Source organism: Camelina sativa, chromosome 13, assembly GCF_030686135.1.
Source record: "Camelina sativa cultivar CO46 ecotype springtype chromosome 13, ASM3068613v1".
NCBI lineage: Eukaryota > Viridiplantae > Streptophyta > Magnoliopsida > Brassicales > Brassicaceae > Camelina > Camelina sativa.
In genome coordinates this window covers 22,927,373-23,195,146 of record NC_141892.1, presented here as the reverse complement: position 1 = coordinate 23,195,146, position 267,774 = coordinate 22,927,373, and the positions used below count along the sequence as shown (strand labels likewise).

General features: G+C 34.8%; 26 protein-coding genes, 2 long non-coding RNA genes, 2 other non-coding genes and 13 pseudogenes across 46 annotated transcripts; 23 read left to right on the top strand and 20 right to left on the bottom strand.

Annotated features, from left to right (window-relative positions):
• Positions 1–12,058: 12,058 nt before the first annotated feature.
• Positions 12,059–13,407, bottom strand: LOC104741418 (uncharacterized). Its single transcript, XR_760314.3, has 4 exons — positions 13,089–13,407; positions 12,491–12,800; positions 12,347–12,406; positions 12,059–12,256 (listed from the first exon to the last, which is right to left on the bottom strand). It is a non-coding gene; the product is annotated as an uncharacterized LOC104741418 (long non-coding RNA).
• A 1,443-nt stretch (positions 13,408–14,850) lies between these two features.
• LOC104737253 (uncharacterized) lies at positions 14,851–16,147 on the top strand. Its single transcript, XM_010457385.3, has one exon. The coding sequence runs from the start codon at positions 15,070–15,072 to the stop codon at positions 15,907–15,909; it is 840 nt and encodes a 279-aa protein (XP_010455687.1). The 5' UTR covers positions 14,851–15,069; the 3' UTR covers positions 15,910–16,147.
• Positions 16,148–22,755: 6,608 nt separating this feature from the next.
• LOC147929886 (uncharacterized) lies at positions 22,756–23,256 on the bottom strand. The gene has a single exon (XM_087480773.1). The coding sequence runs from the start codon at positions 23,254–23,256 to the stop codon at positions 22,756–22,758; it is 501 nt and encodes a 166-aa protein (XP_087336899.1).
• Positions 23,257–25,432: 2,176 nt separating this feature from the next.
• On the bottom strand, positions 25,433–28,534 carry LOC104737252 (adenine phosphoribosyltransferase 4). 2 transcript variants are annotated; one of them, XM_010457384.3, is made up of 6 exons: positions 28,304–28,534; positions 27,973–28,083; positions 26,391–26,483; positions 26,138–26,287; positions 25,860–25,918; positions 25,433–25,749 (listed from the first exon to the last, which is right to left on the bottom strand). In XM_010457384.3, exons 1-6 carry the CDS (start codon positions 28,383–28,385, stop codon positions 25,696–25,698), a joined length of 549 nt encoding a protein of 182 aa, XP_010455686.2. In that variant the 5' UTR covers positions 28,386–28,534; the 3' UTR covers positions 25,433–25,695. The 2 variants fall into 2 exon arrangements, with proteins under 2 accessions (XP_010455686.2, XP_087336261.1); XM_087480135.1 differs by lacking the exons at positions 26,138–26,287; positions 26,391–26,483 and having other exon boundaries at positions 28,304–28,531.
• Positions 28,535–48,451: 19,917 nt separating this feature from the next.
• Positions 48,452–56,554, top strand: LOC104737251 (putative trehalose-phosphate phosphatase F). 6 transcript variants are annotated; one of them, XM_087480289.1, is made up of 19 exons: positions 48,452–48,573; positions 49,894–50,059; positions 50,147–50,287; positions 50,388–50,459; positions 50,540–50,647; positions 50,728–50,886; positions 50,956–51,033; positions 51,104–51,173; positions 51,254–51,324; positions 52,798–53,067; positions 53,155–53,295; positions 53,396–53,467; positions 53,548–53,655; positions 53,736–53,894; positions 53,964–54,041; positions 54,112–54,181; positions 54,262–54,332; positions 56,050–56,142; positions 56,289–56,554. In XM_087480289.1, the coding sequence occupies exons 2-19, from the start codon at positions 49,898–49,900 to the stop codon at positions 56,355–56,357; spliced, it is 1,992 nt and encodes a 663-aa protein (XP_087336415.1). In that variant the 5' UTR covers positions 48,452–48,573; positions 49,894–49,897; the 3' UTR covers positions 56,358–56,554. The 6 variants fall into 6 exon arrangements, with proteins under 6 accessions (XP_087336415.1, XP_087336413.1, XP_087336417.1 ...); XM_087480287.1 differs by having other exon boundaries at positions 48,457–49,544; positions 49,631–50,059; XM_087480291.1 differs by having other exon boundaries at positions 48,459–48,573; positions 49,790–50,059; positions 52,902–53,067.
• A 4,659-nt stretch (positions 56,555–61,213) lies between these two features.
• Positions 61,214–64,690, top strand: LOC104737250 (monocopper oxidase-like protein SKU5). The gene is made up of 9 exons (XM_010457381.2): positions 61,214–61,639; positions 62,165–62,274; positions 62,382–62,652; positions 62,744–62,882; positions 62,959–63,325; positions 63,428–63,793; positions 63,896–63,974; positions 64,077–64,276; positions 64,359–64,690. The coding sequence occupies exons 1-9, from the start codon at positions 61,508–61,510 to the stop codon at positions 64,453–64,455; spliced, it is 1,761 nt and encodes a 586-aa protein (XP_010455683.2). The 5' UTR covers positions 61,214–61,507; the 3' UTR covers positions 64,456–64,690.
• A 4,875-nt stretch (positions 64,691–69,565) lies between these two features.
• Positions 69,566–70,891, top strand: LOC147929885 (uncharacterized). The gene has a single exon (XM_087480772.1). The coding sequence runs from the start codon at positions 69,566–69,568 to the stop codon at positions 70,889–70,891; it is 1,326 nt and encodes a 441-aa protein (XP_087336898.1).
• A 2,872-nt stretch (positions 70,892–73,763) lies between these two features.
• Positions 73,764–74,653, top strand: LOC104737249 (auxin-responsive protein SAUR36 pseudogene; annotated as a pseudogene).
• A 6,490-nt stretch (positions 74,654–81,143) lies between these two features.
• On the top strand, positions 81,144–83,134 carry LOC104737248 (uncharacterized). Of its 5 annotated transcripts, none has more exons than XR_015577789.1 (4): positions 81,154–81,296; positions 81,534–82,370; positions 82,452–82,586; positions 82,695–83,134. It is a non-coding gene; the product is annotated as an uncharacterized LOC104737248 (transcript). The 5 variants fall into 5 exon arrangements; XR_015577790.1 differs by having other exon boundaries at positions 81,156–81,296; positions 81,534–82,188; XR_759710.3 differs by lacking the exon at positions 81,534–82,370 and having other exon boundaries at positions 81,144–81,296.
• Positions 83,135–94,591: 11,457 nt separating this feature from the next.
• On the top strand, positions 94,592–94,665 carry TRNAN-GUU (transfer RNA asparagine (anticodon GUU)). The gene has a single exon. It is a non-coding gene; the product is annotated as a tRNA-Asn (tRNA).
• Positions 94,666–94,708: 43 nt separating this feature from the next.
• LOC104737246 (hsp70-Hsp90 organizing protein 3) lies at positions 94,709–97,605 on the top strand. The gene is made up of 6 exons (XM_010457376.2): positions 94,709–95,725; positions 96,284–96,572; positions 96,686–96,771; positions 96,853–97,076; positions 97,164–97,290; positions 97,384–97,605. Exons 1-6 carry the CDS (start codon positions 94,883–94,885, stop codon positions 97,495–97,497), a joined length of 1,683 nt encoding a protein of 560 aa, XP_010455678.2. The 5' UTR covers positions 94,709–94,882; the 3' UTR covers positions 97,498–97,605.
• A 992-nt stretch (positions 97,606–98,597) lies between these two features.
• Positions 98,598–99,530, bottom strand: LOC104737245 (pectinesterase inhibitor 9 pseudogene; annotated as a pseudogene). Its single transcript, XR_015577449.1, has one exon. The product of XR_015577449.1 is annotated as a pectinesterase inhibitor 9 pseudogene (transcript).
• Positions 99,531–100,597: 1,067 nt separating this feature from the next.
• Positions 100,598–101,836, bottom strand: LOC104738416 (F-box protein At4g00893 pseudogene; annotated as a pseudogene).
• A 759-nt stretch (positions 101,837–102,595) lies between these two features.
• On the bottom strand, positions 102,596–104,257 carry LOC104737244 (F-box protein At4g00893-like; annotated as a pseudogene). The gene is made up of 2 exons (XR_015578956.1): positions 104,112–104,257; positions 102,596–103,853 (listed from the first exon to the last, which is right to left on the bottom strand). The product of XR_015578956.1 is annotated as an F-box protein At4g00893-like (transcript).
• Positions 104,258–116,227: 11,970 nt separating this feature from the next.
• Positions 116,228–118,044, bottom strand: LOC104738414 (F-box protein At4g00893-like). The gene is made up of 2 exons (XM_019234606.2): positions 117,892–118,044; positions 116,228–117,468 (listed from the first exon to the last, which is right to left on the bottom strand). Exons 1-2 carry the CDS (start codon positions 117,936–117,938, stop codon positions 116,382–116,384), a joined length of 1,134 nt encoding a protein of 377 aa, XP_019090151.1. The 5' UTR covers positions 117,939–118,044; the 3' UTR covers positions 116,228–116,381.
• A 1,780-nt stretch (positions 118,045–119,824) lies between these two features.
• On the bottom strand, positions 119,825–121,541 carry LOC147929884 (F-box protein At4g00893-like). The gene is made up of 2 exons (XM_087482751.1): positions 121,372–121,541; positions 119,825–121,037 (listed from the first exon to the last, which is right to left on the bottom strand). Exons 1-2 carry the CDS (start codon positions 121,464–121,466, stop codon positions 119,966–119,968), a joined length of 1,167 nt encoding a protein of 388 aa, XP_087338877.1. The 5' UTR covers positions 121,467–121,541; the 3' UTR covers positions 119,825–119,965.
• A 4,659-nt stretch (positions 121,542–126,200) lies between these two features.
• On the bottom strand, positions 126,201–128,017 carry LOC147929883 (F-box protein At4g00893-like). The gene is made up of 2 exons (XM_087482752.1): positions 127,865–128,017; positions 126,201–127,441 (listed from the first exon to the last, which is right to left on the bottom strand). Exons 1-2 carry the CDS (start codon positions 127,909–127,911, stop codon positions 126,355–126,357), a joined length of 1,134 nt encoding a protein of 377 aa, XP_087338878.1. The 5' UTR covers positions 127,912–128,017; the 3' UTR covers positions 126,201–126,354.
• Positions 128,018–129,798: 1,781 nt separating this feature from the next.
• LOC104737243 (F-box protein At4g00893-like) lies at positions 129,799–131,515 on the bottom strand. Its single transcript, XM_010457373.2, has 2 exons — positions 131,346–131,515; positions 129,799–131,011 (listed from the first exon to the last, which is right to left on the bottom strand). Exons 1-2 carry the CDS (start codon positions 131,438–131,440, stop codon positions 129,940–129,942), a joined length of 1,167 nt encoding a protein of 388 aa, XP_010455675.2. The 5' UTR covers positions 131,441–131,515; the 3' UTR covers positions 129,799–129,939.
• A 5,755-nt stretch (positions 131,516–137,270) lies between these two features.
• Positions 137,271–138,196, bottom strand: LOC109128469 (F-box protein At4g00893 pseudogene; annotated as a pseudogene).
• A 12,603-nt stretch (positions 138,197–150,799) lies between these two features.
• Positions 150,800–151,924, top strand: LOC104738413 (putative F-box only protein 15 pseudogene; annotated as a pseudogene).
• A 1,537-nt stretch (positions 151,925–153,461) lies between these two features.
• LOC104737242 (non-specific lipid transfer protein GPI-anchored 24-like) lies at positions 153,462–154,749 on the top strand. The gene is made up of 3 exons (XM_010457372.3): positions 153,462–153,862; positions 154,091–154,129; positions 154,342–154,749. Exons 1-3 carry the CDS (start codon positions 153,511–153,513, stop codon positions 154,440–154,442), a joined length of 492 nt encoding a protein of 163 aa, XP_010455674.1. The 5' UTR covers positions 153,462–153,510; the 3' UTR covers positions 154,443–154,749.
• Positions 154,750–156,128: 1,379 nt separating this feature from the next.
• On the bottom strand, positions 156,129–158,623 carry LOC104738412 (MYB-like transcription factor ODO1). Its single transcript, XM_010458590.2, has 2 exons — positions 158,330–158,623; positions 156,129–156,627 (listed from the first exon to the last, which is right to left on the bottom strand). Exons 1-2 carry the CDS (start codon positions 158,590–158,592, stop codon positions 156,180–156,182), a joined length of 711 nt encoding a protein of 236 aa, XP_010456892.1. The 5' UTR covers positions 158,593–158,623; the 3' UTR covers positions 156,129–156,179.
• Positions 158,624–161,585: 2,962 nt separating this feature from the next.
• Positions 161,586–165,026, bottom strand: LOC147929882 (uncharacterized). The gene is made up of 4 exons (XM_087480771.1): positions 164,532–165,026; positions 163,695–164,390; positions 163,023–163,256; positions 161,586–161,681 (listed from the first exon to the last, which is right to left on the bottom strand). The coding sequence occupies exons 1-4, from the start codon at positions 165,024–165,026 to the stop codon at positions 161,586–161,588; spliced, it is 1,521 nt and encodes a 506-aa protein (XP_087336897.1).
• A 383-nt stretch (positions 165,027–165,409) lies between these two features.
• Positions 165,410–167,169, top strand: LOC104737241 (uncharacterized). 2 transcript variants are annotated; one of them, XR_015578787.1, is made up of 6 exons: positions 165,410–165,657; positions 165,752–165,850; positions 165,940–166,048; positions 166,474–166,535; positions 166,633–166,704; positions 166,792–167,169. It is a non-coding gene; the product is annotated as an uncharacterized LOC104737241 (long non-coding RNA). The 2 variants fall into 2 exon arrangements; XR_759709.3 differs by lacking the exon at positions 165,410–165,657 and having other exon boundaries at positions 165,710–165,850.
• Positions 167,170–169,763: 2,594 nt separating this feature from the next.
• LOC104737240 (uncharacterized) lies at positions 169,764–171,264 on the top strand. Its single transcript, XM_087482417.1, has 2 exons — positions 169,764–170,012; positions 170,526–171,264. Exon 2 carries the CDS (start codon positions 170,550–170,552, stop codon positions 171,078–171,080), a length of 531 nt encoding a protein of 176 aa, XP_087338543.1. The 5' UTR covers positions 169,764–170,012; positions 170,526–170,549; the 3' UTR covers positions 171,081–171,264.
• Positions 171,265–171,292: 28 nt separating this feature from the next.
• LOC147929881 (uncharacterized) lies at positions 171,293–172,873 on the bottom strand. Its single transcript, XM_087480770.1, has 2 exons — positions 172,822–172,873; positions 171,293–172,642 (listed from the first exon to the last, which is right to left on the bottom strand). Exons 1-2 carry the CDS (start codon positions 172,871–172,873, stop codon positions 171,498–171,500), a joined length of 1,197 nt encoding a protein of 398 aa, XP_087336896.1. The 3' UTR covers positions 171,293–171,497.
• Positions 172,874–173,568: 695 nt separating this feature from the next.
• On the top strand, positions 173,569–175,833 carry LOC109128392 (cytochrome P450 93A2-like; annotated as a pseudogene).
• Positions 175,834–176,088: 255 nt separating this feature from the next.
• Positions 176,089–178,089, top strand: LOC104737239 (flavonoid 3'-monooxygenase CYP75B137). Its single transcript, XM_010457370.2, has 2 exons — positions 176,089–177,124; positions 177,281–178,089. The coding sequence occupies exons 1-2, from the start codon at positions 176,168–176,170 to the stop codon at positions 177,902–177,904; spliced, it is 1,581 nt and encodes a 526-aa protein (XP_010455672.2). The 5' UTR covers positions 176,089–176,167; the 3' UTR covers positions 177,905–178,089.
• Positions 178,090–179,674: 1,585 nt separating this feature from the next.
• On the top strand, positions 179,675–181,450 carry LOC147929880 (uncharacterized). The gene is made up of 4 exons (XM_087480769.1): positions 179,675–180,017; positions 180,060–180,823; positions 180,914–181,066; positions 181,205–181,450. Exons 1-4 carry the CDS (start codon positions 179,675–179,677, stop codon positions 181,448–181,450), a joined length of 1,506 nt encoding a protein of 501 aa, XP_087336895.1.
• Positions 181,451–186,563: 5,113 nt separating this feature from the next.
• On the top strand, positions 186,564–189,651 carry LOC104738411 (ethylene-responsive transcription factor ERF069 pseudogene; annotated as a pseudogene).
• Positions 189,652–190,212: 561 nt separating this feature from the next.
• On the top strand, positions 190,213–192,092 carry LOC104738410 (flavonoid 3'-monooxygenase CYP75B137-like; annotated as a pseudogene). The gene is made up of 2 exons (XR_015578152.1): positions 190,213–191,219; positions 191,378–192,092. The product of XR_015578152.1 is annotated as a flavonoid 3'-monooxygenase CYP75B137-like (transcript).
• An 8,767-nt stretch (positions 192,093–200,859) lies between these two features.
• Positions 200,860–202,842, top strand: LOC104737238 (flavonoid 3'-monooxygenase CYP75B137). The gene is made up of 2 exons (XM_010457368.3): positions 200,860–201,975; positions 202,123–202,842. The coding sequence occupies exons 1-2, from the start codon at positions 201,037–201,039 to the stop codon at positions 202,744–202,746; spliced, it is 1,563 nt and encodes a 520-aa protein (XP_010455670.2). The 5' UTR covers positions 200,860–201,036; the 3' UTR covers positions 202,747–202,842.
• A 2,965-nt stretch (positions 202,843–205,807) lies between these two features.
• On the top strand, positions 205,808–209,810 carry LOC147929879 (uncharacterized; annotated as a pseudogene).
• Positions 209,811–210,969: 1,159 nt separating this feature from the next.
• Positions 210,970–212,960, bottom strand: LOC104738409 (uncharacterized). Its single transcript, XM_010458588.2, has 3 exons — positions 212,577–212,960; positions 212,085–212,281; positions 210,970–212,008 (listed from the first exon to the last, which is right to left on the bottom strand). Exons 1-3 carry the CDS (start codon positions 212,958–212,960, stop codon positions 210,970–210,972), a joined length of 1,620 nt encoding a protein of 539 aa, XP_010456890.2.
• A 1,266-nt stretch (positions 212,961–214,226) lies between these two features.
• LOC104737237 (flavonoid 3'-monooxygenase CYP75B137) lies at positions 214,227–216,359 on the top strand. The gene is made up of 2 exons (XM_010457366.3): positions 214,227–215,383; positions 215,612–216,359. Exons 1-2 carry the CDS (start codon positions 214,451–214,453, stop codon positions 216,233–216,235), a joined length of 1,557 nt encoding a protein of 518 aa, XP_010455668.2. The 5' UTR covers positions 214,227–214,450; the 3' UTR covers positions 216,236–216,359.
• Positions 216,360–219,383: 3,024 nt separating this feature from the next.
• LOC109125243 (flavonoid 3',5'-hydroxylase CYP75B138-like) lies at positions 219,384–223,390 on the top strand. Its single transcript, XM_019235125.2, has 2 exons — positions 219,384–220,399; positions 222,722–223,390. Exons 1-2 carry the CDS (start codon positions 220,151–220,153, stop codon positions 223,331–223,333), a joined length of 861 nt encoding a protein of 286 aa, XP_019090670.2. The 5' UTR covers positions 219,384–220,150; the 3' UTR covers positions 223,334–223,390.
• A 2,932-nt stretch (positions 223,391–226,322) lies between these two features.
• Positions 226,323–228,870, bottom strand: LOC104737235 (amine oxidase [copper-containing] gamma 1). The gene is made up of 3 exons (XM_087480186.1): positions 227,229–228,870; positions 226,999–227,112; positions 226,323–226,889 (listed from the first exon to the last, which is right to left on the bottom strand). Exons 1-3 carry the CDS (start codon positions 228,561–228,563, stop codon positions 226,323–226,325), a joined length of 2,016 nt encoding a protein of 671 aa, XP_087336312.1. The 5' UTR covers positions 228,564–228,870.
• A 1,129-nt stretch (positions 228,871–229,999) lies between these two features.
• Positions 230,000–231,563, bottom strand: LOC104738408 (putative F-box protein At3g23950 pseudogene; annotated as a pseudogene). Its single transcript, XR_015577399.1, has one exon. The product of XR_015577399.1 is annotated as a putative F-box protein At3g23950 pseudogene (transcript).
• Positions 231,564–232,231: 668 nt separating this feature from the next.
• On the bottom strand, positions 232,232–233,733 carry LOC104737234 (uncharacterized). 2 transcript variants are annotated; one of them, XM_087482797.1, is made up of 4 exons: positions 233,665–233,733; positions 233,245–233,430; positions 232,773–233,167; positions 232,232–232,704 (listed from the first exon to the last, which is right to left on the bottom strand). In XM_087482797.1, the coding sequence occupies exons 2-4, from the start codon at positions 233,393–233,395 to the stop codon at positions 232,372–232,374; spliced, it is 879 nt and encodes a 292-aa protein (XP_087338923.1). In that variant the 5' UTR covers positions 233,396–233,430; positions 233,665–233,733; the 3' UTR covers positions 232,232–232,371. The 2 variants fall into 2 exon arrangements, with proteins under 2 accessions (XP_087338923.1, XP_087338922.1); XM_087482796.1 differs by lacking the exon at positions 233,665–233,733 and having other exon boundaries at positions 233,245–233,607.
• A 3,276-nt stretch (positions 233,734–237,009) lies between these two features.
• Positions 237,010–238,330, top strand: LOC104738407 (zinc finger BED domain-containing protein RICESLEEPER 2-like). Its single transcript, XM_087480768.1, has one exon. It carries the CDS (start codon positions 237,041–237,043, stop codon positions 238,328–238,330), a length of 1,290 nt encoding a protein of 429 aa, XP_087336894.1. The 5' UTR covers positions 237,010–237,040.
• A 2,578-nt stretch (positions 238,331–240,908) lies between these two features.
• Positions 240,909–242,874, bottom strand: LOC147929878 (uncharacterized). The gene is made up of 5 exons (XM_087480246.1): positions 242,577–242,874; positions 242,400–242,479; positions 241,899–241,936; positions 241,416–241,809; positions 240,909–241,346 (listed from the first exon to the last, which is right to left on the bottom strand). Exons 3-5 carry the CDS (start codon positions 241,902–241,904, stop codon positions 241,156–241,158), a joined length of 591 nt encoding a protein of 196 aa, XP_087336372.1. The 5' UTR covers positions 241,905–241,936; positions 242,400–242,479; positions 242,577–242,874; the 3' UTR covers positions 240,909–241,155.
• Positions 242,875–244,273: 1,399 nt separating this feature from the next.
• LOC147929877 (uncharacterized) lies at positions 244,274–248,820 on the top strand (annotated as a pseudogene).
• An 8,844-nt stretch (positions 248,821–257,664) lies between these two features.
• On the bottom strand, positions 257,665–260,783 carry LOC104737233 (amine oxidase [copper-containing] gamma 2-like; annotated as a pseudogene).
• Positions 260,784–267,774: the final 6,991 nt, after the last annotated feature.

Here is a 267,774-nt window from a genome sequence, read left to right as displayed (position 1 = left end):
TTTTATGAGAAAAGAAATGATTTTGTTCTTGGAGTTTGATGGATTAACAAGTTGTGTGGTAGTCTAAAAAAAGTTTTTTAGTGAAAAAAAGTGAAGAAGTTGACGAGGATGAAGAAGAAAAAGAGTATAGCGAAGAACGAGACGGTAAAAGTAATGATGACGATTACTACAAAATTTGATAATAGAAATGACAAGAAAGAATATGAAGAATAAGAAAACATTGAATAAAAACACGAAAACATAGGTGGTAGCGATCAATTAAATATGAAAACGAGTTAAATTCATGATGATAAAATTGTTTTGTTTTTCTGTTGGTCAAAGAAATGGTTTAGGATATGTGAGGTCATCAGTTTCATTCGCCTCGCCAGGATGTCGAGTTAAATTCATGATTTTTTTTTATCAGATTTGATTTTATAACACAACTGATTTTTATATTTCAAAAAATTATGTATCTGAAATTTAACTTTTTCATTAATACTAATTTAAATTTTTTATAAGATAATATTTTACTACCGTCATCAATCATATATAGTTTTCATCAAAATATATCAAATATACCCACGCATAGCGTGGGTTCAAAACCTAGTATATATAATAAGTTAAATGTTACGGTAGAATAAAATTGTACGCTTTAATACAGGAAGAATAAAATTTCTATAAAAAAAATACTTGTACGCCTTTTTATAGATTTTTAATAAAAATATTTGTTTTTATATTTATTTATATAATTCAGGAAATTATTCATGATTTGATGATGCTCGTAGTATGGGACTACTACTAGTCTACTACATAAACCTCTCCAAAATATCCGACTCGAATTACTTGTATTGGATCCGAAACAAAAAACCCCAGTTCAGATCGGGTATAGATCTTCCATAATATATTAGATGGGTCTTCATTATACATACTTCTGGGTATCAGTTCGAGTCGGGTAATACTCGATACCCTATTAGTACCCATGTTTCAAACCTTTGTGTGTTTATGTTATAATATATGTTTGTTTATCAGTTGAGATTGTGAAAAATATGAAGTATCGTGTGTTTATCAGTTCGTCTTTCCACTCTCCACTAACTATATTTGCGAAAGATTTTCTTTTCTCTTTTATAAATTCTGTAACACTAATCCACAAAGCTAATATAGATCTCTTTGCTTCATCTCTTGACTCTCCAATCTGAGAGACTTCTACGACTCATTCAAAGGTAAGTTCCATCGATAAGTGACTTTAATTCATCAATTGATTCTTAGATTGTATATAGAGTCCCATCGATTAGTGAATTTAGTTCATTGATTTGATTCTTAGACTGTATATAGGTTTTGTTTGGCTTTGAAGTCGGGTCTTATGTTAAAGTTGTTGCATAGCATATAAGAGAACTATGATTATTGGTTTAGTGATATCACCTGCTACTAATCGAGGCAAAAGAAAATATGTTCCAGGAGAGAATGGAGAAACTTCTAAACCACCTAAGCAGCCTAAGGTACCGGCTACAAGGTCCCCTGTCTGGAAACACTTCACGAGAGTCAAGGAGCTGAAGGAAAAATGCAATTGTAACCATTTTCAACGAATATTGGGATGTGCATCAGCGTCTGGGACCTCTAACTTGAAGAAGCATCTGGATTTGACTTGCAAGCAATATAAGGCATGGGAGCAGAGACAATCTCAACATATCATCATTGAAGATGGAAATCATGAAAACTGGAAAGTTTCTGAAGAAGTTTTCAGAGAGGCTTCTAATGAGATGCTTGTGTTGACAGAATTTCCACTAGCATTCATCGAAGGATTAGCATGGGGACACTTTTGCAGTAAGATGCATCTCTTTAATCCTCATTCAAGAAGAACAGCTTCTAGAGACATTGTTGAAATCTTTGTGAGAAGGAAAGCAGCTCTCAAGAAGTGGATTTCAGGTAATAAACAATGAATGTCTCTGACAACTGATATTTGGGTTGCAAATGTTACTCGTGCGAGCTATATGGTGATCACCCTACATTTTGTTGATGCGAACTGGGAGCTAAAGAAGTTGATTATCGGTTTAAAATATGTCACGGATCACACAAGGAAGACAATATCATATATTCTGCTGGAGTGTTTAGCTGAATGAGGGATAGAGAAGATCTTCACAATCACACTGGATAATGCAACTGCAATCACAAGTGCACTCCTAAAGTTTCAGAGTTAATTCAAGTTAGTGAATAATGATGCATTAGTGATGGATGGAGAGTTAATGCACATGAGGAGGTGTTGCACACACATCATGAATCTTATTAGTAGTACTACATAAGCAATGTATTATTTTATTTTTTTGTCAAATCTACATAAGCAATTTGTAAGTGTTAAATCCATAAAAGAATTATAGAATTAAGATGGGAAAGTTTGTTTTTGAGAGACCAAAAACTTATTTTAGTTTTACATTATATAAGTCATTTATTTCTTAATGTGGTGGCCCTTCTTCTAGCTTAATTGTCATGGACCTCATGGGTAGTTTCGATCAATATGTCTAAATCTTTTTTTATCTACTATTAACTTTAGATTGTTATGTTTTATTTTGTTTTATAAAATGTCTCGTCTGCTCAACTTCTGAAAAAATGCACCAAAGTGTTACATAATAGAGATTTTTTTTTCTGAGAGATCACCATATTGCTTATCCTATCCTGACTTTCAACTACTTTCTAATTAATGTCAAGGACTAGCCAAATCGTTTTTTACTTCTAAAACCCAAATTCAAACATTCTATATAAATGTGATTTTTGTTTCTTCGAACTCGGAGGAGTGCTTTAGCGTATTCCCAGATATCACAATCCATTTGACCACGTTAATGTTAGATCATTTAAATTAGAAAGGAAAAAATACTTAAAAACATATTTTAACAAATACATTAGAGCAAAATCCATTTGTCTATCAATTCATGGTGTAACAAAATGAAATTGATTTTGTTGCTAAAATATAAATGAGAATTTTAAAACCAATCCTAAGAGTTCGCCTTAGTCACCCTTCTTTGACACAACCACCGAGGCATCTTCTCTCGATGGTACCGAGTCCGATCGGCGTTGCTGGATCTTTATCTCTTCATCTCCGCTGTCCTCTTGCTCTCTATAGTCTGTTTGGTTTTAGTATTCCACTTTTTAGAATAAACTATAGTCTTAAGACACTAGTAAAAGTATTCTAAATCACTTCAACTTATGTCTTGGTCAGTCTACATTTAAAAGCTATGTATTTATTTGTACAAATTTTTGAAAATAAATAAATAGAAAAACAGATGTGCTCGAGTATACAAAATTACAAATCTTAAAGTTGTCCCTTCATGTTATTGCAGCTTGAAATGTGACAGTTTTTGTCTTATTTGTACCTGTCGCATCCTTTTCATATTTCTATATAATTATCATCTCAAAAATTAACTAAGTTTGGTATTTTCACCAACAAGACATTTACAAAAAATGTTGAATGTAATATATCAAAAATAAATTTGTGGGCGAATCCACCTTATTGAATGGTGGTGCATGTGTACCATATGAAATTATAAATAATTTAGTTTATATATTAATTTTTAAAGTTAAAGTGGCATAATGGTAGGAATGCACCATATTAAAAATGAGGTCATGGGTTGGACACCCTCTTTGTTACAATTTTATAGTTTTTTGCACCTGGTGACAAGTTTGACTAGATCCGCCACTGCGTTTTGCTGAATCTGACGTTCCAACATCATACGTATAAAGCTATTTCCTACCATATTTTTTTATAATTAATGAACCAGTGTAACACCCGTGTCCTGGAATTAAAGTGGAAGAACGGATTAATTTATGTTAAATCATGAAATTGACCGGTTTGGTTTAAGTTCACCCAGTTTAGGGACGGTTTTAGGAAGCCCTAAGTGATGGTTTTTGTAATGCTTTGCACGCCTCTTCTCTCTTATTTCGTGGCTTCTCTTCATTGCTGATGTTGAGAGAAAGAAAGAGGGAGAGAAGAAGAGAAGCTTGTTGTAGTGTGAAGGAGATTTAAGGAGGAAGCAGAATAGTTAGGGTCTGGGAGGAAACAGTTTCAACATATCAAATTGTTGTCAAAGGTAACGACATTTGATAGAATTAGTCTCAAGTCCTTCATTGTCGTTCTCGTTTTTGCAGAACTGGATTTGGATTTAAACTCGATGAGTTATTGGCAGTTTTGTGAGACACGTTTCCTCAGACGCGAGTTGGGACCATCGGGAATTGTAACTGAGATCGTGGTCTGGTCTGGTATCTGATCGGCACTAGATTTTGTGGGAAGCTATTTGACGTCTAGTGCTAGTTTTTCACTGGAGGGATTTGATAGTTAACGGTTGGTTTTTATTTTATGATTTCGTCTTTGAGACTCTTCTTTTCTGATGTTTCTGTCCAGTTTTGCTATAAGTCGTTTTTGGTTGTGTGGCTTGTTGTAGGGCGTTTCTGGTTGTATACTTTATTATAATCAGTCTGATAAGGTGAGTGTGTGACCATGAGCTTATCTGAGCGATTGGGTTGTATGACTTGTTTTGTGCGATGATATGTATGTGTGGTGAATGTGTTATTGGGTGACCTGTTCAATGACTGGTTTGTTAAATTTTATTTGTGTTTGTACTCTTGATTTGCTTGTGTGTATAGCTCGTAGATGGGAGGATCGTCTCACTGGCTAATACTCACGCATCTCATTGTGTTTGTGATGCAGATAATGTGTAGCGTGGAATCATGGCGATGAGGAGGATGATGATCTAGAGTCCTGGTTATGTGTTGTTGGTCTTGGTTATGTTTATTAATGTTGGAACCTGGTTTAGTAGCATGCTAGGTTACTGGTTTATATTGGTTATGATTGATATTGTATTTATATTTAATTTGAGTTGGTTTGGTTTGTCTTCCGATGCGTATGATTTGTTGTTGGTTTACTGTTTGGGTTGTAATTAAATACTAGATTTTAACCCGCGGTGTACCGCAGGCATATAAGTTTTATTACAATTTATATTTATGTTGTATCTATTTGTTAAATATTAAATATTTTGTAAATAGAGAAATAACTAAATTTTTTGGTTATTGTGCAGATGACCACTTGTTTGTTATATTTATTTTGTTTTGTTTAGTGTTTGAGATTCTATTTTTATTTTTAGTTATTATAACAAAAAATAAGAGATCTAAATACATAATAAGTAATTTATATGTTGTGATTAAGTCACATTTTTTAATGATTTAATCATTTTACATAATCTTAGTTAAATTAACTTGATTTTATGTCAAATATTTTAATATTAGTAGTCTTGATAAATAATTAAATGAGGATTTAACCCGTATTAACACAAATGTAGTAATATTTTATTAATTCCAACATGTCATCTTTCTAACTCATCTACTAAATAACCACATTGTATAGTATTTTAAACTTTTTAGTTTTACATATTCGTAATAATTAAAAAATTTATTTAAGTTTATATATGTTAATTATAATATTTAATTAAATGTTAATCGAAGTTTTTCTTACGTTAATAATCAAATCTCACAGGTTTTGGAAAACAAAATGAGAATCAAATTGTTGTATTCTTTGTTTGCTAATGATTCAGATATAGAATATCTTCAAAACACAACAGAATGTGTAGTTAAATATAGGAAAAATCACGTTTTAAACCTTCAAAGTGTCACTGGGTAGCACATTAAACCTCGAGAAAATTTCACTAACACTATAAACCTTTAAAATGAATTTGCTAACACTTTAAACCTTTAAAATAATTTTACTAACATTTTAAACCTTAAAACTAACTTTCATTTTTGTACCGACATAAAAAATAACAGAATAATGATATCCGTCTACACGAAATAGTTAAAATATGTTAGTTTAATTTAAATTTTAATTAGTTTTAGTTTTCATAAATAAATAAAAAGATAAAAAATAAATTTGTGTTCATTGTAGACAAAAAATTTACGACATTACTCTTCACATTATTAATAAATGTATCTCCACTGGATTATGATTCAAATCGATTGACTTCTAATTGGAAACCAATGAATCTTCTAAATATATTGTCGTCTTCAATTTTACATTTGTCAAATGTTTTAACCTTACCTCTGATTCTTCATTTTTTTTTTGCTTTGATGTATTTTTATTTTTTTTTTCAATCGTCATAAATAATTAAATTAAATTAAATTAAATAAACAATTATTTAAATCAAACCAGCAAAGTTTAAGTGTTTCACGTTGACGGATATTATTGTTCTATCGTCTTTCGTGGCGGTACAAACAGGAAAGTTAGTTTTAAGGTTTAAAGTGTTAGTGAAATCATTTTAAAGGTTTATAGTGTTAGTGAAAATATCTCAATGTTTAAAGTGCTACTCAATGACACTTTGAAGGTTTAAAATGTGATTTTCCCGTTAAATATATGATAGTTTCTATTTCCATATTGATTACTGTTATTTATTTAGTTGGAATAAAATGTAAAATATTTAGGAAACAAAATCTGTAGTAATGTTAGTTTTGGAAATTTTTAGGGTTTAATGTTGTAAATAAAATAAATTAAATAACCAAAACTTCAAGGGCATAACACAAAATGTACTTCAAAAATAATAATATAGATTATTGGGGGTTTTTAGTTATATTATTATTATTATAAGAAAAAACGGGTTGGGTTATTCCTATTAGTATAGATACGATATGTATTAGTGTAGATACGATATGTCTCAATCTGTGGAGTCTTTATCTTATATAGATCTCACCTTATCGGTACACTCTTGTATAAATATGTTGGTCATGTGAATAATAGAAATCATCTTCTCCCATTATTTTACATGGTATCATAGCTCTGATCCAAATAATAATAAAAAAAAAACAAGATCTCATCGATCTTCTTCTCCTCCTTCTTCACCGATCTTCTTCTCCATTTCTTCTTTTCTCTTGTTTTTTCCTGCACTCTCTCTTCTTGCCATCATGACATCCGAAGTCTCTTCTACGTCTACTGAATCCTCCCCTGTTTTTAACATTTCCAAACCTCACAAAACCTTGATCTCTCTCAACATGGCCAACATCACTAAACTCAAGCCAAATAACTTCATCACTTGGCGTCTGCAAATCCGATCTCTCCTTGAGGCTCACGATATTCAATTCTTCATCACCGACGAATACAACACACCTGCTGCAACAACCACCACTGCTATTGCTGCCAATCAACAAAATCCAAACTTCGCCGCTTAGAAACGTCAAGACAAGCTTCTCTTCAGTGCTCTACTTGGCTCTCTCTCCCTCTCCGTTCAACCGATTGTTGCTCGTACTGCAAAACACGGAATCTTTGGCAGACTCTCTCTTGTACCTATGGGAACTCTTCTCGTGGAAACATCCGTCAAATTCGGGACCAGCTCAAAGATATATCCAAAGGGAACAAGTCTATCCATGACTATATGCATGATATCATCGACAAGTCTGATAAACTTGCCCTGCTTGATGCTCCTCTTCCTCATGAATATCTTCTGGACTACATCACTTCTGGTCTTGGAGAAGACTACAGAGCTGTTATTGAGATGGTTCAAGGTCGTGACACGCCAATCTCGATCCCAGAACTCCATGAGAAGCTCATCAACCGTGAGAATGCACTCAAGGCTTCTAGCAAATCTGATCTGTCTGTTCCGGTCAAAGCGAATGCCACTCAATTTGCCTCTCGACCGCCTATTTTGTCTTCTTGCGCTGGCTACAATCCTTCGCGTGGAGGGTTTCGTCCGTCCAGAACATATCTTGGGAAGTGTCAAATTTGTGGTGTTCAAGGACATGGTGCTCGCCGATGTCCCCAATACAGAGCACCTTCTCCGACTCCTTCTTACTCACCACACTACTATGCTCCATATAGTGGTTCTGCTCCCTGGTCCGCACCTCACTTGCCGCTTCCAACGCCTCAATGGCAACACCAACAACCACAGGCTCATCACACAACAAGCTCCCCACATCCTGATCTTTCTCCTTGGCTTCTTGACAGCGCTGCTTCACACCATATTGCAAGTGATCTCTCCAACCTTTCTCTTCATGCTCCATACACCGGTGGCGAAAATGTTATGGTTGGAAATGGCACCAATCTTCCCATAACCCATTCTGGTTTCATCTCTCTTCCCTCTCAATATCGGAATCTTAAACTTAATGATGTTCTATGTGTTCTTGCAATGAAGAAAAACTTGATCTCTGCCAGCAAACTTTGTCAATCTAATAATGTGATGATTCAATTGTGTCCCTTTACTTTTCAGGTTAAGGATCTACGCACGGGGACAACGCTTCTCAGCGGCAAGGCCAATGAGGGCGTGTATGAGTGGCCGATCACCGTTCCAAACACTGTTCCATCCTCTGTCTCGGCCTTTAGTTGTTCCAAGGTGTCTCCCTCTTCATGGCACTATAGATTAGGACACCCAAATCTACAAACTTTACATCATATGGTTTCTAAGTTTTCTTTACCTATTTCTGCATCTTTGTCGTCTCATTTATTCTGCAACTCTTGTTCTAGCAATAAAAGCCATAAATTACCTTTCTCCATTTCCTCTTTACAATCAAAAGCTCCACTTGACATACTTTTCTCTGATGTTTGGACATCCCCTGATGTCTCTATTGATGGATACAAGTACTATGTTATTATTGTGGATCATTACACACGATATACTTGGTTGTACCCTCTTAAACATAAATCACAAGTCGCTCAAATTTTTCCAGTCTTCAAAGCTCTTGTTGAGAACCGTTTCAACACAAAAAATCACAATGCTATTTTCGGATAATCGGGGGGGGGGGGAGTTCCTTGCTCTTAAGCAATTTATGGCAACAAGTGGAATCTCCCATTTCACTTCTCCTCCCCACACTCCTGAGCATAATGGCATTGCTGAAAGAAAACATTGTCATATTGTTGAAACGGTCTCTCTCTTCTCACTCATGCCTCCATACCAAACACTTACTGGACCTATTCTTTTGCCACTGTTGTTTATCTTATAAACCGCCAAACAACCCCAAACCTGTCTCACTATTCTTCTTATCACTTACTTTTTAGGACAGAACCGAATTACACCAAGCTTAGAACCTTTGGCTGTTTGTGTTACCCATGGATCCGCCCTTATGGTCAAAACAAGTTTAGTCCAAAATCAACACCTTGCGTCTTTCTAAGATACTCTCTCACTCAAAGTGCCTATCTTTGTTTAGATGTCTCTACTTCTCGCATTTATGTCTCTCGCCATGTTCATTTTGTTGAGGCAGTCTTTCCATACCCTTTCCAAACAGTTTCTCCTCCATGTCCCACTCATGAAACACCTACCTCTGATTCCTTCTCAGCCTCTGTCGTTCATCCGTTCGATCGGTCACTCACTCTTCTTGCAGCCCCGTCGTCGGATTCCTCACCTGTTGGTACTGTCACACTTGAGTCGTCCCCTGCTCTCTCCTCTCCCGCCTCCTCCTCTGCATCTTCACAGGCAGATCACTCGGTTTCAGCTTCTACAAGCTCTTCATCGATACCAATGCCTTCTCAGAACACACATTGCATGTAGACTAGAGCCAAGGACAACATTCGGAAGCCAAATCCTCGTTATGGTCTCACTGCTGTTCTTAAAGAAATCGAACCGGTAAGTCATGTTCAAGCTCTTAAGGATGAGAAATGGACAAAAACAATTCATGCTGAGGCTGATGCTTTTAAGCGAAATGATACATTTGACTTGGTTGATCGCTTGTTTGCTAAGAACATCGTTGTCTCTAAGTGAGTTTTTCGTATCAAGCGCAAACTAGACGGCTCAGTTGACAAATATAAGGCTCGTCTCATTGCAAAGGGCTTCCACCAGCATCATGGACTTGACTATCATGACACCTTCAGTCTGGTGGTTAAGCATGCCACCATTCGTGCAGTTCTTGGTACCGCCGTTAGTCGCAATTGGCCACTCCTTCAGTTAGACGTCAACAATGCCTTCCTCAGAGGGCCCCTCAACGAAGAAGTGTACATGCTCCAACCTCTGGGTCTCGTTGATAAAGACAAACCTCATCATGTTTGTCGCCTCAAAAAGGCAGTTTATGGCTTGAAGCAAGCGCCGCGTGCATGGTATAATGCCATCAAGGATTTCCTTGTCAGTCTCGGTTTTCAAGAAATCTCACACTGAGGCTTCTCTCTTTGTTATTCGCACCGGCTCCTCTTATATCTACATACTTGTCTATGTCGATGATATAGTCATCACTGGTTCATCCTTGACTGAGTTACGGCGGGTTACTGATTTTCTTGGTGTCAAATTCTCTCTCAAGGACCTCGGCGAGCTCTCCTACTTCCTTGGTATGGAAGCTTATCGCACTGCTTCCGGTCTGCATCTCACACAAACGAAATACATTACTGACTTGCTCCGCAAGACTCTCATAGCGGAAGCTAAACCTGTTCCTACACCGATGGTATCCTCGCATGTCCTCACTCTCTCTTCTTGTGTTCCGTTGTCTGATGGCACTCAATATCGTGCAACAGTTGGTAGCCTGCAATATCTGCTTTTGACACGGCCTGACATTGCCTTTACTGTCAATCGCTTATCTCAATTTATGCACAAGCCCACCACGGTCCATTGGGAGGCTGTAAAGAGAGTTTTGCGTTACTTGGTTGGGACTGCAGATAAGGATATCTTCTTCTCTGCTTCCACTCCTACTCATCTTCATGCTTATTCGGATGCTGACTGGGCTGGCGATCGGGATGATTACTTGTCCACCGGCGGTTATATAGTGTACATTGGTCGTCAGCCTGTGTCTTGGTCGTCAAAAAAACAAAGTGGTGTGGCTCGATCTACTACTGAGACGGAGTATAGGGTTCTCACTGCTGCTGCTTCTGAGGTTAAGTGGGTCAATTCTCTTATGTCCGAACTTAGTATTCAGTCTCCTGTCACATTGGTTTTGTATTGTGACAATATTGGTGCTATCTACCTCTCTGCAAATCCGGTGTTTCACTCTCGGATGAAGCATTTGGCTCTTGATTATCATTTTATTCGTGAGCAAGTATAGGCCAAGCAACTGCGGGTTGCTCACATTAGTTCTGAAGATCAACTGGCTGATGCGTTAACTAAGCCTCTTCCTTGTCAGCGGTTCGACACTCTTTGCAACAAGATTGGACTTTGTCATCGACGTCCATCTTGCGGGGGCGTATTAGTATAGATATGATATGTCTCAATCTGTAGAGTCTTTATCTTATAAAGATTTTACCTTATCGTTACACTCTTGTATAAATATGTTGGTCATGTGAATAATAGAAATCATCTTCTCTCATTATTCTACAGTTTCAACCAGTTTTGTTCCTTTTATAAAAATTATAATCTAACAAGTATAATTCATTGAGGAATTAGGAAAAACAACTCTTTAAAAACTCAATTTGCATTTATGATTTAATTTGATGGTGTTATTAGAAACAAAAAAAAACAAAAAGTTCTAAATATACTACGAATTAGCTTATGAGGGAACCTTTTGCATGTTCAGAAAAATAAATAAAAAGGAAATAGTGGTGATGAACTTTAATAAGGTTAATGATTAAGATTTAGATTTTAGAATTAGGATTAAGGTTTTGAGATTAGTAGTTTAACGGATAGTGTTTAAACACTAAATTACCATCCACATACCCCATATACCGATTTTTTTAACACCGATTTTACACCAAAAAGAATAATAAACCTTTTTGCTGTAGAAGAAAAAAAAAAGAAAAACAAACCACCACTATCCATAGGTTTCTTCTCATGATTTTCGTACATTTACAATATCTAATACTCGTATACGTAAATTGCACGCTTTGGTGTTTCCGAGAGTTCATTAATACGAACTTTATCATACAAATAAAATCGCCTAAGATTGATATCTATAGTTTCATTCCATTGCAATTTTTTATAAAACTAGAAATTCTCAGTTGAAACTTCCCATTTATGATTATACCAATCACCAATGCCATTAGTTGTTATTGTTGTGATACTAATAAATATACGAATACCTCTCAGAGCATGGGCATTGGTTAGGGACAATTTTTGGTCCCCCAAATTTAAAAGTATTATTTTGAAAGGTTCTTATTTTTAGTATGAACATTGGTGTCTATTTGTATTTGGTCCCCCAAATAAAATGATAATATTTTAAAAGTTACAAAAATTAACATTAACATTGTTATAACATAAGATTACCATCTAAACAAAGAGGAAACACAAGTGTGAGATTATTTTATAAAATACATACCAACTAAAATCCCAGCTGTGAGATGTAAAAGGCATAAATAAGAATCCATGATGGCTTGTTACCCGATCATTACTATAGAGACCTTTGCAGCACCCTTGCATAAATACAAGAAGAGTAATTCCAAAGTTAGCATCCAGTCTCTTCTAAAAAACAAATCAGATTAACAAAAAAGCAAGAATCTTACGGATTGTGTGTTACTGTGCTCCATTTGTCGGATCAACAAAAGAACCTGTAGGAACGAGACCTAAGTACAATAACAAGTTAAGGAATTCGCTAAAAAGTGTATCCATGTTATGATGGAATGGAAAAAGGTTAGAACATAGGATACAAAAGTGACCATCAATGTATAGTTCACAGCTTTGTTATAATAGACTTCAACGTTTACGGAGGTCGCATTCAGCGCCAAGGGAGAAAAACAATCTCCGTCATCATCTACTGCAGGACTTTACTATGAACTTTGATCTAAGGCCATTGATTCCTTGAGGCATTTCAAAAGCTAACTTTACTACAGTTTGGTGGTTTGAAAGGATAATCGGGAGGGAAGTGAATGGTAACGAGAAACACACCCCCTGAATACGGACTCTCTGCAGGACCCATTATTGTAGCTTGCCAATGAAACATGTCTTCAGCAACTGGACCTATAAATATCAATACAACTCAAGTTCTATTGATATTACTACATTACTCCTCTAACTCTGAGCAGTCTAATAATTAGCAACAGAGCACCTTTGTAATCTCTAGAACACTAAATATATGGCAGATTTGTGACCGCACATAATGGTTAATCACATAATTATCCAACAACAACAAGAAGAACTAATCAAGATAAAACTAGCTCTCTCTCTCTCTCTCTCTATGCGTTCCAATCAAACTAATCAAGATAGAACCAATCAATCAATCAATCAATCATCAACGATTTTAGTTACCTCATCTAATTAAGAAGAAGCGATTGCTCTTCAGTGAGACGTAGCTGGCTGTTCCTGGTGGTGATGAGATGATTTGGAAGGAACCGAAGCTTTGGGAACATCTGGTTGATATACTCTAAAGCTTACGAGTTTGAAGGAGAGAGAAAGATTGCAACACCAAACGGTGGGCGATGACTGCCGGCGACTGGGTTCAGATCGTGTGTGGCCACCGGACCCAAGACGAAGACGGAGACGGAGTCGAGATAGAAGAGAGAATTGGAGAACTTTCTCTCGACGACCAGCTTCCACGTGTCCAAGTACACGGACAAAAAACGTCCCCAAATAAGAACCGTTTTTTCGTAATTGGGCTTTTATGATTTAAATTTAAATCCAAATAAATCAGGGGACGGACCGAAACTACGGCGTTGCCCATGGTCTCAGTAAATTCACCACCCGACAATAGACTTTACTCATTTCAGCTCTCAACATGTTTATAAACAGCAAACACATTCCCCATAGGCCGTAGCCATTTTCTCCATTTAATGATTTTTAAAAAAATCTTCACCAACTATTTTTAAGTGAAAAATTGTTAAATTTGTCTGATTGTCTCGTTTATATATTTCCCCTCTCCAACAACGTTTTAATCCATGAAACAATGAATGCGTATCATTTTCATCAATTTCAAATTCGTGTTCATAAACAAACACATATGTAATTATACTCCATGCGTAAGGACGTGCATAACTGATATTAAAAAAGGAAAAACAAAATTATGAACACCCGATTAAACTGAAACGATACATAAAAGATAAGCATGACAATATATCCAGACATTACAAATTTTGCGTTTCTTTTTTTTTGGGCGATAAAGAATTTTTATTAGAATGGCACTTAGAGCAGTTTTATCGGCAAAAATGCAGAAAGTATTTTAAAAAAGAAATATTATTTTATTTATATAATTTCTTTTTATAATTGTATCATTGGTTAGGTGATATATGTATGTTAATTCAGTGTGAGGTACGTTTCTCATCACTATTTCCTCCTTTATTTGAGTTGCTCTTAGGTTGAAAACTTTCACAAAATTTCTTCTGTGTAATTTTTTTCTCTTAAAACAAAAAGCAACATAATTTAACGAAAATTAGAGATAAGAATTAGGATATAGTGTAAAGTCTTATAGAGTTCTATCAAATAAACTTCCAAACATATGACTTCGATTACTTGTTTGAAATTACAAATAAAATTTATAGTTTATTTGAAAAATTCAATAAGAATTAAGTAGGACTTTTTTCAGTTTCTCAAGAAGTTATCACTAAAATATAACACAAAATTATTGGGGTAGATCTTTTGTTCTTAAATTAAAAATGTGTTATTATCACTTTAAATGACGTTTGTTTTTCGAATATTTTTGTATGCGTCTCAGAATAGTGTGAAATTCATTAGAGAAAAAAAAAACTTGAATTATAAACCATTTTCTTTTTAAAAAAAACATGATTAAAAGACATTGTTAAAATGGATAAAACAAAGGCTCCTACCGGTAACTATTAGAAGAAAAAGAATAATAAGAACAATGCGGAGTAGAATAAACAGTTTTTGAGAAATAAAAAAAAAATCTGCAGAATGAACAAAATAGTAAATGGTAACCAAACAATAAAAATGTTTTAAAAATAAATTAAATTTTAATTATAATATTATTATTATTTTAATGTATATATAATAAATTTTACATTTGATGTTCAAATAAAATTTATAAATTAAAATTTAGATATATCATATTAAATATTAATAATTAATATTATCATTCAATAAAAAAGGGGTAACATCGTCATTTACTATAAAAGAAACACCAACCGATAAAACGCTCATTTTAAGACGGCGGGACGACAATGTTCAATTCATACGTTACCATCACAACAACAATACACGAACCAAAAAAGCTTACAAATCTCGAAACTTTAACTTCTTCAGACACAAACCAGGATCCGAATCCTATACCTACCCGAATATGCCGATCGGGTGGGTCAAATCTTTACATTGCAAATCAAGAGCCTTCGACGATGTGTATCATCATCACTCCAACAATGGTAAACTCGTATTGCCAAGTTACGGCTGCAGAAAAAACTTTAGAGACGTCGTCGACACCCGACCCGGATCCGTTAAGAAAAACCCAAAATCCGACCCGAGTTTACGACGTTTACGCTCTTCTTCTCGTCGACCCGAATCAGAATCCAACCCCCATCACCCGACCCGACGAAGCGTATCTTCTCGAGCTTCCTCTGAATCTGGTGCATTGCCCGTCTTGACCGATCTCCCCGACGGTCACCCGTCGAGAAACGTCGTGGAGATTATATTCCAATCTAGTTGGAGCTCCGATGAGTTTCCGGGTCGGGTTGAGATGATTTTTAAAGTCGAAAACGGGTCAAGAGCTGTGACCCGGTTTGAGGAATACAGAGAGGCTGTGAAATCGCGATCGCGTAAGGAATTGGGTTCCGATGACGTCGACGGCAGCGCGTGTGACGAAGACGCGAGGTGTTCGGCTGATGGGAATGAGATGATGAGGTTTTTTCCGATGGGTCCAATTCCGGGAGGGATTAACGGCGGCGCGTGGGTGTTTCCCGGGGGTAAAGGAGCGGCGGTTTGCACGTTTTCAGGGAGCGGTGAAGCGCACGCGAGCACAGGCGGTGGGGGAGGGAGGAGAGCGATGTTGATTTGTAGAGTAATAGCGGGTCGGGTTGCGAAGAGAGGTGAATTCGGGTCGGATTCAGTAGCGGGTCGAGCTGGTGAGTTGATCGTTTTCGATGCACGCGCCGTGTTGCCTTGTTTCCTAATCTTTTTCAGATTGTAAAAAAACAAAATAAATAATTATAACAAAAAAACAGAATTTTAAATTTTATATAATTTGGTTCCACTTTTTTTTTTTCTTTGGTTTGTTTTATCGGCGTGGTATTTTTTATTTATATTAAATTTTGGTTCAGTTTGTTGGGTTTTTGTTTTGGAGACCAATATATATACACTCTCATGTTTAAGGTTCAGAAAGTTTGGAAGGATTCGATATAGAATAAAAATCATTGATGCATAGCAAATTGAAATTGAAAAATTCATTATAAGTGATGTTTTAATTAAATAAGGGATTGTTTTATTTTGTTTTGTTTGAATGCACATGTATCATTCAAGACAGATTCGTAAATTAATGGTGCACCCAAACAGGAATGGAAACCACAAAATTATACCGCAGAATACGGTGTATGTTGATCTTGTCGTTTAAGTTCACTAATAAATGAGCTTCATCTATTCACCAAACAGATCACCAAGTGGGCTATATAATTCATATATCAGTGACTGCCAAAGAGACAACTCGAATGCAAATCATATGCATTATATAGTTTATTGTTAACGTTATTGAGAATCTTGAATTACACAAGAATATTTGTCGTTTTTGGTCTTATTACAAAAGTTATGTGAGGAACGAAGATGAGTTTTTTTGGTCTTACTGATTTGAACTAAATGGCACGTGAGAATTGTAGAGAGGCAACTGTCGAATGTGATACGGTGAGAAGTAAATGATAAAGATTATGGGTTTTGATTCGAAATGAACAATTCTCGTCTTTAGATTCAAATTTAAGGAACCGATACATGCATACGTGAACCCGATAGATGTGTTCTTGTTTTGGTCGAAGAGTGAGAGAGCAACAAGGCCAAAACAAAACATGAATTTGCTTTTTTTTCTCTTGTTTTATATTTCTCGAATTGAAGTAGATATGCCAATCAATATATTTGCGGTACAATAATTTTCACTTTTTACATTAAAACATGATGCCACTCATTGTGATGAAGTTTTTTTTGGTAAAAATTGTGATGAAGTTGTCAAACAAAGCCAGTCAAAATATTATTTTCTTTCATATATTTTTTTAAGAAATATTAGAGATCCAAACATTTTATTTGACAAAAGAAGATCACCATTTAATCGTACTCTTTTTTTTTTCTTAATTCGTTTTGTCAACTACACAATTTTAATCCGTCACCATCGTTCTGAGTCATATAAACGTAGATTTGAGTACGATACAATGCACTTCAACATTTCTAACAGAAGTTAGTTATGGATTAACTTTACTTGTTTGTTGGTCATCAAGGCAGATTAAAGTTTGACTATGAAAAAGCGTGATCAGAACAAAAGATAATCATGAAAACTGAAGATTTGGTGGATGACTAACTTACATTATGATTTGCCAAAAAAAAAAAAAAAAAAAAAGACTAACTTACATTATGATGATGATCTATAATTACAAGACCAAGTGGAAATCCTAATAATAGTTCTTTACATTATGCACTTAATTATTTAATTTATCTATGATAACATATATTTAAAAAACAGACAATACATGTGGCAGTATGTCAACTGTTTTAGACAAATTTTTGAAATTTTTAATTGCAGCAAGCATTTGCTTTCAAGCAACAGTTTTCTATTATTATATTTAATTATCCGTTTTGTATCTAACTTTCTACTGTTTAACGGCATTCATATGGAATTATAGGAAATCTAAAACCAACCAATAAAGAAGTTTATCCCACATTATATAATATGTGTATATAGTAGTTGATTTTTATCAAACAATGAGATGAGAGGGACAACCAAACAGATATGAATGAAAGATAGAAGTAAAATACAAGCAATTAACATTTGTTAAGTTTGATTGGATACTTATATTTCAAGTTTCATGCTTTATACTGAGCCCATTTAATTTCTCATATGTGTCCAAGCATGAACCTCTAACTTTCTAATTATAATCCATCATATATTATATTACTATTTAACGGTGTGACTATGTAAAAGTACATAATAATTATGAAAAAAAAATTGAATGTTAAGAGAAAAAATATTTACATGATCGATTGCATAAGGTAAAGGTAACAAAAACATATATGATTTTGTTTTTGGGTCAAGAACGCCATTCAATCAAACATGTATTAGTACAGTACATGTTTTTTTTTTTGGAACAAAAAGTACAGTTCATGTTTATGCATTCATTTTTGTCAGACTAAATGCTTTATTTTGCTAGTCGTTTAGCTTCCAAGCATGAGCTTGTGAGTGACAGATGTTTGGGCCTTTAACCAATAATATTAAACCTAAATCAATCGAATTGTGTGTAGTACGATGATCGAATACGATATCATGACTATATAATCTATAATGTATACTTCTTCTTTTTTTTTTGTTAAAAGGCATTCAAATTTAAATAGCATGAAGCAAATGTTTTACAGGGCGTAGACCCAATACTTAGAAGTCTAATGAAAAAAAAAATTAGAGATATAACTAAACCAAATAAAACCCTTAGTTAGAACAGAACCAAGTTTGCACGGATTAGTTGAATCCGAACTAGAAAAACGGTTAGGCAGTAGAAGCCAATTCAAACCACCCAACGCTTCCATCAATGATTGGCAGAGAATCGAGATCGAGAGAAGAGAAAGAGATAGAAAGAGAACCAATGGCGATTAGGGTTTTCTTCTTTGTGGCTAAGAACCTGCAAACCAGAGTTGCAACATATTGGAAGACAAGGTCGAGCTGGAGTCATGGAAGCTTAATGCTCTGTTTCGAAGAAGAGAATCGATCTGTTTGACAATGAGATCGGCAGATTTGAAACTGTTTCGATGGAGGCGGTGGTTCCTTTCCGTCCATAAGTGGTAGATCGTAGCTTGCCAAGCAGTGAGGAGGAGGATCTTTGCATCTCAGGTTCCTTGGAAGTTTATGAGTTGCTGAAGACAATCTGACCAAGAGCGCACCGGGGAAAAAGAGCAGTGATTGGCGATGAGATTCCAGATGCTCCAACTGAACGGACATTCGAAGAACAGATGATCTCGACTCTCATCACTCGATCCACAAAACAGACATAACGGATCTACCGATAGACCCCAAGATCGAAGTCTGTCCCGAGTTGGGCATCTGTTCAACAGAAAAAGCCAGGTGAGGAATTTATGCTTCGGAATACCCTTAGTGAACCAAACAATCTTGTGCCATGCCACCATAGGTAGTGTTTCTCTTAGGGCAGTGTATATATTTCCAGTTGATACACCATCTCACAATTGATCATTTAGTCACCAGACATACTTATCCTCTACATCTGTTAATCTCAAAGTAGTTACCTCAATTTGGTAGTTGACCTGTTTATCTGACCGTGCAGGTGGTACTCTCCAGGAGCCTTGACGCCATAGGTCTGCAATGGTTGTTCCTTGCGAGATTCCCAGAGGTCCCTCATTGCTCAGATAAGTTGACATTCGTCCAATATGACACCAGTGATCGCTCTAGAACCTACAACTTTTGCCATTTCCCACCTTCATCTTTATCCACGGGTAAACCTCTTCTCGAAGCTTTAAAAGCTTGTTTGTTAGCTAGGAGAACTTAGTGTTTGATTTTCGAGTCCAGTACTTGCTGAGATCACCCGAAAGGACATTCAACCTGAACCAAGCAACCCACACCGAACCTGACCTGAAGAATAAAAGCCAGATATGTTTTAGCATACACGCTGTATTCCACTTCCGCAAATCACGAATTCCAAGTCCTCCTTCTGTTTTGTCTTTAGTGATTGTTTCCCAAGCCACACGAGCCGAGTGATGACCCTCTGTGGTTCCTTTCCACAAGAAAGCACTAGTTAGAGAATTTAATGTATCTATACATTTCTTTGGCAGGAGAAAAGCTGAGCACCAGAAATTCGTCAAGCCAGCAATCACAGTGTTAAGGAGCTGTAACCTTCCCGCAAATGAGAGAGATTCCGTGGACCAAGCATTTAAGTTACCCTTAACCTTCTGAATCAGTGGACCACAATCCAAGAGGGTAAGCTTTTTAGTACACAAAGGTATACCTAGATAGCGAATCGGTAGTTGCCCATAACTAACCCTTGTTTCATGTTTGATGTGATCTATTTCAGATGAGGATAGCTCCAAAGAGAAGAAACTTGTTTTTGGAAGACTGATGGCCAGACCAGAAGCAGCTTCAAACTCCTTTAGGATGGTGAGAACCGTTTGGACTGAGGCTAAAGATCCATCAACAAATATTAGCAAGTCGTCTGCAAAGCATAAATGAGTAAGCTTTAAGTCACGACACTTGTAGTGATATTTTAATTTCCCTTCTTCTGTAGATTTATCCAGCATGGCTGATAGACAGTTTAGAGCAAGGACAAAGAGATAAGGTGAAAGCGGATCGCCTTGTCTGAGCCCCCTTCTGCTTTTGAAGTATCTATGCACTCGCCCATTGAAGCCAACAGAGAAGGAGGGAGTGCATATACATGCTCGTAGCCACTGAATGTAGAGCTCAGGTACCTCAAAACCCCTTAAACAACTGAAAATAAACTCCCACCTGATAGTATCAAAAGCTTTTGCGATGTCAACCTTTATTGTTATTCTCTTGGGGTCTTTCTCTCGTTGATATCCACTTACAAGTTCCGCTGCAAGTAATGTATTCTCAACTAACAGTCTTTCTTTGATGAACGCAGTTTGATTCCGCTAGACCAATGCAGGAAGAGCAGGCTTAAGACGTGCTACCAGAAGCTTGGAGATGACCTTGTATAGTGTATTTAGGCAAGATATTGGACGAAAATCTGAGATGAGAGAGGCTCCAAGAAACTTTGGTATCAAAGCCAGAGTTGATGCATTGGTCGTTGAAGGCAGGAAAGATGTTTGAAAGAACTTCAGGATGCTTGTAGCGACTTCCGAACCAAGAACCCCCCAAGCGGCTTTGTAGAAAGCAGAGGTAAATCCATCTGACCCTGGTGCCTTATTTGCATTGAGCTTAAACATTACTTTTGAGATTTTATCAATAGTAGGTAGCTTTACCATTGAGAGTTTTTGTTCATAGGACAGCGGTAAGTAATGATGCTTTGAATCCATGAAGGGCCAATGGAGAGGGGATGCATGAAAACTGGACCAAGGAGGGACTCAAAGTGACTAACAACCAGTCTACTCATTTCCACCGGATCGTCAATTAATGCTCCCAAAGGGGTGGAGAAGGATCTTATGGCATTGAAAAAGTTGCGAATGTTGGTGATGCGGTGAAAGTATGTTGTGTTCAAGTCTCCCTCTTTAAGCCAGTTAATACGGGACCTTTGTTGAAAGTATGATTCTTCCACTCTCCTGAGAAAAGTCCATTTGGTGTGTAGGTCTTTTTCTTCTTTAAATAGGGACGGTGAAGGATTTGATATAGCTTGTACCTGCATAGATTGAAGCAGCAAGTTAGTCTCTCTCACTCTGTTTTGAATATCAGAAAAATTCTCTCTCGAAAGTGTTTTTAGCTCTCTTTTAAGTATTTTCTCTTTAGCACTGAGAGTTGACAAACTTATTTCCCCTTGGTTTGTGTTTCCAGCCAGAATCCAATTGGTCTCCATCATTAGGACTCCAACCTTTGGAGGAATAACGGGTGAGTGGTTAGGAAGTTAAAGAACTTGAAAGGTTTGGTACCAGAGGAGGGAATGGTTGCGTCAAGGTTAAGAAGACACGGTGCATGATCCGAGAAATCAGGAGCAAGGAAAGAGGCTACGGTGTTCGGGTAAGCAGCAATCCACAGGTTGTTCACTAGAAGTCTATCAAGTTTTTTGGCTATTGGGTTTAAAGGGTTTTTGTTTGACCAGGTGAAGAGAGGTCCTTGATAGCGCACATCAAACAGCTCAAGCTGCAGAAGACAATCCCGTAGCTCAGTCATTCGTGAAGTGAAATGGCTGACACTTGCACTAGAGTGCTCCCCAGGATGGATGATTTGATTGAAATCTTCTCCTACTATCCAGGGAAGTGAGTCTAACTGCAACCGCTGCTGGAGATCAATGAGTTCACACCAAAGGTTCGTACGTTCGTCACTTTCATTTGATGCATAAACTTCTGTGAAGAAGAATCTATGACCCCCTTGAATGGTGACTTCACTGTTGATCATGTAACGAGTCTGATGAATAACAGTTACTGATGTAGGGGACCTCCAGATTAGAACTATCCTGCCATCAGCATTGGAGTTGTGGTTCGATGTAAACTGCCAGCCTGGACAGGTAAGATTCATGATACGGTTCAAGTTTGGTTCTTTTATATGGGTTTTTAGTATGGCACCAAAAATGGGCTTATTAATAAACAACCAGTTAGCAAAAAGACGATGCTTATCCGAGCCATTAATCCCTCAAACATTTGAAAAAAACGGTTGTATATACATGGGAAATGGAGGGGATTAGTGACGAGTGGGATTCTCTCCCAAGGGGGGAGTCTCCGAGTTACTTAAAATAGACATAGAGGGAACTGCAGCTTCAATTTCCATGTCAGACGGGGGAGGGGGGGAAGGTGGTTTAGGGGGCGAAGAGGGTTGATTTGAGGGGGGGGGGGGGGGGGGTATGAGAAGTGTGGGGGTGGGATAACAGTGGTGATGGTTGATTGGTAGCTAAAACTTCAAAAGGGTTCGTAGAAGCAAGAGAAGGGATCAAACTGTCGACCACTTGAGCAGGCAGGGTAGGTTTTTGTTTTTTGTGGGATGGTGGGGGTCGAAAGATGGTTTATGGCGCGAAACAGAGGACTTAGGATCCTGAGGAGAGGTGGTGGGACAAGAAGAGGATGAAGAAGCTTTCTCAGGTACTAAAGTGCTCTGCTCCTTTACTTGATCATTTGTTGGTACAGGATTTTGTGATATTGTCAGTTTTGTGACTGGTTTTACAGGTTTACTTGAGGCTGGGACCTAAGGAGTAGTTGCAAAAGGGCAATACCTGATGACATGTCCAATTTCGTTGCAGTTTGAGCAAGTTGGTGGGATCCATGGGTACTCAACAGCTATCGTGATGACTTTACCATTCTCACGTACAACCTCAACACTTGAAGGTAGTGGCTCAGACAGGTTGTGTACAACTTTTACATGCGCTTCAGTTAAGCTGACAAGATTTCTGGTAAATTTGTCCATTTCCTTTGGCTCTCCAACCAGTCCCGCCACTAGACTAATACCTTTTTGGTGCATCAGGTCAAAAGGCATACCTTTAAGGTGAGCCCAGATAGGAATTGCATTCATGTCAGGCTTATCCCCTCCAGATGAATCCCATTGGGCAACCAAGAACATACATTCGCCAATGTACCACATCTTCTTCTCCAACACCTTGGTACGAATGTACTCGTTTGGAAGTCTAACTAACATCGAGTTATTAGATTGATTAAGGTGAATTTCCAACCTTTGGTCTCTGCCCCACATGTGACCGAGGACACTCTGTATTTGCTTAAATGATGGCAATCTGCCTTTAAACATGCCAATGATGAAGTCTTTGTGTATTGCAGCACTCTCATGGAAAACCGAATCAGGAATAACTATTTGAGGCTTCCCTTCCGGTGAGTAGTCTACAGGAGCTAGCCGAGAAAGTGATCTGTCTGCTTCTTTTTTGAGTCGTTGTGCCAAGGAGTTAGCACTTCGATTAGGAGGAGGATGGGATTGCGGGGGAGGATGAGTTTGATCTTCGGGGCTGGACTAGGGAGAGGTTTCATAGGAGTAGTAGGGTGATTGGTTGAGGTAGGAATAGGGAGAGTGGGTTGCGGATTGCTAAGTAGAATGCGGTTGATCTTCGGGGCTGGACTAGGGAGCAGTCCGTCAGTTTGAGCCACAATGCTTGCTTTTGACACTGTATCAAGGTTTTCAGATCTAGGGTTTGTGGATAGAGTTTGATAGTAAACATTAAGGATTGCTTGAGCCTGAGGATTGACAACCACATGAGTGGATTTATGGTGTGCTGAGAGAGCCAGGACTACTCGCTCAGGAGCAATGTAGTCAGTTTGAGAGGGGGAAGAGAGGAAGGGGGAATTGGGAGATAAAGAAGGGAAGTCAGACAGGGAGGCAAGAGGATTTTGGTCAGGGGGGAAGGGTGAAAGACGATGAGAACCACTTTCAGCCTTAGTTGAAGTAAGATTTTGGCCGGAAATACAATTTTCAGGGAACCAGCGGTTTGGTGACATTTCTTTCTTTTCTATAATGTATACTTTAAGATTCAGTAAAATGTATTTTGCTGGTCATGCTAATTAGTAACTTCGATGCATGAGTTTGTACTTTGTGTTAGCCATCTAGTTTATCTTTTAACCAAAAACCTTTTTTCTTTCTGTATATATGAACGTAAATTTATTCATCAAAAGAAAACATGTGTACATATTATATGATGCATCTCTAGTTGTTTTTGTTTCTTTTTTTTTTGTTAATACATACTCCCTTCGTTTGCACCCAAAAAAAAAAAATAAACATGTTCCCTCCATTCTTTTATACATGATCTCTTTTAAGCTAATCTTTTTTTTTTAATTCTAGAATAGATGATTTTCTCACAAATCTTTTTTTTTTTGTTTTTTGGCAAACGATTTTCTCACAAATATATGCAAAATTAATTAGGTTTTTATAAGTTTTAACATTTATATTATGCATTTTATTTTTTTCATTGGTTGAATTGTACTTAAGTAGATATTAAATGATGTTTTATTTAAAAATAAACAAAAAATAAATGATTCCTTAATTTATGTGTCAAACTCTAAAAAATCATAAGTATATAAAAAACATAGGGAGTATTTTTTTTTTTTTTTTTCATCTTCCTTCAACCCAAAAAGGGGGAAACATTTGAGATTACATACACTCTAAACTAGAAAATGAAAAAACTGAGATGAAACAAGACAGGGAAACTTAAATGAAGCAATAAATTGGGATTAACTTGGGAAAGATGAACTATCTCTAAAAAGAATGAAACCATGATGCAAATTGAATAAGAACTGGTTCTATAATGGATACGTTGACGGTCGAGACCTGCAAGATGAATTTCCTTAACAAGTGCATCTTTAGTTTATCGTTTAGTGAAAATAGATTCAAAGAAAGACAACATGGAACCATAAAGATATGGTGGTGGCGGAAGTCAACTTCTTGGCGCAAACTAGAGAGTCTTAGGCCATCATTGGGCTGAGTTGAGTTAAGATCATTGAGGGAGGATAGCGATTAGTCTTTGACCAATATTAGTCTAAGGCCCTGTTCGTTTTTAAGTCTCTGGAGTAGCGACAGCTACATAATAATAGACACAAACAGAATCATAAAATCAAAGACTAATATGATGCACCATGACCCAAGTCTTATTCTAATACCTTATTTCCACAATGTCATGGTTGTAGGGTATAGAACAAAAGTAAAATGCAACCTTCAGTTTAAACACCATTAGTTCAGTAATGCGATATATAATTTGCTAATCCCATTTTTATTTTGAATCGGGTAAAAGTTATAGAAATTTTCATATCATTAAAGATTTATATTAATACTAAGATTAAAATTAAGACCCTCATTTATCAATTGTTTTCCCACTGGAGTCCATTTATATAATTATTAATCTCCAATATATATCATCACAATACTAGAATATAGAAAAACAATTAATTAATTTTATATTTAGTAACGAACCAAGCCCATTCAATTCCCATGGGAGCTTCTCATATATAGATGGAACACGAAATTTTGCAAAATCCAAATTGAAATATATAATCTTCGTCCGTTGTTCCATAAATTCCAAAAACATAAATTAACCGACCAATTGACCCAAATCCAAAAACCACCGCATTATGCTTAAGGTTTTTGCATTGTCTTGCCCACTAATTTTCTCCAATTTTAAAAATAATAATGACTTCATCGATACTCAACGAGAACATACAATGGCTTTCCTTCTAATCTCTCCCTCCCCTGCAAATTTTTAAATATTGCACACAAAGAAAAATATATAAACCTCCACGTACTTAATTATATTACTATGAAAGTAACCCGGAAAATAAAATTCATGAACGTTAACTTACATTTAATTCGGGTAACTCGATAACGCATGCACATTCAACGACCTCTGCTCCAACTCTTCCTAATACAGTAAATATATATTCATCAAGATTAGTGAAAAAATGTTTCAAGTTTATAATTGAATCTAGTAGGTCTAAGAGTAGGAACACCATTGAAAACTTTAATTCGAGGAATTCCAAATAAATCAATGTCAGTATAATGGTAAGCGTTTTCGTATTTTAAAGAAGTGGCAAATGATTTGCAAGTTATATTCTTGAAAATTTGAGAAATTGTAATTTACTGAGCAAATTCATGGCAGCACAGAGAGTCCCGCCCGTAGCAATAAGATCATCTACGACCAATGCTCTATCACCGGAATCTACAGCTTGGACGTGCATTTCCAACCGGTCACTTCCATACTCCAACTCATACTCTTCGAATATTATTTCGCCTGATTTTGAATAATATAAAGCTAATTTCTGTTTTATTGTTTGGCCTTTAACAATAATAAAAATAAAGAATATTGTTGATAAAAGTTTGGTATAGTGTTTAACCGGGCAATTTCTTGGGTTTACGAAGAGGAACGAATTTTGCTCCAATGGCTAATGCGATGGGTGCACCAAAAATGAAACCGCGAGCCTCTATACCTTAAAAAAAAAATCGACTACCACATTTTAACTGTCAATTGTATATATAGTGGTACTGTGTATTCTGTGGTAGCTAGGGTCAATACGAATAGGACACTACACACGACGTGCATGCGAGAGACACCCAAGAGAAACCCTATTTCTCCTACTGTTAAATAAAGATTCCTTGAAAACATTCTTGTAAAGGAAGAGACAAAGTCAAGAGTATTGACTTTAACAAAAGAGAAAATGAAAAAGAAAAAAAAAAAAAACCCCGAAGACTTACTCTTTTGTCCGTAGAACAAACGCAAGAGACATATTCTAGAGCACAGGGCAAGTTAACGATTCAAAGGACCAAGTTTACATATGGTTTTGAACTTCTAATATATAAATTCTTATTTATTTTTACGTGTATATCTCAGTATGAGTACAATGATATCAAATTCCTTTAGCACGTGCAATTTATATGCATTTGAATAGGGTCCGAATATATCATACAGTTTTCATACTTTTTATAGTATTTATAAATTGGGGTCCAATGATTAAGAAAAATATTATATCAGATATATGTTTGATTAAAAAAAATCACAGTCTTCGTATACTTTGAAACGACCATATATTGTAACAGAAAAACATTAGAAATTACAGTTATATAATAGATCTACATGTTACATGTTGGTGGTTTATAATTAAATTGCAATGACCCTTAAGTCTACTGTAATGTATGCTCACAATTTCTAACCGAAATCGGGTGTTTTGTTTTATAACTCAAAATGGTGTTAAGATGCTTCTAGTTTAGCATTTGCACTACAGCTTATGTCTAATGCACCCAAACATATTAAAAATCATTTGAAAAAAACAAAAAACAAACTGTATTGAGAAAGAAAATAATGATGTTACTATCACCCAACATAGATATAAAGAGAGCCGTTGAATAACAATGATGAGAGGAAAAATAGAACTAAACTTTATTTAGGGGCCAACCCTTTTAAAAAGGTGGCATCCATAAATCAACCACCCATTTATCCAAACCAGATTCCACCACTTACACTTTAAGAATGTCTAATCAGATTATTTTCGTTTTATGTTTCAGTTTTTTTTTCAGTATATGAAATACAAAAATCAAGTTGAAGTTGCATTTCACTTGGTGTCTTATTTTTAGTTTTGGAAATTCGAATAATAAAAAATAGCGCTTTTCGCATTTCGTCTTTTTTATGTTAAAGTTTCATCTCGGTTTGGTTAAGGTAAAACCTTGAATATGATACACTTGTAGCAAACATTCATACCACTATGGCACAATTGTCATATTATGAATCATGATTCCTAAACAACACAGATCAACTTCATCCAATTTTTATATTATCTTCTTCAACTAAATGCATCAACATAATTATATATTATATTGTTTGCCAACACGAGGTTTATATATTAATGAAAATTAGATAAAGCAAAGAATAAAATTACGACAAAAAAATAAATTACTTATGTTTTGACTTTATATCTATAGTACCTGCAACCACCGAGATGTTCATGTGTCGATACCTCTCAACAAACAAATCAATAGTGTCTTTAAAAGCTTTAGGATCCAGCAGCAGTGTTGTTATGTCTTGGAACATTATTCCTGCAATTTTCACATTATTATTCTTAAATAATCTAAACCCACTTCCAATCAAGAAGCAGTACTTGCATTGTATTCATAACTGCCCAAGTCGTGTAAGAAATTTTTGACCGTGATGACAACAATGTTACAATTTTTCTCAGTAACCAAAAAAAAAAAACAGAGACCTTAAAAGAAACATCTAATTATTAAATATAAAACTGAGGAAGAAAATAAAACTAACCTTTCTTGGGAAAATCTGGAACGACACGGATCTTAGTTTTGATGCCATCGATACGAGGATCCTTGACTTCGTTCTCAGACATTTTCTACAGACTCAACGAACCCAAAAAGGAAATGTTTGAATCAAATAGGAATTGATAAAAAGAGTACAGAGAGGGAGAGAGAGTTCATGGAGAGAATGAAAGAGAAGGCATCCATACGAGTTTACTTATAAAGAGAATATTTTTGTAATATTATTTTATTTCCAAGTGTTTTTTAACCATTTTTTTGTCTGTCAAAACGATATCATACTTATTTTAATTATAATTTTTTTCCAAATATTCACGACACTATGTCAATTAAAGTATATTTCTTTTTCAGAATATTATTTTATATGAAAACTATTACCATTATACGTATTAGACTGTTTGAACTGCAGGGTCCTGTTGCCTAATAATACGCACTATAAGATTGTTCTATCAATATATATGGATCGAAGAAGCAAATATCTCGTCAAGACAATTGAGGAATGAAATTTTGAAGTTTTTTGTAAAGATATGACAGTGATTTAGGAAAATTTGACACCAAGATTTCTTTTCTCGGCAAAACCCTTGGTGCAAGATTTTACTAGTTCGGGATGAATACAAACGTCCTCTCTCTATAACCAAAAAAATCTTGTGGAGATGATGAATGTAGTCTCTTAATTGTATTAAAAGCAAAACATAATTAACCAAGTTTAACAACGTAACAATTTCTAACGAGTATTGTACTGAATACAAACAAAACTCATTTTTTAACTAAAACATAAGGCTAGTTTTGAATCTAAATAACATTGTAATAAAACAATACTCGGCTATCTGCATTTGACTGAAATCAAATCTAATTTCGTCACTAGCTCATTCAGTTTTTCTAATTTTCTCAAACTATATAAAAAAAAAGTATCTTAAAATTCTAGGTGAAAAATGATGTGTGCAGTGATGTCAAAAAATAATGATGCAATTGAGCGAACTCGCTTGTTTCAGGACACTGCTTTTAACCATTTTTTATTATGGCTCTTTAATTTTAGGGGTTATGAAACAGTGATTAGAAAAAAAAACTGTAAAAAGATTTTCTCACGACGTATGAGTACAAATGGTCTATTGCATCATCTTATCTTCTACATTATGCGACGACATTGAACTCTCCGTTCTTTTTTTCCTGGAAACATAAACGTGCCGACAAAAAAGAAATCATGATATAGCGTGATCATTTTTAGAGTTTTCTCTAATGCTGTTTTGTTTGAATGGGAATAATCAAAATATCCCAACTTGTAGAAGGAGATAAAATGTAGCTGACCGGTTTATATATATATTTCTGAAATATTCTAGTTTTATTTTTTTCACTTTTGGTATGCACTTTCTTAAGAAAAATTCTAAACCACGTTATATAGTAAAAACATATTTCTAAACCATAACGTTATATACATGTTAAGAGTTGTTTATATCCAACAAATGTATATATTTTGTCACCATCAACAATGTATATGTTAGGAAATAACAACGAAATAGAACCATATATTCTGGCTACAGTTTTTTTAAATCTTAGTTTTAGAATTTTATCTTTTTTTTTATAAATTGTCAAATATAAAATCAGAACAAAATCTCGAATGATGAGGTTGCGCTAGACCCAATAATTTGCTATGATTTCAAAGGTAAGCACATCTAAAATGCAATATTTAATATTCCACATTGCGTATATTATAATATATATACATATGCACCTTTTCTTTTGTTTCCCCAATGTAATTTTTAAAACTAATTTTGTTTATTAACTTTGAAAAAAAAAACAGATCAAAGACTACATAATGGTATCTATAGTATCCCACAATGAAGAGTGGGATATAATAGTGGCAAATCTGTTGTAATAGATTTTTACAACTTTTCTGTATATAAAAAAACTGAATAATGCAAAATAATATTTTATTTTCAACTAAGAATGCATAACAAACAAAAAACGAAAATAGTGAAAAGAAAAGCGATGTCTCTTTTTATCCTATTTAATGTTTGAGACAGTGGTTGGAATATAAAAAGCCTAAAAGGCAACCACCTTTTAAATTGTGATTGGCCATTCTGCATTCCCATTTTATCACTCCTCACCTCAGTCTTCACTCCTTTACAATGTAATTTTGTTCTCTTTTTTTTATTAATTTCCGCAACACAACATGCAATATATACTAAGTATATGTCTTGGTCATAATTTTGTTTTTTTAATTTTCTAAGTTTCCTCTATTGTCTATCAAATCATTATTGCATGAAATCTGATTTTTTATTGTTTAATTCATAAATAAAAATGTCTTGATCATATATTGTGTCACAAGTCATATCATCACAGTTATGAATTCTTGGGGACAAGGGGTCTTTCAAAGATTTTGTGACACGTATGTAAGACTTTTACTGGTTTAAATGCTTTAAAACAAGTAATTTAGATTTTGTAATTTTTTTTATATAACAGAACATCGTACAAAATGGTTTCCGGGTCGGTTCAAATTAACAAAATTACTCGAAATCAACAAAATTGGATCCGGGCATAAATATTCGTGGCATACATAATGGGTTATCGGGTTATATTGTCTGTTTTATATCTAAAATCGAAAAATTGTTTTCAAAAGGGCATTAGTTTCGGATCATTCCCCCTACACATTTTTGTGTTTTAGAAAGTCAATTATGAGCAAAGATATCAATCTTAAACAAATATATAGATTACCAAACTGATCCTAAATTTGAGTTACCTAATTGATTTCCAAATCAAAAATCTCATTAAATACTATCCTAAACTAACAAACCCACAAACAATTAATTCGAAGATTTGATTACCGATCAATTATGCCATATACTCATAAAATTTAAAGAGAATATTTTTAATTTAAAGAGAATATACCCTAAAATTACCCTAATCGAGTAACCGATCTACATGACTACATTTACCTATAAATACATGTTAGTCGTCTAGATTAAATTCATCATACCTTCTCCAATTTCTCTGTTTCATTTTCCCATTATTCTTTACAAATGGCGGTCATTCTTCCAATCACAGATTTAACACAAAGCTCCGGGGTACCTTTAGTAGTGTCGAGAGTAATAACAAGCCGCTGAAAAGTAGAAACCGCGGTATTGATTTGAATGATACCGGAAACCACCGCATGTGTTTCATTTCTCTTCATTTGTTGCGGTAGTTTCAATGGCTTCTCCGCTTCCAAATACTGAAAGCTCATCTTTTGATAGAAAGAGAAGCTAAAAATTCAAGGGCTAAAGAGAAAAATTTTTAAATAATCGATGAGAATTTGCCAAACGTTCTTGATTATAGAGCAATTTCTTGATTATGTTTGAAGAGAAAAGCAAAAAAGAAAAAAAGAACTCTAAGAGAGATGATTATGTTGCGTAGAAGACACGTGGGGGCGAGGGTAAGAAGTAAACGAAAGACATTTATCTGAGAATTAAAATATTAGATTATTGTATGTACCTTGCAGATTTTAAACAAATAATATAAAGTCAACAAAATTTTAACTCCTTAAATCATGATGATTAGTTATGATGAATATACGTGAAAAGAAAATTACATGATTTAAGGAGTTCAAAATTTTTAAATTTTTAGTGATGATTACATCTTTTACGAAACGCATAATAATTAGAGATTTTGATTATTTCTGTTTTTTATTAAACCTTTTTACGATTAAATCACATCCTAACTATTCTTACTAATAAAACTGATAACTAAATCTGTATGAGAGATTATAAGAAAATATATAGGGAAAATTGATTTAAAAGGACATTTTTTCTTCAATTTGTTCCATTATGCTTTTTTTTTGAAGTTTGGTAGAGTAGGTTTTAAAATACAGAAAAACTCAATTATACCCTTAATAACTTAATTAAACCCTTAATTGTAGAAAAAACCAAAAATTTTTTTTTTCTGTATTTCTTCCTTTTAAATACTTCCTAAATTTAATAAAAAAAATACTTCTTATTTTTAATCCATTTCCTCATTTTTTTTTACAAAATCTCGACATTACTCGCCTACCAAAAATAAAAAATCTCGATATTACTCTCTCTTTTTCATGAGATATCGACACCCTTTTGTAATCCACCGGCGAGGATCGACGACTCCGGTAGCTTCTCCTGCCGGCGACTACTCCGGTAGCTTTTCTCTCTCTCTCTCTCTCTCTCTCTCTTTCTCTCTCTCTCTCTCTTTCTCTCGACACAATTGAGTTTTTTCCCCAAATCTATTTCAAAAATTTTCCCCAAATCTATTTTCAATCGATTTCTCTCTCTCTTGTTTGGATTGTTGTGGTTGTGTTTTTTTCCCCCAAATTTGATAATGTATCGGCAACACATGTTTTGCTTTTGGGTGATGTCAATATAGTTTCTATATGTGATTGATTGTTGTGGGACAATTTTTTTCCCCAAATTTGATAATGTATCGATTGAAATTTGTGTTTTTTCTTCCCCAAATTTGATAATGTATCGGCCTCCAAGTTTTGCTTTTGGCTGATGTCAATATAATTTCTATATGTTAAGACTTCATTGATTGTAAACTTAAAAATAGTTTACAGTTAGTATAGCTAATCGATCATGTTCATCATGTGTTAGGATAGGGATTTGGATTCATACTAATGAATTTCATTTTTCTTAATTTTTTTTTTGTGTAGCTATGGAAACAGAATTTCCTAAACGCCTATTTAGAGATGGATTTGAGCCACAAGTGAAGAAGATTAACAATTCCTGTCGAATTTCTATCTTGGGCAAAGTCAAACAAGCATTACCTAAAGAGTATGAGAAAGTGAAGAATAATCCAGTCTTTTCACATGTCTTTGCAATCTACGAGAATGGTATAGGGTATTCAGGGCGTTTGATACACAGCATGATGTCTAGGCAATTGGTTACAAAGAAAAAAAGAGAGATATGGTTTGTGTTTGGAGGGAAGCCACTCAGATTTTCAATGCAAGAGTTTCATGTTGTGACTGGGCTCAAATGCACTGCCGATTCTAGTTGTGATTTAGAGAATTGGAAAGATGATGGTGGGTTTTGGAGCAAATTGATGAAGAGAAAAGGTCCGACTATTAGCATTAAGAGCTTGGTTGATGTGCACTTACCTGTAATTCACAAATGGAATGAGGTAGATAAGATCCGATTGGTGTATCTTCTTGTGATAGCTGGGTTGGTTATGGCTGATGAGAAAAAGTATATTCCACTCAAATACATCCAGATGGTAATGGATCTTGATAAGGTGAGGACTTATCCTTGGGGTCTTAAAGCTTTTAAAAGTCTTGCTAAGTCTATCATAGAAAAAAGAGAAGATTTGAAGAAGATCAATAGCTATGCATTAGATGGTTTCTCATATGCATTTCAAATATGGGTGATGGAGGCAATTCCAGACATTGGAAAGTTGTTGTTAGAAAAGATTATCACATAATTTAGAGAAGCTCCGCGATGTTCTAACTGGAAAGGCGCATCCAAAGTATCATATGATGATATCATCCAACTAGAAAGTACATTTGGACCAAAGGTATTTTCTTTGCCAATCCAACTCTTATCACATGTTTTTTTTGTTAATAGTTGATGTCATTGTTTAATCTTAAGTTCTAACAGTTTTTTTTTTAATTATTTTAGGATATTGTTTATCCATACATATCTATTACAGGCGATTATGACATTGTTGACTCCATGGAGTTTTTATAGCGTGACGAAACTAGCGATGGTGAAGTCGATGCATTGAAAGCTAAGATCAGTTCTGGAAATGATTTTGGAGACCATATTTGGGGAACTGTACAAGTTGATGATGTGGACGATGAACATAATCAAGTAAAAGATGATGTTGGCAGTGAGGTGTGCGAAGAAAATCAAGGGTCTAGTGCAACAAAGAGTGGTGAGAGTATGCAAGTTGCTAATGACGAAGAGTCAGGTTGCAAGAGAAAGAGAGGAGGAAAAAGAAACTGCTCTATGAGCGAGCAGCAACAACACATCGAGCTGCAGCAGATGAACAAATGAAGTCTTTTATTAATGTGTTTGAGACTTGTTTCAAGAGTTTTGAGAAGAAGGTTGACAGTCGATTGGAAAAAATAGAAAAGGATATCTCACTGTTGAAGGATGCTATAACTTCAGCTGGAATTACAATAAGCACTTAAGCCACGGTTGAGCAACCATCCATTCCAGCAGAAAAGAAGGGTAAATCTGTGGTACGTAAGACTTAAATCTCTATGTTATGTTGTGTTTTTTTTAAGACTCTAAAAGAATATGTAATCGGATATGTATGTACGTGGGTGTAATAATTTGTGTTAATATTTTTGTTAAACTTTTTGTATTGACAGGATGAATGTTTTTAATTGATGATATTTTCACTCATCATAGTGAAATAGATCTAAATTTGGATTCCCAAGAATTTTTACAAAAAACAGTAGGACACCTATCTCAAAAGACAGATGTACTTGGGTTTGATCCTACACATAATGTATTGTGCAAAGATGACATCAGAAATCGGAGTCCTCGAAACGAGGGTGAATATGATGAGGATTCTGTTTTGGTGTTTGTTTCTGATGATCGATTCAATGCTTTTGCAGCGTGGAGTAGAACACTGGGGTAAGTTGTTCAATTGTATTTTTACTATTATTTTTTTCAATGAGGCTTATGCACAATGTTTTCTTTTTGCAGAATGCTTAAGTTGGGTCCGAGTGTAATTAATGATGAATTACTAAGTCGAGTCATGACAAGCTACGTTTGGCTTCGGAATCACGTACGTTTCATGTTATTTTTGTCAATTATTTTTGTCAATTATTTTGTCAATATATTTTTTATTGTCAACGTTTGATTTTTGTCCATTATATTTTTTTCCAGGAAATAGATGCTATGATATATATATTTCGGGAGAATACATCTTTAGGCCGACTGAAGTCAAATCGTGTTGGCTTCATGAATTGTCTGTTTAGCATGCAAATCAAAAATGAATATTTGAAGTTTATCAAAGATAAAAAAAAAAGGCCACAAATGGGATTCTATGATCTTGGGTTATGCCAACGGTGACTTGCCTTCTCATGGAAAGACGGGGAAGAAATGGGCATTAGACTTCGACAGAGTTTACACTCCTGTGTTCGTCAATGATAATCACTGGATATCTCTGTGCATTAATTTTGGCCTAAGAACAGTTGAAGTATTTGATTGTTCTGGTCGCACCCACAGAAGTCATGTAGATCCTTTTGCAATCCTCATCCCTCGACTTGTGAAGGAAGTTCAGACCAAAACCTATGGTAAATATCTTCATGTGACTCCATATTCTATCATTTTTGCTTCAGTGCCACCAAATCTTAATAAGTCATGCTCTGACTGCGAAGTGTATGCACTTAAATACATAGAGTGTCATATGCTTAACCTAGATATGAGTTTGATAAACGATGACAACATTAAAGAAGCTCGTACGAAGATTGCAGTTGATTTGTGGGAAGCAGCATCTGATCCTGTGTTCATTGAGCGAATGGGAAAGTATGAGCCTCCATCTATATTGCCTCATATTGTAGACCTTAGTTAAATTTAAGATTTTGCTAGGATTATTATTGCGACTGTAGTATGTCACTCACGTCATGTTTTTTATTGCTGAAAATTTTATTTAGCTTTTGTTTTTAAGCTTTACCTGTTACATAAATCCAACGAAGCACACACATCAATATTTCAAACACGTCCAAAACAAAAGATTGTTTAATATGTCACTACCATTTAATTGTTCTCTATGATTAAGACAAATACAACGTTCAAAACAAAATCTTGTTTACCATCAGAAATTCAAAATAACGTCCAAAACAAAACATCAATTATTTTGAAACATAAGAAGTTCAAAATAAAAAAACATAAGAAAGCCAATAACATGTATTTGAAACATATAAAATTCAAAATAAAAAAACATAAGATATCCAATAATGTGAACTCCAAATAGTGACGAAGAAGACTACATCATAAATCCTCAAAGATTAGCCTCCATTTTACTAGCAAGACCAGCCTGCGAAGATGAAAAAAAATAATGAATGTTAAATTAAAGAAACTAAAAAATGTATTTGAAATGATGTGTAAAAGTTGCTGAACAAACCTATTATTAGATCGTGTTTTCACATGTCGATCTATTGTGGCCTTCTTTACCACAACGGCCACACTTACGCCTCTTCGCTCCTTGTGACAATCTTATCTTGTCTTCCACTGATTCGTATCTTCTTTTTCTTCTTCTACCAGCTCCTCTTCTTGTCTCAGGTGGTACAATTTTTACATCACCAACAGTTTCGGGAACACATCATTCATCTTCAGGAACACCTATAGGATTAATGGTTTCCTCGTACAATGATCTCCATGCAGCAGTAGTGAACACATCATCAGCGTATGGGTACAGACTTTTTCCAATACTAAAACATGCTTTTATGGCATGTCTACAAGGAAGTTTTCCTATGTCAAACTTTCCACATGAACAAGTCCTCTTCTCCAAATCAACAATAAAATCTACTCCTCTACCTTGAATCTGTAATATGAATTGAGAAATAGGATAAACTTTAAACTTTTCATCCTTCTCTATTCTTCTAGAAATCTTCTTCTCCACCTCAATGGTTAAAGGGTCGTTCTGCTGCTCACTTAATGCCCTACGCTCATAAAACCAGCGGGTTAACATTTCTCTAATGCTATCTAACCAGGATTCGCCTCCTTTAGCATGTGCAAGTAGTTAGATATCTTAGCAAAACTTTTCTCTGGGATTCCTCTTACTTCGTTAACTGCATACTCATGAGATTCCCAAGCTTGGGAATAAGTTAGCTCACATCCATTCTCCGTAAGCATAATATTAATGATGTCATTGGGTTTAGGTCCCTCCTTGACACCTTCATAATTATGTTTGATGAGATTCCCGATTGTTCTTGCTGAAGGTGTTCTACCAAATTTCGTTTTCCTTGAAGGAGCACAAGTATGGCTACCCACATACTTGTTGATTTTCCAATACGTAGACCCTTCTAAGCACTCAGCACGAACACACCATTTGTAAACATTATCAATACAGCGTATACACCATAATCTTGTACCAGATTTAGTAACTCTGTAATCGAAGTTATACTTCATGGCAAAAATTTCTAAACTTGCCTGTAAAGCTTCCTTGCTTTTGAAATATTGCCCCTTCTTTACCATAGAATCAACCATCATAGATCTAGCACCAACTTCAGCGTCCTTAGAAGTTATGAAGTTACAATCATTCGGTTTTGCTTTGCTCACAATTTTTTGCTATTTTTCACGGTGGAGACTGTCAACGCCTCCCTCACCTGAATCACTTGGTTCCTTATTCAAATTAATATTACTTCTATCATTCATTGTGGTTTTAAACGTCACACACAACCGTATGTTATTCTTCATTCTCCAATAAGCAACAAAATTTTTCACTTGGCGATCATTCATCATAACAACCGGAGGAGAATCAACACTGAGATCAAAGGGTAAATAACTGAATTCCACATCAACCATGTTTAGAGACTGTATTTCATAGTCTTCCAAAACCATCATCTTTAGCTCTTCAAGAGTTGAATTGGCTTGAAAAGTAAGAAGTCTCCCACGTTTTTCTTCATCAACAATAAATCTCCATTCACTTTGCCCGATACATTTCCATATACCACATGTTACATAGATTTGCAACATTTTGCAAAATCAACTCTTGAATGAAAGAACACAAAATTTAGGTTTACAAGCGTGAAGAATGAAAAAAAACTCTCTTAAACCTAAGGTAATCGATTAATAATGTTTTCTAAACTCTCTCAGAACACGTTTTCTAAACTTGTTAGAACGTAATCTTAAGAATATATATGATTTCCATAATTTCGGGATTACGTAAATATTTTGTTTCCTTAAATTTAGGATTCAGTTACCTTGTTTAACATAAGTCTAGACTTTGTAGACTATATTTTCTAAGTTATGAAGAACATAGAATAAGATGTAAAATATATCTTCTAATTTCCGCAGGGCACATGAAAAATGTAGATTTCATATTCTGACTTCTGTAGAATATGTATAAAGTGAAGAAAACAAATTCTAATATTTTAGAATATAGAGTTATGTGTAGAACATATATTCTAGTTTTTGTAGAACACATATAAATTCTGACTTCTACAAGTTTTAGAAAGATAAATCTATTCTAAAGATTACAGACCAAGTACAATGCTTAGAATTAGTATACGACCATATTTAGAACATGTATAGCACGTAGAATTCATAATCTAATATCTTTAGAATATATCAAATTAGTAGAATATGTATTCTAAATATTGCAGAAATATTTTTTGTCAATGTTAAAACACATTTTTTCATCAAAAACACCTTTTGGCAATCTCTTCCTTATATTATTTATTTGTTTTTAGGGAAATAAATTTTTAAAATTGCTTAAAAGTTAGTTTCAATTTTTTTTAAGGGTAGTTTAGGCATACTCAATAATGTACCGTAGAAGGCATAATGGAACAAATTGAAGAAAAAATGTCCTTTTAAATCAATTTCCCCAAAATATATTTTTAAAATTTGTGCTATATCTAAATATATAATTAACTTGTCCTAATATATATGAAGAAAGGGTTTAAAGAAAGGAGAGACCATAATTAACACATAATCAAAAAAAATTAATGTAATAATTTTATACCTTTTTAAAAAACATCAATTCTAAATATTAAACATATTTTATAGAGAATATCGTACTGCTAATGGTAGTGTGTGTTCTATCCAACAAATTTTTAAAAATATAAGCGATAAATATATTCTTTTCACAAATAATTTTTCTAATTAAATCGATTTCGCCATCACTGCTTATAACAATTATTGGAGTAATTAATCAAATATCTCTATAGAGATATCTATAACTTTGCAACGGGTCACAACATGTAAAATAATTTGCACAACAATATATTATTTTGTTATTACATATTTAAAATTTGTTCGGTAATATAATATACTTTGGTCAAAATAGACATTGTGAGAGTGTAATTTTTAAGATTGAAATCATTATAACCTTTTTAATGTTTTTTACTACTTCTACGTAATCAAATTGAATTACATATCGATAAATATTACTCCACATCTTTACTCAATATTTTTATTATTTTTTATTTTTACCAAACTCATGAAGATATTAAAATTTCAAATATATCTATATTCTTCTTTATTCTATCAATACTCATTATAGTACCATTTAGTCTATTGTTTTTTTATATATATTTTATCTTATCCAAACTTATTACAAAAATATGAGACTATGTGCGATCAATCAAATTGTAATAAAATGAAAATGAATAGTATATCCAATCGTTATGGATCATAATATCCGCAAATATTTCTTCTGCTGTAAAAAAAATTTCAGTTTTATTTATTTATTATGTAAACTCATTATATTACCATTTAATGTAGTCACCTTTTTTTTCTTATAATACTATTTTATCCAAATTCATTACACAAATATATGATTTTATCATAATCAACCGTACTATAGTAAAATAAAAATGTAACATATTTCAATCCATTACGAATTATATATATCCGTAAATATTTCTCCGCACTGTAGCGCGGATCCGATCCTAGTTCTACTTAAAACAAAATTCAGTTATCCATCACCGTTTATGTTAACCAAGTCAAGTTGATTTAGGACAATATAGAATGTTTAGTAAAAAGGAAATTTTTTTTAAAATATATATATATATATATAAATAATGTTATATAGTGGTACAGAATATATATATATATATATATATATATACCAAATGCGTGAAATATATATATATACCAAATGCGTGAAACGACCCACAAATATGGCGGTTGTAAAAAATTGGGGGGGGGGGGGGGGGGGTAATCAATAACTTCCCAAACATATAGCAAAAATTATAAAAGAAAAAAAATCGGTGTGTTGTGAGAAAAAATAACTTTTGGAAATCTGTTTTTAAACGGTGACTTTTTTTAGTATCTAATAGAATTAGGGGTGTCAAAATGGTTAACACATTTAAAATTAAAAGTTAAAAGTTAAATGGATTTATGAGCTGACTCAACTTATTTAACGATTAGGTTGGATCAATCCATGAATTCATTTAGTTAAATGAGTTAGATGAATAAATGGATTAATTTACTATAATATAAATTAATTAATATATAATATAAAATAATAATAATTAATCTTTATCCTTTTTTTCACTATCATTATTATCACCATCACATAACTTTTAGTGGAAAATTATAGAAAAAAAATAGATTTTACATTTTTGGCGGTAAAATCAGATTTTGCATTTTTGGCTCTCTATTATAGAACCATGTTGAAAAAAAAGTTAAAAACAAAAAAACTACTAAACACAAATAAACAAAACTATAGATGTTACAAATTTACTATTAAAAAATCACGACCAAACGATGGTAAAAATAATGAATAGACTTGTATCTGATCATTAAGTAATTTGTAATGGACTCAAATATAGATTAATGGACTGATCCGACGACAGATTATAAATCAAATCTCAAAGCATGCATACTCTTTTGTTTTATATGGCAGAATGCAATCAAATCACATCAAAGCCAAATCGATCACCAGACCAGGTTGCATCCAAAAAAAAAATTTCACATTATTCATCTTTAGAGTAGTATTTGAATATTTAGTATTTACACGATAGAAATAGGTTATATTTTTTTATTTTAAGTTAGAATTTGACTTGTTGTTCCCAAAAAAAAAAAGGTTAGAATTTGACTATTACACGATCAAAAATAGGTTAGATTTAAATTGAGATCAAGACTTTGTAATGTATTTAGACAATTTACCAAATGATCTTTTTATTTTTCAACTGTGCACTCGAATCTAAAACTTCTTTTTGCGATGTGTTTAAAAAAAAAATCTAATAAATTAATAAATCTAAGACTGATCTCTCGAAGAAATGCAGTCAATGGATAGATTATTTCACCAGATATTCAAAGGAGTAAACAAAAAAGACCTATATCCATGTGACAACACAATAAATAAAAGGCAATTTGTATCTGGAGAAAATCGATATAAGCCAGCAATTCATATATGATCAATAAAACGATTCTTCCACCATGTGGATTAACTAATACTCCCTCTGTTTAACAAAGAGTATCATTTTTTTGAAAAAAAATTATTTGATATAGAATGTCATTTTACATTTCTAATAACTGTTTTAATGCTAAATTTTTTTACTCCTAAACCCAAACCTATTTTCATTAAAGTTAGATCATTAATCACTTATTAAATAGAGACAAACATATATACCCACTATTTTCCTCAGTTTTCATTTTTTTATATATTACTTCTCATTTTTAAATTATTATTTTGAAACACTTGCGAATTTATGATCATTAATATTTGATTTCAATCCATTCTCTCTCTTAAATGCTCAAACATTCTATAAAGTTTAGTTTTCTAAAAACAACCTATTACCATAAAAGCACATCCTCTTTTTCATATTATTGTGAAAACTAAAACATTTACTTTCTATTCTATCTTCGATTCAATCTCCAACGAACAGCAAAACACTTGTAACAATAGTATCGTCGTTCGGATCATCCGTTTTTGTTAAGTTCCTAACTTTAGAAGAAATATTATCTTACTAAGGCTGGAATATAAAATATTTTTACTTTGTTCATCTTTTGATGATTTATGCAATCATTTTAAAATACTTATAAAATAAAATAAATAATTTCATGTGTATTTGACTTTAAAAGAATTTTATTATATAATTATCTTGAGAGTCAGATTCTTAGAGTAAGAGTTGAAAGAAACTTTACTATATTATATAATCTAATAATAAAGTAAAGTTTTCTTTTCGAAAGCTCCAAAAGATTTTCATTTGTTTCTTTTGATTTTTTGTGTAACAAAATTTATTCAATTGAATTTACATAATACAATTTTTGCTTAACATATAATTTGATGATTAAATAGTTTAAGGATATAAGATTATAATATTTGGGTTGTATAGGATAATGTCGAGTAATAATTGGCTGTTTTATTTCCACACTTTAATATAAATAATTCACATGATCTTGATATTACATTATTTTATCGCATTTACAATCCATTTAAAATAAACTAAAGTATATTTTAATATATAATTTCTAAATAACTAAATGAGAATTGAATATATATATTTTTTTGATAAAGAGATAACTAGAGAGAAGTGAATATATATTTAAATGCATGATTTGATTAGCTAAGATGCCCGTTCATAGATCTATATTTATAATATATAACTCTTGAATATATATTTAAAATAATAGACAATTTAGTTATTAATTCACAATAATGTATTTTTATAAACCTGACATATTTTTATTAACTTTTCTATTCCATCTCATCAATCCCATATATTGTACTAACTCTCATTTTTGTAACTTTCATAAAATTTATAGTAATGCAATGAATGATTAATAATAGTATTTACAAATATTACATATATAAGAAAAGATATGAAAATGTAATGATTGCATATCTATAACTCTCACATAGTTTGGTGAATATTTCAGTTTGGTGAAAATGAAAATGTTTGGTGAATATTTCAGTTTTACCCCTACTGGTTTAAAGTTTTAACCAATGAAATATTTATAAAATATATTAATAAAAAGTAAAACAGACAATTTAATAGTTTTTTAAAAAAATTGTGTGATAAAACCTTAAACGACAAGTAAATAACCGGCGAAAGTATAAATTATATTTACCTAATTGATATAAAGATGAGTGTATCTGTTTATCTAATTAAATAAGAGAAATTCCTTTAAATACCACTAAAAATGTTTTTTTTCCAAAAATAACACATTTTAGTTTTTTTTTCCAAAATTACCATAAAAGTTTTTTTTCTAAAATTACCACAAACACAAAAAAATTGATTTTTAAGGATGTAGATTTTTTTTTTTTTTAGGTTTGGGTTGACACATTGAGTTTTAGGGTATAGTTTTTAGGGGTAGGGTTTAGTATTTAGAATTAGGAATTAATTTTTAGTATTAGAACTTTAATTCAATTATGTGGTATTTTTGGAAAATTTTACATTTTAGTGGTATTTTTGGAAAAAAAAACTAAATTGTGGTAGTTTTGGAATAAAAACCTATTTTAGTGGTATTTATGACAATTACCCATTAAATAATAAATTTTCTATATGATCTTAACTACAATTTCTTTTATAAATAGAAAAATACACATTTTATTAACCCTCATATCTTAAATCTTATATAATATTTTTATTTTATTAATATTATTTTAACTAACGATCTCCAAAATTATAAAAAAAATATCTAAAAACAATATAAACTGAATCTGTGCGTAGCACGGAGTGACTACTAGTTTCTCATATCTTATTGTTCAAAAATTTGTAAAATTCGTATAAGTTATTATGAAATAATATATAATTAAAAAATATATAAATTCATTTTTGTTCGTGTAGTTTGACTTAAAATAGAGTAATAGACCATTGTTGGTGTAGCTATAAACTTTGCTCATTTACGCGTGATCTACCACGTTTTATGGTTAGCAAACAATCGTAATGTTGTTGGACGAATATCAGGTTTGACATATATCTATCTATCTACCCAGTTAATACAATTATCTGATATGTAGTCAACGATCTTGTTATATGATTCTAACTAACGACACCCTTATGTTAGTATTTTGCATTAGAAAAACTGAATCCGCAACAAACTACGATACTTGAATGAACAAATGTGAGACAAGAAAAAAAAGTCTTAAGACTAAATTTATCATTAAAAATCAATGTTCCCTTTTCCTTAGACAAATATCAATGTCTCCGATTTTGTCCCAAGACTCGATCCACGGATCTTAAAGCAACATAAACATAAACAAGTAGAAGAGAAGAGATAACCCAAAACCCAGAACTCTCTCACTAGAACTCTGTTTCAATCTATATCTCTCTCTCTAGACTCTCTCGAAGAAGAAGATGAATCTTCTAACCTCCTCGTCTTGTGTTCTCTTCCTCCACAAAAGAAGCTTCGAGTCTCTTCTCTTTAATATGAAACGACATCATACTTGCCTCTTATAACGTGTACTCACGTGTTTCTTTATTTCCTAAGAGATTATGAGATCCTCTGTTTCCAACAGCAGCTTCTCCTAGTGCTTCTTTCAAGTTGCGTAAAATGAGTCTCAAGCTTGAATCATACTTTAACAGATTCGTATTCAACAAACCAGTGGGACAAGGCATAGTACATTCCAGCTCGATGAGAAATGTACTAAAACATGCCATATGATTGGACGATTCAATCTCTAAAACTCATTCTATACAATTCATTCATACCCGTGACCAAAAAACAACCAACAATGTCAGGCCCATGGGCTGATAAAATTCGATCTTTTTCTTTGGTGATATTTTGATGGACACTATAAATCGCTAAATTGTAAAGCATCCATGAATGAAAATTTTGAAATCAACATGTGAAATACCAAAAAAAAAAAAAAAAAAACACAACAACAACAACATTAAACAACAAAAACTAACCAAGAATGAATCAGATAACACGATCCCGTCTACATACATGATCTAACCAAACCCAAATCACGTTACAATGACTGTTTTTGTTTGTAACAATCAAAACGGGCACTGCAGATGACGGTGATGCAAAATTTGGGTAACATGTTTAAGGTAGACCAATTTGTACATTTTTTTTTGTTTAATCGGTTTGGTTAAAAATTAAAATTCTAGTATAAATTTTAATTGAAAACAAACCAAAGCCATTTTGGTTCGGTTAATTTTTGGTTTGATTGTGTCTTATGTAGTTATGTTCATGTCTTCTATTATAAAATCGGTTTGATTTGTGTTCAACTCGATTATAATGTCTATCCTTAACCGGCAACTAATTTTCAGCGGGCCACCTGACTAATGTCTTTCATCAACCAAATGTGTTTGTGTTGCTATGATACATGGATAACAATAACATTACAGCACCACACCAACGAAAGCGATATCAAAGAACATTACATTAATAATCTTGTTACAAAAAGTTAACATTCGATCTTTTAATTACATTGTTTTCTTGTGTCGTGTGTCGTATTCAAATACTATACTATATACAAATATATTTGAAATAAGATTATTAGGGTAAAACCCACCAATAATAAAATCATTAATGAGTTTGGTAGGCAGTTGGCACCGTCGTCGTCTTTCTTCTAGTATATAATATATACTATAAGTTGGTTTAGCGTATGAATATGATTTAAAATTATAGAGAAGAAGAAAACACATTTATAAAAAAACATGGACTCAATTATACTATATTTTAGCTAAATTAATAGTTTAATACCACGAATTTTCAACACCTAGAGATTGTTTAACTTAACATGTTTGAATGGAATTACAAGAAGTAATCATGGACATGCATGGTTCAAAAGCTAAATTGTATAATTACTTAGAGTGCGTGACTACGTTAATGACGCAATTCTAGACATTGTTTATTCTTCTGAAATGATAATTATTTTATTTATATAGTACACAAACGTATTTGTCTCGATGAAAGAAAATAAAATTTTGATGTAATGGACACGAGAAACTGAGTTGACAGTTTCAATGGAATTTAGGGAAACTCGAAAGAAGATTCGTAGTCAGTCAGATCTGAGACTTATGTCTTCGTGACTCATCATCAATAAATTATAGTACTGCTTCTGTGATGCACGTGACAAAGATTCAACGGTTTACAAGAAACAAAAAGTTATTTGAACAAAATTGTGGGTTTTTATTATTTCAATAGGTGAAAAGATCTAAAAAAAATTAATTATTAGAAGAAATAATTCAGCAATTGCTTGTACCTTTTTTTGTCATATGATATAATGTTATTGATAATACTTGAAAGAATATACTTTGAAATACATCTTAAACTGACGAAAAATAGAGATATTTTTAAAATTTAAAGCTTAAAAAAGGGAGGCTAAGCCAGCGGACAAACAAAAAGTCCCTCGAAACAACTAAAATTACATGATAGAGAAGTTATAAGCTAGAAATGAAAGAGTACGAACCCAACACTAAGAACAGAGACAAACTAACAATATGATCAAAGATAAACACTATGTCTAAACAAACAAATCGAACTTATTTTCTGCAAATAAGTTGAAATATGATAAAAAAAAATTAAAGCTGAAAATGAAAATAACATATACTCTCTTCGTTTCAAAATATAAGATGTTTTAAAAAAGTTTTTTGTTTCAAAATATAGGATATTTTCAAGTTTCTATGCAATTTTTAGATTAATTTAGTATTTTATATTATACAGTATTGATTCTGATTGGTTAAATTTGTTAAAAATAAAGATTTTTTAATCTGCGTGTTTTAGTTAAAACATTCTATATTTTGAAATTGAGGGAGTATTTATCTCATCGACGACCAAAATATATGATTCGCAATTAAAAATTGCTTGTGATTCTTAACACCTTCTCAACTAACACCGTTTTCTGACCGTTAACTTTAATGTCAATTCTCAACTAGAAAAAACTTGTGATTTAACTAATATTACATTTTAGCCATCCATGATCCACGTGACTTGTACTTTTCTCCCCCTATATACACACAAGACCCCCGCGGCCCAAAAGCCCACGTGATCACCTTCCACAATCTCCTCAATTTTTTAATCCAATTCATATTTTTTTAAAGATATATAATATTTTAATAAAATAAAAAGACTTACAAGCTACAATAGTGAAATAAAGTAAATAAATAAATATTATTAGTAGCGAAGGTAGTAAAGTGAGAAAGACAGACAAAAAAAAGCAACTTCCTTTGTTGCCTTTTTTAGTAAGAAGGGCCCATGTAAGGCCCAACAAACACGTGGACGCGTCAACATTAAACTCCAACACGTGTCGTCTGCGAAGCTTTTAGTGCCTTTTGACTCATTGCCACATGTAAGTTAACGGACTAGCTTAGTAGCTTGTTAAACAAAATAACAACCACCATTAATTAACGCTTCTCACATTTTTTATTTTTAAGGAACTAAACCTAATTTTAACAAAATATTTTTTTAAGTAGTAAAATTTTTGGCCGTTGAATATGGTAAATCTGACGGCTGCTGATTCGTGGTCTTCTCCGTTTTATTTTATCTTCTTCCTCTTTGTTGTTGTCGTATTGTGTGATCGGCCAAGATTGATTAAGAAAGAAGTTTTGAAAAATAAAGGTGGTGCATTTAATAAATGGATTCTTGAGATCTTTATGTGATCCAAATTGAGAAAGAAATTTCATTACGTGAATTAACTTAAAACGCACACAGGTTTTTTAATAAAGTTAAAGTTCAAACATTGATTACAACAGGATCCACGCCCTACCAATAATAATAACTCAATAGTATCATATTTTCTTATACTGCTCAGATGAACATGGTATGCTACAAAAAAAATTTATAAAATTTTGTGAGAATTTATTTCGAATTTTTTTAGTTACAAATATTTGTTTTTAAGTTACATACATGTCATCGTACAAAAAATAGCATGAATGAATCACTGAAAAACAACTGTTCCGATGTCTGTTTTGATGAACACATTGCTTAGTAAAATAACAGAATAATTCAAATTATAATGGGTAATATGATCATCACCGTTGTTTTTTTATCAATTCTAAAAACATTATTTGTAACCTTCACAAATAAATGGGGAAAAATAAATCATGAAACGCTATCATAAATGTAAATATTACAACATATAGATGACCATAAAGATTTGTTTTCTTAATGAATAAACAAATTGTCATTATTTGCATTATATGAAGGTCGTCGATTCTAAGTTTCTAACCAACAACCGGACGAAAAATCGTTTTCATGAAATAAAATAATAACGAATATATGACTAATCAGTGACAAACTCATCACTTGTTTACTTTATTAAAAATCATGAACGTGAAACTGCCTATTGGTCTTCCAATAAAAATATGAGTGGCACATTTGGTAGATAAACTCAACATGGATGGCTTTTTACATAAAGAAAAACAAATTTGCCTTAACCCAAAAGCCAAAGCCAAAGCCAAAGCCAAAGCCAAAGAGAAGAAGAAGAGTCTATAAATACGAAAAACCCTCCCCGCATTATTCTTCTCCCCTCCCCTTTATTCTCTTCCTCCCTACATTCTCGACTCTCTCTTTATTAGGGTTTAATTTTCAATTTTAATCCCCAAAATCTCATTTCTCCACAATTTTTTTTTTTTTTTTTTTTTTTTTTTTTTTTTTTTTTTTATGAAAGGAATAAAAAAAATCTTCATCCTTGTGAAGATTTTTTCTCTCTCTCTCTCCTTCCTTTGAAGCTCATTTGAATCAGGTTCGAATTATTTTTTCTTTTTTTTTTGGTTTTAGGATTGAATTAATTAATTTTCAACGTTTCTTGCTTAATCATTTTGAGATTTTTTTTGGATCTTGCTCAGTTTTGTTTTTCTATTTTTTATTTTCTCGCACTCTGCAGTTTTTTTAGATCTGTTTCTGTTTCCTCGTACATTACAATATTGGTTACTGCCAAAAAAAAAAAAACACAGTTTAAAACAGATTCGTCGTACTTGGAAATAAAACACACGCAAATCTGTCCGTACACCTAAAACTCTGCGCCTCAAAAAAAATTCGTAAAGTTTTAAAATAATAAATTAACACCTATATAATTAAGAAACAGATGCACCATCTTATATTTTCTTCTTAATCTGTAGTAGACGAGTTTTATAGTTTAGCTTCGAAGAAAATATAAAAAATCCAAGTGTTCTATCAGTATTGGAGACTGATTTGACGTTAAATGTTTTGTACTTTATTATTTTAGATGTATATATATACGTGTGATTTGTCAAATTCTCTCGAGTTATGTTTTACAATTACAAGTTTGTCGGTGTTCTCTTTTAATATTAGTAGACCTACCCCCATTAATAAAATTTGGGTTAAAAGATGTTGAAATTTCCGGTACTTGTCAAACTCACTTGTCTCACTTTTTTTTTCTTTATTAACATGTAGAGAAAACTGATAGTAACATGAAGGTTACGACAAAACAAAACTACAAAAATTTCAACACATAAAACTTACTTTATTGAATTAAAAAAATAATAGTATTCAGTTGTAACAGAAAACATTTATTTTCCACTAATTTTTGTTTGAAATTCTTATAGAAGTTATATATTTACTGATTTCAAAACAAAGCATTAATAAAGGACCAATATATTTTACATTATAAATTACTTTGTTGATATGTTGGAGATTATATAATTTCTAACTGATTATAAAGTACTATGAACAATTGGAGATTATAATGATAAGGTAACGAAGAATCATTATATATGTTACTGAAAAGAGATTCAATATATTTTCCTGAGTCGTGTTTTTTCATTCTTCTTGTTAATCAGTTTTGTTTAATGGAGCTTTCGCCAACAAATAGTGACCAGAAAACAATGAAAGATGGTTTTTTATAGACAAACGAGTTGGATGAAGTTTTAGTTAAGATAAAGAAAGCAAAAAGAATAGTTCTTGCATTGAAGTATTGTTTAAACTTGTGGTTAATGAAGTTAAACTCAAACCACACATCCTCTGTTCTCAAAGATCAAGCTTCACCATCGGTTAACAAATCAAGACTCGGTATATCATCATCTAAATTGACACCTTCTGGTAGATTCATGATGGCTCAACAATTGAAGAAACCTGCGAAGCTCGATGATGTTAGGTCTAATGGTTGGTTAGATGCTATGATTTCATCTTCTCCACCGCGTAAGAAGCTTGTTAAAGATTTCAACGTCGAAGTAGCTCCAGAAAATGACTTTGCTCAACGTGCTTGGATGGTAATTACTTGTAGATGAAGTCTTGTCCATTCCTAATAAGTTTTTTTGATTCTCACCAAAATCTATTGTTTGGAATTGTGTGAACAGGTGAAATATCCTTCTGCGATTAGCTCGTTTGCACATATTGCTTCACAAGCAAAGAAGAAGAAGATTGCTGTATTTTTGGATTATGATGGAACTCTTTCTCCTATAGTTGATGATCCTGATCGTGCCATCATGTCTGATGCAGTAATTTAAAAGACCCTTTTGTTAATTACTTTACTTTGTTCTGTTTTTTTTTTCTTTGTCTACACTATGCTTAAAAGATGAATATTTTGTGGTCTTTCAGATGCGTTCTGCGGTTAAAGATGTCGCGAGTTACTTCCCAACCGCAATAGTTAGCGGTAGAAGCCGTGACAAGGTATAATCCTAAACCGTAAAACCGTCTCTTGTATTCATGGAATCATCCATTGATATATACATTTGTGGTTAATATTACAGGTTTATCATTTGGTAGGATTAACAGAACTCTATTACGCGGGTAGTCATGGAATGGACATAATGACTTCTTCTAATGATCCAAATTGTTTCAAATCTACTGACCAACAGGTTATAAAATGCATGATCCATTGACCGTGTTTTTGCTAAACGATGAAACATATTATAGCACGTTTTGTTGTGTCTATTAGGGAAAGGAAGTGAATCTGTTTCAGCCGGCTAGAGAATTCATACCGGTTATCGACGAGGTTTTTAGAACCCTTGTTGAGAAAATGAAAGATATTAAAGGTGCTAAAGTAGAGAACCACAAGTTTTGTGCATCTGTACATTACCGTAACGTTGACGAAAAGGTAATAAAAACAACATTTTGCTTTAGATTTTGATGAATTTGATACTAAAGATGTTTGTGTTTCTTTTAGGATTGGCCAGTTATTGCTCAACGTGTTCATGACCACTTGAAACAATACCCTCGTTTGCGTCTAACTCATGGGAGGAAGGTATGATTAAAGATACTTATAATTCTCATTTGTTTTCCAATTAACCCTTTACTCATTTTTGGTTATATAGGTTTTAGAGGTTCGTCCTGTGATAGACTGGAACAAAGGAAGAGCGGTCGAGTTTCTATTAGAATCTCTCGGTATACATTGATTGTTATAAATTCACTTTCGTAACTTCATGATCAATGATTGATCGTAATGTGATCAAAATCTTGTGTAGGACTAAGCAACAAAGATGATTTGCTGCCTATCTACATTGGTGATGACACAACAGATGAAGATGCATTCAAGGTATATTATATAGCTGATGTTAATTTCATATATATAGTTAACTTTGCTCACTTCTCCTTCCTCCACATCAGCATCCACCTAATCAATTTTTTTTACATAAAAAATACTTTTTTTTAATATTCATTCATAGCATATTTATTACTTATAATTAATAATAGTATACAATAAATAAACGAATTAACTAAAATTAATTAAATTATAAAATAGTATAAACAATAATATAATTTTTTAGTTAATAATAAAAATAATAACTATCTAAAAATGAATTAAGTAAAATAAATGAAAATTTTAAAATAGTAAAAATAATACTGTCAATTTGTTTTAGTAATAAAGTTATTATTAAAATTATAACCAAAAAATGATTATATTCCAAAATTTAGAATGGGTTAATGAGTTTTAGAATGTAAGTAAGATTTTAATGCATGGTGGAGTAAAAAAAACAAGTTATGTAATTGTATTTATAAAAATCTAAACATGAAAATAAAATTGAAGTGAAACATTAGTTTCTAAGAAACATTAGTTTCTAAGAAACATATACCATAAAGATTTATTATTAAATTTTACTTATAAGAAAGAAAAAATTAATTACTTAACTTAACCTAACTTAAAAAGTTTTGATCTAAAACAAAGACATTGTAAGGGGCATACTTTTTTTGGGAAAATTATGAAAAAATAATCTATCTAAAAAACAAAATCAATGGTCAAGAAATATAGAAAAATTATATATAAGTTGTTACAAAAAGTGGAATGTGATTTGTGTAGCATATCTCATAGGGTATATTATCAACTATAGTAATTCTATAACATGATATAAAACATTTATAACAAATATAACATATATATATATATATATATATTATCAAATGCTTTTAACCCAAAACATTAGTAAAAACAATAAATTTAAAGTACACTATGTTTCTTTTTTGTGAAGACGAAGCTGGAGTTGCATCACAAAATTAACATCTGCAAATAACATATGAAATTTTAGAAAAATATTTAACTTTGATTAGTGAATAGATATTCATTGTGGGGTTTAAACGTTTCATCATTTAATCATTCTTGACTTAGTAAGAAATTCTATTATGGCAGATGATGCATTTAGAATTCCTAATTGTAGCGACATAACATTAAAACTGTTCATAAAAATTTGTATATTCACATTTAATGTAGAATATCAATATGTTTAAATGGTCTCTATAATTAGGTCAATGATCGACATTGACGTTAGAACTTTTAAAATTATGTTTTCATGGGATACGAATATGGAATGAACTCTTTTAAAGATAAAAGGTCAGAAGATTGTCGGCAAAATTATTGCGACACTAGAAAATAAGTATTGTTTAAACTTGTGGTTCTTGCATTGAAGTATTGTTTAAACTTGTGGTTAATGAAGTATTGTTTAAACTTAAGATAAAGAAAGCAAAAAGAATAGTTCTTGCATTGAAGTATTGTTTAAACTTGTGGTTAATGAAGTTAAACTCAAACCACACATCCTCTGTTCTCAAAGATCAAGCTTCACCATCGGTTAACAAATCAAGACTCGGTATATCATCATCTAAATTGACACCTTCTGGTAGATTCATGATGGCTCAACAATTGAAGAAACCTGCGAAGCTCGATGATGTTAGGTCTAATGGTTGGTTAGATGCTATGATTTCATCTTCTCCACCGCGTAAGAAGCTTGTTAAAGATTTCAACGTCGAAGTAGCTCCAGAAAATGACTTTGCTCAACGTGCTTGGATGGTAATTACTTGTAGATGAAGTCTTGTCCATTCCTAATAAGTTTTTTTGATTCTCACCAAAATCTATTGTTTGGAATTGTGTGAACAGGTGAAATATCCTTCTGCGATTAGCTCGTTTGCACATATTGCTTCACAAGCAAAGAAGAAGAAGATTGCTGTATTTTTGGATTATGATGGAACTCTTTCTCCTATAGTTGATGATCCTGATCGTGCCATCATGTCTGATGCAGTAATTTAAAAGACCCTTTTGTTAATTACTTTACTTTGTTCTGTTTTTTTTTTCTTTGTCTACACTATGCTTAAAAGATGAATATTTTGTGGTCTTTCAGATGCGTTCTGCGGTTAAAGATGTCGCGAGTTACTTCCCAACCGCAATAGTTAGCGGTAGAAGCCGTGACAAGGTATAATCCTAAACCGTAAAACCGTCTCTTGTATTCATGGAATCATCCATTGATATATACATTTGTGGTTAATATTACAGGTTTATCATTTGGTAGGATTAACAGAACTCTATTACGCGGGTAGTCATGGAATGGACATAATGACTTCTTCTAATGATCCAAATTGTTTCAAATCTACTGACCAACAGGTTATAAAATGCATGATCCATTGACCGTGTTTTTGCTAAACGATGAAACATATTATAGCACGTTTTGTTGTGTCTATTAGGGAAAGGAAGTGAATCTGTTTCAGCCGGCTAGAGAATTCATACCGGTTATCGACGAGGTTTTTAGAACCCTTGTTGAGAAAATGAAAGATATTAAAGGTGCTAAAGTAGAGAACCACAAGTTTTGTGCATCTGTACATTACCGTAACGTTGACGAAAAGGTAATAAAAACAACATTTTGCTTTAGATTTTGATGAATTTGATACTAAAGATGTTTGTGTTTCTTTTAGGATTGGCCAGTTATTGCTCAACGTGTTCATGACCACTTGAAACAATACCCTCGTTTGCGTCTAACTCATGGGAGGAAGGTATGATTAAAGATACTTATAATTCTCATTTGTTTTCCAATTAACCCTTTACTCATTTTTGGTTATATAGGTTTTAGAGGTTCGTCCTGTGATAGACTGGAACAAAGGAAGAGCGGTCGAGTTTCTATTAGAATCTCTCGGTATACATTGATTGTTATAAATTCACTTTCGTAACTTCATGATCAATGATTGATCGTAATGTGATCAAAATCTTGTGTAGGACTAAGCAACAAAGATGATTTGCTGCCTATCTACATTGGTGATGACACAACAGATGAAGATGCATTCAAGGTATATTATATAGCTGATGTTAATTTCATATATATAGTTAACTTTGCTCACTTCTCCTTCCTCCACATCAGCATCCACCTAATCAATTTTTTTTACATAAAAAATACTTTTTTTTAATATTCATTCATAGCATATTTATTACTTATAATTAATAATAGTATACAATAAATAAACGAATTAACTAAAATTAATTAAATTATAAAATAGTATAAACAATAATATAATTTTTTAGTTAATAATAAAAATAATAACTATCTAAAAATGAATTAAGTAAAATAAATGAAAATTTTAAAATAGTAAAAATAATACTGTCAATTTGTTTTAGTAATAAAGTTATTATTAAAATTATAACCAAAAAATGATTATATTCCAAAATTTAGAATGGGTTAATGAGTTTTAGAATGTAAGTAAGATTTTAATGCATGGTGGAGTAAAAAAAACAAGTTATGTAATTGTATTTATAAAAATCTAAACATGAAAATAAAATTGAAGTGAAACATTAGTTTCTAAGAAACATTAGTTTCTAAGAAACATATACCATAAAGATTTATTATTAAATTTTACTTATAAGAAAGAAAAAATTAATTACTTAACTTAACCTAACTTAAAAAGTTTTGATCTAAAACAAAGACATTGTAAGGGGCATACTTTTTTTGGGAAAATTATGAAAAAATAATCTATCTAAAAAACAAAATCAATGGTCAAGAAATATAGAAAAATTATATATAAGTTGTTACAAAAAGTGGAATGTGATTTGTGTAGCATATCTCATAGGGTATATTATCAACTATAGTAATTCTATAACATGATATAAAACATTTATAACAAATATAACATATATATATATATATATATATTATCAAATGCTTTTAACCCAAAACATTAGTAAAAACAATAAATTTAAAGTACACTATGTTTCTTTTTTGTGAAGACGAAGCTGGAGTTGCATCACAAAATTAACATCTGCAAATAACATATGAAATTTTAGAAAAATATTTAACTTTGATTAGTGAATAGATATTCATTGTGGGGTTTAAACGTTTCATCATTTAATCATTCTTGACTTAGTAAGAAATTCTATTATGGCAGATGATGCATTTAGAATTCCTAATTGTAGCGACATAACATTAAAACTGTTCATAAAAATTTGTATATTCACATTTAATGTAGAATATCAATATGTTTAAATGGTCTCTATAATTAGGTCAATGATCGACATTGACGTTAGAACTTTTAAAATTATGTTTTCATGGGATACGAATATGGAATGAACTCTTTTAAAGATAAAAGGTCAGAAGATTGTCGGCAAAATTATTGCGACACTAGAAAATAAATATGTTATATATAGATTAGTAAAATAAGTACAACATTTATATAGATTTATCTTTTAATCTTCAAATTATATTTATATTCAATGATTCTTATTGATAAAAATTTTAACTAAAATCCAATGTAAAATCGTAAATAGATATAACAAAGAAAGATTATCTTCAAAAATATATATATATTGTATATCACTGAGTAAAGTAAGTTTAGTATTTATATAGATTTATTCTCAAAATTTGGAATGATTATATTTGAGTTCAACAATTTCTATTGATAAGAAATATTTTAAATCAAAATCTTGCGGGTATAAATTCTAGTTAATTATAGATAATGGTTATTATTTCTTAAATTGTGATTTGTCTAATCCAAAACAACATGATGAATCTTGCAGGTACTGAGAGATGGGAACCGAGGTTTTGGTATCTTAGTATCGTCTATGCCCAAAGAAAGCAATGCGTTTTACTCCCTTAGAGATCCATCCGAGGTAACAATTATTAAATCATTAACAATTTCAAATAGGTTAATGTATAAGTCTTATGTTATCTTGACGTGATGTGTTTTGTCCGTAATATGTTTACTTTTTCTGTATCTATGAGAAATTTGTTTGATTTGTAATAACTTGTTTTGCAGGTGAAGAAGTTTCTAAAGACTTTGGTGAAATGGGCAAAGTTGGAGAAGAACTCTACTGGATTTGATTAATATATTGGGATTCCTGATTGAATGCTTTAATTTACCTCTTTTTTGTTTGTTTAAATTTTCAGCTCTACTAGTTTTAGTCACAACTTCATTTATGATTTTTCATTTATCTCGTGGAAATTAAGTTGTTAAAGTTATATGTAAAGAGAGATGTGAATGTATTGCATAGTAAAGAAAGCAATACAAGGAAATTGATATAAGCTCAACCTACTTATAATTTTACAAATGGAACATGCATGTTTACGATATTAACTGCACGTTACAGTTGCCGTGAGTTTACTTAAGAAAATGTGTTTCCTCCTTAACTCGGTGAAAAAGTCCAAACGACAAAACACAGCCAGATCAGAGACGAAGGCAGTGGTTTAATTATCACCAATAGCTAAACGCAACCGTCATGTAGCCAAGTGATCTGAACGACTAGAGGAAGCGACAACATGGATGACTTGGAGGCTGAGAAGCTTTCTCTAGTTGGTAACTTGAGACACATGTGGAGAGATATGTTAGAGAGAGGATGGCATCGAGTAATCACAAATTTTTGAGAGATCCCAAAACGTATGCTTCCTCTTATATTGATGGGAGAAATGGAAATTATAAACTTTCAAATTTGGGATAATATTGATTAAATTATGGGGAAATTGGAAATAAAGGAGTTTTTTTAAAAACTTTTTCCATCTACAACTTTTTTAAAAAAGTTTGGTCAAATAGATTTTAGAGAAAAATTATAGTTTCTTTTGAAGATTGAAATTAAATTTTTAATTTTTATTAACTGAAATTAGAAGAAAAACAAGCAACCTTAAAAATAATTTTCCTTTTTTTCTTCACATTATAACCAAACAAAAAAAATTCAAAAACAAAATTCAAAAGTTGGGCTTATGGGCTTATTGGATCCATTTGTTCAAATATGAGTTTGGGTTTTGGGAAGGGAAGAAAAAAAATAAAAGTCGAGTGTTAGAGTTGTCTCCGCCGTCGTCGATGGTGAAACTTGACGAGAAATTTGGGTTCGTTGATTCTTCATCTGATTGCTCATCTTAGGGTTCTTGTTCGTTTTGGTCGTCGATTTTTGTGTTTTCTTTTTCTTCTAAATAAATCAAAATATACATTTTAAAATATATTAGAACATATCTAAACAATAAATACATAATCGTAACCATTTATTAATATTATTTTAAAAATATTTACTTTCCTTATTTCATTTATTTTCTTTTTATTTCTATGGCATTCTAAGTTTTTCAGATTCTAAATTCTAAATTATGTATGATATATCTTCTACTTCTTTTAGCATACATGGTAAAACATTGAAAATATATTCTGAATTGATGTTGAATGAACGAAAATGTATAATATATATTCTTAAGTTTGTAGAACAAACAAAATTCAGTATTCTGATGGTTTTAGAAAAAAAAACTCCGTCTAAACTTCGTAGAACATGTACGAACTGTAGAATGAATAATCTAAATGTTTCAGAACTTGAAAAAATCATAGAAAATGTTTTCTAAACATTTTAGATCAAAAATCATCAATATAAAAACTGATTTTTGACACCAAAATATTTTTTTTTCAAATTTTTTTTTTCACAGTTGTTTACTAACATAAGTTTTCTGTTTTTTTTCTTTGGTTTAAACTCTGAAAAACTTCATTATATCTATTAGTAGGGGTATTTTTGTCACAATTGATAATCTTCAAAAAAAACTCTTTTATATCTAATTTTCCCTTATATTATTAATTTCTGGAATTTTTGTTGATTTTTGTTGATTTAACCACTTATGACACATATTGTTAAATATACTGATAATAATATTTCTCGGTTTTAATCGTAAAAATAGTTCTCAATTCTAAATTCCACTGGTGTAAATTTTCCCAAGAGGAATGTTACTTTGAGGAAGCATCTAAGGGTTGATATATATATATATACGTAATTACGTATGCACCAGATTTTAGATTCAATTGTTAGAGAATACTTTAACCAACATAGTATTAGAATACAATCTAAATCATATTCAAAGTAAGTTTGTTATTCTCATGAAACCATGACCCGGCCCAAGGAGTCTCCAAACCAGAACAAAGTTCTGCAATGGACTGGACCCAAACGAATTAGAAAAGGTATGTCTTGACTTTAAATCATTTTTGAGAAAATCATTCCAAACACGACTACCAAAAGATAAACCATGATTCATACTGGACCACGTGTGTCCTCCCAACTTGTCAACTTGATCCAACTATACGTGTCTTATAATATGCATAATCTATATAGTTCTTCTAAACACACTTGGCAAATTATTATCTGGCAGATAATAAAAGATTTAGACAAAGTGAAATATGGTAATGCTCCTTTCTAGGTTAAAACTGTGTTATATATTGCAATGTTCGTGGTAAATATTTTTTTTCCACTGCAAATTACATAACATGTGATCACTGATCAGTAACTTAGTTATGCTTATCGTAAAACTGCAGATACTTCCAAATGATTCTTGGATCGCTGAAAGAATTTGCACAAACAACAAAATGAACTAGCCGTTGTAGTATATTTTATTTATTTATAATTTTAAATAACTAAATTCGTTGGGATGATTAATTCAACTACCACACACAAATCTTAGCTAAAGTTAGCTGTTGGTAATTACTTTACACATGTTCAACTAGTTGGCAGGTTTATTATTAATTTATTACAACTGCTCAATGTTAGAATAGCTCCATGCAAAATGTTTTTTTTTTCTTCTTTATTTCGACCTTTTTTAATTTCATTAATGTAGACAGAAATGTTAAGATGGAACCGGTAATGATTGTGTCTTTTATTTTATATATAGGTTAACGAATTTTCTAGTTCTGTATTTGTTTTCTTTTCACAATTCTGTTTTTTTTTTTGGGTTAGAATTGAAGGATACTTGAATCATTGAAAATTGAAAATACGTTCAAATTAAATTACGTTGCATATATTCGATTACAAGGTTTTAAATGGAACGAACTTATTCGCTTACGAAGGTATACCGACACTCTTTTGCAATATTATAGCTTTGGACGTTTTGGCAATTCACTGTTTTTACAACATGACGTGATGAAAACAAAACGATGTCATCCTCTCTCTAACATATCTAAAATTGGTGTGACTAAGAATTACTCTTAGAAAGTTATTACGCGTTAATACATAACTTAAGAAGATCTTTTCAGAACGATAAGCTTGAAAACAAAACGATGGAGATAAATTTTATCTTGATCATGCAATTAGAAAATGTTGATAAATACAAGGTTTTATACGAAATAAAAAAAATGAATGCAAAAAAATATGTGGATCCTATACAAATGTCATAACTCATATACATGGATGATGGATCAAATTTCATTTTTAAAAAATATATTTTCTTTTGAACAGAACCTGACCTGGGATGTTTTTATATTATCATCCGTCAACAACATGCAATTTTATATACTTCAACATAGAAGAAAATTCAAACTAGCTTTTATTTTTCTTGTTTGCAAAAAAAAAAAAAAAAAAAAAGCTAAAACGTACTATTTGGTGTTTTGTAAGAAAAAAACAAAGGTCAAAATTAGAAGGATCTCTTTCGTTTTGGCTGGCAGCAGTGTCACGTGGCACATCCGGAGTAGCCCACCGTTGCGTTGCGCCTCTCATAATAAAAATCTTATCTCTTTCTTTCTGACCTGACCTGAGAGATGCCTTTGGTCAAATCAAACCGGTCAATTATCAAATCTTCACATTAATCAATATTAATACAGTAATGTAACTGTAAAGTTACTTGTTTATGTTATTTATTTTAACATAAGCTTAAAGTTAGCACGCGAGCAGCATGTGATTATTGCGTACATGGTACATAATGCACTTCCCTAAACCGACAAATTTCTAACTCAAAATCTTTTTTTTTTTTAAGTCATCATTTATATTTCTTAACAATAATTCTCCACAATCAGTGTAAATTTGTTAGCTAAATCATCAATCAAAAATACGCGTTGGAATATATTTTTATAAGAAAACAAATTATGGTCTATGAATGGAAAATTTTACAGCTAATAATATATAATAAAAAATTAATTCGGTGGAAAATGAAAAAGAATATAAAAAATTGTCAACCATATGGGAGCCATTCTTTCTTGCTGGCATCATGCAGTACTATTATTATCATTATATCCGTTGGCTATGTTCTTTTTTTTTTTTTTTCAAGTCTGAACTTATTTTTCTTGGATTTTTCATAAATTTTATGTTCACCGACAAAAAAAAGATTAAATTTCTGTAATGGAGGATAAGGCATCTATAAAATGATTACATTCAGTAATTTAGTATTAATTAAAGAAAAGTATGAAGAATGTTATTCGAATATAAGATGCTAAAGTAATAAATGATTGTCTTAACAAACTCAAATAATTTGATTTTAGGGTATTTTCACTTTATTATTTCTTTTTAATTTAATAAGTAATTGCTTTTTAAAAAATTATTGTAGCTTCAAGTCGATTAATGCGAGGTTAAATTCACACTCTTCATAATATTAATGGTTTCATCACTCAAATTTTAAATAAATAACATAGTACATTATTCAATATCAACGTTATGTTAGTTTATGATGACATATAACTATTGTATAATTACTTCTTAATTTACGGATTAAACAAAATTAGAACATGACAGTTCGATTTAAAAATGAATACAAAGTTTAGCAACGATTCACTGATATTACAAGTAAATATTATTAATTTTGCTCAAATCGATAGAATAAAAATTATTTCTTTAAAACCTAACTACCTCATAGAATTATAATATTTTTTTTATTTTTTCGTTTTTATCTACGCATTTAGGCAAATTTACAGGCGCGTTGTGCGGCTTTATTTCTGGTAAAATAATAGTCAAAAAAACCATAATAATAAAAAAATAAAGAATAGAAATTAATTAATTAAGGCAGCAACCTAAGGAAATTATAGCCGTTCTCTTCTGTCTCTATCTCTGTGTCCTCTGCTTCTCTTTCCTTTATAGCTTCTAGTTTCTCCCCACTTCTCACTTCCTTTTTCCCCCAATCTGATAATGTAAATTCACAACTCAGAGATTTAAACAAATCTGTTTAAAAACCCCAAACCCAATTCAACACATTGTTCGTTGCTTTGCTTCTCAACAAACAAACAAAAAAAAAGCAAAAGCAAAGGACAAGAAAACCATGGATTCGTTCAAGATCCTGCTTCTTCTGTTCTTCATGAGCATAAGTCTCTGCTTCGCTGCAGATCCTTATTCTTTCTATAACTTCGAAGTCTCCTACATTACTGCTTCTCCACTTGGTGTTCCTCAACAGGTTTCTTTCTTTTTTTTTCTAGATCTTTAGATTTCTGTTACTGTTTCTTTGTATTTACGATTTAGGGTTTCAGATTTTGAACTTGGTTTAATCAAAGTTTTGGACTTTATTGGTTTTGCTTCCACATTTTGAAAAACCCTTAATTTCTGAAGAGATTTACTTTAAGATTTCACTCAGCTAAAAGATCTAACTTTTAGGTTACTAGAGATTTAGCAATTGATTCTTGATAAAGTTTCTATCTTTGTTTATGGGTGTTCTTTAATTTCAGATTTATCAAAAAGTTTCACTCTTTTTTTTTGTTTTTTGCCTTCAGTTTCAGCAATGGACAATGTAAAAGTGTTTTGTTCTAGATGTATCCAAAGTTTACTTAACTTCCACATGAATGAATGGTTTTTTTTTGCCTTTAGAGTAAGAAAAGTTTGAGTCTTTTTTACCTTCAGATCCAACTGTAGGATAAAGTGAATAGTGTAGATCTAAACACACACACAATTAGGGTTCTAACTTCTCTCTTAATTATGTTATCAGGTCATTGCTATAAATGGAAAGTTTCCTGGTCCTACAATCAATGTTACGACCAATGAGAATCTGGTCGTTAATGTTAGAAACAAATTGGATGAGGGACTTCTTCTTCACTGGTAAGGATATTGGAGTTTTTGTCTTTTAAGAGACTTTTTTACATTTTGGTGAAGAAGAAAACAGAAAGAAGAAAGCTTTAGTGAATGTGTATTTGTTTGTTTTACAGGAATGGAATCCAACAGAGACGTGTTTCATGGCAAGATGGAGTTTTAGGAACCAACTGTCCAATCCCACCAAAGTGGAATTGGACTTATGAGTTTCAAGTTAAAGATCAGATTGGGAGTTTCTTCTACTTCCCATCTCTTCATTTCCAAAGAGCTGCTGGTGGTTTTGGCTCCTTCATTGTCAATCCTAGATCAGTTATTCCAGTCCCTTTCTCCACTCCAGAAGGCGATATTACCATCGCCATTGGTGATTGGTACACAAGGAACCACACGGTTAGTATAGTTTTCTTCTTTTCTTCAAGCTTATTAACATTTTGAGAAGTTTGTTTTTAACGTTTTGTAAGATTGTGTGTCAAAAATGTAGGCTTTGAGGAAGGCTTTAGATGATGGTAAACATCTTGGAATGCCTGATGGTGTTCTCATTAACGGTAAAGGACCTTACCGATACAATGATACTCTTGTCGCCGATGGTATCGACTTCGAAACTATTACAGTACACCCTGGTGAGTATTATTAGCTTTTTGTCTATATCCAAGAGTTTGTTTTCTAGGATTGTTAATGGAGGTGTGACAATAACAGGTAAAACTTATAGACTTCGAGTGTCAAACGTTGGAATCTCGACGAGTTTGAACTTTAGGATTCAAGGTCACAACTTAGTTCTTGCGGAATCTGAAGGATCCTACACAGTTCAACAAAACTACACAAGTTTGGATATTCATGTTGGTCAATCTTTCTCCTTCTTGGTTACAATGGATCAAAACGCGAGTGCGGATTACTACATTGTAGCGAGTGCTCGGGTTGTTAATGAAACCATATGGAGAAGAGTAACTGGAGTTGGAATCTTACACTATACCAACTCTAAAGGTAAAGCTAAAGGTCACTTACCACCTGGACCACAAGACGAGTTTGACAAGACTTTCTCCATGAACCAAGCAAGATCCATCAGGTTGGTTTTGACATTGAACTCAAGTCTTGGTTCTTTGGTTCTTGTAGTTTCAACATTTCTATCTTTAAAAGGCTAAATCAAACGTTGTTGTGGTTGTTGCAGATGGAATGTATCAGCAAGTGGTGCACGTCCTAACCCACAAGGTTCGTTCAAGTACGGTTCTATCAATGTAACTGATGTCTACGTTCTGAGGAATATGCCGCCAGTGATGATCAATGGGAAGAGAAAAACAACTCTTAATGGCATATCGTTTAAGAATCCTTCTACGCCTATTAGACTAGCCGATAAGCTCAAAGTTAAAGGAGTTTACAAGCTTGATTTCCCTAAAAGACCTTTAACTGGACCGCCTAAAGTGGAGACTTCGATTATCAATGGTACCTATCGTGGATTCATGGAAGTTGTTCTTCAAAACAATGACACTAAGATGCAAAGCTATCACATGAGTGGCTACGCCTTCTTTGTCGTCGGGTGAGTTTAGTTAGACTGCAAAGTCTCAGCATTTCTTATCGATTTCTTGGTAAGTTGGCATTGTAAATAACTGTTTCTTGAAACCCTTTTGCTTGCTTGCAGTATGGATTATGGAGAGTGGACAGAGAACAGTAGAGGAACTTACAACAAATGGGACGGTATCGCTCGCTCCACTATTCAGGTATTAAGCCAAATAGCAAATAGCAATGTAAAGAAAGCAAATGGAGGTCTTCACTCTTCAATGTCTTGATAATTGAGTTAGTTCTTTGGGTGATTTTGTCAGGTGTATCCAGGGGCATGGTCAGCGATCTTGATATCTTTAGACAACCCTGGAGCTTGGAATCTAAGAACAGAGAATCTTGATTCTTGGTATCTTGGACAAGAGACTTACGTCAGAGTGGTTAATCCAGACGAAAACAACAAAACCGAGTTCGGGCACCCTGACAATGTTCTTTACTGTGGTGCTCTCCAAAAACTACAAAAGTAAGAAACAAAACTTTTCAAGAACTCACATTTTTTCACTGTTACGTTCTTGATTTTAATTATTTTCTTTTGTTGTTTCCAGGCCACAGAAGATCTCATCAGCGGCTACTAAAACCATTGGATTTACTAATCTTTTGATGGTGGTAATGGCTTTGGTGATGATGATGCTTCAGCATTGAAATATAATTTGAGGGTTTGATGTATTTTTCTAGGGTTTTGTTGATATCGAACCAGAGATGATTCCTTCTTATTTACGTTTCCACAGTTCTTCTATTTTAGGGGTTGTTGGATTTTATCTGACTTGTTTTGTTTTTTTCTTTTTCTTTTGGATTCCATCTGTTGTTTTATTCTTTTCCGGAGATTTGTTTATTTGAGAAAACAAATATTCATTAAAATGTTGAAACTCTTCTAATATTATTGTTTTGTATCATACCAAAGTTTACATTTCAACTAATTTTGAAACCAAATCTTGCCTAGGCGTCAATTGGATTTAGAAATATGTTAAACCAAAATCAAGACAAGTTAATCGGTTATCAAAATCGTCGAATTTTATTGATTAATTTTTAAACCGATTTAGTTAAAATATACTGTAAATGATACTAGTAAATCCCACAATACTAAAATGTTTTTGTTTTGCTAATTACTACCAATTATTATACAAATAAATAAATAAATAAATCATGAACGGAATGTGATTGGATCAATTTTATTATTTGAAATATTATGACTAAAATAATAAAATGAATTAGAAAAAAAAAACAGAAGAAAATGGGAAAGAGCATGCATGATGAGTTACTTATGAGGTCCCAGGGTGGTGATGAAGAGTGAGGTGGAGAATATAATTAGTTATCCTTTTAGGTTTGGGGTTTCAGCTTTTTGTCTCTCTGACAAATTCCAGGCTGGATCCTTTCTGTATTTTGCTTTCCTTTTCTATCTTTGTCCTCCCTGGTTCTTTCTTGCCAATTTCGATAAAAAATAAAAAAATGGACAAGAAAAATATAACTTTCTCTGATAAAAGCTCATAATTGAGAAATTTCTGGTGATTTTTGTAAATGACAAAAGAAAAGACAATGGTACCATCATAATCTCTGACAAACTGGTTCTGTTGAATTGGTTATTATATGGACTATGGTTGTACTTTGAAAATGTAAAGATAATTTTGTTTTAGAAACTTTTTTTATTTCTTGTAATAAAAAAGTTCAATTCAAAAATAGAATAAGTTTTTCAAAATTAAAGAAATATAGTATTATACTATTATTTTTGGAAGTAATGTTTTTTGGTGTTTTCCGACATACTAATCTTTTATATTTAATTTATGTTTATAAAAATTAGTATATACAATAGCAAATAAATATTCTTGGCATATAATTTTAGAGTTTTCAAAAAGATTGAGGATTTAAATATTTGACATATTAATTTTTGTGAATTTTCTTGTAGTTCAGTTATTTATATATATCATTATTCTTGTATTCATTAAAAATCAAATGTTAATAGATTTTCAGTATATCTGACATAATTTGAGTGATTAGTATATATATAACTATGCTAAAAGATGAACAGAACATTACAAATGACAACATATATTATATACTAATATTATTTTGCCCAAAAAAAAAAGTACTAATATTATAGGCCACAAGACACACAATATATATAAGGCTTTTTCTGCTCCTAGTCCTATATATTGATCCAATGATAGAATTACAATTGGGCTTAGAGAAAATTGTTTTTGTAAAAAGAGTATGTTTGCCACCAAATTTTTTTTTTTTTTTTGCCACCAAATTAGTCGTATAAAAAACACCTAACATTAATAGGCCTGGGAATTAAGTTCAAAGGGTTTGGTTTGTATTTAATAGTTGAAGTTTTGGGTAATTCGGTTAGCATGCATGCAAAAATTGATATAACCGAACAAAAAATTCGGATCAATTCGGTATTGGTTACTTTGGTTAAGTTATATGTCTAAAATTCATAATAAAGAAATCCCTTCGATTTGATTAGTGATTAAAAAATTGATATAATTTTGTACAATTCGGTTATTTGTTTTTTTTAAGGGCAAACCACAATTAGTCGAGTTGCGATAGAGATATATTGAGCTTGACGAAATATGTGACAATAGAATAACATAAGTTTTACGTCATTTTAGTTAGCTAAATAGAATTATAGAATGATACTTGTAAAAAGATTTTTTTAAAATAAAATAAATAATGATTTGTTGTTATATTTAGCTATTATTTTATAACACATGAATAGTATATATATATATATATATCTATCTATCGTATCAATTTAAAAACATAAAAAGTCATAATTACGTATTAAAAATGTAAAAACGTGAAAATAGTATACTATCCGTTACTATTGTATCTTTTTAGTATTTGTGAGCTTTATTTAAAATGTAACCACAAAATTAATGGTGTGTTGGTACCACGATTAACCACTTCGGATTATGGGTCAAGGCCCAAGACGGATCATTGAAATGGGTCTGGACCGTAATTAGAAGTAGTCTGCTAAGCCCAGCAGGCGAAGAGAAGCGGAGGAAAACGGTTTTCTGCATCATTTCGGAGTTAGGGAGGTGGTCAAAGATTCCCTATATTAATTGGCTTAAATGAAACGCGAGATTGGCGGAGTGAATTGATTTCGCATTTAATTGTAATAGAACAATATATACATATATGAGAGAGGAGAGATAGTAAAAAGGATGGAAAAACTTACTGAAAAGCAATAATACTCGTTTTCTATTTTCACAATATTTTGTCTCTAGAATCAGTTTGGAATTATAACGGTGGTAGGCACCTCCGTTCGAAAAACACTTCGGAAGAAGAATCCAATTTCAGTTCTCACACGGTGTATCGAAATAATGTTTTATCCTATAATAACTAAGTAACTAACTACTATATCTAATAATTAAACTACGGTACTAATATAAATAGTTTTTTTTCCTGTCAATCCGATCATTAACTAAATTAATAATCGATTAACATATTTAACTAATTAACTGCTGATTAGTTATTTTGATATTATGTTTTGAAGGATTAAACAAAAAGATTATAGTAGCAGCAAACACTAAGATCCGCGATCGGTTAATTAACAACAAAATTACTAGAACTTGGAAGGTGCCAAACATTTATTTATTTGTATTGTCGTCTTGCCCACAAACAAATCAGACGCTGACTTTTGTTAGCTGTTCTTATTTATCTTTCTTCTACTCTTTACAAGGGTTGATTGCCACTTGAGTTTGGCTCGAGTCGCCTTCATCACGTTATTACCCAATTTGCTCTTGTACAAAAAAATAAAACCTTAGCTTGTTTTATACAAATATATATAATATTTTTTTACGATGTTTTTGTCAAAATAGTAATAGCTAGGGTAATAATAACCTAATAACTGTATATAAACATCTGCATGGTGCATGTTAATTATTAGAGACACTAAAATTTCAGTTGTCATGTCACATGTACATGTATTATATTTGGTAAGCTGGTTAGCTAGAGATTACGGGTTTGATACCATATCATGCATAGATTACATTTACAGGATTGGATAGTTATGCTTAACGATTTATATTCCCTCGGTTGCATATAAAATTAGCATATGATCATTTATATCTATCAATGTCAGTATGTCTTATTTGTTCAAGACTCGCGGGATTTTGTCCCCAGTTAACAACTGACAATAAAAGATTAATATCAATCGTAACACTGAAACTATTTATGTCATTAAAAATGTTTAGTTTTCAAAGGACACTAAGTAAATATATGTATTCCTAGTTCTCCTGAAATTTTTATAAGTAAATACTACGTTGATAATTTTACGACGTATATTGGATCCTTTTACGACGTCATATGTGAACATGATTCAAATGTTTTTAAAATATTAAATCTAAATTCAAATAACATGGGAAGATAAGAAGAGATGACAAATGTATGGTTTCAATATTAGGTAAACAGAAGTACATAAAAATGTAAGTTTCTATCCTTCCCTTCCATAAAGGCTCCGAATTTGTTTCTTCTTTTTCCCTTTTGTTTCTCTCATCCAAATAAATTGAACACGTTTTCAATTGTTATATTAAAATGTAAATCGTGGCAATTGGAGTATCATTTTCTTTTGAAATAGTGGATGGACAAAAGAGTAGAGAATCTAGAAATGTGTGTGACGAAACTTTAAAGAACATATATATATATATGAAACGTGCGTAGATTTTAGCAATGCCTTGACCATTCATTGTACTCTCTTTATTCTCTACGCATTAACTTCGCTTTTTACAACTAGTAGATGTAACATCGAACGTTTTATGTGTTGTTATTTTTTTTTGTTTACCAATTCTGTTGTTGTTTTTGTTTAACAAAGGAACAAGTGAATTTGAGTAATTAACTAAAGACTAGCGGGTTTACATTTGAGTCTTGGTCTATAGTGGGTGAGGATTTTCTGGTTGCAGTCCAATCTTTTTTCAAGACTGGTTTCTTACCTGAGGGAGTCAACTCGACTATCTTAGCTTTGATTCCAAAAAAAAAAAAAAGTAAAAGTGATGAAAGATTATAGACCGATTTCCTGCTGCAATGTTCTCTATAAGGTTATCTCTAAGATTCTTGCCAATCGCTTAAAGATCATCCTTCCCAAGTTCATCTCGCCTAACCAGTCTGCATTTGTGAAAGATCGGTTATTAATGGAAAATCTTCTACTAGCTACAGAGGTTATAAAAGATTATCATAAGGACTCAGTCTCCCCCAGGTGTGCAATGCAAATTGACATATCAAAAGTGTTTGTGTCAGTCCAATGGGATTTCCTCCTCACGACTCTTCAAGCGCTGGATTTCCCGGAGCAGTTTGTGTATTGGATCAGAACGTGTATCACTACAGCCTCCTTCTCTGTTCAGGTCAATGGTGACTTAACAGGTTATTTTGGTAGTCACCGTGGTCTTCGCCAAGGTTGCTCCCTCAGCCCCTACTTGTTTGTTATATGTATGCATGTGCTCTCCCGCAAACTAGATAAGGCAACTACGGATAAGGCTTTCGGTTTCCACCCTAATTGTCGACACATGCAGCTAACCCATCTATGTTTTGCCGATGATCTGATGGTCTTTGTCGACGGCAACAAATCCTCTATTCAAGGAGCTCTTGGTGTTTTTGATGATTTGCAGTTCATTCAGGGCTCAATATTAGTCTGGAAAAGTCGACACTATACATGGCAGGTATCCCTATTGAGCAGAGGAGATCAATCCTCCAACAATTTCCCTTTGCAACAGGTTCTCTACCGGTCAGATATCTAGGTTTACCACTCCTACCAAAGCGGATGTCATCTGCAGATTACCTCCCTCTTCTGGAGAAAATTCGCTCAAAGATCAGCTCCTGGACTGCTAGAACTCTCTCATTTGCAGGTCGGTTACAACTGCTCATATCGGTCATCTTTGGCCTCATAAATTTCTGGATTTCTGCGTTTAGGCTCCCTAAAGCTTGCATTCGAGAAATCGATCAGTTATGCTCTGCATTCTTATGGTCAGGTCCTTCTTTAAATACAAAGAAGGCAAAGGTTGCATGGTCAGAAGTCTGCCTACCAAAGTCTGAAGGGGGTTTGGGACTACGTTCACTGCATGAGGCAAACACTGTGAGTGTCTTAAAACTGGTTTGGAGAATTCTCTCTGTCAAAAACTCGATGTGGGTTAACTGGGTGCACCGGTACGTCATCTGTAGTGGCTCCTTCTGGTCTGAAAAAGACAACGCTGCAGCTGGTTCCTGGATATGGAAGAAGCTTCTGAAGTATAGAGATTTGGCTAAACAATTCCATTGCGTAGAAGTAAACAATGGTGAAACCACATCTTTCTGGTTTGATAACTGGAGCCCCTTGGGTCGTCTTTATGAGAAGCTGGGGGATCGAGGCTGCATAGCAATGGGAATACCTAAACGCAGTACCGTAGCTGAAGCAATGGAGATGAATAGAAGGAGAGGATATCGAGATAACCTCCTCTGTTTGGTTCAAGAGGAGCTTCACAAGAAACAACTCGCTCGCAAACAAGATAGATCGGATGCCTCTTTGTGGAAACGCAAGAGTAGTATCTATCACAAACAGTTCTGCACAAAGGATACATGGTCCCACATCCATCCAATGCACCCCAAGATGGTGGAAGCTAAAGCGATTTGGTTCTCTCAAGCAACTCCAAGGTATGCTTTTATCAATTGGTTGACGGTTAAGAATCGACTCTCAACAGGGGATCGCATGATCAATTGGAAAACGAACGCTTCTGTAAGCTGCGTTTTCTGTAACCATCCCTTAGAAACAAGGGAGCACTTGTTATTCCTCTGCTTTTTCTCACAGAAAATCTGGGAATCACTGGTTAAAGGGCTTCTCAAGAACAAGTACACCAACGAATGGAAGCAAGTGATGATTTTACTGCTTGGGAATGATTTGGAAAAGAAAACAAGATTTCTTCTGGGCTATACTTTCCAAAATACTCTTCATTCTATTTGGAGGGAGAGAAACAACAGGCTTCATGGAGAACCACACTCAACGGAGGAGGTGATGGTGAAGCTGATTGATAGAAATGTCCGAAACAGGGTGAATACCATGTTCGACAAAGAGGGTGCCCATCTTCAAGCATGGTTTGAGGCCAGATTTTACTGAAGTTTTTTAGCTTACAAACAAATGTTTTAAACATACAGTTTCTAAAAAGGTTGTAAAACGTTTATTTTTTATTTGAATATAATTTAACATTATATTCAAAAAAAAAAACTAAAGACTAGCGGGTTCGGGGGATTGAGATAGTGACCTTAAACTTAAAGCTTGAACCAAAATGATGGGAGTCTTACTAAGTAAACTTGTTTGAATCAGTTATGATGTTAATTGGTGCACTCATCCTCGTCAAGTTATGCTCGCTAGTGTTCCTATTTTGAGTTGAGAACTAAAGTTCTAACGGACATTTCGGAAAGTTTATTTCTTTATGCAATTTGCAAAAAAAAATTGTTTTTGAATTAAAAAATGCAATTTGCAAAGTTTTGTTTTCACAAAAAAAAATGTGATATTGATTGCTAGAGAAAGGAAATAACAATGTATGAAATCATAAAAAGTGTATGAGTTCAAAATTTCATTTGTGTGTATGTTCAGAAATGAATGCATATTTATATTGCTTTTTTAATTTTTTTAAACTTTTAATAAAATAATTAGCTTAAAAACTGTTTATACCGAAAAATATAATAATGCAACACAATAATTCTCAAACTGAAAGAAGCACTTTCAGTGAATCGGGGCATGTTACAAAGATCGCACGCGCCGTGTCGACCGCCGACCAAATCCCACTCTATGTCCCTCCCACATATTTGCATGCCTTTTGTCTTCATCAATCTCGTCTTTAATTTATTAATTTTTATCATTCAAACTTTCATATATATATATATATATATATATATATATATATATTTTGTCGGCTTCAAACTTTCATATTTAATCATGCTTGTTTCTGTTAATACAATAGAAAATTCGAGAAATTGATTTATTTAATCTTACATATCTCTATTGTAATTATTTAGAGATACGTTGTTCCAAGTTATCTTATCAAAACCATTATTCATTCTGAACTAGTTGGGATAGAAAAAGCAAACAATCTGAACCAATTACTAGAGTGTTTATGATGTACATAGAGACACATATACATCTGCTATGTATTACTCATAAATCATAAGGAACGACATACAAAGACTATAATTGAGTAAAATACCAAAAAATCAAATCGAATAATCAAGATACTTACAACAAGAAACATGTTACTAACTCACATAATTATATATATATTTTAATCAAAATAAAGGTGGGAAATATATAGTAAGATTCAACTACTGGCTGCATTTTAATGATCATGACATGTCAAAATAAATAAATAAAACTTTGAACAAGTTATACAGGTGGTAATGTGGTATAGATTGAAATTCAAGTACCGTATATAATTCATATGATATTCACATATTCAAATAATTAATGAGATTAATACTGTTTAATATTGTTTAAATATGTGAATATACTGATCATTATGCCTGTTTAATATTGTTTGTCTTTTCATTATGCTGTCAGTATAAAACGACATGGTCAACCTGTATTACTGAAACAGTTTTGTCTTAGGCATCTCCAACCCCACTATATTTTAGAGTCAAAGCTCTATTACAGAGCAATATTTGCTTCGAATTGCTCTATATATAGAACAGTTCTATTTTCATCTTTATTTTTTTACACTAAGGGCATCTCCAACCCACCTCTATATTTGGTTTTTAACTCTACTTTAGAGTAAAATCTACTCCAACTCATCTTTATTCTACCTATATAATAGAGATCTCTATTTTTTCTTCTATATATAGAGGAATTCTATTTTTTCCTTTATAATAGAATTGAACTTTTTTATTTATATAGTGGTCATTGAACTTTTAACACTTTTATATTTATGATCAAAATAAATAAAATATATATTTAAATAGTTTAGGAATATGATGCAATGTATTTCTTTTAATAAATGTGATATTTAAATAATATTTATGAACGTTAAAAATTTAAATAATATCATAATTTTATGAAAGTTTCACAAATACTAAAATAAATGGGTTAGTTTGCAACTTTTATAAGTAAAAGATATTAATAGTAAAATAAAAAAGGAATCTCTACGGAATATTCTTTTTTAGAGGAAAAAATAGAGGTATTCATTGGAGCAAAAGTCACCTCTATTATAAAATTTCTCTATTTTAGAGGTAAAAAATAAAGAAAATCATTTGAGATGGTCTAACTATTGCTCTATTATAGAGTTACTCTATTTTAGAGGAAAAAATAGAGATATACATTGGAGATGTGTTAGCTAGCCACTAGCCTAATATATTCCAAATAGTTGATGAGAAAGACAAAGCTATTACATCTTTTTCATTTAAAAGATAATTCTGATTAATAGGAGTATAAACTACATAGCCAAGAAATTGTGAAAATTTAAAATATACGTAGAATGAAAATATGAATTTCACTTAAGCTAAAAAACACTTGCTTTATAACTTTTGTTTACATTTAGTACTATCATCACAATGAATTTGTTAAGATAGACTTAAAGGAATAAATAAACAAACAACTTGAGTAATAAGGCAATTTCTTGAGACCCTTTTCTAGGTAGCGTATGTGCAACTTGATTAAATAAAGCCATGAAGTGTAGAAATAGTCCATTCTCATTGAAGATCATAACATAGCATCTCCAATCTCCATAGTTCATACTGACATTATAATCTTCATCTTCAATATGTTAAGTTACATAATTATTTAATTTTTCTTTAACGTAATTTTTTTATAAATAATGTGAATAGTGTGACATGCTATTTTGAGTATTTTTCATAAATTAAATAAGAAGGCAAAGTATAGAAAAATACAACAAAAAAAAAAGAAAAAAAAAATTGAATTTGGAAAACTATACATCAAAAAGTGCACATCTAAAAAACGCACGCACGCAAACACAAGTCATAAGCTCTCAAAAGGCCTATAAATGAGGTTGTCTGCTTCCCCCATACCCAAACACTCTTCTTCTTCAACTCTTAAACATAACAGAGAGAGAGAGAACAAACAAACAAAAATCCAAACTTTCTCAAAATCTACTTCGTCTAAAGCAAACCCATTTCTTGAAACTCGATTTCGGACAAGCCCATCTCATTGTTTTCTCCAAAAAGACTTCCTTTCACATTTTTCATAATCTGATAAAACCAAAGTATGAAGAGAGTCAGAGGTTTCAAAATTGGACACAGATTTGTCAAAATCTTCAAATGGATGATTCTACCAAGAAGAATCCAATCTGGTAAACGTCAATGCCCGGCCCGAATCACTAACCCGGTTTCTGGAATCAAGTCATTAGCACGGTGCTTAAGCCGTGGAGCTAAGAGATTGTGTGGTGGTGGTGGTGGTAAGAAGAATCCGGGTCAGAGTCAGATCCGATTGGGTAAGGATCCGAAAACGTCGAACCGGGTTGTTCCGAGAGGACATTTGGTGGTCCACGTCGGCGAATCAGACGGTGACACGCGGCGTGTCGTGGTGCCGGTGATTTACTTTAATCATCCGTTGTTCGGAGAGTTGTTGGAGCAAGCGGAACGGGTTCATGGGTTTGATCAACAGGGTCGGATCACGATTCCGTGTCGGGTTTCGGATTTTGAGAAGGTTCAGATGAGGATCGCCGCATGGGATCATTGCCGCCGGAAGAGAGTTTTTTAAGAGGCAAAGAAAAGAATATATTAGAAAATAGTGAAAAAGCAAAAATTATTATGAAAAAATAGAGAAATTGTGGATATTAGTTTTTTTCTTATGTTATACAGATATACTGATTCACAATTTCAAAGAATTATTTTCAATACATAATAGAATATAGAGAAGGTTTCTTCTAAATTTTATTTGAGAGGATGACATCTGGCGCTTTATATAGCTGATACATGTCTTAATATTAATTTCAATTTATAATTTATTATACACAAATGTTTAAGATCTATTACTAATTAAATATGGCCATAATTGTCAATTTAATCCCTTGGTAATTAAAAAATTTGGCTAACAAATAAACAAATGGAATATGAACTTGTAGCCCCTATGTTTCTCTTCCTCCCAACCCCTATGTTTCTCTTCCTTTAATACAATATTTAAATTGAAGCTCGAATTTAGTTTTAGTTTTGCATTATGCTTTTGAAAACGTAACGTCTTGACATCAAAGTAAAATAAGTAATTTGATAATTGCTTTCTTATTTATTTCTAATTAAATATTAGTAATTTATTTTCCATAAAATTATACAATATAATTCAATCTTTGATTACTTTTATTATTATTATAATTTCTTTCCCTCACTATTGGGAATCAACACCCCCACACACTAACTGCAATTTTAAAAATGGTACAACCTTAAAAAATTGCTCTCTACTCTACTCTAGAGTCACTCTCTAACGATGACCACCGGTAAAAATAGGATTGTTTTAGGGAAGCCCCATACTTTAGAAGAAACAATCTTTTACTCAGCTTTAAAGGTTTTTTTCTAGACAAAAATGTAAATCAACTACCTAATCCACACTACACCTATCACCTACTGTATATTAAAAATTTCCACTCTAACTAATTTTTTACTTGCTTTCAGGCATGCAACTCGCCTATCTAAGTTCGAAGATCTGTTGATTCGGGGAAAGCAGTTTCTCTCTTTGGGAAAAACTTGCCATTGAAACACATGCCAAACTTCTTACACTCTGGGCAGACTATTTATATTTGAATGCAACATCATCAACCCACATGTATTTTTAACTCCAATAATTCTGCTAAAGGTATTATATTTCATATACATCTGGTTAATTCTGTATTTGTTTTTTCCCCATTCTCCCACATGTAATATATATTGCTTCCAATTAAATCAATTTTTGTCTTACTTTTCACATCAGTTATTCCTAATATTCTCACAATAATCTTCTAAAATGAACAACAATCTTATAGTCTTTAGTATTTTCCCCAGTAACTATTTCAAGGCAAGTAATGTCCCGTCAATTTTAGTTGACAACATTTATTTAGACCCAAAAGATTTGTATGTGATTGACCAAATAGAGACTTACGTCAGACAACAAGGATGGAGGCCAAGTAATATGACCAATTTTTACTTTATTTTTACTACTATTACTTAAAACATCGTCTTGATATTTTTAGGGACATTTTGTTTTTGGTGTAAAGCAAAAGTGGGGTAAGTTGTGTATTGTGCAATGGGTGGCATTACATTTCATGCACAAACTGTAGTTTGAAAATGAAAAAATCTGGTTGAACCATCACATGTCACATTTTCCTCCATCCGAAGCTGTGGGAATACTCCGGTGTGTTGTTTTCAATGAGTCCGGAGTGTGGCAATCCATTGTTTCATAGTTCTTTTCATATGTTTTTTATTTTATTTTGTGTACGTACTAACTATTTGAAGGTACTATTCAAACTGAAGAAACAACGTTCTGCCAGATATTAAAATAAAAAACATATGTAATTTAAATTTTGTTGTTCAAAAAAAAAAGAAAATGTAATTCATATTTAATTTTAAATTTTAGTTCTGCCTTCACTCACTCAACAGGAAAAACAAAGATGAAGGTGATTTTGCCCTTATCAATGTCGAAGAAAGAACTCCCCAAAAGGTGATTATCTCTAAGACAATATTTCTTCTAAAGTTAGGAACTTCCCGAAAATGGATTATCCGAACAACGATACTATTATTACCGGTGTTTTGTTGTTCGTTGGAGATTGAATCGAGGATATAATAGAAAGTAAATGTTTTAGTTTTCACAATAGTCTGAAAGAGGATGTGTTTGTATGGTAATAGGTTGTTTTTTGAAAACTAAACTTTATAGAATATTTTAGCCTTTAAGAAGGAGAAGGGATTGAAATCAAATATTAATGATCATAAATTCGCAAGTATTTCAAAATAATAAGTTTTGAAATGAGAAGTAATATAAACAAAAATGAAAATTGAGGAAAATAGTGGGTATAAGGCAATGCATAAAATGATGGTATTATTTCAAATCAAAACATAACTAATTATGTTCATAACTTATTCTGAAATTTCTAATATGAAAACTTCTAAATTTTATGTAATTTAAAAATACCAAAACGTTTGAAATAATTAGTGAGAATCGAACTAAAAATTATAGATAGATCAAAACCATATCATAATCTTATGTAATATTCCAGAAAGTAAACTCAAAATTTTAATTTTATATAAACAATTTTTTAAAAAAATTTAAACTAATTTACTTAAATAATACCTACCTACCATCTTACTTAATTTGATTCCGTTTGTGCATGTGAAAATTATAGAAGATTCAAACACATAAATTAAACCTAAGAATTCAGACCTATAAATTTAAATAAATGTTGGTAAATCATCTAGAGGGGATGTGTTAGAGACTTAATCAAATTTAAGTTCCAAGATGAAACCAACCACAGACTGATATAATGTGGCTTTAGATTCTTGGGGGTTGCATATGTTTCTAATTAAAGAATGAAGGATATGTAGATGGTTTTTCTTTTGTTTTTTTTGGTTTTATGGGCTGTAGTTAATTAGGTCTAAATTACAGTTAATTAGGTCCAAACAAAAAAATACAGGTGTCAGAAATATAGTGAGTCAAATGTCATCTCCTTAGCAAAAGTTGAGAAAAACCTTCTCATATTTTTTTTTTATTAGTTAGAGAGGAAGTTTTTAATATACAGTAGGTGAGATAGGTGTGGTGTGGATTAAAACCACCACCCCACACACTAACTACGCTTTTCAGATGACACTGACCAAAACTAAGTTGTTTTGGTCATTTTTAGGTGTGTTGTGGCAAGAAACAAAGCGTTTGACAAAAAATAGAGTATTGGAGTCCGGGTGTGTAGTAAGATTTCATTATTGGTAATTTCTTGTTACAAAATGAGCAAAACGATGTAGCTTCGGTAAGTCCCAGTGCTACGTTGATGTCGCGAACCATCTCACTCAACATCATTAAACTATGATTTAAAACTGTTCCAACAGATGTTGAAATTGACAATATTTTATATAGTTTAGATAGCAAATTTGAATTTTAATATAATTCAGGTTGTTATTTGCAAGTTGTTGAAGTTTTAGGTATAAAAAAAGCTTTGGGGTTAGATTTCCCCATCAACCCCAACTATGACACTCTTCCTGTTTTTTCCCCCTTTTTCCTGTTCTCTAGTTTTCTTTCGAATTTTGTTCATCCTCTCTTCTTTCACGGTATCTTACTGTCCTTGCTCATAATCTCAGCATCGAATCACAAAAACCAGCAAAATGCCTAGCCATCTTCATCGTTTAACTGTTAGGGATTTAGGTCTTTGATTCGTCTATGGCTGTTGATTCTGGATTTTCGTTAGTTGTTTCTCTTAGTTTAATCGATTTTAGTTTCAATATTTTTGTAGCTAGAATGCATTGAAGGATCACGTATTCATCGTCACTATCATCTGCAGTTCCAACGGTAAATTCAATTATGTGTTGTATTTTTCTTAACAGGTTATGAGATTCGATTCTCTAAGATTCATAGTTTAGTTTCGTTCTTATTGGTGGAAGAAACTCAATCTGTTTGTTCAATCCTAAGTTGTTACAGTGTGCTAAGACGGAAAGCCTCACTGGTTTTATCATCTAGATCGTGGTTTCAGGTCAGGTGCTAATTGGCTTATCCAGCTTGACGTATGTGCATTTACAGATTATGTCACCAAAGTGATCAACAATTGCTTGAATCATCTGTGGGATGAGGAACTGAGCTTTAAGCGACTACTCAGTTCTTGTTTTCTCTTCTGAATTCGTCAATGGCAGCTTCCATTCTTCTCAATCATGTTTTGCAAAATAGTAGTAGCTTAATCTCTCTTAATAAGTCGGGTTTGCAGGGTTTCAGATCCAATTTTGTTTTGAGTTTTGGACTTGATTCTTGCTTATTGTAAGAACTTTTGTTGATTTAGAAGTGATGACAAGCCTTTTTAGTTTCTTCATGAAGTTGTAAGATGACAAATTTCTTGAGTACATAAAACCTTCTATGTAAAACGAGTTTATGTTTCGTTAATTTTTTTTTTATGGTTTTAATTTTATAAAGTATTACCCTCTTTTAAGAACACGGAATTAAAACTACAAATATAGATATATATATATATATATATTGTATAAATTAAAAATACTCAATACATAATTTTAACTACAGATAAAACTATATTTTGTTCATAATAAAAACTATGTTTCAAAACTTTATTCTCATTTGTTAATTATACATATTCAATAATATTCTCAAACGTTCAAACATTCATATTTTTTTTTTTGATCAAACATATGTTATCATTCATTAGAGAAAGAGTAGCATACAAAATAGAGAAAAGAGCAGTAAAGATAGATAAGTGCAAGAGATAAAAGTGACTTGAGAGCTATGGACCAAAAGCTGTTTAGCATTTTTGGAGCTTGTAAGATCAAGACTTATCAATGCTATTTCCTTGAGCAAGTCAAAGGAAAGTAGGGTGGCCACTGTCTTACAACGAAGAAAAGGTGGCAATGATACGAGCAAAGCTAAGGGTCTCACCGAAGATAGAGCTCTAACGGGGATTTGAGCAGGGTTGAGGATGCCCTGAAAAGCGATACCAGTAGGAGTGGTTGCGAGTCTGAGGTTGAAAGGGGGTAGCTTGAAGAGGTTGTGGTATCCACTGCTTCCATGAGAAGGGATCAAAATGCCACTAATCTTCATGCTTAACCGAGGGGACTTCAAAAAGTTGATGAAAAACCAAATGAAAATCATAATCTGTAGGCGAGGGAAAAAAGAGAGGTTGATGAAACAAAGGTAATCCCTCCCCATAGAGGTGAGATCATAATGCCAATCTTCAACAATCTATCTCCTTCTAGAGGGTCATCCTTAAGTGATTCTAGTAGATGGGTTCTTAATAGACTCTTGGGCCAATATAGCAACAGCTGCTGGTTAAGGTTCACTAGCAGTCTTCGGACTAGCGGTATCCTTAAGTTAAGCAACAATTGAATAGAAAGGGGAAGAGTGGAATTCAGACTAGAGCTAGTTACAAGTTGACAATGAAACAGTTGGGCTATTGGTAATATGTAGGATAAAGGATCAGGGAGAGCCAACAATAGAGATAAACCGATTGGCAGATCATCATCATTATCAAAGAGCAGCATTGCAAACTTCCAAAACAAGCTATTTAACTGGCCTTGACACAAAGAAGATTCAACCACAAACGAAGCATCTAGGTAGCTGCTACCGAGTATAACTTGACTTGACCAAACAGGGTACAAAGATACTAATCGATTTGGCCTAACTATGAAATTAAAACCATGGGGTCTAAGGCGTTTCCAGGTGAGGGATGACTTAAATTTATAGTTTATCCATCATAAACTATCTTCCAGGGTTTGAAAATATGAGTGGGTGATAGACCTGGGATAGAGGGTTACCGAGAGAGAAGCAGAGGTCACCAAGGAGGAAGGTTTCTTCGTCAAACGGTTCACCGGTGCCAGCGTCAAAACAGAGCTTCCGTCCAGCTGCAGCCAAGAAAAGCATTTGGTGAGAGGATCTGGATCCAAGGAGCGGGAAGATGTTAGATTTGACGGCTTAAAGGGGCGATGAGACAGACGGAGACCAAGCCTAGAGGGGCACTGATGGATCTCTCGAGCAATACCAAGGCGGTAAGAACTCGGTGTAAAGGATTCACCAAGGGGAATAACCAGATACGGAGGCGGAATAGGTGATTGAAGCTGATGCAGTGGCGGAGATGAGATCTGGAATCTCAACATATCTCCAATAAAGCTGAAACTAGAAGCGAGTAGATTACAGAGGAAGAAGAGACCGCAGAGATGAAGAAACCAAGTTTCAGCGACGCCGATCGGGTCGGCGGGCCGGGGGAGCTGACCTCGGTGGTTGTGCCAGAGAGAAAAGGAGGCTAGGGCGAACTTGTGTTCTCAAACATTCATATGTTAATAATCAAATATGATAAGCTCTAAGTATTTAAGCTTCAATCAATATATATTTATTATACTACTATTTTGTGTTTAATGGTTGTATTCTGTTTTAAAAAATAACTCTAAATAAATTGAAATCTTAGTTAAAAATGTATTCTCATTACTAAAAAGAAAAATTTCATTTAATAATATTATTTTTTTATATAATTTGTCTAAAATGGTATAAGAAAATAAATAAGAGCAAAGCCAATAAAAAGATATCACTGCGATAGCTGACGTGGAGTATTCTGTCTCCGTACGATCAGAATAAATTCAAGGGATACAATTATAACCTCTCTTTATTATTTCATTGGCTAAGTCATTAAAGCGAGGATCTCAATATTTCTATTATGAACCGTTGAATAAAATGAATCTAACGAACACAAATTTAAACCTTCTTTTTTAATCTTTTTTTTCTTTCACTTCTTCCCCTCATTCTCCTCTTTGTCTTATCTCTTTCATTTTCTTCTTCTGCAATCGATATCCAATTAGAGCTACCCTGCAATTAAGTTAATTATCAAAATTGGCTTCCACCCACGAGAGATTTGTTTCGAGTAAGCAATTCTCCTACTTTCGCTTGAATTTTTCTGACTTCCTTTTGAATTCATTGCTTGTTTCTACCGGTCTTTGAATAATTTATCGATGCAACTTGTAATTGTAAAGATATTCCATTATAAAAAAGAAATATTTTTTTGGTATTTCTTTAATTCGCCTATTATTCCCTCTCCTAGTCTCCTCTTTCGATCGTGAAATAAATTACTTTTTTTTTTTTCCTCTTTTGATAAAATTAGGATGACACAAGTTATTGCAAAAAAAAAAATTGTTAATTCCTCCTCTATTGAAGGGGTCACGTCAGGGAGTCGTTCTCTTAGAGCTTTGCCTCGTGAAGATGATACAAACCGCAAATTTTTGTGGTGTGAGTCGAATAGAAGAGTTTGTTTGTGAAGACAGGATTAGTGCATTGCCCGATGATTTGCTCGTAATGATCTTGGATCTTGTTCCGACAAAAGATGCGGTGGCCACCATGTTTCTGTCCAAACGATGGTTCTCTGTTTGGACGATGAAACAGAGACTTGAGTACAAAGCAGCGAGGAGGAGGAGGAGGAGGAGGAGGAGGAGGAGAAGGAGGATAGTGATAGTGATAGTGATAATGATAGTGATGATGATAGCGATGATGATAATAGTGATGATGATGATGATGAACATGTGGGCAGTGATGATGATGATGATGATGAGCATGAGCATGTGGGCAGTGATGATGAGCATGGGCATGTGGACAGTGATGACGAGAACGAGAATGAGGACCAGAAAGTGAAGGATGAAAGCAAAAAGAGCGTCTGGTGGTTTCTTGCTTTACGTATGAAAGCATGAGCATGTGGGCAGTGATGTGCTTTACGTATGATAACCATAGGCGCTGGCCAAAAGACAGCGATGGTGGAGATAGCGGTAGGTGCTTGGTCGTAGATACTCCAGCATTAACATACTTTGAAACATATGATACCACGGGGGACTCTTGCTCCATCGAGATGCCCTGTATTGATACTGCCATTATCGACACTGATTCTTGCCCTGATGACCAGTTTCTAAGATCTCTTTCATCTTTCTCGTATCTTTGGCTCTGTTTAACTGTAGCTAGCTCTCTCCCTCCCTCTCTTTGCCTGTGATCTCATTGTTGCACCTGGCTTACTTACTCATGTGTTTCATCGCAGGTTGTGTGGTGTAGCACCATCAAATTTTCTCGGCTTAGACAGTGTAGGATATCTCCACAAGAATCAGATTGGATGGAACCGACTATAATTTTACTTGAAAATGCCCCGGAACTAAAACATCTTATTGTTGATTATGTACGTATCCTCCCTCCTTCCTCTAAAATAATGTTTTGTTTGATTATATATATATATATATATATATATATATATATATATATTAATGCAGTGATCGTTGATTCTCAGACATGCACAAAACAACCTGAGAATCTGCCCCTTTCATGGAACCAACCGAGCTTTGTTCCCGGATGCTTGTCGTCACAGCTCGAGACTTTTGAATGGGAGGCATATGGAGGAAGAGAAGAAGAGGAACATTTCTTGGCATACGTCCTAGCCAACTCCAATTTTTTAAAGACTGCAACAATCTCCCTCGGATCCTCATTCAGTCTTGAAGAGAAACAGATGATGATAGAGGGCTTGAAAGACATCCCCAAGGTGTCAACAGAAGCCAAGCTTGTATTCGATATTTGAACGTGGTTATGTATTGAATAACTAGATATATATATATATATATATATATATATATATATATATATTTATTCATAATTAATGATGGAGATGCAAATATTTTAAACATATATATATATATATATATATGAATAAAAAGAGCTAGAGAAGTTTGAATATCACTCGACAGATCAGGCGTTTTCCTCAATCTTGCTAAACGGCCAGGGATGGTTCCCATCAGCCTCTGATCAACATGCTAGAAGGGACTGTACTGTACGTGGCATGGTATATGACAAAGAATTGAAAAAATGCTTTAAATCCACTTGTACACACGAGCAATATTTGCATTTTATCTTGACTACGCTAGGCTCAACTCTTGTGAGTTGTGACAATCAAAATGTTCAGTTAAATCAATCTATACACTAAAACTTATTGGTTTATCTCCGGTGCTTGACAAATCAGTTTTTTGAGCTGTTTTGAGAATTCTCTATATATTAACAGGGAAATATTCTGGAGAAAAAGCTGATGTGTCATTTTTAGAGAGTTCGGTGCAGCTTTTAGTAAAGTAAATACTATTAATTTCTATTTAATTATATTAATATGTTATTATATTTTCATAAAAACAATTAAAAAATCAAATTTAAATATAATATACAAGTCAAAGTTATATAAGTAAAATATTGTAAAAAGGCTTAAAAAAGATGAAATTGCTTCATCGAGATGCCAAGAAAATTCACGTTTCCAACTATGAAAATATATGATGGAACATCCGGCCCGGATAACCACATAGCACAATACAAGCAACGGATGTTCAAGACAGCCATTCAAAGGGAATACCAAGAAGCTACCATGTGCAAAGGATTTGGCTCAAGCCTTAAGGGGGCTAGCTGCACTTCAATGGTTAATCAACTTGCCAGATGGCTCAATAAATTTGTTTGCCCAATTTACGGATCTTTTTGTGGAGCAATTCGCAAGTAGCAGGAATCTAGAGAAAACAGCTGATGATCTTTACGAAATACGTCAAAAAAGAGACGAGTCGTTGCGTGCCTATATGGGACGCTTCAAAAGAGACGAGTCGTTGCAGTATGTCAACTACCATCTCGGCATTCAAAATAGGTTTACTACATGATGGTGACTTGTACAAAGAACTTACAGAGTATCAGTGCAAAACCATGGAAGATGTGCTCTCGCGGGCATGGACACAAATAAAATGGGAAGAAAACACACAATATTGACATCGACACTTGTCACAATTTGATTCTCGTATAGGAAGGAATGAAAGAACGACTCAACATGTTGAGTCTTGCAAAAGATTTCGAAGCGAAAACACTTACAAACTAAGCAATAGTGACGACACTCATCAACCTTTAAACAAAACTGAAAGTGAGGAGCGCAAATCGTCAACATGACAAATATGTCTACGACGTCTTGGTTTTTACGGCATTGTGATATCAAGTTTAAAGATAATAGAAACAAATACATCGTGACTAATTAACTATCGTGCAAGCATACCTTACAAACCTAGTAGCCATGAGCTATATAATCGACAATCTTAAAAAGCTTATGAGCGCTTATCTATCAACAAAGGATTTTCAGCAAGATAGTTGTGCTAACCCATTGAGGAAGCAGGCACGAACAAGAATTTTGAGTCAAGGCATTCAACGCAAAAAAAAACTTGACAACGAAACACTCGTTAACAAGAATTTTCTAGTGAGACACTTGATGCACAAATCTTCAAGACGCTCTCTACTAAAACTTAGAACTCATGTCATGAACATGAGCTACAAACATGTCACAAGACAAAAATCACGTCATGTGTTGTGAAACTTGTCACAATACAAGATAAATAAGTCTTACAATACATGAAACGATCTTGAAGTTGTTTACTTTATATAGTAATGAGGCCATTGATTCACAAACACGTGAACTATGGCTTACTACAAAAATTGGGTAATCACCTAAAAGCGAAATACTTGCTGCAACTGCCTGTTAGCGAGACGTCGTAGTGGCAAATTAACGAATCTAGTATCCACCTGAAGGTTGGGTAGAAGATACATGAACTTGACAGCAAAATACTTGCTAAAGAGGAAAAATAATTTGACACATAGCAAATATTGTCACGGTGAAAAATCATGATGATGCGGAACATTGTCACGACATGGAACATCGTTATGATGCAGGACATCACTGTGATGTGGAACGTTGTTATGATGGAGCTTTATCGCAAGTCTGTAATAACAGCTAGATAATATAATACTTGTGACTGCAAAATTGTCGTCACGACGTAAATATTCGTCACGGTAAGGAACATCGTCAGGCAAAATGTTGGGCATACCCTTAATCATACTAATTACAATAGATAAATTCTATTATAATTATGATATATTCCATAAAAATAATGGACAATTATGTATTCTTTAGAAGATTATATTAATATGGGCCATAACAACAAGCAGTGAGTCAATATGGGCCGTAAGTGGACCTTGACACCGACTGCATTCCTTTGACGAAACGACATCGTCAAGAGAATATTCGAAGTTGATCTTATCAAGAGAATATTGGAAAATAACCTTATCTTGTGAAGAGAATATTGGAAAACGGCTTTATCTCATGAAGAGGCAATCACACGAATCCAAGTCCCATGAGGATTAGAGTTGACAAGGTTTCTCTATAAAAAGGGAGCTACATCTTCAAGATACGACATGAAATCGAGAGCAAAGGCAAGATACTTCACGAAACCAAAAGACGCGCGACTCAGTTCATAGATTGACTCGTTGCGCTTGATTTCTTGTACTTTGCAATCGATACCTTGATTAATAAAAATACTATTCGGCTATCTCTTTCTCGGTTTCCGTAGACTCTAAACGAATCGATTATTTTTGCCCAAACAGGTAATATACCAATTGTTCCAGCTTTTGATTAATTTTTTTTTCTAAAATTGAATGATGAAATAAGTTCTCTGTTACTTGCTCCACCTTTTATGGTATATATAGGATTTGATTATGAGCTTCTTTCCTAATCTAATGTAGTTTATGTTGATTCTTTTTTTTAAATAGGTACACTAATACGATTTTATTAGTTTTGGAAATGATTAAGATTCAGGTTTTTTAATATTCTTGATTTGCGATTTTAATTTAATAATTGATATTTAAACGATTTTAACTAGGATTAGTTTGTAAAACCCGTATTGTATGGCAGGGAAGATTTTTTAGGGGTTAAATGTAGAATTTATTATGTTACTTAAATTATTCATTTCCAAAAATATTTTTTGAATTTGATTCTGATTACAGATATGGGCGCTTCTGTTTGGAAATGGAAGTTACAATTCAGGATCCGAATAAGGGAAATTAGGGAGCATGATTGGTGCAATGTTGTTACGTGCCATATGGACACAGCAGAAGCATATGTATGGAGACTTCAGAACTTTGTTCTTGGAGAGCATATCCTCAAACCATGCCCTGAGAATCCAACACCAATTAAGGTTCAAGATTGAAATTGACTATCCTTACTTCTGACTTCTATCACTATTCTTAACAAGAAAAGTAGATGTGCGTTAGGACCTATAGGTTGAAATTGATTACTTTGGACTTTACATTATTGACCTTCTTGAATGACCAATCTCATAAAAAATAAGTTTAGTTACAGGTCCTTCTAGAATGTTCAGGGTTTCTTGGTACCTAGGAACCATCTTCTTTAGCAATACTGTTTTTTTTTTTCTTTTCTCTCTAGTTGTTGTTGAACCCTTTTTTATTTGCTTGTCTGATAGGCATGTGCAATCAGTGCCTGTGGAAACTTTGCAGTAGTCGGAACAGCGGGTGGATAGATTGAGAGATTCAACCTCCAATCTGGAATCAGCCGGGGTAGGTACGCCCATGACGGAGAAGTCATTGGAGTTGCTTGTGACTCCACAAATACACTCATGATAAGTGCAGGATATCATGGGGACATAAAGGTTTGTAAAGATTTATTTGTTCATCCTTTCAAGTAATTAATTGCTTATTTAGCTACCTTCAACATTGACTCTAGGCTATGACTCAAAATTGACTGTAATATATTATTTGTGTAATACAAGTTTGGGATTTCAAAAAGCGGGAATTAAAGTCCCGGTGGGATGTTGGATGTTCATTGGTTAAAGTTGTCTACCACTGTGTAAATGGTATATTTCCTCATTCTTACCCTACTTATTTTTTCGCTTATACGGTCTCACATATGTATGGTTTTCCAGTCATTTTCTCCTAAAGCACCACTGTATTGTCTCTGAATTTGCTAAATCTTTATCCCTTGGTAGGTCTTTTGGCTACGGTGGCAGATGATTTTGTTATCCGTTTGTATGATGTTGTGACGCTAAAGATGGTTCGTGAATTTAGAGGTCATACAGACCGTGTAACGGATATGTGCTTTAGTGAGGCTGGCAAGTGGCTCCTCTCATCTAGCATGGATGGAAGTCTTAGAATTTGGGATGTCATATTGGCAAAGCAGATTGATGGAGTGCATGTTGATGTACCAATAACAGCATTGTCTTTATCACCAAATATGGACGTTTTGGCAACTGCCCACTCTGATCAGAACGGGGTCTACTTGTGGTACATTCTCAAATCAATCTTCCATTCTTTTTTTCTCACAGTTACAATTACAATTTTTCAGTAATAGTTGAGCGAGTTCACTCTCTTCCCTTGTGAACCTGTCAGGGTTAACCATCCCATGTTCTCTGGGCTTCCGAGTGTTGATTCTTATGGTAGTGGGAAAGATGTGGTAAATGTTAAATTGCCTTCAGTTTCTGCGTTGACATCTTTTGAAGCTGATGATGATATGGAGACGCAAGTTTTAGAAAGTTCTGGAGCTCCACAAGCTAGCAGTTTGTCTATTTCCCCTAAGCAGATTCCAGAACTTGTTACTCTGTCTCTATTGCCAAAAAGCCAATGGTAGAGTTTGATCAACTTGGATATAATAAAGGTTTGCACATCCTTTCCCTTCACTCACAACTTTTATTTATGTTATTCATGTTGTTGCTTCTGCCAGTTTTTTTGTGTGGAAATTAATCTCAATTTATGTATGATGTTGTTTCATAGGCCCGCAATAAACCAATAGAGCCTCGAAAAAAACCTGAAAATGCTCCATTTTTCTTGCCTTCAATTCCCTCGATTTCTGGAGATATATTATTCAAGCCAAATGACTCGGAAGCTGCTGATGGGGAGAATGAGGAAAAGAATAAAAAGGACCAGAATAGCATGAAGAACTTTGATGCATTGGAATCTCCATTTTCAAAACTTCTCAAATCCTCATGGGATTCAAAACACTGCAAGTGACATGGGAGGTTGGCGAAAATACCGAGCCAATGATTGTAGAAAAGAGTTGAAAAGGCGAGGTTGTGACTTGGCTCATGGATTGCTTAAGAAGAGATTGTGACTGAGGATCGATCCAAATAAGTAAGCAATGGTTAGAATCTTGAGCCATCCTGAGTTTTGAAGGATTGCAGCTATTGAAAGTTGAAGAACAACTACTAACGTGATCTGTATAGGCAAATAGAAAACTGGTTATTCATTTGAGTTAAAGGTAACAAGCGAAAAAAACCATAAAACAAGTTAAAGATTTTGAAATATGTGACATTTCATATACTCTTATCCTTTTGTCACGTTGACATTTCATATACTCTTATCCTTCAAGCTCTGGTTCAGAAAGACGAGCTACCCCAAGCTTCTCTGTAGCTTTTGTTCTCTAACTTGTTAAATAAGATCATCTTGTTCACTTGACTAGAAACATGAACTTCAATCAAAACGAGAATCATTGAATTAGATAGATACCATCCGAAATCTGAACAAAAAACCAGCAAAGTCATCAAACATATAGACTTTGCTTTAGAGAAATATAAGACACTCCACATGATCCAAGAAGAGGCTCACAGAACGCAAGTTATCTCCAAGTCCTTTAATCACACAACTCTTCTGCCAACATCATTCTCGCGATCGTAACTGATGATACAGAAGGGGCTATCAAAATAGACGGGTGAGAATATGAATTTGCCGGAAGATCTTTGACCATTCTGGTAATCTATACTATTAATTGGGAACCATACTTAAAGGATAAAAAAAAAACAAAAAACAAGAATGCCATACATTGTCCCTACGAAATTAGGAAGGAAAGAACAAGGAAAAAAAATAAAGGGGCAAAGAAGTAATCTAAATTAATAGAAACACGTGGACTCTTAAATGACCCGGTTTTCCCTTATTCGGATCCTGAATTGTAATTTCCATTTCCAAACAGAAGCGCCCATATCTGTAATCAGAATCAAATTCAAAAAATATTTTTGGAAATGAATAATTTAAGTAACATAATAAATTCTACATTTAAACCCTAAAAAATCTTCCCTGCCATACAATATGGGTTTTACAAACTAATCCCAGTTAAAATCGTTTAAATATCAATTATTAAATTAAAATCGCAAATCAAGAATATTAAAAAACCTGAATCTTAATCATTTCCAAAATTAATAAAATCGGATTAGTGTACCTATTTAAAAAAAGAATCAACATAAACTACATTAGATTAGGAAAGAAGCTCATAATCAAATCCTATATATACCATAAAAGGTGGAGCAAGTAACAGATAACTTATTTCATCATTCAATTTTAGAAAGAAAAAAAATTAATCAAAAGCTGGAACAATTGGTATATTACCTGTTTGGGAAAAAATAATCGATTCGTTTAGAGTCTACGGAAACCGAGAAAGAGATAGCCGAATAGTATTTTTATTAATCAAGGTATCGATTGCAAAGTACAAGAAATCAAGCGCAACGAGTCAGTCTATGAACTGAGTCGCGCGTCTTTTGGTTTCGTGAAGTATCTTGCCTTTGCTCTTGATTTCATGTCGTATCTTGAAGACGTAGCTCCCTTTTTATAGAGAAACCTTGTAAACCCTAATCCTCATGGGATTTGGCTTTGTGTAATTGCCTCTTCATGAGATAAGGCCGTTTTCCAATATTCCCTTCACAAGATAAGGTTATTTTCCAATATTCTCTTGATAAAATCAACTTCGAATATTCTTTTGATGATGTCGTTTCGTCAAAGGAACGCAGTCGGTGTCAATGTCCACTTACGACCCATATTGACTCACTGCTTGCCGTTACGGCCCATATCAATATAATCTTCTAAAGAATACATAATTGTCCATTATTTTTATGGAATATATCATAATTATAATAGAATTTATCTATTGTAATTAATATGATTAAAGGTATGTCCAACAGTTGCCCCCCACTCTCTATTTTCTTAGTAAGAATTTAAAGAGTAGTATAGACAAATGGTATCATTTTAATAAATCATAACTATAATAGCTAAACATTCGTTAAGTCAAGGCATGCCTTTAGACGTAGACGTTTTCTCCCACTTAATTTTTAGTCATATTACTTTAACACTCCATGTTGATTCATTCGCTGCCTTTCGCTAACGATGTCATGATCCACATCATGATCTTGTAGTTTTGGGACGATTTTTATCCCAAGACATTGCATCGTGACACAATTCGTTATGTTCCATTCGTTTTGGGACGAATTTTTGACCAGGATCGAGGGGAGGCGAACCGGCAACGACTAGCAATGAGACTCCAAATCGACCAGCTGAAAGTACACTCAAATAAAAGATGGTCCCGACTCTCTACTGTATTTGCACAAAGTAAACACTGTGGATCAACCTGGAGACCCCAATTTATCAACCTGTCACGAGTGCATCTGTTTAACACAAATAGCCAAGTAAGCATCCGATTTTTAGGGATTCCTCTCGAGAACCACACAGTCGTATGCCATGTAACATGTTACAAATTTATCCCACAAAATATTTTCACATTCAGCTGCTTAAATTATTTTCGTAGTCGAAATGAACAAGAGAAAGGAAAATTTAAATGCAATAAAGTATTTAAAATTAAATGTAAAATATATATAAAATATATATATATATATATATATATATATGCAAATCTTATTGAAAAAAAATATGTTAGAGCTACGTAGCCTACGTTAGTTAGTTAGTCAGTGTGCGACGGAGTAAGTAAGTTAATATCGGAGTGTTATGTCGCAATAAGTTACTCAAACTACATTGAATAATCGTGTTAGAGATATTAGTGTGAGCAAGTGAACACACTACAAAAAAAAAAAAAAAAAAAAATCATGTAGCAAACAGCTGGTAGCAAATAATACAGAAAAGAGCAAAGAAACAAAAGTGTTGGAGGAATCAAGGATCAAAAACATTTCGAATACACATAAGCAGGATATAAAGGTCTTATAAGCCCAATAAGAAAATTGGGCTCAAAATAACACTTTTATCTTGTAGCTACGCCCATATATTTCCGAACACGCGTCTCTTAGTTTCTTCTTTCTCGTATTCGTAGCTGCGACGACGGAGTTTGTTTCTATCTAGCGGAAGAGAGAGAGAGAGAGTCGCCATTCACCGATTCTTTCTTCGATTTGAAATCCACACTTACATGTTCTCCAAATGGACAAGCATGAAACAGTCTTCCAGGGTTTCTAACCGTGTTTGACGTCTTCATCACTTTCTCCACATCAACACCTCTTAGGAATTCCTCTGAAGCTCTCACCCAGTGGCGGAGGGAGAGAAGGATCATGTGTGTTATATGACACCCATGAATTTTTTTTTTCATATTAGCTTTTGTTAAAATAAGTAATTTACCCTTGTTGAAGAAACATATTGTTTTATTGACACTCCTCTCAAATTTTATTGACACCCATGACTCAGTTTTCTGGCTCCACCACTGCTCTCACCCATTCTCAATCACTATAATTCGGTATACGAGAAGAAGAAGAAGAGTATTATTTAGGTTTATCGAACTCAATTCCATTGAAAAAGAAGAAGGAAAAAAAAACCAAATAAAACACGAATCGAGATTTGAGAGAAGAAGAAAGAAGAAACACAAATCGGGATTTGTGAGACGAACCCTAAGATTTCAAATTTTCCTCCAATTCAAAACGATGACGTTTCATTTAATTGGGAATAAGAATTTTTTTAGGTTTATAAACATAAACTTGTATCTTTATATCGAGTAATGCTGTGGGATGAACTGGTTAAGTCTTACTCCAAATCAATGTGAGTTCGAGGATTTTCAACATTTTTTTGCAAAGAAAACGAACCAAAACGACGCTGTTTTGCAATTGTGATGCCAAGTCAATAAACACGTGGATTCTAAGTCACCATCTCTAACAGTTGACTTAAATCCGTTAACGTGGACTTAGAAATTGACTCAATTTTGTGAGTACAGGTATGAAATTTGTAATGTATCGGGATACATGTCTAAATTAGCATTTGTTGTTTGTAAAGGAAGGAATTCGCACTTTCTGGGATGTACGAGTATGAAATGGTCTTTTTCCCTCCTTTGCACGCTGCCAGTTTGTGATGTAACCAGCCGATTATGTAAAATGTTGGTTTTGTTGTTCTTACAATTGTTTATTTTTTTGGGTTGCTGTGTAAAAGGATGATCTCTTAAACTTTTGTAAGGTGGAGACCATTACTCATTTAATATTCGATTTTATTTTCTTATGATAAAACTTTTCTTAGAATTGTCCAAAGTGATTTGTGTGTGCTGAAAGTTCATATTATGTACCCGATTTGGTTGTGTGTAATAGTATTATTCTATATACAGTAAAACCTCTATAAATTAATACTCTATAAATTAATAATCAATATAAATTAATAAATTTTGCTGGTCCCAAGTCGGGCCAGTGTAAAAATTAACAATATTTGATAAGATAATAAGATAATAAGATAATAAGTTTTTTAAAATCTCAATGTAAAATATGGTCCCAATAATATCATAAATTAATAATCATGTAAAATTATATATATATATATATATACTGATATAATAGTACATGTTTCTCCTAAAACTCATTTCTATAGAACAATTGTAATGTTGTATTTTCAAACTATAATGATATCTCTAAAATATTTTATAACATGTCATACAAATAATTAAATTTTAAAGTTTTAATTTTTAGATATGCATCATTTACAATTTGATAATTAGACAGATTATTAAAATATGAGAATTGATATTATTATTATTCATAAATTTGAATTTATGTATGTAATGTGTATAAGTCAATTTGTTTATAGTATTTGTAATTTATTGTCAATAATGCTTTATAAATATTACAAGTTCAATTCCTAAACCATAAAATTTATAACATCCGAAAGTTTAATCTTATGTTGCTATAATTGTTCCAATTCATAATTTAAAAAAAAAAATTAACAATTAAAAATATATCTATAAATTAATAATTATTAATTTACACTATAAAATAATAATTATTAATTTATAGATAAATTAATATCACTATAAATTAATAAAACGTCTTGGTCCCAACATTATTAATTTATAGAGGTTTTACTGTAATCTAGATTTTGACATTGCATAATTGATAATAAAATATTCATTTGAAAATCATTGACAGTTTTTTCAATAAAATATTCACTCGAAAATCATTGAACAGTCTTAATCTGAATACTTAACTCGTTTATTCTAAAGGTTAAAATAGAAGATTTAGCCACATTTGATGTAATGACAAATACACATGTTATCATCTTCGACAACTTAGTCATATAACTATAATATATTTGAAGTGAATAATGAGTAATACCGTTGACAAATTATCAGATTTGATTCGGAAAATAATCTAATCTATGATATAACTGTTGACAGTTAGAGAGAGAGAGAAGGGAAAGAATCTAATTTCTCATTAATTAGAAGAAGTATCTTACATTTCAGTTATATTCTAAGTGTATTAAGCAAAAGGAAACTTAATACACTAACACTATACTAATAATATATAAACTATACAATATAAGATTATAGTGTTAACAATAAAAATATTAAGCTAAAATTGATCAACTTGGAACCTGACAACTATATATACGCTACTTCATGTCCAAAATTTGATACAAAAAAATAAATAAAACAATCATACAGAAGGGAAACAATGTCTGAAATTTTCAGTTTTTTTACGATCCAAAATCGTAACGTACGGCAACTTATTGGACGCTGTTTTAGCTTTGATCGTCGTGTCCTCTCTTGTTTGGTATATATGGCTTTAGGTTATAGGGTATTTTTAAAATCACTTATTAGAATTCTATGTTATTCATTTTGAAATTTATGTAAAATCATTTAAAATAATTTACAATCTCACCAAATTACAAGCTAATTTTTTTTCTTCTTAAAATTAAAAAATAAACAGTTTCACCAAATAATCTAAAAATTAACTCAAATCTCTCAAAAATCTAAAATTTCCAAAATCTCACAAAATCCTCGCAAATATGTGTTTCAATACCTCTAAAAGAGATTGTAGTGGAGTGAATTTTATAATTTTGTTATTCATTGACTGTGTAAGTATATAAAAAATGTTTAAAACATTAATTCCTAACCAATGATATAATAAATAAGTTGATATCATATGTTACATGATATTTTCAAAGTCTCACATATATAATAAATTATTTGAAAAGATTGTATTTTTTATATAGTTAAATCTACTAAAAAATTAAATCTAGTAGAAAATTATCCAAAAAGTTGTAGATTTGAGATGTAGATAGTAAAGTTAATTGTTTTTTGGTATTTAATACCTATAAGATCAAATAGCTGGAGTAGCTCAGTTGGTTAGAGCGTGTGGCTGTTAACCACAAGGTCAGAGGTTCGACCCCTCTCTCTAGCGATATTTTTAATTATAATTCCTTTTTTACCCCATGGCCAGTTCCACAACGGAACATTCTCGACAGACCAAAAAAAAAGAAAAAAAAAATCGAAATCTCCAGAACTCTCTCGTTCCTCCTCTCTGTTTTTAAAATTTTCACCATGGTCACAATCTCCAATATGCAAACAAACAATTCAATCAACGGAACTCTCATAACACCTAAACCCAATTCAATTCTATGGCGGAAGAAGCGAAATCCAAAGGCAACGCCGCCTTCTCCTCCGGCGATTACGCCACCGCGATAACTCACTTCACAGAAGCGATCAACCTCGCTCCGACCAATCACGTCCTCTACTCAAACCGATCCGCTTCATACGCTTCTCTCCACCGTTACGAAGAAGCTTTATCAGACGCGAAGAAGACTGTAGAGATTAAACCCGATTGGTCCAAAGGTTACAGCAGATTAGGCGCGGCGTATATCGGATTATCTCAGTTTAGCGAAGCGGCTGATGCGTATAAGAGAGGTTTAGAGATTGATCCGAGTAACGAAGCGCTTAAATCTGGTTTAGCTGATGCGACGAGATCACGAGGAGGTGCGAAGTCGAATCCTTTTGTTGATGCGTTTCAAGGACCGGAGATGTGGACGAAGTTGACGGCGGATCCGGTGACTAGGGTTTATTTGCAGCAGCCTGATTTTGTTAAGACGATGCAAGAGATTCAGAAGAACCCTAATAATCTTAATTTGTATATGAAGGATAAGAGGGTTATGCAGGCTTTAGGGGTTTTGATGAATGTTAAGATGAGTGGTTCGGGTGGTGATGATATGGAGATGAAGGAGGCTGATGATTTGAGGAAAGAGCCGGAGCCGGAACCGGAACCTATGGAGGAGTTGAGTGAGGAAGAGAGGGAGAAGAAGGAGAGGAAGGAGAAGGCGTTGAAGGAGAAAGAAGAAGGGAATGGTGCTTACAAGAAGAAGGATTTTGAGAGAGCTATTGAATGTTATACTAAGGCGATGGAGCTTGATGATGAGGATATTTCGTATTTGACGAATCGTGCTGCTGTCTATCTTGAGCTGGGAAAGGTATTGGTTTCGAGTTCCTTTGTTTTCTTGTATGTAATGCTTAGTTTTTGTGTTCTTTGGTGATTGAGTGGACTTCTGGATAAGTCCTAGACTTGGCTTAAAAGTTAAAACCTTTAGGAGCTTTTAGATTAAGGAAGGATATCTAGGGTTGATGAAGTAGCTTGTTTGTGTAGTGGTATAGCTTGTCACTGGTTAGTACATTTTTGATGATTGTAATGGGTTTTGGACTCGAGTGTTCACTTGTTCTGAGAGTCGTATACTTGGTTACTGGTTAACTCTAGCTGAGGTAGGAAACTAGGAATTTAATTTTCATGTCATGATTGCTTTTGATAAGTTTGATCTGCTTCTTGGTGTTGGAGATATGAGTTTGTTAATTTGTTCTGAAGTAAGGGATATATTAATCTCACTTGAATAAGTCAATGTCTAAGTCATATCCATTGGTCTATGTGTTCTTGCATTAGTCTAGTTTGATCAACGGTTGGTTTATCTGGATCATACATGCATATTGTAATGTTTTATTGCTTTTCTCAAATGTGAATCTCTTTACATGGATATCAGTACAATGAGTGCATTGGAGACTGTGACAAGGCTGTTGAAAGAGGCAGAGAGCTTCGTTCTGACTTTAAGATGATAGCTAGAGCTCTAACTAGGAAAGGATCTGCACTGGTGAAATTGGCGAAATGCTCACAAGACCTCGAACCTGCGATCGAGACTTTCCAGAAAGCTCTAACAGAGCATCGTAATCCGGATACCTTGAAGAAACTTAACGATGCTGAGAAAGCCAAGAAAGAGCTGGAGCAGCAGGAGTACTTTGATCCTAAGATAGCTGAAGAGGAACGTGAGAAAGGTACTGACTGATCCTTTGTTACCACCTCGTACAACGCGGTTTGAAATAATTGGCCAGTTTGGTATAACTGTTTTGCATTTGACATTCCTCTGGCGACTTCAATTTTGATGCAGGTAATGGATTCTTTAAAGAGCAGAAGTATCCAGAGGCAGTGAAGCATTATTCAGAAGCAATTAAAAGAAACCCGAACGACGTGAGGGTAAGAGCATGTTGCATGTTGTGCTAAGCACATAATTCCAGAAAATATGGACTCTAAAGTGAATATTTTTTCCGTCTTTAGGCATACAGCAACAGAGCTGCTTGTTACACAAAGCTAGGAGCATTACCAGAAGGACTGAAAGATGCTGATAAATGCATTGAGCTAGACCCGAGTTTCACCAAAGGATACAACAGGAAAGGAGCTATTCAGTTTTTAATGAAGGAATACGATAAAGCGATGGAGACATATCAAGAAGGTCTGAAACATGATGCTAAGAACCAAGAGTTGCTTGATGGTGTTAGAAGGTTTGCAAGTTTTTCATTCTCTCTTCGTTGTTAAAGCTGACGGAGATCGGATTAGTGAAAGTGTTGGTTGCTATGTTGTCTTTTCAGGTGTGTGGAACAGATAAACAAAGCAAACAGAGGTGATCTGACACCAGATGAATTGAAGGAGAGACAAGCCAAGGCAATGCAAGATCCAGAAGTCCAGAACATATTGTCGGATCCAGTGATGAGACAGGTATACACAGAGATGAAAATTGTGTTCTTTCTTACTCATAGGATGTGTCTGTCCTCGACTTGTTTGATGATGTCGTTTCCATGAATTTTGCAGGTATTGGTGGATTTCCAAGAGAATCCGAAAGCTGCACAGGAACATATGAAGAACCCAATGGTAATGAACAAGATTCAGAAGCTAGTTAGCGCTGGTATTGTTCAGGTTCGGTAAATTGGTAAACCGGAGTCGTATGTTTGGTTTGGGTCATGCTTTGGTCAGTTCTTGTGTCTCCTGATTTTGTATGGTTACTTTTTAGGATTTCCAAGAGAATCTTCGTAACTCATGTGTCCCTTTAATCTATAAAGTCAATTTAGACAGACCTCAGGTTTGACAAAAAAAAAAAAAAAAGACAGGCCTCAGGTGCATTGCACGTTATGGTGATCACCAGACCGCTTTAGATCTTTTAAGTTAAAAGAACAACCAAATCAAAACACTTATTTCGATTTGACTTGGTTTGGTTTTGTCATCTCTATTGTGGTGCATCTGTGAAACGTAAACCGGTGTATAAGTGTATCATGGTTTAGCATTTGGTGAAAAAGAAAGAGATTTATATATATATATATATATATATATATATATCGTAATTGCATGTTTTGAAAATGTGGCAGAAAAAAATCTAATTTGTTACCTCCATGATTGTACCTAATTTTGTTTATTCTTTTCCAAAAGCTAAAACAAATCCGAAGGGTTTATTTAATAAACTAAAAGAGAGCACTAGGGAGCGTACACATACGTGGAAAGACGTAAAAAGCGCTGTCATGATTCAAATCTTTTAAAATGCTCAATTTTTTAAATGTGTAAGAGAAAATGTATGCAAACCTTTTAACAAAAAAATTAGAAAAGAAAATGTATGCATGTGATGAAAGATAACTCATTTGTCTGTAGGAAACGTTAGTGGTTTCATTCGACTGGCTCAAAATGGTGAAGATTATTGTATGAACAATTACAATAATATATTGAATATATAATTCCTTGGAATATATGTTCATTTGAAGTGTTTTAGGGACCAGTATAAATGTATAATTAAGGAGGACCGATATAAAGATATAATAATCATATATTCAACTTGAGCTCAATTTAAAAAACCAAATGAATAATCTATTTGAGAAATCTCAATTAATTTTTTTTTTTTTTGTGAAAAATTAGAATAAATTACAAGTCGTAAATATATTGAGATGTGGCTAGGAGTACAACCAAATAATGTGACAATTTTTTCCCCACAAACCCAAATCACATTTTTTGTTATCTTTACTCAAGTCAAGACTATCACAAAAACAACAAAAATTCCCAAGACTACACATATCACCAAAAAAAAGTAAGTGGAGAAAGAAGAATACAAAGACACTAGGAAGAAACAGAAAGATATGACAAAACCTAATTAAAGACAGAATATTAATTTATTAGACGAATCTATCTATGACTTCTGCCGAGCTGCGAACCGGTTTACAAGAGCCAATGCATTACTAGTAACTCGAGCCACATGAACCACTCGTCTTCTAATCGCTGATTTCACCGCACCATCCATAACCTCCCCATCGAACCCATCAAGACACGTTGTCTCATCCGTTAAGGCAGCACTAACCCAAGTCTGAACGTTACTTAGCCGCCACAAGAACTCGTCCCGACCACGACCGGATCCATCCACTTGCTTCCACTCCCTCATCGACTGAACCAACATCCCTAAACTGTCTCCAAGATTCTCAACACAATCCTTCACGGCTAAGTACTCTCTCCTTTTGATTCTCCTGGCCTTAGTCAGCTTCGATACGTAGATCGTCGTGGACTGGACACGGACTAGAGTAACCGCTAAAGCGGTTTGAGCTAACCGTTTTTCGTTGCGGCGGATTTTGTTGGCGAAGGCGGCGAGGCATTTGACGCAGAGGGTTTGGTAACGAGTGACGTGGCATGAGGATACAATGAAGTTGATGCTGTTGCTAGGGTTTGGTGATGATGGAGGTTTGGCTATGGCGGATATGGAGAGTAGTGGAAGAAAAAGTAGAACGCAATAGCAAAGATGGGTTAGCTTTAGTTCCATTGGTGTGTGGAGGTTATGTGTGTTGTGTGTACGTGAGTGTTATATATATATATATATTTAGACGAGCAATACGTATTGTACTTTCCCTAGAGATATTGTTTACAAAGGACCACCTCTTTTAATGTTTTTTTTAATACGAATTCACATAGATTATAATTTATTTATTTTAAAAAAAAAATTAATATGAAGTTTCGTTTGTTTTTACTGCTTCAATTTAACCTTTTCAGAAAACGATAAATAAAAATAGTGTTACTACCAAATTAAATTAGAGAATCATGATGTTGTATACAAAGATAATTAATTTGTATTAGGCGATCGATCACCGGTGCTTTATTTGTTTTCCTCATTTAGATTTATAATGTCGAAGGTGTATCTAGATTGGGGAGGAAATCTTATTATATTTAGTACACTATAAATTCACTAGTAGAAACCACTTTTATAATTTTCCCATATATACTTTAAGTTTGGGAGGAACATACTGTAATATATAGCACAAATTAGCTAGTGTCTGTCTTTCTACCATAGAAATATGTAAAAGGGGATATGGTGGTCACATGTCTTCTTTATTTAGCTTTTGCATGTTTTACCATCTTTACATATTTTATTATATCTGTTTATATCTGTTTATATCAGATTTTATTATTTGACAAAAACTCTGGTGGTGTTTCCCAGATTTACTTTTAAAGTTAATACTTTCAGAGTTTAAAATGCTATCTATGTCAAATTGTCCAAGGCTACTAATATAGTTAGGTACTAAGGAAAATACTTGTAAGATTTGGAAGACTTAGAATTGATAATACAATTAGTCTAACCTTAACCATCATTGAAAAAATAAAATAAAATTTTAAAGAACTTCAACTTCTAACATCAAAGAATATAATTGCAATATACTTAAATAAATACTAATTTAAAAGAACTTCAAATTCTGACATCAAAAAGTATTTAAGAACATACTTAAATACTAATTTTGTGTTTTGTTTTTAAGAATGCTTATCAGTTCAGATTCATAATGATATATATTTACTATGCTAATTCAAAACATGGAAGTATATTTAAATTTATTAAGTTTGCAATCAAATTACATTCCCTTATTCTTCATGATGTTTACTAGAGTGCAACGAGATATAAATTTCATACATCTACGGAAATCTCTATTTCTTCTAATGAACATATTGCAAAGCTGATACAAATCTATGGCTTGCAAAGTTGTCTCTCTCAACAATCGGCAATCACAAAGGGAGAATCATAAATAGTTCGATGTCAAATATAGAAAGAGAAGACATATACAACAGCCGAAACGGTTCTGGTAAACACAAACAAACACAACAGTGAAACTCCCAAATTCTCAGTTACACATTAGCACAACAAACAAAAAAGAATAATACCTTATCAATTGTTATCCAAAGAGCTTAACATAAGGTCCAACGAATTCTTGGGAGGCGGATCGATCCACATGATTTGACGACGACACAGTTCCATACAACTCTGCAATTCATTGCTCGGATTGTTCATGCTTTCATCAAATGAATAGGAAACACAACGTTCGCCATCGTATCCCAACCTTGAGAAATAGACTTTTTTCCTCATTGATGGGAGATTAGTTCTCAACTCAGAGTTATGAAAACCAAAAAACATCGTCAAGCCATGAAGTGTAGTCTTCCTCACCTCCTCCCAACTCAAAGAGACTAATTATACACCATTGGCATCTCGATCATGCATGCAAACATTACAAAGAGCTCTCCTTCTTTCTCTGCCAAGGCAACTGTTTTCGTCTTCCGTCCATATCGCTCTCTATCGTAAATATACGGGCAATTGCGTTTACGTACACAAAAAGGACTCCACGTACCAGAAGATGGGTGAAAGTTAAACAAAACTCCTTCTGTGTTGAAGCAATAGAATCGATCCTTGTGGTAGACAAGGTTGCTCTGCCCATATATCAGTGTTCCATAACAAGGTAAGGTAGGAGCAACCCACTTAGCATCTCCAGGATGGCAAGTGTTGATCTTGACAGAGTTTTCTAAAAACCTTATCGCTACCACCACACAGTTATCTGATGTAGGAGGACAAGAGAAAGCAATCTTATCAAAAGCCAGCTCACACTCTGGCAAGGTTATGACCTCCCGTGAAAACAGATTGAAGAAGAACACGTCTTTCGATCTTGGTTTATCCATAACCATAAGTAACCAGCCATCTCTCAAGTAATACACAGTGGACTCAGATAACTCTGGCAAACTCAAAGTGTACAAATTCCACTGTAATGGATCGCGGAGTTCAACCAACTTGCCACGTTTGCGAAAACACATAAGCCAAGGATGCTTTTCCACTACACGGACAGGTACGGCAGCTTCACACCATGACTTACAAACAGCAGATGCACGGATGTTGTCTTCTAAGGTAAGATAAGACATTATTATATCTAGGAGTTCTGATGGAATTGGTCAGCAAAACTCGGATTCATGGACTTCGATCTACAAAACAAACTGATCAGCTTCAAATTAGGAACTCGTGTCTTTTATTTCAACAACTGATCCTACCAAAACAATAAATATAACATCAACAACCACACACAAAAAACCCCAAAAAGTTTCGGATTCAATAAAATCTATTAATATCATAGAAACAGTACACTAGATTCATTTCAGATTCGATTCAATTTTTTGCCAATAAGAGAAAAAACACTATCGAACTTCTCAAATCCAATACAATTGAGAGAGAGAGGGAGAGAGAGAGAGAGAGAGAGAGAGAGAGTGTGAGAGAGAGAGAGTGTGTGCGAGAGAGAGAGTAACAAACCCTATACATGAGACGGTGGCAGGAGACAGCGAAGAAGGTGACGCCATTTTCGGAGACGGCGGTGGACTTTGACGGGACAACGACACTGGCAGCATCTTAAGACACAAAATTAGGGTTTGTTGTCTCTCAGTTTTAACACTCAAACAATGTCGTTTTGGATTTGGGCTATTAAAGTGATTAGGTCTTCAATTTATATTTATATATATATATTTATATATTATCTTGGGTAAAATATTGTGACGTTAATCATGACGTAAATAAACGATAGGGACATGGTGGTGAACGCTCGTATAACTAATAAATGTTAATTAGCTAGCTAGGGTTAACCGGCAAAGCTAATACAAGCCTATGGCTTGTAATGTTACTTTGAAGGTTCTGCCGAGAATGTAAAGATTTATCAACAGAGAGGCAAGGGAGAATCATAAATGGTTCACTGTCAACTTTAGAAAAACAAGACATTTATTACAAAGACCGAAATTGTTCTGGTAATTAAACAACAACACAACATTGAGAAGTCCAAAATCTCCAATCAAACATGACTTCTGGTAAACACAACCACAAGAGACAACAGTGAAACTCTCAAATCCACAGTTACACATTAACACAATAAAAACAAAACAGAAAAACCTTCTCAACTGTTATGCAAAGAACTAACGGACATAAGGTCCAACAAATTCTTGGGAGGCGGATCGATCCATAGGATTTGACGACGACACAGTTCCAGCCAATTCTGCCCTTCCTTGCCCGAATTGTCCATGTTTTCATTGAATGAATAGGATACACAACGTTCGCGATGGCCATCGCGTCCGAACCTTGAGAAATAGTCTTTGCTCCTCATCCATGGGAGATTAGTTCTCAATTCAGAGTTATGAAAACCGAAAAAGATCGTCAAGCTATCAAGTGTAGTCCTACTCACCTCCTCCCACCTCAAAGAGACTAGTTTATAAACCATCGGCATCTCGTTCATGCATGCAAACATTACATAGAGCTCTCCTTCCTTCTCTGTCAAGGCAACTGTTTTCGCCTTCCCTCCATATTGCCTTCTATCGTTGATATACGGGCATGAGAGTTTATGTACACAATAAGGACTCCACCTACCGGAAGATGGGTGAAAGTTAAACAAAACTCCTGCTGTGTTGATGCAATAGAATCGATCATTGTGGTAGACAAGGTTGCTCTGCTTAAAAGACCATAAGGGAATTTAGCAGTAACCCACTTAGCATCTCCAGGATGGCAAGTGTTGATCTTGACAGAGTTTTCTGAAAACCTTATCGCTACCACCACACAGTTATCTGATGTAGGAGGACAAGAGAACGCAATCTTAGAAAAATCCATTTCACACTCTGGCAAGGTTATGACCTCCCGGGAATACGGATTGAAGAAGAACACCTCTTTCGTTCCGGTTTTATCCATAAGTAGCCAGCCATCTCTCGAGTAACCCACAGTGGAGTTATTTAACTCTGGCAGACTCAAAGTGTACAAATTCCACTGTAATGGATCGCGAAGTTCAACCAACTTGCCACGTTTGCGAAAGCACATAAGCCAAGGATGCTTTTCTACTACACGGACAGGTACAACAGCTTCATACCATGACTTACAAACCGCAGATGCACGGATGTTGTCTTCCACGACGAGACGAGACATTATTATATCTAGGAGTTCTGATGGAAGGTCCGCAAACCTCGGATTCAGGGACTTAGATCTACAAAACAATTAATCAGTTTCATATTAGGCATATATGGTCGTGTCTTTAATCTCAAGAACTGATACAACCAACACAATAAGTAAACATAACCACACAAAAAGATCCCCGAAATATCTCGGATTCAACAAAATCTTTTAATATCATAGAAACTTTACACTATATTCATTTTAGATTCGATTTAATTTTGCCAATAAGAGAATAATCACTATCGAACTTCTCAAATCCAATCCAATTGGGAGAGAGAGAGTAACAAACCCTCTACGTGAGACGGTGGCAGGAGACATCGAAGAAGGTGATGCCATTTTCGGAGATGGCTGAGGACTTTGACGGGACAACGACATTGGCATCATCATCCTTAAGACCTTAATAAGGGTTTGTTGTCTCTCAGTTTCAACTTTCAATGTCTAACAGTGTTATTTTGGATTTGGGGCTATTTAAGTGATTAGGTAGTCTTATCTTTTTCTTTTTATATATATCTTAGAAATCACAAATCACTTGTGAAATCTTGCAAATCACAAATCATTTATAAAATTTTAAGATAACATCTCCATGTGGCAGGATTATCTTTTATCTTATAAATCACAGGTCACATATGCAATTTTGCAATCATATATTGACATGTGGTAAGTATGGAAAATAAATTAAAATTCGTAAGGCAAAAAACACACAAAAAAAAATTAATCTAATAGTAGTAATACCATTAATTAGCTTTGTAGAACAAAGTGGGCCTTTGTATGTTTTCAAGACAGAATTTTTATAGAAAATATTTTTTTCCTAACTATTTATGTTTTTTCCCCATCAAACATCATTTTTCTAACTATTTTTTTTTCTCCATCAAACATCTTTTTTTTTTCTTTTTTTTTTCTAAGTATAAAGATTTTTCACAATTTTTTTTTGCTTTTTTTTTTGTCAATATTTGGACCACAACAGACATGCCTATTAGCCAATATTCTACATTTATAAGGAGCGAGACTCGATTTCTGATGTTACAATTATTTAAATATATTATTTTGTATTGTTGTATTATAATTAAGTACTATCAATTATTTGACCATGATATATCTAGTGAGTTAAAGTGTCACACTTTTGGCTTTTCTTTTTCTTCTATCAACCATATAGCAAAATCAACATATCAAGTCAAAAAAAAGTTTAATATGTACTAACATAAGATTTGCTCCAAACTTACTATATATCTTCCTCTTAAATATAGTAAATGATAGGATTAATATATATTTGACTCTATTTTTGTACTAACTTTATGTTAGATTAAAAAATAGAGTAATACATTGAAGAAAATCTATGTTTTATTTTAGAGTTACAATATTCTATTTTAAAGTAAAAATTCGAGATATAAGAGTTGGTCTAAGCCAGAAGTAAAAGTCAAACTTTCTTGGATCATGTAATAATATGATCAAGTTAACTGCTATGTAATAAACACATTCCCAAGAGATTATGGACTTGAATGGTAGTAGATTCTATAAAATTATTTGGATTTTGTTTTTAAAAAATCCATTTTTTTTCTCCAGTCAAGATTTTAAGAATAGGGAAACTAGTTTTTGGGTATTCTTTACAATCCTTAATAGAAACCAAAATTCACATAATTAGAAATTTTAAGAAAATACTCACGACATTTCTTGTATTTTTTTATTGCAAAAACTAAAAACTGAAAAATCAAAAGCCAAAAACTAAAAACCATAATCTAAAAACTATTATAAAACCCACTACATTCATGGCCTATAGCAGACCTCATTTTTGTTAAGAATCTAGGATTATATTAAAAAAAGTTTTTTCATCTACTAGTTATTCTATGTTACTAGTCATATACTAGTCTTCCGTTTCCTTCTTATTAGTCAATACTAGATATTTTATGCTACCATGACAAAATTATTCAATGTAGGAGGACAACTTAATGTAATATCTCGAAATGAAAGCTCACACTTGATGACTTGGACAAGCTTATGAGCTCATGGGAAAAAAGGTTGAAGAAGTGCATCCTGAACTCCAAAGAGTCTTTATTCAAAAAAAAAAAAAAACAGAATCCGAGGATACAAATGACCATAATAAACAAAGATAAAGCTTAAAGTCTTAAACCATAACCAGAAAGTTAAGCCCTAAGATAATTGAGATTTTCTTACTCTTCCACGATTCCACCGTAACCTAAAGTGTTGTAAAAGCTTTCCCATTTGTTTTTTTTTTTTTTTATAATCTTCACATGTAGTCTAAGGCTTTCTTCGGTGGCCTGATCCAAAGATTCTCAAGAGGACATCAATCCTCTGTTAGAGATTGATGAGAGTTTAGGAATGGAAGAATTGTATATTGACTCTCATAATAATATCGTTACAATATAAAAGCATATATATAGGAATATCATTTAACCTACTTTCCTAAGTAGTGAGATCATATAGAATATTTACAAATCATTCACATGATTATGATAGATTTACATATCTTCTACATATCTTTTTATATCCTCATGTCCAGATAGCAGACGATCAACAACTGGTTTTAACAGTCGACTCAGCTAACTCTGGCGAACTCAAAGTGTACAAATTCCACTGTAATGGATCGCGAAGTTCAACCAACTTGCCACGGTTACGAAAGCACAGAAGCCAAGGATGTTTTTGCACCACACAGACAGGTACATCAGCTTCACACCATGACTTACAAACCGCAGATGCACGGATGTTGTCTTCTAAGACGAGAAGAGACATTATTATACCTAGGAGTTCTGATGGAAGGTCAGCAAAACTCGGATTCAGGGACTTAGATCTACAAAACATTTAATTAGTTTCAAATTAGGCATGGCCGTGTCTTTTATTTCAGAAACTGATACAACCAACAGAATAAATAAACATCAACCACACAAAAAATCCCCGAAATAGGATTTGTTGTCTCTCAGTTTCAACACTCAAACAATGTCGTTTTTGATTTAGGCTTTTTACGTGATTAGGTCTTCAATTTATATTTATATTAGAAATATTGGGTGAAATATTGTGACGTTAATTATGAAGTAAATAAACTATAGGGACATGGTGGTGAACAGTCATATAACTATAATGCTATCCTCGAGAAGAAGGTTCAAAGAAATATTCTCTTATGTTCATTTTCACGAAGACCCCATATAACTATAAGTCTGTAACACCTAATAGGCCCTGCGATAGACAGACGGCGTTTGGCATAGACAACATCAAAGTGCTTAAGAATTCCGCTGCCGTATATAACAGAACAACCTGGTTTGAAGCTACGACCTGCCGAGGAGTTAGAAGCCGAGAAACAAAGTAGCAGCACCGGACACGGGAGAGGTAATGACGTAGCCCTCTCGCAGCACCGGACACAGGAGAGGTAATGACGGCGAGTAAAAGTTTGGCTACTTGCCTATTCGGAGGGAAAGAGTCATCACGCACCAGACTTCCTACTTTGTGTGTTCATTTCCATATTATTTCACATATATAATACACTATTTGTTTTACCAATAAATAATACACTATTTTCTTATATAAGTAATTTATTGGACAAATAATTGCGAGCCACGTGAAGTATACATCAACACATGACCACAAATGCAAACAAAATAAATATTTTATTAATTATACGAATTATTATTATTACATAAAGATATGCATAAACAAACATGAGTTATGTATACAACACCATAACCATCAAATTTTGGAACTTTGTTTACCGGAATCCTGTGTTGACCAGTATTGATCGGCGTTGACCGAGTTGACAATTTTTTTTTGGTTTAAATCTATTATTTTTATTTGAAATAAACAATAAAAATTTAAAATTAATTACATAATTTTAGTAAAATATTATATAATAAAGTTTTAGAATAAAATAATATAACAAATATACATTTTTTTTTGTGAACCGTTGGGCCACAACAGGCCGGCCCATTAGCCAAATCCTTACATTCGTAGGGAACGAGACTCGATCCCTGGTGTGATGATACCTTGTGAATTAAGGACTTACCATTTGCCACTGCACTGAGATCACTTCACATATACATTTTCTTTTGTAAATTCAAAAGATGGTTTTAATTAATATTTTAATATGTTATTTAACAACTATGTTTTGAATTAATTTATTTAAAATTTTGTATACATATTAATATTTTATTTAGGAAAAATGATACCCCTTTTTCTATTATATAATTAATATGGTATTTATACAAATTTAACAACATATTATACAAAAGGTTTTTTGTTCGACAAAATATTAATACATATTATACATATTATATATATTATACATACTAATACATATCATACATATTATTTTTTTTTAAAAAGGGTTTTTTGTTCGACACCACTCAACACCGGTCAATAATGGTCAATAACGGATTCAAACAAACAATGCGACGGAATTTGATAGTTATGGTGTTTTGTACATATAATTCATGTTTGTTTATGCATGTTCGTGTAGTTAATAAGACACTAGAATATGACTCGCGCTCTAGCACAGGTTGAATTCCTTTTGTTTATTTTGTAATTTTTGTTCAAAACATCATATATGTGATTATTTTATTTGTTTTAAAGATTTTTTTTGGATGAAACATTATGTCATGAAATCATATGCTGAATATGACATAAGAAAATAACATCTATTTTATAAGAACTATACTAGTAGATGTAGATTTTGACCCGTAGTAAAGTTCTGTGATATATATTATTTTTTTTGTCAACCAAACATTAATTTAGAAAATAACTCCAAGGTTGGTTGCCCGAACAGGAGGATAAATGTTTATAAAATAAGTTTCAGAACATAATGATCTCCCAAGACAGTCTGCTCATACATTTGACGTATGTGGGAAGGAAAGGATGGTCGAAGTAAGCAGAAATCATCCAACAGATTGGAGAAAGCAGGCCATTCATCGGGAGAATTCACCATTGCCACTAATTCTGCACAATCCGTCTCGAAACGCTGAGAGTCAACGTCCGCCGCCAGAAGGGATTCCATCGCCCAAATCAAGGCCTAAAGCTCCGAATGAAGGGGAGAAGGGCTGTGTGGCTGACTCCGTGCTCCCATTAGCAACATGGTATCCTCACTGTCACAAAATCACCAGCCCAATCCTACAAGAGGATCTGAAGCCTTCCAAGATCCATCGATCTGACACCGGGGAAAAGGTTCCCGAAACTCCACAGGCAGAGTATCTAGGGCAGCCGAATAGAAGGACTTGGCCTCTTCCCATAACAATTTATCATTGGCCGCCTGATTAATAACATCAATTGGCTCCGCATCATTTCCCTGGAAAACCTTTTTATTCCTATTCTTCCAAATTGACCATACAAGCCATGGTAAACGGAGACATATATCTGGGTAGAGGTGTCAAACGGGCCAGCCCGCGCCCATCTAGCCCATATAACTAACATTGCATAAATCAAATGAAAACATTGATAAGCGAATCAAATCCAAAACTCAAACGTATTGATACATGAAGTCAAACTTGAAACATAACTGAACTCAAACAAAAAAACCAGCAACAACTCACTCAAGTTCGAAAAAACCTGCAACAACATTCAATCTCTCATGGTCTAAAAAACCTGCAACAACACTCCGACACAAACTCTAAAAAACTTGAGACACAGCTCAGACTCAAGATCTGAAAAACCTGCAACATAGCTCAGACTCAAGCTCTCAAAAACCTGCAACAACACTCCGACACAAACTCTCAAAAACCTGCAACAACTCAAACTTGTTGTCCATCAACATCTTTATCATCTACAACAACTTCGGTCTCATCTTCACCATTATATACTTCATCTTCTTCTACATTTATTACAAAGTAACAATGTTAATACACAATTTAAGCTTTTACAACTTTTAAATACAACCTTTAAAACATAATGTACATACCTCCTTCATAAGATTCAAAGCCCTTTAGCCAATTGCGACAACATATAAGTGCTTGAACATTTTTAGGCAGAAGGCGGCTTCTATATTTGTTAAGAACTCTAGTACCTATACTGAAAGAAGATTCTGAAGCTACAGTGGAGATAGGAATGCTAAGAAGATCACGTGCCATGTAAGCCGGTTCTCAAAACCGTGAAGAGTTATCTTTCCAATATTTTAGAACATCCAAACTCTCAAGACCATTCATTTCCAATGCAGGTTCATCTAAGTACATATCCAAAGATGACTTTCCATTGACAACAACATTTGCTTTTCGAAAGGCAAAGAAATACTATCCGCAGAACAAAACATAACTTTCAGAAAAAACAAAACATAAGAAATACATATATCAAAACAGAACATAAGAACTTACACTGTAATTGCTAAAGTTTCCTCTTGATTCTTCATCATTCTGTGGAACATTTCCACTTGTCCTAGTTGGTGGTTGTGTTGTCTTTGACTGTTTCTCATATACTTCAAAAAGCTTATGTAATTGATCTCGCAAATGTGAGTTTTGCAAAACAGAATTCTGCAAGTGTGAGTTTCAACCTTGGATCAAACACTGTAGCCATTGCAAAAGTGTCACTAACTTCTGCCCAATACTTATCAAACTTCTCTTTCATTGGGACAATCATTTCTCTGATTCCTTCATCTTGGTTATGCTCATTCATTGTCAGCCAATTCTGGATCTTCCAAACTTGCATGAAATACAAGTTTGAAGTTGGATATGTAGATCCAGAAATAAGATTCGTGATATGATCAAAAGGCTCTAAAAAATCACTCAGTTGCTTTAGTCGGTGCCATTCCTATTCTGAAGGGTGAAACTTATTGTTTTTGGGATCCATGATTTTGAGATTACCAAATGCAGCTCGATACTTGAGAGCCCTGTCAAGCATATGGTATGTTGAGTTCCATCTTGTCTTCACATCTGTCAGCAAACCAGCCTTCAGATTTAAACCAACATTTTGAACACACTTTTCAAAGAAAACCTCACGATGTCTAGATGATCCAAAAAATTTGTTACTTCCCTAATCTTATCCAATGAATCACCAACTGCTTCTAACCCCTTTTGAACAATGATATTAAGAACATGTGCTGCACATCTAACATGGAAAAACTCTCCTCCATACAACAAATCATCTCGGATCAAAAGCTGAGATTTGACGATGTCTTGCATTGAATCATTGTTGCTAGCATTGTCTACTGTGATGGAGAAATTTTTTTTATCAATTCTCCAAACCTTCCATTTCTCTAGGATCTCCATCGCTAAGTGTGTACCTGTATGTGGAGGAGGTAAAGCAGTAAACACTAAGATCTTGTTTTTCAGCTTCCAATTTATGTCGATGTAATGTGATGTTAAACACATCTGACTGGGATGATGCCCGCCAAAAAAAAAATATAGGTCCGAATATATGGATCCGTAGGGAAAACACCCAGAATTTAAGTCAATCGGGGATAAGTCCCAAATCCGACGCGAATGGGAACACTCAAAAAGAGCGTGATTTATAGTCTCCGTATCCGAAATAAATCATTTACATAAGGTGTCACACCGTACACCCCAACAAGCCAGAAGCTCCATCACAGGAAGGGAACCGGAAGCAATCTGCCAGAAAAACTGTTGAATCTTCGGGGGAACCTCAAGTCTCCAAGCCTATGCCTTAAGTGTCGTGCACGAAGGCCCATATTCAACCTCCTTAATTAATTCCCGGGCGAGCTGATAACCCGATTTTACAGAATATTTCCCTGATTGGTATAGTGCCAAATCAGTTTATCTGGTTTAAATACTTTATTGATCTCCATAGTTTGAATAATCTGGATATTCGGCGGGTCCATAAACTCCTCGAGGATTGGCATATGCCACTCCTTAGTAATTGGATTAATCAAATGATGAACCATTAGATTGGGATGTAACAATCTTCCTCGACCATTAGCTGGTCTTGGCTGATTATCCGGTATCCAAGGATCTCGTCAGACCGAAACCTGACAGCCCAAACCTATCGCCCACCTTGATCCATGTTCCACCAAACCTTTAGTTGACTAAATACTCACTCCAAGCAAAGGAAGGGGAATATGTCTTATTGGACTTCAAAGGATGTTTCTTTCAAAAGTATCTACCTCGCAAGACCCGAGCCATCATGGAATTCAGAAAAATGTATTAACTGCCGATACTGCTTTGCCAGCATTGCATCATTGAATTTTTCCAGTGATCGGAAACCCACACCACCATCACGTTTATCCTTACAAAACTTATCCTAGGCTATCCAATGCATGCTACGTGCCTTATCATTCGACTTCCACCAAAAATTTGAAATAGCACTAGTTAATTTAGACGTTAGCTCCTGCGGTAATTTATAGCAAGACATGACATGGGTTGGAAGAGCCAACGCTACCGACTTAATCATTACTTCCTTACCACCTTTCGATAAATACTTGGCAGACCAACCATTCACTCGATCATGCAAATGCTCATTAACATAACTAAAAACCTTAGTTCTCGAGCCCTGTAGATTCTCGGGAATACCCAAATACGAACCCATACCACCTTCTTTGACGATAGCCATTACAGCTTTTAGATGATTTCTTCTATCAGGCGAGACTTTCTTACCAAACATGATGAAAGATTTCTCCATATTCACCTCTTGTCCCGACGCTTTCCCGTAATCTCCTATAATTTCCATAACCGTAGTACATTCCGCCGCCTCTGCTCTACAGAAAATCAAACTATCATCTGCAAACAACAGGTGTGAGATAGGGGGACAGTCCCGAGCCAACTTAATGTCGGTGATTCTATTCTCTCTTTCAGCCTTCTTAATATTGGCAATTAAAACCTCCGTGCAGATAATGAACAAATAAGGAGATAAAGGGTCTCCCTGATGTAAACCCCTCTGTGGCCTAATAGAGCCCCGAGGCTGTCCATTAAGGAGGACTTGATACGAAACCGATGATACACACCACATAATCCAGGAGATCCATTTCCTATCAAACCCCATTTTAATCATAACCGCTTCTAAGAAATCCCATTCGACATGATCATAAGCTTTACTCATATTTGTCTTGAAGGCGAGGAAATATGTCTTACATCGAGGATTTGTATTTAAGCAATGAAACATATCCTAGGCAACCAGAATATTATTTGTGATTAAGCGACCAAAAACAAATGCCGATTGGGTTTATGAGACAAGAGATGGGAGGAACCGCTTTAGCCGGAAACATAGGATTTTAGAGATAATCTTATAGCTCACATTACAAAGACTAATCGGCCTAAATTCCGTCATCCGTTTGCGGCCTTTCAAATTTTTGAGTGAGACAAATATTTGTTTCATTTAACAGCGGATCAAACCGATCCGAACGAAAAAAATCTTTTACCGAAGCCACCAAATCTCCTTTTAATGAAGACCAGAACCGCTGAAAAAACAAGGCTGTCATCCCATCAGGTCCTGGTGTTTTCTCAGGATGCATAGCAAACAAAGCTTTGCGAACCTCTGATTCTGCGATTCACATAATTAAAATCCTATTCATACTATCTGTAATTAATGAAGGAACTTCTTGTAGCATCTGTGAGACACCCATCACATCATACCGCTTAAAAAGATCCGCAAAATATATAGTTGCAATATCCTCCATACCAGAGTCCGACTCCGTCCATACATCTTCAGGGCTGTATAAACCAGAGATCCTATTCCTAGCCTGCCGCTGATTCGTGGAAGCGTGAAAGTACTTTGTATTTTTGTCGCCAGCCCTTAACCAAAACTTCCTACTTTTCTGTTGCCAATATATCTCCTCATCCCGACATGCCTCCTTCAGTTTCCTTTCTATACTCCGGATTTTTTCCTGCAAAATCGAATCATTCATTTTTGCCTCTTGTAAAGCCTCCTTCAAAGAGGAAATAAGGGTCGGCCCAGCAGGAACATTAATTTTCCGCCACCAAGAAATCGAGTTACAACAATTCTTTAACTTATCCACAAATACGGTAACCTAAAATTTTTTGTGCGATTCCACCCAGACTCCACCGCTCCAGATAACCCATTTTTACCTAACGAACGCTTATAAAAACGAAACTGTCGTTGCCGCTGAGAATCTGTTTTAAAACAAGTGGCTAAAATGGGACAGTGATCAGAGCCGATCATCTCAAGATAATCAACCTTTGAATGTGGGAAAAGACAATGCCAATCCACATTGGCTAGGGCACGATCTAAGCGGCATCGAACTACTTGATTATTCCTTCTATTACCTCTCCAGGATATTTGCTCACCATAACAGGAAAATTCTAACATACCGCAATGTCGGATCATAGAATTAAAGGGTACAAATGAGGAAGCCGGTCTTAGAGCCCCGCCTGTTTTCTCATGGTTCCCAACAATTTTATTAAAATCACCTATCATGAACCATGGGTCCATTTGAAACGAACCAATATCAATTAACTTGTCCCAAACCTTGTGTCTATGTTGAGAAACGAGATCCCCATAAACAAAAGTCAGAAATACCATTTGTTTCCCAAAAAAGGCGTGAGCATCAATTAACCGATTACTTTCAAATAAAATAAAAAGTTTTATTTTATTCATATAAAAGATAGCTAAACCACCACGGGACCCGTAAGATTCAACAAAATACAAATTATCATAACCAAATTTATTCTGAAACTTTTGCAAATAAGAAGAACATTTTTTTGTTTCTGATAAAAATAAAATATATGGATGATGTTTTTTCCACAAATCTCCCAAATACTCCTCTGTCAGGTCTGTCCCAATACCCTGACAGTTCCAACTCAGGACCTTCACGTTTGAGCCGGTGGTTTCAGGAGCGGCACCATCCCTTTCTAAACTAGACGAAACCCACCTCCCGTAGTGAGACCATCCTTGATCTTATGGGCTTGCTTACCTAGGGCCCTCTGTTTGAACCCGTCACCTGCAGATTTACATAACACTTTAGCCATCAGCCGTTTGCCAGGAGAGGCCAAAGGTAATACATTTTGTTTGCGTGTGCCACTAGGTCCTTTATTCACATGCAGAAAACCAATATTCTTATTTCTACCTAGCGGATACCCCAGATTAATCGCTTTCATAGCCTTAATCACCTCACCCAAAGCCTTAGAAGACACGAAAGGGACAAGAGAAATACCTTGAGGAATAGTTGCCTCCTCACCATTAGAAGTTGTCTCCATATCCGAAAATTGCAGTCTCACCATCAACCTTCTCCTTGAGAACCATATCCGGATACTCACCCTCTTCTAGCAAATCATCATTCTCTACCGAAAATCTAAGCTAGTCGAGGACTCACCAACAACCTTGGTTAGAACTTTTGTCGATACCGTATCCACCTGAGGATCTTCCAAAATTGGTACCAATGAGCCAACCATATCAGAACCATGAACGTTCTGCTCCCTACCACCCTGCTTAGCCTTGTACAGCGGCTTAGGCCAAACTGATCCAGTTCCCTTCCTATTCAGCTGGAGTTTAGGAAAGTGAGCCATTGACTCTCACATAGGAACCGGAGGGCCTCCCTTTCCTCGGTGTTCACTGGCTTCAGCCCCACTTACAGAAAAACTCCTCTTCTGAACCCAACCCTGATGTCTCCCACCACCATTCTCCACAACACGATCCTGAGCAATAAAACCACGCTCACCATGATCAACCTTTGGGAAGTCTAGTGCTCTTTTAACAAATTTCCTTGGCTTCTCCCACCCATCGTTAAACTGCGGACCGTTATTAGTGATGTGTCTGCATTTTATAGGTTTGAACAATAGTTTTTAGGTTTGTTTTGAGTCTTTTATTAATTTAGGAAAAGAACGAGAAGAAATATAATATTCTTCTTCATTCCTCAAAATTTTTACCATTTATAAGAAATATTATTTCCTCATCATTTTTCTACATTCTCATAAAATGAGGAACAACAAAATAAAAATGTTCTTTCCTAAAATTGATGAGGTACAAATAGAAAAAAAGAACAAATATTAAAATTTGGTTTTTATTTTATAATAAATAAAACTATGTTTATTAATAATATTTCAATCTTATAATACAATAATATTCTTATTTTTCACAGTATATTGGCAGAAAATATATTTAATACAAAATTTCATGTTAAATTATTCTGAATGGTTTATTTGGAAATTCTACTAATAGTAAAATAAATTTAAAAGATGATTATATCGTAAATAAAAACTAAAGAATATTTTAAAGTATCTTAAAATTTTTATTGTAGGTTAATATTAACTATCAGTATTTAATATGATGTATCTAAAAAATAATTCACAAATATTATTTTTTAAAGAAAATATAAAATTTATTTTATATACATTAGTATTAGTAATTTTATTGATTGATTTATTTAATATTTAATATATCTTTAAAAATATAAATATTGTTTCGTGCTACCAGTTATTATTTTTTGTTTCTTCTTTACAACTATTCTTTTCATTCCTCAAAAATTGTTTATTTTGTTCTGCATTATTCTCTCTAGACAATCGGCAATTGCAAAAGGAGAATCAGAAATAGTTCGATGTCAACCATAGAAAAAGAAACATATACAACAGCAGAACAATTCTGGTAAATACAACCACAACAGACAACAGTAAAACTCCCAAATCCACAGTTACACATTAACACACAATAAAAACAAAACAAAAAAACCTTCTCAACTGTTATGTAAAGAGCTAACGGACATAAGGTCCAACAAATTCTTGGGAGGTGGATCGATCCATAGGATTTGACGATGACACAGTTTCACCCAACTCTTCAATTCCTTACTCGAATTGTGCATGTTTTCATTGAATGAGTAGGATATACAAGGTTCGGGATCGCGTCCGAACCTTGAGAAATATACTTTGCTCCTCATCCGTGGGAGATTAGTTCTCAACTCACAGTTATGAAAACCGAAAAAGATCGTCAAGCTATCAAGTGTAGTCCTACTCACCTCCTCCCACCTCAAAGAGACTAGTTTATAAACCATCGGCATCTCGTTCATGCATGCAAACATTACATAGAGCTCTCCTTCCTTCTCTGTCAAGGCAACTGTTTTCGCCTTCCCTCCATATCGCACTCTATCGTAGATATACGGGCATGAGAGTTTATGAACACAGAAAGGAGTCCACATACCCGAAGATGGGTGAAAGTTAGACAAAACTCCTGCTGCGTTGATGCAATAGAATCGATCATTGTGGTAGACAAGGTTGCTCTGCCAATACATCCGTGTTCCATAACCGAATTTAGCAGTAACCCACTTAGCATCTCCTGGATGGCAAGTGTTGATCTTGACAGAGTATTCTGAAAACCTTATCGCTACCACCACACAGTTATCTGATGTAGGAGGACAAGAGAACGCAATCTTAGAAAAATCCAGCTCACACTCTGGCAAGGTTATGACCTCCCGAGAATACAGGTGGAAGAAGAACACCTCTTTCGTTCCAGTTTTATCCATAAGTAACCAGCCATCTCTCGAGTAACCCACAGTGGAGTTAGCTAACTCTGGCAGACTCAAAGTGTACAAATTCCACTGTAATGGATCGCGGAGTTCAATCAACTTGCCACGTTTGCGAAAGCATATAAGCCAAGGATGCTTTTCCACTATACGGACAGGTACAGCAGCTTCACACCATGACTTACAAACCGCAGATGCACGGATGTTGTCTTCTAAGACAAGATGAGACATTATTATATCTAGGAGTTCTGATGGAAGGTCAGAAAAACTCGGATTCATGGCCTTCTTTCTCGGAGATTTTGATCTACAAAATAAATTAATCAGTTTCAAATTAGGCATGCATGGTCGTGTCTTTTATTTCAACAACTGATCCTACCAACACAATAAATAAAATATTAACAACCGAAATGTTTCCGATCCAACAAAATAATATCATAGAAACGTTTATACTAGATTCATTTCAGATTCGAGAACTGATACAACCAACACAAATTACAAAGATCAACCACAAAAAAAGAACCCCAAAATATCTCGGATTCAACAAAATCTCTTAATATCATAGAAACGTACACTAGATTCATTTCAGATTCGATTTAATTTTCCTCCGATAAGAAAAAAATACTATCGAACTTCTCAAATCCAATACAATTGAGAGAGAGAGAGAGAGAGAGAGAGAGAGAGAGAGAGAGAGAGATAGAGAGAGAGATAGAGAGAGAGAGTAACAAACCCTATACGTGAGACAGTGGCAAGAGGCATCGATGAAGATGATGCCATTTTCGGAGACAGCGGTGGACTTTGATGGGACAACGACACTGGCAGTATCCTTGAGACACAAAATTAGGGTTTGTTGTCTCTCAGTTTTAACACTCGTACAATGTCGTTTTGGATTTGGGCTTTTTAAGTGATTAGGTCTTCAATTTATCTTTATATATCTTGGATAAAATATTATGACGTTAATTATGACGTAGATCCTTATTAAACCTGAGACCCTTGGCTAAAACTCTGATCCGATGTCAAATCGGTGATGGCACTTCTGCAAGTTTCTGGTTTGATCGTTGGTCTCCTCTAGGACCTCTAATCGATCTGCTTGGGGACAATGGTCCAGTTTTATTGGGAATCCCCATCAATGCTCAGGTTGTAGCTGCCACAAACTCTCACGGTTGGAGGCTCCCTTCTAGCAGATCCAGGAATCCGCTAGTTCTCAGCATCCAAGATCATTTGCTCTCAGTCCCAGCCCCTTCTCTCTCTTATGGCCCTGATCAGTTTCTGTGGGAAGTAGATAATCGCTCTTTGAATTCATTTTCTACAAAGAAAACTTGGAATCAGCTAAGACCCTCAAAGGAGCAACAATTTTGGGAAAAAGCTGTCTGGTTCAAACACCATGTGCCTAAACATGCCTTCACTTTTTGGGTTGCAAATCTGGATAAGCTCCCAGTCCGCTCAAGGCTCCTGAGCTAGGGAATGCAGGTATCTCCTGAATGCCCTCTGTGTAACTCTGAAACTGAATGCAGGGATCATCTTATGCTCCATTGTGCCTTCTCAGAGGAAGTCTGGCAGCTTATTTTGAGGAAGCTCGGTCAACCAGTTTGTTGCTTTGTATCTTGGTCAACCTTAATCACTTGGCTTCTTTCCAAAACCCCTGGTCTCTCCACCACTTTGAAAAAAATTGCAGTGCAAGCGACAGTGTTCCACCTATGGAAGGAAAGAAACATCAGAATTCATGATCATATCACGGCCTCCCCTTCTTCGATTTTCTCCCAAGTCGATAGAAGTGTCAGGGACATTCTCTTAGCGCGACGGTACCACAAAGGGTGTGGTCGCCTCTTATCCCAATGGTTTGCCCATTCATAGTTCTCTTTTAGAACCCCTTAATCTACTAAATCTTCGTTTCTATGGTTTTTTATTTTTTTGGGCTGTAGCAACTTCTGCAAATAAACTCTTTTCCTCGGATAATATAATTCACATTTTATCAAAAAAAAAAAAAATTATGAGGTAGATAAACTTTATAAAAAAAAAAATAGTATTTAAATAGTTTATCACCCATCAATTCTATTTAAGTTATTACACCGAATCTTTATCAAAGAAAAAATAAAGCTTCAATCATAACCAGAAAGTTAAGTCCTAAGATAATTTATATGATCATTAACCATAACCAGAGGTGTTCTAAAAGGTAGCTAAATCTATCTAAGTAGGAGCACAGACATGGTGGTGAGGTCGTATACCTATATAACACCATCATTGATGGTTAATCAAGGCAATAGACACACAACGTTTGGCATAGAAAACATCAGTGTGCTTAAATATATCGCTGCCGTATACAACAGAACAACGTGGTTTGAAGCTACTACCCGCCGAGGAGTTAGAAGCCGAGAAACAAAGTAGCAGCTAGCCTCTTTTAAGTCGTAGCCCTCTCGCAGCACTGGACACCGGAGAGGTAATGACGGCGAGTAAAAGCTTTGGCTATTTGCCTATTGAGAGAGAAAAAGTCATCACGCACCAGACTTCCTACTTTGTATGTTCCCTTATATTCACTTAAATGACATGTTATATATTATTTTTTTTTCCCAAATTTTATGAGCCATTTTTGGGACAGTTGCGCTGATATATATAAGTCTATGGCTTCTAATGTTACTTTGAAGGTTGTGCTGAGAATGTAAATATTTATCAACAAAGGCAAGGGAGAATCAGAAATGGTTCACTGTCAACTTTAGAAAAAGAAGACATTTACAAAGACCGAAACTGTTCTGGTAATTAAACAACAACACAACAATGAGAGAAGTCCCAAAATCCTGACTTCTTATCTATTTCATCAAAAGGTCTAACACATCCTGAGGAGGCGAATCGATCCATATGCTTTGAGGAGGACATAGTTCTCTCCACCTCTGCCATTCCTTGTCCGGATTGTACCTGCTTTCATCGAAGGAATACGATACACAACGTTGGCCCTTGTAACTAAACCTTGAGAAGTAGACATCGTTCTTCATACATGGGAGCTTAGTTCTCAGCTCACTGTTATAATAACTGACAAAGATGTTCAAGCTATCAAGTGCAGTCAGATTCATCTCCTCCCACTTCCCAGAGATTAGCTTGTAAAGTAGAGGATTTTCGTTGCTGCTAGTAAACATGACAAAAAGCTCTCCTTTCTTCTCGATCAAAGAAACTCCTTTCTCACTCCATCCATATTTCTCTCTATCATATTGATACGGGCATTCCAGTTTATCTGCACACATATAACTCCATGTACGGGAAGATGGGTGAAAGCTAAACAAAGTTCCTCGTGCGTTGAAGCAATAGAATCGATCTTTGCAATAGACAATGTTACTCAGATTATAAAACGGTCTTAGATAACAAGGGATGGTATCAGTTTTCCACTCGGTAGCTCCTGGATGACAAGTGCTGATCACGACTAACTCTGCTAAGAACCTTATCCCCACAACCACACAATTATCTGATGTAGGAGGACAAGAGAACGCCAACTCATCAAAAGCATGCAGACACTCTGGCAAGGTTATTAGCTCCCGGGAATACGGATTGAAGAAGAACATGTTTAGCGATTTTGTTTTATCCATAAGTAACCAGCCATCTCTTGAGTAACACACAGTGGATTTAGGTAACTCTGGCAGATTCAAAATGTACAGCTTCCGCTGTAATGGATCCAGGAGTTCGACCGAGTTGTCACCTTTAGGAAAGTTTATAAGCCAAGGATACTTTTCCACTACCCGAACAGATACAGCAGCTTTACACCATGACGTACAAGTGGCTGATGCATGGATGTTATCTTTTAAGATAAGACGAGACATTATTACACCTAGGACGTCTGATGGAAGGTCGGCGAAACTCGGATCCAGGTCCTTCTCGCTCGGAGTTTTGGATCTACAAAACAATTAATCAGACCAGTCTTGACCTTTAAATTCGTCACAAAGTGAAGAAAAAAAAACCCTGAAATGATCATCTAACTAACACAATAAATATAAAATAAATAAATAAAAAACAAAAATTCTTTACTTGGGAAACGTTTCTTAAAAAACTGAAATGTTTCCGATTCTACAAAATCTATTAATATCATAGAAACCTCTTTACAATAGATTCACTTCAGATTCGATTCAGGTTTAATTATTCCGAATAAAAGAAAAACACTCTCGAACTTCTCTAAACAAATATAATTGAATATTATAACTTGTAATAAAATGTTTTAAGAGTAACAAACCCTCTACGTGAGACGGTGGCAGGTGACAGCGAAGAAGGTGATGCCATTTTAGGAAATGGCGGAGGACTTTGACGGGAGGACGACAGTGGCAGCATCCTTAAGACTTGATTAGGATTTGTTGTCTCTCAGTTTCAACTTTCAACTTTCAACTTCTAACAGTGTTGTTTTGGATTTGGGGCTATTTATGTGATTAGTCTTATCTTTTTTTTTTTTTTATCTTAGAAATCACAAATCACTTGTGAAATCTTATCTTTTATCTTGCAAATCACAAATCATTTGTAAAATTATAAGATAACATCTCCATGTAGCAAGATTATCTTTTATCTCACTTTTGCAATTGTGCAATTATATGTTGACATGTGGTAAATATTGAAAATAAATTTAAATTAGTAAAGCAAAAACCATAGAAAACAAAAAAAAAACTAATCTAATATTACTAATACCATTAATTAGGCCTGAGATTATTATCCGCTATCCGCGGATATCCGTATTTGTATCCGAATTCGCTCCGAAAAAACAGATATCCGGACAAACTGATACAAATACGAATAGTGAAATAGCGGATAAAACGGATATGGATACGAATACGAATAGTGCTAAATTTTAAAACGGATAATGGATATCCGGTTTTTCTCGGATACCTTGTATTATATTCGGATACGGATACGGATAATACTAAATTAAAAAACGAATATTCGGTTTTTCACGGATATCCGGTATTTATATACGGATATCCGGTATTTTTGTCCAAAATACATGGTATTTTATACAAATACGCTGTATTTTAGTCTAAAATACGTATATTATATTTTTTTAAATATATTTACGGATATCCGCGGATATTCGGGGATAATCGAATTTTTAACGAATATCCGAAATTTTAGGATACGAATACGGATAACAAATTACGGATAAAACGGATACGGATATCCCAAACAAAACGGATATCCGCTCCGTTTACAGGCCTACCATTAATTAGCTGGTAGAACAAATTGGGCATTGGGCCTTTGTATTTTTTTAAGGCATAATTTTTATAGAAAATATACTTTTCCTAATTATTATTTTTTTTTTTTTTCAATCTAACAGCTATTTTTCAATGAGCATTTATCCAGGAGGCATGCAGATTGTTTTTCGGGTGGAGCTTGGTTGCTTAGAAACCATATAGGCGACGTGTTATTCCATTCTAGACATGCATTCCTTCCGATGGTAAATCAAATTATAGCAAAATTGCAATGTATTCTTTTGTGCCTTGAAAACCTCCAGATTCTACGTATTATGTCTTGTGAGATCTAGACAGATAGTGGAGCGGTAACAAAAGCTTTAGCTACACCATTAGAGTGGCCTAAGTATAGATCAGTTCTCCACAGAATCTATCAGGTGGTACGACAAATGCAGGCTGTCTCCTTTCACCTAGCTGATCCGAAGGCCAATAGAGTGGCTCGTGAGACAGCGGGAAGTGTAACACGTGATGGGCGCTTTAACTCGTACCTCTCTCTGGGAGGACCTGCTTGGCTCCGGGAGCAGATTACGAGGGACAACCGAGCTTAGTCAGGGCTCTTTATGCCTTTGAATGGCTGCTTAATTTTCCATGCTTCAATTTTTGCTTAGCTCTGTTTCGTTTACTCTGTTTCTGTTGCTCTGTTTCTTTTGTTTCGAACCCCAAATTATTGCAATTTCATACGATCCAAAAACAAAAATAGCTAATTTTTATAATTATTTATTTTTTCTCCATCAAACATCTATTTTTCCTTTTTGTTTTCCAGTATACGATTTTTTACAATTTTTCTTTTGTCAACATTTGGGCCACAATAGACCGGTGCATTTGGACTATAGTTGGACTTACGACTATAGGAAACGAGATTCAATCCCTTGTGTAGTGGTGTCTTCTACAGTTGGACTTACGACTGGCCACTAGACTAAGGCTACTTCATGATTGTCACAATTACTTAGAGGGGGGGGGGGGGGTATTGAATTTGACATTCTAAATGATTTTAGAGTATTCTTAAAATCTTTTGTTATTCAGTTGAGGATTTTTAAAAATCTTCTGAAATCCTATGTTATTCAACTTATGATTTATGTAAAATCCTTTAAAATAATATAGAATGTCTTGTTATTCAATCAATAATTTTTAAAATCTACTTGAAATCTATTGTTTATTCAATATATCACAACTTTTTTAAAACTTGCTACTTTGAATGATTTTAAGAGACTTTATTTTGTTTTTTAGTTGAAAAGTATGACAATCAAAATCATAGCTATAGAGGTGGAATTTTGAAAGATTTCAGATAAAAAAAAGACTGAAGATCTTGAAGCCAAAAACCCCCGCCAATCATCAGCCACCTTCTCCACCAGTCTCAGCCTGAGCCGTCAAGTTTTCTGGGTTTGCTGCAGCATCACCAGAAGCAGAGTAAAGGGATAACGAGTTCTATTGGTTTGGATCAGTCTTTGGGTTTGAGCTCATGGAGAGTTCGATCAGATTATTATTTGGACAAGAAAAAAGAAAACATCACCATTGATCCAACTATTGATCAGTTTTTGATTTTAAGTTTTACATGAACTGAGGACATAGCTCCAACTATTGATCTGATTTTCTTTTGGTATTGTATTGTAAAATATTTTAAAATCACCTAAAGTTTAATAGTCAAATCTCATAGAATCACATTTCATTTTCTTTTCTTAAAATAGTAAAACTTTAAAACACAATCAAATCTTCTAAAAACTTACTAAATCTTTCAAAATTCTAAAATATTAAAATCCTACCAAATCCTTAAAACATCAAGTTGAATATACCCCCCTCTAAAGCATGTCATGACACAGTTATATAAAATATTAAAACCTACCAAATCAGTTTTCTTCAATTATTCGTCAACAGATGTGAATTATGCTTTTTTATATAACAAAGTTACTAGGAGATATCCCAATCAACATTTTTTCAGAATTTATAATATCATAATAAAAACTATTGTTATATATGTATTTAAATATTATTTTGTTTGAGACAATATTTATTTTTATATTACAATTGTTTGGGAAATCTACATATATATTTTTAAATACTAAATAGTTTAGAATATTATAATATTTTAATTTGTTTGATGTATATTACCATTTTATATTATTTTTTGCTGTATTTGCATCATTATTTTGTGAAATATTTGAATGTATGAATTAATATATTTTAATTTGGGCAAAGAAAATTATTAATTTATCAACCAGCATCTCAAACCCTAGTCGCCATCGCAAATACAGTCGTCATTCTCTTCTTTAAACCTGATAACAATTTTTTTTTCACAATTATTTGTGTGATATTTTTTTTTATTAGTTTGTTGATTTTTTCGATTTGTTTAGTGTTTAAAATTATATATTTTATTTTGATTATTAATTCTATGACTTAACCCATTATATATCGCATATTAATTTTAGGATCAAATATGTAACGTATGTTTGTCAAAATCATCTTGACCAAGAAAGCCTACTAAACAACATTATTTTAAACTTTAATTTAACACGAGAAATCATTTTTCTTAAAATTTCAACACGTGCTCTAACAAGAAATTATATTTCTAAAATTTTTTCATATTATAGTGACATAATATTGACCCGTGCTATAAAAATTCAAATTATAGTGTTTATAATTTTTACTTTTTGATTGATCATATATTTACGAAATTCTTAAAAATTTCAAACTAAAATATCTTTAAATATTTCAAATTAAATGATTAATTTTTTTAATATAGTATATAAAATTATACAATTCAACAAAGAATTATATGAAATTGATTTCAAATATTCAAATTTTGACCCGTTAATCAGACAAAATTTTAGTTGAATATATATATACATATATAAATAATTTTGAAAGAATAATATTACTAAATCTTGAATATCTTATAGATTGAATAATTTATATTCTTTTTTTAAGACATGCAAGTAAATTAAAAGGTTAATGTTATTTCAAATTATATTTTTTATGTTTGCAATCAAAATTGCATTGCCTTATTCGTTATGAAATTTATTGATAGTGCAAAGACATATAAATTTCATAGATATACACAAATCTCTATTTCATCTAATCAGCGTTGAAAAGCTGATACAGATCTATGCCTCCAATTGGTAACTATAATTTAGGAAAAGAACGAGAAGAAATTTAATATTCTTCTTCATTCCTCAAAATTTTTACTATTTACAACAAATATTATTTCCTCATCATTTCTCTACATTCTCATAAAATGAGGAACAATAGAATAAAAAGGTTCTTTCCTAAAATTGATGAGGTACAAATAGAAAAAAAGAATAAATATTAAAATTTGGTTTTTATTTTATAATAATTAAAATTATGTTTATTAATAATATTTCAATCTTATAATACAATAATATTCTTATTTTTCACAGTATATTGGCAGAAAAAAATATTTGATACAAAATTTCATGTTAAATTATTCTGAATGGTTAATTTGAAAATTGTACGAATAGAAAAATAAATTTTAAAGATGGTTATATCGTAAATAAAAACTAAAGAATATTTTAAAGTATCTTAAAAAAATTATTGTAGGTTAATATTAACTATCAGTATTTAATATGATGTATCTAAAAAATAATTCTCAAATATTATTTTTAAAGTAAATATAAAATTTATTTTATATACATTAGTATTAGTAATTTTATTGATTGATTTATTTAATATTTAATATATCTTTAAAAATATAAATATTGTTTCGTGCTACCAGTTATTATTTTTTGTTTCTTCTTTACAACTATTCTTTTCATTCCTCAAAAATTGTTTATTTTGTTCTGCATTATTCTCTCTAGACAATCGGCAATTGCAAAAGGAGAATCAGAAATAGTTCGATGTCAACCATAGAAAAAGAAACATATACAACAGCAGAACAATTCTGGTAAATACAACCACAACAGACAACAGTAAAACTCCCAAATCCACAGTTACACATTAACACACAATAAAAACAAAACAAAAAAACCTTCTCAACTGTTATGTAAAGAGCTAACGGACATAAGGTCCAACAAATTCTTGGGAGGTGGATCGATCCATAGGATTTGACGATGACACAGTTTCACCCAACTCTTCAATTCCTTACTCGAATTGTGCATGTTTTCATTGAATGAGTAGGATATACAAGGTTCGGGATCGCGTCCGAACCTTGAGAAATATACTTTGCTCCTCATCCGTGGGAGATTAGTTCTCAACTCACAGTTATGAAAACCGAAAAAGATCGTCAAGCTATCAAGTGTAGTCCTACTCACCTCCTCCCACCTCAAAGAGACTAGTTTATAAACCATCGGCATCTCGTTCATGCATGCAAACATTACATAGAGCTCTCCTTCCTTCTCTGTCAAGGCAACTGTTTTCGCCTTCCCTCCATATCGCACTCTATCGTAGATATACGGGCATGAGAGTTTATGAACACAGAAAGGAGTCCACATACCCGAAGATGGGTGAAAGTTAGACAAAACTCCTGCTGCGTTGATGCAATAGAATCGATCATTGTGGTAGACAAGGTTGCTCTGCCAATACATCCGTGTTCCATAACCGAATTTAGCAGTAACCCACTTAGCATCTCCTGGATGGCAAGTGTTGATCTTGACAGAGTATTCTGAAAACCTTATCGCTACCACCACACAGTTATCTGATGTAGGAGGACAAGAGAACGCAATCTTAGAAAAATCCAGCTCACACTCTGGCAAGGTTATGACCTCCCGAGAATACAGGTGGAAGAAGAACACCTCTTTCGTTCCAGTTTTATCCATAAGTAACCAGCCATCTCTCGAGTAACCCACAGTGGAGTTAGCTAACTCTGGCAGACTCAAAGTGTACAAATTCCACTGTAATGGATCGCGGAGTTCAATCAACTTGCCACGTTTGCGAAAGCATATAAGCCAAGGATGCTTTTCCACTATACGGACAGGTACAGCAGCTTCACACCATGACTTACAAACCGCAGATGCACGGATGTTGTCTTCTAAGACAAGATGAGACATTATTATATCTAGGAGTTCTGATGGAAGGTCAGAAAAACTCGGATTCATGGCCTTCTTTCTCGGAGATTTTGATCTACAAAATAAATTAATCAGTTTCAAATTAGGCATGCATGGTCGTGTCTTTTATTTCAACAACTGATCCTACCAACACAATAAATAAAATATTAACAACCGAAATGTTTCCGATCCAACAAAATAATATCATAGAAACGTTTATACTAGATTCATTTCAGATTCGAGAACTGATACAACCAACACAAATTACAAAGATCAACCACACAAAAAGAACCCCAAAATATCTCGGATTCAACAAAATCTCTTAATATCATAGAAACGTACACTAGATTCATTTCAGATTCGATTTAATTTTCCTCCGATAAGAAAAAAATACTATCGAACTTCTCAAATCCAATACAATTGAGAGAGAGAGAGAGAGAGAGAGAGAGAGAGAGAGAGAGAGAGATAGAGAGAGAGATAGAGAGAGAGAGTAACAAACCCTATACGTGAGACAGTGGCAAGAGGCATCGATGAAGATGATGCCATTTTCGGAGACAGCGGTGGACTTTGATGGGACAACGACACTGGCAGTATCCTTGAGACACAAAATTAGGGTTTGTTGTCTCTCAGTTTTAACACTCGTACAATGTCGTTTTGGATTTGGGCTTTTTAAGTGATTAGGTCTTCAATTTATCTTTATATATCTTGGATAAAATATTATGACGTTAATTATGACGTAGATCCTTATTAAACCTGAGACCCTTGGCTAAAACTCTGATCCGATGTCAAATCGGTGATGGCACTTCTGCAAGTTTCTGGTTTGATCGTTGGTCTCCTCTAGGACCTCTAATCGATCTGCTTGGGGACAATGGTCCAGTTTTATTGGGAATCCCCATCAATGCTCAGGTTGTAGCTGCCACAAACTCTCACGGTTGGAGGCTCCCTTCTAGCAGATCCAGGAATCCGCTAGTTCTCAGCATCCAAGATCATTTGCTCTCAGTCCCAGCCCCTTCTCTCTCTTATGGCCCTGATCAGTTTCTGTGGGAAGTAGATAATCGCTCTTTGAATTCATTTTCTACAAAGAAAACTTGGAATCAGCTAAGACCCTCAAAGGAGCAACAATTTTGGGAAAAAGCTGTCTGGTTCAAACACCATGTGCCTAAACATGCCTTCACTTTTTGGGTTGCAAATCTGGATAAGCTCCCAGTCCGCTCAAGGCTCCTGAGCTAGGGAATGCAGGTATCTCCTGAATGCCCTCTGTGTAACTCTGAAACTGAATGCAGGGATCATCTTATGCTCCATTGTGCCTTCTCAGAGGAAGTCTGGCAGCTTATTTTGAGGAAGCTCGGTCAACCAGTTTGTTGCTTTGTATCTTGGTCAACCTTAATCACTTGGCTTCTTTCCAAAACCCCTGGTCTCTCCACCACTTTGAAAAAAATTGCAGTGCAAGCGACAGTGTTCCACCTATGGAAGGAAAGAAACATCAGAATTCATGATCATATCACGGCCTCCCCTTCTTCGATTTTCTCCCAAGTCGATAGAAGTGTCAGGGACATTCTCTTAGCGCGACGGTACCACAAAGGGTGTGGTCGCCTCTTATCCCAATGGTTTGCCCATTCATAGTTCTCTTTTAGAACCCCTTAATCTACTAAATCTTCGTTTCTATGGTTTTTTATTTTTTTGGGCTGTAGCAACTTCTGCAAATAAACTCTTTTCCTCGGATAATATAATTCACATTTTATCAAAAAAAAAAAAAATTATGAGGTAGATAAACTTTATAAAAAAAAAAAATAGTATTTAAATAGTTTATCACCCATCAATTCTATTTAAGTTATTACACCGAATCTTTATCAAAGAAAAAATAAAGCTTCAATCATAACCAGAAAGTTAAGTCCTAAGATAATTTATATGATCATTAACCATAACCAGAGGTGTTCTAAAAGGTAGCTAAATCTATCTAAGTAGGAGCACAGACATGGTGGTGAGGTCGTATACCTATATAACACCATCATTGATGGTTAATCAAGGCAATAGACACACAACGTTTGGCATAGAAAACATCAGTGTGCTTAAATATATCGCTGCCGTATACAACAGAACAACGTGGTTTGAAGCTACTACCCGCCGAGGAGTTAGAAGCCGAGAAACAAAGTAGCAGCTAGCCTCTTTTAAGTCGTAGCCCTCTCGCAGCACTGGACACCGGAGAGGTAATGACGGCGAGTAAAAGCTTTGGCTATTTGCCTATTGAGAGAGAAAAAGTCATCACGCACCAGACTTCCTACTTTGTATGTTCCCTTATATTCACTTAAATGACATGTTATATATTATTTTTTTTTCCCAAATTTTATGAGCCATTTTTGGGACAGTTGCGCTGATATATATAAGTCTATGGCTTCTAATGTTACTTTGAAGGTTGTGCTGAGAATGTAAATATTTATCAACAAAGGCAAGGGAGAATCAGAAATGGTTCACTGTCAACTTTAGAAAAAGAAGACATTTACAAAGACCGAAACTGTTCTGGTAATTAAACAACAACACAACAATGAGAGAAGTCCCAAAATCCTGACTTCTTATCTATTTCATCAAAAGGTCTAACACATCCTGAGGAGGCGAATCGATCCATATGCTTTGAGGAGGACATAGTTCTCTCCACCTCTGCCATTCCTTGTCCGGATTGTACCTGCTTTCATCGAAGGAATACGATACACAACGTTGGCCCTTGTAACTAAACCTTGAGAAGTAGACATCGTTCTTCATACATGGGAGCTTAGTTCTCAGCTCACTGTTATAATAACTGACAAAGATGTTCAAGCTATCAAGTGCAGTCAGATTCATCTCCTCCCACTTCCCAGAGATTAGCTTGTAAAGTAGAGGATTTTCGTTGCTGCTAGTAAACATGACAAAAAGCTCTCCTTTCTTCTCGATCAAAGAAACTCCTTTCTCACTCCATCCATATTTCTCTCTATCATATTGATACGGGCATTCCAGTTTATCTGCACACATATAACTCCATGTACGGGAAGATGGGTGAAAGCTAAACAAAGTTCCTCGTGCGTTGAAGCAATAGAATCGATCTTTGCAATAGACAATGTTACTCAGATTATAAAACGGTCTTAGATAACAAGGGATGGTATCAGTTTTCCACTCGGTAGCTCCTGGATGACAAGTGCTGATCACGACTAACTCTGCTAAGAACCTTATCCCCACAACCACACAATTATCTGATGTAGGAGGACAAGAGAACGCCAACTCATCAAAAGCATGCAGACACTCTGGCAAGGTTATTAGCTCCCGGGAATACGGATTGAAGAAGAACATGTTTAGCGATTTTGTTTTATCCATAAGTAACCAGCCATCTCTTGAGTAACACACAGTGGATTTAGGTAACTCTGGCAGATTCAAAATGTACAGCTTCCGCTGTAATGGATCCAGGAGTTCGACCGAGTTGTCACCTTTAGGAAAGTTTATAAGCCAAGGATACTTTTCCACTACCCGAACAGATACAGCAGCTTTACACCATGACGTACAAGTGGCTGATGCATGGATGTTATCTTTTAAGATAAGACGAGACATTATTACACCTAGGACGTCTGATGGAAGGTCGGCGAAACTCGGATCCAGGTCCTTCTCGCTCGGAGTTTTGGATCTACAAAACAATTAATCAGACCAGTCTTGACCTTTAAATTCGTCACAAAGTGAAGAAAAAAAAACCCTGAAATGATCATCTAACTAACACAATAAATATAAAATAAATAAATAAAAAACAAAAATTCTTTACTTGGGAAACGTTTCTTAAAAAACTGAAATGTTTCCGATTCTACAAAATCTATTAATATCATAGAAACCTCTTTACAATAGATTCACTTCAGATTCGATTCAGGTTTAATTATTCCGAATAAAAGAAAAACACTCTCGAACTTCTCTAAACAAATATAATTGAATATTATAACTTGTAATAAAATGTTTTAAGAGTAACAAACCCTCTACGTGAGACGGTGGCAGGTGACAGCGAAGAAGGTGATGCCATTTTAGGAAATGGCGGAGGACTTTGACGGGAGGACGACAGTGGCAGCATCCTTAAGACTTGATTAGGATTTGTTGTCTCTCAGTTTCAACTTTCAACTTTCAACTTCTAACAGTGTTGTTTTGGATTTGGGGCTATTTATGTGATTAGTCTTATCTTTTTTTTTTTTTTATCTTAGAAATCACAAATCACTTGTGAAATCTTATCTTTTATCTTGCAAATCACAAATCATTTGTAAAATTATAAGATAACATCTCCATGTAGCAAGATTATCTTTTATCTCACTTTTGCAATTGTGCAATTATATGTTGACATGTGGTAAATATTGAAAATAAATTTAAATTAGTAAAGCAAAAACCATAGAAAACAAAAAAAAACTAATCTAATATTACTAATACCATTAATTAGGCCTGAGATTATTATCCGCTATCCGCGGATATCCGTATTTGTATCCGAATTCGCTCCGAAAAAACAGATATCCGGACAAACTGATACAAATACGAATAGTGAAATAGCGGATAAAACGGATATGGATACGAATACGAATAGTGCTAAATTTTAAAACGGATAATGGATATCCGGTTTTTCTCGGATACCTTGTATTATATTCGGATACGGATACGGATAATACTAAATTAAAAAACGAATATTCGGTTTTTCACGGATATCCGGTATTTATATACGGATATCCGGTATTTTTGTCCAAAATACATGGTATTTTATACAAATACGCTGTATTTTAGTCTAAAATACGTATATTATATTTTTTTAAATATATTTACGGATATCCGCGGATATTCGGGGATAATCGAATTTTTAACGAATATCCGAAATTTTAGGATACGAATACGGATAACAAGTTACGGATAAAACGGATACGGATATCCCAAACAAAACGGATATCCGCTCCGTTTACAGGCCTACCATTAATTAGCTGGTAGAACAAATTGGGCATTGGGCCTTTGTATTTTTTTAAGGCATAATTTTTATAGAAAATATACTTTTCCTAATTATTATTATTATTATTTTTTTCAATCAAACAGCTTTTTTTCAATGAGCATTTATCCAGGAGGCATGCAGATTGTTTTTCGGGTGGAGCTTGGTTGCTTAGAAACCATATAGGCGACGTGTTATTCCATTCTAGACATGCATTCCTTCTGATGGTAAATCAAATTATAGCAAAATTGCAATGTATTCTTTTGTGCCTTGAAAACCTCCAGATCCTACGTATTATGTCTTGTGAGATCTGGACAGGTAGTGGAGCGGTAACAAAAGCTTTAGCTAGACCATTAGAGTGGCCTAAGTATAGATCAGTTCTCCACAGAATCTATCAGGTGGTACGACAAATGCAGGATGTCTCCTTTCACCTAGCTGATCTGAAGGCCAATAGAGTGGCTCGTGAGATAGCGGGAAGTGTAACACGTGATGGGCGCTTTAACTCGTACCTCTCTCTGGGAGGACCTGCTTGGCTCCGGGAGCAGATTACGAGGGACAACCGAGCTTAGTCAGGGCTCTTTATGCCTTTGAATGGCTGCTTAATTTTCCATGCTTCAATTTTTGCTTAGCTCTGTTTCGTTTACTCTGTTTCTGTTGCTTTGTTTCTTTTGTTTCGAACCCCAAATTATTGCAATTTCATACGATCAAAAAACAAAAATAGCTATTTTTTATAATTATTTATTTTTTCTCCATCAAACATCTATTTTTCCTTTTTGTTTTCCAGTATAAGATTTTTTACAATTTTTCTTTTCTCAACATTTGGGCCACAACAGACCGGCACATTTGGACTATAGTTGGACTTACGACTTTAGGAAACGAGATTCAATCCCTTGTGTAGTGGTATCTTCTATAGTTGGACTTACGACTGGCCACTAGACTAAGGCTACTTCATGATTGTCACAATTACTTAGAGGGGGGGGGGGGGGGCTATTGAATTTGACATTCTAAATGATTTTAGAGTATTCTTAAAATCTTTTGTTATTCAGTTGAGGATTTTTAAAAATCTTCTGAAATCCTATGTTATTCAACTTATGATTTATGTAAAATCCTTTAAAATAATATAGAATGTCTTGTTATTCAATCAATAATTTTTAAAATCTACTTGAAATCTATTGTTTATTCAATATATCACAACTTTTTTAAAACTTGCTACTTTGAATGATTTTAAGAGACTTTATTTTGTTTTTTAGTTGAAAAGTATGACAATCAAAATCATAGCTATAGAGGTGGAATTTTGAAAGATTTCAGATAAAAAAAAGACTGAAAATCTTGAAGCCAAAAACCCCCGCCAATCATCAACCACCTTCTCCACCAGTCTCAGCATGAGCCGTCAAGTTTTCTGGATTTGCTGCAGCATCACCAGAAGCAGAGTAAAGGGATAACGAGTTCTATTGGTTTGGATCAGTCTTTGGGTTTGAGCTCATGGAGAGTTCGATCAGATTATTATTTGGACAAGAAAAAAGAAAACATCACCATTGATCAGTTTTTGATTTTAAGTTTTACATGAACCGAGGACATAGCTCCAACTATTGATCTGATTTTCTTTTGGTATTGTATTGTAAAATATTTTAAAATCACCTAAAGTTTAATAGTCAAATCTCATAGAATCACATTTCATTTTCTTTTCTTAAAATAGTAAAACTTTAAAACACAATCAAATCTTCTAAAAACTTACTAAATCTTTCAAAATTCTAAAATATTAAAATCCTACCAAATCCTTAAAACATCAAGTTGAATATACCCCCCTCTAAAGCATGTCATGACACAGTTATATAAAATATTAAAACCTACCAAATCAGTTTTCTTCAATTATTCGTCAATAGATGTGAATTATGCTTTTTTATATAACAAAGTTACTAGGAGATATCCCAATCAACATTCTTTTCAGAATTTATAATATCATAATAAAAATTATGGTTATATATGTATTTAAATATTATTTTGTTTGAGACAATACTTATTTTTATATTACAATGTTTGGGAAATCTACATATATATTTTTAAATACTAAATAGTTTAGAATATTATAATATTTTAATTTGTTTGATGTATATTACCATTTTATATTGTTTTTACTATATTTGCATCATTATTTTGTGAAATATTTTAAAGTATGAATTAATATATTTTAATTTTGAGCAAATAAAATTATTAATCGATCAACCCCATAAATTTAGATTTACAAATCCGGTGATGTGGAACATTAAAACACACATTTTTTTAATCTATAAATTGAGTAATATATCTTTGAAAGTTCAAATCACAATATACATATTTATTTATCATATGTATTATACTATTATCTGATAAAACAAAATAATATGTAAATAAAATTAAGAAAAAATGATAGGAGAATCATAATTTAAAATCTTAACAAAATCTTCCAAATATAGTTGTTAAAATAATAATTTAGATACTTAGATATAAAATCTTACTTTTTAAAATTCTGATTGGTTTAGAATATCATAAAATTAATTAGTAATTTTCGTACATAATTAATTAGAAATATATATTTTTTTGGAGATATATTAGTTACCAAATCACAATTAATGTTATGCAATTATATTTCTAATCACTATCAATATATTACGCAAAAACAGTTAGTATCAAATTACAATCAAATATTTTACATTATATGTAAATATATTTCAATACTTACCCGATATGGTCTCCCTCACTCAGACTCTCAAAGGCCCCCCCAATTACCATGTTTCCCACAAAAACAGCCCCCCACCCCCCCCCCCCCCCCCCACTGTTTTCAGAATTTTGGATGATTGGAAGTTTGAGTGCGCTTCGATTGTGAGAGTATACATCCGTGTTGATTCTTGAGACAACTCCTTTTGTTATGGATAGACCATCACCACCTAGAGGATATCCAACGATGCACACGGCTTGTAAGAGTCTAGGCATCTTCCTAAATAGATTCAGCGGTTTCAAATCCTTCCAAAAGTCTTCATCATCAATGACCAAAAGGACTAAGTCACATTTATTTCCTAAAGCCGAGAAGCTAGCCTTGTATTTAGTTCCGGATTTCAATTTTGTGACTTCAACTAATGTTGCACCGCTAACGACATGAGCGTTGGTTATGATTCTACGACCCGGAATAACAAATCCTAACAATTTGTGAATATGTAGGATTTCAACTGACAAATCCTACCAAACATGCCCATATTTTTTGAAATTGACAAATATACCCCTCAAAATCTTATCGTAATTGTAGAAATGGGTTCTCATTCTTATGGTTTGTAAATAATGATAGTTAAACATACAATCACCAGAGCCGTCGCACAGGATATTGGGGCCACAAGCTCAAAACTATGTTACGGCTGGCTTTATAGTAAGCCAAAGAAAGAAAGAAAAAAATTGTAAAAACTGTTGGTGCTATGGATTGAACCGTAGACCACAAACACAACTTGGTACACCTTTACCATTACACTAATGACATTTTTCAGAAATTTTAGGGCCGAAATATTTAATCAATTAGAAATATTTAATCAACTTGGTGCTTGGGACCGGCTCTGACAATCACTGTCGAATCTTTAATCTTATTGTGTGAACTACATATGTGCTTCTCACGATTCTAAAGTCAATAATGTATTTGGTTTCGGGGATTCTGCTAACAAAGCTTTGTAGTTTTTAAGATTGTTGGTTACTAAAAGTATGTTGTGACACAGTTCTATATCCCTATAAAATATTGGCTACAAATGAATTGTTTAAAATTGAAAAAGTTGAAAATATTAGGTTGAATAAAATTGGGCTGAATATTATTCACCTATTCATCTCAAAAATAGTGGTTGAACAAATTGAACATTTTTGCTGTAGAATTATTTGAATACTTGGAAACTTGGTTGAATATTTTTTTTCAACTTCTTCAACCTTTTTAGTGCAACCATTTGAATCCATTAAAAATTTACCTAATCATTTTTTTTTAATTAGAGGGGGTATTCAACTTGATGTTTTAAGGATTTGGTAGGATTTTAATATTTTAGAATTTTGAAAGATTTAGTAAGTTTTTAAAAGATTTGATTGTGTTTTAAAGTTTTTCTATTTTAAGAAAAGAAAATAAAATATGATTCTATGAGATTTGACTATTAAACTTTACATGATTTTATGTCATTGTATTCTTGTATTATAATTATGTACTATCAGTTATTTGACCATCATATATCTAGTGAGTTATAGTGTCACACTTTTGGCTCTTCTTTTTCTTCTATCAACCATATAGCAAAATCAACATCCCAAGTCAAAACATGTTTGATACGCACTAACATAATATTTGCTCCAATCCAACTATATATCTTACTCTTAAATATAGTAACTCATAGGATTACTTTATATTTGACTTTATTTATTCTATTAACTCTATTTTAGAAAAAAAAATAGAGCGATACATTGAATAAAATCCATGTTCTATTTTAGAATTACAGTACACTATTTTAAAGTAAAAAAAGTTGAGATATATATTGGAGATGGTTTTAAAGTCAAACCTTTTTGGATCATGTGATAATATGATCCAGTTAATTGCTATGATAAACACATATTCACAAGAGATTATATTAGACCTCATTTTTGTTAATAAAATTGTTTATTTCTTATTAGTCATTACTAGTTATTTTATGTAATCTCTCGAAAAGAAAGCTCACACTTGATGACTTGGACAAGCTTGTGAGCTGAAGGGAAAAAGGGTTGAAGAAGAGCATCCTGAACTCCAAAGAGTCTTTATCCGAAAAAAAAAAAAAAAAAAAAAGCAGAATCCGAGGATACAAAAGACCTTAATAAAAAAAGATAAAGCTTAAAGTCTTAAACCGTAACCAAAAAATTAAGCCCTAAGATAATTGAGACGATCTTACTCTTCCACGGTTCCACCGTAATCTGTGTTGTAAAAGCTTTCCCATTGGTTTTTTTTTAAATCTTCACATGTAGTCTAAAGCTTTCTTCGGTGGCCTGATCCAAAGATTCTCAAGAGGACATAAATCCTCCTGTTCTTGCCACTGCTTACGCGGATAATACCTCTCTTCATCAAACGAAAAAGATACACAACGCTTGACATTAAACCTAAGCCTCGGAAAGTAAACACTGTTCCTCATCCATGGGAGATTGAGTCTCATCTCAGAGGAATAAAGACTCGTAAACATTGTCAATCCATCAATTGTAGTACTATTGATCTCCTCCCAATGATAATCGTCTAATTTATACACAATCGGTTTCTCACCACCGCATAAAAACATTTTGAAGAACACTCCTTTCCGCGCAGCCAAGAAAATTCTCTTCTTCTCCGCTCATATTGGTAGTTATATCTATCTAAGTAGGGACATGGCGGTGAACTCGTATAACTATAACGCCATTCCCGAGAGGAAGGTTCAAAGTAATATAATCTTCCTTCACCATCAAGGCAATAGAAGCGACGTTTGGCATAGACAACATTGCTGTGCTTAAGTATATCGCTGCCATAGCCAAGATGGAAATATAATTCCTCAGTAACCCATTCAGGTGCTTCAGGATGGCAAGTGCTTGTAGTGACTACACCATACCTAACATGCTTAAAAGCCAGCAACACGCAAGTACCTGATGTAGGTGCGCAAGAGAAAGCGATTGCATCATATGACAACGCATATTTTGGTAAGTTAATGACCTTACGAGTAAACGGGTTGAAGAAGAACATTTCGTTTGAAGTTGGTTTGCGCATTAGTAACCATCCATCTCTTGAGTAACACACCGTGGATTTAGATAGCTGGGGTAGATTCAGTGTGTACATCTTCTGCTGCAATGATCGTAGAGTTCAAACAAGTTTCCGCGTTTAGGTAAGTACATAAGCCAAGGAGGCTTGTCTACCTTCCGGACATATAGACCGGCTTCACGCCATGTTTTGCAGACAGCAGATGCACGAATGTTATCTTTTAAGTCGAGCTGAGATATTATTACTTCCAAGAGGCATAATGTCAGGTCAGCAAAACTTGGCTTCTCTGCTTCCTTGCTCTGATTCTTACTCTCAAGGAAACCGAATCCTTTCACATCTCCATTTGACCTGTGAAAGAGTTTTGGGTTTTTCTAAGACTCATGAGATGCTGATAAATCTGACAGCTATAGTGTTCCTATTAATTCTGATAATGTTCACATAATGCAACCCAAAATTACATTGAGATTGGAGAATACATAATTTGTTCTACAAAATCTTAAAACAGACTAGTCATTTCGGTTAAACTTTCGGTATACATAATCTTTAATTATTACATAACTTAACGCTAGAACACGTCAGGCCGGTCCTACTAGATCTGACAAACACTCATATAGAAAAAATACTAGACAAAATAAAAAGACATGAACTCTTCTAATATATCCGGCCGGTTCTAGATCTATTACAAAGGAAAAGGGAAACTCACGAGTTAGACCTCCCATTCTGGCCGGGCATAGTGATAGACGACGATGAAGAGAGAAACGAGAAAATTGAAAATTTCTCCAACGAGCCGCCATAAAAGAAACTTTGCTAAAGAAAAAAAAATTATTTAGGAGAAAAATAGCCGAGTGTTGTAAGAATGAAAGTAGAGAACTTGAGGTTTTGTTTCTCTCCTTATTATTAACAATTCAATCGAACAAATATATTATATATTAGTAGGCAAAGCCTAAACCTAAACCAATTAGGACATGGTCGATGGGCTTTACACAATAAAATAAATAATGGACCCGTTATAGAAGTCCACTCCAAGTGTTTTACAACACTCCCCCTTAGATGATATAACCGTGCCGATGCTAAGGGATCAGTGCAATACGCTTGGGGGTGCCGCCTCATTAAAACCTTACCAGAAAAACCCAGTGGGACAAAACCATGTTGAAGGAAAAAGAGTACAACACGCATTGCTCCCCCTGTTCTAAGCATCACTGAAAGTCCTCAAGCCTCCGCATTCCAATCTAATGCGTGAGCTTCTTGAATGTCGATGCCGGTTAAGACTTGGTGAAGAGATCGGCTGAATTGTTGCAAGATTGAAATTGTACCACTTGAACTTCTTTGGCCTTCTGTAATTCATGCGTGAAGAAGAACTTGGGTAATATGTGCTTCGTTCGATCTCCCTTGATGTAGCCTTCCTCGAGCTGTGCGATGCAAGCCGTATTGTCTTCGTAGATCACGGTTGGTTCTTTGTCATCAACCATACCGCAGTCCGTCCTGATATGTTGAGTCATCGACCTCAACCACACACATTCCCGACTGGCCTCATGCATAGCTAAAATCTCTGCATGGTTAGACGATGTAGCTACAATGGTCTGCTTCATAGAACGCCAAGATATTGTTGTACCACCGTGTGTAATTTCATAACCGGTTTGGGACCTAACATTATGTGGATCGGATAGATAACCTGCATCAGTCTTTGTTATGGTTAGTATAAAATAAACGCAAATCTATCGTCCATTGTAGGTAACGTAAAACATGTTTAATATCGTTCCAGTTCCTTTGGGTCGGACAAGAACTAAATCTTGCTAGGAGGTTCACGGCAAAACATATGTCTGGTCTAGTGTGGCTAGCCAAGAACATTAACGCTCCTATAGCACTGAGTTATGGCACTTCAGGACCGAGAACTTCTTCATCGTCCTTCTTTGGACCGAATGGATCTTTATCTAAATCAAGGCTCCTTACAACCATTGGGCTAGTCAATGGGTGGGTGAGCTTGGTCCATATTAAACCTCTTGAGTACCTTTTCTGTATATGCCATTTGATTCACAAGGATCCCATTATTTATGTACTCAAGCTGCAATCCCAAACAGAACTTAGTTTTACCTAGGTCTTTCATTTCAAACTCTTTCTTGAGATATTCAACTGTTTGGGCGATTTCCCCAGAGGTTCCTAGGATATTCAAATCATCCACATATACTGCTATGATTACAAACCCTTTGTTTGCAAACTTCTTTATAAAAATACATGGACTGATGGGATCATTCTTATAACCCTCTTTGGCTAGGTACTCACTTAATCTATTGTACCACATTCGCCCACTTTGTTTCAGTCCATAAAGGGATTTGTCTAGCCTTATGTAGTATTGTTCTCGAGAGCCACTCTTATCTTTGAGCTCAATACCTCTGGTAATCTCATATAAATTTCATTTTCCAGTGGACCATACAAATATGCGGTTACAACATCCATTAACCACAAATCCAGTTTTTCTCTTATAGCCAGACTTATTAAATATCTAAAAGTCGTTGCATCCATCATATGGGAGTATGTCTCCTCATAATCTATTCCTGGTCTTTGAGAGAATCCTTGTGCCACAAGTCGTACCTTATATCTCACTATTTCATTGTTCTCATTTCTCTTTCTTACAAAGACCCACTTATGTCCATTTGGCTTTATATCGAATGGTGTCCTTAAGATCGGACCAAACACATTCCTCTTCTTTAAAGAGTTTAACTCCACGTCAATGGCTTCTTTCCATTTTAACCAATCTTTACTTTGAGTGCACTCTAATATAGTGTGGGTTCATGATCCTCATTTATTTCAAGTGCTACCTTGTATGCAAATATTTCATCGATGTCGACATCTTTTCGGTTCCATTGTATTCCAGACATGATATAATTGATTGAGATCTCATTATTATCAACACCTTCAGGTCCTTGAGGTTCAGCGTCCCAAACCTCATTCGATACCTTAGGATTTGCCGCGGCCATGTCTACACTTTCCTTAACCTCGGTTTTATTTGTACCTTTTTTAGATTTCCAAGGGTTCTTATCTTTGGAACCTAATGGTCTACCACGTTTCAAATGGGCCTTAGACTCTGTAGCAACTTGATTATTGTGTTCCTTCTGAACATCAATACGTACTGGTGCATTACAAGCTGGTATGTACGATTTTGTTACTCTCCTCGGGGCAGCAAATGAATCTGGCAATTGAATAGCTAGCTTTTGCAAATGTATAATCTTTTGGACATCTGCATCACATGCTAGAGTCCGAGGATCTTGCCAATTTAAGGATGTTTGATTCCATAATATCTCTTTGACCAGCTTGTTATTCTCTCCACCTAACATAGGAAATTCGGATTCAGCAAACTGACAATCCGCGTATCTGGCCTTAAATAAATCACCCGTAGTTGGCTCAAGATACTTAATAATGGTGGGAGAATCATATCCAACATATATTCCCATCCACCTTTGAGGTCCCATCTTAGTTCTCTGTGGTGGAGCAATCGGTACATAAACGGCACACCCGAATGTTTTGAGATGGGATATGTCTGGCTCATGACCCGTTAGTAATTAGGATGGTGAATACTTATGTTCACTAGATGGCCTGATGCGTATAAGCTCAGCTGCATGTAATACTGCGTATCCCCAAGCCGACACAGGAAGCTTCGACCTCATAAGCAATGGCCGAGCAATCAATTGAATACGTTTAATAAAAGATTCAACTAATCCATTTTGTGTATGTTAGAATTGCCGTTTTCATTTTGTGTATGTTCCACACTCACCCCCATGGACATACAATATTCATTAAACGCTTGGGATGTAAATTCACCATCACTGTCTAGACGTATAGTCTTAAGTGGAAAATCTGGAAAGTGGGCTCGCAGACGTATAATCTGGGCCAGCAATCTAGCAAACGCAAGGTTTCTAGTTGACAATAAGCAAACATGCGACCATCTGGTCGATGCATCAATAAATCATGCGGTATTTGAGACCGATCCATGCAACAAAATTAGGCCATGCAGTATTTGAGACCGAACCATGCCAATCACTTAGGGTCATGCGGTATTTGAGACCGAACCATGCCAATCACTTAGGGTGTATAGGTCCACATATGTCTCCTTGTATCCTTTCCAGAAAATGCAAAGTTTCTTTATTTACTTTTGCTGGTGATGGCCTTGTAATGAGTTTTCCTTTTGCACATGCTACACACGTGAGATGTTTAGGAATAACTCTTCTCTCTTTAAGAGTGTGCCCATCATAATTCATTATTAGCTTACGCATCATGTTAGAACCCGGATGGCCAAGCTGGTCATGCCATAGAGTGAATTGTTCATTGAATATTTTATTCATTGCCAAGTTAGCCTCTATCATATTAATCTTAGCATGGTAAAGACAAGTGGCTAGTGCAGGTATAGTCTCTAGGACTTTCTTATGTCCTTGGGTGATCTCAGTTATATGTAGGAACTCTTTGTTTCCTTCACCCTTTGTTTCAACATGGAAACCATTCAAACGAATGTCCTTTAAACTCAATAAACTCCTCTTTGAGCTGGGTGAATATAAGGCATCACTTATTTCAAGAGGTGTGCCATTAGGTAATTAAATATGAGCCTGGCCGTAGCCTTCAATTAGGCTTGCTATACCCGCAATTGTACTAACATTGGCATTTTTCATAATGAGATTAATAAAATATCTCTTGTCCTTCAAAATCGTGTGGCTTGATCCACTATCAACCACAAATATATTCTTGTTCTCAGCCATTTCTAATATAGACAAGAATTTATGTTTTAAACTTAAGGTAATAAAACAAACAAATATATTGAAGGAAATAAAATAATTGAATTTAAACCAAAATAATTATTCAAAATAATAATCCAAACAATAATTCAATCAAATGCAAAGCATAAAACATAAAATTAAATCAAGAAAACATTTGAGTTTAATTATCCTCTATTAAACAATCAGAGGTATCATAATCTAATAGGTCATCCTTTTCATGGTCAAAATCACCTTCACCATCGAGATGAACCAGGTTAGCTTCTGGATTTTTCTTCAAATTCTTTTGATAGAGATCAACAAGGTGCTTGGGAGTTCTGCATGTCTTTATCCAATGGTTTCCCATACCACATCTATGACAAGTGGAATTGGTTTTATGTTGCGGCTTAAATGTCCCGCGGCCTCTATCCTGACCACGGCCGAAGCCGAATCGGTTTCCAAGGCCTTGACCACCAAAATTGTGTCCTTGGTAGTTCCCACGACCAGGACCACCGCGTCCACCTCCTCCACAGCCACGGCCATACTTGTCCCTATGGACATAGTTAGACTCCTTAGTCTCTTTCGGCTCTTTAGGCTCTTGAGGGTTTTTCTTTGCCAAATCAACCTTGTGTGCTTCTCGTAATAGAGCTGTACCAGAAGGTCTCAATGCACTATTCATCATCAATAGCTCATTGTTCTGCTCAGCAAGCAGCAAACAAGAGATGAGACTTGCATATGTCTTAAACCCCTTTTCATGATACTGTTGTTGAAGAAATATGTTGTTGGTGTGAAAGGTTGAGAATGTCTTCTCTAGCAAGTCCTTCTCAGTTACCTCTGTACCACATAACCTTAGGATTGAGACTATCTTAAATAGCTCTGAGTTATACTCATCCACGGATTTGTAGTCCTGGATCCTTAGGTTTTTCCAATCGAATTGAGCCTTTGGGAGGAGAACCGTCTTTTGGTGTCCATATCTGTTTTTCAACTCTGTCCAAAGGTCAAGAGGATCTTCAACAGTGAGGTACTGGTTCTTGAGACTCTCAGCAAGGTGGTAGCATATATGCATAATTGCCTTGTACTTATCCTTTTCTGCACATTCAACCTCATCCTCAATGCATTCGCATAAATCCTTTGATTTCAAATGGATCTTAGTGTCCAAAGCCTATTGCAAGTAATTGTCTCTAGAAGCATTAAGGGCAACATAGGAGAGGTTGTTCAGCTTTGCCATCTATAAAATAGAAAACAAGCACCAAGTTAAATCATGCGGTATTTGAGACCGATCCATGCAACAAAATTAGGCCATGCAGTATTTGAGACCGAACCATGCCAATCACTTAGGGTCATGCGGTATTTGAGACCGATCCATGCCATAATATTACACTCAAATTTCGTAATTCTAATATGCATGCAAGACACCAATCCTAGATAGATTATATTCTAGTATGAACATATAATCTTAATGTTTTAAAAATTTTCCTTTTTACTAGATAGAATTTCCTTTTATTTAACTTTTCCTTTTCTAATTAGGATAACAACAAATTTTAGGGACTAGACTTTCTTTAGGGTTCCGAATTTAATTAGGATTTTTAGGGTTTTTGATGTTAACAAACAATCAAACATGATCGGATTCTAACAACCTAGAACAAACAGTTTTATATTTTTCTATATGAATTTCGAATTTAAGGGTTTAGTTCTAAGGTTCTCATGCATCAAGCAAACAATCATAATCGGATATTAATCATAGTATAATTGGTTTAATTTACAAACAATCTATGCAACCCTAAACATCAAGACAATTGATTTTAAAGTTTTAAAGTTATAGGGTTTTAAGATTTCAAAGCATAAGAACTTGTTTGTTGATTGTTTACTTGTAGTTTTAGGGTTCCAACAGATTTAAAAGATCAGGTTCGATTCATAGGTTCTAAGGAGGTTTAATTTTATTTACCTTTCACCGTTTTGGGGTTGACTGGAATCGAACCGGAAGCTAAAGACCTCGGTTGTACCTTGAGTTGATCCACGAACCACGAACCTCGAACAGGATAAGCACACGAACCGATCACGAGCAGAGCTTTACCACGAACACGCCTTGATCATGAACAGGAACCATTTGTAAGCTTGGATGAACAAGGGGTGAAAGCGGCGGCGGTTTTAGGGTTTTAGGGTTTTAAGGTAAGGTTTTTTCTCAGCTGGTTTTAGAGCTTCATGCTGATAACGTGTTGTAAAAGTAAGAATGAAAGTAGAGAACTTGAGGTTTTGTTTCTCTCATTATTATTAATGATTCAATCGAACAAGTAAATTATATAGTATTAGGCAAAGCCTAAACCTAAACCGACTAGGACATGGCCGATGGGCCTTACACAATAAGATAAGTAATGGACCGGTTATAGAAGTCCACTCCAAGTGTTTTACAACACCAAGTCCATTTTTTTATATTACTTCAAAAAAGCCTAATTATTTGCGAGTCGTACGTGTGACGAAACAAACGAATCACTAGCCAAAATTATATGCGTTACTGCTGACGTGGTGGGTATTTTATAGGAAAAATGATTGCCAGGAACACGAATATACATAGGTACACACATACAAACAATATAAATATCTTGTTAACTACATGAACTATTGACATCACATAAGAATATACATAGGTTATGTGTACAACAGCATAAACATTTAACTCCGGTGTTTTGTTGGTCGAAATCCAGTGTTGACCAGCGTTGACCAGAAAAATATTAAAAAATATATATTTTTTTGTTTTATGTATTTCTGATAAATAAATAAAAGTGATAAATGATTTGTATATTTTTATAAAAACAAAATATAACAACAAAAAGTTATAAGATAAAAAATAAAAGAAAATTATATACCAAACAAAAAATTAAAAATTATTTAACAAACAAAATTTGTGGTATATCTAGTTAAATAATTTTGTTATTACATAAAATATACCAAAAATAATATAATAAAATTACGCCACCAAATTTTATGTTTAGCAGATTTTTTCATAAAACTATAGCAAAATATACCTTTTCTTTTTAAAAAATCATTTTTTAATTTCGTATTTTCAAAGGTAGGGGTTTTAATTTTTTTTCTCTTTACCTATTTTGCCATTTTTTTTTACTTATTATGTCATGGGATATATATCCAATACATAATCTTATAAATAAGTAAATATTTAAACACCCACATTTGAAAATACAAAAAAAAATTAAAGGAAAATATATATTTTGTTATAGTTTTATAAGATTATGTTATTTGAAATATATTTAAGACATTGCCAACCATTTCTTTGTTTTTAATAAGAAAAAGAAAGGAAGAAAATAATAAAAATTATATTTGTTTACATGAAAGACATATATCTAGAAGATAATTGAAAACCAAAGTTGTTTTTGTAAAATCAAAGGTTGGTTTTGTAAAATCAAAGAAAAAGTTGGCAATTCCTTGGATATATTTTAAATGACATAATATTCTAAATAAGTAAAATGAACAAAAAATATTTAAGACCTCCAACTTTGAAAATATACAAAAAATGATTTTTTAAAAGTAAAAGGTATATTTTGTTATAGTTTTATGAAAAAATCTACTACACATAAAATTTGGTGGTATAATTTATTCTATTATTTTTGATATATTTTATTTAATAACAAAATTATTTAACCAGATATACCACAAATTTGTTTGTTATATAATTTTTAATTTTATTGTTTGGTATATAATTTTCTTATATTTTTTATCTTATAACTTTTTGTTGCTATGTTTTGTTTTTGTAAAATTATAAAAATCATTTCTCACTTTTATTTATCTATAAGAAATAAATAAAAACAAAAACAAATATTATTTTTAGGAAAAAATAAAAAATATAGAGAAAACTATTAGTTCTGCCATACACAGTACCAAAGGCTTTTCCCAATGTCATTTCTCCTCAAGTCTTTTCCCGCCTGCCACAACCTTATATCTAAAATACCATTATATCATTTTCTCTTTTAACCTAAAACTAATTAATTGCTTTTGTTTTTCTTTTTCTGGGAGTTGAAAGGCAAAGTTTTTTCCGAGATCTCAATTTTTTTTGTATTGCAAATCTCAGATCTCTTATTCTAACTTAAGGCTTTTCATCTTCTACCATTTCAGTTGCCATACATAGCAGTGCTGCAATCCTCCGTGCTCATCTTCTTCCTCAGTTGTTCTCTATATTGGTGTTGCTAACCTCCATATTCACTTTGTACGGCGGTGCGAACCTCCATATTGTTCTATAATATTCACCTTGCTTGGTTGGAGATGACAGCTTCCATAGGTGAATAACATATTTCATCCACTGGTGGATCGTAAGATTCTGTATGTGCGTCACCTGCAGAGGTGGACCAAGTTTTAAGTTATTGACAGACAAATGTTGTTAACCAAGCAGATCTGGTCCACCAAGGAGACCGAAGGACAAAACGTGATCCACTAACCTGTTCGAGCGTTTAATCCAGTCCAGCGGAGGCACTATAAGATCGGTTTGTGGCGGGAAGCCTATAGGGTGAAAAAAAGTTTCATGTTATTGATGGACAAGTATCGTCAACCAAGCGGATATGGTCCATTAAGAGAAAAAATGATATAATTGGGATGGACAAGTGTTGTCAACCAAGCGGATAATGTCTACTAAAGAGAGAGAAGGACATAAATATGGTGGACAAATACCTTTCGAGCGTTAAATCTGGTCCACTGGAGGTACAATAAGATCGGTACATGCGTCGTCAGACCTAGAGGTGGACAAGTAGAGTCCAACCAAGTGGATCTGTTCCACTTAGAGATACACTAAACATGACTGGGAGTTGGATCTGGTCCACCAGAAGTTCAACAAGTGTGTGTTTTGTACCGCAAAATTCACGCCACTCGTCCAATTTTTTTCTTTCTTAAACCATATATTTCTTTAATTCAAGGGTAGAAACATATTTTCATCATATAGCATAAAAATTAGAAAATGACATTTCTAAAAAGGAAAAACTAAAAGTGGCATTTCTCACAACTTTAGTTTTAAAAGTGGTATTTCTCACTAAATTCCCAAATATATATTTTAAAAATAATTTTCTGGTCAACGCCGGTCAATGACGGTCAACAATGGTCGACGCCGAATTTCGACCAACAAAACACTGGAGTTAAATGTTTATTTAGTTGTATACATAACCTATGTTTGTTTATGCATGTCCTTATGTGATGTCAATAGTTCATGTAGTTAACAAGATATTTATATTATTTGCATGTGTGGCCATGAGTTGGCGTGCATATACTTCAGGTAATTGGCAATCATTTTTCCTATTTTATAAGTACAATACTAATCTATATATAATAGCAAAATCTTTTTTTATGTCAACTTTAATCCAACCGATGAGATTAGTTGTATTATTTCATCTAACGGTTTAATGATTTTAACAGATGTAAGTTTTTTCCTTCAAATAATCGTGTATTTTCGTCATGTCCCATCTTTCAAAAATCGGATCTATTAATTTTTGAATCTCTTCGTCGTACCCCCATCTTTCAAAAATCGCACTTATTAATATTTGCACATTTTTGTTTCAAACCTCTATTACACCTTTATACTTTACACCTCTTTGTTTATTATATATAAATTTTTTATGGACTACAAAAAAAAGTTTCAAATTTATTGTTTTCTGAGTATTTTTTAAACTTACAAGTAATTAATAAAATCAGAGAATTATTTTACTGGAGTGTTTTTTTTAATTAACCTGCATCATTCTTTAATTCAAGGTATTTTTATATTTGCGTTGCATTGTAATAGATATAGATAGATTTTATGAAACTCACTGAACCAATGACAAAAGCTTACGAATGAAACTGTTAGTGTCTACTAATGAACTTGTTAGTGTTCATTCGGTTAAATATGAATAAAACCAATTTCTTCTCTGCTAGATTATTATTATTATATGTGTGGTCATATAGTTCGGAAAAAGTATAACATTAATGATCTGTAAAGACATAAACCTTCAGACATACAAAGTTTATTTTATTCTTTTTGTATTGTTCTATTTCTAATAAACCCATTTTTGGGGGTCAACTTTAATCTAACGGATAAGATTATTTCTATTATCTCATCTAACAGTTTAGAATTATTAATGATCCCAACAGTTCCAAGTTTTTTTTCTTCCAATAATCGTGTTTTTTTGTCGTACCCTTATCTTTTAAAAATCACACAAATTAGTGTGTACACTTTTTTGTTTCACACATCTATGCTTTACAACTCTGTATTTTACACCTTTTTGTTTATTATATATAGATATTTATGGACTATTAAAACAAGTTTCAATTTTATTGTTTTCTGAGTATTATTTTAATATTAAACTTACAAGTTAATGTATTGGAGTTTTTTTTAATATTTTTTATATATAATAGCAACCCATTTTTAAGGTCAAGTTAAATCTAACGGATGAGACTGTTTTTATTGTCTCATCTAACAGTTTAGATTTGTTAATGATCTCAAAAGTTGCAATATTTTGATCCAACAGTTTTGTTTCTTCGTCGTACCCCTAACTTTTAATGTTTGCAATTGTTAGTTTTCGCACCATTTTGTTTCACACCTCCAAGCTTTAAAAATTCTGAGTATTATTTTTTTCAATTTATTAATCAACATTGATTCACTCATCTTTGTTAAAATTTGGATTGTTTTATTTATTGATTCCATCATCTAACTTTTGTTTGGTGTCGTTTTCCATTTATACCACGTCAATCATCTCTTCCAAGTATTAATCTAGGTAATTGATCATGATTTCTATTTTTCATAGATTTATATGTTTATATATTATAGCAAACTCACTTTTATGGGTCAATTTAAATCTAACGGATGAGATTGTTTTTTTTATCTCATCTAACTGTTTAGATTTGTTAATAATCTCAAAAGTTGCAATGTTTTGGATCCAACAATTGTGCTTCTTCGTCGTACTCCCAGCTTTCAATGTTCGCACTTGTTTGTTTTGCACATTTTGTTTAACACCTCTTTATTTATATATATATATATATAGATTTTTATGGACTTTGAAAAGAGTTTTGTTCTTTGATAACACCTCCAAATTTAAAAATACCGAGTATTATTTTTTTCAATTTATGAATCAACATTGATTCACTCATTTTTGTTAAAATTTGGATTGTTTTATTTATTGATTCATTCATATAACTTTTGTTTGGTGTCATTTTCCATCTAATACATGCATGATCATATCTTCCAAGTATTAATTTAGGTAATTGATTGTGATTTCTAATTTTTTGTATATAGATTTATCCTTTTAGTCAATTTTGTTGGTTGCAGGCTTGCAGATATGAGCTCTTTCTCCCTGCTTCTCTTATATTATTTTTTGTAAATTTTGATAGAATAATGATTTAAATATTGGTTTATTTGAATATCTTTCAAATTGATTATCTGAGTATGATTCAACAAGCCTTGATTCAGATATCTTTATTATTATTTTCTTATTGTCACTGAATTGATTTCTATATAGACAACACAAATTTTATTTAATTAATTTGGTTGATTCATCTTAGTCATTATTTCTGACTTTTATACTATACAGTTAAAAAATTACCATAAAGTTTCTACTCAAAACGTGAAATTAACAATGTTAGTCATTTTAAATTTTTACTTGCGGCACAGCCGACATCTAAATATTAACCAATACTAAACTGGTACACATTTGATTACTCTAATATGCATACAATATGAATATTGAGATTTAATAATCTCTATTTTCTAAAATTGTGTAGTTTTCTTCTTTTGTCAAAAGTATTTTTATATACACATCAGAATATTAGAAAAAAAAAAAAAAAAACTCTAACTAAAAAAGGATATAGCGCTTTATTGGTTTACCGCTCAACATTGTTGGTTTACTTTCATTCGATTGGTATTTTGGTTTGGTTAATCACGATATAGCGCTTAAAGTCTTAAACCTAACTAAAAAGGAAACAAGAAACCTTATCAATCAAGAAACCACATCTCTTTGTTTCAATCAACCGTTCATGGCTTCTACGAAGCGTTTGTTGCGGTTTTTGCCATTTGAGCTAATAGAAGAAATACTAATCAGGACTCCTGCTGAGTCTTTGAACCGATTCAAGTCGACGTGCAAGCAATGGTACGATCTCATCACCGACAAGAGATTCATGTACAATCACTTGGGTCGCTCTCCGGAACGTTTCTTAAGGATCGATGATAATCAGACGGTTCAAATCATGGATCCGGTGACCGGAATCCATAAATATTCACCACTCCCAGACGTGTTTCGCTCTCCACATTCGTTTGATTATATGGTTCACTGTGATGGACTCATGCTGTGTTTCGGTGGTCACCCGATTTACAATAGAGAAAGAGACATCGATCTCGCAGTTTGGAATCCGGTTACGAGTAAAATCAAACGGATCGAACCCTTGGTCTGCTACTCTAAATCTGATTACTTTGGGATTGGATACGACAATACGTGTCGCCATAATTACAAGATCTTGAGGTTTTCTGGTCCTCTGTCTTATGATGATCCAGAAGAGTGTGAGATATATGAATTCAGGTCTGATTCGTGGAGAAGTCTTGATGCTAAGCTCGATTTGGATATAGATACTGATTGCCAAGGTGTGTCAGTGAAGGGTAATATGTATTGGATTGCTGCCACATATGTTCTAAGTTTTGATTTCACCATGGAAGCGTTCAAGAACCTATGTGTTTGTCCTCCTTTCCACGAGACTAGACGATTAGCCTGTTTCAGTGGAGATAGGCTCTCTTTATTACTACAACATGGTGACGAAGAAGTATCAACTGAGATTGAGGTGTGGGTGACAAACAAGTTGAGTGATAAAGTTGTTTCGTTTACCAAATATTTTAATGTCACTAGCCCTCAGCTTCCGTTGTTACAGTACGATACTGATATGGCTCGTCCTGGATACTCCATTGGAAATCACAAAATTATCATGGCATGGTGCGAAGGATATGTCAAGGAAGATGATGATAAGTGGTGGTCTTGCATCACTTTTTACCAAATTGATCAAGGTGGGATCAGAAAACAAATCGAGACAGGACGCCATGGATCTGATCACTACGGTGACCCGTTTATTTGTAGCTATGTGTACGTTCCAAGTCTGATTCCAGTTCCAGACTAAGAAGGTTGTTTGGTGTTCTTAAAACTCTGTTTGATTTCTCTCTTTGTGTTTATTTATTGTTGATCAAGGATCATCCTTCTACCATGTATTTTGACATCAAACTGCAGATGTTATTGACATAGACTAGTTTTGGATTCTGTAGTGATCTTTGACAAGTTTTAGGTTTTGGTCCACAGTATCAGAATCACTCAAAACAGACATGTAACTATTTTACAAAAAAAAAAAAAAAAAAAAAAAACTTCCTACTGAGTTTGGAAACCAATAATATAAAACTCGTCTTTACTTCTTCTGGATTGGTACAGAGCAAGTCAATGTCTCAAATGGTGAAAAACTAATTATCGCGGTTGAGATCATACAAGTTAACAATACAATGGGAAGTCTATTTGCACTCTTGTCCTTGTCATCATCAACATCGGCTACAAGATGGCGAATCTGAAGAGCAATACCATTTCACCTTCTCTATATGTTCCACTGTAACTTCCCATCTATGACGTAAACTATGAGAACCCAAAAATATGTTATTCTCTAGTATTTTACCCAAATCAAGATTAAAAATCTCATCACGCAGTAAAATCCTAGTTTTATAAATAATAAAGGTACATAACCACTGATTTTTGTAGGTGTCGTGTGGAACTACCAATGTCGTGTGGAACTACCAATAATAAAGGTACATAACCACTGATTGTTTGTGCTATTTATTCAAGAAAAAAAAAAGTTACCCTTCTAATTCATTTTAGATTTTAAAAGTTATTTACTTAAAATATATAAGACCCCTAAATTAACATCATGTATTCATCAACTGTTATTATATATTGATTATATCATTCATTCATATGTTATTCATACATAGCATCAACTAATAAGTCTAATATCATGCCATGCCGGCGTAGTAAACTATCATAGTGACCATTTCTGACGTGCATAATGATACTCTCTCGATATCTTATATTATTCAGGGAAATTCATGTTATCTTTCTACGAAAAGAGAATTTATTTGCTGGTTATTTTTTTTTCTCCATTTGATCAACTTGCAACTAAAACTTTGAAAAAAAAATGAAATATATCGCTGTAGTAGACCAAGTTTAACGATAAATTTTTTTCTTTTTTTTGTTATGATAAAGTACTAAATAATAAATTGGATTAAAATAAATCGAACAAGTTATATTTTAAAACAGAATTATATTTTTATTTTTTTACGAAAAATCAAACTGAAACTTTGAAAACTAATTTTGTATATTTTAAAATCCAAAAATTTGAGCCAAAACCAACACAATACCTAATTTATGTATTAGATTAATTTAAAATTTGAACTTCTTCTTTTCGAAACTGAAAAACTCAAAAAGAAAATTCAGATCAAACATTGACCATTAGCTCCTAATAAAATGTTTCGTGCAAAGAATTATCTTACTTTAGGAACTGAATAAGTCATTCTGTTACAAGAGTCCACGAATAAACTATGTCAATTAGGGTACGGTGTATATCATAATGTGAATTAAAACTATAGTTTTAACGGTTGTGTTGTGTATATAAATTACTAGTTAAGAAAGCACAACAATCGAATTAAAACGATCCACTGACGATTAATAATGGCTCAAATAACCGCCGTGATCTTCCTCTTAGCCACACTGTTGATGGCAGCCACGACTGTTTCAGGACAGGGACCACATATCCCGCTGGCTCCTAGTCCTGCAATCAACGAGGTTATGAACTGTACTTCGGGTTTGGCTGTTTGTGCTCCAGCAATTATTCAGGGAGGAACTCCGTCGCCGGAATGCTGCACTGCCATAGAGACTGCGGTGAACACGCAGCTATCTTGTCTTTGCAAATTTATCAAAAGCCCTATGTTGTTTGTCCCTTTCAATGTTACCACCTTCAACGCTCTTTTCTCCCAAACTTGTGGACTCACCGCCGATCCAAACTTGTGTTCCAAAACTACTGGTAACGTTTTGGTTACAGTCTTTATATATTATATGCACTAGATAGCAATATGTCGGTTCATTTTTTGTATATGTTTAATGTTCATTCCTAATATGAGTTTAACCATTTTAAACATATCTCTAAAAAACATTATGCGCTAAGTATGTATATCACTTATCTGAAGTTTTGCCACTACGTTTCGTTAAGTGAATTTCAAATTTTATTTTCTTTTTTTTTTGGTTAAACTAGCTCAAGCTCCTTTGCCGCAGACGAAAGCACCAAGTCCAGGTAGGAACAATTCTTATACTATGTTTTTTTTTTTTGGTAGGAATAGGGGAACAATTCTGATTTATTACTTATTGTTTTCAGTGTTAATCGTAACGAATTACGAGGAAAGTGTTGAGCAATATTGTTTTTACTTAAATCGAACGGTTACATTGCAATATCTTTTCTAAGGTTTTAAAAGTTTTAACTAAACATGTTTGTTTTGCCATTTCTAGTACCAACCGAATCTGACAAGGATGCTGCAACTGCAAGCAAACTCGCGGGAACAGGCTTGGTCGGAATCGTCTTGATCACGATCTCTGCGATGTTTTATTAAAATCTTAATTTCTTTGGACTTGATCGTCATGATCACGCTCATAAGTCATAACCACATTATGTGAGAATTATGTTTGGACTTTGGTTTGATTCCATGGATTCGGCTGTTTGTTTTTTACATTTACAATTTTGAATGTTTTTGGCTTCAATATCGTTTTTGTCGTCAATATTGTTTCACCGATGCATGAAACAAAGAGAGAGATGCGTTTTATCAGTCACAAAATTGTAATAGTGTAGAATAAAGAACTTTTGATCACATGTGTATAATATTGTGATATTACTAAGAAGAGACCATTACTGTCGAGATATTTGAGATTGTGTTGCAATATTTATATTAGTTTTCAAGAATGACGGAGATATATGATCACATGATATTATGAAGATAATAATCTTACTTCTTAACTAGTCCTCTATACACTTCTTTCTTTTTCAGCCATATATAAATTAGTTAGAAATAATAATATATCATTTTTTCTTAATAGAGTAATTTTAATGATATAGGTTTTGAATTAGTTACAAAACACGGTTTCGTGATACCTTTCTTAGAAAACTATACAAATAATCATTTGTTTACGAGATCGTGACTAAGTTTTCGATATCTAAAATCTTTTCAGTAACTAATGTTATTTTTTTGAATAAGCGTAAATAGATAGAGATATTTCTATAAAAGTTTAATACTTTAAACTATAAAATTCTACTATGTTAATTGAGAAATACAAAATTAAAAGTAACTTTGAAAAGTGTAAAAAATTACATTGAGGGTATAAAAATTGATTACATGGATATCTTAACGAATTATTATTAAAAATTGTTAAATAACGGCTAAAACTGTTGAGGGTATAAAAGATAATTATTATTAATAATTATTAATTAAATAAAAGGGTAGCAATCGATTACATAGATATCTTAACGAATTAGAATGTGGGATATCTTAACTGATTACATGGATAATAATCGATTTAAATTAAATACACTAACCAAATATTCCAAACAAAAAAAAAAATTCCTTATTAAAATCTTATAAAATATTCCCATAAGATATCCTTTTAACAAAAAAATCTCATAAAATACATCTCAAAATATCATTTTTAGTCACAAACCATTATAAATAATTTATTTATAAAATTTATTATTAAAAAATGTTTAGCCGGGATTAGTACCTAGTATGAGGTATTTTGGCTAGTTCGTACTGGTTTGCAACTCAAAGTTATATAGTTTGCAACTTTGCATGTATGATTTCCACAAAGAGAAATTGCTTCAAGTTGCAGTTAAATATATATAAAAAAATCGTTGTTGTGACAATTGATTCCACATTTCCACTACATAAATTACGATATCGACACATTTTATATTTAATGGTGGTAATATACAAACCGAGTCTCTAGCTCATCGTGTTCACGTGAAATGATAACGCCCTTTGACCAAAATAAAAAACTCTGAAAAAAACACCAAATCTGGATTCCAAAAGTCTCCAGCTGGGCTGTCAAAGAAAGAAAAAAAATATTGGTTGAATAGGAATAACTTAGGAACAACTCTGAGTAAAGTGATCTTAATTAACCATAACCCTATTGATACTTTTACCGTTACCCTAATATTATACGTACTTTTTGAAAACCATGGTGCTTCTTTAACTGATTTACATGATTCTTCATACATTACTTTTATCTTACTATGATGTGTATGCATATTTAAATATGTATATGTCTGTAGATGTGCCATGTGTAAATGCATATGCTAATTAATCCTTGTGACCAGTCTCCATGAAGCTTTGACCAAAACCATGGTAACAATCGAACCTAAAATCCTGAACGCCAAAGTTTTGGCAATAATCTAAAAACATCCAACTGTCACCGTTCTTTTCTTCTAATGGCCATGTCGGAAGATCTTCCCCGGCCACAATGTTGTTCTTGTCTCCGACTGTTCCAACAACACCGACATTATTATTGCTCCATGATGGACCGACTAGTGGAGGTTCATCGTTGGTCCATAGAATATTGAATAAATCTTCATCGTTATGAATAATATCACCAAGTAACTCATAATCATCTTTTGAACTATTTTGATGAGTGATCGTGCTACTTTCATCGATTTCCATCTTAAGGAGCTTCTTCTTGATATGAGTATTCCAATAATTTTTTATTTCGTTGTCTGTTCTTCCTGGTAATCTTGCAGCGATCTTGGACCATCTATATACAAAATGAAATTTAAGAAATATGTTTAGTTACATTGAATATGCTTTCCTTTGAATAATAATGGTTTGAGGTTGTTGGTAGAGATGTCAGAGTCTTGTGCCTTCGAATATATAAAACACAAAGGAAACTAACAAAATAAGTTATAATATTCTATTTGGAAGCGATGAACGTTACTTTGTCTCGAAGTTAATTTCAAAATTTGAAATAGAATGCAAAAATTTTTTTATAAAGAAAACTATAGAAGACTTTAGTTCAAAGATGGAAAACTGAATTAAGACATATATCGTTTCTTATGCAAGTCATCAATAATATAATCCAAACATTATCTTATATAATAATATAATCCAAACATTATCTTATATAATAATATTTAAGATCAGTTTTCAGTTCTTCATGACAATTACATTTTCTACAGCATTTACCATTAGACAACATATATATTATAGCTTTTTTGATGTTTCACAAAGCAAGACATCAAGTTTGACTGAACCAAATTTTTTTAATAAAATACATGTGAAAGTTATTTTACCTCGGAATAACCCGATTTATATGAAAATAATAATGATGACAATCATTAAAAAAAATGATGACAATCATGTGAAATGTACACGAGTACTAGCTAAGAACAACAAACTTGCTAAATACAGGGCTAACAACATGCATATGATATACGCCATGTACTATATTTGTGAATTGAACTTTGGCAAATAGTCTCGTTGTTTGTGACAACATCGTATATGACTTAGTTAATGCATGCATATATGTATTCTAGTTTTTTTTTTTTTTTTTTTTTTTTTTTTTTTTTTTTTTTTTTGTAAACTTGTGAATTTCATAAATGAAATGATTGCAAAGTTACATCAACATAGATAATTGAGGCCATCCTTTGCCAAAAAAAAAACCAAAAACAAGAGAGAGTCTGACAGCGGCGAACAATGAGTAGATCAACTAGTCATATTTTAGCCAGGTTTGCAAAAGATTTTTGAACTTCCGGCGATGTTGTTTTGCCAATATCGCATCCCTGATCTGACGGTCAAGAGTTTTGAAGAGTACCAGCGCGTCTGTGGATATATTGTTGTGGTAGCGACTGTTTCTCTCCATCCAAATTGCGTATAGAGTGGCCTGGGCCACAAGTCTCCGCAGACAACGGGGAGAGGTATGATCTCTAGTATCCAACCAAGCAGAGAAAGCTCGCCAAGTATGGAAGAGGATCGGACCGTACCCTAGACGCATGTTGATTTTCATCCAGAGCTGCTCGCTAACCTCACAATGAAGAAATATGTGATCCCTGGTTTCTAAATAAGAAGCGCATAGACAACAACTTGCATCAATTTGCATTCCCCAGCTGACAAGTCTTGCTCGTGTAGGAAGTCTGTTTAAGTGCATCAGCCAGAACATAAAAGCATGCCTCGGGACATGTCCCTTATACCATACCTGATCTGTCCATGGTTGGTGTGTCGATTTGGGCCAAATAGTTTCCCAGGTTCGTATATGTATTCTAGTTATACACTTATACATCGTATAGGGTTTTTTTTTTTAAATATGTATTCTAGTTATACATCGCTGATCCATAATACATATTAGAAATAAGTTTACTAATCAAGAAGGCTTAGTTAATGCATGTATAACTAGAATTTATGACCAATGATCAATTACATACTATAAAAGAAATTGGTTAAAAGTTAAAACTAGCTCAAACATGTTGCCGATAAGAGCATGAATGTCGATGACAAGCTGTTCCTCGGCGTCAGAGAGAAGACCTCTCTTCAAGTCAGGTCGAAGATAATTGGTCCACCGTAGACGGCAGCTCTTCCCACAGCGACGAAGACCGGCCAGCTTAGGCAAAGCCCTCCAGCAACGGTGGCCGTTGTTCAATAGAAAATTTATCAATTTCTTGTCTTCCTCCACCGTCCACGGCCCCTTCTTCACCAGAAGCTTGTCGCAACATGGCTGCCTCCCCATTAATTTATATTTATAAATATACTTATATGTGTTATGTATATCAGTTTTAGAGAGATATGAGACCTTAAATTTTTAGAAATTAGAAAGTATATACCAAATTAGAAGATTTATGTCAAAAGCCTAAGCATCTAAGCTCACCCACCTATATATAACCCCAACATTTTCTCACATCGTCCGCCACAACCTTTTTCTTTATAGGAATAATATAATTAATTTATTAATTTCGTATATACATATATAGATGTATAGAGAGAAAAAAAAATTGCAGACCGAGGATGGCAAACCTAAAGAGAGAACACCATTTAAACTCTGAAGAACGCATTGTCACAATTCAAACCCGTTTAAACTACTCAATGGAGAGCTTAAATCCAAGTTTGCAGAGAACTATACTGAACCTACAAGATGAACTGACAAAAGCATACATTGACGAAGAAAACCACTGGCAATAAAAGGGTCGAAACCAGTGGATGACTGCTCGAGATCAAAACACAAGCTTTTTTCATGCTTATGCTAAAACTCGATTTGCAAAAAATTGGATTTCTTCAATATCAGATGATCAAGGTCAGGTTTACCAGGGTGATAAGGAGGTTGGAGAACATGCTCAAAAAAATTTCACAAATATTTTTTCAACCACGAATCATTCTGTCTCTCCATCGGTCTTTGCTGATTTCAACCCTAAAGTCTCGGTGGAAGCAAATGAGCGGCTAACCAAAGCTTTCACTAGTGAGGAAATATATAATGCAGTGTGCTCGATAGGTGATGATCGTGTTCCAGGTCCAGACGGTCTAACAGCCAGGTTTTATAAAACTTGTTGGGACACAGTTGGTCCACAAGTTATACAAGAAGTACATAACTTCTTTGAGACTGCAGTAATGAAGCAAAGCATTAACCATACAAACATTTGTATGATACCAAAAATTGATAATCCTAAAACCCTCTCAGATTACCGGCCAATAGCTTTATGCAACGTGCTATATAAGATTATCTCAAAATGTCTTGTTCAACGATTTAAACCTCATCTGAATGACATCGTCTCAGACTCGCAGGCAGCTTTTATCTCAGGACGAATAATTCAAGACAATGTGATGATTGCAAATGAAGTTATGCACTCAGGAAACGAGTGTCACAGAACTATATGGCCGTAAAGACAGATTTTAGTAAAGCTTATGACCGAGTCGAGTGGAAATTCCTTGAAACAACCTTGCAACTTTTTGGTTTCTGCGACAAATGGATTAAGTGGATAATGGCGGTTGTGAATTTTGTAAACTACTCTGTCTTAATAAATGGAGCTCCTTATGGCCACTTTAAACTAACAATAGGTATTAGACAGGGTGATCCCCTATCACCATATCTATTCATTCTATGCTCTGATATTCTGAGTCATTTAATTTCCTCAAGTGAACAAGACGGTGATCTATGTGGAATCCGGATTGGTAATGGTGCTCCGAGTATTACACATCTTCAGTTTGCCGATGATTGTTTATTCTTTTGTAAAGCCAATAGGAAAAACTGCCAAGCTCTTAAAGATATTTTCGATATCTATGAATACTATTCAGGGCAAAAAATAAATACTTCAAAATCTATGATTACATTTGGAAGCAGAGTATATGGGAATACTCAGTTACGACTGAAAACACTACTAGATATACCTAACCATGGAGGAGGAGGGAAGTACCTTGGACTTCCTGAACAGTTCGGTAGAAAAAAAGAAGGAAATGTTTGAGTATATTGTTGTTAGAGTCAAAAAGAGGACAAATGAATGGACTGCAAAGAAACTATCTCCTGCAAGTAAAGCAATAATGCTTAATTCAGTGGCTCTATCAATGTCGGTTTATGCTATGTCCTGTTTCAAACTACCTTTGGGAATCACAACCAAAATAGAATCACTTTTAATGCAATATTGGTGGGAAAAAAGTTCACATCATCGCAGTATCCCGTGGATCGCTTGGAAAAAATTATAGAAACCAAAAAAGGAAGGAAGATTGGGATTTAGGGACCTAGCAAAGTTCAATGATGCACTTTTGGCAAAACAGGCATGGAGACTCATCCAATATCCTAACTCTCTTTTTGCCCGACTTATGAAAAACAGATATTATAGAGATGATCTTATTCTTGACGCAAAACAAAGGAAAAATCAATCCTATGGTTGGTCGTCTATCTTAATAGGGTTAGATCTTATCAAGAAAGGAAGTAGATTTATTGTGAGAGATGGTAAAACAATACGCATGGGCATGGATAACTTTGTTGAAGAGCATCCACCGAGATTAGTACAAACTATACCCCTGCAATCTCCTATACCACTAGAACATATAATCTCCAAAGTTGGTGGTACCCGAATTTGGGACAGTCAAAAACTATCTTCCCTAGTCCTACATGCAGAGCAGGAGCTTATACAGAAAATACATCTTTCACAAGAGGAACACCTAGATAAACTGATATGGAACTACACCCGATCAGGAGCCTATTCAGTAAAATTAGGGTACTGGTTTTTCACTCACTATCCTTTTGACATGAGGGAGGTTTTAAATATACCTCATTGATTAATTGAACTCAAGAACACAATCTGGAAGTTACGTCTCTTACCAAAGATCAAGCATTTTCTATTGCGCATCTTATCAAAAGCTATACCAACCACAACAAGACTACGAACACGTGGTATGAATATATACCCTTTATGTCTGAGATGTCGTCAAACAGAGGAAACAATCAACCATGCCCTCTTTACATGTCCTTTTGCATGAATGACTTGGCGAATCTCCGGTACTTGCTCATTAAATATCAATCAATTACCATCCAATGCAGAGGAGACCATTGCTCAATTAGTATCTTTTCAATCCACAATCAACCAACACCTTTGATTATCTTTTACCATTTGTTCTTCTATGGTGAATTTGGAAAGCACGAAACAATCAAGTTTTTAATAATTATCGTGAGAGTGCATCTAAGATAGTACTTCATGCAAGGTAAGAGACAAAAGAATGGATCAACAGCTTTCAACAGATATCAACACCATTGTCTGTTTTAAGAACAACCACGACCACATGGGAACCTCCAACATATACAACTCTTAAATGCAACTTTGATGCGAGCTATGATTATCACACACAATAAGTAACAGGTGGATGGATATTTAGGAATAATCAAGGAGAAGCTATCGTATGGGGTGCAACTAGACTGACTAATACACGATCTTCCTTAGAGGCATAAACAAAAGGTCTCCTAGCTGCTATACATCAAGCCTGGATCAGAGGATACTATTCCATAGTATTTGAAGGAGACTGTGACATTTTAATCAAATTAGTTAATGGTCAACTTTTAGATGTCTCTTTAACAAACCTTCTCCATGACATAAGAACTTGGGCTTCCAAACTAGATCAAATTTCTTTTACCTTTACAAAGAGGGAATGTAATAGTGTGGCACATGCTTTAGCAAAATTTGGTTGTGTTGATTTTTCATATTACACTAATTCTGTATTAAAGCCTTAGTGGCTAATCAACCCTCTTTATAATGACCAAATTTAATCAAAATATTTCTATTTGTGGAAAAAAGAAAGTTATTATATTAAAGAATTTTCGTTGAAAACAACATACAAGTAGTGTTGGAAGTCTGACATCGTCAAAGGATATTGAAGTTGTCGGAGATTAGCAGTTGCCGTAGACTATACCGCAAAAAGTAAATAAGCATTTTGGTTTGTAGTCTTACTACGTTTATAGTAGATATGTGTGACTTATTAACAAATAAGCTATCTTATAGTAATATATATTTGCATGTTATCTATACGAAAAAATAATAGAGACTTGCAGTTTATGACACGTACGTACGTGTATATACATAAATTAGATCAAATTTATGTTCTACTCTTTCCCAATGTGACTTGCAATTTTAGCTATACAGGTCTTTTTCCTAAATACAGCAGTTAATTAATACAATAAAAGAAGAAGAATGCGTTGCATTTCTATTATGAAACCTGCACTTCAATATTGAAGTAAGTGTTGACAATTTAGTAAAAAATTTTACCCAGTCAAATTATAACATTAATACATGTCACTGTTTTTATTCTTACGTAGACAAAGCAAAGAAACGAGATAGGGGTGTTTAAATTAAACGATGTTCGATTTTTTTCTTCTTCTTTCTTTTTTTTTCGTCAAAAAGGAATTTATATATATGATAAATGGTAATAATTACAAAGAGTTTCTGTTAACCATACAGGGGGATGGAAACATGCTGAGTAAAAAAGTTGAGTAGTACATCCAAATTTTGCTAAAACATGAGCTGTTCTATTACAATTTCTTGGAGTGTAAATAAATTGTATTGTGTCAAAATATTGTGACCAGTGTAATATATCCTGATAAACACCTTCAATCGAAGCAATGTAAATCGTATTGTTCAGCATCTTGATTAGCATCTCGCAATCTCCTTCAAATACTACCTTTCTTATTCCCCGTATCCACGTTTGTTGCATTGCATTTAACAGAGCTTTTCCTTCAGCTTTCAACGGTGATGATGCATATCCCATATTCGCAGAACCCCAACCATTAGAAATGCCTCTATTGTCACGCAAAATCCATCCTCCCCGAGTCTCTTGAGAAAGAGGATCATAGCTTGCATCATAATTGCACTTGAGCATAAATTGAGGTGGTCTAGTCCAATGAATTGGTTTTGGCTGTACAGACGATGAGTCAACTGGGTTTAAAACACTTCGACACCATTCTAGTACATCCGCTTTAGCACGCCATATTATGTGCGTTGGATCTTCCGAGTTTTCTTCAAAGATAAAATTTATTTCTTGTCTTCCAGATATTCCAAAGGATCCAAAATGGTAATAATTTTGTCTCTAATGGAATGTCGTTATCATTTTGAAGTGCAAAAACGGCTTCCAAAAAAAATTCACAAGTGATAGAAGGCAAATACAGGGCATGGATTGGAATATTTGCTAATTCCCAAATGGATTCAGCATAAGGACAAGAAAATAGAATGTGATCAATGGTCTCATCATTTCGTAAACATCTCGAACAGACAGGGTTTATATTCATTCCCCTAGATATGAGACGAGTAATTGTGGGTAAAGATCTAGAGAGTAACCTCCATAAAAGTGTTTTACCTTTGGTAAAATGTTTAGTTTCCAAATTTGTCTTTTTAAATGAACTGAACCATGAGGTTTTGGTGGCATGTCACATGGGTTGTCTGGATTGTTCATTGAGAACCAATAGCCAGATCGAACTGTGTATTCCCCTGATTTAGTGTAATGCCAAATAAGCCTATCCGGGCATTGTTTCTGAGGGAGATACATTTTTAAAATCTTGTTGTGATCTGCAGGTGAAATATGTTGTGTAATCTTATTGTTGTTCCAATACTGATATGCCGGATTCGAGGAGATGAGGTTTGATATTGTGATATGCTCATCTGGTACAACACTCCGAACTGGTTTTGGAGGGTTAGTTATTGTGATGTTATCTATATTTACTCGGACTGACTCACCGTTTCCAATAATGTAACGTGAACCATTTTTGATCAAATCAAAGCCTGCTAAAATAGATGACCATCCGTATGATTGATTTACTCTCTGTTTTGCATCTAAGACACATTCATCCTTGTAGTATCTAGCCTTGAATACTCTAGCAAATAAAGTATTCGGGTAATGGATCAATCTCCAAGCTTGTTTAGCAAGCAGAGCATCATTAAAACGCTCTAGATTTTTAAATCCCAAACCTCCATCAGCCTTAGAATATTGCAAACGTTTCCATGCAATCCAAGGTATGCCTCTATCATGATTACTCTTCTCCCACCAGAACTGACTCTATTTCGGAGATGACTCCAAGTGGGATTTAAAACAGGACATTGAGTACACTGGCATAGCTAGAGCAACTGACTTGATAAGAATTTCTTTTCCTGCAGGTGAGAGACGACGTCCCCTCCATGAAGCAGTTCGTTGTTTAACCTTGTCAATTATGTAATGGAACATTTCACTCTTCTTTTTGCCGAACTGTTCAGGTAAACCAAGATATTTACCACCACCACCATTGTTTGGTATTACAAGAATCTTTTTCAATCTATTTTGAAGCTGGCCGTTAACACGAGAACCAAAAGTGATTAAAGATTTACTTGTGTTAATCTGTTGTCCCGAGTAATACTCAAACACTTCAAAAGCTTCCTTGATTGCTTTGCAGTTTCGAGAATTCGCTTGACAGAAAAACAGAGAGTCATCTGCAAATTGCAAATGAGTGATTGGAGGTACCCCATTTCCTATATGTATACCTCTAATAACTCCCGAACAGACTCTTGTTTTGATTAAGTGGCTCATAATGTCAGCACATAGTATGAAGAGATATGGAGATAAAGGGTCACCTTGCCGTATACCCCTTTGAGGAACAATATTTCCATAGGGTGTACCATTGATCAAGACTGAGTAACTTACAGACCGCAATGATGCCATAACCCAATCTATCCATTTTTTTGAAAAACCAAAGAAATGCATTGTAACTTCCAAAAAGTTCTATTCTACCCTATCAAATGCTTTAGTGACATCAGTTTTGATTGCCAAATAGTTTGTTGATACTCGTTTTCCAGATTTGAGAGAGTGCATCACCTCATGGGCAATCATAACATTGTCTATAATTTGTCTTCCGAGGATAAAAGCAGCCTGAGAGTCTGAGACTATACGATCCAAATGTTTTTTCAGCCTAGCTACCATGCATTTTGAGATGATTTTGTATAAAACATTACATAGAGCTATAGGCCTATAATCGGATAGCGTCTGAGGTTTCTCTATCTTAGGGATCATACAAATGTTAGTGTGATTCATACCCGACTTCATGTGCGAGGTGTCAAAGAACTCACGAACCTCTGCGATTATATCACAACCTATGATGTGCCAGTAATGTTTATAAAATCGTGCAGTTAATCCTCCGACCAAGAGGAGGTTCTGTTATTACATTAGTAAATCCTAGAACAGAAGCAAAGTCAAATACAGTAGAGCAAGCATTCATAGTTTCACACAAGAAAAGAACATTAGGTTTACCAGCATCGTTGGAATCAACACCATTCTCGCCGGAGCCACCAAAACTGTGTTGCTTCTCCATTCTCGTCGTATTTAACGCCAATTTCAATTTCTTGTTCTTCTTTCTAATTAGATTTCTACTTTTCATTTTGGGGATTAAGGAAGATATCTATGTTGTGAATCGAGAACACGAAGCAATCTCAGATTTGTGCATCGTGAGCAGATATGCTTCAATGTATATTTCTCCTCTCTGATTCTGGGTAAGTGAATCTTCAATCCTTTCTTTCCGGATTCAGTTCGACTTTGATTGATCAGTCTAAAATTTGATTCATCTGGTTTGTGTTCACAGAGAGGTAATGATAGAGAAGCAGCTTACAGGTCGTCGCGTTGATCGATCCCTATGTGCTTGGTTCTAGGATCAATCTATTAGTCAAGGGCCTCAAGGCTATTCCTTTAAGGTAGTTTTATACTAAAGTTCCCTTTTTTTGAGTTCATTGATTCTTGGGTTTGTTTGATTTGACAAAATCGAATCCAAAGTTGGTGACTTTAACTCATGAGTCATCTTTTAGTTCTTGATTGTACTGTCTTAGTGTTAGTGTGAATGTCTTAGTATGAGTTTAATCTTTTAGCTCATGGGTCATGTTTTAAGAGGTGCAAATTCTCTTGTAAACCCAGTTTTTGTTTTAAACTTGGATATTTGAGTTTTATAAGAACTGTGATTATCTTAAAGTAAAACTCTTTATTACTTTTATGAATCTGTTTAAATATTTGGCGATGTCCAAAATATAAGTATCATCTTCAATATCATCCTTAAAGAAGGTTAAGACTGATGTCAATAGCCTTCACTCTCCTTTATATGTGTGCTGTTTTGTCTGTTTTACAGGTTTATATATATTTGCTCGTGGCAGATTTTCGTTGTGTCCATTAATGCCTCATGATTGACATGTATGACATTTTTTTTATTCTCTTGCTTCATCTTGAACCTTCCATTATATAATGAAGAGTTTTGTTGTGGTTAAGTCATCATATGGTCTTGTTGCAGTGGTCTCATTTTCACTCGTCATCTCTTGTTGCTTTTGAGATCCTCTTTGTTTACATCTTGAAGAGAAATATGGTAATTATCAATAACTTCTAATCATTAATCAAGAAATATATGATTGGTTGATTTATTATAGTTTTGGTTGTGCTCTTTTGTTTGCAGTTGTTGACTAAAAGATTGTCTTCCTACCGTTGTTTGCATTTGAGGTAGCAATTTTGATAGACGTTGTCACCCATTCCATTCAATGCCTCAAGAAAAGGCCGAAAGGCCAACATGTACAACCTACTTAACTTCTGGTTCCTATAGAATATCACGAAACTGTTGTTTTTCCTCTGCTTACATTTGTTAGCTATCTACTCCTGCAAATAAAAATGTAAAATAAGATTTATATCTGTGAGAATCTTCATAGTCTTTCCTTCAAAGTTCTGGTGCCTTTGAAGTTAGGTGCAGTTATCTTTCTCTTACGACATGTATGGCTGCAACATCCTATTATTCTTTTATCTTAATCTCTCAGCAATACGTTTAAGTGCCATTCTTTTATGTGACTCTATATGATTAGTGTATGTGTAAAAACATGGCCCAAGAAATCAGAATTTAGTGGTAGTATATGCTATCTAAATGAATTTGTTTCGTGTGTTTGATTTCTTTTTCTGAATTTAAGTTGCATATTTCGATTTGGTCTTGTAACCCAGTTTTCAAGGTAAAGAAATCAAAAACCAAAAACTACTTCAACAAACAAAGAGATATTCAACAACAAAATTGAAGTATTTATCCATTAACTTTCTCCAAAATACTAACAAAAATAAAACCAAAATATAATGGAGGTGAACCGGTGAAGATAACCAAGAAACACAAGAAAATTAAGTAGGGAAAAAATAACATTTCAGCTTTTCCAAACAACTATTTTTTCATTTAAAATCTCATTTCATAATCTACCGTCAAGGTATGTAAAATATATATATTTAGAACAACAATGCTATTTAGCTATTCTACCAATAATGAAAAGCATAATCAATAGAAACCATCAAAGTTGTTATCATTAAATTTAATACCATCAGCCAAAATAGATTAAATAATCAAAACAACTAGCAATAATAATGATGCTCCAATGCATCGTAATAGAAGAAAAAAAAACAAAATCGATTTTGATTTTAGTCTACAATTTGATTACAATAATTAAAAAAAATCCAGCAACAAATAACAATAAAAAAACTAAAAGGAAAAATATTGTCAATAAAATTGTCAAAAGCTATATTATCATACAAATAGTTAAAATAAAATAAAACTAGAAACATTTCTGGGGCAAGCGCATACTATCCTAGTATTTTTTAATATTGTAAAGTCATGTGTGGTTAGTTTGATACATTAAGGTACGACGTTTGGTTTCGTGTCCAATTGACGGGGCATGCACTGTTCTTCAAATTTACGTATAAAATAAAAGTTAGGACGGGTCCAACAAAGTTGATGATCTGAGGTATAAAAAAACTCAATCTTATATATATATATATATATTTCTGGTCAACACTTGGATCTTTTGTATATTTTTGTAATAATGTAGTTTAATTAGATATTTACCCGCAGTATACCGCAAACCATTTTTTAATAAAAAAAATGTAATTTGTTTTATAGATTAACTATATATATAACTAATATTTAATTTGTATTTTTTTTAATGTACAACCTTACAAATATAGATATATTAGTTAGTATGGAAATTAGAAAATATTTTGTTTGAGATTTATTGTTTTATATTATAGTATAACATACAATTAAATAAATAGTGTTATATAGAAGAAATATACTTTGTGTGTTTTTTTACATATAGTAGTATTTTTATTATTTTACATTTTTTAAATATATGTACAAGATAATTTTGTATTGTAGTTTTGAATGTTTTATATGTAAATAATCAGTTAACTTTAGTATATATAGTTTTGTTGTGAAATGCAAATAAAAGTTGTTAGCAGTTATTTGTTTGACATGAATTTCACATTGTTTTTCTTTTAATAAACTTTGGTTATTAAAATGGACCCAAGATGTTTGTATATAATTTGTTAGAAATGAAAAAATAGCTATTTGAACCAAAAAAAAAACTAATTCATTATACAAATTACTAACTGATATATATTAGGCAATTGACTTTTGTTTTTAAGTAAACTAATATTGGTTTTTTTTTTTTTTTTTTTTTGTATAGACCGACAACATTGTTCTTGTTTTATCTGACTAAACAAATCTATCATCTTCTTCTTATTTGTTTTATCCCGTCCATTGCGACATCTCCGCCCATCGTGATTTTTAGTCAATCGATTTCATCATCCTTATTTGTCATAAATTGTCTACGAAAAAGTGTTTAAGTTTTCTGATGAAAAAATAGGAGACATCATTATTAAGTTTCGATTTTTGGCATATTTAAAACACATAAGAGTGTTTAAGTTTTCTGGTAAGCTTTGTGTAATTGTGATTGCTAATGTATAATCAGGGTTTAGGTGTAGAGTATTTATATACTGATCATTTAGGTCGACTAAATAAACTTGTGCACGCAAAAAATATTCGATTAAGAAACTTATTGGGGAGAAATGAGGTGTAATCTGTTTTATTTTCCGAATATTTTTGGGATATGATATATCTTATCATTTAAATTTTATTTGTTTTGAACATATATATTAGGGGAAAATAGTTGGATATCAATAGGTTGAGATCAAAAATCTTGGCCATGGATCCTTCTCCAAGATTGAAAATCAATTCGTTTATTGCTTAGACCGATTGTTTAGGAAATATATTTATGGAGAAAATATAGTTTAATAAAATTGGAAACTAAATATTACTTTAATTAATTATAAACTTAATACTTAATATTAAAGATAGTGGTTTCCATTGTTTTAGAAATTTTGTTAGGATAAAAAATCTTGTTTCCAAAAATCGAAATTCAATATTAATTAATTAAATGAAAAACAAATTAATATTAATAATTAATGTCAATAGCATGCTTATAAATAGGTTTGAACTTCAGGATTTATATCATAAATATCTTAAATATATATATATATATATATATATATATATATATATATATATATAAATGAATTCAACTAATGACCATAATCATAATATCCGGTACAAGAAGGGTTTTTAAACAAGGATCAAAAAACATTTCCTATACATAAGGAGAGGATATTAAAGCCTTAAAAGCCCAATAAGCGGAATTGGGCTCAAGATAACACTTTTATCTTGTAACCAAGCCCATACATTTCCAAACCAGCGTCTCTCAGTTTCTTCTTTCTCGTCTTCGTAGCTGCAACGACGGAGTTTTTTTCTTACTAGCGAAGAGAGAGAGAGAGAGTCGCCGTTCACCGATCCTTTCTCCGATCTCCTTATCCTTCCAGGTATATTGTCTCTCTTCACTATCGTTATCTCCAACTGTATGTGAATTTTGGTTTCCTCGCTTCGAATTTTTTATCCTTGATGTGAGAGATTCTAGGGTTTTTTTTTTTTTTTTTTTTTAATCCTTGCTCTGTAAAAAATTTTATCCAGAATCGTTCTAAATCGATTACGAAGAATCACTCATTCGATTCCGTAAAGATCGATTTGGTCAGTGTTGTATCTACGATGATGGGAATATTAAGATCATTGAATCTGGATTTAAGTACTCATAAACATTTTTGTGTGTATTTGTAGCAATGTTGGACTCAAAACTTTAGCTGCATTCTTGTAATTGCTTAAGCTTTACATAATCTAGAACTTGTACTGAAAGAGTCAACTTGTGTTGCTATGGTAGTTAGCTAGAGTTTGATATTATGTATCTATTTTCTTTAGGTTTCTATGGTTTCGAGTCGTTGAATTTGGCAAAACTATAAGAAAGCGTTGTTGTGTTTCCTGATGTGGATTTCATCTTCCAGGTTTTTGCAAACTTGGTATATAGTATGGGTGACTTTTCGATTCAGATCAGTTCAAAGCTGATCAATCAGCTAGCTGAAGGCAACGATCAACCAAAGAGGAAGGCGAAGAAAACCAAACCCAAAGTGTCACCACAGAGGAAGGTGGAGCAAGAAGCGAAAACACACCACCACGATGCAGAGAAGCCGAATCCAATGGGGGAGTTACCAATGCAGCCACCGTTTTACTTCCCAATACCGCAACAAGCAGCAGCAGCAGCAAGCGCGGAGTTGGAGTTGATAAAGTCTGTTTCGAAAGAGAGTGAGAAGGTTCTTGAGAAGCTGGAGAAAGTAGAGAAGAACCTTGTTCATGAAGTGACAGAGAGATCCAATGAGCTGAGGGAGAAAGAGTTCAAGATCCCTGAACCGAAACCGATGCCTTGTTCTGAAGATCACGAAGCGTGGATGAAATGCTACAAAGAGAACATTGATAACCCGTTGAAATGTAGCGGTTTGGTTAGGAGTTACCAGGAGTGCGCACGCCGGTGCAGACAGCAAGTGAATCCTGAGGAAAAGTAGAGATAATAAGATTGGGAAAGACTTTTTTTGTGATAAGAAGGGGAGAGAGTCTGTTTTTATTTGCTTTCTGAGATCTTATGAATGATACAGGAAAATGAGAATTGATTCCTTTTTTATTACTTGAAAGCAAAAGGAAAAAATAATTAGAATCTGTGATTATTTTCATCAGATCAAACTTTCAGAACTTGTGTTCTCTATTTACTATATTTTTTTTTCTTTTTTTAAACATTTTTTATTAAGAAAAACCATGACTAAGTCATGCAGATTACAAAGATACTTAAGTGCTAGAAAGACAAGGGTGCAAAAGATGCACACATACAATCGAATCAACTGCTTCGATTGACTTAAGCATAAGATATTGTAAACCGCTAGCCACAACCACTTTGTCTCCCACGACCTTTGCCCTTTCCACGACCTCTATATTCTTTTGCCTGTAGGAGTCATTAGATTCATCGGTTCAGTTTCGTTATCCGATTCTGATTCCGACAAATCTTCTTCTCCTTCGGTAGAACCCAATGAGGCAAACTGATTGGAACCAAATTTAAACTCAGCTTGTTTACTACTTCCCCCTTGGAAAGTAGCATGAGACATAGCTGAAGATATACGTGCAGTTTCCTGAATAGGAGACTTAATATATAAAGGAGTTGTTGGACCAGTTTTAGAAATAGAAACATTCTTAGTGACTGAGACAATTGTTGACAATCTTTGTTCCTCTACAATAGTTGGTGAAGCTGCTATTGAATCTTCCGCTGGTAAGAGAGAACCATTAGTAATTGGTACATCAATGCTTGAGATCTGAATAGGAGCAGTAGTCTCATGAGTATCAACTGGAACGGAACTTGGAGCATTCTCACTACCAAGCTCTGCAATAATAGATGACTCAATAATAGTAGCTACACTCGCTTGAGGAACTGATGTAGACTGTAAGCAACGCTTTTCTTTATGACCCAACTGCCCACAATTCTTACAATTAGTGGGTAACCAAGTGTACTCTACCTCCACCATAGAGATAAACCCATTTATGTCACCAGCAGCAATCTTAGTTGGAAAGGCTTTGCTCAGCTCAACCTCTACCAAAATCTTGGCCTGACCCATCAGAAATGGATCTAGTCTAGGTTTATGGGTTGCTATTGGTGCACCCAATCCAGAAGCTATATGACTTATACGAGGAATTGAGTAGAGAAGGTTGGGTATGTTTTTTAAAGTCACCCATACAGGAATCGTTTTGATCTCAAGGATTGCTAAAGATGCTTGTGGAGTCCAAGAAGCTACAAACATCAAAAAATCATCAACAAGCCAAAGACCCCTCTGAAGAACCCAAGACCTAGTTGATTCATCCGGAATGTGAAAGAGATAGTTTGAATCTCCTAATTTTCTAATTGTGATTCTGCATTTCCTTCCCCATAACTTATTGAAGATAGCAAATATTAGACCACCATGTGGAGACAAGCATCTATAGAATTGCCCTATTATGTACTCTTTCTGATTCTCTAGCCCCTTTAATAGAACATGTTGCGGTATAGTTACCTTAGGAATCCCATCCGGTAAGTATTCTGGCTCCACTGCTATTTACTATTTTGGCTTATCTTGCACAGAGATTGCCACATTATTTTCGTAAAATCTGGTTTCTCTACTGTTTCCTAATTATTTTTGGAATAGGAGCCATAAAAGAATCTCATTTTTTTAAGTTAGTTTTGCTTGCGAGCTATTATGATAGAGACTCTTTTAGGTTTCATCCTACACTTCCTCTGCTTGTTCCTCCTATCCACTCTGAAGTTAAAGAAACCACTCATTGCAATTCCTGTATCAAGGTTGTCCAAACCAAATTTCTAGTCCCTTGCACCCTACCGGTTTGTGATGTAACCGGCCGATTATGTAAACTGTTGGTTTTGTTGTTCTTAGAATTGTTTTTTTTTCTTTTTTTGGGGTTGCATGTGTAAAAGTGATGATGTCTTAAGCTTTTGTAAGGTGGAGACGATTACTCATTCAATATCTTCGATTTTCTTTTCTTATAATAAAACTTTTCTGAGAATTGTCCACTGTGATTTGTGTGTGCTGAAAGTTCATATTATTACTCGATTTGGTTGTTTGTAACTGTATTATTTTATATAATCTAGATTTTTACATTGCATAATTGATAAAAAAATATTCATTCGAAAATCATTGAACAGTCTTAATATAAATACTTAACTCGTTTATTCTAGAGGTTAAAATCGAAGATTAAGCCACATTTGATAATCAAACAAACAAATCATACACATGTTATCATCTGCAAAAACTTAGTCATATAACTTAATTTTAAGTGAATAATGAGTAATACCATTGACAAATTATCAGATTTGACACGGAAAAAAAATCTATAACCTATGATAACGAAATTAGGCTAAAATTGATCAACTTGGAACCTGACAACTATATATAGTCGCTACTTCATGTCCAAAATTTGATTACAAAAATAAAATAAAACAATAATACATAAAGGGAAACAATGTCTGAAATTTTCAGTTTATTTAGGGTCCAAAATAGCAACGGCAACTTCTTGGACTCTGTCTTAGCTTTGATAGTCGTGTCCTCTCTTTTTTGGTATATATGGCTTTACGCCAAATCCAAAAGACGGTTTCCACCGTTACCGCCGGGTCACACTTACTTTCACAAACTTGCTCAAAAGCATGGCCCCGTTTTCAAACTATGGCTCGGCACCAAACTGACCATTGTGATCACTTCTTCCGAAGCCGCACGTGAGATTCTAAGAACTAACGACGTCATCTTTGTGAACCACGACGGAAACGTGGCAGGTTCGCTCAGCACGTATGGTGGCGTAGATATCGTCTATTCACCATATGGACCGGAATGGCGAATGCTGAAAAAATCTGCATTAACAAAATGTTAATCAACGCCACGCTGGATTAAATTTTTTTCAATTCACTTGGCCATCGCGAGACCAGGCGAACGGTCCGCTATTTGGTGGACCGGGCTCGGGCTGGATCACGGGTTAACATTGGGGAACAGATATTTGTGACCATATTGAATGTTGTGACTCAAATGTTGTGGACTTGCGGGGAGCAACGATTGCTGATGGCGAGGAGAGAGACATAGTTGGAGCTGATGAGTTCTTCGAATTGATTACGGAAATAACTGATATTTTAGGAAAGCCCAATGTCTCTGATTTTTTCCCGGTTTTGAACCGGTTTGATCTTCAAGGTTTGGCTAAGCGTGTTTGTGGACCGGTTCAGAGGATGGACCGGATGATCGACCGGATTATAAATCAACGGGAGAGAATGGATAAGGAAAGTACAAGGAACAGTGAAGATTTTTTTGATGGTGTTGTTGAATGCTAAGAATGAAGATGCAAACACGTCAATGACGTCGACATCGCATCAACGACGTCGACATCGGTGGGATATTCTCAACAAAATTGAAGATGAATTGGATAACCTCCGAGGCAGAGAACCAGTAGCGACACTTGATGTTGCTCTGTGGAGGACTCAGACAGGTAAATTCAGAGCAAAGTTTTCAACACAGGATACATGGCATCAAATAAGGCAGAAAGGTCCTATTAAAGAATGGTATAAGGGAATATGGTTCTCCTCTGCCACTCCTAAATACTCCTTTATAGTATGGCTAGCAACGTTAAATCGTTTAACCACGGGGGATAGAATGTTGACATGGAATGCGGGAGTGAATCCTTCTTGTGCTCTCTGTAATGCTCCATTGGAGACTAGGGACCATCTGTTCTTCGCCTGCAACACCTCAAGTCAAGTCTGGAAGCAGCTGGTTGGGAGACTCTTACCACCTGCTTACCCGACAAACTTCAGTGCCCTGCTTGATCAGATCACTGCTCCAAATTCTATCTAACACGCTTCGATTCATTCTGCAGTTTGTTTTCCAGGCTGCAATCCACGCTATCTGGCGCGAACGCAATCGACGACGACATGGCGAGCTTGTAACCCCAACGGCTAACCTTGTCAAAAACATTGATCGGACTGTCAGGAACAAGTTACTATCGCTGCAGACTCATGGCTCCAAGCACCATGACGGCTTGTGTGTGTGGTTAGGCTCTCGCCTATAAAGAGTCCTCTCTACTCTGTTTTTTCCCACTTGCTTTGTTTTTTCAAAGTTAAATAGCTTTTTTAATTGAAGGAGGCATCTAATGTAAAACAGGTTTTTTTTGGGTTGAATATAATTTAGCATTCATTCAAAAAAAAAAAAAAAAACATGTCAATGAACCATGTCAAGGCCTTGCTAATGGTAATTTAAAAAAAAAAAATCGACTTATATTATTTCCAACGAGTGGATGACATTTCCTTTATTTTTTTTTGACGTAATGTTTTTTTGTAATGAAGTTTTTGTAGTCTATATATTGTTAATTTATAGGCTTCCTGATTATTAGGATATAGTGCTTGGTGGTACAGAGACAACTTTGAACACAATAGAGTTCGCAATGGCAGAGCTTATAAATAAACCGGAGATCATGAAGAGAGCTCAACAAGAGCTCGACAAAGTTGTGGGCAAAAACAACATCGTCGAAGAAGCACATATCACTAAACTTTCATACATTCTATGCATTATGAAAAAAACCCTAAGGCTTCACCCAACTCTTCCTCTTCTTATTCCTCGCTGCCCATCTGAAACCACGGTTGTAAGTGGCTACACAATCCCTAAGGATTCTAAGGTTTTCATCAATGTTTGGCGATTCATAGGAGGGGAAGAAGTTCAAAAAACAAATATTGTCCACAACTTTCTAATGGTTTAAATTAGTCAAACTCGTTAATTCAAAGCATTTGAAAGTTGTTGACAATTTTTTTTGTTTTGTTTTGTTTTTGTTAACTTAAACAAAATAGATTTTTTTTTAATATATAAAAATTCGACACCAAATGTATTTCCTCTTTTGTTTGGATGACTTCAAAATTTGGAACTCTATTTTGTATACTATCAATTTTTCTTTGACAAAAAAAATATTATTATTTTTGACGACTTTTAAAATTAAAATATTTTCAACAACTACACATTTTGATTTTCAAAAATGATGAAATAATATCATCCGTTCAAATGTTATCAATTTATCATCTTAACTGTGAAGATAAATAATGCTGTACGTCTTGACGATGTCTCCGATATCAACTCTCTTTACCGACAACACAATACTAATCAATGTTAAACCATACGCAGTTATCGTTCTCATAGCCATCTTATCGATTCTGTGGTACTTCTTGAAACGCTCCCCGCATCCGCCTCTACCGCCTGGACCGCGAGGGCTACCTATTGTCGGAAACCTTCCCTTTCTTGATCCGGATCTTCACACATACTTTACAAACCTCGCTCGAAGTTACGGTCCAATCTTCAAACTCAATCTTGGTTCAAAACTGACCGTCGTGGTCAACTCTCCCGCACTAGCTCAAGAGATATTTACAGACCACGACATCAATTTCTCAAACCATGACGTCAGTCTCACAGGCCGAGTGGTTACCTATGGCGGTCTCGACCTTGTTTTGTTACCATACGGTGCCGAATGGAGAATGCTTAGAAAAGTTTGCGTTCTCAAGCTTCTTAACCGAAAAACTTTGGATTCTTTCTACGAGTTTCGATGCAAAGAGATCCGGGAAAGAACGAGATACTTGTACCAAAGAGGTCAAGAAGAATCACCAGTCAACGTCGGTGACCAGATCTTTTTGACGATGATGAACCTCACGATGAATATGTTATGGGGAGGTTCGGTGAAAGCAGAGGAAATGGAGAGTGTTGGAACAGAGTTTAAAGGAGTTATTTCTGAAATAACTAGGCTTTTGGGTGAGCCTAATATTTCTGATTTTCTCCCAATGTTAGCAAGATTTGATCTTCAAGGACTTGTGAAGAAGATGCATGTGTGTGCTCGAGAGCTCGATACCATACTTGATAAAGCCATCGAGCAGATGCAACGACTAAGAAGTAGGGATGGTGATGATGGTGAATGTAAAGACCTTTTGCAACATTTGATGAAGTTAAAGGACCAAGAAGCTGACTCAGAGGTTCCCATTACACTCAAACATGTCAAAGCCGTACTAATGGTAATGAAATAATTTCAGTTTTAATACTTTAATTTAGAATATTGATAGCATATTCTTGCAAACTATGTAGCTTAGTCTTACGGTTTTTGGGTAAAAAAGAAATTATTTGTTTATGGGGACTGACTTAATCAATGTTATTGTCATATATATGTGAAGGATATGGTAGTTGGCGGTACAGATACAACAACCAACACGATAGAGTTTGCGATGGCCAAACTAATAAGCAACCCAGTTTTAATGAAGAGAGCGCAACAGGAGCTAGGCGACGTTGTAGGCAAAGACAACATAGTTGAAGAATCGCACATCACTAGACTTCCTTACATAGTCGCCATTATTAAAGAAACACTTAGACTTTATCCAACCATTCCTTTGCTAGTCCCTCATCGTCCAACTGAAACCGCGGTTGTGGGCGGCTACACCATTCCTAAAAACACTAATACCTTCATCAACGTTTGGTCTATTCAGAGAGACCCAAATGTGTGGGATAATCCGACTGAGTTTCGTCCTGAGAGGTTTCTTGATAATAAGTCTTATGATTTCAGTGGAACAGATTATAGGTTTCTTCCATTTGGATCTGGACGGAGAATTTGTGCGGGTATAGCACTCGCTGAGAGGATGGTTTTGTACACTCTCGCGACATTCTTACATTCGTTCGACTGGAAGATACCGGAAGGACAAGTGTTGGAATTGAAAGAGAAGTTTGGTGTTGTCTTGAAGCTCAAAACGCCTCTTGTTGCCTTGCCCATTCCAAGGTTGTCCGATTCGAATCTTTATTTATAATGGCTAAAATCTTTCTAAAAACGGGAAAGATTGTTATAATGTTACTAATATACAACAAAAATAATTACTGTTTTTGTTACTTTGGTGATGTTGTTGTTATAGTGACCAATATGTAGATTATGTGATATTTTTATTTTATTTGTACGACTATATTTTATTATGGTGAGTGTTATTTCACTGAATCAGTTAGATTGGAGCATCATACGGTAAATAAGTAGTTATTCTAGCTATCTTTATTTTTATTTATAAATGGAATCTTAGTTTTATGTTCACTAGGTTGGTATCCGCGCTACGCTGCGGGATTGATTTTTTATTTTATTTTTGTCATATTTTCCTGTTTTGTTTTTCTCGATTCGTAATTTAATATATGTTATTTGGAATCAATTCATAAGTTTTTGATAATTTCAATAGTATTTTTTTATTAATATTATTTACATCATCATATGATAATTGAGTTTTTTATTTCATAAATTTAGTTTTTGAATAGATTTTAAATTTTATTACCAAATAAATTTAGGGATTACAAACTATTAGTTATTGATTTGTTTCTCACTCACAAACCCTCTAGAACAGTAAGACATGTTACTCTTTGATGTATACATTTTAAATGTTCTTGATGGATCTCTTAGAGTACGTTAGGTTTAGGCAATTCAACCTGTGTGTCATAAATCTGACATAAACCAAAGATGAAGCTTTTGAAATTTACTAAGATCGAAAGGGAAATAAAAAATGATAATTTTCACATAGAGTTCTGGAAGTAGTAGTAAGTAACATGTATTGTACTAAACCTTGAAAAAGAAAACGTTCTGATCCAAAGCAGCAATTTGCTCAATATCATCTTCATTTAAGAACTAAGTGAACAAAGAAAAGGTGAGTTAATTTACACAAACACTAATATTTTTTCTTGAAGCAACCCTAAAACCTTGAATTAAAATGACATCTTTACCTCGATTGGACCTGTGAATCTAAGAGGGATTAATGAACTTTGTCATGCCCAAGTTGCTCTTTTGTGAAATTTTTAATCTTTTGTATATAAGACGACAATTGTGTGGTTAGGGAGGGGCTTACCTGAAGAATTGATATCTCTATGTCTCTATTCTCTTTTTCCTTCTTCTTCACATCACTATGCATCTCTCTTTCTATTCTATCTTTTCAAATTTCTTCCCTGCCCTAATTTTTAACTTCGCCTCTTCTTCGAAAGAGTTCTCGATAACTGGAGAATTTGATTGCAGAATTTGTAGATTTTGTTGAAATTCTTGTTCGAATTAATCAAAGTTGAATTTGGTGAGATTGCTTTGCCTCTTTAAACAATGACCTCTGCTTCTTCCATGTCTCTTGCTGCACGAGTCGTGTGTTTTCTTCTCTTAGTGTTTGTTTCATTGACGGCAAAACTTTGTGACGATTCTTTTGTTTCTTCTGTGTAAAAAAACAGTCTTTTAGTGTGAAGGAGAAGAACAAACAATTAGAGTCTTCGTGTTTTTTTTTTTTATTATCTCGGCAAGAGTTTATGAAGTGAAAGACAACGTGATGTGGCATATAGGGGTGTCAATCGGGCTGGCTCAGCACAGTCTGTCCCAAAATCCGCAAAACTCGCATATATTTGAGCCCTTCTCGGCCTGCCCCATAATATTTTCAAGTCTTTATTTCAAAGCCCGGTCCGGCTCTAACAGGACTATATGACTTTTTGGGTTTTTTCATGCTTTTTCGGGCTTATCTTACAAATAAAAAATTCAAATTTATAAGTTAGTTTATAACATATCTTAAAAAGCAATGTTTAGCATGGAGGTGTTGATAGCTAATATCAAAAAGGCTGAACGAGAGGATAAACTTACTGGTATTACGCTAGCTCGGGATTGCCCCACCATCTCGCATTTGCTTTTTGCAGATGATAGTTTGTTCTTCTGTAAAGCAGAAGCGACAAAATGTAGGACGGTCATGGAAATCATAGGAAATTATGGAAAAGCGTCCGGACAGGAGGTTAACTTGGAGAAGTCGTCTATCATGTTTGGAAAAAACGTCCCGGAGGACTTAAGAACCCAATTAAAGTCTGTCATTGGTATTTCAAAAGAAGGCGGTATGGGTTCTTATTTGGGTATTCCTGAAAGCCTTCAAGGTTCGTGAACTAAGGTTTTTAGTTATGTTAATGATCGGTTAGATGATCATGTGAATGGTTGGTCGGCGAAATATTTATCGAAAGGCGCCAGTGAAATCATGATCCAGTCAGTTGCGTTAGCTCTCCCAACTCATGTTATGTCCTGCTTTAAATTGCCACAGGAATTGACGTCTAAATTAACAAGTGCTATTTCAAGATTTTGGTGGCGGTCTAACGATAAAGCTCGTGGTTTGCACTGGGTTGCTTGGGATAAAATGTGTGATGATAAATGCGAAGGCAGTTTGGGTTTTCGAGATTTGGAGCAATTCAATGACGCGATGCTGACTAAGCAGTATTGGCGGTTAATTCATTATCTGACATCTCTAATGGCCCGTGTGATGCGAGGCCGATATTTTAGAAATAAACATCCTATAATGGCCAAAAAGCCATACTCTCCCTCATTTGCTTGGAGGAGTATTTTTTCAACGAAAGGCTTAGTGGAAAAAGGAGCAAGATGGGCATTAGGATCTGGTTGTGATATTTCGGTATGGAAAGATCCTTGTATACCAGATAGTCAACCAAGACCAGCTAACGGTTGTGGGAGACTGCTCCATCCTAACTTAATGGTTAATCATTTGATCAACCCGCACACTATGGAATGGCATCTGCCCATCCTTGAGGAGTTCATGGATCCAGAGGATATTCAGATTATTCAGGCTATGCCAATCAGTAAATCCTATAAACCGGATCGACTGATTTGGCATTACACTAAATCCGGGAAATATACGGTCAAATTGGGTTACCGGCTAGCCCGTGATTTAGTTAAGGTAGGTGAGTATGGACCGACGTGTACGGCCCTTCGGGCTCAAGCTTGGAAACTTGACGTTCCCTCCAAGTTTCAACATTTTGTTTGGCAGATAGCATCCGACACTCTTCCGGTGTTGGACCGGCTAGCTCATTGGGGTGTTCGGTGCGACACTCTTTGCACACGGTGTGGGCTGGCGGCTGAGACGATAAACTATGCTCTCTTTGAGTGTTCTAGGTCTCGTAGGATCTGGGATTTATCTCTGGTTTCATTAACATTCAATGGTTTTCCCTATGGCTCAGTTTATTCTAATTTAGACTTCTTATTCTGGCGGGCGACATCTCAATCGAGTGTCTCAGATATTAGTTTTTGGCTACCTTGGATTGTATGGTCAATTTGGAAGGATAGGAATAAAAAGATTTTTCAGTGTACGGAGGCGGCGCCAATAGATATTATAAATCAGGCGGCTAATGATAGGATTTTATGGGAGGAGGCGAGGTCACTCACAGGCAGAGCCATGGATTATTCGACATCTATGGAAAATCTGGAACCTTCTCCGCGATGTCAGATTGATGGATCTGGAAGGGGTCTGACTCCTTTGTGGGCTTGGGTTGGTGCTTTTGCAATAGAGAGGACAAAGTGTTACTAATGGGAGCACGATGCTATAGACGTACACCCTCACCTCTACATTCGGAGTTACAAGCCTTGATCTGGGCTATGGAGTCTATGTTGGCGGCTGGCATGGATTGTTCCTTTTTCGAGACTGATTGTGCAGAGCTAGTGGCGAAGGTGTAATCTCCGGATGATTGGCCCGCATTCTCCAACCTGTTGGACGACTTCGATTTACTTAGAGCTTCCATCCCCGACTTCATCCTCAGCAGGATTCCGCGTTCGACAAATGTGAGGGCAGATTGTCTAGCCTGCTCATCGCGTTCTTTAGATTCTGAAACTACTTTTGTAAACTTCTTCCCTCCGGTTTGGGCAACCAACCTTGGAGTACTGTTTTAATTTAATGTTCGGTTGACAAAAAAAAAAAGAGCAATGTTTAAAGGTGCAATATAAAACAAATCAATCAAAGTTTAAATAACTCATCTATATTCACTAAAACCAACTTAATCTAAAATAAATAAAAAAATTAAAACCAAATAGATTTTTATATTTTAACCAAATAAAATTTATATAAAATATCACAGATAAAGATTTTAAAATTTTTAAGTAAGTTTATTAAGTAAATATAAAATTAAGATTAGAATTTTAAACTTTATTTACGAAAAATTATTAAATAAATATTGCAATCAAACAAAATTGTTAACAAAAAAGTATAATTATATTTGTATAAGGGTTGTTGGGGCTGGTCCGAGCCCGATCGGACTAAGCCCTAAAAAATCTAAAGCCTAAACGGGCTGAGTCCAAAAGGTCTGATTTTTCTGGACATATATTTAAGTCTGAGTCGGGTGTTTTTCAATGAAGGCCAGTCTGCAGGCTTTGGGCCTAATTGACATGCCTAGTGGTACATAGTTTTTTTAATTGGTTTAGAAATACTAGCTGTATTAATTGAAATGTTTTTATTGGCTATTGATTTTAACTTAGGTGTCAATACTAACTTCAATGTTTAGGCTGATGTATCACACAAGGAAAGCAACACATCCTTCTTTTATTGTATTGATTCTAAAACTAATTAATACATTCAAAAATTTGAAAGATGATCATTTTTTCTTAAAAGTGGAATCATATTATTATTACTAAAAAATCTCATAGTTTTGTCTTTAATCTTTTAAAGTTTCATTTATTTACTTAAATTGTTTTTGATTTAGTTATTATTTTAAATTTTTTAAATATAATACTTTAATGCAAAAAAGGATCACATAGATTTGGACATGTGGCAGCTTCTTAGTTGCTTACGTAATAGTCTCTAAGAAAAAGTTGTGGGGTGCCTCTGTACTTTATTATATAAGTTTTCTTTTATTTTTACGATTTTTCTATAATGGTCAGTGGTAATTCACTGATTCAGTTAGATTGGAATACTACACCGAAATTTTTTAATTAGTTATTCTAGCTGTCTTTATTTTTATTCTTAAGTGGAATTATCGTTTTACATTCATTTTAAAACTAATTAATATATTTAATAATAAGAAATATAATTATTTCTCGGTTAAAAGTTGAATCCTGTTTCTACAAATACTAGCTAGATCCAACTAACTCATACTCTGCAGCTACGAACAACAATCATACATATTTCAGCTCCACAAGCATCTTACATTCATAGACTCTGATTCCTCCTCCAACTAACCACTTTGTGTTCCACCCGAACAAGCCACTTAAACATGTATCCCAAACATCACCTCGTATAGTTAGTGAGTCACACAACCAACCATCCCTAGCGACCGAGTAACAAGAGAAATTGGTTGGAATACTTTATTTTGTCCAGCCACAGAACCACCTCTCCGATGAACCCTCTGATTCACCGACTTAACTTTAACCCCACACTTTTGAGCTCCACCTTTATTCTCTAACAACCAAAACCTAACTCCATATGCCATGGAAGCTCCTGCAAGGTTCCAGCTCAAACTGAGCTCGATGGCTCAACCAACAAGTCCATTTACCACAATTCAATTCATACAAAGCTCTATAATAACACTCTAATAAAACACAAACTAACCATTCAACTCGTAATTCCACCATTGGATCTGGAGCCTGTACTACCCCAAGTCTCTCGACAAAGTTTCCGCTCGATCAGACATCGTTATGACCTCCAAACGGTTTCCTCATAAACCCATCTCGAAAACGCTTATGTTCCATACTTAGCAAAAAGAGCACCATTTACCAGCAATTACCCAGCTTTCCATCAATTACGTGTCCCAGAAGTAATGAGCATTCCTTCAGTTTAAGTCCGAATAACAATCCGCCAACTGTTATGCACTCTTGGCTTCTTGGAGATCACGCTGGTATCATTACCTTTCCTAACTAATGTCAAATCCGGCGCCGGTGAGCATCCAAAATCGGCTCCTCCACACTGTCTTTATCTCCAACCTTCTCTCACTTTCTTTGGGTGCAAATGGTTGCAAGGTTGAAGAGATTGGACATGTTGAAAAAAATTATTCAACCAATTTTACCATATACATTGAGAAGGTTGAAGAGGTTGGAAAAAATTATTCAGCCCGTTCAACTTAAAAAATTGAAAAAATAAACTAATCCTACAAAAAAAGTGTTCAACTTGTTCAACCACTATTTTGGAGATGAATGAGTTGAAAAATTTTCAACTCAATTTTGTTAAACCCATTTTTCAATTTTAATCAACCATTTGCACCCTTTCTCTTCTTCACCTCTGTTCACTCCGGCTTTGTTCTTTCACCACTAATGAAGCTTCCCACATCCATGAGATGACAAACCAGACCCACAAGAGGCCTTCCCACCTCCACCACGTCTCTCTCTCACATCTCGTCACGATTCCATCATTATTCTCTCCATCATGTGTTCCTCCCCTTTCCGATAACAACATCTACCCACGGAACAACCCTTGCTCTAGGACTCACGTTGCTTATCCTCCTCCTAAGTCGGAAGACAACACGAACACAACAACAACTCCATGGAGAATGAAATGCTTACACGGTTCACTCTTCTCCTCCTTACACCACCACCAAACCAGGCTCTCTGCCTTTTATCTCTTTACCCAAACATTGATTACATCTAACGTGGTGATGAATGACAATAACGGCAACGACAGCTAAAACCCACGACAACACTCAACACTACCACTTCACCCAAGGACGGCTAGGCTTCTATTCTCCTCTCACGCGACACCAACAACACTAACCCCCGACTCCCTCGCTCTCACGTCGTAGAAATTTCATAAATAATTGCATGCACAAGTAAAATAGAGTTTTGAAATTTCATACGGCTTAATTGAGTTTTGAAAATTTATTTGCATGCACAAGTAAAATAATGAAATTTTAAAATTATATTATGAAGTCATATGAAGTTTTTTATTAAAATAAATATTAGAATCTTTTATATCTTGAAATTATCTTATATTATAAAGTAGAGATCTTTCACAAATAAAATAATATTACCATATAAATTCTTTTGAAATTATCTTACATAAGAGATTCTAATATTTATTTGCAGATTCGCTGGTTGCTTTTTTTTTTTTTTTTTTGGCAAACAGATAAGAGACAGATTCGCTGGTTGCTTAGGATCAAGTTATATGCAGATTTGCTTGTTGAAGAAGGAGAAAGAGATAGAGTTGAATCATGGGTAGTTTCGACGATCCATCTCACAAAACTGCCTCGCTCCATAAGCCCAATTCAGCAAAATTGGACATTTAATAGTCCACATTTTTTCAAATTTTATTTCTTTTTAGTGCATAAAAACCATAATAACACCAACGAAATGTAAGAAATTACTGTACTATGCATAAACTTATTATTAAAAATAAGAGTATGGTCGTTTAAAATTATTACTTTAGGACACACCATTCATATCTTCAATTTTTAGTGAAGATTTTGTAAGAAAATAATATTTATGCACAAAAAATATAAATTATATATGTTTATTATATCTGGGGATAGTCAAAGTAAGTTTTTAAATATCAAATAGTTTAGTACAAATATTTATAATTTGAAAATATATAAATTATTTATTATAATAAACAAATTTTTAGTGAAGTGACTTTAGTGCAGTGGCCAATAATAAGTCTTTAATGCACAAGGCACCATCACACCCGGGATCGAGTCCTGCTCCCAACGAATGTAGGGATTTGGTTAATGGGCCGGCTAGTTGTGGCCCAATTGTTAAAAAAAAAAAAAAATTTTTGTGATATGATATAGAAACATAATCAATTAATCTTAAAAACAGTTATACATATTTTGATATATTTTACTTGCATATTTTATCAAGTTAATTTCAATTCCACGCAACGCGTGGGTCATCTCCTAATATAAACTACCCATTATGATTTCTCAAAGGATTTACTCTTTGTATCGAACGTTTGATGTATTGCCTCACTAGCTCTCAAAATGTTTGTAATACTCTTATTTCAGTAATATAAGTCAGGTGTTAAAAAAATGAAAAAAAAAACTCACGAAGGATCTGAATAAGTAACCATTTATTTTTGTGACATAAGTTAATGATGCCATAAGTAAAATTGTTTTGATATCTTTGAGACTTTGAAGGAAAAAAGGATTTTGATAGAATATATACTAAATTATTCTTCTTCTATTAAAATTATTCGAATTGTGTGTTTTTCCTCAACTTTATTAATATTTAATTATAATATTTTATTGTACATCTAAAAAAGTTTGACGATTGTTGTTTAAATTTGGGAAAACGTCAAATTTTTCATCACAACAATTACATTTATCAGATAGAATCCAAACTTTAACTTTGTTTTAGATATCCTCAAATAAGTACCTCTCGATTTATATCTCTTCAAATTGAAAGTTGTCATCTATTTCTCCATAAATCTAGGTTTAATTGGTTTATAAATTAAACCAAATATAAAACCAACTAAGTTTGGTTTGGATATTAAATTACACCTGATCCAATTCGTAAAAAACCCGATCCGATATCTATTTCCATCAGATTTTTTCAATAATTATTCTTTTTTTTTTGTGATGAGATTTGATCAATTAAATACTTATTGCTCATCAGATTATAAAAAGATAAGATATACATAAAGTAGGTCGGTTAAAACTTGAATTAAGTAACAAGCCAAATCCTTCTTTTTCTTTCAAGATTTAGACACAAACCCTAAACACCAACCAACCAACTTTTTCTCTGCCGGTTAAGATTATCCCGACAAAAGATGATACGAATTGTTCGAATTTCATTCACAGACATGGAAGCAACCGATTCTTCAAGCAGCAAAGACGAATCTGAAAGTGTGAGAACTACTAGTTTTAGAACGATCAAAGCAATAAGATAAAGGTTTATTAGAAAATCTGTTTACAAGTTTGTGAACGATGAAAAAACTTTTGTATCTTTATAAAAAACTTTACAATCTTGAATAATTTCAAGGATGACTTACAGTTTTGCTTTATAGATACAAGAGGAACAATCTAGAACAACTACAGCTCATCATGATGAGTCATCTGTCCAGGATTGAAGAACATTGAACCGATTTATAGTGTGGAGCGTCATCTTCTCCTTACTCTGTTTTTGAGCTGACACAACCTCTTTTGCCTGTTGGACTTGTTGACTGGGCTTTATCTTTGGGCCTTCTCCATTGTTTGAGTCCAATAAGCTTGCATCAGTTAAGTCCACTAAGCCTTTGTTCCTTATACTTCCCTGCAAGCTTGGCGTGGGAGGAGCTGACACACCAAGTTTGAAACGAAGTTCAACAAAAGGATTCTTTGGTAGTGGTTTTGTGAAGACGTCTATGAGTTGGTCTAGGGCAGGAATGTGATGTGTCTCAATGAGACCTAAGGCGACTTGTTCTCGGATGTAGTGATAGTTTGTATCAAAGTGTTTGGTTTGTTTTGCAGAGCTAGATTGGCAGACAAGTATACAACCAAGAGGTTGTCACAATAGACATGTGTAGGCTCTTACTGTGAGATACCAATGTCACGAAATAAAGACGAAATCCAGGTGATCTCTTTGGCAGTGATGGTAAGAGCTTGATACTCCACTTCTGTTCATGAGTTGGAGACTGTGGATTGTCTCTTTGCGGATCAGGATACCAGATTTGACCCCATGAGTATGCAAAAACTAGTAGTTGAATGTGTTGTTAGTTTGCAGCTTGAATGGTCACTGTTATCCAAAGCTCTCTCAGCAGCTTGCTCCTCCCATCTTTAATGACGTTGTCTTTGAAATTCAAAGCTTTGACAGTAAGTTGTAGTCCTATGAAGATAATATTGCTGCTACTTTTCATCTCGCTTTTAACAATGAAAGATCTGAGTCGGCTCATAAGGAACAAAGGGCTAGTGGACTCAACTGATGCAAGCTTGTTGAGAGAGCTTTGGATGACAGTGGTTGTAGGATCATATTCTCTGCCAAGACCATTCAGAAATCCAAAGATCTTCATTGACTCGTCAACTGGCTTGCCGATGGAACTCAACGAGTCGCAAATGTTTTTGAAATCACGACGATAAACAGAGATGGACTTGTCTTTTTTTGAGAGGATATGTAGACAATGACAAAGAGAGAACTCACTAGCAACACTGCTTATGTTGAAGTTCTCTGCGAGAGACAACCAGATTTCACGAGAGGTCTCAAGATTGTGCACATGACGGAGAACCTCTTCATACAGAGTACCAAACAACCACAACCGGACTAGTTGATCGGTAGAAAACCATGACTCGTATTGGTGGTTTGGAACTTCACTGCTGACTTCGCCATTGACGACGAGGCGAGTCTGAGCTGGTGCATTGACGACACCGTTGACAAAACCGATGAGTTTTTTACTGGACACAAGAGATTCAAACTGCATTTTTCTACAAAAGATAGTTGGTTTTAGATAGCTTGAGCATGTCAGAGCTGGTGACGTGAACGTTATCAGAGAATGGGTAGGAGGTCGCCATTGTTTCACTTGTTAAGGTCTACAGAGGCTCTGATACCATGAACGATGATGAAATAACTTTTGTATCTTTGTGAAAAAACTTTACAATCTTGAATAATTACAACGATGGTTTACAGGTTTGCTTTACAGATACAAGAGGAAAACTCTAGAACAACTACAGCTCATCATGATGTGTCATCTGTCCAGGATTGAAGAACGTTGAACTGATTCATAGTGTGGAGCGTCTTCTTCTCCGTACACTGTTTTTGAGCTTGCACAACCTCTTTTTTCTTCTTTTGTTGGACTTGTTGACTAGGCTTTATCTTTGGGCCTTCTTCATTGTTTGAGTCCACTAAGCTTGCATCAGTTGAGTTCACTAGGCCTTTGTTCCTTACAGTTTGTTCTAAACAATTTCCTATTCTCTCAAAACTCTCTTTCTAAGATTTTACAACAAATCTTGGAACCCTAAAGAAACCTCAAGCCCTCTTTAAGTTCTTAGCTCTTCTTTCTTTTAAAGCTAAAACTTAATAGCGGTAAAATTTCTATTGGTTGTGCTTAACCTTACGACAGCTTTCACACCCTATTTATAGAATTAGGCCTATGCAATACAATAAGCAAAATCCATATTCTATTTCTAATAAGTTTTGGACAATTTCCTTTTTTTCATGGATTAGAAAATTGTCCTTTTTTCATGTTTACATAATTATTGTAAACATGAAACTCTGCAATCTTCTAGAAGCACCATGTGCCTTCTAAGCCATTGTGAAGCCTCCTGCTTGTGAATCCTTCCTTGTCATCAACCGACATAGTTAGTTTCCTTAACTTGATACTCTAATCTTGAACTAGTTCTCTGTCCATCTGAAGTAGTACATCCGCTTGTTCAAATGCTTCATCTTTAGAATCATCGCATCCTCCATCTTTGAGGCAAGAAGCTAGTCAAGGAGATCGTAGTCGATTCTTCCAATCCCATCGAGGTCAGGAAAACATTGTTTAAAATCAGGATTCCTGCGAGGTTTCTTGCCGCGACGAAGTTGACGGAGAATATGAAGAAGTTTTGCGGCGTGAGGCAGAGACCATGGGAAAGTGGGCGGCTGAGATTTGTTGTGCTAGTGGTAGAGCTCACGGCGGGCGGCGGTGGTGAGAATCGTAAAGGAGGAGGAAAGCCTCAACGTATATGGCGTGGGAATTTTAAAACTATAAAGGAAGCTGCCCTTGCTTATGATGACACTGCGATTCAGCTTCTTGGAACTGTTGTGTCTACTAATTTTGGCCATCCTGATGCTGTCGTGATGAAGCTATAAGATTCTTATGCTGCCGTCTCTGCAAGACACCTTGATTTGCCTTTGGAAATTTAACTTTTGTAAATTGAGAGGAAAGAGGAAAATATTTTTTTGTTTTTTTGGTCGAAATGCGATATCCTATCGTTTTAAAAGAAGAGAGATTGGATGAGAACTATGATTTTGGAGAGATTTAGCAATAAAATTTTCGATTCAAGAAAATATAGGTTGAGAGACATTTGTCGAAGAACAACTAAGATGAGGTTAAAGTTTGAGTTCTATCTGATTCAATAGTTTTGATGGGAAATAGAACATTTTCCTTTTAAATTCCTTAAAATCGTGAGTCTTCAAATTTTTGTTTTTGACATCAACTTAAAAAACTTAATTTTGGTCCCTATACAGAGATATATTATTATTTTTTTCTTTGAGAAGGGAAAAAAATGTAATTTTATTTTTTCATGGCTAACAATTGTTTTTTTTTTTTTTTTTTTTTTGACGTCAACTAAAAAACCTTTTTTTCTTTGTCAAGCTACATTTTGATAAAAGAAAAAACTAGGAAAATTATATTATCCGCTCAAATGTTATCAATTTATCCTCTTTAAGACCCTCAAGTCTTCTACTCAGGATTGGCTTAATTACCGTAGAACATACCATTAAGGGACAACAACTCAAGGGTACATCCCATAACTTCTACAAACCGCTATAATACATGTCTCCGATTTCAACACTATTCACCGAACACAATACTAATCGATGTTAAACCTTACGCAATTCCCGTTCTCATCGCTATCTTATCGATTCTGTTATACCGCTTCAAACGCTCTCCCCATCCGCCTCTACCGCCTGGTCTTCGAGGGCTACCTATCGTCGGGAACCTGCCCTTTCTTGACCCGGATCTTCACACATACTTCACAAACCACGCTCAACGTCATGGTCCAATCTTCAAACTTTATCTTGGCTCAAAACTAGCCGTCGTGGTCAACTCTCCAGCACTAGCTCGAGAGATCTTGAAAGACCAAGACATCAATTTCTCAAACCATGACGCCCCTCTCACAGGCCGAGCCCTTACCTATGGCGGTCTCGACCTTGTTTGGTTACCGTACGGTGACGAATGGAGAATGCTTAGAAAAGTTTGCGTTCTCAAGCTTCTTAACCGCAAAACGTTGGATTCTTTCTACGAGCTCCGACGCAAAGAAATGCGGGAAAGAACGAGGTATTTGTACCAGAAAGGTCAAGAAGAATCACCGGTAAACGTCGGAGACCAGATCTTTTTGACGGTGATTAATCTCACGATGAATATGTTATGGGGAGGCTCTGTGAAAGCAGAGGAAAAGGAGAGTGTTGGAATAAAGTTTAAAGGAATTATATCTGAAACAATTAGGCTTTTGGGAGTGGCTAACGTTTCTGACTTTTTCCCATTGCTAGCTAGATTTGATCTTCAGGGACTTGTGAAGAAGATGCATGTGTGTGCTCGAGAGGTTGATGCGATACTTGATGGAGCCATCGAACAGATGCAAGAACTAAGACGTAAGGATGGTGATGATGGTGAATGTAAAGAGTTTTTGCAACATTTGATGAAGTTAAAGGAGCAAGAAGCTGACTCGGAGGTTCCTGTTACACTTAACCATGTCAAAGCCGTACTTGTGGTAATTCAATAGTTTCAGTTTTTTATACTTCGGAGTATATTAGCATATTCTTGCAAACTATGTAGATTAGTCTTACGATTTTTGGGTAAACAATAAAAAGATGTTTACTTGTTCACGAGGACTGACTTAATCAATGCGATTGTTATATATATGTGAAGGATATGGTAGTTGGTGGTACAGATACTACAACCATCACGATAGAGTTTGCGATGGCCGAACTAATAAGAGAGCGCAACAAGAGCTAGACAATGTTGTAGGCAAAGATAACATTGTTGAAGAATCACACATCACCAAACTTCCTTACGTAGTAGCCATTATGAAAGAAACACTTAGACTTTATCCAACCATTCCTTTGCTTGTCCCTCGTCTTCCGACTGAAAACTCGGTTGTGGGAGGCTACACCATCCCTAAGAATACTAAGACCTTCATCAACGTTTGGTCTATTCAGAGAGACCCACAAGTGTGGGATAATCCGACTGAGTTTCGTCCTGAGAGTTTTCTTGATAATAAGTCTTGTGATTTTACTGGAACAAATTATAGGTTTCTTCCATTTGGATCTGGAAGGAGAATTTGCGTCGGTGTAGCACTCGCCGAGAGGATGATTTTGTACACTCTCGCAACACTGTTACATTCGTTCGACTGGAAGATTCCCGAAGGTCAGGTGTTGGATTTGGAAAAGAAGTTTGGGATTGTCTTGAAGCTGAAGACGCCTCTTGTTGCCCTGCCTGTCCGGAGATTGTCTAATTCAAATCTTTATTTGTAAAAGCGAAAATCGTTATATAAGAATTTTATTTCTTAAAAGGTAAAGGATTGTCATATTGTTACTAATATACAAGAAAAAAATAAAAATTACCCGGTATTTTTTTGGTAAAAGTACAATGCGTGTTTGAAGTTTTAACCAGGAAAGTTACTGAAGTAGGACTAGTAAATCTTGTTAGGTATCAGTTTTTGCTTTATTTCTGTTTTAGTATATATAGCTAGCTCACAGGTTCTAGATCAATTTTTCTTTTTTATTATATTATAATGGATTATGAATATGATGACGCATCTCAGTATTAGGTGAGGTAAGGATCCTTGTTTCCTAACAAGGTATATTTATATAAGCAGACCAGATCACGAGTACAAGCAGGCCATATCCATTGTTGGCCAATCATCTTTGAAGTATCATTATCTGAGTTAGTTGGCCAATTTTAATTAGTGACGCATATCAGTATCACCATAATGAAAAAAATAATGACGCAGCTCAGTATTATCAGTTTATCACCATATAGTTTTTTCACCAGTTATAACCAATAAGAATGAACAGATCCTCTTAATTTAACAAAAAGAAAACTATACTCCCTTTGTTCCATTATATAAGAGTTTTTGGTTAAAAACACAAAGATTAAAACAATAAATATTGTATCCGTTAACCAAATTTAACCAATAGAAAAATGTACTGCAAAATTTAAATAGTCAAAAATCATTAAATTAATTTAAAAATACATAGAAACTTTGGGGGTTCCTCATAAATTAACTTCTCAAGTCGTCATATTTTGATTTTTTGTTTATCCTAAGAAAATACAGGTTAATTCCACAAAACTGAAAGTAATACACAATATAATATGTTACTAGCTACCACCATCAATTATTTAAACATTATGATCAACATATACTAAAACGAAACTTTCCCGATAAAGTGTTTTAAATATATCCACTCTTATAATTATAAAAATCTATTATAAGTGACTGTAAATTTTTTTGAATATACATATATATGCTATTACTTGTGATTTCTCATAATTAACTTGCATTTTTAAAAAATATAAAGTTTAGTTGCAAAAATAGTGGCATGAAGGTGTTTTGCATTAATAAATAAAATAAATATATGTATGAAACCGCCAATCATATATAGACTCTCAAAGTATTAACAAGTGATCATTTATCTTTGTTGCCTAAATGAAGATTTTATCCATTTTAGTACTATACATGATGTGAATGTTTTTTTATCCATTTTTAGTACTATACATGATGTGTATGTTTTTTAGACATGGACTATGTCTACAAATTCATCTGATTTTTTTATTGCTAGGCATTAAGACCATTTACAGTGGTGTTGCTCACCTAGTTGGTCACACAAGATTTTTTAATTAAAAAATAATATAATAATATAATAGGGAGAGAGACGAAGAGAGAACCGTTCTCAAAATCCTCAAAGAAGAAACGTTTCTCAGTTTAATCCTACATCTGTCAACTCCCTATTAGTTACACAATAAAATATATATATTTTTTTTGAGAAACAGGAAGATTTCTCCCGTTGTAAATACCCTAATACCCGTTACCCATACTTTTGGTCTCAATAAAAAAATACATGTGACTTTAATGTCAAGTTAAGGGTATTATAATTCTATTATCTGTGGATAGGGATCGAGTGTCGGGTATTAGTGTTTTTAATACTTGTCTGTTACTCAATTTTTTTTCATCCATTTTGTAAATACCCATTTTACAAATGTTTTTATAATACCACCAATATATCAAGAATGTACCCTTGAGTGTTTTAAAATGACTTCACAACATATTATGGATTCATCTCCACAACTTGCGGAACAAGTTAACAATGATCCGGTCAAGGCTAATTGATACGATTATGATTGAGATACGATTGTGATCGCATATTGCATTCATTGTAATTAGATATTATAAGATCTCATTGTATCATGTAAAGCACCATTGAATCATATACAAAAAATATTCTTTCCATTGTTTACGATTCTTTATGGTATCAGAGCCATACAATTTTTTAAGCTAAACAATTTCACGACAAACAATGGCGACCGACGGTGTGATTCCACAAACGAACTTGAACCCGACCACAACTGAGGTACGATGAACCATATCTCCATAAGACTTGACAGCGGCTAACAGTCCCAGTGCGGTGATCTCGCATCCCTTGCTCACCGGTGCGAGCTACGACGAATGGGCTTGTGGCATGAAGAAAGCCCTTTGTTCTCGAAAAAAATTCGGCTTCCTCAACGAGACCATTGAACGACCTGCGGAAGGGTCACCAGACTTGGAAGATTGGTGGACAATTCAGGCTCTACTCGTGTCTTGGACCAAGATGTCTATTGATCCAACACTCTGATCCAACATCTCCCACAGAGACGTTGTTAAAGACTTGTGGGACCATTTGAAGGAGAGGTTCTCGGTCACCAACGGACCTCGGATTCAACAAATTAAGGCGGATCTGGCGTGCTGTAAACAAAGGGGTCTTACAATAGATACTTACTTTGGGAAGTTGACTCGAATTTGGGACAGCATGGCAAACTATTGCCCCTTGAGGTTGTGCAAATGTGGGAAGTGTGAATGCGATCTCGGTTCTCTACAAGAGAAAGATCGTGAAGAAGACAAGGTGCATCAATTTCTGTTTGGACTTGATGACACTCTATACCGCACAGTGAGATCGAGTCTTCTCTCGCGAATTCCGATCCAGTCTATGGAAGAAGTTTATAACATTGTCAGTCAAGAAGAAGATCTGGTGAAGAACAGTACTAAGAGTCGTGAAGACACTGCTGAAGTAAGTGCGTTTGCAGTTCAAGCTACTCAACAGTTTCGTAGAGACGATCGAGACAAGAGTGTTGTGTGTAAGCACTGCAATCGTACCGGTCATACCTCTGATAGTTGTTATGGTGTAATCGGTTATCCAGAGTGGTGGGAAGACAAGCTACACTATGACAACCCGTCCCGTTGACCCCACTAGCCTACCCGCTAGCTTGCCCCCATAGGCCCCAAGCTGGCCCTGTAGGGCATCAATCCTAACCCCTCACCGTGGAAATGGAACTAATCATCCAAATTCACCAATAGGTTATTGGTGCGCTAGGCGTTCCTCGAACCATGGTCCCCACCCTTTAACAACCTTCCCACAGGACAAGTTGTCACCAATTGACCTATAGATGAGGGGTTAGGATCGATGTCCTGCATGGCCAGCTTGGGGCCTATGGGAGCAAGCTAGCGGGTAGGCTGGTGGGGTCCATGGGATGGGTTGTTACACACGCTCTCGTACTTCAACTTTCTGGGGTCGTGGTCGTGGTGCTTCCAATGGAGTAGCTGGACGAGGCCATGGAGTCTCCTTTGCCAATGCAGTTCATGTTGCCACTCCGTCCAACTCTGTGATTGCCAATTATGTGGTGACAGACAACGACCGTGATGGAGTACAGGTTAGCGACTTTCAATGGCAAGCTATCAAGCGTCTTCTCAAAACGGGGAAGATCAACGAAACTGAAAAACTAACCGGTAAGTATGATACACCTTTCTGGATCTTGGATACGGGTGCATCTCATCATTTGATAGGACGTCTAGATATCTTAAAAAATGTTAAAGATATGTCTCCAGTTGGGGTAGTGTTAGCTGATGGTAGAGAACATATTTCAGTACAAGAAGGGTCTGTCAGGCTTGGGCCGAATTTGACTTTGCAGTCTATTTATTATGTAGAAGGATTTCAGTCTTATCTAATCTCCCTTAGTCAGTTGATGGATGAGAATCGGTGCATAGTATAGTTAGCTGATTATTTCCTTGTGGTTCAGGACTGTACTACGATGACGGTGACGGGAGATGGTAAACTTATGGGAGGGACTTTTCACTTTAGGAGCATGGAGTTAGCTGCATCAGTAGCTGTTAGAGATGCAAAGTCATTTGAGCTTTGGCTCAATCGTATGGGTCATCCAGCTGCTAATGTTATTGGTCTACTCCGAGTTGTTTCCAATGTTATTTTATCTACAGTTTCAAATAAAGCTTGTGATACATGTCTCCACACTAAGCAAACCAGATCAAGTTTTCCGATTAGTGAGAATAAAACAACAAGGATTTTTCAGTTGATTCATTGTGACTTATGGGGTCCTTACAAGACACCCACATATTCTGGTTCACGGTCTTTTTTCACTATTGTTGATGATTATTCTCGTGGTGTGTGGATTTACTTGATGAATGAAAAGTCTGAAGCTCCAAATCATCTCAAGAATTTACTACGAGGACAGTGACGGGAGCTGGTAAACGTATGGGAGGGACTTTTCACTTTAGGAGCATGGAGTTAGCTGCATCAGTAGCTGTTAGAGATGCAAAGTCATTTGAGCTCTGGCACAATCGTATGGGTCATACAACTGCTAATGTTATTAGTCTACTCCCAATTGTTTCCAATGTTATTTTATCTATACAGTTTCAAATAAGTGTGTGATACATGTCTCCGCGCTAAGCAAACCAGATCAAGTTTTCCGATTAGTGAGAATAAAACAACAAGGATTTTTCAGTTGATTCATTGTAACTTATGGGGTCCTTATAAGACACCCACATATTCTGATTCACGGTTTTTTTTTCACTATTGTTGATGATTATTCTCGTGGTGTGTGGATTTACTTGATTAATGAAAAGTCTGAAGCTCCAAATCATCTCAAGAATTTCCTAGCAATGGTTACACGACAGTTTCACACACATGTTCAGACCATCCGAAGCGATAATGGTTCAGAGTTTGTATGCTTGAGCGAGTTTTTTAAACAACAATGAATTATGCATGAGACGTCTTGTGTTGGCACTCCTCAACAAAACGGGAGATTTGAAAGAAAACATCGCCACATTCTCAACATTGCTAGAGCTTTACGGTTCGAGGCTCGTTTGCTAATTTAATTTTGGGGAGAGTGCATCTTAACCGCCGGTTATCTCATCAATCGAACGCCAAGTTCAGTCTTACATGGAGGTACTCCGTACAAGCGTTTGTACAATTCCAAACCTTCTTACGAACATCTCTGTGTTTTCGGAAGTCTCTGCTTCACTCATGACCAATCCCACAAATACGACAAATTCGCATCTCGAAGTCGTCGATGTGTTTTCATAGGGTACCCTTATGGAAAAAAGGGTTGGAGACTTTATGATTTGGAAAAGGACCAATTCTTCGTCTCAAGAGATGTAGTTTTCTATGAAAACGAATTTATGTTTTCCTCTGTACGTGATGAGGACACAGAGGAGATTGTCAACATGTCGTTACCTTTGACGACTCTGTTTCACGAAGAAGAAGAAGGGATACCACGAGTGGGCCGACAACAAGCTTTTATTGTTAATGGGCCTCCAAACAGGCCTATTGTTCCTGGACCACCTCCTGTTGGGCAATCATCAAGCCCACCTACTGATCCATCTTCTCCTCTTATCGATACTCAGACAAACACAGCTTCCAAGAGAACCCATCGACGGTGAGCGTTCAGCTCCGGTGCCGCAGCCACAACCTGTACCAGTTGTTCCAACGGTGGAGCAGGCTCCGGCAGCAGAGGAAAGGTTGGGTCATGGTCAACGCCAAAAAACTCAATCGGTAAAGTTAAAAAATTTTGTGGTCAATACAAGTTTAAAAAAGACAACACTGGATGCTCCATCTACGTCTCACTATCCGGTGGTGAACTATGTTAATTGTGACCGGTTCTCACCCCAACATCAAGCATTCCTAGCTGCGATTACATCGGGTGTGGAGCCTAAGTCCTTTCAACAAGCTATGGAAGAAGAAATATGGACCAAAGCCATGACTACCGAAATTGATGCTCACGATTGTAACCGGTCTTTTACGATTGAAGATTTGCCAAAAGGGAAAAAGGCAAAAGGTTGCAAATGGGTTTATCGGCTCAAGTATCAGTCCAATGGAACTTTGGAACGACACAAAGCAAGATTGGTTGCTCTTGGAAATAAACAAATCGAAGGGGTCGATTATGGAGAGACATTCGCACCCGTGGCAAAAATGGGAACTGTACGATTGGTTTTGGATACAGCGGTCAAACACAAATGGGATATTCATCAGATGGATGTGCATCATGCGTTCCTTCAAGGCGACTTAGAAGAAGAATTATATATGAAGCTCCCTCTCGGGTTCAAAGCCTCTGGTCCTAACAAGGTATGTCGTCTCCACAAATCTATTTATGGTCTAAAGCAAAGTCCAAGATGTTGGTTTGCCAAGTTAACCACTGCCTTGACGGAATACGGCTTTGAACAGAATTTGTCTGACTACTCTCTGTTTACCATGGATAAAGATGGAGTTCTGATTCATGTTCTAATTTATGTTGATGACCTCATTATCACTGGTAGTACTGGGCAAGCAATGGACGACTTCAAAGCCTATCTTTCTTCTTGTTTTCATATGAAAGATTTAGGTCTTTTGAAGTATTTTCTGGGCATTAAAGTTTCACGAAGCTCCTCTGGTATGTATCTCAGTCAACGAAAATATGCTCTTGACATCATCTCCGATACAGGCTTACTTGGTGCGAAGCTAGTGGCGTTTCCTCTTGAATCGACTTATAAGTTAGCATTATCGGTATCACCGTTTTTACTCAAACCAGAACAGTATCGTCGCTTGATTGGAAGGTTGATTTATTTAGCTGTGACTCGGCCTGACTTGACATATTGTGTTCACTTTCTTGCACAATTTATGCAAAATCCACGAGAAGATCATTGGGAAGCAGCTCTAAGGGTTGTTCGCTACCTGAAAAACAATCCAGGCCAAGGTATTTTCTTACGAACTGATGAACTTTTTCAGTTGACAGGATGGTGCGGTAGTGACTATGCAAGCTGTCCGCTTTCACAAAAATCAGTCACGGGGTACTTCATACAACTGGGAGGGTCTCCAATCTCATGGAAGACTAAGAAACAGAAGACCGTTAGTCGATCTTCTGCAGAAGCGGAATATCGCGCCATGGCATTCTTAACTCAAGAGCTCATTTGGCTCAAGCGTATATTGTTGTCACTTGGAGTTTCTCACGACACATCGATGCTGGTTCATTGTGATAGTCAAGCCGAAATTCATATTGCCACGAATCCGGTCTTCCATGAACGTACTAAACATTTGGAAGTGGGTTGTCACTTTTTCCGTAATGAAGTTTTATCAAGGAACATCCGTCTTATTCATGTTGATAGTTCCTCGCAACTTGTAGACATCTTCACGAAGCCGTTGGGGACAAACGAATATAAGCAGTTATGTTTCAAGTTGGACATACAACTTGAGGGAGGGTATTACGGATTCAGCTCCACAACTTGCGCAACAAGTTAACAACGATCCGGTCAAGGCTAATTGATACGATTATGATTGAAATACGATTGTGATCGTATATTGCATTCATTGTAATTAGATATTATAAGATCTCATTGTATTCTATATAAGCCATGTAAAGCACCATTGAATAATATACAGAAATATTCTTTTCATTGTTTACGATTCTTTACAACATGTGATTACAATATTTTTGAAGTTTGTAATTTCATATTTCTTTGGAACTATAAGTTGCATATATTTATAATTTGCTCCTTATTTGTAAAAGTATTATTTTTGGATCAAAGAATTATTATGCGATGACAGAAAAAAAAAATGTGTGCATAATTTTTTAGTATATATGCGAGTAAAGGTAAAGGATCAGGTATCTAGCAGGTCCATATTTTATCGGATATCCGTTTTTCAGATTCCCATTATTTACAGATCGAATAATAGTTTTTTTGTTACCTAAAAGTTCAAGTGTATTTAACGTTAATTAATCTTCATAATTATTTGTTATTTTCGGTTAAAAACATATCAATATTTTTTTTAAAGAGAACAAGCCGATATCGATACTTTTTTACCTATTTGGCTATTTTACATCTTAAAAAGTCATATACTCGATGAAGACGATTTTGTTGAGAAGAATAAATTGTCAGGTGTTCGAAACAAATTGCTCAGAATTTGTTTCAAGGGTGCAGTCTTCTGAAGAGTGGCCTCCTTTCTCAACCTGCTCGAACAATGAGTATCCGTGGTTATGTGCTTCATTTCCTTCTTTCATTTATTTCATGTTTATGCAATTGTAAAACAGATTCTATTCTCATTCTCTAACTAAATCCTCTAGATTACTATTTTCAGATTTTAATTATGTAAATTCTTTTTCTTTTGATTAACCAATCAATCATAAATGAATCTTCTTTTGATTAACCAATCAATCATAAATGAATCTTTTAATTAATCAATCATATTCTCCTCCCAAAATGAAGAGTAGTAATACACAAAATTGTGCACAAATTTCAAATGCTGTAAATTAAGAGAGTTTGACTAATCTACCTTACAAAACCAGGCCTACGTGTAAGGTGTGGGTCTGCTGTCACTGCCAAAACCAGTAAATTAAACATTTAAAGCTTAAAATTATGTTTTCATTGTTTGAGGTTCTTCACTATATAGTAAATTAAACATTTTTGTTTGTTAAAGTAATTTAATGTTAAAATTACCTCTTTTCCAAAACTACGTTGTATTTCCTTGGTTGTAATTAAAATTTAATATTAATTGGCCGTCATATAAAATAGTTTTTTAGATCCTATATTTTCCCTAATATATATGTATACCACAAGTTACAAAATAGTATTTTACGATGTACACACAAAATTTTATGATGATTGTTGTCTAGTCCTTTACATTTTTTCAATAAATCCTTCTACTACACAAACTCTCTTTCTTCTCTTAAGGTCCAAATATATTTTGTTTTGTTTGAATGATTCAAAAAAATCGTGACCCTTGAATTGTATTATCATTTTTTACTTTGACAAAAATAAAAAGAAAGAACATATTTTCTTTGATTTCTAAAAATGATGAAATTATATCATCCGCTCAAATGTTATCAATTTTATCATCTTAAGACCTTTCGAGTCCTCTACTTAGGATTGGCTTACCGTATGCTGTACGTCGTTGTAACCGTATGATGTACCGTATACTACAGTGAAGAAGAATGATGATGTACGTTGTTGTAACCGTATAAAATACAATCATAGAGACAACAACTTAAGTCCCTACAAACAGCTGTAAAAGATGTCTCCTATTTCAACTCCCTTCACCGACAACACATTATTGATGAATGTCAAACCTTACGCAATTCTCGTTCTCATCGCTACCTTATTGATTCTGTGGTACCGCTTCAAACGCTCTCCCCATCCGCCTCTACCACCTGGACCGCGAGGGTTACCTATCGTCGGGAACCTTCCGTTTCTTGACCCGAATCTTCACACCTACTTCACAAACCTTGCTCAAAGTCACGGTCCAATCTACAAACTCAATCTTGGTTCAAAACTAACCGTCGTGGTCAACACTCCAGCACTAGCTCGAGAGATCTTGAAAGACCAGGACATCAATTTCTCAAACCATGACGTCCCTCTCACGGCCCGAACCCTTACTTATGGCGGTCTCGACCTTGTTTGGTTACCATACGGAGCCGAATGGAGAATTCTTAGAAAGGTTTGTGTTCTCAAGCTTCTTAGCCGCAAAACTTTGGATTCTTTCTACGAGCTCCGACGCAAAGAAATCCGGGAAAGAACGAGGTATTTGTACCAGAAAGGTCAGGAAGAATCACCGGTGAACGTCGGAGAACAGATCTTTTTAACGATGATGAATCTTACGATGAATATGTTATGGGGAGGTTCGGTGAAAGCAGAGGAAATGGAGAGTGTTGGAACAGAGTTTAAAGGAGTTATTTCTGAAATAACTAGGCTTTTGGGAGAGCCTAATATTTCTGACTTTTTCCCAATGTTAGCTAGATTCGATCTTCAAGGTCTTGTGAAGAAGATGCATGTGTGTGCTAGAGAGGTCGATGCGATACTTGATCGAGCCATTGAGCAGATGCAACGACTAAGAAGTAGGGATGGTGATGATGGTGAATGTAAAGACTTTTTGCAACATTTGATGAAGTTAAAGAAACAAGAAGCTGACTCGGAGGTTCCTATCACCGTTAACCATGTCAAAGCCGTACTCATGGTAATGAAAAGAATCTATACTTTTATCGATAAAATCTTATGGAAACGCAAAACTATTCTGTCATACTGAATTACCAATAAAAAAATGTTTAATTTAGTCATAAGAACTGAATTAATCAATGTGTGAATTTGTTATATATATGTGAAGGATATGGTAGTTGGCGGTACAGATACATCCACGAACACAATAGAGTTTGCGATGGCCGAACTAATAAGAAGCCCAGAGTTGATGAAGAGAGCGCAACAAGAGCTAGAAGAAGTTGTAGGCAAAGACAACATAGTTGAAGAATCACACATAGCTAGACTTCCTTACGTAGTAGCCATTATGAAAGAAACACTTAGACTTTATCCAACCATTCCTTTGCTAGTCCCTCATCGTCCAACTGAAACCGCGGTTGTGGGAGGCTACACCGTCCCTAAAAACACTAAGATCTTCATCAACGCTTGGTATATTCAGAGAGACCCAAATGTGTGGGAGAATCCAACTGAGTTTCGTCCCGAGAGGTTTCTTGATGATAAGTCTTGTGATTTCAATGGAACTGATTATAGGTTTCTTCCATTTGGATCTGGAAGGAGAATTTGCGCGGGTATAGCACTTGCCGAGCGGATGGTTCTGTACACTCTTGCAACGTTAGTGCATTCTTTCGAATGGAAAATTCCGGAAGGTCACGTGTTGGATTTGGAAGAGAAGTTTGGGATTGTCTTAAAGCTCAAGACACCTCTTGTTGCCTTGCCCGTTCCGAGGTTGTCTAATTCGAATCTTTATTTGTAAAGGCTAAAGTTTTCTAAAAACAGAAAGAAATGTTTATATATATTGACCGTTATTATGTTATACCAAAATAAAATATTACCCCGGGTTTGTAAGTAATTGTATAATAATTAGTTTTTAAGTTCGTCATATGAACAAAAAAAAAAAAAAAAAAAAAAAGTTCGTCATATGAGTTCGTATTGAACATCATCAAGCCTCGGTTTTCATAAACAGCAATGTTGTTGGATATCAGTTTTGGTTAATCTGAAATATACTCGCATGATGCTGGGACTGTATCGTTCCATATGGAATATGAATATGATGGAGACCCTAACAAATGCTACGAAAATGAGTTGATCATTTATGCAACTCCTTCATTGTATCATGCTCTCTTACTTGGAAGCACATCTTGAACTAAAAACTAAAAAAAAATTGAAGGAGAATTGATTTTTGAAACCAAAATGTCCCTAAAGCTTGAATTCAATATGATTTGCCTTAGTGGTCCCTAAATTGTAACTTGCCACAATTTAGTATGACTTGAATTCAGATAAGTTTATCGGTATTTCATATTGAATCAAACAATATAGGATGTTTAGAAGAACTTTCTTAGAAAAGCTTTATTGTTTTAGAAATTAACTCAAAACTAAAGCTTTCACAAGCTTTTTAATCTCTCACAAGTTATGGCACAACTCGACATATCCTTATATATAGATTAAAAGACCTTAAAACCGAATCCTAATTGAAATAGGTTTATTAGTACGTAGATAACTCCTAAGTGACTTAAACCAATCCTAATCCATGCCTCGATAGGATTAATCTAGAAGCTTCTAAGACAAGCTTAAGCCAACATTTCATTTCCAAGGAATTAAACATATGTATTGATATTTCTTATACGTTTCTCTAATTCTCTTACCACCACATATATGACAAACATGGGAGTGGGTGACTAAAGTTTAGACAGTTGTTGATCCTCCTAATTAAACTTGTTCAAGAAACAATAGATGTCAACTGGGATCATGGAGATATCAGAAGGATATTCATTTCTAACCACTAATTACCTTGGGTTTTGTAGCTATTTCAATGGCTTTGAGGCACAACATCAGGAACACCTATGTTCCTACCATATGTATATGATGTAAGTCCATGAAGCATTCAACTGAACCATGTCCTAGTCTCCTAGGGCAAAAGAAAGGCATACATAAATCAATGAATGATTTGCAACGTGTTAATCAACTAATGCTATACGTACTTCTCCACCCACTATAACCTCCGCAAAGAAGCCTCCTATGACTACAAAATCTCTTCGCCTACATACTTGAAAGGAGGAAAATATTATTACTTCAAACTCCTACAAAGGTACATCACATGAAATAGGGATGTTTCATCCAGTAAGAAGATGGTAAGAATAGGTTTTGGAACCAAAAAAGGTTGCACGCAGGGGCGGATCTACGTTGGGAGGAGGTAGGGCACGTGCCCGACACTCAATTTTGAAGAAATCTTTCAATTAGTTACTGAATTAGTTTCACTTAGCTCATATGGAAAAAAGTGCCTCGTATGATTTCATAGATAGAGTGTTCGATCCCTTTTGTCTACATCTTTTTCATTTTATTATTTTTCCCAAATGCTTTTATTGCTAAAGATTTTTTTTCTAAGTTAGTAGTGCCCCAATAATCCTTTATCCCCTCTCTTTTTTTGTTCATGTTGTGTTGCACGTGCCTCAAAACGACAAGGCTCTTTAATCCTTTATAACCTTTCTTCTTAGGGAATATTTAGGAAACTGATTAGCAAATAATGAAGATTCCCAAAATGTTAAACTCCCGCTTTTTCATAGATACTCATATTGACATATTTCATACATTTAAATATATGAAAATACCACTATTTAACATATACTCTTAACTAAATCATATTAACCAATGGGGGAGGGAGAAAAGGATCATGATGTAAACTTTTTTTTTTTTTTTTTTTTTTTTTTTCTAGGAATATGTTCGGCTATGGTCTTCCTACTGCTTGGAGTAAAGGAGTGTCTCGATTGGAGGTGGAGGTTGATTCTGAGGTGGTAGTCAGTTTTCTTCAGACAGGGATAAGTGCTGTGCATCCACTGTCGTTCCTGGTACGTTTGTGCCATGACTTTATATCAAGGGACTGGAGCGTCCGTATTTCACATGTGTATAGAGAAGGTAATCGTCTTGCGGATGGCTTAGCTTCCTATGCTTACTCTTTATGTTTAGGTTTTCATGCTCTGGCAGTAGTTCCAAGTAGTGTTGCTTCGATTTTATCGGATGATACTCATGGTACTACACGTCCAAGACAGATTTGTATTTAATTTTATGTTATGAATAATCATGGGAGACTTTGTCTCCCATCTCCCATCAAAAAAAAAAACTTTTTTGTTTTTTTTCAATTTAGCTTTTGTCAAAATAAGTAATTTCACTTGTTTAAGAAGCATATTGTCTTATTGACACCCCTCTCAAATCTTATTGGCACCTCCCAATTTTCTTTTTAACCCCTCTCTTATAAGGTTGTTAGAGAAATTAGGCTATTTTCTTATTGACACCCCTCTCAAATCTTATTGGCACCTCCCAATTTTCTTTTTAACCCCTCTCTTATAAGGTTGTTAGAGAAATTAGGCTATGTTATTAATTAGAAATCTATTAACTGCTCTCTAACAAACATTTAATTGATTTTATTGCTAAATTTAAAGTTGATCAAAAAAATCAATGCATAAGCATAGCCTAATTTCTCTAAATTAAAGATCTAAGTCTCTTTCTCTTTCTTCGTAAATTTTTTTGGGAAAATTGGAAAAACACGTTTTTTCAAAAAATGTCTATATGTACTCTAATTTTTTAGGTTTGGTGAAATAGGTTTTATAATAATAAAAACTCAATTTTACCTTTGATTTTTAAAACAAACAAAAAAAAAATACAGTAAATAATAATTAACAAAATTTAAAAAGAAAAACAAAAATAATTGAAACCTCTAATCGATTTAGAGGTTTCTACACCCCCAAAGAATTAAAACCCGAAAACTCTTTTACACTTAGCTTTCACTTTTAACAAATCGTAAACAATAAAAATTGACATCGATGGCGGCTTTGACGGACGGTGAATTATTGCCGCTTGTTCTTCCGATTAATCAACAACGGTGAGTTTCTTTTTTCATCCTTTTCTCATATGGGTGAAGTTTCGTCCTTGATTTGTCTCCCTCCTAATTTGGTTTTATCCTTGATTTCTCATCTTATTTGCTCCCATGATTTTGTTTGCTCCCATCGTTCAATATTGTTTGATTCTCTTCACATCATTTGACATTCGGCTTCATATTACAGTGTAAATCACTCTAAGATTTCTCATTGTGTATCGATTTTGGAGTTGCATGTTGATTTTCTTAATCGGTTTTGAATTCGTATTACTAAATTGAGCTATGAGAGATGAGAGCATTGAAATTGTTGCAATTTGTCTTGGTTCATCTAATTGTAGGTTAGTTTGTGTCAAGAATTTTTTCAATCCCGATAGCTTGAGTTGGTGATATGTTTTAAATTTTAAAAGTTTACATTTCTTTGGAGACATCTCCATATCCTAAGTTTTAAAAGTCTGGATTTTATGTTGTGTGAATTATTACTAGAAAAATCTGAATTTTATGTTTTGAAAGACTGAATTTTACATTTCTTCTTCATGTTCTTGTTTTCTTGTTGTGTTAACGATTACTAGACAAATGTATCCTATGATGAGGTTTCAGTTTTATCTTTAGTAGTTGATTCATCATCATGTTTGCTTTCATGGTTCTTTGATTGTGATATGTTTGTTTTTTCACATTTCAGGTGCATTTCGAAGACTAGCTTCTACATGTGTGAAAAATCAGGATCAATCGATATGATAAATGAAGGTACTTTTATATATTTTGAAAGTTAAATTAAGGCATGAATACTTGTGATTCTTGCCATGAAAGCTATTTCTATCAACTCTTATTGTTGTGCTTGATTTAATTTTTCTTAATCTATTGTTTAGGCGTTGGAAAGGAGTACCCTAAACGCCTTTTCAAATACGGTGATGAACCACAAGTGAAGCAGATAAACAATAGCTGCAGAATGTCTATCATGACAAGAATCAAGGATGCTTTGCCAACCGAGTATGAGAAACTGAAGAGTGATCCTGTGTTTGCTAATGTGTTTGCCATCTACGAGAATGGGTTAGGATACTCTGCGCGTTTGATACACAGCATTATGTCTCGGCAGTTGATCACAAATAAGAAACATGAGCTTTGGTTTGTGTTTGGAAGGAAGCCAATGAGATTTACGATGCAAGAATATTATGCAGTCACTGGACTCAAATGCAATGATTATTTCAGCTTAGATTTGAAATCTTGGAAAGAAGACAGTTGGAAGAAGGACAAAGGTTTTTGGGCTAGATTATTGAAGAGAGATTGGGAGATCACCATTAAGAGGTTGATGGATGTGCACCTAGTAGAAGCTCCCAAGTGGGAACCTGAATACAAGCTAAGATTTGTATATGTGTGTGTCATAGCTGGTTTGGTAATGGCTAAGGACTAGAAGAAAAAGATCCCTCTCTCATACATCAAGTTGGTGATGGATCTTGATAAGTTGAGAGCTTATCCTTGGGATTTACATTCTTTTGACTATCTTGTGACCTCGATCATGGACGCAAGAAAGGATTTGAAGAAGACCAACAGTTATATCCTTAATGGCTTTTCCTTCGCACTTCAAGTATGGGTTATGGAAGCAATTCCAGTGATTGGAGAATTGTTGGGAGAAAAGATCAACAAGGAATTCACAAACGGTGCTAGATGTTCTAACTGGAAGGGAGCTGCAAAAGTGTTTTATCAAGACATTATCATCATAGAGCAATCGTTTGGACCAAAGGTTAGTAATTTATTTTCTCTATTCTTCTTTAATTGTCATGGTCTGAATATGGTTCTGTTTTTTTACTATTGCTTAACCAAAATTTTTGTTAATGTGTTTTTGGTAGGATATCGTTTATCTATACATCTCGAGGTCAGGAAATTTTGACATATTTGATGATATAGAGTTTTTTAGGCATGATGAGATCAATGATGTGGGAGTCAAAAACGTAAACGATTTGGTGCGATTTGGTTACGATTTTAGAGACCATGAGTGGGGTCATGTTGAAACTAATGATGTTGAAGAAGAGAAGATAGAGGAGGTTGTAAATGAAGATGATCATGTTGAAAAGGAAAGTGATGGAGATAATCAATTGTCTGGGTTGGAGAGTAGCGAGAAGAAGCAAATGTACATGTGGGAGCATCAAGCACGAAGAAGAGAAAGATGAAGCAGATTGATCATGGTGCAGAGAGTCGAAAAATGCAACTCCTATGTCAGCGAGCCGCAACGTCGGGCACTCATGGTTTTGATGAAGAAATGAAGTCATTCATCAAAGGTATGTTTGAAGCTTCTTTCAAGCCTTTTAAGGAAGAAATATGCCAGCGATTGAAGAAGATGGAGGAGGATGTATCAGAAGTGAAGGAGATACTATCGACTCTAGCATCAACTTCGACACAAGCCACACCACCATCCTTTAAACCAAAAGATGTGGTAAGTCAATAAATAATTTATATGCTTTGGTGTTGTGTATGTAATTTTATTTTTGACACAGGGGAAATCACCATCCGTTCAACCAAAGAGTTTGGTACGTAAAAAGTAACTTGGTAAAACTTGTTTTTAATTTAATGTTTAAGAAATCGGCTATGTTTTTTTTTTTAAACATTCGGCTATGTAAGTTATTTGAAAATATTCGGCTAATTGTAAACTTATGTATTGTAATTGTGTTGGTGAACTTATGTATTGTATTGTTAACATTAAACTTTGTTTTGATGTATATGTTTGTTAATTTTAAACTTTGATCTTTTCATTGACAGGACGACAACTTTGTTTTCGATGATTTGTTCACCAATTCGGGGTCCATAGATCTTAATGTTGACACTCAAGATTTCTTGAACACTCAAGAGTTCTTAAAGAAAACAGTGGGACATCTTTCGCAAAAACCATGTGTGCCCGACGTTGATCCTACACTAAATGCGGGAAAGAATGACGAGGATGCTGCTTTGGTTTTTGTATCCGATGTTAGATGGAGTACTTTGGAAGCATGGCAGAGGAATCTTGGGTACGTCTTGTAATTGTTTTTCCAGGGTCGATTTTATAATTGTCCAGATTTTAAATTTTTTAGCTTACAAATTACTATTTGTTTCACAGTCGCGAGCAACTTAAGTTGGGTCCATCGGTAATTAGTGTTGAATTACTTGATCGAGTCATTACTCATACCAAGTGGCTGCACAATCAAGTAAGTATAAACTTGATTTTTCTCAGCACTTAAATTGTTCATTATTTTACCATGGTTAAAATTAAAATTATCTTTTATTTGTTTGTTTTCAAGGAAATGGATGCGATGATGTATTTATTCCGAGAGAACACATCTTTAGGGCGAATGAAGTCAGACCGTGTGGGTTTTATGAATTGCATGTTCAGCCAGAGAATCAAAGTGTAGTATACCAAGTACTTGAAAACAAAGCGTGCCCACAAACGGGATAGTACACTTCTCGCTTACGCTACTGGTGAGTTTCCTACTCATGGAAAGACAGGTAAACAATGGGGTACAGATTTTGACAGGATCTACCCTCCGATTTTCGTCAACGGCAACCACTGGATTTCTATTTGCGTTAACTTCGTCTTAAGAACTATTGAAGTCTTCGAGTATGTTGGACACAAGAATAGAAGGTATGTGGAGTCATTCGCAACTTGCATCCCAAGGATTTTGAAAGAAATTAATGCAAAGGTAAATGGAAAATCAACTCTTTTGACACAATATGAAGTCATAGACGTGAAGGTGCTGCCCGACTTGAATAAGTCACAGAGCGATTGCGGGGTCTATGCATTGAAATACATCGAGTGTCATATGCAATCTCTAAGTTTGGATTTGATAAACGATGAGAACATCAAAGAAGCGCGTTTGAAGATTGTTGTCGATATATGGGAAGCTGCACATGATCTACTATTACTTGAGCGAATGCAGAACTATGTCCCTCCAAAGTTAGAGTCTCATAGAGTCGAAATTGACTGATTTTTCATCTTTTTAGTATGTATTTAGTTTGACACATTATATGACTTTGGTTTCAGTTTTAACTTAATATATGGTACGACTTTTGTCTTTGTCTTCGATGACTTGTTCACCAAGTCTATCAAACCAAGAAACCGACTTTTAATTTGGTTTAATACCAAACCAATTTTTTAATTTGGTTTAAGAGCTAATACCGAATTAATAACTTAACTGATTTTGTATCTTGCACCAAACCCGATCCTTTACAATGACACACATAAATCCCCAAATTTAACAAACCTAAAGTCGACCTAGTTCTTGTTCGATTGTGAGAAGAAGATGAGCAATGTATCACAAATTCGACTTGATCAACTAGTTCCCGTGCAAGAGGAAGAGTGATTGGTGTCCCAAGGAGATGTTGGTGCGGGGAAGGAATTGTAGCCCTTATATCGAAGTCTGATCCTAATCCTTATCGGAGATATTATCGTTGTGAATTTGCTGTATCAAACAAGGTAAATTGGTATTGTTACACGTTTGATTTTTTTTTATTATTTTTGATTATAACAGTTGGGCTTCTTGTAGCTTAGGAACGATGATCACACCTTTAGATGGGTTGATGAGGCTTTGGTCAACGAGATAGATACACTAACTGTGAAGAATGTTGGATTTGAGAAGCATCTGAAAGAATTCAGAACAGAGAGATTGGAGTTTGAGAAACTAGTTTACGAGAAGATGGAAAAGGAGATATTTGAGAAGATAGAGGTGATCATAGTGGTGATCATAGTGGTGTTGTGCATGATCATGATTGGATGCAGCAAATTACTAGGTTGATGATGTTGTTGTTTTTTTTTTCTTGATTTTTTTAGCATATTTCCCCTTTGGACGACCTTCACCGTTTTACATGAGTTTCAGTGTTGTTGTTAACTTGGTTTCATATTCTTAAGTAAGAAACCAGAAAAAGTGAAATATTGAAATGTTGTAACCAGACTTGACTACTCAAGAGTAAACCATAGACTGGGAATGTTTTAAAAACCTACCAAAGAATAAAACATAACCATAACTATATTGGGACATCACATGTTGATCTGTTGTGTCCTTCTTTACCACAACGGCTACACTTGTGTCTCTTTGACGATTGTGATTAATGTGACGCTCTTATCTTGTCTTCAACCGTTTCATGTCTTCATTTTCTTCGTCTACCAGGGTGTCTTCTTGTTTCAGGTGGTAAAACTTTTGCAGCCTCAATGTGGTCAGGGACGCCCCATTCGTTCTCTGGAATACCTATTGGATTAACAGTCTCCTCATAATACTCTCTCCAACTGGTGGTACTATACATATCATCAGCATATCGATATAGATCAGTACATATATCAAAAGCTCCTTTGATGGCGTGTCTGCAAGGGATTTTGCCCATTTGGAACTTCCCACATGAACATGTCCTTCTCTCCAAGTCAACCACAAAGTCTACCCTATTCGCTTTAACTTGTAAAATGTTTCTTCCAATCCGATAACTTTTAAAGTATTTACCTTTCCCTATTCTTCTTGAAATCTTATTCTCCACCTTAACAGTTAAAGGATCTTTCTGCTTGGCACTTAATTCTCTTTGCTCAATAAACCAGCGTGTTAACATCTCTCTGATGCTGTCTAATAAAGGGATTATTGAATACTCTCTAGGTGATCTCAAAGCTGAATTGATCGATTCTGCAGCATTTTTTGTGTTCAAGTCATATTTGTATCCATGGAAATGGCATCGAACCCATTTTTTAACCTGAGCATCCTCTAGGTACTCTCCAGTCACAGGACTGATGTTGCAAATTTCTCCAAAATGTTTTTCAAACTCAGCAACTCTATAAGCTTTCGACGCTCTTGAAACCAAATCAGCCACACCCCTTCCCTTGTGATATGTAATAACATTACCAATCAAGTGATGGATGCAAATACCATGAGTAGACAATAGATAAAATTTTTCAAGTGATTTGCTAATTGACACATGCCTATCTGATATGAAAGATAAATCTTTATCATCTCCAATAACAACCTTAAGCTGCTCAAAAAACCACTCCCATGAAGAATCATTCTCAGAATCAGCAATTCCAAATGCTATTGGATACAAATTAGAGTTACCATCTACATCTGTAGCAACTAGCATAACTCCTTTGTATTTGTTCTTCAGAAATGTTCCATCAACCACAATAACTTTCCTCATTCCCTTGTAAAATCCTCTTATTGAATGACCAAAAGAAATAAATAGATATTTGAATCTACTGTCGCAATCAACTTCTTAATTTGTAAACGTACCCGGATTCGCTTCTTGTATCATGTACAAGTACCTTGGTATTTTTACCATAACTATTCTCAGGAATTCCTCTAACTTCGTTCACTGCATACTCGCGAGACTCCCATGCCTGAGAGTAAGTTAAATCACAACCATACTCTGTACGAATAATATTAATGATATCATTCGGTTTATGCCCTTCTAATCCACCCTCATAATTCTGCATAATGAGATGTCCAATTGTTTTAGCTGAAGGTGTCCTACAAAATTTCTTCTTCTTTGAAGGAGAACAATTATGGTCCCCACAAACTTGTTGATCTTGAAATACGTAGACCCATTTAAACACTCAACACGAAGACTCCATTTGCAAATATCCTCTATGCAGCGTATACACCAGAACTTTGTATCAGATTTTGTAACCCTGTAGTCACAGTTGTACCTCATCGTATACAATTCCATTGTTGCTTGTAACACTTCTTTGCTTTTGAAATATTGACCTTTCCTTACGCTCACACCTTTGAACGACGTTCCAACACCATAACCGGCGTTTTCGTATCGTCGAATGTTTTTTTCCCTAAAACAACATTCCGTTTGGTATCATCAGTACCCACAAATAAAGCTAGGTTTTCATTCGGTCTACCATCACCATCTTCATCACTTGAAAACCATGGTTCTTTATTCAAATCCAGTTTGAATTTGCTCCCAACATCCTCAACACCACCTTTGAATGTCACACACAAATTCATTGTTTTCTTATTTTTATAGTATGAAAGAAAATTTGTGACCTGACTATTATTCATCATAACGACAGGAGGACAATCAGCAGAGAGATCTGTGGGTAAAAAACTTAGCTCCATATCAACCATATTAGGCTCTATTCCATAGGCTTCTGAAACCATAATCTTCAATTCTTCATGTGTTGTACTTGATTGCAAAGTTAGTAATCTTCCACAATTTTCTTCATCAATAATAAATCTCCACTCACGATTGTCAAACAATCTCTACACACCACTCTTAACATAGATGTGCATTGCCATCGGTCGAAAATGGTGAAAAGAAATGGGAGAAAACGGTTTTACAGACCATAAACTACTGCACTAAACGATTAGGGTTATTTTAAAAATTTCTAAAAAAGTTAGACAACAAAGTTAGACAACTTTTTTTAAATTTCGTAGAACATAATCTTAACAAACAATTACGATCTCACCTAATTATTAGATAAATATTGAGTTTCCTATTCTAAAGATTCACTTTCTATATTTAGCGATCACTAAAAGTTTCAGAGTATACAATATACTTTTTTGTAGTAGATGCCTACTAATTTTCTCAGAGATAGAGTAAAAAGAATAAAACATATTCTAATGATTTTAGAGCATAGAGCAGACCGTAGAAAGATTATACTAAAACGTTTAGAACATAGAGTAAACCGTAGAATACAAATTCTGAATTTTGTAGAATTCAGAATTTCGGGCCACTAAACTATTTAGAACAGAACTATTCCTGAATTTAGTATAACATGTACAAAATGTTAGAACACATCATCTTAAATATTCAGTACAGCAGAAAACGTTTCCTAAATTTTTTATATCAAATTTTATCCATAAAAAAAACAACTTATACATTTTTTTTTTAAATTATATTACCTCTATTATTGTATATCTATTTATTTTCCTATATTTTATATTTTAAAACTTGTTAAATTTGGGTTTTTCAATTTCTATGGGTATTTTAGGTAAAAATGACAATTTTAAAAAAAATGTATAGATGGACAAATTTTTTGAAAAAAAAATATTATGACCTCCATAATTAAGTTTTCTGGCTCCACCACTAATAGCCATCTATATATATATAGATTTATTTAAATTTGGATAAAACGCAAATCTAAAAATTAGTTATAAAAATCGCATTGAAAACTTAAAACAGTATAAAACGAGAAAAAAAGTTTGACGACCGAATTTCAAAGAGACTCATCACTCATGGATATTCAGTTATTCACATCAAATAGTCGAGACAAGAAAGTAATCAAATGTCAAATGTGTTCTACTTCTATCCATTTAAATTCATCAATAATGTTATCTATCTCAAATTTTTGGAAAGTTTTCCAACCTCAACAAAATGGTCCCCTGTTACTCTGTTAGTGACGTTAGAAGCCAACGAAATTAATAGATTTTTCCCCTTTTTTCATTTTCATTTTTTAAATTGGTTTTGTTTTTCTTTAGATGAACTGATGAAGGGTCTAGAGTTGCAATATCTTCCTATTTTATAAACATTGAAAGTATCACCTATTATTGATTTATTACTATATTGAAATAATACTATCCACTTTCCTTTACTTTCTTAGATGACCTCATAGTTTCTTACCCAAAAAAACACTCTGCAAGATTCAAAAATGTCTCCGATTTCAAATCTCTTGCCCGATAACACATTTAATGTCACTCCTTACGCAATTCTCATTCTCACCGCCATCTTATCGATTCTATGGTACATCTCCAAACGCTCGCCACAACCGCCTCTACCCCCTGGACCACGAGGGCTACCTATAGTCGGGAACCTCCCGTTTCTTGACCCGGACCTTCACACCTACTTTGCTAACCTAGCTAAAAAACACGGTCCAATCTTCAAACTCAATCTTGGCTCGAAACTAACCGTCGTGGTCAACTCTCCATCGCTGGCTCGAGAGATCTTGAAAGATCAAGACATCAATTTCTCAAATCGAGATGTCCCTATCACGGGCCGAGCTGCTACATATGGTGGTATTGATATCGTTTGGTTACCATACGGCGCCGAGTGGAGACAGCTTAGAAAAATTTGCGTTCTCAAACTCCTTAGCCGCAAGACTTTGGATTCTTTCTACGAGCTCCGACGCAAAGAAGTCCGAGAAAGAACGAGATATCTATACGAGAAAAGTCAAGAAGAATCCCCTGTTAAAGTCGGAGATCAATTGTTTTTGACGATGTTGAATCTGACTATGAATATGTTATGGGGAGGGTCGGTGGAAGCAGAGGAGATGGAGAGTGTTGGAACAGAGTTTAAAGGAGTTATCACTGAGTTAACCGGGCTTTTGGGTGAGCCTAATGTTTCTGACTTTTTCCCGTGGCTAGCGAGATTCGATCTTCAAGGGCTTGTTAAAAGGATGCGTGTGTGTTCTCGAGAGCTCGATGCGGTACTCGATCGAGCCATTGAGCAGATGCAAAGGCTAAAAGGAAGAGATGATCATGATGGTGAAAGCAAAGACTTCTTGCAATATTTGATGAAGTTAAAAGACCAAGAAAGTGACTCGGAGGTTCCCATTACGGCTAACCATGTCAAAGCCGTACTCACGGTATATAATTCATTGTTTCATTTTTATAGTTTAAGGATAATGATATTGGTAGTTTGAAATCATTGATCTGCAAAAACATAATTTAATTACGAAACTATGGAATTGTCTTTTTAAAGTTATATTTGTTAGAATTTAGATCTCATTTGCAAAGTCTGTCGGTTAATTTAAGTTCCGACCATTTGTTATGAAAAGTGATTTGTTCATTAATGTTATTGTTTATGTGTGAAGGATATGGTGGTTGGGGGCACAGACACATCAACAAACACGATAGAGTTTGCAATGGCTGAGCTAATGAGCAACCCGGAGTTCATAAAAAGTGCACAACAAGAGCTAGACGAAGTTGTCGGCAAAGACAATATTGTTGAAGAATCACACATCACTAGACTTCCTTACATATTAGCCATTATGAAAGAAACGCTTAGGCTTCACCCTACTCTTCCTTTGTTAGTCCCTCACCGTCCGGCTGAAACAGCCGTGGTAGGCGGCTACACTATCCCTAAAGACACTAAGATCTTCGTCAATGTTTGGTCTATTCAGAGAGACCCAAATGTCTGGGAGAACCCAACAGTGTTTCGTCCAGAAAGGTTTCTTGATAACAACACTTGTGATTTCACTGGAGCCAATTATAGCTATTTTCCGTTTGGATCTGGCCGGAGAATTTGCGCTGGTGTAGCACTCGGCGAGAGGATGGTTTTGTACACTCTCGCGACACTACTGCATTCGTTCGATTGGAAGATACCAGAAGGACAAGTGTTGGATTTAGAAGAGAAGTTTGGGATTGTCTTAAAGCTCAAGACCCCTCTTGTTGCCTTGCCCATTCCGAGGTTGTCTGATTCGAATCTTTATCTATAAATGCAAAGATTGTTACATTGGCAATGCGAAAATAAAGTTCTTACTTGTTATTTGGGGTAAAAAACAGTATAATGTATTTGAAGGGTTTTTGATAACGAAAATCAAACAATTCCGGTAAGAAAAATACCAAAGTTATTGAAAGAGTTGTTAGATATTAGGTTTCGTATCATTCGGATTTTGTTTACTCGGACTTGCATAACTAGTCTAACATGGTACGATTCTAAGATAATTATATTAATTACTAAAATAGATTATGTATAAGAAATATACTTATCGTTCTATATTAGATCATGATTAGGTGAAATAAGGACCCCTACATTTGTGTAAACATGTAAGTTGTAACAAACAATTTGATAATATACTAAATCTATAATAAAATGTGTTATTTCATTAGAAACTTTAAATTTGTCGGAAGCTTGAACGGACAAAATATGATATATTTCATTGCAAGATTTTTTTCCTTTTTCTTTTCTTTTAGTCTTTTGATCGTCAATATAATCTAAAAACTTACAAAATTGTTTCTAAAATTTCAAAATTTTAGAGAACTTAGATTTTCCTAAACTTTTTACGGAAAACTTGATTACCAACGAACTAGTTACCAAAACGTAGTATCTTTTTGCCAAAAATATTTTCTAAAACTTCAAATGCTAATTTGTTAATGGGTTAGGGGGTGGTATTGGAGCCTAGAATTTGAAAGAATTTATTAAAAAAATAATTAATGACATAATTCATAGATTTTCTTATATTGTAAAAGATTTTCAAATCTTTCTTTGTGATTCTAACGACTATAATTTGTTTCATTTTATTAGATTTGAATAGAATTAAATATAATTGAAAATGGATAAATTTTTCTAGTTTACATCTAACGTAGAAAAGAGTAGACTAGCTTCAAACAACGTAAACAAATTGAAAATAGATAAATTCGCTCCTTCATCCTCTATCCACGAAGGCTGGGAGTTAAAAATTCAACAGAAACAAACAGTACAATAGTTTATTAGATGTAGCAATTTTATTAAATGCAAAAATTGAAAACTAAAATCTATTTATCAATGAACTTTTAAATCGTAGAATCTTTCCACATGTCTTCCGTTATAGATTGTCTTCAATTATTTGCATTTTCTCAGTCTTGCTCTTGCGTCTCGAGAAGTTTTTCTCTATCACTTTCATCTATATTGACAGAATTATTTCCATTGTTAACTGCATTATTTTCATTAGGGAAGACACCTTCGTCTGATCGACATTCTGTACGAAGAAAGTTATGCAGTCCTGCACATGCTAAGATTAATCCAAATGCTAATTAAAACATACTATTTTAGCAAATTAAGATATCGAACCAGTGTTCAATATCTAGGAGGCTAGAAAGTGGCCCTCTTAGGCAGTGCCGGTCCGACAAATATGAGTCCTCAAATGTACAAAAAAATGTGTTGGGTGTGCATGTGCACAGAATCCATTAAATTTTTGGGCTTTTTTAGTTAATATTTAGGATCCAAATTTGTTATAAAAAAAAAATTTACATGGAAAAAAGGTTCAAATTTTTTTCTTTTTCTTTTTCCTGTCGGTCCATATTACTATTGAGGAATGAGGAGTATGGTTCTATGATTCTATCCATTTATGTTCCTCAATTATGTTCTATCTCAAATTTTTGGAACATTGTCCAACCTCAACAAAATGGTCCCCTGTTAGTGACGTTAGAAGCCATCGAAATTATTAGCTTTTTTTCTTTTTTTTATTTGGAAAAATGATTGTCAACTATTTGAAGTATACGTTAACACAAAGCCACACATATAAACAATATAAATGTCTTGTTAACTATGTGAATTATTGTCATCACATAGGTTATGTATACAACACCATAGACATTTTAGGTTGGCTGGAATCCAGCGTTGACCAGCATTAACCAGTATTAACCGGTGTTGACCAGTGTTGACTGACGTTGACTAGAAAATAATTATTCAAAAAAAAATATATATTTTCTATTTTCCCTAAAAATAATATTTTTGTTTTGTTTTTATGTATTTTGATAACGAAGAGCAAAAAAGCATGTGAAGATTAATTACAGTTCATCATTGTGAGTTTTATGTTATTACATAGAAGAATCTGAAATGGTTAATTTTGGTAGAATAGTTTTCTAATTACGATTCCTACCTTTACACGCATTTGTGCACATTTATTTTTGTTTTCTTTTAATTAAAAAGAAAACATGTTTTTTTAAATTCCTACTTTTACACGATTTTACACGATTGGACATGTGACTTTTGCTTTATATGATAAAGGATGTCATTTGAAATATATCCAATACATTGCCAACTATTTATTTGATTTTAAAAAATCAACTTTTATTTTTAATTATCTTCTAGATATATGTATTTCATGTAAATAAATAGAATTTTTATTATTTTATTCTTTTCTTTTTCTTATTAAAAACAAAGAAATAGTTGGCAATGTATTGGATATATTTCAAATGACATAATCTTATAAATAAGTAAAAAGATAAAAAAATATTTAAAACCCCCACTTTTGAAGATACAAAATTAAGATTTTTAAAAAAATATGTTTATATTTGTTATTTTTTTATGAAAAAATATATTACACATAAAATTTTGGTGGTATAGTTTTATTATATTATTTTTGGTATATTTTTTGTATTAACAAAATTAGTTATTAGATATACCACAAATTTTGTTTGTCATATAATTTTTTTTCTGTATATAATTTTCTTGTATTTTTTTACCGTATAACTTTTTGGTGTTATATTTTGTTTTTGTAAATTATACAAATCATTTATCTTTTTTATTTTATTTATCAAAAATATAGAAAAACAAAAAAATATTATTTCTAAAAAAAAAAAAATATTTTTTGAATATTTTTTCTGGTCAACGCCTGTCAACACCGGTTAATACTGGTCAACGTCGGTCAATGTCGGATTCTAGCCAATCTTGAATGTTTATGGTGTTGTACACATAACCAATGTTTGTTTATAGATGTTCTTATGTGATGACAATAATTTGCATAGTTAACATGACATTTATATTGTTTGTATATGTGACTATGTGTTGGTGTATATTTGAAGTAACTCGCTATCATTTTTCCTTTTCATTTTCTCTTTTTTCTTCACATTAGTTTTGTTTTTCTTTAGATGCAGGGTCTAGAGTTGCAATATCTTCCTATTTTATAAACATTGAAAGTATCACCTATATTATTATTGATTAAAGTACATCGTAAGAGAGTAAAGATAAAATAACTTTGGACGACGAAAAAGAAAATACGATGAAATAATACTATCATTAAACAACACTTTCCTTTTCTTAGATGATCTCATAGATTCTTCCTCAAAAAACACTATGCATGATTCAAAAATGTCACCGATTTCAGATCTCTTCCCGAAAACACATTTAATCTCACTCCTTACGCAATTCTAATTCTCACCGCCATCTTATCGATTCTATGGTACATCTCCAAACGCTCGCCACAACCGCCTCTACCCCCTGGACCACGAGGGCTACCAATAGTCGGAAACCTCCCGTTTCTTGACCCGGACCTTCACACCTACTTTGCTAACCTAGCAAAAAAACACGGTCCAATCTTCAAACTCAATCTTGACTCGAAACTAACCGTCGTGGTCAACTCTCCATAGCTAGCTCGAGAGATCTTGAACGATCAAGATATCGATTTCGCAAACCGAGACGTTCCTATCACTGGCCGAGCCGCTACATATGGCGGTATTGACATCGTTTAGTCACCATACGGCGCCGTGTGGAGACAGCTTAGAAAAATTTGGTTCTCAAACTCCTTAGCCGCAAGACTTTGGACTCTTTCTACGCCCGACGCAAAGAAGTCCGAGAAAGAACGAGATATCTATACAAGAAAGGTCAAGAAGAATCCCCCATTAAAGTCGGAGATCAATTGTTTTTGACGATGTTGAATCTGACTATGAATATGTTATGGGGAGGGTCGGTGGAAGCAGAGGAGATGGAGAGTGTAGGAACAGAGTTTAAAGGAGTTATCACTGAGTTAACCGGGCTTTTGGGTGAGCCTAATGTTTCTGACTTTTTCCCGTGGCTAGCGAGATTCGATCTTCAAGGGCTTGTTAAGAGGATGCGTGTGTGTTCTCTAGAGCTCGATGCGGTTCCCATTACCGCTAACCATGTCAAAGCCGTACTCACGGTATATAATTAATTGTTTCATTTTTATAATTTAAGGATAATAGTATTGGTAGTTTGGAATCATTGATGTGCAAAAACATAATTTAATTACGAAACTCCGGAATTGTGGTTTTATAGTTATACTAAATAAGAATCCGGTCTATGTGCGAGCTTAAAGTTTTGAAAATAAAAAAAAAATTAATAAAAATATATTAAATTTTTTTGTAAGTTATATTTATAAGTTTTATTTTTACTATAATATAATTATTTATATCTATTTACAAATCTTTTATATATGTTACTATTAAAAACGTATTTTTTACACCTAAATATATTGTATGTTACAAATAGATTATTTATCACCACCTAAAAAATGTCTATATGAATACATTAAGCCAACTATTAAATGTTGTTTTTTTAGTTTCACTTTTGCATAGTTTTTTTAATTACTAAAATTATTGGCTCAAAGTATACTAATTAATAATGTATCATCACAATAATGTATGACCAACCATGGAGAGAACCTTGGTTCTTCTCTCCTCCTTTATGGAGAGAACCTTGAATCCAACATCCTCCATCATGCAGAGAACCTTGGCTCCACCTTCTTCTCTTGGGAAGATAACTTTACGTCCAACCTCATCCACCTTCCTCCTTTGGGGTGATAACTTTGCGTCCAACCTCCTCCACCATAGATAGAACCTCAGCTCTGCCCTCCTCATGTGTGGAGAGAAGTTCACGTCTTTTAGCAATCTCAAAATGATTTGCTCCGGCAATCAAATAAACTAAAGACCATTTTCTAACGTCACAAAATCTTTTGATAGTAACTAATGTTAAAATTCCAATGTATTCCTCGAAGTGCCTTTGACACACCATGATGTAGCATTTGTCTCTAGAACGCCCCGACAGCCACCTTACTTAGTGATCCCCATGTCCATTCCCAGTCCATGGGCCACCTTCCTCAATGGACCCCACATCTACTCCTGGCCCACCCATATCTTACGGCTGGTTTGTAACATCTGGGAGGTTTTAAATACTTGTTTACCAATCCTATAAATTACCATATGATATTTCTCTGTGTTTTGTCTTCACTCGCACAGCTCCGACAATCACTTCTCGAAAGGTCACTCATCCTGAAACTACTCCAGCTCAAGGACGCTTAACTCTGGAGTTCTCTCAGGACCCTTGATCGAAAAGATAAGTGCACTTTAGTGACATAGGTGGCCAAATCAATTATTTTAAACATATCCGCAAAACAGGGTGTCACAGTCTCCAAACTCCTATGGATCTATCAACAACAATTTATTTCTAATCTATTTATCTATGTTTGTTGTAAGCTTATGTTTGATTAGCCTACTTTATCTAACCATTAGGTTGATGAGCTTCTACTCCTTATCTCTCTTTGGGACTAAATGAATGGTAACAATTATGTTTGCACAAAAAAGGTCTATGACCAACCAATCAAGGTTGAAAAAATTAGAAGAAAATAAACTTGACATAAATATAGAAATAATTGAAAATTATAAACACGATAATATATGAATACCAAATAATTCAAAGGTGAAAAGATAAATTAAATAAAACAATCTAAAAATACTACATTAAATTTTAAATACAGTATTAGAAAAACAAGAAGCATATATTTTTTTTTGTCAACATATTAATCTTACCTATTACAAACTGAAAAATGAGAAAGTAGGAAAAAAATTATGTTTAAAAAATAAGAAAATTTATTTTTCTATTAAAAATTTTTTACCACTAGAACAAAGTTGAAAGCAATATTTTTCAATAAATTGTTTTGTTAGATGAAAAATATGAGACGATCTATGTTTATATAGAAGTGAATATTTATAAAAATTTAGAATTAACAATTAACTGTATATTTTCCTTAATCCCATTTCTTTTTTTTGTAGAATTAATAACTTAATATTATAAATAAATAAATAATGATATAATTTCATATTTTATTAAATATATATATGTATATATATAATCTCCTTATAATTATTTTTAAAAAACTTTTAAATTTTGTAATTTTTATAATTTTATGATAATTATCTTTTTACAATATTAATATTGTTTGAAACAAAAAAAATTATTTTTTTGTAGTAATCTCAAATCTCTCCTATTATTAAAAATATTAACTTTACACCTATCAAAATCTCAGATTGATATAAACTTGACACATGTCAAAATCTTGTTGATAACTAACTTTCAAAACCCAATTTTATATAATAACATTTGTTAAAATTTAGATCTCGTTTGCAAAGTCTGTCGGTGAATTTAAGTTCCGACCATTTGTTATGAAAAGTGATTTGTTCATTAATGTTATTGTTTATGTGTGAAGGATATGGTGGTTGGGGGCACAGACACATCAACAAACACGATAGAGTTTGCAATGGCTGAGCTAATGAGCAACCCGGAGTTCATAAAAAGGGCACAACACGAGCTAGACGAAGTTGTCGACAAAGACAATATTGTTGAAGAATCACACATCACTAGACTTCCTTACATATTAGCCATTATGAAAGAAACGCTTAGGCTTCACCCTACTCTTCCTTTGTTAGTCCCTCACTGTCCGGCTGAAACAGCCTTGGTAGGCGGCTACACTATCCCTAAAGACACTAAGATCTTCGTCAATGTTTGGTCTATTCAGAGAGACCCAAATGTCTGGGAGAACCCAACAGTGTTTCGTCCAGAAAGGTTTCTTGATAACAACACTTGTGATTTCACTGGAGCCAATTATAGCTATTTTCCGTTTGGATCTGGTCGGAGAATTTGCGCCGGTGTAGCACTCGGCGAGAGGATGGTTTTGTACACTCTCGCGACACTACTGCATTCGTTCGATTGGAAGATACCAGAAGGACAAGTGTTGGATTTAGAAGAGAAGTTTGGGATTGTCTTGAGTCTTGTTGCCTTGCCCATTCCAAGGTTGTCCGATTCGGATCTTTATCTATAAATGCGAAGATTGTTACATTTGGCAATGCGAAAATAAAGTTAGGAAGATTTACTCAGATGTTATACATTTTAGATAATATTAGCAGAATCCACAAAAAAAAAGATTTTATTACTAGAAAATTTCGTGTAATTTCAAAATATCCACTGTGCTCTTGTTTTATGTTACCGGAAAAAACGTAATTACAAAAATGTTATTGTCACGTCAGACGCCACGTCAGAAATCGCTGACGTGTATTAAATAACTCAGCCATAACGCGTTACAGAGGTAATGACGGCTGAGTTATAGGTATGTTGTGGCTGATTTATGGAAAAAAATATTTGAGTAAGAGCGGACGGCTGACTTAGAGCATAACTCAGCCTAGTGTTATGGCTGGCTTATTAAAAACTAGCTGAGTTATGCTTTAACTCAGCCGTCCTTACGGCTGAGTTTTCACCCGATGGTTGAGTTGTCAAAATTTTGGCTGAGTTATCACTACGACACGACTGAATTAACGTTTTTTGGGTGGCTGAGTTATGAAAAACGGCTGACTTATGAGATGTAGTTACGACTGAGTTATGGTTAAAAACTATAACTCAGTCGTGATAGGCTGACTTATCGTACAACTCGGCCATTTCACGGCTGACTTAGTAGCAAAAGATTAATTACTAGAATATTATTCAGTTACGACTGACTTATTAAATGATACGGCTGTGTTACATATTTTCAGTTGATGAAGCGGCTGAATTTGGCTGTCATTTATTTGCTTTTTAATTACTGTAATGTTATTCATGTTGTGACTGAGTTATAATTTGTTTGATGACTGAGTTTTATTTAGGATCGGTTATAATTTGTTTGATGGCTGACTTGCCACGTCAGACGCATCATCCATGTCAGCATTCCATCTCATCATCTTTCTTCTCCGGAAATATGAAATGTCGTTCCTTCGAATCTTGTTCTTACATGGTTTTTACCTTCTTCTTCACCTTGTTCTTCTACTTCTTCTTCACTTTCTTCTTCACCTTCTTCTTCACCTTGTTCTTCATTTTCTTTCATGAATCCAGTTCCGGTACTAGTTGTTTCCGGTAATTGGGTAAAGAAACAGAGATATGTATTTAACACCGACGATAGAGGGTGTATAGTTGTGCAGATAGATGGAGGCACAACACACAACAAGCTTGTGGAGCTTGTTCTTGAAGACTACAGATTGGACGCGTTTAGCCATGAGCTAAATGCATGCTCTCGATGTAAACAAGTTGGGCACAATGCGAAAACTTGTCCGATGCAGTATTATTGTAATACATTTGTTTTATTTTGTGCAATAACTCAGGCGTCAAGCATTATAACTCAGCCGTCATATTAATCGACGAGACCTTTCGTTTCCTGCTTTCAGATTATTCCTTGTGATAACTCAGCTACAAAGCATTATAACTCAGCCGTCATATGAATCGACGAGACCTTTCATTTTCCCGTAAATACTAGAACTCAGCCGTTAAGTAATATAAATCAACTGTTTGGTTTCATATTATTTCTTGTGATAACTCAGCCACAAAACATTATAACTCAGCCGTCATATGAATCGACGAGACTTTTCGTCTTCTCGTAAATACTATAACTCAGCCGTTAAGTTTTTTTTTCGGGTTGTGACGTTGAAAATCGAAAATAATGTGTATTTTAATTTGCTGATGTGTATTTTTATTTTATTTTTTTAATCAAAATCGAAAAACTAAATTATAATTATATCCAGGGTACTAAACATTTGAGCAATTTTTAGAAGATTATTATATATGAATAATAAACAAACTTTTGGATAATATTTGAGTATTTTTTTCGTTATTACTTGTTATTTGGGGTTAAAAACAGTATAATGTATTTGAAAGGTTCTTGATAACGAAAATCAAACAATTCCGGTAAGAAAAATACCAAAGTTAGCCGACAAAAAAAAAAAAAAAAAATACCAAAGTTACTGAAAGAGTTGTTAGATATTAGGTTTCGTATCATTCGGATTTTGTTTAGTCGGACTTGCATAACTAGTTATGGACCGTATGGTTATAAGATAATTATATTAATTACTAAAATAGATTATGTATAAAAAAAAATACTTATCGTTCTATATTAGATCATGATTAGGTGAGATAAGGACCCCTACATTTATGTGTAAACATGTAACAAACAATTTGATAAGATACTAAATCTGTTATAAACATGTTATTTCATTAGAAACTTTTGTCGGAAGCTTGAACGGACAAAATATGATATATTTCATTGCAAGATTTTTTCTTTTTTATTTTCTTTTACTTTTTTGAACGTCCATATAATCTTAAAACGTACAAAATTGTTTCTAAAATTTCAAAATTTCAGAGAATTTAGATTTTCCTAAACTTTTTACGGATAACTTGATACCAACGAACTAGTCACCAAAACGTAATACCTTTTTGCCAAAAATATTTTTTGTTAATGGGTTACTAAAACATACTATTTTAGCAAATTAAGATATTGAACCAGTGTTCAATATCTAGGAGGCTAGAAGCCTAGAAATAGAAAGTGGCCCTGCTAGGCGACGTAGGCACTATGAACTCTCGTTTATAAACATACATATACATTAGCATTTACTAAATTTAAGCCCATAAAAACATTGTGTGGACATAAAGAGTACACCAAGATTTATGGAAGATTCAAACGTGGCTATATCTTTATTTTGTACTTTACTCTTCTCAGACAGAAACAGATTGAACTACACAAACCGGAAGGTCGTGTTCGAAGTTAGGAGCGGCCCCTAGGATTGGATTGCGCTCGAAAAAATTTGTGGGCTTCAAGTCGAAACTCAAGAAACCGTGGGCATTATCCGAAAATCTTCTTGACATGGAATGTGATGGAAGCCAAGTGTGTACCACACAACTATGTCCTTGTTCTCTATGTCTCTATCCCTGCAAGACACCAATAATGCATTAAATTAAACAATCGGATATTAACTATATAATAACTATATTAATAATTATAATTTTGAAATTAATCACCTGTCTGACCAAACAGCCAGAGTATCATCACCGTGGCTTTGGTAAGTGAACAAGCCACCAGCCCATTGTTCCGACTTATTGTAGGGAGTGACCCAAATTTGGTTATTGGTAAAAGCTCCTCTCTTCTGCGGCGGGTCATCATGGTCAAGCAAACTAGCAGCTGTCGCTCTAGGCACAACTTTGTAACCCGTCGGGTTACCAACCCGAGTGGTCTTACCAGAGTTGATCACGTGGAATTCTGATGGATCATACAAGCTAAGCTTGATCTGACCATCCTTTTCGGTTTTTGCAATGTTTCTAACCGCCTTCAGGTAACTCTTCCTCGGTGACTCACCTGGCTCAGTCTCTTGCCTTTTGAGGTTCACTTTAACAAATGAGTTGTCGGGGCCATCGACGTCAAGATCAAGGTAAAAAGTGACGTAGTGATCATGAATTACTCCGATTACATTTTCAGACAGAAGCGTGCCGTGAAGCTCTTCTTCATTACCGTCTTTATCTTTCTCCACTTGTTTCTTGTTTTGATATGTTGTCCCTTTCACCATTAATATTCCACTAAGCCCAACCTGTCATTATCAACTGCATTACTATAGTGGTTCATGACAAGAAAGTGAAAATATGCATTATTCCATGGAATCTTTTACATTTTGGAAAAGGATATAAAGTAAAAAGTACCTTAACTTCGATAAGCCCATCAGTTTGGAACTCATAATCAATGATGTAATCGTAGTTACCTACCGAAGCTGCCATTCGTACCACAAGCGTCACTTTTGGTCTCACTTCCCTTATCTACTGATTTAAAATTGTAATTAACATTATCTTTTTTATAAACTTCACTTTTTAAACCTTAAAACTTTTTTCTATGTAAATAAAAAACACATAGGCAACAAAAAAAAAACACTGACCGGTAAACCTGTGATGGGGCTTTCGGAGTGACGCCACCCAATATCTCCGGCGTAACTCTCGAAAATACAAACCATGTTTTCTCTCACAAACGGTGTTCCATCAGCTGCTGTGAAAACTCCGTCCATATACGCTGCGTTTCGTGGACAATCATTAAGCGGTACGAGTGGCATGGCTTGTAACCCAAACCCATACTCCCCTGCGTCCATGTAAGTCTTAAAGTACCACGCGTCCGATGGATCCATGTACGGAACAAAAAGCTCGGACACGAACCCTTTGTACATCACGTCACGTGTCTCTTGAGTATCCGGATCATGTACCCTGACCTGTGATAGAACCACACCTGCTCTCGGGTCTGGTTTTAAATGAAATTCCCAGTTTGCCCATTTCACCAAATGGTTGTCCTCTATGACGAAGCTTGGACCACGTGGCTGTTCGATTGATATCGGGTTTAGACGTCGGGTTTTGTCTGTGGTCACGAGCTTTTCGAAGCGGTAATCAGTATTGGTTGAACCGGGTATGGGTATAGCCCGACCCGTATCGGATATCTCGATCACCTTCTTTGTATCTAAATTGATAAGAATAGTCAAACCTTCGATAGGTCGCATGTAGAAGTTGGCCGTACCTTGAGTCAAGAAACACTGGTTTTTAATTACCCTTGCGTTATCTTCTTTACTACCATACCAGCCACATGAGATTGGGAAGCAAATCACGTCCGTTAGATTAACTCCACGAGAAAGAATCGTACGGTTGAATTCCGCGTTTGAGAATGGTAGAACCGTCATACCGTTCATCTCTTCTATGGTCATCATCGGGTAACCAGAAACATTAACCGGGATATTCTCTGCCTCTACCTTACCCGTTGAGATATCAACGGTGAGCACGTGCGTGTCGGTGCCAACACGTGCGATAACGGAAGCTTTCCTCGGAGGGAGTGGGTTCCCTTTTTCCCAAAGACGGACAAGATTCTTGTCAGGCTCTTCAAGAACGACGGTGTGGAACGCGTGAGGTGTACCGGAGGTGAATAGCGCGTGTGAGGTGAGTATTGATCGTACTTTGTTGAACTCCACCACCGTGAGTGGGTCTAGAGGATGGTTTGGTGTGTCGGACGCATGGTCATGGTTTTTAGTCTTTGGTTTAGGATCGTGTTTAGGAATTGGTCGTGGTTGTTGTTTGTTGAAAAGGAAGTTTCTAGAAGCGCAAAGAGGTGAAGAGGAAGAATCGGTGCAGTCAAGAAGCTTCGTCGGTCCGTGAGAGAAGTTAGTGGATGTGAAAGAGATGATGAAACCGGCCGTGACTATGAGAAAAGTTAACCGGAAAAATGTTTTTTGTTCCATGTCAGGTTTTTTTTGTTTGTTTTGTTGCTTTGGTGAGTGAAGGTCATAGGAATTATCGTATTATATAAAAATAAAGAAACTAGTGAGCTTAACTCATTATTACGTGACTCACCTCACAGCACAAAGATATATACAAATCATTACCGAATAAAATATCTACCACATGCTTTTAGAAAAAGAAAAAAAAAGTTAAGTACACGTACGAATCATAAGGAATCTTATCTTTGACGATTGAAGAAAGGAGAAGTAAACATTTGTCCTCTCCTAGAAACCTACAATGCAATATTATGTCTTGTGCCTACGCATTAGTGCTCTAACATACGCCTTTGACGGCCATATATACTGTGTCTATACGATACATTACCGTTTTAGATATAAGTTTCATAAATACGGTTTGGATTAATATGGCTGAATATACGGCGAGTTTATCGGCGTATATACGGCAACCGTATAAAACAGCAGTATGAGTTTTTGTCTTTTTTTTTTTTTTTTTACTTTCAACTAAACGATGCTGTTTGGGTTTATTAAATAAAAACGAAATTAGTTCTGTAGCTTAAAGAATAAACCAATAAAGAGAGAAAATAACTAGATTATATTTTCATTGTTTTGTTTCTAAATCTTAAGGTTGTTCTGTTATGTGATATTTTGTCTTTTCTGTGGTTTTATTACTATCTATCATATGTCATTAATTTAATTGTGTGGTACGGTGGACTCTTATTTTCTCCAACTTATCATATTCTCATGCCTAATTGATTTAGATGTCCATGTGCGATGCTTCTCAAATGTAACTTATGTCAAATCATGCTGAACGAACTTCTAAGAAACCAAACAAGTGAGTAGTTTGTTTGGTTTTGGCTTTTCGTTTGACAATTCTTTTTTCCTTACAGTATTTAGATTTAGATTTTAGTTTTGCTTTTAATGTTTTACGTCATATATGTGTACTATATTTATAGATATATTTTTAATCAAATAAGTTTATAGTATATATACCTTACATATACAGCCGTATATATACGGGTGATCGTATTTTAGAAGTACTAAAACAATGGTACGATGCATAATGAAGGCCCAGGAGGCTCATGATGTCGATATATATTATCCAATATAGAAGCCCACTTTTGGTCAATATATTGTGAATTGTGGAATGAACATGCGATAGGTTGACAATTGACATCATATCGTATACGTGTGCATGCATGACCAATGTGACGTTTATGGGCTCCGTTGAACATTCATGCTGTAAGATTTACAAATGGTGATATGAGCTAAGAGTGATGAAAATGCGTTCTTCCGACTGAATCTTTTGTAGATGAAACAGAAGCAATTGTTATGTCGTCAGTTCAAAGAAATTAGAAGAATATTATCAATCTGAGTCTCTGGAATTGTTAGTTAACTTGGGTTCAGACAGGACTGTACTGAATTTTTTTAGAAAAGTATGGTAATTAATTAGTTCATCTCCTCATGGCTCCAAATCACATCCCACAAAGTGCTGAGAAACAGATAAGGTAGATAAAAGAACAATCGAAATCCTAATTAATATGGTTTTTTGCGGGATACATACTAGCTAGTATCATAAAAGATAAAAACTCAAAAACTGAAAAGAAGCAAATGACAAAAACAAGCTTAATTGAATAGAAACATGCATAATCAAGAAGAAAGCTGAGGGAGCGGATTCAGCCAACGTGGTAGAACGTACTGTGAAAAGTAGAGGTTGTGAAAACCACCTGATATATTATTAACGAAGATTGGATGGATCAAGTCCATATACTCCTTGCAACCGCTAAAGCTCATGATGCATCCATCCATAGACTTGTTCCCCTCCTCATCATCTTCTGATGATGACTCCTCCTTGTGAAGACTAAACTTGTGTGTTCTCAAGTTTAACAAGACCAAACCGTTCTTGTTCCTACTCCAGAGGTATATGATGTCGGAGTTAAAAGGATGCATTACCACAGGGAAATAATCAGCACCGAAACCAGTCAAAGACGAGTTGGTGTTGAGTTTCCACGAGAGCTTCCATGACTTAGGATGATCATTCGTAGAGACCAGCCTCCAAACCCTAATTGTACGGCCTCCATTATCATTGAAAACGTTGCAGTACACCACAAATCCCGCAGACGTTGTGATTGTTCTCTTGAAACGCTGGTTCCGTTCAAATCTCTCAATACCAGGAAAAGGTATAACATTAAAGTTGTCAAGATCATCATCACATCCATTATAGAAATCATAGGATGCAACATAATTTGCGTCCAAGGAGCAACCGTACGCAGCAAGCCAGTGGAGAACCCCGTTCAAAGGAACATAATATCCTAGTCTAGACCAGAACAAGGAACGGACACAACGAACCCTTTTATTTTTCCACAATCCTGTTTGAGAGGAGTATATCATGAAAGTGAGTTCCCTAGATAATGGAGTTGATGCTAACATCCAGACAACCTTGTAACCCACGACAACACCCTTTTCCATCTTTGTGACCAACCCATTGTCGCTGAAATGTCGATTCTCCTGTAACCTCACGACATCGAAAGCAGAGAGATGTGAAGGAAGAGGGATCCGTGCCCATTGTCGCAACAAGGGGTTCCCGACATGATACATTAGTTCTCCTTCGACGGTCTCGGTGTAAAGCAATACAATACCATCCGTGCAGCTCAACACAGAACTTTTTCTCACGGTGGTCTCGGGAATGTGATGCATGTAAGAGCCTAGCGAACTGGTAAGTCCCCATCTCTCACATCCGTGGTGTCCCACGATTTCAAGCGACACTCTTTTGTCCCTTGTGTTCATGATTGACCACGACACGGAGGTGGAGGAAGATTTCAGTGATTCGTAGAGATCTCGGAAGAAGTCGGAATCGATTAGACATTTCCATTCTTTGCACACTGATCTGAATCTGGCGATGTTCCTCAGTGATACTTGAGCCAAGACTTTTACCAGTGCTTCCTCTGGACACAATTGTTTGATAACCATTTTTTTTTGTTTCTTCTCCATTAGAGTTTTAGATTTAGGGTTCTCTATCCTCTTCCCCTTTATAAAGAGTACGTAAATGTAAAACAATATATATATATATAGATATATATATATATATATAAAGATATTCTGTTACTCCTACAGATCCCTTTTTATTGTAACTGATTTACGCATATTCGATCATTTGATACTAAGGGTATTTTTTTAAGGGTTGCCGCTGTATAACAACACGTACTTATCTCATTCTCATACTTTTCATCTCTTTATAAAACTTTCCAAACTTAACATATTCGGCATAAAATAACAATATAATAAAATAACAATATAACATGTATTTTTAAAAAGGGAAAATCACATTTTAAACCTTTAAAATATGATTGAGTAACATTTTAAACCTTTAATAATATAAACCATCAAATTAATTTTACTAACGCTCTAAACCTTGAAACCATGATTTTTGTTTACACCTCCCTACGAAATGACGGAAGTGTAACAACCGTAACGGAATAGTTAACCCTCGTTAGTGGAACAGTTAACCTCCATCACTTTTTTTAATATAATCACTTGCCATAATTGTTGTCTAACGTGTTAAAAATTCAAAATCCTAAAAAAATTTATTATGAATTAGGGTTTCTGAGTTTGAAGAACAAAAAACAGAGTGTTATGATCACTTTTACTATTTCCTGTAAACAAAAAAACAATAAAAGAAAAATCCAAAAATGATGATAATGTCACATTGTCATACATGAATTCAAAAGCAAACAAAAACTCAAAAGTAACCATAGTCATAACAGAGAGTGGATAATGTAGTTACTAGTCACAAAAACATGGTGCTAATAGACTATGTATTACGTTCTTCTTGAGGTTTTGGGTTTAGGTTAGACCTATCATAAACTCGGTCTCCAAACACCTGAAATGGTCGATCCGTGAATGGACTCCAAAATGTTCCAACACCTTGTGGAATTTTACTAGTTTTTCTAATCTTCAATGGTCTCCCTCTTCTAGCTTTCTTCACATGTGGCTGCACTTGATTTGATGAGATTGAAGGCTGAGGAGCACTAGAAGTAACCGGAGTTTGTGAGCTTGATTCACCAGCTTGTATAGACTGAGAACTACTTCCAGCTACAAGAGTGTTTCTTCTTTTTCTTGGCTTTGGGGGTGCCTTAGGATGACTCTGAAGCATATCAAGCAAAGAGTGAAGACCCATAGGCAATAACAATGAAAACTAATAATTAAATGTACCTCATCTATAAGCTTCTTTGGTCTCCCACGTTTGTTCTTTGGACCCTCCACAACAAGTGGTTCATTCTTGCAACTACTCTTGTTATGCCCAGCTTGACCACATAGGCTACAATGTGGAATCCTGCCATGTCTTGTTGATTTCCCTGAATTTTGTAGGTCTTCAAAAGGTTCCTTACGCCTGTCTCCGTTTTTTGGTCTCCCTCTTGGTTTTCTCATCTCAGATATCCCTATTGGAGGCTTATTTGTCCTACTCCACAGCTTCTCACCATTGACAGGTTTGATGTTCTCTTCATATGTCTTCTTAAAAACTGAAGTGAAGTAATAATTAGCCACATACCGTACTGGATCATCTTGGTTATCATCTAGAACACATACAGCATGCCTACATGGTATTCCTGTAAGTCACACATTCAATTAGAATCAACGGGGTACACAACAATTTATAAAAATTAACTTACTCAAACTCATTTACCTGTGAGATCCCATCTTCTACATGCACATACATGAGTAGCCAAATTCACAATGTATCCATTATCAAACTCATTTACCTCATACGAAGTGTTGCTACTGCGTAGTGTTTCACAATACTGTTTTGCCAACCTTGCTTTCTCTAATAATGCCATTGTGATTGGTTTAACAGGAGTTTCCAACTTCTCCGCTTTTAATCCATCGGAAATCATAACACAAAACCTCCCCAATTTAATTTTGATCATGTGAATTGAAATTCATCACCCAATATATATTTTAATCAAAACATTGTACCACAAAGAGACAAAACAAACGAGATACAAATGCTTTCGTTTGACCCTCGATTCTGTAGAACAAAAACTATTGAAAAAACAAAAGCTTTCAACTAATAATTCGAACTGGAGGAGGAAGAAGCGACACTTACCTCATTTTGACTGGGAAGCTCTGGAATCTTCTTTCACTTTCACTTTTCTTTTTCTGGGTTTTGATTTTGAACCGTAACTCGATTTGAGGGTTTTCTTAATAAAGCATACACAAAAAAAAAAAAAAAAAAAAAAAAAATTATAAAGTACACGTTTCTATTATGGTAGAGACGGAGGTTAAGTGTTCGACTAACGGGGGTTAACTGTCCCGTTACGGTCGTTACGGTTCCGTTGTTTTGTAGGGTGGTGTAAACAAAAGTCATGATTTCAAGGTTTAGAACGTTAGTAAAACTAATTTGACGGTTTATATTATTAGTGAAATTTTTGAAGGTTTAAAATGCTATCTAATGATACTTTGAAAGTTTAAAATGTGATTTTCATCTTTTAAAAATATCTAAAACAGTTTGTTACCAAGATACTGATTTAAAACAGTTTGTTATTCATATATATATATATATATATATATTAATTAAAAGGGATTAGTTTATTTTTTTGATTAGAAAATCGCCATTTATGCTAAACCAAGATACTGATTAGATACTGATTTATTAATTTTAGAATAGGAATGAAGAGAGTCCTTTCTTACTAAGTTGTCTTTTGCATATGTATGAATTGGTCCAAGTTATTATGAATGTATAATTTCATATATAACCAAGACGATTGTCTTAGTATGTTATCGACTTTTAGTTTAGAGACAGAGTGACTTCCAAATATTTAAGTCATTTACCTTTTCAATTAATTTTTTTTCTTACTTTCTTGTCTTTTACTCTTCTATCTTCATTTACTTGAATATTTAGAGATTTTGTTTCAAAAATAATAATATATAATTTGACAATATAAATAACTTGTGAGATTGGTTCTCCTGCAAAAAAAATTGTTCAGTGTTATTTCCACTGCATACGTACGTCGTCATATCCGGAAAAAATCAAACGTTATGTTATAAGCTAAGCAATATATGAACTATGAAGTCTAGCGAAGCATCTTTATTTTTATTCTTATCCTAATCAACAAAGTATCAATGCATCACACACACGAAGTTTCTAATTCGTATGTTTATATTGTGTATCGTTGTTAGTAAGTTGTAGAGTTTTTTTTTTGTATGCAAGTAAGTTGTAGAGATTATGATATGATCCTATTTAATATTTAATTGAGAGAATACCTTCCTTTATGTAGATTTAGTAACATGGTTGAATACTTATATGTAACTATATGTCTCTTTTTGTCCATGTTCACCATGTTCAAACCTGCTTCTGATGTTACTCTAGATAACGCGACATTCCATGACAGAAATATGATTTTGGGAAATATATAAACTAACTTTTTCTAAGATTTTTCTTTGGCTTTTATTAATAGTCATTGCGTAGCTCAAACGCATAGGGAACTGACGTCTTCTTAATTTGAACGACCACTTAGAATAAGGTGAAGAGAGTATTATCCTTGCAATGACAACCTTGTTTCCAACTGTTGTACCTGTTAAGATCTCTGCTTCAATGACTCTATCACCCAAACATGTGACAACTAATCTGCTTTCATTGCAAAGTCCTTCATTTTGATTCATGTTCCGTAAAAGCATAATTGGAGAGCCTATATATTTTGAGTGAGTTGAAAAATTCTGCAGGAGATGAGGAAGAGTTTTAATTTTTGTTCCAAAAAATTATATTAGATAATAAAATATTTTCATAGAAGGAAACGTTTTGTGTTTCTAATTTATAACATTGTATTGAATGGAATTAATGCTTCTTTAATAGAATTAGGAATACATACAATTTATGGTGATGCATTTTAATTGTTTGACATGTAGGGTTTAAATAAAGAACACTATATGGTTTTAAATTACAATGAAAATAAACATGTATGAATGTGGGCTTCATGTATGAGTATGACCTAGGCTTGGGCGTTATATCCGAACCCAAATATCCGATCCGTTTACGATCCGAAAAACTCGGATACAGATATGAACCGAAGTAGAGATAATAACCGAACGGTTATTGCTTTCTAGAGCCATTGGATATCGGACCGGTTTGGATAATAAACGAAATCTGAAGCACACCCGAACACATCTGAACACTTCCCTTATCACTCGCAATCCTCTTTGATACACCGTCTTCCAATTGCCTTATCTCTCGCGATTCTGTATTCTGTACATATAAATAAAGTTAGAACCCTAAACTTTCAAGCTGGAATCCCTAATACTAATCTCGCCGCCCCAGTCTCCTCCATCAGAGGCATCAAAAAATCGATCCCGGGTATGTCTATGATTCATCTTATTCTTTAGTTATCATCTTTTTCTTTCTTGAAACGAATTAATTTTATAGTGAAATCTGTATTTTATTTGCTGAATTTGTGTTTAATTTGCTTGATTCTTTACACCGAATGGTTAGATTAGCTAACTTAGCTATGTATTTGATCTTCACCAGAAGCTGATCCGTTTATAAGAATTATAGTTTGATTTACAACTTAGGATGCAGATAAGGTGTATAGTTTACAACTTTAGATAGAAACAAAACTTTAGTTTATTAACTTTGCATTATTTTTTGTCTAGATGGATTCCTCACCATTTCCAGACATCATTGAAATGCTCCGACAGATGCTCCGACAGATGGTGGAGTTACTTCACAACTAGCCCAGCCAAAGAGAAAACCGAGTACAAGATCTACTGTTTGGGGACACTTCACGAGATTTGATGATAATCTTAAGAGATGTAAGTGCAACTACTGCAACAAATCTTACGGCTGTGATTCAAAATCAGAGACTTCTCACTTGAAGGCTCATATGGATAGCTGCAAGCATTTTCAAGCATAGAAGCAGAAACAATCACAGACTGAGATTAATAATCAGGGACAACTTCAGAGTGGAAAAGTTACTGAAGAATTTTTCATAGAGGCTTCGAATGAGATGATTGTGCTATCAGAATTGCCACTTGCTTTCCTTGAAAGCATCGGTTGGAAAAATTTCTGCAACAGAGTCAACCTCTACAAGCCACATTCGAGAAGAATAGCTACAAAGGACATTGTTAGAATGTATGTGGAGATGAAAGCAAGTCTGAGAACTTGGATTGTTGCTAGTAAGCCAAGAGTCTCTTAGACAACTGACATATGGGTTGCTAAAGCTACTGGTGCTAGTTACATGGTTATTACAGCACACTTTATTGATGTTTCTTGGCGACTGAGGAAGCTGATTATTGGGTTTAAGTACATTACCGATCACAAAGGAGCAACAATATCACGGGTTCTTCTTGACTGTTTGGCTGAGTGGGGCATAGAGAAGATTTTAACTGTGACAGTCGACAATGCAACTACAAATACTTCTCCTTTGAAGAAATTTCAGGAGGCATTCAGTTTAAGGAACAATGAAGCATTTGTTTTAAATGGAGAGTGTATGCATATGAGGTGTTGTGCTCACATAATCAATTTGATTGTTAGGGACGCTTTGCATGGGTTGAGTGAAAATGTGACAGCCATACGCAATGCAGTTCAGTATGTGAGGTCTTCTACTTCAAGATGTGATTCCTTTGAGCAGAAAGTTGTCTCAGGGAAGATGACTAGAGGGAGTTTACCGTTGGACATCAAAACAAGGTGGAATTCAACATACTTCATGTTGTCAAGAGCTATTGATTTTAGATTGACATTTGATAGAATGGAGGCGGAGGACAAGATGTACAATGACTACTTCAATGAGGTCGAGAATGGGAAGAAAAAGAGTGGGATGCCTACAAGGACTGATTGGAGTGCCATAGAAAGGTTAGTGAGATTTCTAATCATATTCTACAATTCTACTTCGGTTGTGTCTGCTTCAACCTCAGTTGCTTCTTATAAGTGTTATGGAGAAATAGTGACTATAGAGAGGAATTTGATGTCACTAAGCAATAGTATTGATAGTGATTTGAAATCAAAAGTCGATGCTATGTTGTTGAAATTTGATAAGTACTGGGATGGAATGAGAAACATCAATATTTTTCTGATTGTTGCAAGTGTGTTTGATCCACGGAAAAAAATGCAATTTGCTAAGATGTGCTTTGATAAGCTTTATGGGAAAGATACATCAGATTCGAAGGAGATGAGTGAGATAATCACCACTTTTCTGACATCTCTGTTTAAGGAGTATAGCAATCGTCTTCAGAAAAAACCAAGTGGTCAATCATCACAGTCCACTCAGACATCGACTTCTGTTAGCCAAGGTGAGTCCACTGATTTAATGTCTGATAGTATGGGGTATGAGAGGATGGACTTTGCTTATAAGGAGTTGGTTGATGAGATTGGAGTTCACGATGGTAGGGATGAGCTGGATGTATATTTGAATGAAAAAGTGGAAAATCCTAGAACTATTGTTGGATCCGAGTGGGATGTGTTATCTTGGTGGAGGCTCAATAGTGGTAGGTATCCAGTTTTATCAGAAATAGCTAGGGATGTTCTTGAAATGCAGGTTTCATCAGTTGCATCTGAAAGTGCATTTAGTACTAGTGGGAGGGTCATAGAGCCACACAGAAGTTGCTTAACGCATTATATGGTGGAAATTTTGATACGCTTGCAGCAGTGGATGAAGAATGAAAATCACTTTGGTGAGAAAGCAATTGTTACGAATACAAAATTGCTTGCAGACATTGAGCTGCTTGATAAACTTGAAAAAGGTATGCCCAAACCTACTTACTTCATTCTTAGTAGTTACTAGTTTTAATAACCGACACTTATTAATTACTATTTTTCTTTCATTTCAGAGTTTGAATGTCAAGACTTAAACTAGAAGACTTGCATAAACACATCACTCAGATGTAAGGTAAATTTTTAAAATTTGATGTTTGATTTATGTTAGGGACATGAAGAAGTTAAATGAAAAGCTGATGCTTAAACCGATTTTAACTAAGAATTTGTTTCTTTGTTGTATTAGGGACATGAAGAAGTTGTAGTATGGGACTAAGAAGAAGCTTGAGGAGGTTGTTGTTGGTGGCTTGCATTGAGGTTGTTAATGCAAGATCTTCTTTTATCTTTCTACTTATCTTTGTTCTTTTGGATGGTGCTCTCCTTTGGTTTTGAAATTTTAGGATGGTGATTTACTTTGGTTTTATTTTTGTACTTATCTTTGTTCTTTTGGATTATGATTTACCTTCTTAGGATGTTATTGCCTTATTGGCATGGTTTTCAAATTTTTTAAGATGTTATCGACATGGTTTTATTTTTCTACTTATCTTTGTTATTTTTCTCTCTAAGTCTCGGATGGTTCGGATATGCAACGAATAATCGGGTTTGAAATATCCAAAAACAGTATCTGATACATGAAAACCCGATCCGAAATCTGATCCAAAATTTATAAATTTATCTGTACGGATATTAGAATCAATATCTAAATTATCTGAAACCCGAATAACCCGATCTGAAACCGACCCGACATCCGAACAATTACGCCTAATAATCCATATGGATATTAGAATCAATATCCAAATTATGCGAAATCCAAATTACCGGACCCGAAACCGACCCGATGTCCGAACGCCCAGAGCTAGTATGACCTATCTGTGAAATCTGGTTTTTGCCGATTTGTGAAAATTGGTTATTGTAATAATGTAATAAGCCAAAAATAAAGACTAAAGTTTTTTTCATGGACAGGTGTCAACTCCAGAAGTGACACATGTCAAGTATTGAAAGCAAGTTTTAGAAGGGAACTTTACTGTAGATTCCTTTGTCGTTATTATTTTGGGAGAAAAGTCGATAAATTTACAGAAGACGATAAATATGCTCGGCTTACTTTTATACACAAAGAATTAAGGTGACCCAATAACCACTTATTACAAACATAACTCACAGCCCATTAACTTTGGAAAAAGGGGGAAAATAAGAGAATAGGTGTCAGATATTACAAGTGTCACGTGTCAATCAGTTGGAGCTTTATTAGAGGTGGAAGCCTACTTTATTATATTTGATTTGGAACTGGAAATGAATTATAATGATTGATCTGAATGAACCATATGAATGTCAAATAACTAAACCACTTATTACAAACATAACCCACAGCCCATTAACCTTGGAAAAAGAGGGAAAAAAAGAGAATAGGTGTCAGATATACATGTGTCACGTGTCAATCAGTTGGAGCTTTATTAGAGGTGGAAGCCTACTTTATTATATTAGATTTGAAACTGGAAATGAATTATAATGATTGATCTGAATGAACAAAAAATCGTTCATCTTGATAATGTAAATATAAAAAATGGTTCATCTTGATAATGTAAAAATATATTTGTTTGGTTTAATTTTATTTTCATCTAAATGATTTTGATATGTAAAGTGACTAAAATGCCTATGTTTTAATAGAATAATTTTTAACTCTAATCTTAACTATATTGATTTTAATTATACATCTAAATATATTCACAGGTAAATAATTTATAAATTACTATTTTGATATTTATAAAATATATTCACAAGTAAATAATTTTTTTAAAGAAATTATCCGACACTGTATTATGAAAAAAAATCATAAAATCAGATATTATACAACAACAAAAGTAATCTATCAAAAATAAAGATTTAACAAGAATAAGATATAAGTTATATAACTTTGAAAAAAAAAAGATATAAGTTATATAACCAAAATTCTTCATTACAGAATCATTTATTTTTCAAATATAAATTTACAATTTTGAATCTTTAAAAAATCGTTAATCCATGGTATAACACGGTCATAATTTCTAAAAGCTATCATTTTAATAACCAACACCATATATATAATATATAGAAACCAACTTGAATACTCAGTTTTTCACTAGGCATTTTCTTTGTGAAAATTATTCATTTTGTATGAACAAAAAAAATCGTATGAATCGCATACATTTACCACAGCAGATTTATTTATACGGGTTTTTTTGTATATAGTATATATTGCTGTCAAAGTTCAACCATATCATTACATAAAATATGAATATATATATATATATATATATATATATATATTATATATATATATAAACATGAATTATCTTATTATATAACCTTGGTTTCAAATAGTTATATATATAAACTCATACGAGGTTAATTAATATTCTAAAATTATTAAAACTCCAAAAACCATACATCTTCAAATACCAAACCCGACGAAAACATTAAAATCTCCGGAAAAGGAGACCAAGAAAACACACAAAACAGAGAGGACTTCATCACACACACAAAAAAAAAAAAAAAAGGGACACCCAAGACACAAAACATTATCTAATAAATAAAAACTAGAAAGGAATTCTAATAGATGAAAACTCCGCCTATGAAATACAATTTTTTATTAAAAGACAGATGTCAACAACCTAGAATGACAAATACATGAACGATGAGACAGGTCAATGCATGAGTATATATGAAACAACGTAATATACTACAAGGCTATCTTCATTCTATCTACGTTGGGCAACGTAATAGGAAACATAAAAGAGGAAAAGGTATAGTCAGTGGAAAGCACTCTCTTAATCTGTCTAAAATAAAAGGCTATCTTCATTCTATGTCTCCTCTACATCTTCATTTTGTGTCCTTCTTCGTCTTCGTCTTCTTCTTCTTCATCGTCTTCTTCCTCTCTTGTTTCTCCTTCTTCTTGCTCTCTTGTTTCTCCTTCTTCTTCCTCTCTTGTCTCTCCTTCTTGCTCTCTTGTTTATCCTTCTTATTCCTCTCTTGTTTCTTCTGATCACTTCTTTTTCTTTTCCTTTGCCTACCTGAAAAGCAATAACGTTGATTATGGTAACCTAATTATAACCTAATAATAAACTAATGACAAAAATTACCTTGACCAGCGGGAAGAACGTTGTTGCCACCTGCATCATCATCATCATCATCAGAAGAATCATCTTCATCACTCAAACCCTCAGCATCAACGATGTTGCCTTCATTGTTACCATGGTTCCCATCACCATTGTCACCCCCATTCCCATCATCATCTCCATTTTCATCATCATCATCTCCGTCATTATTATTATTCCCATCAGCATCATTGCCATCATCCTCGATCAAAGGATGTATCTGACCGGGTACCCATTCCATGAAAATATTATTTACCGGACCATTACCATAGGCCAGAACGTTTCTAGACCACACATTGATCAAATCTATGAGATGGTTGATACGTGGGATGCTTTCTCTGAAATGAACGTCAATGGAACGATCGGGTACATCAGCAAACTGCAAGTATTTGCAATGAAACTTGATTAGGAAACTGTTCAAGTATGAAAACGCATGATAGTGTATAATCATAGGTATAAAATACTCACGTCCATTACTTAGCTCTTTCTCTTACTCTTGCCAATCTCTGTTCAAAACAAAAGCAAACCCATTAATTAGAACTTAGAAAAGATTCAAACGAACTTAACCAGAGAAAGAAAAGACTACAAGCTACTCGAATCCTACGATCAAACGTTGATAAATTGACACACGGAGAGACGAAGAGAAAAAGAAAGATACGCGCGATCCAAGTTGAGTGAGTTACACAAAAGATATGCCCAAGATTTCAGAAGATAGGATCAACTATACAGTGATACACGATCAAGCATTGAACGATTTAATTCTCATCATGGTTTATCAGAACCATCAACGACCAAGGATTCAGAAATTGAAACAATGTCTATCATCATACAAAGAGATACATTGAGAAACTGACACCTTTCATATTGAGAAACGGATAATCCAAAATCAACCTTTCATAACAATCATACAACGATCAAGATAAAGCACCCACTTATCTTAAACTATAATCGGTTGAGATTCATAATTACCTAAAGAAGTATATAGCGACGATCAGAATCTCTCGTCGGAGCAACACGGAAGGGAGAAGCACTCAACGATTAAGCAAATCCTTTAAACAGAAGACGATCAAGCTTCCATCAGAACGATGATCAAGATAACTATGAATCACGAATATATCATTCGATGACAATTAGATATTTACTTACCTAAGTAACCTAATGAAGATTAGAACGTCTCTTCGGATCAGAGCTTCTCCTCGGAACAACGCCAATAACTCCGGGATTTCAAAGACTAGCTAGAGCGGAGGAAGGGAATAGCGCCGGCGATTCCAGAGACTAGCTAGAGCGGAGGAAAATAATAGCACCGGAGATTCAGGAGACTAGAGCGGAGGACGAGAACAGCGCCAGAGATTTAGGAGACTACGGATGACGAGAAGAGCTACGGCGACGAGAGCATCGTCATGTGTACTTGGAATCTTTTTTATTTTTCTTTTGCTTCCCCTCTAACCGAAAAGGGCAAAGTCGTCATTTAATACTCTGATACGATCCTAAGAAGACTATTAGGCCTTAGTGGGCCTTAACAATAGTTGTTCGTTTAAGCCCACTTCATTAGCTCTCAACCCTTATTATTTATCTCTCGCTTTCTCTGTAAAACACTACGAAAATATCACAGTGACGTAAACTCTAATTTCTTCTTCTTCCCTCTCCATTTCTCCTCTCATCTAAACTCTAATTCTTCTATTTCTCATCTATTTTCTATTAATTAGCTTGACCTCCTTTATATTCTCACAATTATATATACATTTACAAAAATACAAGAATCTAAATTAGTCATATATCATATAAAAATATGATTGATATAATGCAAAATATGTTAGTATGTTACGAAAGTAGATTATTCTGCAGAATTTCTTTACCCATAATGGTTTATATTGAAAATAATAATGAAAAAAAAAAAGGAACTGTAAGAATCAAGTCGGAGTCTATAATTGATTATTTTTTTGGGCAATTCTATAATTGATTATTTGTTGACTATTTGAATAATGATATAAAAACGGTACACGACAATGGCATCTCTAAAATACGTATGCATCATCAAACATATAGTTAACAGATTTTCTAATGGTGATGGTTTATATCACAAAAAAATTTCAACAGAATTCAAATAAAAAGTATAGCACCTATTAGCGTTTCACATTCATTGTTCACTATCCTAACGAGATATAAAGATTTAGGATAATTTTTTTCCTCTTCTAGCTATTGCATATATAATGGTTTATATTTTGAATCAATCAATACAATAAAAGAAGAAGATGGTAATATCTAGTAACTAATAAGCCTATGTGAAAACGAAAAAAGGCTGGTTTAATTAAGGAAAGTGCGATTCCAAAAGCGACATTAGGGTTTTTCTGAGTTTCCCTCACGCTAGGGCTTGTGACGGCCACCACCGGTAAGCCTTTATGTCGGAGGTAGATCCCCCTCAAGGGGACGAGTCTTCTTCGCAAAATAAGCAACGATCTTATGCAGCTGCAGTGACTAAGCGTCCATCGCTTAAGAAACACGACTATGATGTTAATTTGGTTGATGGAGTCCCAACGATTGTGGTTCCTGATGTGGTGCTTCAAGATTCGGTTCCTCTCTGGGACGATTTTTTGGTGGATAGGTTTCCTTCAGCGGCTCCGCACGTTGCAAAAATTCATGTAATAGTCAACAAGATCTGGCCTCTTGGTGATAAGTCAGTCCGAATAGATGTTTATGAAAATTCTGCAACTTCTGTTCGATTCCGTATTCGTGATGAGGTTACAAGGAAGAGAGTTTTGAGACGTGGAATGTGGAATATTGCGGGAGTACCTATGATGCTAGCTAAATGGTCCCCCCTTCCAGAGGATGCGCAGCCTGTTATCTCTTCGATGCCCTTGTGGGTTTCTCTGAAGAATGTTCCTCACTCTCTCTTTTCCTGGGAGGGTCTCGGTTTTTTGACCAGCCCAATAGGTAACCCTATTAGGTTACACGCGGATACTGAGCTGTGCAGTCGGTTCAGTGAGGCTAAGGTTTTTGTGGACGTCAAACTTACGCAAACCTTTCCTTCCACGTTTCGTTTTCAATTGTCAAAAACAGAGGATGTAACTGTGGAGTTCAAGTACCACTGGCTCCCTCCGAAATGCTCTCGATGTAACGGGTGGGGGCACATTAGTGATGACTGTGTGTCTACTCCAGTGTTACCTACTAAAGATTCTGATGTTGTTATTGAAGAAGGGGAAATTGTTTCTCCGAAAAAGGTTACGGAGGCAGAGGTTCCTCCTCCGGTCCCGTTTCAGCAAACTGCAGCTACCGCTGCTGAAGGTGTGAGTAAGGAAATTCCTTCTCAAGTGGATGATGCTGCAGGTTGGTCAGTTGTCTCTCCCGGGAAGGGCTGTAAGAGCTCTGACAAGGCTCGTAGTCCGTGTGCTGCAGGACATATTATTGTTTCCGGTTCTTCTAGATTCTCGGTTCTGGGGGATACAGAGGATGTTGGTGACTCGGAAATGGCTAAATCTGATCATTTGGCTCCGGCTGCTCCGGCTCCGGCTGCTGTAGTTACAGAACCTGCAGCAAAGACTTTAGCTACTGTAGTTCCTACTAAGCAGACAACTGCATTGGATGTTCCCATTCACGCTTCTCTGCCACGGCAGACGAAACAGTTACACAAGACTACTTCGGAGTCTTCTTCTCAGCAAGCCAAGGGGGCTCCTCCTGGCGTCTCGAGCAAGAAGAACTCCCGAACTCGCCATTAATGTCTGGTTTTTTCTGGAACATGCGTGGTTTTAACAAAACTAAAAAACATTCTATTGTTCGTGATTGGTTGCAAACTGAATCTCTGCAGTTTGGGTGTTTACTTGAAACGCGTGTCCAGGAAACTAAGGCCCCTAGGATCATTTCTTCAGTGTTCCGTGGATGGTCTTCGATTACTAACTATGAGTTCAATGATCTTGGTCGAATTTAGGTGGTATGGAAGGAAAATGTGCGTGTAACACCGGTTTTTAAGAGTGGTCAGGTCGTCACCTGCTCAATTCTTTTGCCTGGTAACACTATGGAATTCTTTGTCTCGTTTGTTTATGCATACAATTTGGCTGAAGAAAGAAAGGAGCTTTGGGAGGATCTTAAGTCTCATTTTGACTCCCCACTTTTTACAAATCAGCCTTGGGTGATAGTTGGAGATTTTAACGAAATACTTGATGGTGCTGAGCACTCTACTTATGATGACAATCCCTTTGTCACTAGTGGGATGCGGGACATTCAGGATGTGATACGACATTGTTCGTTAACAGACATGCATTCGCATGGTCCTCTGTTTACATGGGAAAACAAGCGAGATGAAGGTTTAATTTGTAAGAAGTTAGACCGTATTCTGGTTAATGAGGATTGGAGTCGTCGATTTCTCGATGCTTATGGCGTTTTCGAAGCTGGTGGTTGCTCAGACCACCTTCGCTGTCGGTTCTCAGTAGGGAACCAAGTCTGCAAACCTAGGGGGCCATTCAAATTTACGAATGCTATCATGTCTTGTCCGGAGTTTCTTTCCACCGTGCAAGCTTTCTGGGATACTTCGGAGAGCCTCTATCACTCTACCTCTGCTATGTTTCGTTTTGCAAAGAAGCTTAAAGCACTAAAACCTCTATTAAGGTCTTTAAGTCGTCAAAAGCTTAGTAAACTCTCAGAGCAGGTGGAGGTTTCCCACAAGGACCTTTGCCAGAAACAACTTGCTACGCTCTCAAATCCCTCGTCGGCTGCGGAGGAGGCTGAGGACCAGGCATTTCAGCGGTGGGATCATATGTCTGATCTGGAGGAATGTTTTTTGAAACAACAGTCCAAGTTACACTGGCTATTGGTGGGTGACAAGAATAACAAATTTTTTCACAAAGCTGTCAAGGCTCGACAAGCCCTTAATGCTATTCGAGAGATTCTCTGTCAGGATGGCTCCATTGCAAAAACTCAACCGGAGATTAAAGCGGAGGCAGTAAGGTTCTTTGAGGAGTTTCTAACTTTTGAGCCAAATGACTATGAGGGGATGAGTGTTTCTCAGTTAAAGGAGTTAGTGTCATTTCGTGTCTCTTCTCCTCAACAAGAGGGTTTGTTGAAGTTGGTTTCTGATGAAGAGATTCAACAAACGCTATTTAAGATGCCGGTTGGTAAGTCCCCTGGTCCGGATGGTTATACTGTAGAGTTTTTAAAGCAAGCATGGTCAATTATAGGACGAGACTTTGTTGTTGCGGTTCAATCTTTTTTCCTTAAAGGCTTCCTCCCTAAAGGTGTAAACTCGACAATTTTGACTCTTATCCCAAAAAAATCTGACTCTAAGGAGATGAAGGACTACCGTCCTATTTCTTGTTACAATGTGTTGTATCAGGTAGTCTCCAAGATTATTGCTAATCGTTTGAAGGTTATATTGCCTTCATTCATTACTCTTAATCAGTCAGCTTTCATAAAGGATAGGCTTATGATGGAAAACCTGTTGCTTGCTTCAGAATTGGTGAAGGATTATCACAAGGAGTCCATCTCCCCTCGGTGTATGATGAAGATTGATATCTCCAAGGCCTTTGATTCAGTGCAATGGCCTTTTCTTATCAACATCCTCAAAGCTATTAATGTCCCCGCGGATTTCATTCATTGGATAGAACTCTGTATCTGCTCGGCTTCTTTTTCTGTGCAAGTCAATGGGGAGTTAGCTGGTTATTTCCAAAGCAAAAGAGGTTTGAGGCAAGGATGTTCTTTATCCCCTTATCTATTTGTCATTTGTATGAATGTCCTGTCCCTAATGCTGGATAAGGCTGCTACTGATCATTGCATTGGTTATCACCCTCGCTTCAAAACAATGAACCTCACACACCTCTGCTTTGCTGATGATATTCTCATCTTTACTGATGGGAGCTCACACTCAATTGCGGAGACTCTAGCTGTTTTTGATAGGTATGCCGCTGTCTCAGGCCTCAGAATAAACCTTCAGAAATCCACGCTGTTCATGGCTGGTTTTTCAACTCAACATCAGCACGACATCCTACAGCACTTCCAGTTCTCTGTGGGCTCCCTCCCTGTTCGGTACCTGGGACTCCCTCTCCTCACCCGTTCTATGACACATGCTGACTATCTTCCTCTCCTTGAGCGTATTCGTAGTCGTATCTCCTGCTGGACTGGTCGTTTTTTGTCTTTCGCGGGTAGACTTCAGTTGATCAAGTCGGTGTTATCTAGTCTCACCAATTTCTGGTTCTCTGCTTTCCGTTTGCCGAAGCGATGCCTTCAGGAGATTGATAGTCTCTTCTCGGCTTTCTTGTGGTCTGGTCCGGATCTAAATACAAAAAAGGCCAAAATCTCCTGGCTTGACGTGTGTAAACCAACGCATGAGGGAGGACTGGGGCTTCGTCGTTTGCAGGATACGAACACAGTGTGTATTTTGAAGCTCATTTGGCGACTAGTGTCTGCTAGTACCTCTCTTTGGGTCAACTGGGTTCGAAGGAACTTGATCCGCACTGGTTCGTTTTTCTCTGTCAATGAGAGGAGTGTTGGTGGATCATGGATGTGGAGGAAGATTTTGCAATACCGTGACCTTGCTGCGAATTTACATAAAAAGGAGATATCTTCGGGCACTGAAACTTCATTCTGGTTTGATGTTTGGAGCCCTATTGGTCCGCTGTTTGCTCAACTTGGGAACCGGGGTAGTATTGATATGGGGATCCCACAGAAGAGTACTGTGGCAGAGGCCCTCTCGCATCGACGACGACGGCATCGTGTTGATATTCTGAATCAGATTGAGGATGCTCTTGACTCTATCCGCCAATCAGTGCAACCTCAAGGTAGTGATCGTCCACTCTGGAAACAGAAGAATGGTTCTTTTAAGAGTAAATTCGCTTCCTATGATACTTGGTGTTTGATAAGGCAACCAAACGCTCCTTGTGCCTGGTCTGCAGGCGTTTGGTTCACTCATTCAACACCTAAGTACGCCTTTATAGCTTGGCTTGCTCACCATAATCGGCTCTCTACTGGTGACAAGTTGGTTCAGTGGAATGCTGCTGCAAATGGAGATTGTGTTCTCTGTCAGGGTTGTGGGGAAACGAGAGAACATCTTTTTTTCTCCTGCTCCTATTCCTCGAACGTGTGGTCTACTCTTGTTCAGAACTTGCTGGGAGCCCGGTTCACCACGTCTTGGGCAACATTGGCTTCTCTGCTTGTGGACTCTTCTACTCCTCGCCTACCCCTGGTTGTCCTGCGGTATGTCTTCCAATCCACTATACACAGCCTATGGCGGGAACGTAATGCTCGAAGGCACGGTGAAGCTCCTACCTTGTCATCCACCCTTTGCCGCTTTATCGACAAGCAAGTCCGCAATCGTTTACTCACACTGACTTCCACCTCTGGCTATGAGAATGGACTCCAACTCTGGTTCCAAAGTCATCCTCTCTCAACCATTTCAGTCTCTTAAACTCTTCTGTTGTTAAACTGTTGTTTTAAAATGTAAAACCAACTTTAGACCACTGTTGTTTTTTTGGTGAATATAATTTAACATTCATACAAAAAAAAAAAAAAAAAAAAAGAAGAAGAAGGTGTTTCTCTCCAGTCTAGTGATGACACATCAGCCTCAACTTTGATGCTGGTGTTGACACCTCAGTAATAATCTATAACCTATCAAATTATAACATTAATACACATCAGCTGGTTTTACTCTTATGTAGACAAAAAAAAAACGATAGCGTTTAATTAAACCGATACTTGATTTCTTCTGTCGCGTTTAGATGCGATTGAGAGATGCAGTCTAATCTCTTCCCATTCAGTTTTGGGTAATCCATTTCTCTCCAATAGCGGAGATCTAAACAAACTTGGTTATGGTGTTGGATTCAACAGCTCTAGGGTTCTCTTCTTTCTCCCTTTCTTATTATCCCAAGGCAGTTATGGGATGGATTTGTATAAGGATGGTGAAATATTTCTCAGCTTTGTTAAATCTGTTATGTCGCTTGGTCTCTTACCTTCTGCTTCTTTCTCTGATCATCCTGAGGTAATCTCCAGTTCATAACATTAATAGAGTTTGTTTTTGAGAGAATTGAAATCTATATTTTGTAGATTCTTGCAAGTGTTGCAATTGCTGCTGCGGTTGCTCGTCCTTTAGCTGGACTTCCTTCTGATCAGGGATTGAGTATATCTTATACTGCTACTGCCTACTGAGCTTAGCTTAATTAATAGGAATATACCTCTTCCTCAGCAAGTTATAGAGCTTGAGTAAGGGTTTTATGAATAGGTTTGTTTGTGTGTATGATGTGTCTGCTTTATTTTGATGTTTGTGATAGAGGGAGCTTTTGTTTCATCACTAAAGCCTAGAGCTGGCATTCTGGTTTTTTTTTTTTTCGTGTAGGATTTTGATCCGGTAAAACATATTTTGGAGAATGTACTGGATGATTAAAGTAAGCTAGCTTATTTTGAGAAGGAAGTATTAACTCCTCTCTCGGAATTGAATATTGGTATATCCTGAATGATAAGAGTGTTGTTTTTGAGCATAAAACATATCGGTGTTGAGCAGGAAAAACGGCTTTTATATACTTAGACAATTACGATATGTTTGATCATATATAGGACTATTGACTGTGCTTAAACATACATGAACTTTTTAAATATTTGAATTTCATATCCGAACTTATGATTTTGTGCGTAAGTATACAAAAACGGGATTAATTACTAACTCTATTAATTTTTCCGTTAGAATAATCTGACGTTGAACCCACATATATAGAAGAGATTGAAACTGACGTCGTTTTAGCAGTTTGGACAAAAAAAAGAAAAAAATTAATGGCACATCCAAGATCGAAATCCTCAAACTCTGAGAACTAAAAATCGTTGTCTTACCACACGACCATATTGAACTATTGAACATTACCAAACAAACAATTATTATATCTTCTTGAGTCACCCGTCTTCTTCCCCTCCTCCAATCGACGGAGTCTGAAATTTTTTTCCTGAATTCCGTTAAGACTCCGGTTTGATTTCCTCACTCTGAATACAACTCTTGTGTGAAGTGTGCTTTTTTGATTGGTATTAGAATTTGGGTATTGCGATATGGGTGTTAAATCTGTGTGTGGAGAATCTTCAAAACGGGAAAATTTGGATATAATATTCAAGAGTTTGATTATACAGACGAAGCAAGACAATGAAGATGATTGAAATTTCTATCAAGACTAATTACGAAAATTGGCTCAATGAAGTTCAAGATTACGAAGATAAACTCTCTCTAGTAAAACTCCCTTTTTGATTTCTGATTTCTGATAAAGTTAGATTTTTTAGGGTTTCGCTTCTCTCCTTAAGAATTTTAGGGTTTTGCGTCTGAATTTTCTTACTGTTACGGAAGAGGAAAGAAATTGACACAGCGAAGATGATGCAGTTGCTTGAGACCTCTAAATGCAATCTCTTCTGTGAATTAAAGGAAAGCGATCGATCTCTTTGCAATTTGAAATTAGGTAGAAGGGTGACTGAATAATATATAATTAATGTTTGTTTACCAAACAACAATAGTGGTATATATCCGAGTGGTTAGGGAATGGTTAATGCGGTCTACATCTTCTTTGGTTCGAATCTAGGTGCGACAGCATTTTTTTGTTTTTTCGAACGATTAAAACGACGTCTTCACACGTGGATTCTACATCAGATTGCACTAATCACGTTTTTGTATATTTACGCACAAAATCATAAGTTCGGATATAAAATTCAAATATTTTAAAAGTTCATGTATGTTTGAGCACAGTTAGTAGTCCAATATATAAATCGAACATATCATAATTATTCAGGTACGTAAAAATCGTTTTCCGTGTTAAACATTAAAAAAGATGATTAAGCATATAACATATCGGTTTTTGAGCATTTTGTATTGGTTTCCCGTAGTTCAAGGCGGTTGAAGCCAGTTATTGTTGATCGAGGGCTCTATCTTATGGAGAAAACCGATATGTTTTTTGCTTCACAGAAACGGGAGTTGCCTAAGGCTTTTAAGTTATTCTCATGTTTCTTAATCTTTCCCAAGCTCCGCTACATGTCGCCTTAACATAAGTGAAAAGAATGGTCTGAGATAATGTCATACGTCTTTAAGGATTATACTAAATGCAATCGTTTCTTTTCGGCAGGTCCATCTTTCTCCATCTTAAGCCGTAATTTTATAGAGCACTGTGTCATCGGCACTGACATTGATCTTCCCTCGGACTCTACTCATGTACTTGTCCAACACACCTTGTCTCAACTTCCCTTGGACTAGAATATTCAATTTATCTTCTCTCATAGTGATACTTTATGTTAAAAATCTCAATTGTATGCTCCAGATTCAACCTTTTGTATAGCGTTATGTTTTATTATAGACTTTTGTTTTTTGCTTATTTGTTTAGCAAAAGTAAACATAAGTTTTGATATCTAACAATTTCTTGACATGATAACAATATATATATATGTATATATTATATAATTCGGTAGAGGAATATAAAGAGTTAATTTGATTATAATTGGGTAGAGGTATGTAAGGGTGGTACTCCTTTGTGTGCTTGAGAAAATTTTCAAATTGAACTCTAAGGTAAGTTTTAATTATTCATTAAGGTAAATGCAATCTAATTTTTAATTTATTTTAAGATAAACACCATATAAAATTAACCTGAAAAAAAAAACAAAAAATAATCCCGCGACGTAGCGCGGGTACTATCCTAGTTAGTGTTAAAAGAAAAATATGTTTGTTACATATGAATGCAACACTTTTTATGGAAAAATCAAACAAAGATCATTTATACATGGTACTAGGATTTAACCCGCGGTACACCGCGGGACAATATTTTTAATTTTAAAAATTAAAAATTTATATTGTATTTACTTGTTATTTTATTATTGTTTTATTAATTTTAAAAATATAAAATTTTACAGATATTTGATATAAGTATTAAAAGTATAGGATTTTTGTAGTGTTTTCAAGGTTTTAACCCTTGTGGTATATGTATAGTCTAGTAATACATTTATCTCCTAGTACACATCAAAAAGTTTAAAAAAAAAATAATTCCACTTAACTCCCTATATGGGATTAATGCCAACCCGTCTCACCAAAATCAAAATAAGTTTTTGCAGAAAAAAAATAATCAAAATAAGTTTTTTTATCAAGTTTAATTATGTTAATTGTTTTACCAAATTAACATATTTTTATAGTTTATAATTTTTCCATGTCAATATATATAGTTTATGATAACTAATAGAATTTTAATTTTTTTGGTAATTCCTCAAAAAATAAAAAATGAACCAAATTATATGGGGGGTTTTCAACATATTTAATGTGACAATTTATATTGGATTTTCGGTCTAAGAATTTAATTAATGTTAATATAATTATGGAGATTGTAAACTTTTGTTATGGAAAATCTATTGTATATCATTTAAATTTGAGAGATTCTAGCGTCCATAAAAATAGTTTTGGAGATTTAATGAGTTAAAATTTTAACGGGTAGAGTTGTTTTTGGAAAAATCATAATATATAGATGTTGTTAAGATTTTATTGCAATAAATGTAACAAATGTTGGTCAATTTAAGAAAGTTTAGTATTTGACTTTCTCTGCAATGCTATTTATGGAATTGTTTTAGGGGTTAATATTGTAAAAAAAAAAAGTAAAACTTAAAGGGCATAAACCAAAATGTACTTCAAAAATATTAATATAGATGTATAATATATTTGGTAAATAAATCTTGCAATTTGAACCGTTGAACGGTTTATAAGAAAAAAATCTCATTAATTAAAGTAGGGAGATTGGTGAAAGTTTCAATTCTGAACTTTACTTACCCTTTGTCAAAAAAAAAAAAAAAAAACTTTACTTACCTTATTTGGACCCGTTTGTCATCAATTTGCAACGGCTCCTTCCTTGTTTGTTTGTGAGAATTTCCAGACCCTCCAAACGCTTCCAAGATTCGCAGTTTACCACCCGAAGCTGTCAAGATACAAACCGCACAACACTTCCCCCATTTGGCCGTGGAATCACAAAAACTCTCCAACGGCTCTTTTCATCTATTTGTGTGATTTTTTACGGGAAAAATGTCATAATAATTCTCAACTTTTAAATTTGGGACGTTTAATCACCAACTTTCAAAATGTCATTTTAATCACAAATTTTATGTTGACTTGACTATAAAATAGCAAAGTTTTGCTGACCACGTTATTTTAGCCACAACGTTTATTAAATCTCTAACCCTAGAAAGAAAACCCCAAATTCTCTCTATAATACCAAAATCTCTTATGCAATCTCTCAGTTTCGATGAGTTCAAGTTGAAGCTTTGACACATTTGGTTGCGTCTGTGAGTATGGTGTGCCATCGATGATGTAGAGAGAATTTGGGGGTTTTTTTTTAGGGTTATGGATTTGTGAAATTAGAATCGATTTGGGGATTTAGTTTCTTCAATTTGGTAAACGATGTTGTTGTTGGTGTTAAATATGTGGTTGTTTATGCAAAACAGTAGCATATAACATATAATTTACTCTGTTTTTGAGATCTTTAATAGAGAATAAACGTCCTGCCTAAAACGGCAAGGTCAACAAAACTTTGCTGTTTTATTACCAATTCAACGGAAAGTTTGTGATTAAAATGACATCTTGAAAGTTGGTGATTAAAACGTCCCACATTTGAAAGTTGGGGATTTTTATGACATTTTCCCCGATTCTTTACTTATTTTTAGCCTTATTGAACGTTGTGGCTTAGCCTATGTAAGCTCATCTTAGTTTCATTTATAAATCACCCTTGAATATTGAAAGTTGATAGAAAGTATTGTTTTATTTTTACAAAGTTTTTTTTTGTCTTTGTGTTGTTCTTATTTCATTAGAGTTTAAGTGAGCGATTCACTTGTACTCTCTTGAAGCCTCGAATCAGTTTGTTTGAGAGATTCAAACAACCTACTTCGATCACATATTGAGGGAGTCAATCACCCCTTATCCATCAGTTTCCCCCTGAAATTGATCCCACACGAGAGAAGTAATTAACCGCCATCGTGTTAGATCTCCACCTTCGATCATCTTCCTTCACAAGAGAGAAGCAACGGCCGGCTTGTGAAGCCGCCATATCTATCCACATACAATTCTCACTACCGAGTCTTGTATCAACATGTGTTATGTATAGGTTGGTTTTTGCTTGACTTAGCTTCCTTTCACATGATCAAATGCATTCCATGCACTTCTTTAAGAGTGAGTCAAGCTAGATTATGCTTCTTTTTGTTGTGTGAGAAGGTGTAGTAGGTTATTCAGCCATCATGTAGAGTCTCTTTTTCAAACTGTCATAGCGGGCTTAAAAGACAATGTCCAGCTTGCATAAGAACCACATCACACACAACTCGATATAAATATTTGCCTACGCTGAAGGGTATGCTGACTTGCTTGGAGATCCTTACTCCTTAGTTCATCCTCTTCATTAAGCCACTTAAGTTTGGATGGGGACGCTTTGTATTTTTGAGACCTAGCTTACCAACCAAATACTTGCTAGCTGCGTTATTGCATGAACCATCATCAATGATAAAACTACATACCTTAAAGTTTATGGAACAACGAGAGTGGATGATATTTTCTCTTTGAATCTTCTTAGGATGGAAAAAAAATGCTAAGAACTCTACTAATTAATTACTAGAAGATCTCCAGTCTCATGATAGTCCACAACATCCTTCTTGAATTCCACTTGTTCCTCATGTGATTCGTACTCTCCATTGGTTTTGAGAATCACTACTCGTTGGTTTGGACATTCTCTTGCATAGTGTCCTTCTCCATAACATTTAAAACAACTAAAATCATGAGCTCTTTGGTTAATAGGTTGTTCAGGTTTGGTTACTTTTGATGCCTCCGATCTAGCTCTTTTAAATCTCTAGTCCATGTCATTAGACTTTGTCTTGTCTACTTTTTTGTGTGATTGTGGTATCCAAGGGGTCTTATTACGGTAAGTAAAAGTTGTCTTCCTCTTGATGTGTTATTCAGCATAGACCGCTACGTGCATCACTCTTCAACCTCCAATCTGCTCTCGGATCGAACTATTCAAAGTATTTTTTCTCACATATTTGCTTCTGATGTTTCATGGTTGTAAAGATTTTTTTAGCATAATACAAGTTTTATCTATAGAGTCTTTTTGGTGTTTTTGGAGCCTATTTGAGTTTTTGCAAATTTATGTACGTTTTGGAATTATTTAGAGATTTTTGAACAGTTTGGAGCATATGAAAAATCTGTGAAGAAATGAACTCGGATAATATATTTGGTATGGGTGTCGATCGAGTATTTACTCATTCTGTGAAATATATGATAAGTTTCTTTTTCTTCTGTTTCTAGTCTTTTAAAAAATATTTACACATTTATGTTATGATAAAAATATTTCATTTTATATTTATACAATCTATATTTATATTTACTTTAATATTTTGTTGTGTTGTAAATATTTTAGTATTTTTTCTAAAACAAAAGAATTAATTGATTCATTAACTTTAGATTAATGTTCTTTTTGATGATGTTCACATCCTAGATGGAGAAAGAACTCCCTAATTATAATATAGATAGATTTCATATTTAAATTTTAATTATTCCATAAATATGTTAGAAGATATTTTCCTATTGGTTGTGAACGTAAATCCAAATACCATATTTTTTGTATATCCTACAAGACTGACTTCAAAACATCATCACATGCAAATGGGTTGTGTTTAATTTTTTTTACCAACTTTTTGCTAATCTTACATATAATAGCTATCAAAAAATTGCCTATGATCTAAGCTGCAAATTTGAAAATAATTTTTCGATGTAAGAAAGACTGCTGATGGCAAGATATAGGTATTATTGCTCGCCGGCAGCCTGGCAGTGAGTAAAGAATACGAAACTCCTGAGGGCAACATATTGCGCATTTTTCCGAACTTGGTGAATCTAACCACTGTAAACTACTGTAGTTATGATAACGTAAACTACTGTTACTACTTTAATTACCAGTAACTTAATGAAAAGAATAATTAGTAGTATTAAAAATGAAAGATTATGGTATTACTGGTAATTAGCATTTTAACTTAATTTATAAACTTACATATATATAATGATAGAATGATCACTGATCAGATATATGATAAACTAATTATATTTTAAAAATATTTGTTTAAGTTGGTTTTAGTAAAATTTAGATCTAGTAGCTAAAGACTGAAATGTTCGATTAAAACTATATAAGGCTTATTTAAAAAATAACTGAATTTTTTTTTCGTCAAAAATTAATTATATGATAAACTGTAGTCATTACATAGTTGGGCTGTAAGCCATGGAAGTGGTGAAATACACCCTGTAAAAAAAGTGTTTGATAAACAACCAAATTTAGATTACAAGTTCTAGGAGTGAATGTAAACTGAATTCTTTGAAAATTTCATGACCAGAAGAGTAAATCTTGATAAATACCAGCAATAGAAACGTCAAAGAGGTCTTTGTGCATGATCTTAGTTAGTGTCTCACAATCTCCTTCAAAAACAACATTGGTAATGTCTTTTATCCATGTATGTTTCATTGCCGCTTGTAGTGCCTTGGCCTCATCGTCCAAAGGCAACGATGCATATCCTATCCGCGAAGCTCCCCAACCATGTGCATTGTCATTCGTGTCACATAAAATCCATCCAGCCTTCATATTATTTGTTATTGGGTCATAGGGTGCATCATAATTACATTTGATGAACAAAATTAAAGGTCGGGTCCAATTTTTTAATCTTTTGGTTGATGAATTTGGACGTTGACTCTTTTTGTTTCTTCCATATTACAAAACCAGTGACGAACATCCGATTTAGCTCTCATGAATATGTTGTTTGGATTTTCATTAAAAATAACTGAATATAGATTTCAAATTTAAAAAAATTAGGGTGTTCCAGAAAATTATCTTTAACAAATTGCGAATATTTTAGTTGAAGATTTTTTATCAAAACCAAAACAAAATAAAATATTATCTAGGTCTGCTATCACTTTGTACATTTGAAAGTTGAAACTAATAGCAAGATCTGCGCGAACTTTTTTGCTAATGGGCGAAAGAGGATATTGAATCTAGTTTCACAATCTGTTTCAAACTAGTCAAACGGGAAAGGGAAATGTTTTAGTTCTTGAGATTAACATTCCGGTTTGAATTGGACATGCTATACTACTTTTGCGCTTATTGGTCTTGCTGTGGGAGTTGGGATTTCACCAATAACACATAGCATAACAAAATATATTGTAACTTGATTTGAACTTGTGCCATGAATCTATAATAAGATCCAAAAGTTGGATAATTCTTTTGTTGGTTCTTCATTCTTCTCAAGCAGAAACAGATCCAACTCCGCAAACAGGAAGGTCATGCTCGAAGTTTGGAGTTGTCCTAAGGATTAGATTTCGCTCAAAGAAATTCACTGGCTTCAAATCGAAACTCGAAGAAACTGTGGGCATTATTGGAAAATCTTCTTGACATGGGATGTGATGGAACCCAAGCGTGTACAATACCACAATGTCCTTGTTCTCTATGTCTCTATCCCTGCATGACACAAATAATGCATCAAATAAAACAATCGATTCTTAATTAACTAACTATTAGTTTTCATTTAATCACCTGTTTGACCAAACCGCAAGAGTATCATCACCATGACTTTGGTAAGTGAACAAACCACCAGCCCATTGCTCGGACTTATTGTAGGGAGTGACCCAAATTTGGTTATTGGTAAATGCTCCTCTCTTTTGCGGTGGGTCATCATGGTCAAGCAAACTAGCAGCTGTGGCTCTAGGCACCACCTTGTAACCTGTCGGGTTACCAACCCGAGTGGTTTTACCAGAATTGATGACGTGGAATTCTGATGGATCGTACAAGCTAAGCTTGATCTGACCGTCCTTTTCGGTTTTAACTATGTTTCTAACTGCTTTCATGTAACTCTTCCTCGGTGATTCACCAGGCGCCGTCTCTTGCCTCTTAAGCTTCACTTTAACAAAGGAATTGTCCGGGCCATCCACGTCGAGGTCAAGGTAAGAAGTGACGTAGTGGTCGTGAATAACTCCAATTACATTTTCGGACAGAATGGTGCCATAGAGCTCTTCTTCATTACCTTCTTTGTCTTTCTTCACTTGGTTCTTGTTCTCGTCCCTTTCACCATCAAGATTCCACTAAGCCCAACCTATAGTTGATCATATCGTACCAAAGTCATTTTATAATCAATTATATTTTGGGAAAATAACGAAGACTAAAATTCGAAAGTACCTTAGCTCTCATAAGCCCATCAGTTTGGAACTCATAATCAATGATGTAATCGTAATTACCTACTGAGGCTACCATTCGTACTACAAGCGTCACCTTTGGCCTCACTTCCCTTAACGGCTACAAAAATAAATCGTAACTAATCTATTTATCTTACTTTATGAACTGTTTCTATTTTGAGTGTGCGTAGATGTCTTTTTGCTTTTGTCCATGTATATACATATCATAACAATCATTATTGTGTCAGGTTACTAAGGTGCAATCTAAATCTCGTAAAAATTAAGCGAGTCCATTCCTTCGTTTGCAATTTGGTTTTTGAACTTAGGGCCCATAGATTTTTAACATATTGTTTTTATGTAATAACTAATAAGAAATACAAAACGGATGTTAGAAATTTGTCTTCTATTACTTGTAGGGTTTTTTCAAAAATATCATAACAGTGAAATATTCAAAAAATATCATGTTTTAAAAAGTTCATTTAATTAATATGCATATAATATGGTATTTTTGATTAATTTCTACAAAAACAAAACAAAAGGTTGGCCGTTAATTGAGGATTTCTAAAAGTATCTCTAGGTTCGTTTAACAGATAATTAGGTAAGATCTGATTTCAAAAGACTACTACTTTAACAAAGTTAGCCACCTTAAAAACGAATACTATGTGGAAGAAAAGTTTTAAACGTAATATAATACGTGGTTTGTTATGTTAATGTCGCTGTGAAATTTTTAACTCTCTAATATTTTAAGTAAACAGAGAAGACAAAAAAAAGAACTTACGGCATGCCGGTGACGGGATTCTCGGAGTGACGCCACCCAATATCTCCGGCGTACCTCTCAAACACACAAATCATATTCTCTCTCACATACGGCGTTCCATCAGCCGCCGCGAATATTCCGTCCATATAAACGGCGTTTCTTGGATAATCGTTAAGCGGCTCGAGCGGCATTGCTTGTAACCCGAACCCATACTCGCCTGCGTCCATATAAGTCTTGAAGTACCAAGCTTCCGTTGGATCCATGTACGGAACAAAAAGCTCCGACACAAACCCTTTGTACATCACTTCACGTGTCACTTGTGTATTAGGGTCGTGTACTCTAACCAGGGATAAGATTAAACCGGCTCTCGGGTCCGGTTTTAAGTGAAACTCCCAATTTGCCCATTTTACTAGATGGTTATCTTCGATCTCGAAGCTTGGACCACGTGGCTGCTCGATTGAGATTGGATTGAGAGGTCTGGTTTTGTCCGGGGTCGAGCGGTTTGGGAGATATGCGAAACGGTAATCGGTGTTAGTTGAACCGGGTATTGGTATTGACCGACCAATATCGGTTATCTCGAGTATTTGCTTTGTGTCTAAATCGAAGAGTAGAGTCAAACCTTCGATAGGTCGCATGTAGATATTAACTGTACCTTGAGTTGAAAAACACTGGATTTTAATTAACCTTCTGTTTTCGCCTTTATTACCAAACCAGCCACTAGAGATAGGGAAACAAATCACGTCCGTTAGATTTACTCCACGAGATAGTATCGTACGGTTAAAATCCGCGTTTGTGAACGGAGCCCTAGTGGCATCGTCCATCTCCTCCAACGTCATAATCGGGTAACCGGGTGCACGAACCGGTCTATCCACTAAATCTACATGGCTTGTAGACAAGTCAACGGTGAGAACGTGCGAGTGGCCGCCAACACGTGCGATCACTAAAGCCTTTCTTGGTGGGAGTGTGGTTCCTTTTTCCCATTGTCGGATTAGGTTCTTGTCTGGCTCTTCAAGAACGACAGAGTGAAGAGCGTGTGGTGCACTGGAGGTGAAGAGCGAGTGTGAGGAGAGGATTGATCGGACTTTGGTTATCTCCACCACCGTCAGTGGGTCAAGAGGGTGGTTTGGTGTGTCGGACATGTGGTCATGGTTTTTGGGTTTTGTTTTGGGAACGTGTATAGTAATCTGTCGAGTTTTTTTGTTGAAAAGGAAGTTTCTTGAGGCGCAAAGAGGTGAAGAGATAGAATTGGTGCAGTCCGTGGAGGACGGCTCGTGAGAGAAGTACGTTGAAATGAATAAGAAGATAAAACAAGCTGTAACGAAGAGGAGATATAACCGGGAGAAGAGTTTTGGCTCCATGGAAGCTCTCACTCTATCTCTCTCTCTTTCTGGATCTCAGTTGGTTTGTTTTGAGTAATGTGAGTGTTGTATTGTTTATTCATTTCATTTATAAAACGAGGATTATATAGACCTTATTTGAATAGAGCAAGACACTATATATAGGATTGAAACTGTAACTGAGGAGCCTAAAACAAACAAGAAGAATGTCAATTTTATTTTTGATCTTTCTAGCCATATCTTAAAAAGAGCAACTTGACAACAATATAGTTACATGACAAGATTTTGAAATCCCGGACACGTTGTTCAATGCTTCAGGGCAATTAGGAATATATATATATATATATAACCACAACTTCTACGAATGCGGCCCTTTTTATAGTTTTATTTGTTTTGCACCATAATGATCAAAACATCCAAATTGTCGGCTGGAGTAAAAATAGCATATTCAAGTTTTTAACCCTTGTTTCCTTCCTCCTCTAGAAGTGGAATTAATATATTTTATCATCTTGATCTCGTGTATAATGGTTAAATAACCTTTTAAGGAAAAAATGCAATACTTCAAAGAGAGAGTAAAAAATATTGCAAGAGAAAAATAAGAGAGCACAAGCAATACGATTTTCTCACATTTATATATACATATATATATATATATATATATATATATGTAAGAGAATGATTAATATAGGATCTCCTTGTAATTATATGAAATTTAATTACCAGGGGCGGACCCAGAAAAAATTATTAGTGGTGGCAGATTGTCAACAAGAGGAATCGAACCCTCAACCTTAAACAGATTTTAGCTTGTTCTCAAGCAGTGGCGGCCAGAGCCAAGTTTTAAAGGGGTCAAAAAAAAATTTCATTTTTAATGGATTAAAAATATAAAACTTAAAAGGTTAAATTGATTTTTTTTGGTTTAATGGGGTGAAAATCCAAAGTTTTTGGAGGATCAAAATGAAAATTTTGTTTTAATAAGATCAAAATTCAAAATATACAGGGGTCAGAATGTAAATTTTAAATTTAGTAGGGTCAAAATCTAAAATTTAGAGGAGTCATTATGTTATTTTTAACTAAAAACACATCAAAAAAATAATTTAATGGGGTCAGCTGACCCCCTCCCTCCTTACTGCATCTGCCCCTGTTCTCAAGTCATTTTGCTACTTAACTTCTATTACATAGTGTAAAAACTTTAGGTTTTTAAATATAACTGGTGGCAGCTGCCACCACAAACCATAACATGGGCCCGCCACTATTAATTACTCATGTAAACCTACTATATATTGTAAAGTGTTATGTCTAATGAAGGTTAAGCATTCAGTCATATATGGTATCAGAGCAATTCGATACCTAAACACTAAAAAAAATTTCTGGCCGCCGCTTCACGTCTTTCTCTTCTTCTCTGCCTCTGATCATGTCTGAAACAAACTCACCGGCCAATGCTTCTGAGACCATTGTTGTCTCCTCCTCCCATGTTCTGTTGACGTCAATATGTCGAATGTGACAAAACTCTTTCTGAAAAACTTCCTCATGTGGAGTCGCCAAGTCCTTGCACTCCTTGATGGTTTTGATCTGTCTGCGTATGTTGATGGATCTGGCTCCGTTCCTCCCTCGACGAGTACCACTGCTGATGTTGCTACTCCGAATCCAGACTACACCCTTTGGAAGCGTCAAGATCGGTTGATCTATAGCGCTCTGCTTGGTGCCATCTCCCTCTCGGTCCAGCCTCTTCTCTCGAAGGCGGTCACGGCTGCTGACATCTGGACCACCTTTTCCACTACTTATGCTAACCCGAGCCATGTCCATGTCCAACAACTCCGGGCGCAACTAAAACATTGGACGAAGGGAATGAAATCCATTGATGATTACTATCAAAGATTTACAACCCGGTTTGATCAACTTGCTCACCTAGGGAAACCGGTCGAGCATGAGTCCCAGATTGAGTTCATCCTTGAAGGTCTCCCTGATGACTACAAGACCGTAGTCGATCATATAGAAGGACGTGATCTCATTCCTTCCTTGACAGAGGTGTATGAGAAGCTGCTGAACTTTGAGTCGAAGCTGGCTACTTAAGACCACGACGCCTCCTATCTTGCCGGCTACAGCGAATGTTGCTTCCTATCGCGGTAACCACAACAACTCTCGCAATCATGGTCTTTCCTACAATCGCAAAAACAACGGCGGCAACAACAACTGGAACCAACAGTCTCAACAAAATCGCTCCCAGTACACTCCGCATCCGTACCAAGGAATGTGCCAAATCTGTGGTGTTCACGGTCACAGTGCACATCGTTGCTCACAGCTTCAACTTCAATCTCTGCCTCATGGTCTGACCAACTCTTTGGTCTCGTCCTATCCGCCATGGCAACCACGTGCCCACTGCACAACCTTACAATGCGGTAATTGGATTATGGATAGTGGTGCGACGCACCATCTTACGTCCGACTTGAACAACCTCGCCTTGCATCAACCCTATACGGGTGGTGAAGAGGTCACCATCGCCGATGGTACAGGTTTGAAGATAACGAACATTGGTTCTGCATTACTTCCTACTCCATCTCGTTCTCTTCTTTTGAAAGATGTGTTATGTGTTCCTGATGTTCACAAAAACCTTATCTTTGTTTATTGGTTGTGTAATAATAATGGTGTGACGGTTACTTTCTGTCCTGCCTCCTTTCAGGTGAGGGATCTCAGCACGGGGTCTGGTTGCTCCAAGGCAAGACTAGGAATGAGATGTATGAGTGGCCGGTCACATTGGCGTTTGCGACGTCTATATTTGCATCTCCTTCTCCAAAGACGGACATCACCTCTTTGCACTTGAGACTTGGCCATCCTTCGTTTTCTATCTTACAAACACTTATTCATAAATTTTCCCTACCAGTCTCTACATCTTTACACAAACATTTGTCTTGTTCTGACTGCTCTATTAATAAAAGTCACAAAATTCCATTTTATTCAAACACACTCACCTCCCATCATCCTCTTGAGTATATATACACAGATGTCTAGACCTACCCTATTGTTTCGGTTGATAACTATAAGTACTACTTAGTTATCGTTGATCATTTTACTCGATACACCTGGCTTTATCCTCTCAAATTCAAGTCTCAGGTCCGTGAGGTGTTTGTTGCGTTCACAGCGTTGGTGGAGAACAAATTTAAATGCAAAATTGGCACACTTTATTCAGACAACGGTGGTGAATTCGTTGCACTGCAATCCTTTCTCACTATGCATGGTATCACACACCTCACCACGCTGCCTCACACTCCGGAGCACAACAGCATCTCGGAACGGAAACACCGGCATATTGTTGAGACTGGTCTCACCCTACTCTCCATTACGTCTATGCCTCTTAGTTATTGGACGTATGCATTCGCAGCCGCTATATACCTTATTAATCGCATGGTGACACCGGTCTTGTCGAATGAGTCTCCATTTGTGAAGTTGTTTGGCCAATCTCCTAATTATCACAAGCTCCGTGTCTTTGGTTGTTTGTGTTACCCATGGATACGCCCCTACACAGCTCACAAACTTGTCGCTCGTTCTGTTCCTTGTGTGTTCTTAGGATATTCACTCAGCCAAAGTGCATATCTGTGTTTGGATAGGCAATCTGGTCGTATCTACACTTCACGTCATGTTTGTTTTGAGGAAGATCAGTATCCCTTCGCGGCTCCGACTCCGTTACGGGTGTCTTTCTCTCAACCGGAACCTGTTCTCGACACCACTCCGACCGTTGTTCCTCTTGTGCTAATGCCACTTGTCTCATCTCCTTCGTCGTCGCCACCCCTGGGCTCGGAACCTCACCCCACCGTACTGACTTCGCCTCTGCTCTAACCGGCATCGCCTCCACTTTCACCATTGCGCGTCTTCTCCACACTCCCGTCTCCAACGTCTTCAGCATCTCCTACACAGGGCATAACCACGAACCCAAACATATCTTTCTCCTCAATTACAACACTCAGTCCATCCCCACCATTAAGTCCCACTCAACCTACACCTTCACCATCTCCAAACCCAACACCGCGCCAACTCCCTCTCCGTCACCAAGCCCGATACCAACACCTACAGCGACACATCCTCTATCACCGGACCCCGTACCTGTTCTCCAACCTCCACCGAATAACCATCCTATGCAAACACGAGCCAAAAATAATATCACTAAACCTAACACCAAATACTCCCTCACCGCTACCTCTAGTCCTCTACGTCCGGTTATCTCTAAATCAATGGCTGAAGCGTTACGAGATCCAAATTGGAGACAAGCAAAGTGTGATGAGATCAATGACCAGACGCGTAATGGTACTTCGGAGCTGGTCCCTCCACACCCGTCGCAAAATGTCATCGGTTGTAAGTGGCTTTTTATCCTCAAATATAAACCTACTGGTGAACTTGACAGGTACAAAGCGCGTCTTGTTGCGAAGGGATTCAAACAACAATATGGTCATGACTACACCAAGACATTTAGCCCGGTAATCAAGTCCACCACTGTACGTGCGGTCCTACATGTTGACGTCTCTCGCGGTTGGCGTCTTCGACAAATCGATGTTAACAATGCCTTCTTGCAAGGGTCACTTACCGATGAAGTTTATGTTGCTCAACCTCTTGGCTTCGTTGATCATGACCATCCGCATTATGTGTGCCACCTCCACAAAGCGTTATACAGCCTCAAGCAAGCTCCTCGTGCGTGGTACCAGGAACTCCGATCGTATCTCCTACAACTTGGTTTTAAGAACTCCGTTGCGGATACTTCCTTGTTCACGCAACATCGTAATGGTGATACGATCAATGTGTTGGTTTATGTTGATGATATGTTGATCACGAGCAACAATGATACTCTTCTAACTCGGTTTATGGCTCACCTAGCGGATCGTTTCTCTCTCGAAGATCTAGGCGAAATGAGCTAGTTTCTTGGGTTAGAGGCCCCACGCACATCCAAGGGTCTTCATCTCATGCAGAAAAAGTATATTATTGATCTTCTCACTAAAACCAACATGTTGAACTACAGACCGGTTTTTATTCCTATGGTGCCTACTCCTCCGCTGACTCTCACATTCGGTACACCTCTGGAGAAGCCAAGTGAGTTTCGGGCAGTGATAGGCAGCTTACAGTATCTCTCCTTCACTAGACCGGACATCGCCTATGCTGTCAACCGCTTGTCGCAATTCATGCACAGTCCGACAGACCTTCACTGGCAGGCAGCAAAACGTATACTCCACTATCTCGCTGGCACACCATCTCATGGGATCTTTATCCGCACAGATTCCCCGACCATCTTACATGCCTACTCTGATGCGGACTGGTCTCGTCACCTTGATAATTTTATCTCGACGAATGCTTATATTCTCTACCTTGGTGGCAATCCCATCTCCTGGTCCTCCAAGAAACAACGGAGCGTTGCTCGCTCCTCCACTGAAGCAGAGTACCGCGCCGTGGCTAACACTGCATCTGAATTGAGTTGGGTGTGTACTCTAACGGAACTCGGCATTACTCTCCCCACGCCTCCTGTCATTTACTGTGAAAATGTAAGTGCGACCTATCTTTCTGCAAATCCTGTATTTCAGTCATGCATGAACATATTGCGATAGACTTTCATTTTGTGCGTAAGTACGTCCAAAATGGTGCTTTCCGGGTGTCTCATGTCTCAACCCACGATCAGCTTGCTGATGTGCTGACCAAACCCCTGCCTCGTCCACACTTTTTAGACTTCACAAGCAAGATTGGCGTCTGTATATATATATATATAAGCATTTTTATATATACAGTCTTCAAACAACTCTTACAAGAGATACTCCACTGAAATGGTACAAGAGATTGAAAAAAGAAAACGCCCAAGCTCAAGCCATTTTGTACGGTTACGACTTAGTACTTACTACCATTACGGGGTTCGATTTGGTTTACCGTTAGGATTAATTTGGGTCATGTTCATGCCTATAATGTAACATCGGTAAGAAAAAAGTAAAAAGCAAAAACTACTGGTAGGCAATAAGACGGGCTTAGATTTTAGATAGGCCGGTGGATATCGTTCCAACATAAGTGTGAGAAAAGCCCGTTAGTACACACATATGACATATATATATAACCTATATTGCTTGGTAATGACTCTTAAGGAAATGAATCATAGAACAAAATCTGGTTGAGTTGGTAGATTCTTTTTAGGTTTCATGTGAGTTTTAACCACTTTTAACATTGTTAGAGACAGAATGCTCTTGTAACTTGGATTAAAAAACAAGTCATGTTCTTTTTTATGTTTTTTGTTTTCTTTTAAACATCCCACTCACTTATACATTTACTTGAAAATGAAATAGGAACTATAAACTAAAATATTGCAGCTAGCCTATTGATTGACTACAACAGGTCGATAAAGAACAAATGATTCTGAATTATGAAAAATTATTGGATTCACTCCTAGGGTGAACAACTCTCATTCACCTCCTCTTAATTAACCCATCAGAATACAATAATATGTCATGTCTTATCATATTTAAAAAAATAAATCAAAATTAAAATAAAAAGACAAAACAAATTAAGGAAAATATTATGTAGATCTTTTATTAAAGAAACTATATCGATTTGAATTTATGAAAGAGGATTAGGGTTTAAATTTATAATTTTTAAAATTATATATCGGTTTGGGTTTAAAAAGAATGGTTAGGATTTAGATTTTATAATTAAACAAAATTAGATGTCGGTTTGGGTTTACAAAAGAGTGGTTAGAGTTTGGGTTTTACAATTAAATGAAATTATATGTCGGTTTGGGTTTACAAAAGAGTGGTTAGGGTTTAGATTTTACAATTAACAAAATTATATGTCGGTTTGAGTTTACAAAAGAGTGGTTAAGATTTGAATTTTACAATTAAACGAAATTATATGTTGGTTTGGGTTTACAAAAGAGTAGTTAGGATTTAGATTTTACAATTAAACAAAATTATATGTCAGTTTGGGTTTACAAAAGAGTGGCTAGGGTTTAAATTTTACAATTAAACAAAACTATATGTCGGTTTGGGTTTATAAAAGAATGTTTAGAGTTTAGATTTTAAAATTTAAAAAAATTATATGTCAATTTGGATATATAAAAAATAGTTAGGGTTTTGATGT

Coding starts and splice junctions, on each gene's coding strand:
- LOC147929886 (XM_087480773.1), bottom strand. CDS start 23,256: ATGTGGGGCAGAGACCAAAGGTTGGAAATTCACCTTAATCAATCTAAT.
- LOC104737246 (XM_010457376.2), top strand. CDS start 94,883: ATGGCGGAAGAAGCGAAATCCAAAGGCAACGCCGCCTTCTCCTCCGGC. Junction 95,726..96,283: donor TCTATCTTGAGCTGGGAAAG/GTATTGGTTTCG, acceptor CATGGATATCAG/TACAATGAGTGCATTGGAGA. Junction 96,772..96,852: donor GAAACCCGAACGACGTGAGG/GTAAGAGCATGT, acceptor TTCCGTCTTTAG/GCATACAGCAACAGAGCTGC.
- LOC147929878 (XM_087480246.1), bottom strand. Junction 241,347..241,415: donor CGTTCTTCCCGCTGGTCAAG/GTAATTTTTGTC, acceptor ATTGCTTTTCAG/GTAGGCAAAGGAAAAGAAAA.
- LOC104737235 (XM_087480186.1), bottom strand. CDS start 228,563: ATGGAACAAAAAACATTTTTCCGGTTAACTTTTCTCATAGTCACGGCC. Junction 227,113..227,228: donor GCCCCATCACAGGTTTACCG/GTCAGTGTTTTT, acceptor TTAAATCAGTAG/ATAAGGGAAGTGAGACCAAA. Junction 226,890..226,998: donor ATGGGCTTATCGAAGTTAAG/GTACTTTTTACT, acceptor TGATAATGACAG/GTTGGGCTTAGTGGAATATT.
- LOC104737252 (XM_010457384.3), bottom strand. CDS start 28,385: ATGTCTGAGAACGAAGTCAAGGATCCTCGTATCGATGGCATCAAAACT. Junction 28,084..28,303: donor TCCAGATTTTCCCAAGAAAG/GTTAGTTTTATT, acceptor TGAAAATTGCAG/GAATAATGTTCCAAGACATA. Junction 25,919..26,137: donor TGCTGCCATGAATTTGCTCA/GTAAATTACAAT, acceptor TTACTGTATTAG/GAAGAGTTGGAGCAGAGGTC.
- LOC104737253 (XM_010457385.3), top strand. CDS start 15,070: ATGCCGATCGGGTGGGTCAAATCTTTACATTGCAAATCAAGAGCCTTC.
- LOC104737240 (XM_087482417.1), top strand. CDS start 170,550: ATGGGTGACTTTTCGATTCAGATCAGTTCAAAGCTGATCAATCAGCTA.
- LOC147929884 (XM_087482751.1), bottom strand. CDS start 121,466: ATGCTGCCACTGTCGTCCTCCCGTCAAAGTCCTCCGCCATTTCCTAAA. Junction 121,038..121,371: donor GCCACCGTCTCACGTAGAGG/GTTTGTTACTCT, acceptor ATTGTTTTGTAG/ATCCAAAACTCCGAGCGAGA.
- LOC104738412 (XM_010458590.2), bottom strand. CDS start 158,592: ATGGGGAGGCAGCCATGTTGCGACAAGCTTCTGGTGAAGAAGGGGCCG. Junction 156,628..158,329: donor CATGCTCTTATCGGCAACAT/GTTTGAGCTAGT, acceptor TTTTGTATATAG/ATGGTCCAAGATCGCTGCAA.
- LOC104738414 (XM_019234606.2), bottom strand. CDS start 117,938: ATGGCATCATCTTCATCGATGCCTCTTGCCACTGTCTCACGTATAGG. Junction 117,469..117,891: donor GCCACTGTCTCACGTATAGG/GTTTGTTACTCT, acceptor TTTATTTTGTAG/ATCAAAATCTCCGAGAAAGA.
- LOC104738409 (XM_010458588.2), bottom strand. CDS start 212,960: ATGGTTTCAGAAGCCTATGGAATAGAGCCTAATATGGTTGATATGGAG. Junction 212,282..212,576: donor TGTTGGAACGTCGTTCAAAG/GTGTGAGCGTAA, acceptor CTCATTATGCAG/AATTATGAGGGTGGATTAGA. Junction 212,009..212,084: donor GATACAAGAAGCGAATCCGG/GTACGTTTACAA, acceptor TCATTCAATAAG/AGGATTTTACAAGGGAATGA.
- LOC104737234 (XM_087482796.1), bottom strand. CDS start 233,485: ATGATCAAAATTAAATTGGGGAGGTTTTGTGTTATGATTTCCGATGGA. Junction 233,168..233,244: donor TAGAAGATGGGATCTCACAG/GTAAATGAGTTT, acceptor TGTGACTTACAG/GAATACCATGTAGGCATGCT. Junction 232,705..232,772: donor CAAAGAAGCTTATAGATGAG/GTACATTTAATT, acceptor GATATGCTTCAG/AGTCATCCTAAGGCACCCCC.
- LOC104737250 (XM_010457381.2), top strand. CDS start 61,508: ATGGATTCGTTCAAGATCCTGCTTCTTCTGTTCTTCATGAGCATAAGT. Junction 61,640..62,164: donor CACTTGGTGTTCCTCAACAG/GTTTCTTTCTTT, acceptor TTATGTTATCAG/GTCATTGCTATAAATGGAAA. Junction 62,275..62,381: donor GAGGGACTTCTTCTTCACTG/GTAAGGATATTG, acceptor TTTGTTTTACAG/GAATGGAATCCAACAGAGAC.
- LOC104737251 (XM_087480287.1), top strand. CDS start 49,784: ATGAAGTTAAACTCAAACCACACATCCTCTGTTCTCAAAGATCAAGCT. Junction 54,042..54,111: donor GTCTAACTCATGGGAGGAAG/GTATGATTAAAG, acceptor TTGGTTATATAG/GTTTTAGAGGTTCGTCCTGT. Junction 54,333..56,049: donor CAGATGAAGATGCATTCAAG/GTATATTATATA, acceptor TGAATCTTGCAG/GTACTGAGAGATGGGAACCG.
- LOC104737238 (XM_010457368.3), top strand. CDS start 201,037: ATGTCTCCTATTTCAACTCCCTTCACCGACAACACATTATTGATGAAT. Junction 201,976..202,122: donor ATGTCAAAGCCGTACTCATG/GTAATGAAAAGA, acceptor ATATATGTGAAG/GATATGGTAGTTGGCGGTAC.
- LOC147929881 (XM_087480770.1), bottom strand. CDS start 172,873: ATGAGTGGTTTCTTTAACTTCAGAGTGGATAGGAGGAACAAGCAGAGG. Junction 172,643..172,821: donor GAGGAACAAGCAGAGGAAGT/GTAGGATGAAAC, acceptor AGTAAATAGCAG/TGGAGCCAGAATACTTACCG.
- LOC147929880 (XM_087480769.1), top strand. CDS start 179,675: ATGTTTAGCATGGAGGTGTTGATAGCTAATATCAAAAAGGCTGAACGA. Junction 180,018..180,059: donor TATTCCTGAAAGCCTTCAAG/GTTCGTGAACTA, acceptor ATGATCGGTTAG/ATGATCATGTGAATGGTTGG. Junction 180,824..180,913: donor TAGCCCGTGATTTAGTTAAG/GTAGGTGAGTAT, acceptor TTTGTTTGGCAG/ATAGCATCCGACACTCTTCC.
- LOC147929882 (XM_087480771.1), bottom strand. CDS start 165,026: ATGGCATCATTGCGGTCTGTAAGTTACTCAGTCTTGATCAATGGTACA. Junction 164,391..164,531: donor TCCATTACATAATTGACAAG/GTTAAACAACGA, acceptor TCTCCGAAATAG/AGTCAGTTCTGGTGGGAGAA. Junction 161,682..163,022: donor GGATACGGGGAATAAGAAAG/GTAGTATTTGAA, acceptor TGATAATCATAG/CTCGCATCAAAGTTGCATTT.
- LOC147929883 (XM_087482752.1), bottom strand. CDS start 127,911: ATGGCATCATCTTCATCGATGCCTCTTGCCACTGTCTCACGTATAGG. Junction 127,442..127,864: donor GCCACTGTCTCACGTATAGG/GTTTGTTACTCT, acceptor TTTATTTTGTAG/ATCAAAATCTCCGAGAAAGA.
- LOC104737243 (XM_010457373.2), bottom strand. CDS start 131,440: ATGCTGCCACTGTCGTCCTCCCGTCAAAGTCCTCCGCCATTTCCTAAA. Junction 131,012..131,345: donor GCCACCGTCTCACGTAGAGG/GTTTGTTACTCT, acceptor ATTGTTTTGTAG/ATCCAAAACTCCGAGCGAGA.
- LOC109125243 (XM_019235125.2), top strand. CDS start 220,151: ATGTTGAATCTGACTATGAATATGTTATGGGGAGGGTCGGTGGAAGCA. Junction 220,400..222,721: donor ATGTCAAAGCCGTACTCACG/GTATATAATTAA, acceptor TTATGTGTGAAG/GATATGGTGGTTGGGGGCAC.
- LOC104737237 (XM_010457366.3), top strand. CDS start 214,451: ATGTCTCCGATTTCAAATCTCTTGCCCGATAACACATTTAATGTCACT. Junction 215,384..215,611: donor ATGTCAAAGCCGTACTCACG/GTATATAATTCA, acceptor TTATGTGTGAAG/GATATGGTGGTTGGGGGCAC.
- LOC104738407 (XM_087480768.1), top strand. CDS start 237,041: ATGCATATGAGGTGTTGTGCTCACATAATCAATTTGATTGTTAGGGAC.
- LOC104737239 (XM_010457370.2), top strand. CDS start 176,168: ATGCTGTACGTCTTGACGATGTCTCCGATATCAACTCTCTTTACCGAC. Junction 177,125..177,280: donor ATGTCAAAGCCGTACTAATG/GTAATGAAATAA, acceptor ATATATGTGAAG/GATATGGTAGTTGGCGGTAC.
- LOC104737242 (XM_010457372.3), top strand. CDS start 153,511: ATGGCTCAAATAACCGCCGTGATCTTCCTCTTAGCCACACTGTTGATG. Junction 153,863..154,090: donor CTTGTGTTCCAAAACTACTG/GTAACGTTTTGG, acceptor TGGTTAAACTAG/CTCAAGCTCCTTTGCCGCAG. Junction 154,130..154,341: donor GACGAAAGCACCAAGTCCAG/GTAGGAACAATT, acceptor TGCCATTTCTAG/TACCAACCGAATCTGACAAG.
- LOC147929885 (XM_087480772.1), top strand. CDS start 69,566: ATGTCATCTGCAGATTACCTCCCTCTTCTGGAGAAAATTCGCTCAAAG.